Source organism: Mesoplodon densirostris, chromosome 5 (genome assembly GCF_025265405.1).
Source record: "Mesoplodon densirostris isolate mMesDen1 chromosome 5, mMesDen1 primary haplotype, whole genome shotgun sequence".
In the NCBI taxonomy this organism is placed as follows: domain Eukaryota; kingdom Metazoa; phylum Chordata; class Mammalia; order Artiodactyla; family Ziphiidae; genus Mesoplodon; species Mesoplodon densirostris.
The window spans coordinates 108,352,247-108,640,604 of NC_082665.1; the positions used below are offsets into that span (position 1 = coordinate 108,352,247).

The 288,358-nt window shown below is 44.9% G+C and overlaps 1 protein-coding gene across 4 annotated transcripts; it reads right to left on the minus strand.

The window, feature by feature from the left end:
* Positions 1–24,920: 24,920 nt before the first annotated feature.
* On the minus strand, positions 24,921–174,148 carry DGKG (diacylglycerol kinase gamma). Of its 4 annotated transcripts, XM_060100103.1 has the most exons (24): positions 174,082–174,148; positions 159,801–159,877; positions 151,841–152,006; positions 151,210–151,272; positions 144,449–144,619; positions 141,137–141,186; positions 137,741–137,815; positions 136,911–137,033; positions 132,332–132,449; positions 130,711–130,799; positions 127,512–127,628; positions 126,089–126,181; positions 124,467–124,526; positions 121,907–121,986; positions 120,654–120,728; positions 117,994–118,079; positions 113,130–113,219; positions 110,032–110,192; positions 102,081–102,145; positions 72,522–72,612; positions 52,907–53,084; positions 31,818–31,938; positions 29,509–29,569; positions 24,921–25,019 (listed from the first exon to the last, which is right to left on the minus strand). In XM_060100103.1, exons 1-24 carry the CDS (start codon positions 174,146–174,148, stop codon positions 24,921–24,923), a joined length of 2,376 nt encoding a protein of 791 aa, XP_059956086.1. The 4 variants fall into 4 exon arrangements, with proteins under 4 accessions (XP_059956086.1, XP_059956088.1, XP_059956087.1 ...); XM_060100105.1 differs by lacking the exon at positions 127,512–127,628; XM_060100104.1 differs by lacking the exon at positions 120,654–120,728.
* Positions 174,149–288,358: the final 114,210 nt, after the last annotated feature.

Consider the following 288,358-nt stretch of genomic DNA (forward strand, 5'->3'; position numbering starts at 1 on the left):
GCACCTGGACAAATGTCTCCTCGAGCAACAAAATACAAAGAAACCATAAGGGACTAAAGATAACAGCGTGCATGCGCAGTTGGGGCAAATTCTTGACACAAGATACAAAAAGACCAAAAAAACCCCAGCTGCCGCTTCTGTAGATCTGGAAGCAAAAACAGGGTGTCAGGAGCAAAAGCAGCATACTGTGCATGCCCCCTGCACTCAACACCACCAAAGGGGTGGGCAGACCACCTAAGCCCCCGCTCTGGCCCGGCCCCTGGACTCACCCCTACCCTTGCCCCATATAAGGGACCAGCTCGCCAGCCCCCTTGGGGAGTGAGCAAGGGAACCCGTTACTTGTTTTGCTCCCCCTCTGCTGCAGCAGGGACCCCAATAGAGACTTGCCGGAATTTCTTGTCCGGCCTCCAGTCAATTTCTCTTGATTGCGGAAGGCCAAGAACCCTGGCTGGTATCATAACTACGTGACTGTTGGCAGGCCATTTCACTTCTCTGCACATCAGTCTCCTACTCGAAAAACGGGAATCACAACTCCTGCCTCACAGAGCTGTTGGATTGTTCAGTGACAGCCTGAGTGACGATATCCAGTGCCTAGTAGGTGTGGGCAGTGAACCTGGATTTCCCTCATGGCTCTGCCACTTGCTCAGTGGGTGAATTTGGGCAAATTCAATCTCTCTGAGACTCAGTCTTATCATTTGTAGAATAGAGATGATAATGCAAACCTTAAGATTTCCGAGGAGGAATAAATACAATATTCAAAAAGCACATAACGGAATGTCTGGCATAGAGTAAAAACATAATACATCTTCTCCCTCCCCTCTTCTCTGTATGACTGCAGCCACTAGGTGCTAACCTTTCATGACCACTACTGACTCTTTCAGTTTCTGCCCCCACCAACCCTGGTAAATTAAAGAGTTCCCAACATTTTACTTCTCAATGTATTATTTCCTCCTTTGTAGATTTCACTTAGTGTTTTCTTCTTAACTACTTTTCTCTGATGTCTAGTGTTTCTTCTTCATTGATTTCTGGAGGAACTAAAGGAGTTGGGTTGTATCTTGGGACAGAGGGCAGAAAGCCTGCATGAAGGCTGTGCTGTTTGAGTGGGACCTTGCGGAATGCAGAGGGGTTTAGAGATCATAGGTGGAACAGTGTGATAAAGGCACAAATGTGCCTGAGTGTGTGATATGTTGGCGGAAAACGGGTGTCATGTGTCTGAAGCAATGGTTTATAAAGTCACCCAGGTGTCCTGGCTCATAGCAATCATAATTTTCTTAGCGGACCACGAAGATTTTTTTTTTTTTTTTTAAAGACTACCACACCTAGAAAGATGGTACAGATGAACCGGTTTGCAGGGCAGAAATTGAGACACAGATGTAGAGAACAAACGTACGGACACCAAGGGGGGAAAACGGCGGGGGCAGGTGTGGTGGTGGTGCGATGAATTGGGCGATTGGGATTGACATGTATACACTGATGTGTATAAAATGGATAACTAATAAGAACCTGCTGTATAAAAAAATAAAATAAAATTCAAAAATTCAAAAAAAAATCATTAAAAAGACTACCACAAAAGCATGTGGTATATCATTCTATCACATGAACCAATAACAATTTTATTAGTAGAAAATGGGAATTTATTTTACATGTACATATAAAACCACAAGCATGAGCACATGTCTGTGAAATAAACAAGCTGTTGAAGACACGTGATGGGCTCTTCCTGAGGCTTTTCCATGAATTTTCACCAGGGACTTGTTTTTTTGCTTTGCCATCTGTAGGCTCTCACTAGCGCTAGGCAGAGCTGCTGGTGCCAAAGGTTTAACAAAAGTTGATGGGAGAAAACTTAACGTTGGGGAAAATTGTATCTTTGAGCACAATTTGGACAAGACTCCATTATTCCATTTTAGTAAAGGAACATTTCTTTCCATTGGATGGGGCTTCTGAGGGCCACTGAAATGCAGCCTGCCATACCAGAGGGCTGGGCTGGATGCAGGGGTGGGTGGTAGGGAGGGTGGGGGAGGTGGAGGGCAGAGGAGGGTGAGTTTGGAGGGAGTTGGGTAGGGACTGTGTGTTGGTGATCTGAGGAATCTGGATCTGGTTCCTTGAGCAAGAGGGAGCCAAGGTAAGTAGTTCTGGAGTAGGGGAGGGACAAGTGGAGAGGGGAAATCTGCAGAAGACAAATCAAATGGGTGAAGGGTGGCTTGAAGAGCATCAGAGCAGAGAGGTGAGAGGAAAATCATGCAGCTTTCAGATGAAGAGAGAGGGGGATCGGAAAAGTATCTGTTAGGTGCCTTCTTGTCCAGGGCCAGATCACTCCAAAGTGCAAATAAACAGGACGGAGTCCACAGGAAGGATGGGGAAGGCTGTCTATGGGCTGCTGGTGCTCTGAGTGCCTCAGAATGACTGGCGTCAACCCAGCACACCCTTCTGCTGCTGCTTTCTGCCTCTGCTGGCTGGCAGAGAGGAGGGAGAAAGGAGGTCCAAATCCCTTCAGTGAGTAAGTGACTAAGCACACGCCAGGCTGGGGAGGAGGCTCGTGTTTGCTCCTCCCCCTGCCTCCCTGCCCCCCACACACCAGGGATTTCTTCCAGGGGCCCTTCATCAAGCCTGACCATGAATGGTAGAGGTCAATTCAAGCTGTTTTCCACCCAAGTCCGCCGTTGACAAGTAACAGAATCCTGCACACTGTTACATTTGTTATTTTTAAAGACTTGGTACATTATTACTTGTTAAGGGAGTAGGGATCAGAAGTAGAATTTGTTCTTTTCAACAAGCAGTCATGCATATCTGTCATGATACTTAAAATTTTTTTAAATTTATGGCTTAATTCCAATCAGAGAAATTTTGGATATTTAATACTCGCTTTCTTAGTAGTTTCCCTCAAATTGTTTTTAATTTTTTAAATGAGTCTTCCCAATTCACCCAAACTGGGAATTTCATCTTTGAAAAGTTTTTAAAACATTACAGATTATAAAATCATTATATACCCATTGTGTACAATTAGGAAAATACAAAAAAAAACAATTAAAAATAAATGAACAGGTACCCATAATTCTAGAAATGAATACTGTTGACATTTAAACATATTTTTTCCCTGTCTTTTTTTTTGGTGGGGGGGGCACTGTTTTTCATAATGGAGATTTTTTTTAACATAACTTTGCATTTTACCTAGCATGATATCACAGACATGTCCCCCAGGGCATTAAACACTCTTCATAAATTCCATTTTTAAGTTTTGCCTAATGTACCTTCTTATGGCTATAACATCATTTACTTGTTTCCCTGCTGTTGGATATTAGGCTGTTTCCAGTTTTTTGAGGTTAGAAACAACACTACCATGAACATTGTGTGTGTGTGTGTGTGTGTGTGTGTGTGTGTGAGTATAGGTGTGACTGTTGGAAATCTGGCCATACTTTGTTGCCTATCTCAGATGAGGGTCAAAGGCTCCCTCCCATTGTGAATGACAGCTGTCAGGCAAAGGGAGGGCTGGGCCAGAGGCATCCATCTGGCTCCTGGGAGAGGCAATAAAACTCAGAGCACAGGGGTGTTATAAACATCAGGGAGGTCTTGCAGTTCCACTTGGTAATGGGGGAATCTAAAGGACAGTTTTCAAAGGAAACATAGAGGTTTTCAAAAAGTCATTTGAATTGATTGGGTTAGTATTGTTTGGCTTTTAAATTACATGTGTTAAAAGATAGAGGATCTAATGAGTAGAGAGTAGCAGTTGCTTTGAATAAAAACTGGTAGGAATAGGCAGACATTGTCTTCTGTGCAGGCCGGCTCCCTTGGTGAAGCGGTCCCCCGGGAAGGAGCTTTGGGGTCAGCAAATCGGAATTCTGACTTGAGCTGAGCTATCTCAGGGCAAGTTGCCTGGCCTCTCTGAGCCTCAGATTCCTCACTTACAAACTGAGGTGGATGAGGACACCATCATGGCTCACCTGCAGTTTGTCGAGAGGAACTGAACACCAAGTAAGGGGGAGGAAGTGGTGGCTGAGGCTGTGCCCTGAGGAGTTGCTAAGGCATGTTCTTGACCCAGAATTCTAAATAGATGTGCCTGTCCTCAGGATAGCCCAACCCAGAAGGCCCACGCTTAACAGGACATGGAAATGAGGGGGGAGTCCTGGGTTATATTTTCAGAATTCACTGCAGGGATCTTAAGCGATCTCTCTTCAGGCGTTTAATAAATGGTTTAATTTGCACACACTTGGTTTCCATAACTGATAGTTCAACGCTGTGCTTCCCACGCCAGCACCCCCCAGCCTGGTTGGGGACAGGGCTGGGCTAAGAGAACGCTGAAACATTGCATTCCTCTCTCAGACACTTTAAAACCCTGCAATCAAAGCTGAGGCCTTATTCGGAAACAACTGTATCCAATGACAGCTTATTATGGAAGGTTCTGAACTTCTAAGAATTCCTTAGTAGGAAACAAACAAAATACAAAGATCTCTTCCGAATTTTCTGCCACTAGGAATTTTTATCTTTCTGGCTTCTCCAACCGTGCTGCATGTTTGCTAAAACGTAGGCACACAGATACAGGGCATGTGATGCTTGGGTGGGCAGAAGGCTAGCTTCAGTGGGCCAGGGAGCTGGAGAAAGTTTGATTCAACTACCACGCATTCCTGGGAGGTAGATTTCTCCATTAGCTCACCACGGACATCAAGTAAAGATTTCTGTTGGGAGTGTGTTGGTGTGTTTTCAGATCCCAGGCACTTCTGAATCTGTAGAATGATAGGAAAGAAAATCTTGATCACCTGTCATGTATGGGATGCTGACAGGCCCCGGGAGGTTTTATTTAGAGATATTCCAGGGGGAACTTACCATCCTGGCTTCATCTGCTCTCCTCTCTCAGGAGGAAAGAGTTACGCTTTTCCTGCTCCCACCCTGGACGTTTTATTTTCACAGTTCTCTGAAGTGCCCTCAGAGAGCTAAGCGTCTGGTTGAAGGCTCTGTGTATCTTTGCAACAGATTAGAACATATTCACATTTTATTTGTTCCCAGAGCAAATATTTCCCTTGGAATGAAATCGAAGCAGCGGAACAGGATCAGGCAGGACCCGCCACCAAAGACAGCCCCCCCAGCCCCCAGGGCCTACACAGTTGGTTCTCCCCTATTGGCTCACTTAGGCCATAGAGACCCATATTGATTCCTTGATTCATTCAGAAATAATCAGTGAGTCCCACCCATGAACCAAGCACTGTGCAGGTTACTGAAATAAAAAGAGAAACAGATTCTGTCCTCAAGGGCTCATAGTCAAGTAGAGGAGATAAGAGGTGTTTGTATATGAATGACTCTAATCTAGGTGAGAAAGATAAAAGTCTTCAGAACTCAGGAGATCAAATGCTCTGAGGTGGGTGATTATTCTGTGTGTATGTGTGTAAGGGTGGGAGGACAAGCGGAAGGTTGTGATGTGTATGTGCCTCTGTGTGTGTGTGTGTGTGTGTGTGTGTGTTAATGGGAGTAAGCCTATGTGTCCGTAGTAAGTGGTGGTAGTGAATGTGGGTGTGAGTGTGTGGTAGTGGAGGTGCTATGTATGCGTGTGTGCGTGTGTGCGTGTGTGTGTGTGTGTGTTGATCATGCTGGTGGTAGAAATGAGGTAGGAAAGACTTTTAGGCAAAGGGGGGTGGGTAGAAAAAAAGATGGGTGGAGTATATGTGTATGGTGAGGTGTGTATGTGTGTGTGCATGCGCGTGTGTGCGCGCGTGTGCGTGCATTGTCCTCAGTCGTGTTAGGGCTGAGAGAGGGAAGGTCTACTGGCAAGTGCAGACGGGGTGGAGGAGGAGGGCCCAGCAGGCAGAGGAGCTGTGCCAGCAAAGCCACGGAGGTGGGACAGCTCTGGGGGGCATGTGCAGGGGGAGGGTGGGTGGTAGGAACTACGCTAGAAGAGAGGGTTTAGTTTTGATAAATGCTTTCTGATCAAGACAATGACCAGTTGGCACACACCAACTGTCCCTTGTCCTAAGCTCCTGCTAGGATCTTGGGTTAAAGGAGTCTTTTCCTTCCCTGAAGGTCAGACCCCAGCTAGAAGTCAGGCCTCCTGACAATGTCCGAGCGCTCACCGCGCCCCTTCTCAACCAGTACTGCGCACCGGTGGTGCTTCTTACGGTTTCCAGTCTCACGAGACCTCAGGATAGTGAAGGTGGATTCTACTGGGCTCGGGGCAGGGGAGGGTTAAATGCTAGGATCCCGGAGGCAAAGGTTAGAAACCAGGCAGTATGTAGCTACCTGCCAGCAGAGCAAGGGGATCTCTAGCACTTCACGGGCTGCCTGGGCTAGGATCTGCATTTTGTGGAGCTTTTTAAAGAACAAACAAGGAGGCAGATGGTAGGAGCTGGCTCCCTTTCTCAAATTTTGGTTTGCTTTTCATTACTTTCCCCTTTCTAGATAGGGTCAAAGCTGCTGCATGATTAAACCTTGGCCAGATAAGAATGTTTTATTTCCATTTAATTAGGCAAGGAAAAGAAACTAACATTTATAGAAAGTCTAATATTTGCAAGATACATGTCCTTTTCATAGTTCTCTGAGAGGTAAATATCATCATCCTCATTTTAGAAATGAGAAAATTAGGGCTAAGAGAATTAAGGTAACTAGCACAAAATCACTCTGATAACTTCTGTAGTGAGTTCCCCATCACTGGTCTCCTAGCTGAAGCTTGAACCTGTCTGTTTGGCATAAAAGACCACACTCTTTTTATAACGCTTCCTGAAGTTTAGGTGGCAGCATGATATAGTGAGGTGATGGTGCATTTTGTCATCAGATGGACATGGTTTCAAACCCAAGCTCTTCCCTGTACTGATTGGGTATGTGAGCTTCTATTCCTTCCTTCCTTGGCAAATATTCAAGGGCCTGTTATATTCATGTTAAGCACTGAGCTGGGAACATATCAGTTAACTTCACAATCCCTGGCCTCTCAGAGCTCCAGTCTGGTGGATAGTGCAGACCATGAAACAGGCAATTGCAATGTAGTTTGAGAAGTACTGTGATGGGGAGGCACCAGATGCTATGGGAGCTTCTCTGTCCAACATGGTAGCCACTGACCCCAGGCTAGTGCTGCCAATGTAAAATAAATACTGGATCTTGAAGACTTAGTATGAAAAAAATAATGTTAAGTAACTCACGAATAATTTTTATATAGAGTACAGGTTGAAATGATAATATTGGGTTGGCCAAAAAGTCCGTTCGGTTTTTTTCTATAACATGAAAAACCCGAACAAACTTTTTGGCCAGCCCAATATTTGGGATATGCTGAGCTAAATAAAATATGTGATTAAAGTTAATTTCACCTGTTCCTCTTTACTTTTTATGTGCCTACTAGGAAATTTAAACTTACATATGTGGCTCACATTATATTTCGATTGAACAGCTCCACTCTGGAAGAATAAAGGCATGGGATGATATTTCCTTAGTGCAACGATCTAAGAACACTTATCACGTGAGTGCCCCAGGAAGGCACACAAGAGTTGCTTAACAAGTAGGAGTTTCTTTCCTTTTCCACATCATCTAAGTGGCCACTGTGGAAAGCGTTGTTCATTGTGGGACCCTCAGTCCTCTGATGTGAAGAGGGTGTCAGGTGACAGCTCCAGAGCCTCTAGTTCAGCCCCCCTGAGGATTCCTTAGTCTTTGGGTCCTACTTCTTGAGAGGTAGCTGTTGTAATCCTTCTCTCCCCTCCCCCCCCCCCAAAAAAAAAAATCAGGGCTGGCAATCAGGTGAAATAAATGTTGCTTATTGCCATGACCCCAAGCCATCTTTGCTTTTCTTTATTTTAGCAGAGGAAAGTCATGTGCAATATTTTGAGTCCGATGTTCAATATCTTCATTGAGTTGAAAGAAAAGAGGAACTGTTGGATTAATGATAAGGCCTTTTTTACCTATTAGATTCATAAAACTGGGAAAGGTCTTGGGAATTGACTAGTCTCACGGAGATGCTTGCTTCTCAGAAAGTGAGGCTCTGAGAGGCTAGGTGGCTGGCCTTGGGTAACAGAGCCAGCCAAGCTGGATGGGACCGGGAACCCACTCTCCCAATCTCCCTGTTCAACATGCATCTGCCACCCCACATTACCCATTCTTCTCTGAGGTGCTCCCTTCCAGCTCCTCCCTCCCAAAGGCTCTCCCTGTTTGGCACTTCGTCCTCTTCTGCTGCCTTCTCTCTCTGACTTGGTGTCTTCTCTTTAATGTCAGGGGTGGCAGAAATGGGAGTCAAAAGATGGAGATAGGATAAAGGATGGGAAGAAATTAACAAGACAAAGTGGAACAGAAAAAAAAAAAGAGAGAGAGATTTTGAATAGACATTAACAAATGAAGCCAGGGAGACTTTCTTGGTCTTAACAGAGGTTCAAGTGAGAAGACAACATGGGTGTGTTTAGAGGAGCATGGATTTGGCTTGAGCCTGGCCATATGGCTTTGGAAAAACCTTAGTTTCCTCATCTTTAATCAACTTCACTGGGCTGTAGTGAGGAGTAAAAGAGACCATGTTTCTGAAAGGACTTTGTGATCTGTGAAGCACCACACCCATTTTCGTTATTAACACTCATTAGAGGATAGGAGATGTCGGCTGTGAGAGCAGGATGAATTAACAGGGTGATACAGGTGCCAAAGAAAGCTAACGTGGCATCCAGAGCGAGGATGCGGCTCTGCACTTGTCCACCTGTTTCTGTACTGTGTTCAGTTCTGGGAATCGCAGTTTAAGAGGGACCTTGGCAAACTGTTGTCAGTCGCTCCACAGAAAGTTGCAAGAATAGCTTAGGGTCTGGGAGTCATGACATATAAGGGATGATTCAAGGATTTAGAGGATGTTTAGTCTGGAGGGAAAAAAATAAAGAGTTAGGACAAGGGAGCTGTTTCCAAGTATCTGAAAGCTGTCCTGGAGAAGAGAGGAGAGATTTGTTTTGTGTTGCTAGTGGCCAAGTCAGGGCCCAACGATGGGAGTGAATGGCCGGTGGATTTGGGTGCAAGAGGAGCCTATCTAAGGCTCAGAAAACCACTCCCAAATGGGCTTCCTGGGAAGGTGATGGGCTTCCCATCAGCGGAAATCTTCCAGCAGATGTGGGTGTGCACAGACAGATGCGGTGCTGGAGAATCTGGCTCTGGCTGGAGGAAGGGCTAAGTGCTCTCTGGGAGCCCTCCCATTCTGAGACCATGACCATGTCCTTCTGATCTGGCTTATCTTTCTTTGCGGCTTCCATCACCACTTTTTGCTGCCTTTTGACTTTTTGTCCCCCCCTGTGAATGTCTTTAGAGTTTTAGATTCAGAAATATTTCTGAATAATATGTGATAGTCTGGTTTAATGGAAAGTAGGAGGGAAGAACATCTAAAAACAAAGTCAGTTTTGTTACTTTTAAGGGCACACAGTAACCTGTTACGTGGGGGAAGGAGCAGGAACATGGTCCCCTGTGTTAGAAAATCTTGTAAATGTTAACAGCAAATGGCTCATTCTTCACTATTGTTTAAAACACAAACACAACTGCTTAAGGCCTTTGTTCTTGAATGCACCAGCATTTTCCTTGTTTACCCAATTCTTTTGTTAGCTACAGAGATTCAAGAAAACTCTCACTATAAGAATTCAGTATCGGGGGCCTCCCTGGTGGCGCAGTGGTTGGGAGTCCGCCTGCCGATGCAGGGGATACGGGTTCGTGCCCCGGTCTGGGAGGATCCCATATGCCGCGGAGCGGCTGGGCCCGTGAGCCATGGCCACTGGGCCTGCGCGTCCGGAGCCTGTGCTCCGCAACGGGAGAGGCCACAACAGTGAGAGGCCCGCATACAGCAAAAAGAAAAAAAAATAATAAAATAAAATAAAAAATAAAAATAAAAATAGAACTTTAGTGAGAGTAAGGTAGGGAATTCATAAGAGATTGTGTGTGTTTAGCAGGGCAGTGGATTTTCCAGAAAGAAATATTCATTGTCATTGTTGTAAGGTAGCAACTGAAGCAGACAGCTTTTGAAAGCAGAAGCTGTTGTTACTGTGAGTAAAATGATAATGTTAATAGATAGCAGAGTGTTTAAAAAAAAAAAAAAAAAAAAAGAATTCAGTATCATAAACAACTTTCCAGATTCATAATTTCAGTGTTTTGCTGATTTGGTAACACGAAATTCTGTACAAGAGGGGTTTTCTTGAATTCTTGCCTCTAGAAAAGCCATTTTCTTGAGGAAAATATTTTTCATGCATAGTTAGTGTTTCAGCTGGGAGGGTGATAGCTGAATCTCCCCAGCTGAGTGGGCAGCTAAACTATTTCCAGCATTTTCTTCTGCCCCCAAGTAGCAATTATGCATCTGTCTCACAGTGGCCCTGCCTCAAACGTCCTAACCAACATTTCAGAAACCTCCATCTAGACTCAGAGGCACAAAATAGAACTCGGTAGATCCAGGTGGAAGGGGGAGGGAATGGGTGGGAGTGGGTAACATTTTGCGTAGGTTCCCTGAGGTTGGAGTCCGTGCCCAGCCCCGAGGATGACAGCGGGGACATGGAGAAGACGGAGGGTTCCAGGCGTGAGTTCCAGGGATTTTGTGGCAGGAAGAGCCTGCAGAGCAGACAGCGATGGCTCTTCAAACCCTGGGGAGTGGCCAGTCAGGCCAGGCTGGGCAGGGAGATGGGGACTGAGAAGGCAACAGGAGCCTGCGGCGAGCAGCTGCCAAGCGTCCTCGGCTCCATCCTTGGGGGCTGCTGCCCCTCGGCAGCACCCAGTCCCCGAGCCTGCTGTGTTGGGCCCACACCTCCTTGCCCAGCCGCATCCAGGTGTGACCTGGGACCCTTGGCTCAGGACAGCCTCCACCTGGAGACCAGCTGAGGGACTTGCTCTTGGGGTCTGAGTTCTGGGGCGAGGGGCAGCCAACTCTGATGTGGAGTCCACGGCCTCGCTTCCCCTTCGCCCTTTCATTGCAGACCAGCTTCTTCTCCCGGTCTCTTCTAAGTGTACTCTTCTGCAGGCTCCTCCCAGAGTGGTCCTGCCCTCTAGCAGGTGTGGTACAATGGTTCTCAAGCTTTCAGAGGCACAAGGATCTATCAACGGTCCCAGGTTATAAATGTCAGGTCTCAGGGTCCTACTCTCAGAGATCATGATTCAGGAGATCTGAGTGGGGTGCAGGAATCTGGGCTCCCAAATGTTTCTGATGGTAAGCAGTCCATGGGCCACACTTGGAGAAACACTAGTTTAGAGGCAAGAACCTGAATCTGGGGGTATGAGAGAGACACAGCTAGGATCCTTACTGTGTTACTTGTTGAACAAGCTCATCACTTCTTCTGTGTCGTTTCCTAATCTATACAATGCTAACCACTTCGTAAGGGACTCTTCAGATGTCAGTGACATTGTGTACATAAAATATTTAGCAGGTTCTTCTTTAACAGAATTTTTGGCTTCCTCTCCCCCTCCTTCAATCTCAGGAAAGTGGCAATAGACTTTCCCTTCTTCCCTGTCTTGGCATATCAGTGGTACCCGGCTCCCCCAGCAGTGGGCAACTGTGGAGAGGCTACAGAATAGTCTAGAGAAACATGCACAGCTCCAGTGCTCTTGGCTGACCAGACAATCCTGATTTCTCAAGCCATGGCATGAAAAAAAGCCCACCAGGAGGTCAGAGGCCAGCCATCTGCTACCATTTTTATTTGCAGTAAACCACAGAGTCAGACATACACACGCACCGTACGTTACAGAACAAGTCCACGGCACTCTAGGCAGGCAGACAGGCAGGCTGGAGCAGGCACCCACCATTACAGAATAACATATCTATGGGTGGGCGTGTGGGCAGTGGAGGTGGACGAGCCTGGAGGGAGGGATCTGAGCCCTGGCACTGTCTAGCTAGTTGCTGCCTCAGTCTCAGCTGGTAGAGTCTGCATTTAGGGGCTGCAGTTGAGGGGTGTTAGAACCTTTAGCTTCATTCAACCTGAGCCCAGAGTCACCCCCAAACACAGAGGTTTGGCTAAGTTCCCTAAGAGGAAGCAGTGCTTTTCTGTTGGTGGAACTGAATTTTCTCCGAATACACTGGCAATTAGAAAGGGTAAAAGAGGTCTGATACACAGAGGGGAAAATGTTTACACTTCACCGATTGGGTATGTGTGTCTGTATTTGTGTGTGTGTGTGTGTAAATGTGTGTATAGGTGGAGGGCTTATCAAAGAGTTTCCTTGTAGTGTTTTTTTTCCATGTTGGACCCCCAAATCAGCTGATTTCTGAGCACTATCAATCCTCAAGAGGGAAGGAAGGTAGATTCTCGGCTGAGGGGCTAGGAGTAGCCCTCTGGGGTCAGCAGGGCTGAGGGGAGCCTTGGGGCTGGTGGATGACCCACGAGAACAAGGATGGCAGCGTTTACTCCAGGTGAAGGCAAGATTGGTGAAGTGGGAAGGTCTTCAGAGCCCCCCTTGTGTGATAGATGGAGAAAGAGAGGTCCCAGAAGGCTACAGAACGTGTCCAAGGCCACATGGCTGAGACTTGACTGTAGCCCCCTCCCCGTGTTACTCTTGTTTCCCAGGCAGGGTTTCTTCCTTCAAACCACCATAGCTTCCTTCCTCAGCAGCCTCGATGGAACATTTGCCAGATTTTTCCAAGATAGAAGGGTCTTGTTTTCTGCAGAGAGAGAAAAGCATCCATCAGAACCTCCTTAACAGGTGGTAGCTTCTTGGAATTATGGTTACTTGCTAACAATAATCCTTTCTCTGAGGTCTCTACCGAGCATTGAGGATGACGGTACAGAGAGGCACACAAGGTGACTTCTTCCCATTCTACAGGAGAGGGCAGCTGTGCTGTACACTGGGTCAGCAACTTGCTGTTGGATCCTCTTCCCTTTAGTTGGATCTCCTGCCTCTTGCCATCTGGAGAAGGAAAAAAAAAGATGCTGCAGGTTTTGAAATCTGCTTCCTTGTCAGGTGACCTGCCCATTAGAGCACACGGCCTCTATCAAGACCATAAGCTACCTTGGCAGGTTCGAATAGATCAAAAGGGGCACATTCTGGGGCACCAGGCCCTGTCCAAGCATTGACCTGGCCTGCTCCCTACCTAAAGGCCTGGGAAAATGGCTTTGGAGAGGAATTCTGTATATGGTGACATAGGAACAAAGGCTGAATGACCACCACCTATTATTCAACGACCATCAGCAGAGCACAGACATTATGCCACGCGGGCTACCAACTTGGTGTGAAAGGTTGGACTCAGTGACATCTAAGGAAGGGCTTTTCCAGCAAGAGGGGCCTATGATTCCACAACTCCCTGTTCAATGGACTTTTCAGATCAATTGAGATAGTCTATCAAATTGTGACTCCAGAAGGGTTATGCTTGTGGGATTTTGCTTATTTGTTCTCTTTTTGTTGATTTTTATAGAATTCAAACCCTCTTAACTGCCATGGCCTCTTGTCCTTTCTTGTTCCTCATTCTGTTGTTTTTACACTGAAACTAATATACTTATGGTCTAGGATGTTGAACTATGTCATTTTGGGTTAAACGTCGCAACAGCTCTGTCCCCACAAGGTGCTTTACGGCTGAGATGTGACTCAAAAGGTAAAGAGGAAAAGGAGTGTAAGTGAGACATTACAGGGGGTAAGTGAGACATTGAGGATGAGAGAAGCTGTGAGATGCTGAAATGCATCCTGAGACTGGGCTCTGGACTATGTCCTCTGATGTTTTAAGCACAGACTTCCCTGGAGATAACAAAGTGGGTAGATATCTCTTATGATCCCTCTGATCTGCCGATTTCATGTAGAAACACTCTAAAAATAGAATCACGGGGGGAAAAATGAAGAGAAACATCATGAGGATAAAAGGAAGAAGAAAAAGTAGAAGCAGCGGACCCTGGGGGTGGGTGGAGATTGAGAAAAGCAGAATGTGATGGGAAAAAGTGGAGAAAAATAAGAGAACTGAACTGAAGCATGTTAAGAGGTTAAGGTACCTACCTGCTTAGCAAATAGACATTGTTTAATCACAAACTCCTTATTGATGAATACATGAATAGATGCATTAATCATCCTCTCTAGCCCCATTTTACAGGTGGAAAACCTGAGATATAATTCGACTTGCCCAAGTCCCTGCTGCTAACTGGTGTCGGGGTAGGAAGGGGAGCCGGCCCAGGAGAGGAGCACTGCAGAGCTGAGCAGAGGGAGGAGAGCGCTCTTCCCCGCCTGAGGCTGCGTGGGGAGGAGTTGCCCTTGGGTCGTGGCCTGTGAAGCTCTGAGGGAGACAGGCTGAGGCTCCAGCCTGCCTCCGGCTCACCGGGCCTGGAGTAACTGAGGCAGCGGCGTGGAGTGCGTTACTGCCGGAGGCCCTCCCCGTCCCTTTCCTTTCCTTGATGGCCACAGAAGAACCAAACCCTGACCTAAAATCTTCCCTCCTCCTCGTGGGAGCCATGTGAAACATCCACTGGATTTGGAGGTTGGGCTCCCGGCCTTCCCTTGCTTTCTCTGTCTCCTCACGTGTCTCTGAGTCTCCAGAGTGCAGTTCCCCAAAGTTTCTCTCCTCCCTCAAGAAAATGGAGGCTGGGCAAGGATGGGAGTTCTTCCCAAGTCACGTGGAGGCAGGAGCAATTTCCTGCAGATGGCCTGCCTCTGGGGACATCTGACAGATTTCCATAAATCCCCTTCTCTTCATCCCTTTGGGGGAAAACAGGAATTCCCATCTATTTTCTCTCCCTCTGCCCCAGACCCTGCTCACAAACATCTCAGAAGGAACACTTGAGCTGGCGTCCTTCGAGTCATCAAGAAGGCTTCTGTCCAGGGAGATCAGCTCGGTGCTTTGTGCCCGCCTAGAGGGGTGGGACAGGGAGGGTGGGAGGGAGGGAGACGCAAGAGGGAAGAGATATGGGGATATATGTATAGCTGATTCACTTTGTTATACAGCAGAAACTGTTATACAGTATAAAGCAGTTATACTCCAATAAAGATGTTAAAAAAAAAAAAAGCCTTCTGTCCTCCGATCCCGCTTTATTTCTCTCTTTGCTCCTCTGTTGAGATCCCAAGCAGGAAGGGCTTATCACGGAAAAGAGCCGAGGAAAGGGCAGCGCCACCGGGAAGAGGGCTCAACATGTGCAAGTGAACTTTGTCTCTGTTACTCCCCCTCAGGAGACCATGCCCATTTTGAGCACTGGGATACAGGAGGGGACCCCGTGCTTTCTCTTCCCTGCTACCAAATGACTCACGAACAGCAGTGTAGACAGGCCTCTGGTTCCGAGCAGACAGAGAAAAGGCCAGTCGTGTTGCCCAGAGGAGGCAGCAGAGGTGTGCAGACGTGGCTCGCCGTCGTCTCCGGGAAGGCCTGTCAAGAGCTCTTCTCCGAGCCCCAGGGAGCTCATGTGTCTTCACGCCCATCAGTGGGTCCTGGGCTTCAGGGTGCCGAGGGTTAGGCTGGAGGAGGGAGCTCAGAAGACACTGTGTTCTTCCGAAGAGTGGGTGCTCTGGGAAGAAAACATGTTCCCACTGGCAGGAGGATGAAAACAATCTTCATTCCCGTCTTAGTCAACACCGACGCTCACTCCTCACGGCAGCAGTGTCAGGAAAGGAGAAGGTGGTACTTGGTCTTATGAGCCCCGTGGTGTTGGGAGACGGCGTGGTGGGCTGGGGTGTTTAATGAGTCAGAGGTCTGCAGCAGTGCACTGGGGGCAGAGATGAGAGAGCGTTTCTTCCTGACGTGTGGGAAGTCGGATGGGTGCTCAGTTAGGTCCACCAGCCACAGGCTGGGAATCAGGCCTTGGGTGAATACCAGGCCTTGCTTTCCAGTTGTTGCTGCCACCTAGGCTGTTCTTAAATAATAACTCATTTCAGTCATTGACTGAGATGGGCTCAATATTCTGAAACCTGCTGTCTTTCATTTTACCATCCTTCCTTTGGTTGGGCAGAGTCACTTTTGAAAGCAAGCCAACCAACCACCTTGCCCACTATCTTGTCCAGAACGTCTGCAGTCAGCCTGCCCTGACCCCAGCAGCCGAGCACAGAGCACGTGGAACGTTCCCTGCTCCCCTTACACTTGGCCCATTGAAAATGATAGCTCGCCCTGCTAAGTGGGCCTCCCAGATGGTCTCTTGGGGCTTGACACAGCTCCAGTTCAGTTGCCCCAGTGGAGGGGGAGGGCCTGTCTGTACACCTCAGCAGCTGTCCCCTCCCCCAGTCTAGCTTCCTCATCTTCACGTGGCGGGGGCAATAACCAGAACTGGTTTTTATATGGTTTTTAAACGAACCTGCAGATATGATGTTACTGTTTTATTTGTCCCAACTAGTACTATGCCTAGTCTTCCTGTAACTCTTACTGTTTTAAACAATATTTATTTCAAAAATAAGAACACGCATCCTTCAGGTACATTTCTAACTAATTCCTCCAAGTGCTTTGTGTTTTCTCTCTGGCATCATCAGTGCTTATAACACTCCCCGATTTAGTGTCTTTTGAGAATTTAGCTAACGTGCTGTTTACCTTCCTCTTTCCAGATCAATCAGGAATGTTTTGAATACAGCTAAGGTCTTCCTTGGGTTCCACCCAAAACTTTCTCCTGTCAGTGACAGCAGTGTCCTGGTTAACATCTACTTGTGACAACTGCATTCAGTCAGTTGAGAAATGACTGAGCTCAGATGCACAACACCCTGAAATCTTCCTTCAGCAACATGGATGATACACACAACGTTTCACACTTAAGAAGGGATCCCCCGTAATGATGTATATGTAATATTTTTTTGTGAGGTGTCATGACATCTATAATTTAAAGTATTCCAGTAGAAAAAAAGATGAAGCAAATATGGCAAAACGATAACAACTGTTGAATCTAAGTGATGGGTCTATGGGTTCTCATTATACTTATGGCTCTACTTTTCTGTATGTTTGAAAATTGTCATAATAGAAATTATTCCCAGATGGTCTAATTCCAGGAAGTATATGTAACTGGGGGTGGGAGCTCCAGGAGGCTGACGGGGTGGATGGGAGTGGGAATTGCTTAGTCCTCGTAAGTTTATGATCATTACCTTAATGCCTGGTGGTAGCACAGTGTGATGACAGCAAACCCCACACAGCAATTCAATGACATCCTCTATCATTAACACCTTCCATGCATGGATGGTTCTCTAAGTTAAAAGCCAACCAACCAACCAAAAGTTCTCAATCTTTTCACCTCAAGGATGTTGGGGAGAGAGGAAATATTCACCAGGAAAATTTTTCTTTTCTTGAAGATCATGCCATTTTCTGGTAACCACTTGGTACCAGTTTTTTTTTTTTCTTTAAAGAAAAGGACAAGAAAAATAAAGTTCATTAATTACTTTGAAAGTACTGTTGTTTAGTCCCTCCACAGTAGACTTTCTGGAATCTTTCTCTGGATTGCCACTTATATTGTGACATTTATAAATTCTTTTTTTTTGGTATTATCTAACATAAAAAGAAATTACCATTTTTATTGCCCCTCACTTGTAATTCTTGTGAAGATTCCATTTTAAAAATAATTTTTTTTGGAAGGGAAAAAGTTTTTTTGCATCATTCTAGAAGCAGTCTTTTTACTCCAAATTATGATTCACCCAACACATTTTTAAAAGGACACTTCAAGTCTCCATCCCACCTTTAGATATCAGGTACTAAATTCTGATGTTTGACTGCCCGACCTCACTTCACTTGACCTTTGATGTGGTCTCTGTGTGCCCTTTAATACGATCTTTAATATTCTGTGAATACCCTGATCTGGCTGAACACCAAGGTGTTCACGTTGGTGCTCTGTTCTCTGATCGGTGTCTTAGGAGGCGGCCCCACTGTGCCTGGGAGAGAGGGCCTAAGAAGGGAGGTGGGCGAGGTGTATATAGACTTGCTGCCGCCTGGCCGCTGTGCCACTGCGCCCAAGCTAATGCCATTTCCCACTCCAGCTCTGTGGAAGGGGGAAGGGAGGGACTTGGATTTCATTTTGAGAAGGAAGTAATCATGCACAGGGGTGAGGTGGGGCGACGTTTGGGTGTAGTAAATCCTTGTCACCGTGCTTGAAGCTCAGCGGACTCAGCCAGGGCACTGTCGGCATGAACATGGGCTCTGAAAGGCAGATCCTGACAGATCTGAATCCCAGATCTGCCCCATGAGATTTGCTCCATTTCCTCATTTGTCCAATGGGGAACCGTATAACTCTGACTTCATAAGGTTCTGGTGAAGTTTCAAAGTGGTCATAAAAGCAACAGGCTTTGGACTGGACAATAAATGATAGTTGTTATTTAATAACCATTTCATCAATGCCTGGACATTTCCATTTCACCATGAACTCAACGTTAAGCGTTTTTAAGAAAACAGGATATCTCAGTCCTTTCTTCCGTTTTTGGACTGAGTGTTCAGGCTCATCTCCCTTGCCCAAATAAACCTGCTAGAAAACCCAGTTCTCTATCTCTTTTCATCTCATGAGTCTGTATCTTATTATGCTCATCTCTTACTGTGTTGTAATTCCACTTCTGTGCTGTCTTTTTTTGTTTTGTCAGTTCTGACCTGACCTCTCAGAAGAAGACTGCAAATATTTCTGTCTTTTTGTCCAAGTTGAATTTCATATTTTCTGAATCATGAAGCTGCCCTCCATGTGACCTAGAAAGCCCTTTGATGATCCATATTTAGCTGTATCCATCACTCAACAGATGTCTGAGTAGTTAAAGGCCCTCATGAGCTCCCTCTACATCCTGTGGTTTCAAGTTTCTGGGTTGTTAGTTAAAAAGCTTTAATCCCTTCTACCCGCTTTCCCCTACCCATTCCAGGGTAGAAGGACAGATACCTATTTTAGCTATTCATTCATTCAACAAGTATTTACTCATTACCTGCTACATGCTTGATACTGGGTTAGATGCTATCCTCTTTGCTTCCAAATTGCATTTTCTAATTTGACCCATTTAGACGAGTACTCCAAGTTTTTTGATTATTCCTCTAGAATCTTTATTGAGCATCCAATTAAATGGTCTCTTCTACCTGTAGTGTTTCCTGACCCCTGGGAGACTTGGAGGCTTAATCGCAAACCCTGGTGCCTTGCTATAATGCACCTGCCATTGCGTCTACAGATTCCAAGATAACGTAGGTTCAGCTTGGGATCCATCTCAGGGAGTTTAGTTAGCAGGTAAGGCTGCAGGGCTCTGCTTGTTGGCTTCCACATGAACATGAAGAATGAAGTGGTAGCAAGGGTGAAATGCCCTGCAAGTTAAGCAGCTAGTTTCCAAAACCCCATGGTTTTGTGTCCCTGGTTTCCCACAGAGATGCTCAGGAGGAAAGATGCCTCTCTGCTTTTTGAGCTCTCTGGATCTTGCCATTAGATAGCATCTCTTGGCATCTGAAAGGCAGCCTGCCATTCTGTTCTCCTGTGGAACACAGATGGCCCAGCCCACGTCTATCACTAATGAGGATCACATGCAGAGCCTTCTTGCTGGAGGCTCCCTTCCACAACCCTAGCTCTCCTTCCCTGTGCAGGCCAGTCACTGCTGACCATGGCATTTAGGTCTGAGAAGGCTGCTTGCTGCTCTCCCACTCACAGAGTTGAATAGAAAAATCTATTAGGTGGGCCTTGGGAAATGATTCTCATTCAGCTAGAATGTGAAACATTGAGGATTAAGGGATGGCTGCCAGTCTGATTGCAAGGGTGAAGTTTTGGGTTCTAGCTGCCCATGGAGGCTGTTGAGTTTCCATATGAGCAAGCACTGGAAGTTCTTTGGTAGGAACATGAGTAGATGGCCATACAGAGGTTGACCAGGTAGGACATCAATTTTTCACTGCTGTGTAATCTCACCCAGGATGATGGTAGGGTTGGAAATAGTGAGATAAGAAGGTTAAAGGCATTAGAATATAGTAGAAAAAGCATAATTGTTGATGTAAGACAGACCCATGTCAAGTCTTTGCTCTACTACTTGCTATCTGTTTGACCTTGGACAAGGTGCTTCACCTTTCTATGCACTAACTCCTTTTTCTGTGAAATAAGCAAAATGCCCAGATTATGAGGATTAAATGGGATAGCACATGAAAAGGCCTTGACACAGTGCCCTGTACTCAGCAAGCCATAAATGAGAATTCCCTTTCCTGTTTTCTTTCTATAGTAGAAATTTAAAATATGTACTTGAGTATGGTGGAACATTAAGGTGAGCTAAAAATGATGGCCCCATGTGAAATTCTACATAATTCTGTTCCCCTGTTTTATGCAAAACTTGACTGGCATTTGAGATGTAGGATAGTTTCTTTTTCCTTGCTATTTATTGCAAGTCGGATGCAGGTCTGGTACTCGTGACTAGGAGAACAGTTCCAAACTGCTAATATGAACACCAACAGAAATGCAAAATCTCTTTTGGGCTTAACACTGTAACTCGTTCCTTTAACTTTCAGAGCTGCCAAGGAAAGATCACCACCACCACTAGCTGCCCTTGAGGGCGCCAATGATTCTGGTCAATCCTGCCATGTACAAGTGTGGTCTAACTGGTCAGTACCAGTTAGACCAGAAAGTACTTTTCTAGAACAAGGAGAAAAGTACTTTAGAAAAGTACTTTATGAATATTATTTTCTGATCCAGAAATCTCTCTGGGAGTCATCTTTCACTCTTTCAGAAAACAATGGACACTGAGGTTTGCTGCTCAAAAGGAAGTACTAGACCTATTGATTTAACACTGATGCCTACAAAAATAGTTTTAACAGCTTTTAAACAAGGTAGATCAATCACCGCTTTTTCCTCCTCAACTAGGTCAAGGCTCTTCCTATAAGAGCAGGTGGCTGTTCATTCCCTCACAAGTCAGCTCTTTCCATATTCAGCCAGCTAGCTTCAAGAGCGGTCATTAAATTGAATAAACATCGATCCTTTCCACAACTGTGTTCTTTAGACCTGGTTCTGTCCTCTAGAGCTACACAGATGAAATCTGACCCCTGGCAGCTATCCTGTTTTCCCCTTAAATTTTCCCCAATCCCTTCTCCACTCAGGAAGCAAAGAGGCCAGATCCTTGATTCTTGCTTGAAGACACGTAGAGGGGAACAATAAAAGTAGTTAAGCAATCACAGAAGAAACTAGAAAGAGTGTCTTGAGAAGTTCCTTGTCCTAGAAAAGTACTTTATGGAATATTATTGCAGAGGATGGTTACTTCCATGTTTCCATCTCCATGGAGAAAAAAAAGAAGAAATGGTGGGCTTAAGGCAGTGTTTCTAATCTATGGACGTCAACAGACAAATCAAAGCCCACCATTTCTTCTAGAAGGGGATCTAGTACTTGACCACAGAACGCTTTTGTTCATGGAGCATTTTATGGATACTGGTATTGTGTGAAACACATTTTAGGAAATTATGGTTTCAGATATGCTGCAGAAACTTAAACTAGACTTTTGAAATAACTTCCTGATTTGATTATGGTCAGATCCTGGGACTGGTGGCCAAGGAACACTGAAGTTTCCTTCCTTGGAGGGTTGGTAGACACTTCCTCTCTCCCCTTCTCTCTCCCTTTAATATCAGCATTAGACATCCATCTGCCTGGGAGCCTTGGGGTGTAGGTCGGTGACACAGGGAATCTGGGAGTCTAGATCCTCCCCATCCCCAGAATCTACTTTTATGGATCTCAATCATGGTAGTGTTCCACGGAAGGTACAGCCTAGCTAAGACTGAGGGTTTTGGCTAAGAGGAGAGGGGGCTAGAGATGGGAAAAGTTGATGCAATTATTTTTGGCAGGAGTTGGAACCAAAGCAGCAGGAGAGAGTAAGTTTTAAGACTCTCTGGCAAAGTAACTTCCTAATCTGTCACTGGGTATGTGTAAAAAAGTGATTAGTGGGTCTCTATATTTATCATGATTACTCACAAATATGTAATTTACATAATATATACAGCACATTAAGTACTATGTCACCTTATATAATGTCCATATGTATAATGTATATGCATGTTATGTAACGCCAGTCTGGAGGTTCTTCCAGATTCTGCCAAGTATTTCCTAATTTATTTGGCAATTTTAACATATCTTTTCCATCTGTGGAAAGAACTCTTGAGAGGAGCTGGTCTCTGACCTGAAATATAATCATTCTACTAAGTCTGTCTCCATTCTCAACTCACTGGAGGAAACCTACAAAGACCAAGTCATAATGAGATGCAACGCCTAGCCCATTAGTCCAGGGACAACATAATGTATTGAAGACTTCCTGTTTCATTCTTTTTACTGCTAGAGGGGTAGAACTGTGGGGGCAGGTGAGAACATGTCTGGGGCATGGCCAGAATCAGAATGCGATGAGGAATAAGGGAGGATTCTCCTCTTACTGCCTAACTTTGAGAAGTCACTAAATTATAGTAAGCCTTGCTTTCCTCATTATTTAGATGGGGCTAATAATATCTTCTCTGTCAACCTCAGGGGTTGCTGTGAGGAGCACTGTGATGAGGTACTCCACAGTGAGAAACCACAGTCCCAGTAGTTAAGGGATGAGTTGCAAAGTCAGATTAAACAACACCATCAGACTTACTGAGGTTACAAAATTGAAAGTACAATTCCACCGATGTTTGCTATACTTTGTGGCTTTAAGGAGGACATGGGACATGTCTCTCAAGCAACATTGCCAGTCCTGTGCACCACAGTGGGCAGGCAGGGGCCAGTCTCTGACTTGTGAGTCTCTAAGAAATCACTTTCACCTGTTGATAGTGCCATGTCTCAACAGCCTCAATCTTGGGGGGTTGAGGCTGAAACATGCAAGAATTTCTGCAAATGTCTTAGAATCAGTGACCCCAAATTGAACCTGCCTTCATTTCAGAATCAAGTGGCTTCCAAGATAGTACCTGTTGTCATTCTGAGCTTGTTAGTCCCATCCCCAAGGAGCCCATCATTCAGGACATTCTTCAGGTGGCCTGCTTTCCCCTTGCCCAGCGGTCTGCACTGTTAGGTTGAACAGGATGGTTCTAGATCTCTGTCTTAGACAGTCCTAGATGACTGCTTCTTTCAGAGTTAGGATCAGTTTGTACACACAATCTTAATTTTCCCTTCCTTGCGCAAAGTTCCTGCCCCAGTGTTAGGAGATCAGAGGGAGCTCAGTGGAGTGACGTCGAGTGGGTCCAGGTTTCCTTTTCGGAAATCTCAGAGGGGATGGAGGCTGAAGGAGCAAAGGTGCTGAGGTGAATGTTTCTTTCTACCAACAAAGCTCTCCACAGACTTGCCCTCGGGGAAGGCGGTGATGCTGTTGCCAGCTGAATGAAGCCCGCTGAACTCTGCTGAGGCCCCTCTGGGCCCTGGCTGGCAGCTCCTTGCTGAGGTGCCTCTGTCCTCCTTCTGCCTCTCCACTGAGGTCATCCGGGCAGCCAGAGGCATTTCTAGATTAAGAGACTATGATGACCATGATGAGAGGACATGTGGAGAGTTTAATTTGAAGATCTGTCCACTGCCTTCAACCCTGGACCAACGTCTCACCAGGTCAGGCCAGAGAGAGTCTCTGGGAAGTATTGGGAGGCCTCATTCTCTCATGTGGGCTTGTCCCGTCCACACGTGTGTCACACGTTCATTCCTCCCTGGCAACCTGGATCCAAATGGAATCGCTTCTCAGTGACCAGAAATGACCCTTTTCCAAGATGTGTTGGTTCTTTTCCCTGTTACATATCTTCTTAGTGGTACCTAGTCCCAAACCACATTAGCCAAGATACCATGGACAAGTCTCTTAACTTTTCCGAGACTCAGTTTCCTTACCTGACAAATGGGAGAGTAAATCCTGCCCAACATAGCTTTCATGTTGTTTTGAGGATCCAGAATAGAAATTCTCAGTCTCTTTATGATAAGGAGATACTTTAATTTCCCTTAAATCTCATGATCACCACGGGGCAATGTGCCTTGACAATGAAATGGCAGAAATGGGGAGTCAGAGCCTTCTTCTTCTTTCCCACTTTCTGTTCTTGTACTGCATATTTTTTCAATCCAGAAAAATCCACCAGTAAATAAATATTTGTATATATAAATATATATATGCTACATATATGTACACACACCTAAGACCTTCAGTAGGGCCTCCATGTCGTGCTCGGGGAGTGGTCGTTGCAGAGGCAGGGGGGAACTGCCTGACTCCTTGTCTCCTGGTCTCCTTAGCAAAAGGCCCTTCCCTCCCATCTTCTTTGCCTTCAGGAATAGTCTGCCACCAGGGCTTGGAACTCAAACAGGAAACGCGCTGTGGCTTGAAAAAGAAAGAAGCTGGGGGTGGTTTTTTTTTTCTTCCCTTTTTACACAATATTATGACACCAATTTGAAAAATAAATCTCAGTTTCTCTGCTTTCCCTCCCAGGTGTTCACAGAACTAAGAAAATAAATACCACATCTAAGGTGTGCTATGTAGGCAGCTCTGGGGGCTCTTGGAGCCGGCTCTAAACAAACACACAGCCACCAGAAGGCTTCAGGAAAATCACTAGTGCCCACTGAGAGTGCGCAGAACCAAGAAGGGAAACACAGCTTTCCACAGCCTTTCTGCCTCCTCAGCAAGTTCCGGGAGAAGCTGTCACTCGAAGGACAACCAAGAAACCAGCGTGCGTATGCTGAGTCCTGCCAAGGGCTGCGATCTGAGAGTTGGAGGTGTTTTTGTCTCCTCACAGAGGGACCTTTGTGAGCGTCCCCTGGAACGCAGGCTCTTTCCCTTGGCCACATCTGATCTCCCCTTAGACAGGAAACCTGCAGCCTGCTCCTTGCGAGCGGCGAGGAAACTTGCAGGGGTGGTGGAAAGAAAGGGGGGTGGTTCTCCTTCAGTCTCAGAAAGTCCCGCTCAAGGTCTTCTGGGAAAGTGGAAGTTGCTGCATGAGCCAGCTGCACCCTGGAGGGCCCTAAGTCCATTCACAATGTCCTGCCGGCACTGGCTCTGTTGGAGTGTGTCCATGGTTGAAATAGAATGGATGTCAGGGTGAAGCCTTCTTCCTGAAGGGTGGCTTGGCTTCCACTGGTTGGAGAAGAGTGTGTGTGTGTGTGTGTGTGTGTGTGTGCATGTGTGTGTGGTGTGTATGTGTGTATGTGTGTGCTTCAGTTTCTTGTCTTCTCTGTTGGTTGAACTGGCATTGGGCATAGTGTCTAGTCTTTTGAACGGCTCTTCCTCCTCAGAGAAAAGAAGCTGCTCTTCTGGGGGGGTCCCATCATCATAGGCGCTTGGTTCTTGTGAGTAATTTTAATCTAAAAGCAAAGAGGCAGAAATGAATTAGTGGCCTGCAAATCCCAAGAGCCTATGGAAGAGTGATCTGCAGAGACAGGAAGGGAGGCCAGCTTCGGGCTGGAAGGAGCCCCATGCAGAAGGACGACTGTCCTTGAACAGCTTCAAAATTGGCAACTGGACCCTGACTGGGCCTGGCGTTTAGCACTGCTGGAAGCAAGGGGCGGAAACGCTGGGGAGAGACAGGTGTGAGCTTCCCACGTGGCGATCAGCTGAGCTGATCACCTGTCTCATGTCCTTGCTATTCATAGTCTCTCAGAATGTCACAGCCGGAGACCTCAGGGACCATCTCATTCAACCCCTCTGCAGGATAGATAAAGGAATGGAGATCTCAAGGCTCTCTTGAGCCTTGGATTAGCCTAAGGTCGCACAGAGAGAGCCGGAACAGCTAGAGCCTAGTTCTTTGGATTCCCCGCCTCCACTGCTCCTGGCCATTCCTGCCTGGGCAGTGCAGAGATGTCAACCAGTAACTCCAAACTGAGCTAGAGGCTTCAGTCTGACCTCTGACCCAAGCGCTACTCATGTGGAAAGTTTCCAAGGGAGTCTCTTAGGCGTTTCCTCTTTTCTTAGTCTTCTAGGGGAGACCCAAGTTTCTTTTAAAAGCTTTTCTTTTTGTTTGAATTTTAGGTTTAATGAGTGTCTTCTCCTGCAAACTTTAAGTCAATTGGGAGTGAAAGACACTGGTGAATTCTCATTTTTTTGTCTTTCTTCCCAACCTTACCCTTAGGGTATGGCTTCAAAATGCTTACTCCCTATTTGAATGTGGCCTGGTGACACTGATGCATTGATAATCTGCATTGTCAGTCCAGCAACATTTATCAAGTAGGAAGATGATGTGGGAACAAGAGGCACTTAGGATTCAAAGACCTGGGTTTGGGTCCTAGGACTCCCCCTTCTTTGCTGTGAACCTTTGGACAAATCATTTAGCCTTCAGAAGCAGTGCTTGCGGAAATGTAAAATGAGGATAGTAGAATTTATTCTATTTTTCTCACAAAATTGTTGTGAAGATCAAATGACAATCTGTCAATGAAAGCCCAATGTAAACTGTAAAATGGAATGCACCAGTTAAATAACTTATCTTACACTGGAGGAGGAGAAAGATGCTTGTCAAAAGAAACACAATCTATGAACCCATTCTCATGAGTTTTATCACCTATTGAAATGACAGTGTGACCCTAGAGAACAACAGAGGAACTCTTGAAGAGAGAGACCCATCAACAAGTTTAAATGTAGGATAAGCCAAGTGTTGTCAAAAAGAAGTTAGGTAAGGAATGAGAAGAACCTGAATGGAGCAATTGAGGAAGAATTTTAAGATCTGAAAGGAAGGGAAGAAAATGTGTTGGTGAAAGAGAAAGGGAAGGCGCTAGGTTGAGGGGCTACATACCAGCTGGTTGACTGTGGACCAAAGGATAAGAAACGAGGTCAGGGATACAGGTGGGGCAGTTGGTATAGGGCTTTAAAGGGAAGGAGGCAGCAGAGATTGGGTTTAATATGAGGTAGTGGGGAACCATGATAACTTTGTAAGTGGGAGGATAACATGCAGAAAAGAGTTTGAAGGGAATTATTCAATAGCTGTTGTCAAGATGAGCTGGAGTTGGGAAGAGTCTGGCTAAGAGGGTTCTACTGCAAGCCAGGTTTAAATTTATAAGGCCCCAGGATATAGAAAGAAAAAGATGGCAACAAAAGTCATTGTGGGAAATGAACATAACCTGGGGGAAGGAAGCTGAAAACGACTGTTAGGTTGGTTTCCATCAGCCTGGAAATGTAGGAGGGGAGTAAGTCTCTCTGTTTTGTGGTAGTCACCAGGGGAGCACACCGACAACACATCAAGTATCGTTTTGTGTTACGTGCCTTATTATGGGCATTGTCTTGATCTCAGAATTCAGGGAAGTGAGGCACTTATCTGTGGTGTGCAATTTAGCCCCCTCTGATGGTAGTGATTTGTGGCACATTTCCTGTGGTAAGCCTTGTCCCACTCCGGGAGCACAGGAGCCCCGAGGGGAAGAAGACATTCATCTTATTCACCTTGGTATTCCCTGAGCCAGCGCAGAGCCTGTACCTGCTATGGAAGTACTGACTGGTTAGCACAGCCGAGAAGAATGGGGGGAATGTTCTGGCAGTGGAGCTGGCCGTGCTTGGGACAGAGAGTGGCAGCTGTAGCACCGCTTACATTTCCCACGGATGGAGCCCATGTGTTTAGACCGTGGAAGATCCTTGCTTCTCCTTTTTCTCCCTCTAGCTGACCAGTTGATTTGCTTGTTAGCACCTCCAGAGCAAAGGGGAGGAGGTGAAACTCAAATCCCTTTCATTTGGGTTTTCAGCAGTTTTGACAAAGGTCTTGATGGGGCAGGAGTTTGGAGATGCTGGGTAACGTGAGGCTTTGATGTGGTTTGTGGATTCTAGTTCTACAGATAACTGGGAGTCCACTGTATGTACATACACTGGGGGCAAGAAGTATGAGGTCATGTCCTCATCTCGAGTCAAAGAAATGTCAGTATCTTACTCCCTCATCCCCAAATTAGGAGGGGCTAGTGGGTTAAATAGGTAAGATCCCATTTTAGGAAGTAGTTGGATGTGGTTAAATCTGCCTTTTCAACCCCTAATGGAAAGAGAGCAGCCCACATTTCTGTAGTTAGAACCCAAACTTCTCTGGTCAGGCAATTAACTAAAGTCTGTATGATTGTCTTAAAAACCCTTCATCACATTTACAACATCTGGCAAGCACTAGGGACAGCAGCCCCATGCTCTTAGTTTTCTGTTTTATTACAGAGAAAATTTGTTAACAGTTAAACATGTCACATTTTCCTTAGAAAGTCCTTGTTCATTATGTAATAATAGTCACCCATTTTCCCCTTCCCTAGGTAAGTAACATTTAATTCTTTAATGGAATTGGAGATTTTTTGGTTTTGTTTTTGGAGTATACTTTGAGGTGTGAGGTTACTATACAGTTATCCCTTGGTATCCATAGGGAATTGGTTCCAGGACCCCTGGCGATACCAAAATCCACGGATGCTGGTTTTATACAAGTCTCTTGTGTAAGATGGTATAGTATTTGCATATAACCTATGCACAACCCGTATACTTTAATCATTTCTAGATTACTTGTAATACCTAATGCAGCGTAAATGCTATGTAAATAGTTGTAAATATAATGTAAATGCTATGTAAATAGTTGCCAGCATACAGCAAATTCTAGTTTTGCTTTTTGGAACTTTCTGGAATTTTTTTTCCTGAATATTTTCTATTCAAGGTTGGTTGAACCCAAGGATGCGAAGCCCATGGAGGTGGACGGCCGACCACATAATGTCACTTTCCCAAACAGGCAATTTCTTGGATACCATATGTTAAACAGTCCATTACTTTCAAATTAGTTTATGATCTTTCTTCTCTCCTTCATTAGTTTTTATGTATACTAGGGTTTCTTAGGGCTCTCTTCTGTACTACTGATTTAGCTATCCAATATTGCGTCAATTGCTGTGGCTTTATAACTATTTTAATATCTTATGGGAAGTCCTTCTTCACAGCTCTTCTATAAAATGCCTTAGCTATTGCATTGTTTTGTCAAGTTAAAAAAATTGCATTAGAATTTTGTCTGGGGGTCCCTATTTAGAAACATAGGATGTTTCTAAATTCAAGTCTTTTAAAAAATATTACTTAAATCTTGAAGTCTTCTTCATCTATTTTTCACAATTCAGTTTGGTATTTTGTTTTTGTCTGTTGCCATTATAATACTTAAACTTTTTTCTGTTATATTCCTCTGATTGGTTATTGCTGGTATGTACAAAAGCTATTAACTTTTGTCTATCTTTCTGTACAGCTTCACTGAAATAATTTAACCTATGAGGTTTTCAGTTGATTTTATTAGCTTTCTATGTACACAATTATATTATCTGCAAATAATGACAGTTTTTTTTTTTTTTTTCTTTGCGTTATGCAGGCCTCTCACTCTTGTGGCCTCTCCCGTTGCAGAGCACAGGCTCCGGACGCGCAGGCTCAGCGGCCATGGCTCACGGGCCCAGCCGCTCTGCGGCATGTGGGATCCTCCCGGACCGGGGCACAAACCCGTGTCCCCTGCATCGGCAGGCGGACTCTCAACCACTGCACCACCAGGGAAGCTCTGTCAATTTTTTATGTATGTATTTTTCTCAGAATATACATCTGTAGATGAAGCCTCAGAATTCACCATCTAGAATCATAAGCTCTTTGAAGACGGGTCTATGTCTCCTTTGGTTTTGGAACTGGTGTCTCCCAGTGTCTGGCACATAGCACATATTCAATAAAAGCTTGGCAGGTAAATGAATGGATGGATGAATAAAGTGGAAGAGAAGCTGCACTAGATGATCTCCCAAAGCTCCTGTAACTCTGAGATTCAGAGTTTCATATTAAGTCAGTGCCCCAAAGGGGCCCAAAATAAAGCTTCTCACCCTCATCTCAAAGACTGGCAAAACTTACCGTGCAAGGTGGCTGCATCCAGGGCTCTCCGTCCACTTGCATTGGCAGCAGCTTGTTCGTCCTGGAGCCCCGAGAACAGAAAGCACAGTGAGCTTCTTGGAGTCTAAGGATGAGGGTTGCCCCCACCAGGGAAACAAAGTGGGAAGACCTGCCCTGCCCACCTAGGAGTGGTTCTGAAGACTCTCCTGGGGGCGGTGGGGCTTGCTGAAAACAGATTTCTGAGCCCACGTCAGGGGTCCTGACTTGACAGGTGTGGGCCAGGCCCAGAGGTCTGTGTTTTAATAAGCACTATGGATGATTCTGTTGCTTTAACCCCCAGACCCTACTTTGAGAAACATGGTCCTGGGTGAGCAATGAAGTCCACAGGAGTCTGGAAAACAGCGGCCAACAAGTACGGCAGCACCACAGCTGAGTGGACCCTTAGTCAAACGATCAGCCAGAGGGCCTGTCCATGGTGCCAAAACGCCACTATGAAATGGGAAAGGTTATGAAACGGGGAAAGGCCTGGTTTCAATGTTGAGTGAGCAGTTGCATCATGTCAGTGAGGTAACGTCTCCCACTTAAACGAGGTACAGCTCAGGTCTGAGTGTGTCTTGCCTTGCCCCCAGTCCTAAAGCATCCCCTCTTTTATCTCCTGAACAACAGTAGACACTGCGGTTGCATGGACTGTGGACCTGGCTTAGCTGGGAAAGGGGGTCATTGGGAATGTGATCCCCATGGGTAGGCGGAGGAGAGAGGAGAAAGCGTTGCTTTCTTGCTTGGGTCAAGGCTTCTTTGCCATATAGATTATTAAAGGAGAGAGATGAGGGAGAAAAGGCAGGTCCTTTCAGAGGCCTCTGGTCTGGGCGAGCAAGGAACAGTTGCCACCCACTGGTCAGAAAGCCCTCACCTGGGTTTGGCATCTGCCCTGTTTCTGAAATTATAAAATGAGGGAGGCAGGCTGCGTTTCTTTTTCTTTTCTTTTTTTTTTTTCAGGCTGTGTTTTGATGTAGATGATTCTCCGACTGACTGAGGATATTTAATAACAAGGACCAAAAAACCTAATAATAAAACAAATAAGAGGAGAGAGTGGCATTTTGGTTTTGAGGAGTGAGGAGAGTATCTGGGAACTGCCCAGGAGGCTAGGGCTTTTGACTCACCCCCTCTGTTTCTATCTGGAAACAGAAGATATCCTATCTCTTATACATGTTTTTAAAAAATTCTTCAGAGACCAAATTCTCTGGTCTACCTATGTTATGGCTTAGATGTGCTAACGGACTGGACCTACTCAGTGTTAGAGTCATGGGGAAAGGACAGAGAAGGAACTACAGAGCTACAGAGGTTAACCTGGAAAACAGGGGCCCCAGCATAACAACAGCCCAACGAAGAAGAGAAGCAAAGATTTGGGGAATAATTGAAAAGACAGAGGAGACACAGAGAGGGAATGAAGAAAGGGGGTTAGTGGGATAGATCAGGGAACCAGCTCTGAGGACCTTTCTGAAGGATGCAGGGTGGCACCGAGAACAGCGTTTCTCTGAATGTGCTCTGAGGACATTCACCCAAGAGGTTAAGGGATAAAAGGGTTCTGTGTTTAAATAACTTTGGGAAACCTGCATGTGGTGGTCCCCTCCAGGAGATCCCCAAGACACATGAATAGATTTGATCTATAGAAATTAAATGGGAAATGGAAAGGAATAAGGACTCCTGAAATAATCAGGTGGACAAAAATCTGTGACGAGTTGCATTTATTAAACAGAAGCAACCAAAATCAGAAGATCCCCTCCATTAGACCCCATCTATTCAGGAACCTGCAGTGGCTGACCTGTGTGATCCATACTCTAAAGAAATGTCATCTTCTTAGTCAGTTATGACAGGTTTGCTGAGGTTGATGGTTTAACTCTAATAAAATTATTTCTAAGACCATTATCCAAGAAAGAGCAGCGTGGAGCACAGAGCCTGGTTTTTGTCAAAGTGTGCCCTCTGGCATGCATTGAACAGTTCAATTTGTAAAGATAAAGAAGGCAAGGAGTTGGATCTCTGGTTCTCTGGACCTCATAATATGACAATCCTATTTAGAGAATCTCACCAATTCATTCTAAGAGAACAGCAAACTGGTTGTGGTGGGACCCTTTAGTTGATGTCCTGGATGTTTGTGTCATACCTGGTTGGGGAAGTGGTCTCCAAAGACATTCTTTATAAATGTTATCAAGCTTCTGCCCCACACCACTCTCTCTGCACTGAAATCTAAAGATGGCTTCCTAGCTGTTATCTGTAAGAATATTCAGGGAGGTGGGGAGACTGGGGGGCTGCTGGGTGATGAGGAAGCATACCTGATGGAGACAGAGGAGCACTGGGCCAGCCTCCTGCCTGCACTCTTCAGGCCAGTGTAGATCTGCCCCATTTCCATGGCTCCCTCTAGCCCCACCACTTCAAGAAGCTGGTCACTGAGGTCTGTAGAGTGAGACAAGCAAAAGCAGTGCATACACATCTCTCTGTTTCCCAGTCTGGTTTGGGCCAGAAGGTCTGGTCCCTAGATGGCCAACCCAGAATTCTCAATATCCCTTCATCTCCTACCAAACAGCATTTTCATCCTCATTCTGAATAGGGAATTTCCCCAGAAGTCAATAAATGTACCTTTTCATAAACAGAAACCCAGTTCTAGTAAAAAAAAGGTTTTGATCCAGAAGGTTAACATGCATCCAATGAATAGGCTGACATATCCAGAAGCCTCTTCAAATGGAGAGTAACATAAAGGATGAACCAGCTATTTCTGAAATATAATCCCCCAGTGCAGCTAAAGACACATTGGTTTGGGATTAGGATAGGAAGGAATGCTGATGAAGGTCATTATCCAGAGTTGGATCAGGTTTCTCTTCCCTGAATGTCTGAATAACATCTTGGCCCTACTGACGATGACTGATGCTTAATTAACTTCAAATTTGGCCTGCGGTAAGCCAGTGGTGAGCCAACCTCCTTGGACATCCTTGGGGAAGTCAGTGACCTCTTTCAGGACACCAGGTGCCTAATCTGAGCCAAGGAAAAGAATATTTCACCTACACCAGATTATTCTGGGTCCACAGTACAAAAAGAGGGATAGAAAATACGAGTCTCAGGCTCAGAGTCACACAGGATCGATGGCTTCCCACAGTGGCAGTTGCTTCTGACTCAGCACCTAGAAGAGGTCCTTTTTTTTCAAAGTTCCTGGGGCTTGGATTGTGCCTGTCCAATTTTGGGGGAAAGCAACGGCAGGATTAAGGTTTGATGGTGGGCCCAAAGACTCATTTTTACAACACAACTTTTATTTATTTAAAACAGAAGCAAATAAAAAGGCAGATTCTTTAAAAGCTTCCATTCCTTCTTTGCCTACTAAGGCAGGGGAAATTCTCTCATAGGTTGTGGCTAATCACTAACATCCTATTAATATTCACGAACTAGAAAATTGTTCTATGTTAATGTTTCTGCTTATTTGACAGATGGCTTCTGTCTTCTAAGGTGCCTCCTGATACAGTGCGATAGTGCTTATTAAGATTGGCATGGAGATATTTGGGTTTGTCTTTACTTTTTTTTTTTTACACACACACACTGTATTTTATTTTTACAAGAGATAAATAAACTGACACCAAGCATTGTGTCTTTACTTTTTTGTTTAGAAGACTGTTGTTTAAAAAACAGTCTCTTGAGGGATATACTTCTTTTTTTTTTTAACACCTTTATTGGAGTATAATTGCTTTACAATGGCGTGTTAGTTTCTGCTGTATAACAAAGTGAATCAGCTATACATAAACATATATTCTCACATCTCCTCCCTCTTGACGGTTATACTTCTAATGAAGACAGTTAAACTATTGGGCTGACCACAAATGTGTAAACATCGCTGAAGTCTAACCTAACGATCACTAATGGACATCAGCTGCCAGCAGATACAAAAACTGCATTAGTCTCTCTACACCCATGGTTTTCCCCTCTACACCCATTGACACTCCCATTCTCCTTCTCTGGTACTCCTTTTTTCACAACTGTGAAAAGATACTGTCTCCTTAAACCCTCCATCTCATTTGGATTTGGAACAAGAAGCCATGAATGGGCAAAGTTTGTTTAGGAGAACGCTCCAGGCTCTCTTAAGGAGCTTAGATCCAGTAAACAACAAATGTCTAAACCACTTGTCACTTAATTAGTTCCCTTCTTACTAAAGTGTGTTGAATAACCATTGGATAGTTTTACCTTAATGTGTCATTTTACAGTGTCTGTGAAATCGATATGGGTTGTGAATGAGAGAGAGGAGGAGGAGAGAAAGAGGAGAAAAATGAGGAGGAGGGAGGGGGGAAAGGGAGGGAGGAGGGAGGGAGGGAAAGGGAGGGAGGAGGGAGGGAGGGAAAGGGAGGGAGGGAGGGAAAGGGAGGGAGGAAAGACATGTAGGGTGTGTTTAGGGGTGAGGAGAGTGGGGGAGTCATACTGGGGTAGGAGAAAGGAGGAGAAAAGAGAGGTAGAACTTTTTAGAAGTTTCTCTGTTGGCAGAGAGAGAGATGTCTTGTAAAATGTTGCTCTCTGTACCAGGCTTTGGTATCTGACAGTGCTGTGATAGTTCAGTGTTTTCCCTCCTTGAAACATTCCCTGGTAACAAAATGTTCTAAGAAGCAGGGGACTTAATAGACTCAAGTGTTTCAGCTTTTACAATGTCTTGGTCTTTTAACAAATTTTCCTGTTGAATGGCTTTAACAGCTAAAAGTTGTTATCACTTCCCACACATTACCTTGCAGCTATTACTTCCCACACATTACCTTGCTTCCTGGCTCTAGAAGAGACATAATGCAGGCTGATCTCATCAGTATCGGGGGTGGGTAGGGGCAGGGGTTTACACAAATGCGGGACTCGGGAGATAAGTGCAGAAGTGCAGGGGGAGGGGCTAGGATCTTCTATGTTTCACCATTCGGCCTTTGAATTTGTACTCTGAATCTTCCCCGGCATGAAGAGGCTAGGATGACTCCTGTTTACTACTGAAGGAAGACTTGCTGGCTGTTGTTTCTCTACCATTGCCTAACTGATCTTTCAACTTCCTAAAATGCCTAGCAGGAAGTTCTACAGTAAAGAAATATATTCAACTTTGTTTCCCAAACTTATTGGACCATGAGACTCTTCTTTTGTGTGATACCTAGAAACAGTTTTATAGGTATCCCTGATAGTTTTCTTTGGAACATATTTTGGGAAATTCTGGCATCACTCAATTCCCTGTACTTCCTTTAGCACACAGATACTTATGCAGAAACTAAATCTGGAGTTAAAATGAAACAGAACAGAGCACAAGTTGATGTGCAGGCACACAGAACATTTAACGTTCAGAACTTAGAATCCAGGATCAGGACATCTGATATACAATGTGTCTGCTTTACCTTAGGTACCAATGACTCAGAGTGTGGTTTGGCAATTCATATCATCTCCATATTGTCTCTACATTCTTCAATTCGTTTGTGTTTAAGATGGAATGTCCATGTACCTTAGCAAAACAGGAACTCATTAATTCACTCACTCAATCATTCAACAGTTACTGATGACAACCAAGTGCCAGACACTGTGTTAAGAAGTGGGAATGCAAAATGTTCAACTCTTGAAGGACTCTTGGCCAAGAGGGAGGAAAAGCATTAGGTGTAGAAAATGTTGTCAGTGAGCTATAGGAACAAGGAGGCCTGAGTAACTGATTATGACTGGGCAAGGTATGGAAGGAAGTGTCACAGACATCTAAGGAAGGTCTTGAAGGATGAATGCCAAGGTAATATGATGGGTTAAGAAGGAGAAAGAGGAAGGACATTCCAGGGACAGGGATGATTGTGTGTAGGACTGGATAGTCACTGGATGCACAAGGAAATTAATTTATCAATAAACTCACTTGGCAATGTCATTGGAAAATATAAAAAGTATCTCTCCCTAATGAGAATTACTATGTAGAGATTTTTTTTTTCATAGAACTATAAAAAGAGGGTCTCTGGGCTGGGCACCAACTTGTTGCAACCACAGAGCTAGGTCTTTCAGCACTGCTCCTGGTAACAAAGTCTTGTGCAGTGCTCTGTGTGCAGCAAACACTTCCTCCAAGAAAGAAAAAAGAGGAAGAATGGGAACATGGGAACAGGAGAATGTGGAAGCAAAGGCGGAACAGCAAGGACAGCAATAGTAGTTCCAACCTGGTACACTTGATTCAGCCTCCAGTATGGGATTTTATAAATGCACATCTGCTCATGTCACCTCCACAGCAAAAACCCTTCAGTGGCACCAACCATGACACCAAGCACTGGGAAGGGAAGATGAAACGTGCACGCTTTCATACCTATGATCAGAGTGTAAACTGGCATAAAAGTTTTTAGAAGTTTGGTAATAAATGTCTAAAACTTTCACACTGTTGATTCATTTCTTTCTTGATATTGATCACAAGAAACCACTGAAAAAATCTAAGTTCATACAAATATGAATATTGTGGTGTCATTTATTACAGTGAAACTTCCCCCTCCCCCATTTCTACCTATATGAGAATAGTTAAATTACATGGTATCAAACTATAGAATTTTACATTGCTATTTAAATGTTTACAGATTTCAAAAACACTAAATATGTATATGTTATAACTTTAAGTGTGAAGGCAGGATATAAACTTACTTGCATAGCATGTTCTCAACTATATAAGAACATGCATGGAAGAAAAGAACAAATTCCCCTAAAATCTTAAGAGTTGTGAGTTCTGGGTAATTAGATTAAAAGTGATTATTATTTTCTACATTATGCTTTTCTAAGTGTTTTGCATGTTCTATAAGTGTATATCACTGTTATAATTTAAAAGTCATTTAAAAAAACCTATCAACTGCTGTTCACACTTGGAAAGATGTAAGTTCCCTGGCTTGATGATGCCCAAGACCCACCCCCATCTGACAAGAGGCTGCCTCTGTACTGTTATTTCCTGACATCGTAGGGCTAAGTTCCTGCTCCAGACATATACAACAACACTTAGCTCCCAAATAAACCCTACTGTTTCTCTCTTTTATGCCTCTACCCATGCCATACCCCTGCTTGAAATGCCCTCTTCCACTTTTACTTGCTCATCAAAACCCAGCTCAAGCACCGTCAACTTCAAGAAGCCTCCCTGGACTTCCATGCCTGCAGTTTGATTTAGATATTCCTCCTCAAACTTTCCCAGGTAGACATATATGGTCAAAGAAAGAACAGGGTGGTTGATGTGTTGCTGCGGGCAAGAGATGGTTGCAGTAATTACTGTACCACAGGATCTAGGTTGAACAGGGAAGGAGGAGATGGACTAGGTGACAAGGGAGAAGCCAAGTGAGAGACTTGATGAGTTCCAGGAGCAGGTGTTCTGAGACGGTGGGAGAAAGGTTTGGGAGGATGTGCTGTGAGTGGTGCTAGGATGACAAGTTCTACCGGTGGCCCCAGTGGGGGGCAGCTGAAGGAGAGGGTGGTGATAGGGATCAGAGTCAAGGAGAAGTGCGGCTAGGTCAGCAGTTCCTCAACTTTGCTGCATGTTAGAATTACCTGGGGTGGGGGGGTGGTAAAAATAATAATACCCAGGTTGCCCCCATACCAGCTAAATCAGAATGTGTGGGCCTCCTACTGTATAGCACAGGGAACTGTATTCAATATCTTGTAATAACCTATAATGGAAAAGAATCTGAAAAAGAATATATATATGTATATATTATGTATAACAGAATCACTTTGCTGTACGCCTGAAACACTGTAAATCAACAACACTTCAATTAAAGAAAAAAAAAAAAGAATGCATAGGCCTGGGAGCTAGGCATCAGTATTCGCCTAGCTGATTTAAAGATTCCCCAGGTGATTACAAAATGCAGACAGTTTGGGAACCGCTGGGCTAGGTTATTGGGTAGATCATCCCCATAGGCCAGTGGTTCTCAGAGCGTGGTATCAGCATCACCTGGAAACTTGTTAGAAACGGAAATCCTCAGGCCTCACCCAGATCGACTGAATCAGAAACACAGGGGGTTGGGCCTGGCAGTCTGTGTTCTAACAAGCCCTCTGGAAGATTCTGAGGCACACTCAGAATCAAGTTGGAGAACTTGAGCCTTAGGCAATAAAACTGCCCAAAACATATGCAGGAGTTGGAGTGAAGAATATAAACAAGTTACTTCCTGACTGCTTTGATCCAGAGCTTCTTCACTTGAAAAGGAGACGTAGGAATAATAAGACTGACCTCAAAGTGTGGTTATGAGATTAAATGGCAGAGGTGTATGTGAAAGTGCCTGGCACAGAGTGGGCTCCAAAAACATATTAGGTTTGCTTTCCTTTTCTGCCACATTCACCCTGGCAACTCCCAGCAGTCTGTCTGTCTGTCTACCTTCTTAGAGCTGTGTACAAGAGTCCAGACCATAATATTCAGGTTAAAACATCTTTAACAATCTTCAGTGTTCCTCATGGTTTCACACCTCCACACAAAGGCCGTAAATCCAGGTGAGCTTTAGATGAAGTGGGCATCCTGCTCCAGCTGTTTTTCTTCCTTTAACCTCTTCCCTGACTCTGTTCCTTTTCCCACTTCTTTGATCTCAGCCCCATTTTGCTTTTATTTCTTTTTTCTTTTTTTTTTGCGGTACGTGGGCCTCTCACCGTTGTGGCCTCTCCCGTTGCGGAGCACAGGCTCTGGACGCGCAGGCTCAGCGGCCATGGCTCACGGGCCCAGCCGCTCCGCGGCATGTGGGATCTTCCCGGACCGGGGCACGAACCCGCATCCCCTGCATCGGCAGGCGGACTCTCAACCACTGCGCCACCAGGGAAGCCCTGCTTTTATTTCTTTAGACCTTCCCACAGTCTGGAGGAGGGGGTGGAGCTCAGTGGCAATAGGTAAAGGCTGGCAGAGCGCTCCTATTTAAGGGGCACATCTTCCCTGTTTAAACCCTCTGGAAGCCCAAGGACAACATCTCAGTTCTTAGTGAGGCATCCAAGGTCATTCGCTATCTGGCCCTGTTCCCAGCACAGGTATCCCTCTGCCTGGAGAACTCCTGTTTACCCTCCCGGGACACTCCAGGCAGTGTGCTTTTTCCTTCTCCTCTGCTCAGTGGATCTCACCCAATGACAACTGTTTCTGGACGCATCACTCTCCCAACCCCACTGAGAGTTGAAGGCAGGGATGTGTTCTTGTTTTGTTTATCTTTGAATCCTTAGCAAGTAGCCCAGCCCTTGGCATATAGAAGGCTCCCAATAAATGTTTGTCGAGTAAATTGAATGATACATGCTTTAGTGCCAAAGACCTTGACAGGTTTAGCCTGAAAGAGGAAAAATATAATGAATAATAATAATGATAACAACTTGCCTAGATTAAACTGGGTAACAGGTTTTCCATAAATTAACTCATTTAATCTGCATATAACAGATAATGATGACCCAGTCTGGTTTTCACCTCTCTTCTTTAATGTATAATTTTTATGTTCATACTCATCTTGGCTGCTGGTTCACATTAATGAACATTCAATCCTTTAAGATGCAAGGGATATGATGTGGGTGTCATGATTTGGGCTCCTCGCTTGCGGTGCCCTGGAGAAGCGTGGGAGATCCTTAGCCTAGCTCGGTGCTTTGCTACCCTCAGTCTCACTCCCACCCTGCTTTCCCTTCTATCAGCACTCCAGGGTTCAGGTCTGAGGGTTGCAATGGGCTACCCCCAGAATCAAGCAACCCTCAGTGGAGGTGCTGAAACCCTGACTATGTGATGGCACCAGAAAGCTTCTGAGCCATCCCATCGCAGCGGTGAGGAAGGCCGCCCCATACCCTAGAGCAGCTGCGTGACAATAAAACCTGTAGGCTCTGCCCCTTTACCTGGGTTACAGCAGCACAGGTGGACTGAGGTGTTAGGTGTCTGCTTACTACTTTGGGCTAGAATCCTCTCAGTTCAGCAGGTAACACCAGTCAGCTAATGCTGCTCTGAAGCTTTGACTGACAGCGGTGTGTGTCTGATTAATTTGCAATGCAAAAATTTGTCACTATTTCATACATGGCCTCTGACAGACAAATATGGCATCACAGGGATAAAGGAAAAAGCTCAGAAACTCTGCACAAGTTCTTGAGTTTGGGGCTAACAGCTCAAGGGCTGTGTCCATACAGGGCAGGGCATTTGTTTTCTCTGAGTCTGTTAGTTCGCTAGGGTTGCCATAACAAATCCCACAGGCTGGGTGGCTTAACAAACACAAATCTATTCCTTCACAGTTCTGGAGGCTGGAAGGCCAAGGTCAAGGTACATATTGCACCTTGCAGGGTTGGCTTCTTCTGAAGCCCTTCTCCTGGGTTTGCAGATGGCCACCCCTGGCTGCCCCTTCACACAGCCCTTCCTCTGTGCACGCGCATCTCCGGTGCCTCTCTCTGTGCCCAAATGTCCTGTTCCTGTAAGGACACCGGTCAGATGGGAGTAGGGCCCACCCTAACTGCCTCATTGAAACGTAATCACCTCTTTACAGTCTGTCTCCAATTACAACCACATTCCGGGGTACTGGGGACGAGGGCTTCAACATATGAACAAAATACCCCCCCCCCCGCCAACATCCCTGCCCATAAGAGGGACAATAAGAAAACCTACATCATGGGTTATTTTGAGGACAAAAGAAATAAAGAATGTGAAGGTGCTCAGTAAACAGCAGTTAGGAACGTCCCTTATCACTGGGTTACTGAGAAGCTGGCATGCACGGGGAGGGGCTGTGGGACCTTCTTACTCGCCTCAGAGAGCAAGTATGCAACCCCGCTCTGCCCTGCAGCGGGACAGGTTCGTCCCCCACGTTCTGGACGGGTGAGTGGTAGCTGGCAGACTCGGCCTGCCAAGTCAGTGGTAGGCGTCACCTTGGGCTACTCTCTTGCCTCCAGATTTCCATGGAGATAGGCCACGTGCCCTTGGCGGCTCAGGAACCCAGAGCCCAACAAAGCCGGGCACTGATCAGCCCACCTAAGCTTCCCACTGGGTCTGGTCTGGGCAGATGAAAGGCTGCTCCCAGCTAGAGAGCTTCAAAGCCAGCTTAGAAGCATGGCGGCCTGAAAACAGGCTGGAGGTGGGGAGACGGAGATGGAGGGGGCTTTGGGGCTTCCTTGGGCACAAAAAGGTGAGTAAGGAAGGAAGGCTGTAACTTACTTGCCATGTTCCCACCTGGCCTTTCAAAGCACCAGGACCTCAGGTATCCCAATCATAGCTTATCTGAAGGGTAATCTATGACCAGTGCTTTCCCTAGAGATCCTAACTCAGACACAGCATAAAGTCAGAGGGCTCCTTGCCAGTAAACGGAGCAGGCAGGGGGCTCACTTCCTGGCGTTCTGTAAACCCAGCGTAAAGAACGTGCTACTGTGAGGCAAGCTGTGAAGCACAGAGCACGGGCTTTGGACAGACTCAGGTCGGAGTGCCTACTGTTTGGCGCTCACTACTTCTATTACTGTGGGAGAAGTCGCTTAGCCTCTCCGAGTCTGTCTTTTATCAGGAAAACGTAGGTCTAGTAACCTCACTAGCAGGGTTGCTGATGAGGTTTAGAAGTGATGCCATCCTGAGCCTGCACAGAGAGCACACAGAAGGCCCTCAAGAAACAGTGGCTGTCATTGTGATTTTATGTTTCTTTAGAAAGGGTGGTCCTCAGGAAATTGTCTTTGCTACATAGTAAGTGCGTGGCCTTCTGCAGATGGTAATCAATGTAATCCAGAGAAGGTAGTCCAGGAGGAGGGAGAGGAGGGAGAGGAGAAGATGGGGGCGGGGGGAGGGGAGGAAAAGAAAGAGGAGAAGGGCACTGAGGAAAAGAGGAGCAGAGATTCCATGACCTTGAGATTTTAGGGTGACTGTCCCTCCTGGCAAGAGAAGCATCCCTATTTCAACTTTTTTCCTTTAAAACAGGGAGCTTTTACTTGGAAATGAGTTCTTTAGTTCCTTTCCTTTCCCTGCCTTTGTGTTCCTGTGTGTGTGTGTGTGTGTGTGTGTGTGTGAGAGAGAGAGAGAGAGAGAGAGAGAGAGAGAGAGAGAGAGAGATACAATCCCACAATGGGCCTGGTGGCTTTCCCTTGTTCCTGGGCTGAGCAATGAGGATGCAGAGGAGGATCTGGAGACCTTACAGCCATGGCTTTGACACCCCTGGGTCCAGCTGGGCACCGCTTCTGACGGGCATTTCCTTTGTGTCCTCGTCACACTGGTTTGCAGGTATCTTCCACTCCCAGGGGTCTGTAAAGCCCCATCAGGGTATAAAAGTGGCCAGAGGGTACTGAGTGGTCTTGGACTCTGGATGATCCAGATGGAAACGGGAAGGAAAAGCAGCCCAGAGCCACTGCTTTCTGAGGAGGAGAGGGGCTGCAGGGTGGAAGGGAGAGGAAATGTGTTGGCCCAGTGGGCAGGGGCCAGGGTTTCTGCCTCTGCTCTAGCTGTCTAGTTGTATGACCTTGGGCCAGTCACTTTCCTCCGCTGGGCCTATGTTTCCTTGATCGGGGTGAGGGCATTCTATCCTTGAGTTTGGTTTGAGCTCTTCCAACCAAGGTGGAGGCTGGGTTTCCTGGCCAGCTGGGTCAAGAGTAGGTTGGCAGCAGGCCTTGCCGCTTCTCACACTATTTAGAAGATAGAACGTTCTGTGCAGCCCTACACTGAGGCAAGAGGAAGGGTGAGTTTGTGCTCACAATGGCCATTGTGGCTGGTTCCTGAAAGCCTGCTTGTGCGGTGGGGCCTCTATTCTGTGTGGCCTCTATTCTGTGTGGCTTTCTCTTCCCGGGTTTGGCAGGGCTCTGATGAAGGCTCGGTACATTGGAGGAGGGGGCTCCTAATCCCCTCCATGCCTAAGGGCCAGGTGCTTCAGAAGGGGAGGGGCAGCGTGCTGGTGTTGTGCGGTGGGGAATTTCCCCGGAAGAAATGGTCTCCTGAAATGGCTCTGAAGGGAGGGTCTGACATCATCATCATGCCTCTAAGAAAGACCAAGAGTGAGAATATCCCATAAGGCCTGGGAGGCAGTGGAGCTACAGGAATGTTGACCTGGTGGTCCCAATGAGGACATGAAGAGAAGGACTATTACTGGACACAGACTCCAGGCCAGGCCGAGAGCTTTGTCAGCTTTATTGTTTTTAATCTTTGTGGCAACTCTGTGGGATAGACACTATTATCCCAACATAAAAAAAAAAAATCTTGAGGCTCAGAGAGGTTGAGGAAATTGCCTAATGTCACAAAGCTGGCATATGGTAAAGCTGGAATTCAAACCAAGGCCTATCTGACCCCCCAAATAAGCTCTGAATAAAGGACTCAAAGCAGAGACCAAATATCTTGGCATGGTGGGGCCTCAGTGCAGGGAAGGGGGCGTGGAGTGGGGTGAGCCTATCCTCAGCTCCTCGCAGGGGAGACTTCTTGTTAAATGGAATGCCGACTCTCTTGGCCTGAAGGTGAAATACTTGTTGGTTTATTATCTGGCATTACTTTGCCCACTGAGCTCAAGAAGCTTCAATTCCACATACAGTGTATGTAATAGAATCAATCAATTAGTGGTGAGATCTTCCAGTTCAACTCAAGACTGAGTCTCAGGCATAACACACATTAAGGTACATTACAGAGAGCTACACCCACGAAATGAATCACAGCTCACCCAGAAAGGCAAAGCTAAAGGATAGTTGTGACTTTCTGGTTGTTGAGTCAAGATCAACCAGAAATGGGGAGGTGGGGGAGGGTACTGTGGTGTGAATGGAAAGAATGCCAGGTTTGGTATACTTGGACTTGGCTCTAGTCCCAGATCCACCAATTAGTGTGGCCTTGGACAGGTCAATTAACCTCCCTGGGCTTCATTTTTCTAATTATAAAGTGTCTCTCAGGGGTGCTGTAGGGGACTGAAACGAGATGATGAATGCAAAATATTTCTAGCATATGGTGCTAAATTCAAGTAGGTGCTTAACAAGTGTTGGACGAATTGTCCGGAAAATGGGAAGAGATGGGTGCTGGCTGCAGGCTGGAGGTGGAAAAGACACAGGGCCCTGCTTAAGGCATCCACCCTGCCAACAGCAGCCACTGGTAATGGGGAGGGCTTTGGGGCGGAGGCAGACAGAGAGGGCTGAGCTTGTGGGCAGAAGAAGCGGGGGCCCTGTTGGGTGGTTTGCAGGGAGGGAGGCATCATCCACACGGCAGTGTCCCCTTTGTCTGTCCCCCACTTCCTGTTGGCTTTTGTCCATTTTTCCTCTGTGCCACTGACTGCTATTCAAGGCCTCAGAGCTGTAAGCCTGTGTTCTGCACCAGCCTCCTAACTGGCCTCCTTGCTGCCAGTTCCTTTCCTTTTCCTTGAATCCAAACTGCGTGCTGCTCTCATCTTATTGCTCTTGGCTTAAAACCCTTCATCTCTTCCCATTATTCAAAGGATCATATACAGACTCCATGGCACATTACTCAAGGGTCTCTACGTTTCCAGTCTTCCCCTTTGCTATTTCTGTGTGCTAATGCTCTAGTCCATGTGCCTCTTCTCTAATTCTGTCCTTTCCAATCCTTTCCGGCTTCAAGTACTGGCACACACACATTCTATCTTGTTCGTTCGTTCATTCATTCATTCAGTCAGTCATACATCAAATACTTATTGATCAGCTCCTAGGTGCCTGGCACAGTGCTGGGCAGCAGGGGATTGAGTCCCTAAGGAAAGCCCCTCCTTTTCTTACTCCCCACGCTCTAACCGTACTCTGTTTCTGCCACTCCGTGGCGCTTGCCTATCGTGCCAGTGGTAACGTGATCGTTCTACATATATTTCTTACATTAGACTGGGATCTGCTGGGGGTTGGAACCATGTCACACTGGCGCTTGCACCCTCTATAGCACCTGGAGCACTCGGTACTTGAAGGCAGGTTTGAATCAGCTCTACTGGGTATCATCTGTATTCTTCGGCCAGTCACTTAACCCCATTAGCGTCAGCCATAAAATAGATTAAATAATTAAATAGGCAACAGCTTGGCCCATAAATAAGTGCTCAGTAAACAACAGCCCAATACATATTTATTGATTAATTAAGAAGATGAAGCACTTCTTGCACGACTTAAAAACAGATCAAGAAGCACAGGCTGTGCAGAGCGTGTGGCCAGTATCGAGTTTTGCTGTGGGCTGGGTCTTAGGAGGTGCCAGATATTAAAGTTGCTACAGGGGAACAGGAGTTGGTGGTGGGTCAAGATGGGGCAAGCAGAAGAGGGAAAAATCTAAAATGTCTAGGCCTGCCAGATAGCCAGTCTAGAAGTTTCTTCTGCATGTGAAAAATGAAAGTTTCCTTGGTTCTTTGGTTCTATTTTGAGCAACAAACCTCCTAAGGCAGGAATTCAGTTGGAGTTTAACTCCAGCTTGAACCTGTATGAGCAAGTTTCCCTCTGCGGACGTGGAACAGCCTCCGGAGGCCCTATTCTGCCTCGCCCACCCCTCCCAATCTTGGCGGGGTGTGGGGGGGGCACTCAGCTGGAGGCAGAGTCCTCCTGATTCACAAGTCAGCTGGGGAAGAATGAAGGATCGCTTCACTTGAACTTCTAGTAAATGCGGGTTGGGTCAGGGACAGGCAGAAATGGGGAGGCTGGGGTGGGTGGTCTGGTGTGTATAGAAAGAATTCCGCGTATGAAATACTAGGACTTGGGCTCTAGTCCCAGGTCCTCCAGTTTGTGTGACCTTGGATGGGTCAATTAATCTCCCTAGGCCTCATTTTTCTAATCTATAAAGTATCCTCTTGGCATCCTCAGGGGGAGCAGACAGGCCCACCAGTGCAGTACTTTTCAAACTTGAGTAAGCATTCATCACCAGGGGATCTTGCTGACAGGCAGATTGGGCTTCAGGAGGTTTGGCCTACATTCTGACACTCTCAGGTGATGCCCTTGCTGCTGGCTGTGGACCACGTGAGGTTCTAGTGCAGGGATGGGCAAACCACAGCTCGAGGGCCAAACCCAGCCTGCTGCTTGTTTGTGTAAACAAAGGGGGACGAGGACCCAGCCATGCCATTTGCTTGCGTGTGGTCTATGGCCACTTTCACACTGAGGGGTTGGAAGTAAGCAGTTGTAGCTGAGACTGCATGGCCCACAAAGCCTAACTATTTTAAGAGTTACTATGTGGTCCTTTACAGGAACAGAGTGAACAGAGGGCTGGCCTGTGTGAACTAAAAGACCTGCATTTCAGTCCGGGTTTGGCCAAGGACCAGCCACCTCACCTTGCTGGTTCTCCCTCTCCTTATCTAGAGGACAAAAGGATCTCTAAATTTCTAAGAGATCAGTGATTCTGGGATTTCAATACTACATAGATCTGAGAATCAGGTTGTGTGGCCTTGATTTGGAAGCTGCAAAAACACACCTAGCCTAACCCGCAGAGTCCAGCAGGCAACACTGACAGGTACGGAGAGACTGCGTGATGTAGAGGCAGCTGGGAACACATAGGGGCTTGGAGAAGGGACCAGTGAGGATGGAAGGCAGACCTCCAGGCCTCCTGCACAGGCTGATGCTGGCACAGCAGCAGCTCTGGAACATTGCTCACGAGCATCACACACACAAATTTCATCCCATCAAACACGGTTCCCTATCTTACTGCTCCAGGTGCCCCTGACCCTCGGTGCTTTTGGTCAACCAATATTAATAAGCTCTTTCAAGGTCTCAGAGACCGTGCCAGGCACAGGGATGTAGAAGGAACTATGATATCTGGAGCCGAGGAGCTCACATTGGGTGGGAGAGACACCATGTGAGTAAATAATTACAGGAGACTTCCATGAGCCGCTGTGACGGGAAATGCATGACTCCGGCTCTCTAGCTTGGGCAACAGGTGATGCCATCAACAAGGCAGGGAACGTGGGGATGGGCAATGGGCTTTAGGAGAAGGGGGAGGGTGTGTAAAGAGGGAGAAGAGAATGCCTCATCTGGGTTTGGGGGATGTTGATTCCAACGTGGGTGCTTGAGGGACTGAGTGACAAAGCTGTGATTTCCTGTGAAAAGCAGAGCAGAGTCTCTCTGTAGGCCTGCCACTGTTGCAGAGGAATGGCTGGTGTGTTGCCATGGTTACTTCCCAGCGCTGAGGGGCATCCCAGTGCACACCCCCCAAGTGCCCCCCAGGCTCTTTAGGGGTCGCTAGCCTTGCTCCATCTCAGCCCCTAGGTGAGACCTTGGCCAGAGAGACCTCTGTGAAATGCACACTTTTTAGGAACATTTCTATTTTTCAACCCGAATGAGCCGTAAGTGGCTGGCGATTGCTCACTATGACTGTCTTTCTGGTCAGATCTCCACCAAATGGGAAAATACAACCCTGGACAGCTCCTGATCCCAACTGGCCACTTTCTGTTATGGTTTCCTACAAGTGAGGAGAGAGCCCGGAGAAGCAATGAACTCATGTATTCATGGTTATCCTATGGTCTCATCTGAGTTCTGGCTCACCACCCGGGAGGGTGGATCTATGACGGCTGGATGGCATCCCTTTATCTGGCTTTGGGATTCAGGGTACGACCCATGCAATTAGTGAAGATCCACATGGGCACAGTGCACAGGCAGATTGAACCACCTGTGCCCGCAAAGTAGTGGTGTCAACTGACTTTGAAGTGGGAGGGTTTTCCTCTTCCCAAGTAAGACCCTGGCATGTGGGTGGCAGATTTGATGACTGTATGCTTTTGCCAGGAGGGCGCCTGTGTGAGTGCCTGCTAGTTGGTTTGAGTTCCAGGCTAGCGAGCATATCTGTGAGCCATGCAGTGGCTGGCTGGCCTTGCTGGGGTGCTGAGTAGCCATGCGACTCTCCCTCTTAGCACTTAGCACAGATCCTAATTACATGCCTATCTGTGGGATTGTTTTACTGAGGCCTGGTTCCCGCACTCTCTAATGGCTGCAGGCACTAGATCTGGTTTTGCTCATCAATGTGCCCTGGTGCCTGGCATTTGGTCGGTGTTTCGAAGGTGTGTGTTGAATAAATGACAGAAAGCCTGTCACTACTGCTGAGAAACTGACTCAAAATGTATATCCTACCAAAGGTCTCCCTGTTTTTGTTTACCAGGAATTGCAAAAATTATTACCTAGTGAAAGTCTGGGGAGATTTTGCCCTCTCTGTTTAGAATCTTGTCTAGGACACCCTGGTTTCAGTTCACACGGGGTTGACTGAGAAACCTCACTGAGGGTAAGGTAGCCAGCTCTGGGTGACAAAGCCTCAAGGCTTCTGCTGGCTCAAGGCTGAAGGCTGGATGGGGGCACACTCAAGCCTCAGAGAAAGGAGTCTGAGAACATGTGTAGGAAATCTCCGCATTCACATCCAGGGTGGGGCCGGAGAGAAACAATGGCAGAGCTTCCAGGGCTTCGCTCCCTAGCCTGGGGTGGGGGGACTGATCTAGCTTGTGCCATGCATGCCCTTGGTGCTTCAAGGCTCCGCACCCTTACCCTCACCTGGCTTTGCCGGACAGCCGCTCAGGCGGAACCTCCACATTGGCAGCAACAGCCAAACACGCTTAAGCACAGAGCCAACAAGTAACCCTAGAGTTGTGGGCTGTTAGAACCATAGGTAATTTAAAGATAATCCAGACCAAATTACTGAAGCAGAAGTAAAGAGAGTGAAATTCTAAATTTGGCCCTTTTCTCACATACTAAATACGCATCACCTTCCAGTGATCACTTAACAATTTTTCTGATTACTATTGATCAAGCGCTCACCACATTCCAGGCATTCTGCTAAGTGTTCTACATGGATGATCTCATTTAACTCTCAAAACAAGGTGACTATGCTGATGGAGAGAGATTATAATTGTTTCCATTTTGCAAGGGTTGAAATGGAGGCTTGGAAAAATTCAGTGATTCAACTAACATCACATGGCTGGTGGTGGGGAGGTCTGGGTCTTCTAGCTTCTAGTTCAATGGTCAGTCCCTTACTCTACACCGACTCTCAGCTATAAGTCCTCCAGGCTATATTTGAATTACTTATTTGAAGACAGCCAGCACATCTTACTTATCAAATGAGTTTCTAATGGTTCCATGAAACTAAATTCTCAGTCTCACAAATATTTGCATCGAACTCTTTATAAGACTATTATTTTTTTAAAGATTTTTTCACTGAGGGTCTGCTCCTGTCCATCTCCAGAATCTACTGCCCACTGTGCTCACAGGCCAAAGGCAAGATTCCTTCCCCCAACCCCGCCCTCTGACAAACATTTCTGTAGAACAACCTGAGCCAGGTAGGATGTTAGGCTTTGAAGGGGACACAGAGATGAAGAACACATGCTCCCCATTTTCCAGGTACTGGCAGGAGAAAAATATGATGAGGATACATGTGCCTAGGAGACAAGGCAACCCTTAATCAGTGTACTGTCAAGACAGAAGCTCAAATTAAATGCTCTAGGAATTCGGAGGCCAGACTCACTTCCAGAGGTGCCACCATAGGCTCTAGGAAAGAGACGGCCCTTGAGGTAGGTCTTGTAGGAGGAGCAGAATTTCAACCAAGTGTATATGGAGCCTTTCCTTGGACTGGAACATAAATGCTTCCTGTTTTCTGAGTGTCTGGCTTGTGCAGAACATATAGTAGGACCTCAAATAAATTTTCTAGTTGGACACTAGCCACTTGGGGCTAGGCTAGGAATCAGGGACTTGGTTCTGATGCGACCACTGGACATAAATTGTATAAGTCCTACTGCTTCTCTGGGCCTCTGTTTTTCCCAACTATGAAATAGGGACATGGAGGGGAGTGGGTATAACCTTGCTCATGGGTTTCTGGTTAGGGTTAGGTTAAGTTAATATATGCAAAACTATCTAAAAGCCAAAATGAAATATAAATAGCTGTCCCTATTCTTACTGGTATTATAAAAACTAAAAAGAGCCATTGCCCAGGTACCTCTCATTTATCCAATAACCTTTTTTGGACTAACTACACTGGGTCAGGCACTGGGGAAAAGATGAATAATATCCAGCCTCCATCCTTGGAATTTGAAAGGTCTAGGAAAGGAGGCCGCAGGTACAATTGATGGTATAGGTTTAATGTGCTAGGGCAAAGGCTGGGCTGGAGTTTGGCAGGATCTCTGTTCTTTCTTAGTGATAGTGCAGATGGGTGGCAATGCTAAACCTAAGAACTTCAAAATCAGGAATTCAGCTGGTATGCCCCAATGTAACATAGTGTTAAAGGTGAGGAGAAAATTTATTTTAAAGTTTGAGCTTATACTATGTTCCAGGCACTCTGACATCCATCATCATGACAAGCTAGGTATTATTATGCCAATTTTACAGGTGAGGAAGCTGAGACTCAGAGAGGTTGGGTAACTTTCCAAGGTTTATAAGACTAGAAAGTGTAAAGCCTAAATTTAAACCCAGGTCATTCAACTGCAAGCTTGGTGCTTTTCCCAGGACCACTTCTTGCTTTCTAATCAGCCAATGGTTTTATAGAACTCATTCCATGCTAATCTTGATTGACCTTCTTTCTTGCCTTGCTTTTCCAAGGAGAAAGACTGACCTGTGATAAGATTTGACAGTAACATTTTCTGTTGTCATTTCCTTTAACACTTCCTATGATAAACCCCCTCCCTCCCACTATTCTCTTTTGACCTCTCCCTCACCTCCAACCCCAGTGAAACTGCCAAGGAATAACGAATCCCAGCAAATAAAGAGCCTGCAGAGAAAGATCCCTACCTTCTCAGCCACTGGCCTATAAATTGAGACAAAACACACCGAAAGAAGGAAGAAACCTGCCATATAATTCTGTTCAAGGAGTCCACTAGACCAAAACCTAGCCATGCCTTAATTCTGTGGAGCTGTAAGCAACCTATGCTCTACAGGAACCTGTATGATTGTCAGACTTGCCTATTTTACAGATAATGAAAACTGAAACCCAAGAAGTTGAAAGGACTTGCCCAACATCATACACTAGTGAGAGGCAAAGTCTGGACTGGAACCCAGGACTCTTGACTCCCAGGCCAATGTTTTTCCACTTTTTAAAATGGGTTGCCTCTTTAGCGTTTCCTCATTAACATCTCATCTTAAAGGAGATCATGGCCCTTTAAGAAAGAGCTTTCACTGTAGGTTCATTCTCTGCAAAGCCCAGAAGCCAAGACTCCCTCCTCAGCCTCTGCTCTGATCAGCTCCTGTCCTCATCTAAAGAACAGGAAGTAGCTGCATTTTTAGCTCTGAAAGCATATTTTTGGGGTGGGAAAGGGGGATTTGGGGAAGAGAGTTCCTGTACATGATGGTCATGAGCGATCAGCAGACACATTACTCTTGCTTGAAGAAGGGGAAGATACACGGTAAGACATACAAGGGAAGATGACGATCGTCCTTGAGCCCCAACCAGAAAACATCCTCAGCAAGAGCGTCCCCCAGCCCCTGCCTGAGGGGAGGGGGATTCTGCCCTGATTCTGCTCTGCCTGGATGCCAGAGTGGCGGCTGGGGTGGGAAAGTTTGCAGAAACTTTCTACAACTTCCAATGCTTCCCCCACCCTGTGCTAGTGCCCACAACTTCCCCTGCCAAGGGAGGAAGGAGGAACACATTATTCAGTTTAATAATTTATACAAATTGAAAAGTTTACTCTGAAATAAAGGGGACTTAAGAGGGAAGCAGAGAAAAAAAAAATCCCAAGTCTTCTCTTAAAGGACACACGTGTGGAGATGACCCCTCTTGATGACCTTGCTTCAGAATATGACAATCTGATTGTTTAATAGGTAAGTCTGAAATAAGCCAGTAACCATTCCCTCAATGGTTGGCCAAGTTTTGTCTCCTTCTACTGGTGGTATCACATCCAGCCTTAGGACTAACCACCTGGGACATCAAAGAACCCAGATCCAGATTCCTGGACACTTGTCTATGTCAGTGGTTCTCAAACCCGGAAGCCCATCAGATCGTCTGGGCAGCTCATTACAAATTTAGGTTCCCAGGAACCAACCCAGAGATTGATTATGGAGATCTGGGCTGGGGCCCAGGACTTCATTTTCGATAGGCAGGTCTGGTTTAAAAATCAATGGTCTGGTCAATCCCATCCATTTAGTCATCAAAACTTTTATACCCGATGCTGGTTTTATGGCAAAGAAAACCGATGTCCCCAACAGTAGGTTAGTGCCAGCACTTGGATTTGAATCCATTCTCCTGTCTCCTCAGGTGGGGTCTTTGCCAAAGCCCTCACATACGGCTTCTCCCCACACCCCTACTCTGGCTCACCAGGCCACTGAGGATCCCTGAGGATCAGCGGGGCCTGCTCATCCGATCCACAGAAGAGGCTGAGCTGCCAGGAACTTGGATTGAGGCCCGTCTGGTTTGCTGGTGGCAGTGGCTGGTAAGGGGTGGGGCTGAAGGCAGTTTTAAGGGCACTCTCAGAAAGCTGTGTCCTGTATCCTGCTGGGTAGTTGATGGCCCCTAAGGCACACTACCCAGTTGTTCCAGGCAGGAAGAAGAGTCGGCTCATGGCAGGGTGGCAGAGGCAGAGGGAGTGAGGGGGCCGTAAAAGAAGATGAAGTCTGGAGGTGAGGAGAGGCCAAACCACCCAGGACCCTCTAGGCCACATGAAGAGCTTCAGCTTTCAATCCAAGCCACTGCAGGATTCTGAGCAGGAGAGCGGCATGGAGAGACCTATTTTCCCAGGGGCATTCTGATGCGGTGGTGAGAAGAGACGGTAGAGGGTGGGGCAAGAAGCAGGGAATCCAGCTGGGAGGGTTTGCGTAATCCAGGGGACAAGGGATGGTGGCTCAGACCAAGGTGGTAGGAATCTTAGATATTTTTAAAGAGTAGAGCTAACAGATTTTTGGATGGGTTGGGTATGAGATATGAGATAAAAGGGAATCGAGGATGGTGCCAAGTGTTTTGGCTTAAGCAGCGGGCAGGTTCGAGTTATCATCAACTGAGATGGAGAAGGCTGTGGGTGGAGAAGGTTTGGGGGAGGGACGTCAGAGATCAGTTTTGGACTTGCTGAGTCACTGGCACTCACGTGGTATTTAAATAAAGTCTCACTACTCGATGAGATCATCAAAGAAGTGAGTACAGACAGAAAAGAGAAGAGGGCTGGGGACCCTCCCGCATAAAGAGGTTAGAGAGAAGATGAGGACTCAGCAAAAGAGACGAAGAAGGAGTGACCAGTGGGAAACCAGGAAGGTGTGGAGTCCTGGAAGCTGAGTGGACAGTGTTTCCAGGAAGAAGGAGTGATCAGTTGGGTCAGATGCTGCTGACAGATGAAGCAAGATCAAGATTGAGAACTGACTATTGGATTTAGTTACTGAAGGACACTGGTAACCTTGACACAAACAGCCTTTGACTCCTAACCTCATGGAGTCCCACAGTTTGACTGCTGACTGTCATTTAGGGCTCCCTTATTGTAACTTTTCGCTTCTCAATTAGATTATTAAACATTGCAGCATCAGGGATGATGAGTCAGTGTATCTCCGAGTCCTTGTAAGGCTGTAGAAGCTTCTAGAGCCTGCTGTAGACCCTAATACAGTTTGCTGCCAGACCTGCCTGAACATCCCTCCCACTGACCTAGAGCAATTTTCCTCATGCTTGGCTTACCTTGAATGCAGAATTTCAGTTCCTTGGGGTCAGTGACGACCTTCCTGCTTTCCCGGATCACAGCCCGGTTCTTCTTGGTTTCTCCCCAGAGATTGGTGCCACCGTACATGCTGGGAATGTTGAGAATAGCAATGCCTTCAAGGAAGATGCCGCTCAGGTCCACCCCTACTCCGTCACACTGAGGGGCAGAGAGAGAATTTCATCCGTTAGTGTCCTCAGTATATCCCAACCCAAGGTGGCCTGTATGTATGTATGTATGTGTGTGTGTGTGTGAGTGCATGTGTGGTGCGGGCTCTCATGGAGAATGTGCACGGCCGTCAGCCACCAGCCAGCCTCTGTCAGAAGCTGAATCTTGGGCAACGTTGCTCAGGCCTAATGCTTTGGCCACTGCAGTGGGATGAGGGAGGTCCAGTCCTGGTCAGCTCTGGGGAGACAGCACAAAGCTCCAGGAACCGTCTATAGATCTAGAAGGGCTTTAGGGATGGTTCAGAAGACAACTGCAAACTGTTCTCCAGTCCAACCTCATTATCATCAATCCTGCCCCTCCCTAACCATTGTGAAGATCTGGTGGAGCACTGAGTCCAGAACCTAACACAGCATATTCTCAACAAATGACAGAAAAGTTTCATTTTACCCCTTCTTATTTTACCCCTCTTGTGAGAAGTATAAGACTTTAAGATTTGGATGGCTTTCAGAATTTTCCTGTCTCCTGTATCTCTATCGTAAGTGCAATTTTGGCATATGTGCTTGCTGATGTAGCAGAGTTTCTTTATCCAGTCTCTACCACCCGCATCACCGCCAGGTACAAAAGGCCAGTAGGCTCCAATCTGCCTGTCTCACATATCTATAAAGTCAGCCTACTTTGGCATAATGCTTACCAATGCAGCAAAAAATATATTAGCTCTGATCCTTGTTCCTCAGGATTGGAGGTAGTTTACTTCATTTGCAGAAGAAAACATTACCCAGAGAGGTAAGCTAAGTTATCCAAGATTGCACAGTTGATAAATAACAGAGCAGGGGTCCAAAGTTGGGGAATCTGACTACAAAGCCCAAGCTCTTCATCTTGCTTATTGTGAGGCAGGAAAAAAAATCAAAAGCATGCAACAAAAATCCACTATCTTTTTTTTTTTTTTTTTTTTTTGTGGTACGCGGGCCTCTCACTGTCGCGGCCTCCCCCGCTGCGGAGCACAGGCTCCAGACGCGCAGGCTCAGCGGCCATGGCCCACAGGCCCAGCCGCTCCGCGGCACGTGGGATCCTCCCGGACCGGGGCACGAACCCGCGTCCCCTGCATTGGCAGGCGGACTCTCAACCATTGCGCCACCAGGGAAGCCCAAAATCCACTATCTTTGAGGTTACCAACAAATCCAAACTTCCAGAGATTTCTTAACAGATGAGTAATAGAAAGGTAGGGCTTGTTGCCATTCATTTTGGCATACTTCCTGATTTCTTTGCAGCTCTCAATTTATCGTATCTTATCATCCCCATGACTTGTCTCCCCAGCTACAAAATGGTAGAGAGTGAGCTTCTTTGGTGACTGGGAATTCCTTTCTTTATTAGGAAGTTCTGATTATTTGAGAGGTCTTTTAATGTTGAACTTGATTCTCTTTCTCCTGCTTCCACCCATTGGTCTTATTCTCCCTTCTGAAGTCAGACAGAATGAACCTCCTTCTCCTCCATGGAAGTGCCCACTGGGTACACGATGATGTGCATACATCATCATCAGCAGCAGCATGCATATGCATTAAATATTGCCATTTGCCAGGTAGGCTTTTATACACATCTCATTTATTACCTTCATAATAATCTCATAAGTTAGTTACTAGGATTACCCTCACTGTACTTTTGGGGAAACTGAGGCACAGAGGTAGTTAAGTAACTTGCCCAAAGTCACACAACTTACAAATGGAAGTACACAGATTGACGGCAGGCTGTCGAGGCCTCAGTCTTACCCACTCCTTTCTCTCTCTTCCCTCTTACACCACCATTTAGTTGTGTCTCTGGGTTGAGCACTGTCAACTCTCTGGCTCCTCCTGTGGGACTTTCCCCGTTCTGTACACACTACAGTTTGTTACTGTCCTACTCCATAAGGTCCTGGCACTGAAAAGAACACCAATGGCAGAATCTGATGGCACAGGCGGCAACGGCACCAGCACTTCCTGGGGCTGGGATCCCCTAATATTATCACGCCCCAGAAATGAGATAATGAGGGGAGCCCATGTAGAGGCTCAACATGTCCCCAGTGATCATTATCCTTAGTGTTAAATATGATCAAGTTTGCACTAGCTCTTTTATGAGCAGCTACATGATGACTGAATCACTTCAGCTTGAGTGGGTGGTCATCTCAGGCACTCAGGCCCTCATCCCATCATCTACTTCTCAGCCCAGTCTTCCCCATCCTGAACTTGTGTAGGTATTTTAAAATAACTTAGACAGAGGGTTTTGCACTTATTTAATTTCATCTGACTTTCAGCCCAAGCCCCCACCAGTCCATCTAGTTTATATTAAATCTTCATTCTGTGACCCTATGCAATAGCTCTCCTATTATTTGGAGATTAAGTCCATTAATACACATATATAAAGGGCAAAACAGGGAAGAAGCCCTCTCCTTGGTCAGTTTAACACACCAGATATTGTGCATTAAATGGCCCTCGGGGTGTGGCTGCCTTATCAGGGCTGCATCCTCTGAACAGGACTGTCACCCAGCCCACTTTTCATTACAGTGTGGAATCATGGAACTCAGAGATGAGAGGGACCCAAGAGAACATTCTTTCATCAGTGAGGCCCAGTGAGGTTAAGGATCTTGCCTGTGGTCACCCAACTTACTAATGGTGGAGTTAGACTAGTATCCAGGTGTTCAGACCTCAATTCTGTGCTCTTTCCACTAAAACATAAGACATTGTGCTGAGATCAAATAGCATTTCCTAAATAACCACCCTACAACCTCTATCAGAAAAGGAATAAGAGAACTCATATTAAGCCACTAATATCTGTAAAGGGCAAGTACTTGGTTAATACTTTATTCCAGAATTTTGCCAGGGGTTGGGATGAAGTATATCAGTCTGTGGTTTCCAGAATGTATCCTTTACTTATTTTTTAAAAACTGGGACATTTGTCTGTTTGCCTCTCATTGGATGGAACCTACTGTGTTTTCTGGATTTGTCAAAGTGGTCCCCGAATGCCATCTATAGGTTTGTCCAGCAACTTGGATTCAAGTGTGTATGTTTTCCAAGGCCAGTTAGTTCTCTACAGCTTTGGGCTCTGATACCCACCTTTATCATCTGTTATTCCATTTTTGGTTAAGGCTACTCTCTCTCCAGAAAAGATAAAAAAAACCTCTTTCAGAATGTCAAAGTCCTAAAGAGGTATGTTTTCCATGTTCTTTTTTGCTTCAAACATTGTCTAACATTCTGCTTGGCCTTCAGCTTGTCCAAAGCTAGGCTCACAGGTCTGAGTTGCCTTGTGCGTTTACACCGGGTTACATGCTCACACCCTGTCTGTGAGTATGTGTACAACCCTCCAAAAGCATGGGCTCAACCCAGAGTTCCTTTTTGCTGTCATGGTGATTCTTTTTTTTTTTTAAGCTCTTTGCTGCTTTCTTCTTGATAGAATTAATGAACTGTTAGGAAGTTATTTTGGAATATCTTCCATCCTTTTGTCTTTTATACACGTATTCTTTTTTTTTTTTTTTTTTTTTTTTTTTTTGCGGTACGCGGGCCTCTCACTGTTGTGGCCTCTCCCATTGAGGAGAACAGGCTCCGGACGCGCAGGCTCAGTGGCCATGGCTCATGGGCCTAGCCGCTCCGCGGCGTGTGGGATCTTCCCGGACTGGGGCACGAACCCGTGTCCCCTGCATCGGCAGGCAGACCCTCAACCACTGCTCCACCAGGGAAGCCCACACGTATTCTTTTTTTAAAAAATATTTATTTTATTGCACCAGGTCTTAGTTGCGGCAGGCGGGCTCCTTAGTTGCAGCTCGTGGGCTCCTTAGTTGTGGCTCTCTGGCTCCTTAGTTGCGGCACACAGGCTTCTTAGTTGCGGCATGCATGTGGGATCTAGTTCCCTGACCAGGGATCAAACCTGGGCCCCCTCCATTGGGAATCACATCCACTGTGCCAGCAGGGAAGTCCCTTTACACACATATTCTTATTTAGGGATTTATAAATAAGTCAGACTTATTCTCTGACTTATTCACTGGGTCAGACTTTTCTCCAAACTCTGAAATTAGCTTTGCTCAGCCCTGTGCCCAGCATTGAGTTCTTGAACCCTTATCACCTCCTAGACCACTCAGTCACTTTCTCTGTTGGTTGTAGTTACTTCTGCATGACCTCAATTTATTCATTGTTGGCCAAAACGCCCCCTCCCATCTAGAGGTAATAATACTAGCAGCTATTTGACAAGAGCTTCCTTGTGCATTGTGCTGGTCCTTCCCTTACATTCTCTCTTGGGATGCTCACATGAACACCGTGAGGGAGGCACCACTGCTACCCCCAAGGGACAGGGTCTCAGAGGGGTTCGGGTGCTGGCTTAAGGCTACACAACTTCCCCTCTACAGGCTGGCAGAGCTCGGTTGCAAACCCAGGCAAGTCAGATGCCAGATTCTACTCTGGAGACGAAAGAGTCAGTGCAGCAAATTGGGACTTTTGCTGATGCTAGACTTGTCGCAAAATTAAACTTCCAGCTGTTGTTTGAATAATTGAAATCTCCCACTACTACACTGCATTGTAGAGTACTTAGAGCAGTGCCTGGCACGTCAATGTTGGTATCAGTATTATATCTTGCCTCTGTGCCAGCTTTGTGTTAAAAAAAAAAAAAAGTAAACCATTAGCACAGCACAGTCCTTGGCACACGGTATTCCCTAAAGTCACCTTTCTTCCCTACTGCTGTTTTAAGTGTACTCTGTCCCCTCCATCGCTAGTCATAACAAGCTAGGAGTGTTAGTTATTAACTTGGTAAGCCGTTAACCTCTCTCTGGAAGAGCAAACAGTCCTCACTCCGCTTTATGATAGAATGTCCCCTTCCCCCACTATCTCACTGAGTCATAGGTGGACTGGGGCGAGTAGAAGAGGTGCGGGGAGCCTGGGGACTGTTGGATGTAGCTGCTCCCCACCTTTGGAATGCACCTATTTGAAAATTGAGAGGCAGTGCCTTGTCTTGGAAGGAGCATGCCTGGGCTTGGAGACAAAGAGATATGGGTTTAAATCCTGGCTCTGTCACTTGCCAGCTGTGCGATCCTGTGTTGGTTCCTTAACCTCTTTGAGCTTTAATCTGTCATCTGTAAAATGGGGTGGGGATAGGGAAATAACATTTATTTCGAGGGTTTGACTGGTCTCTGGAAGACAGCAGCATTCCAAAGCTGTCTGCATTGTTATTACAGTTAATAATAATATTACCTGTGCCATGAGGCATTTTTCAGCCTGAAATCATTCTCCCACTACCTGAGATCTTGCTGGAAGCATTTTAATGGCCCCTTGGCCCAACTCATGCTAGTGGGAGCCTTGCCTGACCAATACCTGCATGCCCATTCTCCACACTTCTTGGCCTGGTCACCACACACTGATTTCTTTCAGAACCCTAGGGCTGCTTAAGGCTCGGGAAAGGTAGAAAATTGCCGTGCTAGATCTGGGAACGTGGAGCTGAGAGAAGTACACTGTAGGCTTAAATGGAACACCGGCCCCAGGGCCGCTCCCGGCGGGCTCCTGAGCTAAATCCTCCAATAGTTCCATGACGTCATGGGGCCCCCCTCCCCCTGCTGGGACCCGGGTGGGGGGCGCCTCCTGGGGAGGGCGCAAGGAGGACGGCGGTCCCTGTGCTCACCATTGGCCATCGCTAACCTAGGACCGGGCTGGCAGGCTCGCCCCTCAGCCGAGGCTGCGCTGCAGCGAAACCCAGGTATTTACAGCCGGGTATGGGTCGAAACAGAGAGCTGTTGTCCCCGGCTGCCTGGCAGCAAGCTCGCACACGCCCCAAGTTGTGCTCAGAGTGGGCGCGGGCTGCGAGATGCCGGACGCGGGCCGCCCGGGTGCGAGGCAGCAGCGCTGCAGGCGCGGGGCGGGGTGGGGTGCATCCAGGCCAGCCCGGTTCCTGCCCGCCTGGAAGCCGTTCAGGAATCTGCCGGAGCTCAGGCCGGGAGCCGCCCGCGCCCGCCTGCTCCAGGCCTTGCTGCGCCGGCCGCAGCTGTCGGCAAGTTCAACCGTCGTCCCCACTTGCGACGACAGTACCCACAGTTCTAGTTTCTTTCTAAGCTAAGGAATGGTTGGTTTGGTGGAGGGCCGGTGGGTCGTCGTATTCATCCCATTCCCCCAACCCCCTCCCCCATCTCTCAGATCCTTAAAATCCCCGTAATTCTGGGCAGAACTAGGACCCGCCAAGTTCTCCGTGCTCTCTGAGGAGCAGAGAGCCGAGGAGGTGAGAGAGGTTAGTGGTGCTTCCCTGCCCGGGCCTCGGGCTTTTCCGAGCCCCAGGTGCGTACCTGCCGGCCTCCTCGGTGACCTGAAAAAGGCGGCGGATCTGAGTGAGGCCGCCTCCATTTCAGCCCAGACGATTCTATTTAGGAAGGTCCTCAGAGAAGGAGATCCCATAATTTATTTGATGACCTGTTTCAGTTTTTAGCAACTAGGAAATTCTCCCGTCTTCTAACCTCGATTCACGGTGCCACGGATAACGCTGATTTTCTCCAGTTTAGGACGCAGATTGTTTTGTTTCATACTCCTGCCATTGGGCAGTGTCTGCTCTCTGGAATGACCTCTTCCAGGCCAGACTGTAAGGTGTAACCCAGGCCTCGATGCCTCTGGGGACATTTGTCCCCTTTCAGCTTGAAATTTTCTTTCTTGGGTTCCCTGCCTCTGCGTTATCTTGATTGTCTCTCCCATCTTTGGTGACTCCTTCCTGGACTTTCTTTTTAAAAATCTTTCTATTATGGATATTTCCGAATATGCAGGAAGATAAAATAATAAATCCCATGTACCCCAAATCTCAGCTTCAGCAATTAGCAATTCACAGCTAATCTTATTTCAACTCTACCCCACTTCATTTGAGCTATTTTATAGCAAATCTCTGATATTCTATCATTTCATCTATAAATACTTCTGTATGTATCTCTAAATGATAAGACTCTTAAAAAAAAAGAATTATCTCAATTCGCTTATCACTCTTAAAAAGTAACAATAATTCTTTAACATTGATAAATAGCCAGTAATTGTTCAAATTTCCTCAACAGTCTCATTTGAAAAAAAAATTGTTTTGTCTGACAGGTCTACAGAGTGAATTTGGTTGATATGTCCTTTAGGTTTCTTCTGATCTATAAATTCCCTGTTTTTTTTTCTTGCCGTATAATATTTATTAAAAGAAATGGGTAATGGGTCATTTGTCCTGTACAGCAGAGCAAACTTTAATGTGCATACGAATCACTTCAGGATGATTAAAATGCAGATTATGATTTGGGATGTCTGAGGTGGCCTGAGACCGCATTTCTACATCCTCTCTGGTGATACTGAGGTTGCATATGTGATGGACCACACTTTGAGAAGTAAGGCCATGTAGCATTTTCCAGATTCTGGATATTGCTGATTGCATCTCTGAGGTGTTTTTAAAACATATTCCCAGCCTATCTGGAGGCTTGATCAAATTCAGGGTTGACATTTTGGCAAGAATACTCTATCAGTGTATTTCCTATTGCATCTCATCAGGAGGCACATAGTTTACTTGTCTCATTTTTTGGTGATGTTCAGGTTGGTTAGTGGGTTCAGGTGTCGTCAGCCTGACTCTTCCATTATAGAGTTCTTAATCAGTGGATGATGATCCTTGTCTGGACCCATTATTACAGTCCTTTAGTGGTAGGATACACTTGAGGACACCCTAGCACCCTTTCTGTGCTCTTCTTCCAAATTTCTACAAATACCATTATCTCCATGAATTCTTCCTTTCCATTCTCCAAAAAGGATCTCTCTCTATCTCTCATCTCTGCATCTGTGTTCTCATGGAATCAAAGACCTGAAGAGTCTTGAAAGATCATTCAGTCTAATTACCTCATTTTATAGATGAGAAAAATGGAGGTTCAGGAGGTGAAAGAAATGGTCCATTGTCACATAGCTAATCAGAGTCATCAGATCTGGAATTAGACCTTTGGTCATTTAGATTGGCAACCAAGAGGACATGAGTGATTTTGTAAAGAGGAATTTTGGCAGCTGGCTGAGGGCCAATGCACAGAATCTTAGAATGGTAAAGCCAGATGGAACATTAGGTTTGGTAATGTCTGATTACCAAAATGAGAACAATGAGGCCTAGAGGTGGTAAGTTACCTTTCTAGTTCACATGGCTGTCTCTTGCAAGAGTTAGGGCTTAATTAGGGCCACATATATAGGCCACAGAGTTGGGCCTACTTGCTTCTGTTTCTGCTGTACTCACTGCCTAAACTGCCATGCAGCTCTTTTATGCATATTAAAATCCTACCCTTCCAGCTCAAAAGCTAACTCCTCTCTGGGGCTTTTTCTATAGAGGAAATTGCTCTAGCTAGAAATTGATCTTACCCTTCTCTGAATTTTCATTGCATTGTTTTTCTGTCATATATGGAATGTATATTCTGCCGTAGATCATGCATATTTGCCTGTCCCCAGGAGATTTTAAGCTTCCAGAAGGGAGGGACCGTATGTTACATGGCTCTGTGTTTTCCATAGTTCTGGTATGTCTTACCCATTTCAGAAGTCCAATATAACTATTTTTTTAATTGGAAGAATGTGTACAGAGATCCCCAAACAAAAACCAAGGTGTTCCTTAAAGAAACCTGACAAGGTATTTTTCCTTCCAGATGAGTTCCCACAACTTCCCAGGATGAGTATATTGACCGAATAAAGTGGACTGAATGCCCAGATTAGGGAGAAATACGGAAGGTTAATCCAAGTCTGCAAGAAATGGTCCTCTGATCACAGCTAAGGGAACTCTATACCTGAACAGCTGGTAATAAGAATAGGACACATGGGGCATGATGTATATGAGACAAACATTAAAAGACAGAAGACAAAAAGCACTCATTCATCCATCAAGAATGTTGGGAACCTACTTTGTGCTAGACCCTGGGGATGGAGTGGAAGTGGGACACAGTCCCTTTCCTTAAGGGACCTCCTGCAGGTCAACGCTAGAGGCAGTGATGTCCTGCTAAATGCTTAACAGCGGGATCTCCAGGAAAAAAAGAAGCTCTGATGGTGGTGTTCCACAGTGTAAATATTCCCACTATGGCCAATTTCAAGCTACAAATGTGACATCACTGAAAGCAGAGTTAGGAAGAGATGTGCCAGCAAGCAAGCTGGCCCCAGCATACCACTGAGGAGGCAGTAGATATCTGCATATCTGCAGGGCCTATGGCCAGAACAGAGAAATTTATTGGGAGTGAAAGAAAAGCAGTCAGGGCAAATAGTGCCGTCTATTTTCCCTAGAGAAGAACTAGAGAGAATGTTTTTAGTGTCAATAATCTGATGTGTATCCTGAGGGAAGAAAAGGGAAGAAATTGAGTGGTGTTGATGAGTGATGATAACATTTCAAGAAAGACAGTCTGGTATTATCTACATTAAAAAAATTTTTTTTGGCCTGGCATGTAGCTAAATCTTCCAGAGCAGTGGCTTCCCCTGCATTCAGAGGAGCTGTTTTATAGCATTTTAGGAGCTAATGTCTTGCTGTGGGCAGTTAGATACTAATACACATGTGTTATATGATAATATAAATAGATATAATTTATTGAGTAACTATTATGAACCAGGCACTTCATATATTTTATGTCTCATTCTTACAGCCCTGCAAGGTTGGTATTTGTATCCTCTTTTTTTTTTTACAGATGAGGAAACACTGAGTCAGTGAAACTGAGGAAGGTGCTTGTTTTCCCAGTTTATCCAGGTTTGTGGTGGGCTTCGTGAACTTACAGGTTTCCTGCAGAAGATGTAAATGACAAGATCAAGAAGACAATCCAGCTTATAGAGCATGTACCTGAGGCCTGTGAATTTTGTGCTTTGTTACCTATGAGACTACTTTCGGCATATTCTAGATATAAGGGATTTGATTCTTCATTTTAAGGAGGACACTGGAAAAAATGGGGTCTACCAAGAGAAGAGTGGTCAGGAGAGTCAGGAGTCTGTACATCAAGCTGTATAGGAACTGCGGACGTCGGCAAAGATCACTAGGAGATGACATGGAAGATAGATTTCAGCCCTATGAAGGGCAGTGGTGTGGAGGAGCAGAAAGGCATGTTCTGTGAGCCCCCAGATGGTGGAAATAGGCCCAAAGATGGGGAATTCAGTCATGCATCCCACAAACACTTACTGAGCCTCTATTTTCTTCCAAGCATTATGCTAAGGGCTGACAAGGGAAGGATATGGCGATGAAAGGGACATACATCCTTGTTCAACATCGTGAAGAACTTTCTGAAAGTCAGAGCCTTCTTACAATGGAACAGGCTTCTGGAAAAGTAGTGAGCTTCCTACCCTTGGAGTATTCAGGAAAAGGCTGGATGTGTACTTATCAGAATGTGCCAGAATGAATCTTTTTGTTGAGCGGCACATGGGACCAGATCCCCTTCCAGTTCAGAGATTCGGAGTCTTCATTCAGCCTTGCTTTGGCCGAGGCTAAAGTGCTGTGCTGAAAAAGTGTCATCATGGTCCCCCTCCTACCGCCCGTGTCCATCTAGCTGCATGCTCCGCGTTCTCTGACAGTGAGTGGTGGCGGGCCAGTTAGACTGGAAAGTGGCTGCCATCTGTGACAGGGATGATGGCATTCTGGCGGGTTTGTGTGGGCTCCAGGAATGCAGCATTGAAGCCATGTACACACAACCTGCTTAAGAACATCCCATGGGCAGAAAATGTTTTCTTCCTCTTCATCCCTCCTCTGTTGCTGTGCCAGGCGGGCACAATGGTGCCTTTGAGAGGGGCAGCTGGAAGGGGGTGTTGGCAGGGAGGCTGGAAGTAGAACATTGCAGCTGAGGGGGAACCAAATTCATTTCCAGGAGCAAGCCTGCCCTGGATGCCAGTTTCCAAAACAAAACTGCTGTTTCTCAGAGCTCACGGTGGTGGGTTGCCTCAGAGTTGGACAGAGGGCAAAGCCGTTTCCTATCCGCTGCTCCATCCTCCCCAAGTTAAAAAAAAATCCTGGTTGTGTTGAGGCATTCTTGCTCTGGCTGCAGATTCATGGGCTTTGCTGTCTGTCTGGGGAGCTCAGACCAACTTGGGGTGGATGGGGCTTTCTGGAGGGTCAGACTTGCCTGCAGATAGAGCGGGGCTGATGGCCATAGGGGCAGGTAGGCTTCTTGGCCACCAGAGAGGGCTCAGGATGGAGACCCTTCCTTCTGCCTTTCAGAGTCACTTCTTCTGACCCCCTAGCAGCCCTGCACCCTTGCTGCCATATGGGCTCGGCCCACTCACTGTCTTCATTCTCCTGGGTGGGAAAGAGGTGGGAGAACTCTGGCATTTCCTGTCCTGGGTTCACAGTTGTCCCAGACCCTCGGCTACTTTCAAAGTTCTCAGCAACAGCTCAGGGATGGGCGTGGGAGGTCTTCCCACTCACCTCACAGTTAGGAAAAGCCCTGAGTACCGGACTGCAAGCTCAGCCGTCTCCCACTCTGTGTTGCAGTTGGAGCAAGGTGGGTCCCTTTTACTTTGGCGGCTTCCAACAAAAAGGTATCACTTGAGTCTGGTCAAGTAGTAATTTCTGTTAGTGTTCACACGAATTATGGGATTTTTTTACACTTGGGTTCAAATTGTACAATCAATAACTAGAGAGCAGTTACTTCATTTCAGGTACTGGGGAGACAGGATGAATAAGATAGACGCCTTGCTTCAGACAGCCGACTGCCTAAGAGATATGCCAAGTCCTGAATGGGAGCCCCGCCACCAACTCAGCTAACACATACATTAGGGGGAAAGCAGAGGTGTAATGCAGAGACCAGCTCCTACCGGGAGGGCTGTGGCATTGTGGGAGCATGCGGGCTTTCATCTGATCTGATCTTGCAGTACTTATCTTTAGGAGACTCAATTTCCTCGAGTAAATAATACACACTATGCAGAGCTGTTATGAGGATTAAACAAGACAGTGTACCAAAGTGCTAGGACAGAGCATGTTGCAAGGTGAGTGCTCAGGAAGTGGCTGCTGTTGTTATTAACTTGTGGATGCCAATGGACTTGAGATATAATGTGTATGTGCACACATTATTTAACCGCTCCTTTGTTAGATTATATGCCCTTCCTGAAAGAGTCAATTCTTCTCCTTTCTTAATTCCTCTTCTATAGAATACTAGGATCAGCAAGTTTACGACCTCACTAAGATAGGTAACCAAAGACCTATCCACTATAGCCAATGAACATATTTGTATGTAATATTCTCTGTCTGTTTCATAACCCAGTTATAGAAGCAGAAAAGGATTGGAATAGTTCTCATCCAAGGTCCCTGAATCTGCTGAGTGTAGAGATGAAGACCATGAATTCTTTTCAATATTCTAAAAAGTCTAAGAGAAATAATACATTTCCCACTGACAGGGCCTCACAGGTCATTATTATTTAAAAGATGCATTTGTTTGGTAGACATAGCTTGGGGAAAGTTATTCTTTCACTAAGGGACCTTGGTGGGTAGAAAAGTTAAGCTCATTGGGGCAGAGGTCAGCCAAGAGATCGCCCAGGAATCTGTGTGGAGGTGCCTTCTAGCCCAACGTGCTGAGTCATGTGACCCCAGCCTCAGTCTCCTGAGACCTCCTCGGGCCTCATCTATCCACTGTGCTGCATATACCCCCGCCTGCTTTGTGAAAATGTAGGCATGAGAATTCATCCCTAGAAATGATTCCAAAGTCCTTGGGAGACACAAAGCATATGTAGCCAGGAGTCTGAAGACAAAGAAAATCAAAGCAATTCACAAAGAACAAAGGAAATGGAAAAGAACAAGAAAATAAAAGCATAAGGATGAATGGAGGCTTGAAGTGAAATACAGGGTATGCATGTGTAGGGAATAAAAAAGAGGGTCGTTTAAGAGAGAAAAAGTTACGTGTCAGAAACTGTAAGCAAACAATGGGATTTTTAAAGAGGAACTGACAGAAATAATTTCTTCGTAGTAGGCTGAAAGATTTTAAGGATCAGTGAAGGAAACTTGTAGTCAGTGCGTGGCTGAAAGAGGTAGAGCGATGGAAAGGATGGAGCTGTGTTTAAAAATGGATAAAGATTTAGGAAATCAAAGAATCACAGAGGTCCTCCAAAGGCCTGCTTTTAAAGATACAATGGCTAATATTATTACAGGATTGAAATAAGGTCAACATTAGAACAGTACTGATCCCTGATTGCTGAGACTGTGGGTTACTTTTCCTTTTCGCCTCTCTATGATTTAAAATGTTCTACCATGGACTTGGATTACTTTTATAATCAAGAAGAGAATTTAGCACACTTGGTAGGAGGGAGCGGGAAGAAACTGAGGCTGGGGTATTTGGAGCAGTGAGAACTGTAGGATGGGCAAGGAGAAATCTGAAGAGCAACAGCTGCCTTGGGTGGCCTCACAGTGAGGATGCTGCTGGAAACATGGAGCCCCTGCACTTGATGGAGGAAGTGAATGGACTCCAGAGACGGGAGAGGATGTCCTCTAAGGCCCATTCCAGTCTTTGACTCCAGGGTTTGATGCATGATCAGGTTGCCACCTTTTGTTTTCTAAGAACTCAAAATCCCCTGCAGTGCTCTTCTCAACTTCCCCTTCCCCATGAAAACATTTTCGTTTCACCTCCCCTGGAATCACTGTGGCTGTGTTGATGGGCTGAGCATTTGGCCAGTTCCCACCTTCATTACTCCAACCTCTGAAAGGCTCTACCTGCCCAAGCTGAGAAGGTGTATATGATGCCAGAAGAGGCCCAGGTGCTTGAAGTTCTCTTCCCTCTAATTGAGGAGTGTGCAAAATTGCCAGTGGATACCAAGGCAGCCATGGGTTCTTTCCTGCCACTTACTGGCTGGGTGAACTTGGCCAAGCTACTGAACCTGTAAAGTCCTTGATTTCGCTCTTCTGAAAAATAATGACACTTGACTGGATTGGAGTAGCTAAAGATATCTGCTCAATCTTAAAGTAATCTGATTCATTATTTACTCAGCTTCTTTACATGCACATGGCTGTGCTAAATATTAGTTTTAGAATTTAGGATTCTCATAGTCAGGACCCATCTCATGATATGGCTTCAAGATCCCTAGAACTGTGCCCAGCACATTCCCTTTTGTAAAAATCACATTTAAAAAATTAAGATGAAATTCACCTGACACAAAATTAGCCATTTAAAAATATATGATTCAGGGCTTCCCTGGTGGTGCAGTGGTTGTGAGTCTGCCTGCCGATGCAGGGGACACGGGTTCGTGCCCCGGTCCGGGAAGATCCCACGTGCCGCGGAGCGGCTGGGCCCGTGAGCCACGGTCGCTGAGCCTGTGTGTCCGGAGCCTGTGCTCCGCAACGGGAGAGGCCACAGCAGTGAGAGGCCCGCATACCGAAAAAAGAAAAAAAAAATATATATATATATGATTCAGTGACCTTTAGTACTTTCACTCACGCTATCTTTTTGAAGTGTTAGAATAACACAGCCTTTGGGGTTGGTTCCGTTGTGTTTTAATAAAACAGTGCTGCACTGCACCTCCATGCTCATCCCCTTGTGAACTCACGTACAGGAAACTCTCCAGGTCTAGGACGTGAAGAACCTGCCGGGTCATTTGGCCTACAGGTGCATTTTCAGTTCAGCATTTGCTGTCAAACTGCTCTCCAGAGTGGTTTACCACTGCTGTCTGTGCCCCGGCAGTGTCTGAGATTTCCCATTTCTGCTCCTCCTCCCATCGTGGGGTGCGATATTCCCTATCGTGGTGTGGGAGCCTCACAGCACAGAGCAGGTAAAAGAAATGAACCAGCTCCAGCAATGTCACCACGGAGGGATCTCAAGAACTAATGGTGAGTGAAAAAGGCAAGCTGCAGAGCACAAAAGGGTTGTGGGAACTCGACTCCATCCAGAAAATTTTATTCCTTTGGTTACAAAGATACTTGAAGGAAATACAACAAAATATTGACAAACACCAATTCTAAGTGAGGGGGAAATGGGAGGGTTTGATCTAAAAAGTTCTCAAAACCTTGTTGTATTAAAACAGATCCTCAATTAAAAGGGGGGAATTGATGTGCAGAGATTCCCAAAATACACTGGGGAACAGATTTTTTTGAAGCAGCTTCCACATTTGGACTCACTTTTCCCCATGCAGAGGTTCACATTAGTGGAGCTGGCTAGGCTTCCCTTGTGAACATTGTTTAAAAGTAGATACAATATCAAGGAATTTTGGAAGTTCTTATTTTTAACCAGTAAAATGAAAATTTTCCACAGCTTGTAATAAAATAAGTGCTCAAGCAGAAGCCTGCCTCTTTTGCTCCATGTAACTACAGCTCAAAACCTGTGCAAGGCTCTTCTGGGCCTGGGGTGCAGGAGGTGACTCACTGTGTCCCTCCCTCACCCTTCCCCCACCCGTTTATTCAGGTAAAATCAGATTAGAATAAACATCAAAGGTGGCTTTGGAAGGGAAGGGAAGTCAGAGACTTTGAGACCAGGGCTGATGACAACCATGTGGGTGACATGCTGGCTTCTTAATTAAAGGGAACCGCAATTTATGAGCACCCATTACCCAGGAACGGCACTAACTTTCACAGCTTCCTTTGTGTGCCCGTGGAAGAAACATTTAGAGCATGCATTCACAATATATATTTTTTTGCTCTCTTTTTCATAAATGTAAAAGTCTCATGCCTGCTTTTAATGTGATCTGAAATGTTAAAATAAATACAAGTATGTGACTACGAGCAGATCAAGCCATACCTCATACCTGTGAGAATCTCTGCTCTAGAATAAAGTGCCAGTACTGGCCTGAAACTCCTGAGTTTTGGGCAAATCTGGATTTGAAGCCTGACCGGACCACTCAGAGGCTGTGGACCTCAGGTGAGCTTCTCGCTTTCTCTTAGCTTCTACCCCCATCTCTGGAAAGGTGATATGATACCTGCTACTTGGGGCTGCTTTGTAGATTCTGTGAGGCACTTAGCACCGCTGCCAATTAACTTAAAAAAATAACAAACCTGAAAACGTTAATCCGAATAATAGCCTTGGGAAGTAGGCTAACCCCTTTCTTCCCATTTTATAGATGAGAAACTGAGGCCCAGACAACACACTTCCGCTGAGGAGGGCTAATGCTTGTCCAGGCCAAGCCCCTTTCACTGAGTCCCCCCCACCCCGACCAAGTGTCTGCAGGTGAACAGTAGATCTGCAGTCACCTTCTCCCCAGCCTTAGTCTTTGACCCCAAAATAGTGTCCAGGGTGATTGCTCAAGTGGCTCCTCAAGGCCCCAGCATCCAGTTTCCTTAGCACTAGTTAAGTAAGTATTATATTAACCAGCTCTTGTATGTTCTGTCAACTGGGCTGTAAGCTTTATTTCAGAGAAGGGACCAAGTCTCCTAGGCCTCAGTAGGCCACAAGCCTCTGAAAAACAGGCTGTATTCCTTGTGAGAGACTTTCAATGGAGACCTTCCCTGCATAAGCTCATTTTAGCTTTAAGTTTCACCATCCAAGTTTTACCAGGTGACACACAGACACGAAACTAGAAATAGACTTTTCTATCTGTTCCCCTGAACCCCTTACCTTTGTGCCCTTTCTCAAGTCACTGAACCTCTCAGCCTCAGGTTCCTCACCCATAAAGTGAGGACATTGATATCTTCCCTGCATGTTCTGTGGATCAAAATAAAATGAGATGCTGTGTGGGAAAACCTTTGGTAAACTTTAAGGCAGTTTCCCTCTCTGACTCTCCTCCTGTCCAGCCTGAGCCCCCTCCTTCCTCAAATGAGCAGTAGGACTGTGCCCTCTGTCCTCTGAAAGCATTTCTCAGCAGACCTGCCCAGGTGCCTCAGCTGAGAGGGGACCAAGTGGTCTCACATTCAGTAAAGGAGGAAGAAACAGTGGGTCCATGCTGAAAAATCAGCCGTATTTCTAGCGCTTGTTAGGTCCATCTCTATTTATTGTGTTCTAAGCTAAACTCCTTCCAGGATGCCTAAAATCTCCTGTCTTACAAGTTTCCAGCAATGAAATCTTGGTCAAGTTACTTAATGTATCTGAGCCTCAGTTTCCTCATTTAACAAAATATGATAATACTTGCCTCACTGGGTTATTGTATCAAATGAGGACACATTACAGTAGGCAGTCAGAGCCTGTGATTTTTTTCCCCCTCTTCCCTTGTTGCTTTTCTCTCGCTTCTGTTTATCTTTCTAAACCTCCGTGCCTCAGCTTGCTTTCTGTGACGAGGGGATAAGAATACCTGGCCTACTTAGCTCACTGCTTGTTGTGTGACTCTGGAATAAAGGCTGTGGTAGGGCTTTGGAAACGATGACATGTAGTATAAATACCTGTGTGGGGTTATTCCCGGGATCTCTGACCTTGAACTGATGAGTGTGCTGGTCCTCCCAGGCCTGGGCTGTTGTGTGCAGTGGCCACATGTAGAAGGTCACTTAACATACCTTCTCTTACTGCTCTTCCTGAGGCCCCTGATGCTCTCACATCTACCTGTGGTGCCCTGTAGCCTCCTAACACCTGTCACTCACACGCCTCCCACTTCTGTCTCTTTCGCCTCCTCTGGATCACAAGACCCAGGACTGTCCACCCACTGCTCCCTGGATACAAAATGATGCCTGCCCCAAATCCTCTGGGCTGTCAGAAGCTGCCTGTCATATGAGCCCCCCATCCTTAGCGTCCTGAATAAATACTAAAAAGACATTATGGGGAGCTAAGGAAAATAAGACGTGCTCCCAAAGCCCCCAACGACCCACAGTGTGAAAACCCTCGCCCCCTGCAGAGGCCACCAGCCCCCTCTGCGGTTGAATAAGAGCCGCTGAGTATTGGACTCAGAGGGGGCCAGGGTGCTGCCGGCTGGGAGCTGGGAGGGCGGGGCCCACAGAGGCAGGGGAGCTGAGCTGCTCTATTCTGGGCACCGTTTCAAGGCCAGCTGCAGGGAGAACAAGCAGTCGCTGTGTGTCTGCAGCTGGCAGTGGTTAGGCCAGGGCTGTCCCTCACTTGGGGTGTATTTAAAGACCCCCCAGCAGATGATCATGCCAACAGCAAAAATGCACACATAGCTCCAGCCACGTTCAGTCTCCAGCCCAGCCTCTCCTCCTTCCCTGCAGCTCCCTGGCCGTGGATTTACGTATCCATAGAGGACAGCGGGCACAGCGGCTCGTCAGCCTTTCCCCGGTGGAGGTGGTACCACCCGGGGACATGTGCCCCCCACTCCTGGGCCTCTCTGCCCTCTGACTGAGCTGGCTAAAAGTTCAGGGGATTAGCTGGGGCGGCGCCTCCCACCCTGGGGTTGGTAACCCGGCAACCACTGGGGAGAGGCAGGCAGATGAGTCGAAGAGAAGCACAGAATCTCTGGCTTTGTGTTTTGTTTGTGAAAACTCCCTGTGAGCGCAGGCTCCCTTCTGCAGGGAGTGGCAGGGCTTTCCCACACTGCTTCAGGCGAAGTTGTCCTCCCCCAAGAGACGCCCAGGCCCCCCTTGACTGCTACTGCAGGCTTAGGGACAAAGCCCATGGGCCGGGAGGAGCCCATCCCGGCCGAACTCTCTGACGGCCTTTCACTTGTTCTTCTCAAGTGAAAAGAAGACTACAGGCCTGAATCCCATGGGAAGGGGTTGGGGGGGATGCAGGTTGGTAAACTGAGAACTATGGGCAAGGGACCCGATGGGCCTGAGGTCCCGCAGAGCAGAGACAGCAGGTGTGCAGAGAAGTTTGGGCTTTCAGGTGGCCAGAGACCAAGCAGACCTTTTCATAGACGTGACAAGACCTCACGAGAGCAGCCAGGCAGATGCGGAGTGAGAGGTGGGAAGTGGGCAGCTTATCCGCCGGGAAGGGAAGCTGACAAGCTAAGTGTCTGAGGCAGGCTGCTCCAAGTGCCTGCAGAGTGAGGAAAACACGAGTGCACCAGTGGGGTCAGCTGTGTAATTTGAGGGGCCTGGTTCAAAATGCAAATACAGGGCCCTTTGCTAAAAAATCATCAAGAATTTCAAGACAGCGTCAGAAGAGCATTAAACCAAGGGTCCTTCTGAGGGACTGTGCAGGTTGCACACCCATGAAGCCGGCCTTGGGTGCCTGTGAGTCAGCTCCTTGAAAGCAGTGGCGGGCGCGGAGGATGTCTAGCTACCTCCGGCCTCAACCCCAGACCCCTCAGCCCTGTGGCCATCAGTTCCCAGACTTTTACCAGGCTTGGGACATTGCCTCTACCCTCACAGCAGCTCCTCTCCCTGCGTGGGCAGCACCTGTCTTCACCTCTCGGAAAAGGGGAAATTTCAAGGCCACAGTGGGGAGAGGGCTGAGGGCCAGAAGGGACTGTGGCCCTGAGTCCGCTGGGCCTCTAGGTCTCAGAGCCCCAGGACTCCCTGGACGGGCCGAGAAAGGCAGGCCCCGTGACTGGAGCCTCCTGGGAGTGAGGCCGTGGATGTGTTGGGAACAGGATGGATGTACAATGGACTACACTTGGGATCACCTCTTGAGGACGCTACAGGACATGTCCTGAGGGTGTGTAACAGTCCAAGAGCAGAACCAAGGTCCAGCAAGCCTTGGGAACTCACCTCCAACTCTATGTGGTCGTGGAGTTTCTTGCAGGTGGCCGCGAAGGTCTCTGAGGTGCCGAATTCAAAGTACCAGAGCTTGTTCTTCATCCTGGACCATGAAGCAGAAAGATGACTCAGTGTTTGAAATGGTCGCGTACAACAGCTCTGCTGTCAGTGTCCCCAGTCTTATGTTTTCAGCACTTGTTAATCGGACCAGGGATGGAAAATTTTTAACCAACCGTTCTTGCTATGAACTTAGAGAAAAACCCATTTATTTCTTAGACATCATGGCTACTCTGGGTGAACTGCCAACAGATCTGTGAACTTCCTGGTCAGAGAAGGAGAAAGGCCTGCTTTGCCTCCGTTTCTGGATCAAGGGAGGAGTTCCATGAAAGTCAACCAGAGGCGGCAAGGGACTGCATGCTCTGGTCACTGTCCTTTCTACTACTAACGCAGAGGAACTTCAATAGTTGGGGTACAAAGGGACGATCAGACAGCCCTTTGAGACTTGAGGGATGTACACTCTCAGGACAGAGGGGGAACAGCCCAACATTAAACCAGCTAAAATGTGTGCTACTTTGCCTGTGCTTTGATTGGGAGAAGCAGAGTGGAGAGAATGGACACAGATTTGCAGGCAAGGTGGAAAGAGAAGAAAAAAAGTGCGTTGTTTGCTAGCAATAGTTCCCCCCACTTCTTTCTCAACTGTGTTTGCTTAGGCTATGACAATCCTTGTTCTATTTGCTTCAAAGTAAGAGCTCACTATTTTGAACTTTAAAAATTTTCAACATTTTCCTTATTGGGGAAAAAAAAACCACAATGGGATTCCCACGCAGCTGGGAACTTTGCGATGTCAGATGGTGTGTCCCGGCACTTGGTCGTTTTGATCAGATGGTCTCACCAGGAAGTGTTTCTGAAGGTATTCCATTCCTTCCATGCCAACTGTCATCCCCTTATCAGGGGCTGGCTAAGAGAAGGGACACTGTCCAGTTCATAAGCTGGCAGATTCTGCTGAGGAAGGATTAAAAAAATCACATTCTTTTTGGCACACTCTTCAGGAGAGAGGATGCCGCTTTGCGTGTTGCGGATCCTCCATCCTCAGATCTGTGGACTAAGAGGAAAGGAGCGTTCTTCAAAGGGAAGAAGGCTCTTATTTCTTCCTAGTATTCCTTAGGTCGTACTGTTTAGAATAACAGACAAAACTTTTCTCTCTACATTTCTGAGTCCACCCAGAACTTGAAGATGAGACTGTGTCCTCCCATTGCGTGAAGATTTCTAAGACCTAGTTCTAAGACCTAGCTGGGAAGATTTCTGACTCTTGGTATGCAGGAGAAGAAATGACAAATGATGAAGGAAATAAGAATAAGCAAGATTTATGGAGTTATGCTCATGAAGAAAGTTAGAAGGACTGGGTGTGCTTTAAGTAGACCAGTGCTTCTCAACCAGCGTGCTGCGGCACAGGTACGCCTGAGATACCAATCTCCTCAGCCTTCAGGGTGGCCAGGCTGGGGTCTGGGGCAGGCTGAGCACCACCCTCCCCATGCCACAGCTGGCATTCTCTTCTGTGTGACAGAAATGCCAAACAAATGCTTTTGTTTTCTACGCCTGCCATGATATGCATAGGAAACACTGCTCTGATCGCTAGTTCTCTGTATGCACAGTAATGTGAATACAAACTACCTGGGGATTTCATTGAAATGCAAATTCTGATTCAGTCATTCAGGATTTGGGCATAAGAATTCCTTGTTTTCTAATAAGCTGCTAATGCTGGTCCAGGGGTCACACTTGGAGCTGTGAGCATCTGGAGACTACATTTGTGGTTCTGAGACATTAGTATTCATAAGAATTACTTGGTGAATGTGATTAAAATGCTAGTTCCTGGGGTCCAATTTGTAGAGATTCTGTGTGATAGCTGTGGGATGGGGCCCAGGAATACGCATTTTTATGAGTGCCCAGGTGATCATTATGCAGGTGGTCAGCTGTCAGGACTTTGAGAAACATTGCTCCAGATCCCAGTGAAATGACACCCAAGGAAGAGGACAGACCAATTAACCCTGAAAGAGAGGATTCCTCAGGGAGGACAGAATGAGGGTCAGTGCCTCTCAATAGACAGTGATGGCAAAAGACCCGGTAATAGGAAAAACACAGACTGACATAAATGTCAAGGTTGAGGATGCCTCTCCAGCAGTGACAGCACCTCTGCAGCCAGGAGACCCGCATTATGATTCCATTTTCAAATATCACTGCTGGTCTGAATCATGACTTTTGAAAGTTACTGCCAGGAGATTTAGAGTTTTAATAAAAATTTCCAGAAGCCACAAGCTATTTTTGCCCAGAAGTGGCTCTTCTGATGATCTAATAAGGTTAAGAGGTCATGGTTAGGTCAGTAGCACAGAATGACTGAGAGGATCAAACAGACTGCTCTTCCATTGCTGGTTAAGTGTCCACTGCTGGCTGTGTAACCTAAGCCTCAGTTTCCTGATCTGTCAAGTGGAGATAATAAAAAGATCCGCTTCAAGGGGTAGCTGAGAAGATTAAATGGGATGACTGCAAAGCACTTCCCATAATGCTTGCTGCATGATAAACTCACCAAGACTGTCAGCTACTTACTTATCAGTTATAATTTCAATGTCTTTTGAGTTGGCATGTTTGGATAACATAATAAGGTTAAATGACAGATCAGGTTGGGTAGCCGTAGACATTATACATTCAAATTTTTCTGGGACAGAAAAATATGTGATCATATTTGTCAGATCATGTGTCTTGACTTTTGGTTAAAAATACATGTTCCCGACATGTCTAATCTAATAGATTTTTTCCAGAGTCACAGACCACACCCTAATCCTTGGTTAATTATCTTGACTGGTCACATGATTGTCCAAAGACGTGATGTTGATTGCAAATATGCTTTTGAGAAAGTGCACATTTGGTGTGAGACAAAGTAGTTATCGATTCAAGAAATATTCGTTGAGCCAGGACTAGATAGGGTGTCCTAGGTGCAATGAAGAACAAAACACAGCACTCCATGGGCCAGACACCTGGGAAGGGCAGCCAAGGAAACAGATCATAGGGTCGTGTGCTAAGCACTGGGACCACCTAGGAGGAGGGACGTCCAATTCTTAGTGGGACCACCACTCATCCTAGGTGGATAATGAGTTCCGAAGGATGTGGAAAGGAATAGGGAAGGTGGAGGAAGAACATTCTAGGCAGAGGAAAAAGCCCAAGCAATGGCACGGGGCAAGAGAGAGCACAGACCTGCTAGAGGAGATCTGGAACTCAAGGAGGGGTGGATTGGCCAGATAAGGCTGGAAGGGCAGATAGGAGTAAGATTATAAAGGCTGGGATGCCATGTTTAGATGTTTGAGTTTTATCTTAAAGTCTATAGTGTGTCATGGACCATCCTTAATTGGGGGTGGTGATAGGGGGTGGCAGTAGTGACTGAACAGACTTGTGCTTTTTAAAGATCACTCTGTCCCAAGTCTGGAGAGTGGACTGCAAGGGGTGGGTACAGACTGGAGGCCTGGAGAATGGTTTTTAGGTGGTGTAGAAACTCAAGAGAAACCCAGGAGAGAATTGGGAAGGACCTGAACAAAGGTAGTGATAGTAGAGCTCAGGAGAAGAGAAGGGATTCACAAGCTAAAATATAGGAGGTGGAATTGACAGGGCTGGTTTGTTGTAAGGAGTGAGTAAGAAACAACAGTCAAAGTGACACCCAAGTTTTTGTCTTAGATGGCTGATTGATGGCAGGTGTTGTTCACTGAGAGAGTGGCACAGGAGATCAATTCTCCAGTGGCAGTCCTCTTTGTAATTGAAGGACAGCACTCTTGTGTTGTGGCTCATCTGTCCATCTATCCATCCATCCACCCACCCACACATTCATTCATCCATCCATTCACCCATCCATACGTCATCTATTGAGCCATACTATGGAACAGGCACTGCATAAAGGCCTGGAGATAAGTGATGAGTAAGACAGGCAAGATCTCTGCCTCACAGAGTTGACATACTTTTAATAGCTTCCCCAAGATGCTAACCTCTGCCCCACAGGGAACTATGTGTTCAAAATCTGACAGCTTTTGGGACTTCCCTGGCGGTCCAGTGGTTAAGACTCTGTGCTCCCAATGCAGGGGGCATGGGTTCGATCCCTGGTCGGGGAGCTAAGATCCCCGCATGCCGCATGGCGCGGCCAAAAAAAAAACAAAGACAAAATCTGACAGCTTTTATTTCTCCTCTTTTAACTCGGGCACATTTTAGTTAGAAGTAAATACATTCTATTCCTATGGTTCTTTGGTTTTGCACTCTGCTAAACATTTCACGTATACTATCACTTTCGATTCCCTGAAGAGCCCTATGAAGTAGGTACTATTACTACAAGTCAGGGAAGACTTGGGGAAGAAGTAGGTTGCCTAAGGTTGCAAAGCAAGTAAGTGCGGAGGGGGCACCCAACCCTGACTGTCGGACCCCAGAGCCTGTGCTTTGCTCCCCTGCCACAGTATCTTCTCATGCTTTTGCATGTTGTGTGGTGTGGTGTTGTGTGCTCCTATTACACTGCCTAGGCTGCCCTGGTAGTCCTTCACGAGGCTGTGAAATGGATGCAGGTGTGGGCCTGGGGTGTTAGTGGCTGCATCGTGCACTAGGAAATGCTGTCTGATGAAGAGTGTGGGTCGCCCCCCGCCCCCCTCCCCCAGGTCCCAGTGGCCAGGGAGGTTCTAGAGGAGTTTCGATTGGATTTGTCACAGGAACCTCCTGGTCTTGAATCTACACAGTCTCAGAAAGTCAGGGAGACCAGAAGTGATCCCTAGAAAAGCCAGATGCTCCCAGGACACCCTGCACCTTTCATTCTCTCTGCTCACCCAGGAATGAGGCAGAGGCAGTGCCCTCGCACCATCTCCTACACAGAGTGAAGCAGGGAAAGCTGGGAGACAAACGTAAATTGTTCCTTGGGTACCTCCAACTTCAGCTTCAACGCCGGCCAATTCTGGCCACTCGTAACAAGAGAGGGTAGTGTGGCCTGATGCAAAGACCCCATGATGGAATTGAGGAGCCCTGCCTTAAAATTCTGACTCTGCCCTTTATGGGTTGTATAACTTTGAGCTTTTTTTTTTTTACTTTTCTGAGCCTCCTTACTCATAAAATGGGTAAATACCTAACTCACAGAATGTTCTAAATACTGAATGAGACATGTAAAATCATCTAGAACAGCTCTTGGTCTATAGGCCCTAATCCCCTATACATATTAAAAGTTTGTTGATTGAATGTCATCGATGGCCTGTCAATAATCAGAGTACTATCTTCCTCATGAAGGTCACACATCTTGTTTCTCAGAAAAATTGCTGCTAGCCTTATATTAGATAACATAGAGGGGGATTACTTTGGTTGCCTCTGTCCTGCCCACCAAAATGGTTGAAAGTACAAAGGCTGGGGCCATGGGGGTCGGGGCAGAAGAAGGAAGAGACTCCTCTTGGGATAAATGTTGATCAGGTGGAGACGGCCCCCAGGACCCTGCATGACTGAGGCCCACTAATGGTGGGCCCTCAGGTGGAGGTTGCCTTCAGGCCAAGTGACACAGAGAAGACAAGACAGACCCTCTCTTTGTATATGTTGGGAGGTTGTCGCCAAGGACTTCACTGGCAGGTCTATGTGAGGCCGGGTTCCCTAAAGGTTTCTCAGCTACTCTGAAAACAGGAAGGAAGGCAAGCTCCCAGCCTACTGTCATTGCGTACCGAGACACCAGGGAGCAGTAATCTGGATTCTTTGGTTCTGTCTACACTGGCAGAGCAGATTTGTATAGCATACAATCAACGGGTTATTTGTTGATCTGGAAGTAGAGAAAGCCTCTCATCAGGGAGGCTTTGGGCTTTTGGTTTTGCACTCTGATAAATATTTTACATATATTTTCTCTTTCCATTCTTGGAAGAATCCTATGAGTAGGTACTCTTGATACAAATAAGAAATTCACAGGTTGAAGCAAATTCACCTCTGCCTCATCTTCTCTTTTCCCTTTCCCCTTTTCCCTCTACCAGCACCAGCACCTTTCCAAAGCCTTTGGTAAAAGCCAACAGGCATGTGATACCCTATAATTTGACAAAGCCCCCATTCTTCCTGCTAAGTAGACAGCCTGACTGCCAGCGTTCCTCTTGTCTTTTTTTTTTTTTTTTTTCCTGCGGTACGCGGGCCTCTCACTGTTGCGGCCTCTCCCGTTGCGGAGCACAGGCTCCGGACGCACAGGCTCAGCAGCCATGGCTCACGGGCCCAGCCGCTCCGCGGCATGTGGGATCTTCCCGGACCGGGGCACGAACCCGTGTCCCCTGCATCAGCAGGCGACTGTCAACCACTGCACCACCAGGGAAGCCCACCTGTTGTCTTTTGAAGATGTCTCCCCCGCCACTTTACCCTTAGCCCTTGCTGGAGGTTTGCTGCTGCTGCATGGGGCACTGGTTTTTGTCTGTTTCCTTTTCAGTTGTACAGGAACATGGCATTTGGAATCCGTGAGGCTAGGGTTCGTGCCTCGCTCTGCCACTTCCTGGTTAGACAAGTTACTTCAGTTCTTTGACCCTTCATTTCTTCTTCTACAAAATGGGAATATTATTTTCTACGCAGCAGAGTTGTGAAGCTCCCGTGGCAAATGCAAAGCACCAAGCAGGTGTTTAACACATGGGAAGTGCTCCCTCACTGTTCTATCTTGTTGCTAGGAGACACACTCACTGGGAGACTCGTTCCCCAAAGGCTGCAGGGGTAGGGACAGGAGCAGTGTGCGGGTCTATCCCAGGCAGCCAATATTTTTTGAAGAAAATAAAACTAACAATGTTTTAATGACTTCTGGACTGCTTTTTCTGCGTCCCTCTTCCTGAGTTTTTTTTGGCCCACCATTTCTTTCCTTCTCATAATCACCTTTCAGCTGAAGATGACTAATCCTTAACCAGTTGTCCTGAGGCTGGTTTCCAGGTCCACGAAACTCCTAGGTTCACCGTCAGGCTCTAAACTACCCCCGTGAACCTGTTCTTGAGGCAGAAGCCCCTTGTCTGAGCTCCAAGGGACTCTCAGTCACATGGAGGAGCAGCAAACAGCAGTAGTGACACCATGGGTTGATTCTATTTCTGGGCTTTCTTAATTTCCCCCTGCTTTCTAAGAAAATAATATTGATTATTAGTTGAATCTTTTCATTTGAGAGATGAGGGGAAAATGAGACGAATTAAAAACGTTCTTTTATATTTGTCAGCAATTTAGGGCTGGATTCAGTCACCATCCTGACAGCCTATGAATAGCCTGTCTTCAAGGATGTCCACAAGAAAAACCAAGCTAGCTGCTGGGCATTTTCACCAGCAAAGGCAATGAGCTTCTGGTGGCCCTTTCCTGATAATCTAGGAAGTTTTAAGGGCAGGAGACTTTTGAAGTCATCAAAACATGAACACATTTCTTTGGACGTAGAAGGCTACAAAGAAGACACTAGAGCTATTTCTAGAAATAGGAGCCCTTGAAGTGAAGGTATTCCTCTTTGTGGTCTGGACTTTGATAATCAGGTTCCCTGAGTGGGTCGTGACTCGAACAGTCAGTTAGGCCTCTCTCAGCCCAGTGAAGCAGACGCTGCCCACAGGATCGTGCTCTGTGTTGTGTTGAGGGAGCCGAATGATATGGGGGCCATGCTGGGCCAGTGGGCAGGAGACTCCCCTCCAGGCCCAGTTCTCGTACACACTAGAATGTGATACCACGAGAGTTACCTGGGGACTCCCAGACTCAGTTTCCTCATCCTACAATGAAGGGCTCGGAACGATGGATTTCTGAGGTTTCTCCAAGCTCCGTGAACAACTTGAGATAAGAGGATGCAGGGCAGGGTCGGGGGGCCCACGTGCACCACAACCAGTGCCGTGTCGAAGTGTGGGCCCAAGTATCGCCAGGGCTGCCATTGTTTACAGAGATGCCAGAAATGTGTTTTTATGTAAAATCTCCTGATTATTAAAGTTGGCAACCAGTTCAACTCTTTAAAAGAACACTGTATAGGCCAAAACCACACATCCAGGGAGAACTATGCCTAGCCAACAGGCTACTTCAGTACACTAGATATACAGTTTCATAAGGTTCATCTCAACTAAAAAACAAAAACAAATGATCTCACTTAATACCATGAGTTTGCTGGGTTACTGGTGGTGGTATTGCTATGACTACTAAAGATAGTAGACTGGTGCCAGGTTATTAAGGAAAATAGTAATCTAGCACAACCAGACAGGTATGATAGCAACACAGGAAGGGCAAATGCAACTTGAGCTGAATGACGACTGTTAGTAATAATACCGAGACTACTTTGTTAACATTTTACATTATTTGAATCCCAAGTGCTTTTGAACGTTTAGTAATTGTGTTAACTAAAGTTTAGATCAAAGGTTTCGGGCTTCCCTGGTGGCGCAGTGGTTGAGAGTCTGCCTGCCGATGCAGGGGACACGGGTTCGTGCCCCGGTCCGGGAAGATCCCACATGCCGCGGAGCGGCTGGGCCCGTGAGCCATGGCCGCTGAGCCTGCGCGTCCGGAGCCTGTGCCCCGCAACGGGAGAGGCCACAACAGTGAGAGGCCTGCATACCACAAAAACAAACAAACAAACAAATAAAAAACAAAACAAAGGTTTCAAAAAGAAAAATAAAAGCCAAGGTAGGTAGGCTTAGTTCTAAGGCCAGGATGTCCAGTCCTATAAGGGACCAGTGACTGTCACCTCACAGGTGCTGCAGAGGTCATCTGTGTTACCTGTACACCCAGATGCCCTGGCCCATCAGAGAGCTCACCGCACCGAATCCACCCTGCATGCTGTCCCCTGCTCTCACTGTTCACTGGAATGGCACTTGGTGACCTGCAGGCACAGAGCTGTGGATGGCAGGGGCTCTTCCAAAGAGGAGGTGGTGACCCCTTTGGTACAAGGGAAAGTGAGCCCCCAGCAGTCAGGAAGCAGGCTTTATAAATAGCTGTTTCTGCTCTCTGAGTGTGACTCTTGTGCCCGCTGTTCCTGCCAACAGATTTGTCTTGGCTCAGCTCAAGGGGCGAGGTATTCCCTGGCTTTTTTCCATACTAGGGACAAGACTGGTGTTCATGGCGCTCAGAAAAGTCTAGGGTGGTGAATGGACGGGAGGACTGGAGACCAGAGTCCAGGAGGGGGTGGGCAGAGGTATGGGGAACAGGAAAGAGGGGAGAGCTCAAGAAGGGTCTAAAGAAAATGAAAAGACCAAGAAAGGAGGGAGAAATCCACCTAGCATGTATTTTATAGTATATAGATCGAATCCTCTTAATAACCTATGAAGACACTTCTGAAGTCATTTTCATGTGTGAAAAGTTACCTGCAAAATCACAGATGACAGTGTTTGCACCTAAGGGAACTTTGGGGTCCAGGGATTCCCAGCCAGGAGATCACAGGTTCCAAGGAATATTCCAAAGTATGGAAGAAGTCCATGAGTTGCTGTCAACATTTTGTAATATGTAATAGTACTTGGGCATTTACTCATAACAAAGACTGCACAGACTAACTAGTGGGTTAAAGTGTTTTGTGATGTCAAATGGAACAAAATCAATTACGTCAGTTACTCTTGGCAACCAGAGGAACTGACTGAATGGCAAATGGATATTGTTGATTCATAAAGATGGAAAATGAATGATTACTGAGAACAGCTTTATGGCTGACAGAAATCTTATTCAGTATGGCACCCATGGTGGGGGCCTGGTGGTGAAGAATAAATAAAAATAGTGCACTAGTGGATAGTATCTGGGCGCATGCGGAACCGTCACTCCATACCAGCTCCGGATGGTGCTTCCTTTCTAAACCGTAGCAGCCTTCCCAGGGTACAGATGAGGAAACTGAGGCCAGTCCTCGAGGATGCAGTGGCTGGAATTCGAACCCCAGCTCCCAGCTTCCCATCCTTATCCCTTACGTTTCCACTCCCCCCAACCCTCCTCTGGCTATGCCCCAAAGGCATCTGAGAGAAGTGGAAAGGTCAGCCAAAGCCACAAGAGCTGGTGACTGCAAAGCCGCGGGACATTCTCATGCCTGCCTGTGGGCTGGCTTTGATCACATCTACTGCTCAGGCCACGGGAAGGCCACAAGCTCCAGCTCGAGGTTGGCCGGCTCATTGCTCAGGACCCCGCGGTACTTTTCCCCACAGAGTGTGCAGTCTGGGTCTCTCTATTGGTCTCTAGTCTCCACTCTTGCCCCAAAGTAACAAAGGGCCAAACCCACTGGCCTCATCCAGAGCAGCCTCTCTACCCCTTCAAGGGTAATTCTAAGCTGCAGAGAATCTGCTCCCTCTGAGCGGTGACCCTTCCCTTGCACACAAGACAGTTTTTTTCCGTGGACTAGGGACAAAGTCTCCTTTGGTCGGTGCTCCCGAATTCTGCCCGGCACCCGACAGTATCTCCTGCTCAGGGCAGGACTCCAGCACGAAGCCAGCCAAAGTCTGAAACCGGATCCTCCCCCAGTGCAGCACCCGGGGACACACGTGTGTGCAGGCACACACCCAGGCCCAAACAGGGAGGCTTCTTTCAGGCTCTCCATCCACAGGTACCGAGCACACTCACGGCCTCTGATGCTCTGAGGCCCCGGGGTCTCTCCGAAGCCCGACTTGAGAACCGCCACAGTGATGGGAATGCCACCACATGGTCCTGCCACTTTGGGGGTGACCCTCAGGAGAGAGCTGGTGAGGCAGCTAGGGTTTTCCTCCCCTGAGGGCCTGAGTGTCTAGAGTGTCTTGCAGTCAGTATCCGTCCTTGCCAAGAGAAAACAGCTACCTTCCCCCATCCAAAAACGTAAAAATAAAAATAAAATAAAAATCTCACCGAGTTTGGCTGTTTTTAGCAATCCTTTCTCCCTTTGAAGATTTATTTGTGGAATGAAAATCCCCTTCAGGCCTATTTGGCTGAGGCTACGGGGCTCTGAATAAGCTCGATCGCACAGTTCTCAGACAACAAACTCGAATACGGGGACCAAAAGCTATCCTGCTCCCGGAGGGAGAGGGGCAGAGGCAGATGGGTGTGGGGTCTCTAAGGTTCTGTAACGACTGCTTAGCTGTTGTACAGCTTTTGATTCCGAGCTACGTTTTGCCAGCACGCACACATCCATCAGCCCAGGAAGCTGGTATCCGAAGGCAGGAGGGGACGGTTAGGGCCGAGTGGGGAGGATGGCTGATTAGAACATAGCCCTGAACACCTGGAGAAGGTATAGCCTGAGGAAGCCCTCAGAAGCTCTTGCTGAGGAAGGCCACTTCCTGGGTCCTGACCAACCAAGGTTAGAAACTGAGGAACTGTCTGGGGGAGCAGGAGGCAAGCCCCCAAAGCAGGTCCACACCCTCACCCTACCGTAATTCACCTACCAGCATTCCCAGGGAGGCCCCGAGACAGACGGCAGAGCTTCCCCTCCCTCTCCATGCCCTCCACTCCAGCTCACCCCCAGCTGTTGGGAATCCCTCAGTCCCCACTTATCCAGTGTCTTATTTTGTGCTGGACCTGCACTAGCTGCTTTAGGAACCAAAGGGTCCCCTCACGTGGTCCTCATACCTGTCTTCTGTGGTGGGTGCTATGTGGTTATTTTGCAGGTGCATCTGAAGCTGCTGCTTCTTGGCAAATGCGCAGCTGGCCTCGAGTGGTATCGTGGTGTCTGAGGGGTGCTGGCTGAATATCTCTCCCTCCCACGACCGGCCTTTCTGAGCTTGAGGCGCTGCCCCACTTGTGATAGGTCAGGTTACAAAAGTTCCATGCTTAAGCCAGTTGTTTGTCACTCGGAGCACACTTTCCCATAGAAACAATGTTATGTTGAGATTGGGTTCTCAGAGTAACCATCAAAGACAATTAGCCTGTTAGGTATCCAATGTCTAGTTTTGGAGACAGCTTGGTAGAGCTGAAAAAGCCCTGGTTAGAAGCCAGAAAGGCCTGGGTTCCAGCCCCAGGTCAGTCACTTACTTGCTATGTGGCCTTGGGCAACTCATTTAGTCTCTTTTCCTTAGTTTCTTCATCTTTGAATTGGGATGATATTCCCTACCTTGCAGGGGTTGTTGGGAATATTAGTTGAGAATATATACATGGGTCCTCTGACATACACTCAAATAATGAAGCAACAGAACTCCACTGCCACGTATAAAACTGGCTTTGTGGCCTCATGGATGCTGAGTCCCAACGTGAAATACAAACGGCACGTCTTTCCTGCTGAATTTGGATTGGAGAATATTTGCTTTCCTCAACTTCCTGGAAAAGAAACATGGGGACTCTTCCACCCTAAAATCCCTGGTCGCCACCCTGAAGTCTGGGCTGGAGTTCTGATTAGACTGGGACTGGAGGTGCCAGAGGGAAGTAAGAAGCAGAAGGGGTAGGAAGGGGAGGAAAGGGCACGACTGAAGTATGCATCGTATTTCTTCCTTTGGCTTTCATAAAACTGCATGATGATCTGGTTACTTTCTCCGAAGTTTCCTGTGCCTTCCACACCATGAGCCAGTTGGATGCTTCCTGGTCAGAATTAAATACAGAGTAAGGCAGTTCCCTCCTTGCTCCCTCTACCTTTTAAATCATGAAATTGTTAGCAAGGCAAGTCAACAATTCATTTGATGGGGCAGATACCTGAATAAATACCCTCTTCCCATCTTTATTCCATCTTCTTCCTGTGCTGCTTTGAAAAAATCTTAAATAGGAAAGCATCAGCCAGAGCCTCCCTCTGCCCGAGAAGACTGCAGTATACACCGCCAGCAAAATCCTTTCACTTTTGCCCTTTTGAAAATCTCATCCGTACGCTCTCGGCTTTGCTTCCACTCTGACGTTTGTGACTTCTTCTACTTATGTACACACTCCTAACGCCTATTTCTGTGACTGTGATCATGTGAACTTGTCACCCTGACCTAGCATGGCATTCTGAACCCAGGCCTTTCTGTGTGTTCTACCCACCACATCTCTGCTGTCTCGGAGGTTATGCTTGTCTCTCCTGTTCACTTTGCCCCCTCACTGTGCAGTTGGCAAACGTGTCCCCACTGTGGATGTGACCCCACCGCCAGTCCCTCAGAGAACTGCTTAGCACCCCCTTTGCCAGGCCTCTTATTTCTAGCTCACACCTGCTGCCCCTCTGTGGGTTGTGATTTTAGAGTTTCATTTGAGCATTCTACTTTATCCCCTTTAAATCTCATTTTAAAGCTCTCCTGTTTGGTCTTCAAGTCTCCGGCCAAAAATATTTTTCTTGGTTTATGTGACAAGCTCCCAATTCCTTGCCAAGGGGCCTGTCATTCCAGCATCCAAATCCATGGTCCAGAGGAATAGGCGTTCTCAGCTCAGTTACAGAGCAGCTTGTGTTCCCCATACACGCATGCCTGTTTCTTCTAAAATCTTGACTAATGGCTGAGGAAGAGACTAGAGCATCACCTCTGCCCCATGTCCCTTAGTTTCCTACCCAAGATACCAGTCACCAGAGATACTAACCAGGATTCCTCTGGATGAGTGACTTGTTCCCACAGCCATGGCCAGAAGGGAGAAATAGTCTATGGCTTATTTGAGCATGTTTACTCCTTTTTGTCTTTAATGCAGGGGTTTTCACCAACGTGAATTCAGCAAAATATTGGTCTCACAAGATGCTCTGGGGTATGGGGATTCTGTGGTCAACTAAATTTGGGAGACTAAATAATTTATCCTGCTTTTGCATGGTCTCAATACGTTAGAATCTACATATACTAAAGGCTCTACATTATCATACAGAAAAGAAATAGATTTAACTTTGAATTTTCCCATGATTGAGCTCCCCTGTCTTCCTGTGCCTCTCCTTTTAACATCCCATGGAATGCACTTTAACCAATGTCAACTGCTTGAAGAAGACAACCTGACAGTGACTCCCATAGGCGCTCATCAAACCTCATGATGATCCTGTTAGCTGTTCTACTTTCCCTTCTCCAGAAGGTCCAAATCTATCTCCTTTGGGTACAATCTCATACTTTAATTTTTTTTCTCCCCAAAAGGGATTGGGCCTTCCCTCTTTATTTCTATGTTATATCTACTTATTAATCAGACTCTGATTCTGCTTTATGTTCTCTTTGACCTTCTGAGTGCCTTTTCTTTCTGGATCATTTCTTTTAGGATATCTAAGAACCCTTCATCAATGCAAAGACACTGACCTCTTAGGTTTCCTCAAGCCTATTCATTCTCTCCTTCGGTAGGAGACCAGTTTACATTTGCGACACCAATAATTTGTGACCATGGTGGAGCAAAAAAAAAAAAAACAAAAAACAAAAAAAACGTAATTGGCCCCCATCATATCCCTAAGTTTATATTTGCTGGGCATCAGTGTGACAACTTGGAGGCCTACAGATCTTATGAGGCTTGGAAAGGTGTTTGACTTGCACAGTGGTTTTTAAAATTGGAAGATATTTTACATAAACACCTGGAGCCCAGCTTCTCTTGAGAAATCAGATCTGTTAACACTGGGTTGCTTTCCAACCTGGCAACAATTGACCAGACCTGAGTACTGGCTGTTCTCATTACACAGGGTATATGCTCTCCACTTTGCCAGAGTTACCACCACTCCTTAAAGCCTTATATCCTCCCACTTCCCTCATTTACATTAACTGCCTGTCTCTGCTGACACTTGGATTTGTGACCCCTCATATAGACCTCTGTAGTTTCCTCCTGGGAATCTTCCTAAAAGCTGCCTCAAAAGTGTCTCTCCCACTTCCTTCCCAATCTGATCCTTTCCATCTGTGCTCTGGTACCCTTGGTTATGAGTCCTAATATGTGTCTGGTTTGAAGGTCTGACCAGCTGCAGGACAGTAGGAGTTGAAGCTGTTGGTATTTGTAAACATCATGTGCACAGAAATGAAATATCAACCCAAGCTCACCTTTTCGGGGGAAAATTTTTTTCAGTTGTTCTATGTTTATAAATCAGGTACAACCTGGTAAGTTATCAACTATTCAGCAATCATGGAACACCAAGTAATGAACTTGTCCTTTAACTACTGCAGAAGTAGCTTAAGTTCATGTTTACCTTGCCCCTGAATTTACCACTTTGCACACATGGATGGCTATTATGAATGTTAACATTATACTATCAAGTCTTGATAATTAAGGGACAAGTGATCCAGTCCCTAAATCTCTTCTTCTTTTCTAACCCATTGACTTACTGTTGGCCATTTAATTTTTCTGTAGTACACTCATCTCCAGCTGGGTGGGGAACACAATTATAAGTACAAATCATGAACCAGGCCATCGGCTCAAGCTGGAGGGCATCCTGTTGTATTATCCTCACCTCCAACCCTGCACGTGTTTGCAGAAACCCTGATTATAAGCAGCCTCCACCCCTCTCCCTACCCAAGTTCAGGGATGAGGTGGGACAGAAGACAAAAGGGAGAACCTGATGAACTAGAATGCTCTGTGTTGACGGCGCCAATAAAAGTTGCACTGAGACTAACAGTTTGGGGTTTTAATTTATCCATGACATTCCTACCACCTCTTGCCCTATGGTAACCCAAAGCTGGAGATTACAGACACACTTTCAGCTCACTGAGTTCAAAGGCAAGGTAGGGTACTTGGCTTGACTGGCACTTTGGAATGCTCTCCAAAACGGTCCACTTTCAAGATTAAAGGGACTCTTCATTCAACAGAATAGAAAACATCTTGTTACTAGATAGTGAGGAATTTCAACCTAAGTGTAGGTTCAATAAACATGAATATTCAGCAATTATGTTAAGTCCCTGATACTTTGGCAACTTGAGGGTATAAGAACACTCTTGGAACGAGGAGAGTCCCTCATTCATTGAAGAGCTTTAGAAGATCGGGAAAAGGCTTTCTTAGTAAAATGTGAAGTGGTAAGGCAAAAAAACCCCAAAAAACAAAAAACAAATAAAACCCCACCACCACCACTCCTACAATCTTCAAAGTAGAGATCTGTAATCTTCAAAGTAGAGCTCTGTAGACCTCTCTCAGAGTGATGTTTGTAGAAGGGATGCTTATACTGGGAAGGGGGTTAAAACCTAAAATCCAGTCCAGAGCTAAGATTCTATATGTTGTTATTATAGGTAAGAATCACAACACTATGCATTTAAATGAGAGATTCTGCCGTGTACTCACATATATACTGCTGCATGTTCTCCTGACAAATTCCTGTATAACAAATAGCATCATACCAGCACTTGAAACATTTCAAATCCATTTATTTATCTACTCTAGTTCTCATAAGCATCTTGTGAGATCATTGTAATTTCCATTTACACGCCAGAAAATTAAGAATCAGAGGGCTTCCCTGGTGGCGCAGTGGTTGAGAGTCCGTCTGCCGATGCAGGGGACACGGGTTCGTGCCCCGGTCCGCGAAGATCCCACATGCCGTGGAGCGGCTGGGCCCGTGAGCCGTGACCGCTGAGCCTGTGCGTCCGGAGCCTGTGCTCCGCAACGGGAGAGGCCACAACAGTGAGAGGCCCGCGTACCAGGAAAAAAAAAAAAAAAAAAAAAAAGGGAAAGAGGGGCTGCCTCAGCTGATGCCCCCCAAGTCTGCCTTCTCCTCCCAAGTCTCTCTCCTTTGGGCCTCCCTGGTGGCGCAGTGGTTGAGAGTCCGCCTGCCGATGCAGGGGATGCGGGCTCGTGCCCCGGTCTGGGAGGATCCCATGTGCCGCGGAGCGGCTGGGCCCGTGAGCCATGGCCGCTGGGCCTGCGCATCCGGAGCCTGTGCTCCGCAACGGGAGAGGCCACAACAGTGAGAGGCCCACATACCGCAAAAAAAAAAAAAAAAAAAAAAAAGAATCAGAGAAGTGACTAACTCGTGAGGGATTAGCATCTACATTTCACATAAGAGTGACACAGCCTGAGATATGGAGTTGTAAAGCCATTTGCTCAGGGTTTCTTGAGAGATAATTCACTTATTTCACTAAAGAGAGTTACTAAGTTTCCTAATAAGTATAGCAAGAAGATGAATTCAGAATTTCCTTTGGCCAAATAATGAATGCAGTAAAAGTTTCTTTAGCAGATGTTGATTTAAATGAGGAATTAATCACTTGAATCTTTCTTGAGAGTATCTATTACTCTTCCAAACTCCTTTTAATAAAACATGTGCAAGTATGAAGAGTTTAAGGAAAATATATTGGAATGAATATGCTAATCACATCAGCTCTAAATATAAAGATGAACTCTGTATCACAGAAATGACCCTATACGAAAGGATAGTAATTCTCCAACGTTTTAATTAGTAAAGTACAATAGAGGGTGAATAAGATCTGATATTCTTTTCTCTGGAGCTAAAAACAAACAAACAAAAAAACACATTCTGCCAAGTTTAAAAGCCACCTAAGTCAACTTCTGCTTGAGAGAATCTGAAATTGTGGTGGCAGAAAAGAGAGAATGATTTACAGATTTTTTTTCAAAATGGATTTCTACTTCCATAAGCAAACAGCATGCAAGCAAACAGGTTCAGAGTTTGTATGAAAGTTGGTTGGTTTCCATAGTTTTTCTGGCCCTGAAATGTACTAACTCCCCCAGGTTAGCAGAGCTGGTTCCCCTTATTTCTATCCTCTTCTTTCGGTTTCCCCCTGGGGTCACCTCTCCTCTTCTCTCCCTGGGTCTCTGTCTGATTTAACAGCCTGCACTATCCTAACCCTTCAGCAAGGCTCAGTATATAAAGGTCCCTGTGTTTCAGGAACCCTGACATTTTGGCTCTGGAAATACTTGGAAGAATAATTTATTCCTTCATTGATATTTTCAACATTGATATTTTCAAAAAGCATTTGCTGACTCGCTACCTCACCATCTACCTGCTCACCTACAGGATAAAGTGCAAACTCCTGTGCAGAGCACCGAGACCCTGCTGTAGCTGCCTTCCACCTCACCTCAGAGCCACTCTCCTTTCCTCTTGTGTTCCTGTCTTCTCACACTTCTGCCCTTGGCCCAGCCTGCTTCCCTCCTCCTAGCACACACCCAGTTCCTGTCCTCGTGAATTCCCATTCTCTCTCAAGCTCACGCTCAAATGTAACCTCCTTTCCGTAGTCTCATCCCACTTTCTCAGTTAGGGGCTCCCACTCATTATTCATGTCCCCTTGTTAAAACAAAGCTCACCATATTATATGGTTTTTCCATCCTTTTTGAGGGTTTGAGGGAGGGTTGGTATTGGGAATTAAGTTGTGTTCCCCAAGAAGATCTGTTGAAGTCCTAACCCCCAGTGCCTCAGCATGTGACCTTATTTGGAAATAGGGTCTTTGCGGATGTCATCAAGTTAAGAGGAGGCCATACTGGATTAGAGTGGGCCAAGTCCAATGACTGATGCCCTTATAAGAGGAAGGAAATTTGGATAGAGAGACACAGAAACACAGAGGGAGAAAGCCATGTGAAGACAGAGGCAGAGATTGGAGTGATGCAGCTACAAGTCAAGGAATGCCAAGAATTGCTGGCAACCACCAGAAGCAAGCAAAGAGGCATGGAACAGATTCTCCCTCAGAGCCTGGGAAGGAACCAACCCTGCCGACATCTTGATTTCAGACTTCTAGCCTCCAGAACCGTGAGAGAGAAATTTCTGTTGTTTTAAGCTACCCAGTTAGTGGTAATTTGTCACGGCAACCTTAGGAAGCTAATACAGTTGCTAAGAGCCTCTATATATGCTCATCTTCCCAACTAGGCCCACGGACTTTGGCAAGTAGGGCCTGTGGTAATCCATCTTTCCTCTTGGCCCCAGCATCATGCTAACAGAATAGATGCTCAATACATTCTGGCGGAATGAGGGCATGTGCCAGCACCACCCTTCTGGTTTTAAGTCAGTGGATCCCCAAAGGGTTCAGACCCTGCTCTGAGTGAGCAAGCTTGTGAACGAGGTAGAGAGAGTTTGGTGCCAAAATGATGACTTATAGAAGACAGAGAGGAAAAATCAAAGTAGGAAAAAATGTGTCAAAAACCTTATAGATGGATTCTAAGAAAAAGCAGAGGCCAGGGCTGGGAGTGGGCAGGGAAGGACTCTTCAGAATATTCTAGAGTGCATTTTGAAACAAGTGCTAGGTGATGATGAGGTCCCAGAAGGAGATGTCATCCTAGACTGAGAAATTAAGGGCACGTGGGGGGAAGGCGGGAATAATGGAGCAAGCAAACAGTAAGACTGGCCCGGTGTTTGGGCCCTGAAGGCAAAGCAGGTGCATTTAAATTCTATAAAATGGGATGTGGGTTGTGGCAGCAGGTTCTCATAGGGCAGAAACAGGACAAAAGCCACAAGCAGCTCCAGGTAGGGTGGGCCTGAGAGGGAAGAGCATCAGGATGGGCCAGGGGGCTGCTGAGGACAGGCTGAGGAGCAGTCATCTTGGGGCCCAAGTGGGAACTGAGGAATAAAGCGGGTGAGAGGTCTCTCGGGGACCCCTGGTCATTGGTGGGGTGGGAAGCAGGGGCTCCCATTTGGTAGCACAGTGACTCACTCCTGGGCTCAGAGAAGATGATGTGTTTGTCAGCCCAGATGAATGAGGCTGTCTTCTGTTTTTAGAAATCTTTGCAAGACATTCCACAATACTTCTCTCAATAACTCATTTTAGTCTTTAATATGTCTCCAAGCCAGGAGATTCTTCCTCCCATTCCAAACGGCAATTCCTCACTTTAGAAGTACATTCTTCCCCTTGCATTCTTTCTTGAGCCGAGAGGAAGAGTAAGGAGGTGTGGTCACTATTTCCTGTTGTGAATCCTTCACACCCTTGAGGCCCATTCCCAACACATTCTCTGCTTCTCCTCTCCAGGAAAAATGATTTTTTAAAAAAGTTTTCTCATGGGCCTTGTTAACTGCCTCTGCGGCTCTTCTCTTGTCTCTTTCCTGAGTGAGTCTTTGGTCATGGGGCACCAAACTGGGCATTCACGGAGGCAGGAAGTGTAGTGGGACGAGTGGAAGCTGTGGAGTCAGACAGACTAGGTTTGAATAGCCACTCCCCTAATTAGTTGTACGTTCTTGAGCAAGTTGTATAATCTCTCTGAGCCTCAATATTCTCATCTTTAAAATGGAGCAATAATATTTATGTGCTCCTTGGAGAGTTGTACCAGTTAAAAATAATACACATAAAACTCTTGAAAGCATTCAATAAATGATGGCTTCTATTGTTAGTATGGGTTGGAGCAATGCTGATTATATTGGGCTTATCACCTTCGTGAGCACTTCAATACAGCCTGATAGTCATGCATACTTAAAAAACTACACCACTGCACAGTCCAGATGGCAATTCTTGCTACCTCTGATGGTCACATAAAACACAAACTGGTCTTTTTCAGATATAGCAAAACTATGTACAGGACCAGGAACTGTGCTAAGAGAATTATATTTTTTTATTTGCTCTCCACAAAAGTAGAACTGCATAACATATCAAGTAGTTATTTCATTTGCAAAGGGACTTGAGTAATACCATCTTTAAAACTCTCATATTAACTGAACAAAATCACTGGAATTTTTTTAATTGGAAAAGACAATAAAACTCCCACTGCAGATAAACTCACTTCAATCAGCTCCTTTATATCATTTTTCTTTTATAACCTGTAAGTGCTATTCGGTTAATAATGTTTTAACCCAGTGTATACCATGTGATCTTAAGTAAATAAAATTGTGCAGCAAAGTGCTGAAGGAAAATACATTAGAATGCTAATAATGTTTATGTTTTGGGGGGAGTACAATAGGATTTATTTTTCTACAACAAGCCTTTATTTGAATAAGGAAAATTTGTTTAAAAAATAGTACATAAAACTTTATAAGGACATATTATCATAATTATTTTAAAATATGTATATCAAGTAAACTGCTGGAATGCACAAAAATGGCAATATTATGTTTTTGAGTGATGGGAATATGAGTGATTGTTTTTTCCTTTAACTTTTCTGAACTTTACAAATTATTTATAATGATTTTGAAATATACTATGATATCATACTATATGATATATTATTAAATTATATAATGAAACCTGTACTGTTATGTTATTGAAGATACTCTGTCAAGATAAATGAAAAAAATGCCATGTTTTTTGATGACTCCTATCCTATGACCAATAGGTATTTACCTGTCCCTCTTAGAGAATTTCCAAATCTCAGAGCTTTAAGGGCTTTTCTGAGTCATTTAACATGACTATTATCTATGTGGGTTCTGTCTTTATAATAATAAGAATGTTAATAATAATAATAGCTGGCATTGATGTGCCAAACCTCTGTAACAAGCATTTTTTTTTTTTTTTTTTTTTTTGTGGTACGCGGGCCTCTCACTGTTGTGGCCTCTCCCATTGCGGAGCACAGGCTCCGGACGCGCAGGCTCAGCGGCCATGGCTCACGGGCCCAGCCACTCCGTGGCATGTGGGATCCTCCCAGACCGGGGCACGAACCCGTATCCCCTGCATCGGCAGGCGGACTCTCAACCACTGCGCCACCAGGGAGGCCCCTGTAACAAGCATTTTAAATGCACTGTTTCATTGGATCTTCAAAATAATTCTACGAGGTAAGGCACTTGTGGTAGGCGGAATAATATCCTGAAGATGGCCATGTTCTAACCCCTGGAACCTGTGAATATGAATATGTTATGTTACGTGGCAAAGGGCAATTGAGGTTGCAGTTGGAATTTAAACGGGCAGTTAGCTGACCTTGAGGGGTGAGATTATCCTGGGTTATCCGAGTGAATCCAATGTAATCACAAGAATCCTTTAAGGGGAAGAGGGAGGCAGAAGAGAGACTGTCAGAGGGATGCAATATGAGAAAGACGTCACTGGCCATTGCTGGCTTTAAAGATGGAAGGCGGCTACAAGCCAAGGAACGTGGTCAGTCTCTAGATGCAGGAAAAGGCAAGGCAATTTATTCTCCCCTAGAGCCTCCAGAAAGGAATGCTACCCTGATGTGACCTTGATTTTAGCCCAGTGAGACCTATTTCAGACTTCTGCCCTCCAAAACTGTGATGTAATAAATGTGTGTTGTTTTAAACCACTAGTTTGTGGTAATCTGTTACAGCAGTCGTAGGAAACTAATATAGTATTATATTCCAATTTTACAGGTGAGCAGACTGAAGTTTAGAAGAGTAACTTGGTCAAGATCACATACAAGTGGTTAGTGCAACTCCAGAATTTGAATCCAGGTTGTCTGATGACAGAACCTGCCCTCCTGGGCACTTGGCTCCACTGGAGCTCCAAAATGATTGTCCAGCGCCTGCTTGGGCATAACATGTGAAAACTCACCACACCTGTTCCCCTACCCATTAGCCCCTGCACTTGAGGATGGCCTTAACTGGTGGAATTGATGTCCTTTATATGGGGCTCAAATTGGTCTACCCAGTCACTTTTCCCATTGATTTTTCACTCAAAATAACCTAATTCCTCCTTTATGAGAAGCACTTTTAAAATATTTGAGGCCAACAGTCACTTCTTCCTAAGTCCTCTCTTCTTTGGGTGAAACAATCCCCAATTTAGCCCTTCCTTATAAGACATGGTTTCAGATTCCAGCACTTTCCTGACCTCTCCCTTCTGGAAAGCATCCAGACTGTCAACACCCATTTGAGGACCTAGCCAGTTCCCACCTTACTGTCAATTTGTGTACTTTGATTTTCTTCCATGAGGTTATCATGCTGACCTTAACCCTTCTGAACTTCATCATATACTATATCTTGAGCTCTTTGATGGAACTATTTCTAGAGAGCAATCAATAAATAAATACTGATAACTTTTGGAATATCTGGCCTAAAGACTTGAAAACAAAGCTGGCTTTCAAGTTCCTTCTGATATCATCACAAACTGATTCCACTCTTCGTTGACATGAATCATACCTGGCAGGATATGTTCCAGCCTGGCGGGTGCTAGAAGAAAAGGCCTGTTAAGCTACAGTAAGGAACTGTTCTGGCAAACAAGCAACTTTGTAAGGAGCCTTGAGATATCATAGGCCGCTCGTGTGTACCAGTCTGAGAAGTTGTGCTGTCTGTTCCAACGTGGACTGGGGAGCCAGGGGGAAAATGAAGGAAATGTTAAGAGTTCATGTGATTTCATATCATTTAAAATACTGTGAATCTTTAGAGCAGAGACCTGCACACAAAGATTAACAACAGCCTCCTAAAAATCTCTGAGCATCCACAGCTTTAAATGATCTATGTTGCTGTTCCCTTGTTCCTGCAAATAATCAAGGGCTGACTGTAAACAAATAAGACAGCCAAAAAAAAAAACCCTGGTCTTCAGCAGTTGCGTAATGATGAACGCCTGGTGAAAAAAACACGAACCCATATTTCATTCATTTCACTAGCTGCGTCTCTCTCTAGGAGGGATGGGGGATAAAACATTTTTGTGGGCTAGTATAGAAACATTCGACTAATTAAGTAAGTGGTTCTGTCAGACCTGACTTGAAGACTTGAAGGTACTTGAACACAAAGCATAAGGTTTGCATTTCCTTTATAAATACATACGGGAGTAAGAATAAAAACAGAAAATGCCACAATCAACTTCACTTGGGGCTTTTCTGAATCCTACATGTTTGAAAAAACATACTTTGATATATTGAAGCAAACAGGTGCAGACAGTTTGGACTTCTGAGTCCTACCTAGGGCAGGTCTTTCTTGGGCTGCTGAATATTAGAGAAGAAGAAGCAAACCCAATTCAGGCACAGAATGAAGATTTTAACCCTGATGTATCTGCTGCTGTTGTACACTTATGCTCTGGGAAAGTCAAAAATCTGGGCCGTAACACTGGCTTCCTCACAGGGCTCCCGGAAAGAATAGCTTAGAATGGTCTCACTTTTAGATACAAAAAGAACATCTTAAGTAAATGGTGATACAGTTTGTGCTTGTGATTGCAGAGCATGCTACAGGTATTCAGGAGAGGAGGCCTTTTTGCTTCCAGAATTGTATGGCTTGAGCTTTGCTGGCTTCTACTTTGCCTCCCACAGAACATCTCTGTGTCCGTCTCAAGTGGGAGAAGAGATGCTCGGAGGGTGAGGGGAGAGCGAGCATCAGCGAAGGAAGGGGAATCACACCTCCAGTGTCTGACTGCCCTGGGCCACCCACCTACCCACCAACTGTGCACTCCACGGCCCCAGCTGGTAAGCCCAGATTTTCCATGGAGCGCATGGCTCCTGTCCTGCAACTCCCTCTTACTCACTCCCACCCTGTTCCTCCAGTTATAATGTCAACAGGGGTCTGTGACCCCCACCTCAATCCTGCCTCTAGCCTGAAACTGGCATTTGGACTTAAACTCCCTGGTCTTCAGACCCCAAATCTCTGCCTCTTGGACACCCATGGAGCCAGTGAAGGGAGTTTTTTCTACAGCTCCAGTCTGTAGAATCCAATCCAGTCCTGGCTAATTGGTGCCATCTTCCCACCCCCTAAGAGGATTTGGACAGGTTCAATGTATCACAGCTGGAGTCTCCTCCAACTGTTAGCTGTCTTCCAACTTTTCAGGTCAAGGGCCATGTCAATGAAGCAAAGACTCTATAGCTGAATCCCACTTGCCACTCCACCAGAAAAGCCTTTTATTGTCAATGCCTTACTGGCAAATTTAAGGCAATGCTTTCCTCGTGCTTGTCCTTCAATAATATGCAACAACAAGTATTTACTAGGAACCTAATATGTGCCATGCACTTACACATTATCTCATTAAATACTTATAGCAACCTTGTAAGATTCAGGGGAGGAAGCAAAGGATTAAAGAGATTAAGTAACTTGCCCAAGGTCACATAGCTAGTAAGTGGCAGGGCCAAGTTCTGAGGCCAACTTAGACTATACCCTGCTGCTTCATTCTATAAATACCTATTAAGGGCTTAGTTATTTGCAAGATGTATTGCCAGCCTCTTAAGGACTCAGGCTTCATTAGGGCTTCTGGGGAACCCCTCATCAGCTACTCCACGGGCCTGGCTCCAAGAAAGTGAACACTCCACAGCCCGCTCATTGCTCAAGGGCTTTTGGGAAAGGTGGTCAGCTTCTGGTAGGAATGAAGCTCTGTTTTCGGGCCCTTTCAAGGACCTAACAGGAAATATCTTGCTTCAGCCTAAACTGCTGAGGGACATATTCAAGTGGATGGCACTCAGCAGGTTTGGAATACCACATTCCTCAAGTGCTCTGAGTTTCTGAGCAACAGTGAAAAAATTCCATAGTTAGACTTCTCTTTCTGGATACTCACTGACAGTGACATCGGAATTAGGTAGCTTATATGTATCTGTCCCGTACATACAAAACGCTTCACAGAGAGTGAGTCCAGAAACTTTGTGGGGGAATGGTTCTTGGATACCTGGAAGACACTGCTGGCTCCTCTACTAATTCTGACTACCGCCTGTTTGAGGGACTGATAATCCGCCTCCCTCCTCCCCTAACTGAAACCCTCTTTCCTCCATTCTTTTACCTTTATTGCCAACTCCCCACTCTGTGAGCCCTGGCAAATGTGTCTTCGTTTTCTGATCTCCTCTCTCCTTGCTCAGACCAGTTCATAGCTGTGAGATCTGTAGAGCTGTACGGGAACCCACACTGAGAAGGGCCCTGTGGTTGGTTTAATGCTCTGCTGTCACTGACTTGAAATTCTTAATGATTTTTGAGCAAGGTGCCCCTCACTTCACTTTGCACTGGGCCACGCAAGTCATGTAGTCAGTCGTGCTCCTTGCTGTGGACACTGAGATAGGGAGAAAAGTCCCACTGCACAAGGTAAGAGTGGTGGGATAGCTGCGGTCCCTCTCTGGAACTCAGCAGGCACTTCCACATAGAGACCATCTATAAAGGTGGATCCAACTGATAATAGCTCCACCTTCCTCAGCCTCAATTTCTTCATCTCTAAAATGGGGACAGTAGCATTGACCCTTGCCTGTCATTGCAAGCACTGGCTGTGATCATGTATAACGTACCCATCAGAATGTTTGATATACAATTGGTGTTTGCTTGATGCAATCCATGGAAGACAGCAAGTGCAGAAAACAGAGTTTGAACTCTAGAATTAGAAGCTAGCTTAAATCAGATCAGCCCCACTGCTTAAAAAGATGACCTCGGCCGGATGACTTGGCTTCTCCCAGCCTCAGTTCCATTATCTGTAAAATGGGAATGTTAGTATTTATCTTGTAGGGCAGTTTGGGGATTCAAATATTCTAATGTATTTAAAATAACTAGTTTATCACCTGGCATGTAGTAGGAGCTCAAAAAATAACAGTTCTTAGTTTGGTTCCCTTATAACACAATTTCTGCACTCTAAACAATTCATTTACAAGTGATGTTAGGATACGACCATTAATAAGTGTCTTATACTATACAGCTTCCTGTATACTCTATGACCTACAACATGTAGCCTCTTTGTATGTGAAAATCATTTTGTAAAAAATATTTGAGGCTTATTTCTTCTTTGCTAGACTATGAATTCCTTGAAGGCAGGAACCATGTCTTATTTACCCTTGTGTCCTAGAATACCTTCTAACACATTATATAATCTCAGGTGAATTAAATCTCTCTTTTGTTTATGCCAACGAGATGATAAATTTCGTAACATTCCTAAGTTAGCAATTAGTAATTAGCCTGTTAATGATTAGGAAGCAGAATGAACTCAATATAGTCCTATCCCTGCCATTAAAGGTCTTCTAATACTTGACATCACACCTGGCTCATTATCCAGCATCCTTGGGTCTGGTTCTTACTCCATGAACAAAGCGATTCCACAGGGAACACCAGTTGTGTGCAACGAACTACCTTCCTTGCCAACAAACAACCTATGTCAAGAGGCCACTGGGGGAAGAATTTCCTGAAACCCCAACAGTTGAGTCATAATTTGATGCCTCTTAGGACTCAAAGAGGGCTCAGAACTGTTACTTCTAACAGTTTGAGCAGTTATGGGTCCCTTCAAGAACCTTCTGATAGTTATGGACATTCTCTCCAGAAAAATGTACTAATATCTTACATACAATTCCAAGGTGTCTTCAGAGCTCCTGCAGCCCTTGTACCTAGGTTAAGAATTCTTGTTAGAATAGCCCAGAAAACTGAATGAGCAACGCAAAAGATTCAAGTTTCCTGATAAATCCTAGCCCTGACTAGTCACATTCCCTTGTTCAAAACAAAGCAAAACAAAACAGTTACAACTCCCTAGATTTAACCTCAGGGTTACCCTTGAGGGCCTAGTCCCAGGCATTAACAGTAAGGGCATCCAGCCAAGCAGTGACTACTCTTTGGAAAACCTAAGTTTAGCTGAGTAAAACTGAAGACTTGTTTGATAATATCATTTACATTTCCAAATCCCCGTATCAAGCTTTCTTCCTATCCCTTGTGGCCCTTCCTAAATTTAGCTGCTGGTGTAATGGGGTAACCATGGCAACAACCACCTGCCTATTTAAAACCATCTCCAAAGCTAAATAAGGAATCCTGGAAAAACATGGCTGCTCGCCTGCCTCTCAGTGGACAAACTGGGCATTCCTGGGTATTTTCAACATGAGCAAGCAGGCAGGGTAGAAGCAGCATGGACTCAAAGTTCTTAATAGGAAGTGTTCTGGGACCTTGTGAAACAGGGCCTACCTCTACGCCACTATGTCTTCACTTGTTAGTAGGCACACGGATTTACATGAAAATCCCTGTGTCTGGCATCCTTAGGTGACCACATGACCTTGACCTCAACCAGGTGAAGAGTAAGACACACACCTAACTGCAAAGAGTAGTCTTGTTGATGGAAACTGGGAAGTGGGGAGGAAAAGCAGTCATTCAGATCACAGTGAAACTGTTCAAACTTTGGGTTGAAATGAACAGTTACAACTTTTTTTCTGACAGTTATCTTTCTAACTGTACTTAATTATGTGGATAATTGATGATTGCTCTATTTATGTCATATGTTGACCTGTCTATTGATTTTTGCAGTATGGAGAAATTCTTCCCCCCTTCTGCTTCCTTGCTCTCTACAAACTGCGGAGGTTTTGCTTCTTTCCACTAAAGGAGACCACACAACAGACCACACTGAATAGCTTGCTCTTGCCCAAGCAGGCTGTTTTCCATCACTCCTTTGGATCTTTTGGTACATTTGGTTCCTTCTCGCTGGGCTGACCTTCTCTTTCTGTCAACCTGGAAAGTAGTTACTTGTTTTCTGTGTCTTGGTTCAGGGATCTCTCTAGTTGGAAGACCCTCCACATCAAATTCCATGCCCTTGCTTTATGCCACCTTGATTCATATCGTTTAACACAAATCATTCTGCAATGCTGCTTTCCAGTCTGTCTCCACACCTGGACTGTGAGCCCCCTACACATGTCTATCCAAAACACCTATACAACAGTGCCTGGTACTGTTTTCAAAAGATACATTCATTGAATGAATGAACAGAACCCCCCATGGATTTCACAAACATTTGGCATCTTATCAAGCATGTATGCATGAGTATGCATAATGGTATCTGTGTAAAAAGAGGACCTTAAAAGTCTGGAATGGATGGAAGAGAAGTATTTTTTTAAAGTGACTTTTTTGGTGTATATATTAGAGTGAAAAAGATTGTGAGAAGAGCATCAGTTGATCTGTGAGTTTGTGACTATAATAGGAGTAGGGGCTGAAAATATACATGTTAATAGTGTTCTGTGAGCTGACTTGGTGTGTGTGAGAGAAAGTACATTCGAATAAGGTTAGCTCAGCTACTATTAGACTCCACAGATCACTTTTCCTGAAGTCAAAGTAGCTTCATTATGTTCAGTTTCTGATCCCGAAAAAGACTTTCTGATTCTTGGTTAACCTCCCAGCCATGGGGTCCTGGGAAAGGAGGAGGGATGAAAATGATGGAGGTCTGTGGGAGTGCCTGGCTTTAAATGAACGTGTGCGGGTAACACGGGACTTCTGCTTGGTGGGCTAAATAAAGTCAAGTCTCTTAGACTCAAACTGAGCCCAAATTAATACCCCCTCTCCTCCCCACCTGCCTGACGGTGGGGTGGGATCAAGTGGTCACTTAGATAAGGCCCAACAAAAAGGAAAGAGAAAGAATGCAAATTAACCACCGAGAAGAGCACAAGGAGGAAGGGAGAAAGGTAACTGAGCAATCCCAGGGTGGCTATATGCTACCCGCCGGCAGAATGGTTTGACTTTGCAAATGATTTGGTTTTCTTTTCTGCTTGGTTTTTGGACCTCACAGCCTGCCTTCCCAGGTGCGCGGGCTGAGGCTGGGCTCGGGTGGGCTCCCCGCCTCTGCAGGGCCTCCCTCTGCTGCCCTCTGCCGGCAGGGAAGGGAGAGGCGGAGGCGCCGCCCTCTCGGCCCTCTCTGCCCGGGACGCGAGCCGCCACCCCCTTCCCTCCTCTTTGCGACGAGGGGAAGCTGAGGCCTCTGCCCCCTGCCAGCCCCTCACCCAAGGAGTCAAGGGACTGGGGCTGGGAACAGTTGGTTTTGAGAAAGCGGCGCGCCCCAGGAGGGGGATCCAGTTAGTCAAGCGCAGACCCCCACTCCCCCAGGCGGGCGCACCACGCCCTCCCTCCTGGCCCCAGGCCCTCCCTCTGCACACCACCCTCTGCGAGGGGACAGGCCACCAGACTGCGGCAGGTTTCTGACATTGCTTTCTTCTTGGAAATGGAAGCCCTCCTTCCGGCAACGTGGCAGGAAAAGCGCTGGGCAGCCGGGCCGAGAGAACATTTCGGTGAGAGCAGGTGGAGGCCTGGGACCGGTGGCCGCGCGGGCAGGGCAGGTGGGCAGTGCAGCCCCGGCTACACCCGCTGGGCCCTCTTACCTGCTGTTGAATTTTTCAGGGTGTTTCTCTCTCATCACGTGGAATCTGTGTGCGATGGAAGCATCCTGAAAGGCAAAGGGACAGAAAGCAGATCCCTGGTTAGTGGTCCTGACCCTGCGTAATGTGGAAGGAAGGGAAGCGAGCACACTGTCTCACCGAAATCCCCCAGATCTCACAGGGGAGACCAGGGAGGCCCCCACAGAGGCCGGACACCAGGTCCAAGGTTAGGGGCCAGTGCCCCCCATCCTGTTATAGTTTGCAATGTTCACTCTCTACCCGCCCGAGTTGAGCGAGAGCGAAAGGGGACGCGGCTGCCCTTTGGGGGCAGGGAGCGTGTCTGGGTCTGTGAGCAGTGAGAACGCAGAAGCCCACGTGGGGCTGAGTGTGAGTGTTTGGAAATACCTCACGCTATTCACTCTTTAAAAAAACACTTTGTATTCTGGAATATTCATAAGAAGCTGCAAAAATAGTACCGAGAGTCCCTGTGTCCCTTTCACCCAGCTCCCCCCAGTGATAACATCTTACGTAACTCTCTAAACCAGAAAACTGATGTTGGTAGATGCTGTTATATATTAACTCTTAATCATCCATATCAGTAGACAGAATTGGTAGCATTGGATAACAGGATTAGCAGATAATTAAAAATATATTTAAACTTCTGGCTTCTGCCTCTTGATCACTCCATGGAAACAACTCTCCCCAAGGTCAGTAAGAGTCTCATTATCACATTCTACGGACACTTTGCTGTCCTCCTATTAGCACATTCCTTTGCTGCACTTTGGCCACCTGCTCCTCAGAACTCAACAGTTAGGATAGTTCTCATGTCACCATGCTTCCGGGCTCTCCATACTCGGAGCAGAACTTCACAGCCCTGAGCCTGTTCTGCAGCCTACACTCCATGCCACGGGCCATCTCAAGTTCTCATAGTTGTTACTAGCATGTAGCTGCTGATGTCTCCACAGTGAATCTCGCTCTAGAACCAAACCTGAATTTCAGTCCTAAAACTGAACTCATCTTTCTTCCTCAAATTTGGTCCTCCTCCCTTGTTAATGGTCCCCTTTTCCAGCAAAAGAATGTGCTAGGCCCCGCCTTCACCGCTCAGGCCTCCCCAGCACATCTGGGGGGGCAGGTGGTGGGTTTTAGAAATAAACAGGCTAATTGAGCTAGGAATGGTGGGGGGTGGGGTGGGGAGGGTGGGAGGGGAGGGGGTGGGGGGAGTGGCGACAGAACAAGGGAGCTGATTCAGATTTGTGCAGGGAAAAAAAGATACAGAAACTCATTTACTGGACTGTGTAGCTAAAAGAAAACTCAAATTCCACACAGTGAATTTTCAGCTAGTGCATATTAATTCCTTTTCTTGATATGGAAATTCGACAAAAGAAAATTTCTGAAAAAAATTTTTTTTTAACATCAGGAGGTGTAGCTCAGTGCAGAAGCTTATTTTGAGCATGTGCTGTGTGTGGGGAGTAAAATACAGGCTAAGGGTGGGGACAGAAAATCCAGAAGCAAGTTGGGGGCAAAGAGGAGCTTTTGTAATAGTTGCACTTGGCAGAGAGGTAAACCCAGCTAGCAGCCCCTGTTGAAAGGCAGACAGGGCAAGTCAAGGATATGGGCTTATTTTATGGTTGGCAAACACTCTTTGCTGAAACAATGTATTGGGAATTTAACATTTAAACTCTAGTTATTGATTTCTTTGTTAGTTTTTTGTTTAAGACACATCAAGAGTTGAAGTTTAGGCACCCCTGTGGACAACGGTGGCAGAGGTGCAACACCCTGGGAGGGCCTCTGTCCTCTGGGCCTATCCAGCCTGCACAGCTTCTCCAGGCAGGAGCGCTTCATGCCCCCAGTTCCCTGCTCTGAGCAAGTTTCGTGAACACTCTGAATAAGATTCATGTGACATCTGTCAAATGCTTCTTTAGAATTCAAGAAAACATTCCATCTACTTGTGTTCTTTTGAAGCACTAATTTTCTTCTGTCAGGAAAAAAGAAAGAAGAAAGAAAAGAAAAAAGCAATCACATGTTGCCTGCCACAATTTGTACTTCACTATCCCCTGCCCCCAACGCTGTTATGACTAGCTCCTGGTTTTTTAATTCCCTGGGATATGTGCACAGGCCCCTGCCCTCTGTGTAGTTCTGATTATCCCTGGTTTTTTTTTTTTTTCTTTTTCATAACTAGGTTTTGCAAAGCTTCTTTTCACAAAGACCAGCCTTTACAATATTACTAGTTAAGCATGTGGTTCCTAATTTGAAAATGTAATCCCGTGGTAAACACACAAAGTGGTCAGCGGGAGTTGAGCAGGTCCTTTGCTGTTCAGTTTTGAAAAGGCAATGCTGGTAACGACTCTGACCATGGTTCTCTACCTGGGGATTAAAAAGAGAGGCAAGATTCACCTCCCTCCTCTTCTGGGCTTCTCTGTGCCAGGCACTGAGCTGGCTGTACTTACATTCAGTAGTGACTTCATTTAAATTTTAGAAACCAGTGCTACCATGGTTCCAACCCTTTCTTGTAATAATTCCAGCAAAATGAGACTTCTGTTCGGATGGTGGGGGTGGAGGTGGGAATTGCACACCCATTTCTGATGGCCTCATTCTCCAGGGTCCTTTCTATGAGGTGTGGGGTGAAAAGGAGATAAAAGCAGTATGGACACATGGCTACTCTTTCCTGAACTAAAATTCCCAAGTGCAGAGTTGGACAAAAGATTCTTGTGCCCCTTCCAAATATAAGCAGTAGTCATTTGGACTCTAAGCTATTTGGATGTCTAGGCCAGTCCCGTCCAATAGAAATAAATTTATTTATTTATTTATTTATTTTTTTTCTTTTTTGCGGTATGTGGGCCTCTCACTGTTGTGGCCTCTCCCGTTGCGGAGCACAGGCTCTGGATGCGCAGGCCCAGCGGCCATGGCTCACGGGCCCAGCCGCTCCACGGCATATGGGATCCTCCCAGACCGGGGCACGAACCCGTATCCCCTGCATCGACAGGCGGACTCTTAACCACTGCGCCACCAGGGAGGCCCCAATAGAAATAAATTTAAAAAAATTAGTAGCCACATTAAAAAAGTGAAAAGAGGGCTTCCCTGGTGGCGCAGTGGTTGGGAGTCTGCCTGCCGATGCAGGGGACATGGGTCTGTGCCCCAGGCTGGGAGGATTCCACATACCGTGGAGCAGCTGGGCCCGTGAGCCATGGCCGCTGAGCCTGCGTGTCTGGAGCCTGTGCTCCGCAGCGGGAGAGGCCACAACAGTGAGAGGCCCGCGTACCGCAAAAAAAAAAAAAAAAAAAAAAGTGAAAAGAAACAGATGGAATTAATTTTAATAATACATTTCAATTCACAAATATTATCACTACAACATGTAGTTAATCTAAAAATCATTGAGATATTTAAAATTCTTTCATGCTACATTTTTGAAATTTGATGTGTACTTTATACTTATAGCATCTCTCAACTTAGAGTAACCCCACGTCAGGTACACAATAGCCACATGTGTCTAATGGCTACCATATTGGACAATGTAGGTCTAAGTCACTTTGGCAATCTATGGAGATAAAAAAAACAGAAAGGAGACAATAAGACAGATTATTTGGAATTTGGCTTGTTCTGAAAAATAACAGCAGATTGGGGAATGAAAAAGAGTGTAGACCCCTTGTCCAAGACACCTCTCAGTGGGGCCCATTGTTCAAGTACCTTCCTGGCTCTCATAGGTGACAGACAAGAACCTGAGGCTGAAGGAATTTAAAAGCTGCAGGGAAATGATGACTTTCTGACAAATTCCCTAATGGGTCTACCATTGTGGAAACTTAGCTGGTAAAGTCTAGTTAAGTACAGAATGTCAGGTAGAAGATGATGTGTGGGTTAGTGTAATGACTGTGGCCTCTCCTTGGCCTCTGGGTTCCCCTAGCATCAGAAATAGATTTCATTGACTCAAGGGATTAGCTGTTTACTCATCCTGTTAAGGCTCAGTGAAAGCAGAGCCTTTGAGGTGTTCAGAATTACACATACCACAGGCATTATTTTGCAGTCCCAAACTTCCTGTCACTGATACCTGGCCATCCTGACATTTCTGCAAATCCAAAAATAAAGAGCAGGGATGAGGAGGCCAGAGAAGTCAGAGGAAGTAGCGTCCTAAATGACTGTGTTTAAATCTCCTGCCAATGGGTGTTATCAGGTCTCAGGGCTGAGAAGGCCAACAATCTCAGCTCTTCATTGGTGGGGAGCTGGCGTGTCTTGTGGGTGACAGGAATGTGGTGACAGTGAGGCCCTTGTCACTCTCTCATTAGGGTAGGAGTCTGCCCTGCTTAACCCTCCATCTATTAAATGGGTTCTATTGGCACCAAGAGGAATGAGTGAACTCATCAGGGTGAATTCTTTACCACCTAGGGACACCATGGCAGCGGTCACTATCACCACCTTTACAAGTGCAGGGCAGCAGACATTTAATATCAGTTAAGATATTCCAGGTCCTCCAAAAGAGGCGAAGACTGCAGCTTTCTTTGCCAAAGGAGTCTGACTCTAATCATCTTAAGGAAGTAAAACTGGGGGTTGGTTTACATACTACTTCTCCTCTTACAAAGTTTGGGAAGTCAAATAGGGAGCAAGAGCTTCTGCAAATGTCAGCCCCAGATTCTCTTAGGGTTACATGTTGGCTACTTGTTTTCTCAAGAATTTCCCTTTCCAGCTTTTAAAGAGTGAGCACACAAACCCTGCAAGCATTTTATTGAGACAAGGCTAAGGGTACACCAGTGAGATAAAAACAATCCTGGTTCTTCACTGCTTTGCAATAAAATATTAAACACGCACAAGCTAAAGGTATATGAAAAAAAACAGATTTTGTGAAGTTCTTCATAATTTGAAAGATGAACCGATTGGATTATTATAGGTCAGCCCAGGGCAAATAAATACCTTGACCGCTGAAAGAAATGGAGAATCTGTTCCTATGCATTTCCCTTTTTTTTTTTTTTTTTTTTTTTTGCCAAACCACGCAACATGCGGGATCTTAGTTCCCCGACCAGGGATAGAACCCGAGCCCCCTGAAGTAGAAGCGTGGAGTCTTAACCACTGGACTGCCCGGGAAGTCCCTCTATGCATGTCCTTGGGGGACAATTAGTCTGTATTCTTTCCTTCTTTTCCTCCCTCCCTCCCTCCCATCCCCCCACCCACTTCCGTCTTATTTGTAAGAATGAATTAAAACCATGCTCAGTTTTGGCTTTTGGGATTAGGGCTTGGTTATCTAGTTGAGGGGAAGTTGTATCTTCCTTTTCGGCATGGTCATCCATTTGGTCAGCAATACTAAGTGAATGTCACTTTTTGCATATGGCGCTTGGCACAGATGGACAGGGAGGCCTTAGGAATCCTGTTTTTTCTGGCAGCCAGAGCTGGGCATGTTAAGAAAGAGAAGACTTGCAGCTGAGGACTCTGAAGGCAGCCATGGGTGTAACCTGCCATCTAGAAGCTCCCAGGCAGAGATCACCCAGTCTTGTGGCTCAGCTTTCACTTCTGGCCCATGGCTTACAGGTACTGCTTTCCCCTCCTTTCTATCTTTTCTCTCTGTCCTCTACTTCAGATCTGGGTTCTGCTCCTGTGAAGAACCACTTCCTTTGACCATCCTTCTCTGTTCTAATGGGCTGTCTTCACTCACTGAGGACTTGATTGGGACTGTCTGCATCAGAATTATCTCAGGGGCTTGTTAAAAATGCAAATTCCCAGACCTTGCCCAGACCAACTGAATCAATATGAATCAGGATCTGTCACAGGGCTGGAATCTGCATTTCTGACAAAGGGTACAGGTTGGGTATAGGCGAGCCATCAGGCACTAAATTTTAAGGCCCGCCTCCCCACCCAGTGCTGCTGCATTCGGCAGTGTGGAGATGAAGGGCTGTGCAGAGGCTGCATGGCTCAGGGTCCATAGCTAGGTGGGCTCTGGAACTCGACTCTAGTGATTCCCCGCTCTATCACTCACCAGCTTGGACTGGTCTCTATCTTTCTAAGCTACAGATCCTTCTTACAAAATGTAAAAGGGCAAGGGCTATACCCACCAATAGGGACACTGTGCCTGGTGTGCATTAGGTACTCAGTACATGTCAGCATGTTATCCTCTGGTTTAGGAAAAAGGACATGAGTTTCTGTCACACTGTAAAGATGGGAAGCCCGTGCTACAGAAGTCCTCTGACCCCCTGAACACCAGACCTGTCAGTCAAGTCTGATTTGCAGAAGCTGAAGACTGCGTGAAGTGGAGACTGAGCAGGTGGTCCCAAAGTAGAGGGGCTTTTGAGTCAAGAAGAGGAGGGAGAGGTCTGCCTAGGTCACTGGGGGAGGAGCTGGAGGGTGCTAGGGAAAGACGTCTCCCCCCATGAGGGCAGGGGAGCTGGGGAGATAAACCATATCAGGACAGCAGAGACCCCTGAATATGTTTCTCGTCCAGCACCCCCATCCTCCCAGAGCCTGATCACGGGTCCAGCAATGCCTCTCTCTTCTGTTTTAGTAATAGAAAAAGTAGGTGGCATTGGGATTCAGAAAATGAAGGCAAATCCCTTAGTCTAATCCTCTATTTCCTCACTTACAGAACGGAGGTAGTACTGCCCTCCAGTGTAATCGTAAGAATCAAAATATCTGTGAATACGGTAAATTTTAAATCCCATAAATATAAGGTATTATTATTGTTCCTTTTCTCTTTCACGGTTCTCCTTTTAGTTTTATTAAAAAACAAAACCCTTTCCTTAACCCTGCTCTTCCCTCAAGCTACCTATCATTTCTCTTTTTCTTTCCTTTTTTTAAACCACCAACATTTGCAAAAGAGGCACAGGTTATGATTGAGATGATCACACAGTCTTGGTCTGGAGGGGCTTATGTGCATATGAAACCGGGCAGCATAATTCCCAAGACAGCGAAACAGAGAGGAAGGAACCTGGCTTCGGAGCAAGGTACAGTGTGTGTGCGCTTCCTCGCCCGGTGTCTTGAGGCTTCATCTGTAACATGCGGATGGTGGGGACAATAATACCTGCAGGATTGCTGTGAGGACTAAAGTCTAGCACCATGGAGAGCACACAGTAGGTGCTCAATAAATACTAGTATCTTTGTTGCACCTTCCTCCCAAACCCCAGTTCTATTTATGGAAATGATCGATAACTTTTCTCCCCAGTGCTGTCCCCAACAGTTTGGGAAGCAGTGTCCACCCCATGCACTTTGGACCAGAAGCTGAGTTCAACAAAACAAACCAACTGAGCTGTGCTACATGTGATGGGAGCTAGGGGAGAAAGAGGAACGTGGTGCTGTCCTTCTACTGTGTGTCTGTCTGTGTGTGTATGTGTATGGATGCATGCGTGTGTACGTGCACGTGTGTGTGTTTCAGGAGGGCTGAGGCACATTAAAACAATCCCTTCAATCTAAGGCAGAGGTGAGCACAGAGGGCTGTGGGAGCACCAGGGGGAACACAGAGCTCAGCCTGAGGGGTCAGCCAGGAGGAGATGCCCCAGAGGCTTATGAGCACTTGGACTGTGGGGAGTGGGGCTGGGATGAGAGGAGAGAACAGGAGAGATGGAATTCTGAGAGCTAAGCCAGTAGAGCCAGCTTGAGACAACGTCTTCCCTGGAGGATCAGAATTTCCAATTCTGGAAGCTCACCTGAGAGTCTCCTTCTGACCTCAGCCCTTGGTTATTTCTTGGTGTCGCTTTTCTTTAACTACTTCAAATTATCCAAAGGGTAAATAGGTCTTTTGAAAAATGTGCTGTCTTTTGAATGACAGGGGCAGGAGCTTCCTCCGTAATCATGGGCGGGGCTTGGTGCGATAAGGATGTCCATGCCCAGGCCAGATGCAAGGATGCCTGGACCTGAGTCGAGGCTGGGGGCAGCCGGGGTAGGTAAAGAATAGGGACCCAGAGGGGACAGCGGAAGACTGGAACCCTTCCCGCCCACCCGGGCACTTGTCTCCCATTCAGAAAGCCATCCCTGGCCAACTCACCACGCCGATGGAAAAGTAGTTGTTCATGATGTTGTACGGGACCTGGTCCCCATTCTCCACCTCCTCTCTCAGGATGACTTCCATATGCCAGCGGTCCAGCATCACCAAGGGGCTCTGCTCAATGTCCTTCAGGATTTTTGTCAGGCTGCCCCCTTCATAACCTGTGGAGCACAGCACTGCTTTTACCCCCAGAGCAGAAAGGCTAAGTTGTTGCTGATGCAGCAGTCAGGGCAAGGAACCCCTTGGGCATCTGGGGCCAGGAGACTCCCCAGTGTGTCTGTGGGCCGGAGCCACTCAGGTTCCCTGGGCCACAGAGAAGGAGAGGTCAATATGGAGTATTAGAAAGAAGCTGGGGTGATATGGAAACCAGAGTAACAGGGGTAGGGCTGGGTGCTGGCCAAAGATGGGCAGGCCTGTGTAGCTGAAGTGAGCCCTGGGGAATTGGTGGGCTGGATGGTTGGGAAGCTGTACATGGGAGAACTAAGGGTCTGTTCCAGGACTGTGTCATGATGGAGATGGACAGCACCGTAGGCAGAATTTTAAGATGGTCCCCACATTTCTTGCCCCCCCCCCGGGGATATATACCCAGCAAACCCCCAGGACCTGTGGATAAGATGGGGTAGTCACGGTCATGATTTGGTATATTACATGGCACAGCTGACTTCAAGAAAGTGAAATTATCCTGAGTGGATCTGACCTAATCAGGCACGTCCTTAGAAAGACTGGGCTTTCCCTTAAGAAATAGATTTGAAGCTTGAGAGGGACTGGAAGTAAGGGGAATTCTCTTCTGCCAGCTTTGAAGATGGAGGGATCCATCGGGCAAGGAACACAGGAGGCCTCTAGGATCTAAGAGTGGTCCCAGCTGACAACCAGCAAGGAGACAGGGACCTCAGTTCTGCAACCACAAAGAACTGAATCTGGCCAACAACCTGAATGAGTTTAGAAACAAATTCTTCCCCCAGAGTCTTCAGAGAGGAGCGCAGCCTGTTCAGTGCCCTGATTCTACCCTGTGAGGCCCTGAGCAGAAGACCCAGTCACGCTTTTCCAGGACTTCTGACCTGCAGGACTGTGAGCTGATAAATGGATGTTTTAAGCCTCTATGTTTATAATCATTTGTGACTATTACATAGTAGCAATAGAAAATTAATGTGGTAAGTGAACTGTAAGTGAGAAGTTAGTGGGAGAGACAATCTTTTCTTACAAAGAACACTTCCATGTTCCTGCTTACCTTTGGGACAACCTTGAAGAGTATTTTCAACTTGTCAGGGCTCTAGTCCGCTCCTTAGGGGATGCCTCACAAGACAGCAATGATACCAACAAGGTAGCTGAGGGCCTTGATGCTATCTGGGAGCACAAGGCTATGTGAAATGTGTGCCTCGCTATGCTGCCTAGATGCCCAGAGCGTGGCGCTACAAGTCTGCCTGTCCCTTTTTTTTTTTTTTTTTTTTTTTTTTACATCTGTATTGGAGTATAATTGCTTTACAGTGGTGTGCTAGTTTCTGCTTTATAACAAAGTGAATCAGTTATACATATACATATGTTCCCATCTCTCTTCCCTCTTGCGTCTCCCTCCCTCCCACCCTCCCTATCCCCCCGCTCCAGGCAGTCACAAAGCACCGAGCTGATCTCCCTGTGCTCTGCGGCTGCTTCCCACTAGCTATCTACCTTACGTTTGGTAGTGTATATATGTCCATGCCACTCTCTCGCTTTGTCACAGCTTACCCTTCCCCCTCCCCATATCCTCAAGTCCATTCTCTAGTAGGTCTGTGTCTTTATTCCTGTCTTACCCCTAGGTTCTTCATGACTTTTTTTTTCTTAAATTCCATATATATGTCTTAGCATATGGTATTTGTCTTTCTCTTTCTGACTTACTTCACGCTGTATGACAGACTCTAGGTCCATCCACCTCACTACAAATAGCTCAATTTCGTTTCTTTTTATGGCTGAGTAATATTCCATTGTATATATGTGCCACATTTTCCTTATCCATTCATCCGATGATGGACACTTAGGTTGCTTCCATGTCCTGGCTATCGTAAATAGAGCTGCAGTGAATATTGTGGTACATGACTCTTTCTGAATTATGGTTTTCTCAGGGTATATGCCCAGTAGTGGGATTGCTGGGTCATATGGTAGTTCTATTTGTAGTTTTTAAGGAATCTCCATACTGTTCTCCATAGTGGCTGTATCAATTCACATTCCCACCAGCAGTGCAAGAGTGTTCCCTTTTCTCTACACCCTCTCCAGCATTTACTGTTTCTAGATTTGTTGATGATTGCCTGTCCCCTCTTGAACAGAGGGGGTCCTTCCCTAGCCCAGTGTGTGGTTGAGGACCCTGGGAGCTCTGCCCGTGCCTGCCAACCTCCTAGGGCTGGCTCCTGCTTGCTCCGCCCCTGCCCTCCAAGCATGCACACTGACTGCTGCCGGCCTGGTCTTGGATCACACTCGGAATTGATCTGCCATGTGGAGTCTCACCCCAATTCTGCCTGCCAGGCTGATCTGTCTGCTCCATGTGCTGACCTGAACCTCTCCACTATCTGGAGCACGCCCAGCTCCACAGGGGCTGTTGCAGTTTGCAAAGTCCTCCTTAGCTCCTTGCCCATTGCCCTGTAAGCTGGCTACCATTCTCAGTTCCCCCCTTAGGTGAATTTCAAAATGAGGGCCCCTGGCCATGGGGCCCTAAGATGGTCTGGATGCCCCTAGTAGCTGGCGAAGTGGTTTTTCGGTCTGCATTCTGAATCCTAATTCAGAAGATCGATAATTTGGAGAGGGAGAATTTCATGCAGAAAAATCCCTAAGTGAGCCCCTACTGGGATGAACCCTGGAGGGGAGACAAAGGAGATTCTACCGTAAAGTTGACTTGTTCTACTGGGGGAGGCAGAGTCGAAGCTGAGTTTCAGGCTGATAGTAAATCTAGTGAGTGGTAGACACAGGCGCCGGCATGGAATGGAGGTTAAACAAAAAGTGTGGAGTAGAGATAATCCCAGAGTTGAGTATTACTCCGTGGAATGTGATCCCTAAGAGGGAAGTTCCTGCAGAGCCTCCCTGCAGATTGGAGCACTTGTCTCCAGGGTAAGCCCTCTCCCATACAGACTCACCCCCTCCCCAGCGGAGACAGCGGGCCAGGTCATTTCCCGTTCCAAGAGGCAGGACAGCCACGGGTGGATGCTTTGCGAAGTTGGCCTTATCTGCAACCCATGAAGAGGAAGAAAGAACCATATGCCATGTGATTATAGAAGGCTCAAGTTGTCTAGTTATCCCTGATCTAATGCTTGAAGCCCTCCATAGCATTCTTTGTTCGAATTCTTCTCCTGATGGGGAACTCACTACTTCCTAAAGCCATCTTTTCCATCTGCAGTGTGTTAACCACTGCAAAGGAATCTTTCAAATTGAGTTAAATCTGTCTCCCTGTAACTTTCACCTGTTTATCCTCATTTCATCCTGATTCTTTCCTTTGGGGTGAAAGCATATAGCTCAAAAACATTAGTTTGCACAGTTTTAATCTTTTTTTTTTTTTTTTTTTTTTTTTTTTGCTGTACACGGGCCTCTCACTGTTGTGGCCTCTCCCGTTGCAGAGCACAGGCTCCGGAAGCGCAGGCTCAGCGGCCATGGCTCACGGGCCCAGCCGCTCCGCGGCATGTGGGATCTTCCCGGACCGGGGCATGAACCCATGTCCCCTGCATCGGCAGGCAGATTCTCAACCACTGCGCCACCAGGGAAGCCCTGCACAGTTTTAATCTTTAATGATAAGTAGCATTTACCCCATTTATCCCTCAGGCAGACCCTGCAAGGTATTATCATTCTCATGGATGAAGAAATGGAGGCTCACAGAGGGAAAGTCATTCCACAGCCAGGATCCAAACCCAGATCTCTGTGGCTCCAAGTCCAAGCTCCTCCTTTCTTCAGAGGCCAGGCAGGTGCATAAATAGTAAAACAGGTGGGTCTGAGAGATCAGAAAGTGGTGGGGCACTTGGAAAACTGAAGATGCCTCGCCTCAAGTCATTCAGGCTCAGAAGCTTAAAAATAACATTGTGTCTAATAAGCAAAACCCCCAGGTGTTATTTGGCACCCGGGTACCAGTTTGCCGCTTCCACCACCTCCCAGACCTGCAAACACACCGACTCCTAATCCTGTCTCCCATGATTGTTGTAAAGGAGCATCAGGCTGAACTGTTAGAGAAAGCACATCAGAACATGTATGTTTTAATCTGGCTGTAGGTCTACAGCAGCATGTTGGCTGAGCTGGGAAAGTTGAAGGAAGCCAGACACCCACTGGGCTCTGGAGGACACCACTTACATAAACCTCAGTGCACCAGGTGCCGGGGGAGGATGTGAGGGATGTGATTGGGAAGCATGGCTGGGGGTTGAGTGGGGAGGGATGCAAGAATCAGCATCCTGCGTGAAGCTGATGCTAGGGCTGCTCCAGCAGAACAGGTGCTCATAGATGCCCCAGGTAATGAGACTCATGCCCGAAGTGGCTGAGCTTAGGCAAGACTCAGGCCTGAGATTACCACCAAGAGGTTGAGATGGAGTAAATCAGTGGACTCTCTCATTTTCCCAGAACACACAGTCCATGTTTATGCCTCCCTGCCTTTGCATGTGCTCTTCCCTTTGCCTGGAAGGCGCTTGTTTGCTCAGGTCTGCCCCTTCTTCTGTGGTTCCCATCCCAGCAGATCAACCATCCTCACAGTGTTGAGGCTAGAAACCTGGATGTCATTCTAGAGTTTTCCTTCACACACCAATTTCTATATGCTGTCCCACATCCATTTACACACCAGTTTGTATACGCTGTCCCCTTAAAAGCTCTCCAAGCAATCTCTCCTCTCCATCCCGTGGTGATGGCGGAGTTCTGGGACGGTAGGACTCCTTCCCACTGCTATTGCTGCAGCAGCCTCCTCTCTGCCTTCTCGGCCTCCAGTTCCACCCCCTGGTGTGTTCTCCACCCTTCCACCCAGGCAGGAAATCCTTGAACCATGAGCCTGATCACACGAGTCCACTGCTTTCCCTTCTGCCATGGCTCCTACCACCCCTTAGCACGCAGTGAAGCCCTTCCTGGCTCTGCCTTTCTCTCTAGCCTCATCCTTCTCACGTCCTGCCTCCCACTCGACATGTCAACCTTGCTGGAGTGCTTTCAGGGCCTTAAATCACAAGCTCTCTGTTGCTCAGCACAGAGCCCTCCCTGGTTGCCCTAGTCTGGACCTGGTGCCTCTCCAGAGTGTTTCTTTAGTACCAGGGGTGATCTCATCACACTGTCTTGTAACTACTTGTTTGTTCCCTAAATGCCCTGTAACCTCCCTGGGGGAACTATATCTCATTCACCATAGAATCTCCACACATATTTACTGAAGGCCTAGGTGCCATGTTAGGTGCTCTGGCTCTAAGAGCAGGCAAAAAAGCCACGGCTCCGGCTCTCAGAGTACCTACAGTTGAGAGGGAGAGACAGCTATTAACAAGGTCTTCATAGAAATGATGCATAATTTCAGATTCATACTGGGATGGAAAGGAGTGTGGTCCTGTAATGAGTTATCAGGGAAGGCTTCCCTGAGGAAGCCACACTTTGGCTGAAATCTGAAGTAGAAGCTGACCAAGCAAAGGCCAGGGGAGCAGAACAGACAGGCCCTGTGGTAGAAGGGACACTGGTGCCTTCAAGGGTCTGAGAGAGGGACTGGGTGTCTGGGTCTAGAGGGAGAGGATGGCGGTAGGAAATGAGGCTGGGTGGGTAGCTGCTAGACCACTTAGGGCCCTGTGGAGCATCTGAAGAGTTTTTATCTTTATCTAAGAATCCTGGGAAGCCACTGATGTGCTTTGCACATATCACAACCCCACTGACATTCAGGAATGACCACTCTGGCTGTAGCAGGACAGCACACCAGAGAGGGGACCGAAATGGGGCGGCAGAGAGCACAGAACAAGGGCTTCAACCTCTCTTGAATGAATGAATGAAAACTGTGCAGTTACTCCTTTTACCCTTGTTTTTTAATCTTTGGGCCACTGACCTGTGAAAAAGCAGATCACCTCACATGACCTTTCTGTTCTGGGCAGCGTATATCACCTGTGTCCTCTGCAGCTGAATTTTATAAAACTTATCAGCAAAGCCTACTTTCTCCTTCCCGATGGAGAGGGACCCGTGCGAGCAGCTCCAGGTACTGGCGCCATCCACCCCCTGCTGATCAGCTTCTCCTTCCTCGGCTCCCAGAGGACGCCTCCCTCCTCCCACAAACAACTCCAGAGCCCGAGGTGACAGGAGAGCGTGGGTGGCTGCTTGGCAGGGCTGTGTCCATGGAAACCAAAGTGCCTGTGGGGAAGTAGATGTGGCAGGTGTGCGGGGTGCTGGTCCCCCTCCTCCAGGTGGTCTGCTTACGAGCCCTGGGGGCCCAGGCTTCTCCACCCTGTTCAGGGTCTATCCTGGCCCATCCTTGACTCCTTCCTTTCCCTCATCTTCCACATGAAGTCTGTCAGCACATCTTGCTGGCTCCGCCTTCAAAAGATATCTGACTCCTTCTCACCACCTCCTCTGTCACTACTGTGGTCCATGGCACAGTCCCCCTCCTTGGATTACTGCAGGAGCCTCCTGATTGGTCTCCCAGCTTCCACCCTTTTCTGTTTCTGTAATCTGTTGTGTCCCTGCTTTGCTTAAAACCATCCAGCATCTTGGGACCTTCCCAGTATGAAAGCCACATTCCATATAATGTCCTACATGTCCTAGTGACTTGGCCCTGCATTATCTCTGCTTTATCCCCTGCCACTCTGCCCTCACGCACTACACCCCAGGCACGCTCTGCAGCCTTCCCACTGCCTTTGGCAGTCTGGCCTGCTCCTACCTCAGGGCCTTTGTATTTGCTGTTCCTTCCACCCTCAGGTATCCACTAGGCTCACCCTCCTCCAGGTCTCCATGCGAAGTCATCTGCTCAAGGCCTTCGGAACCACCTGGTCTTAGATTGTAAGCCCACTCCCTCCGCTGAGCTCCCTTTCCCCCTTTTCTGCTATGTTTTTATCACCTTCTGACACACTGTATGTTTCACTTATTTCTTTGTTTATTGCCTGTCTCTTCCCTCTAGAAAGGAAACTCCGTGAGGGTGGGGTATTTGTCCTTTGTTCACTGCTGCATCACCAGTGCCTTGAGGGGAGCTGGGCATCTGGAGGTGCACAGGTAGGATTTGGGGAATGAAGGACGAAAAGACCAAAGCAGCGCAGGGCTTGCTGCTCTGGGTCATCTCGGACTTTGATGACCGCCCTCCCCAGCAATACCCCTGGCTGCTTTCCTATGCTTATGTCCCATGTCCCAGTGTTTATCTGGGTGCTCCAGGGTTAGATCTTCAATATACCCCTTGTCCCAGAATTTCAGAATCATTCTCCATCATCTACTGGTGGAGCTGTGTCCAAGGAGCCACAGATCCAGGCAGAGCTGGACTAGACCCAGGCCTTCTGATACCCAGCCCGGGCCCTCCCTACCCTCCCTAAAGCCTTTTGGATCTTGGCATATTGGACACAGCCCACCGTGGCGCTTCTTTGCTTGCATTCATCTGTGCTTTCTAGATGTGCTTTCTGCGCTCCAGCTGCAGGTGTTCATCTCAAGGTGTCTTGCCCCGGGCTATGCATCAATGCTTAGTTCTTTGGCCTTTATCCAGTACCCTGGACGTGCCTGGAGTCCCAGTCCTGCTCCTTTTCCCCGCAACCCCCCATCTGGCCTGTCCTGCAACTGCCTAAACCCCGGCCATGACAGCTATTTATGAAGCAAGGCCTGAAACTAAGCTGTTACATCTGTACCAGTGGGAATCCTTCCATGATCTTCTTTTATTCTTTTTTCCACCCAAAGTAGATATTTAGTCAAGCACTGGTCCAAGAGTAGAAACAAGGATGAACAAAACATGGCTCCATTTCTCTTTCTTGTTGATTGCCTTCCTCTGACTTTAAATATATTTATTTTAAGTCAACTGCAAAGGCCCTTCCAGCCCATTCTTACCAATGCAATCCAAAATCCAGCCAACTGTCCCATCTCCTCCACAGGCCAAAACACGGAAGTCTGGAGTATCACGGAAAAAGTTAAGTCTGTAAGTAGAAAGGCCAAAATGGTTTTGTTTACAGGCTGACCTTTGACACTCCTTGAGTCAGAGTCCCCCGCCCGCTCCCTTCCCTGGGAGTATGTTATGACCTTGATCCCTTTTGGGGTTGAAAGGGTCACTTAATGTTATGAAACCAGAACTTACTAAACAATGCCATTGAGTATTAATCCCATGGAGCCATCTTTGTAAAAGGAGATGCTGACTCAACATTCAACACAGAAAATGGTTTTCTAGAAATTCTCTATGATTTAGGCAGAGGAATCCATAGTTTGCTTATTTTGGCACTGATACAACTAACCCCCAGCATTCTGACTCCTCTCCAGCTCTCTCACCTGCTCTGTCCTCACGACCTCCCCTTTAAGTCAGATGCACTGAGCTGGCTGGATCTTCATCCCACCCAGACCTAAGTGGAGTGAGCACCATCTCCCCTCAGGGGTCTTAACCCTTTAGAGCAGGGCTCTTAACCTGAAGTGCATATCTAAGGGGTCTGGGAGTAGAATCCAGAGGGCCATGAATTGGAAGAAAATGTTACACTCTTAACTTCCCTAAGCTCTAAGTGAAGTTTAGCATTTCCTTCAATTATGTATGTGGGCCACAAATCACAGAGGTATTAACAATACCTCTGTGATTTGTTAAGCAGCCAAAATCACAGGTATTTCGATGTTTTACTACAGTTGTGGCAGATATTTTATATCACTTCTGCTCATCCCTGCTTTTAATTTACAATAGCTATTAGACCTGTCTCTGGAACTTGGTACATAATGTCTTAGTAAATCACATATATTCTTCTATCACAAATTTGTTTTTTAACCTTTTGATAACTGTTCTTTTCAATATAATGAGTTTCCCTGTTACTCCTATATATTTCATTTTATACATTAAAAATATTATCTTAATATTAAGAAGTGGTCCGTAGACTTCATCAGACTGCCAAATAGGTTCCTCATGCAAAAAAGGTTAAGAACCTCTGCTTTAACACAGACATGACCTGTGGAGGCCTTGAGGTGGGGCTTGAGAAGCTGAAGCTCAGTATTTCCTCTTTGCCCTGCATGGTGATCTGAGAAGACCCCTTCTGAGTCACCAGTGTATGCATGGGCAAATTAACATCCCCTTCCCTCTCTTTCTCTTGCAGAACTCTGCTCTCCTGTATGAAGTGGGTTCTGAATGGAGGCTCCCTTCAGCTAGACAGCCTGTTTGATTACAGGCTGACATGTACAGCACAGAGATACTCAGGGCACAGTGGCTCTAGAAGTAGCCACCAGGCTTGTCATCCTGGGCAAAACCAATTGAGAATATATGCAGTTAAGTGAGTACTGTCTGTATTCAAGTATTAAAATGCCCTAAAAGAGAGCCAGCTGGTAAAGGTATTTGTGGGCTGCTGCTCAGTCACAAGTCACAATGGAGCAGTAATTGGCAATCATGGTGACCGTGATGGCACACGCAGCCATATGGGCGGGCTCTATTTTGAAGTTAGTTTTACAGGTAAGTCACGGCAGAGGTGCTGAACCTACATTCATGTTTCTTTCCCCTTTAGTGGGTCTTGCACCAACCCTGCCATTAATAATAGCTTTGTGTCAAAACAAAGACAGGGACAGAGTTCCTTTTTAGAGTCCTCACTCCAGCCCCTATTAAGGTCTTGCTCAGCCCAGAGTAGAAATGCAGGTTCAGATGTTGGGCCAAGCAGCTGTGTGTTGGAAAGCCCAGCCTAGCAGGTGCAAGTCTGAGGACCTGGCACTGAGATAGCTTTGGGCCGGCTGGCAGATGTCTCTAGTGCACTGTCTCTGGCTGGCAAGAAGGTACCAGTCTTTGGGTACCTTCCAGCCCTAATGTTGGAGGGGACTCTGATTACAGGGCTCATCATGTCCGCCACCAGCACAAGGACCAGCTCCTCCCGTAGACCTTGGGTTGAGCTTCAGAGGGGCTGCCTTGTCTCCTCTCATTGTTCCCCGTCTCCTTGACACTTTGCTGATGAGCAGGGAAATAGCCAATAGGCAAATGACAAGAGGAGAAGGGCCAGGGGGAGCTTAACAACCTCTAACTTGGATGATTCAGGAAAAAAGTGATTTCATTGAACAACCAATTGTCTTGATCCTTAAAGGCCCCCACAACAGAACGTGCAGTGGAACTCTGAGTCAGCTGTACAGATTTCTGAAACACAGACAGACAGTGGTAAGAAAACTCTTTCCTTCTCCCTGATAATTCAGTATGAAGATACCAGCTAATATGGCCTTGCAAATAAGTTAAAGTAATCTACCAGCCCGCCCTTCTTGTCAAGCCAACAAATGACATATGCAATTTCTCCCTCTTACAAAATCAACAATTTTTTCTGGGATAAAGTACAGGAGGCTACTTCCCAGAGTTATCCATAATGGGTGGTCCTGAGTATCTCCAGGAGGAAGTAAGAGTAGATATGAGGAAAAGAAGAGAAAAGGAGTGAAATGGCAGGAAGGACAAGTCTACCGATGAAAGAGACAAAAAAAAAAGTGACCCCAAAAGCTATCTTCTGTAGAGATCTAAGGGCGCGGGGAAGAAATAAGAAGTAAAGATCGTATCTCCATACCCTGGAGTAGGCCCCCCATTGTCCAGGTTGAAAACTTGTTTGGGGTTGAGCAGATAGTGGAATTTCCGAAGAATTCTATGGGAAAAAAAAGAAAGAGAGAGAGAGAGAGAGAGAGAGAGAGAGACCGAGACAGAGAAGGGGAATGTCATTGTGAGAACTCACAGGAGGGCAAGTACCTCTGCAGCCCATTGATGGTGGGAACATGGGTGCATTTATACCCAAGAGGGGAGAAGAGTGCATGCAGGCCCTGCAGACCCTTAAGTCCCAGGTCTGGCTGGCCTCACCCACGCCCTCACCCCATTTCAAGGTCTTCCCCACCATCCAGGACTCTAGTCTCCAACCCCAGGAGTAGCACCCCTTGCACAGAGGACAGGACAGAGCAACCCGGAGAACAGAATTTCCATTCTCCTTCATGGAGACCTTCTCCCAAATGTTCTATATGTTCTAGGTAGTATGATTCTGCTCTTTGTGGGCTAGACAAAGGCACCAAGGGACCCTCTATGGAAAGGTCCCCCAAATCCTGGGATCAGGAGGACATGCAGGACATGGGGTTGGGGCCGAGGAGGGCTGGGGGCAGTGACCACATCTAGGCTTGGTTTCAAGGCTCCCGCTTGAGGCTGATCGGGTCCGTTCAGGAGGGGTGCTCCACCCCTAGGACCGGGGTGGGGGCTCTCACACTTCTTGCTTAAACCCTCCTTAGTCTGTTTTAAAACCTGGATCCCAGATCACCCTGCCATCTGTTCACTGCCCCAGAGCTGGACCCTGGGGGGCAGAGCTGCCCTGCCCCTTGCCGCCCCTCCCCTCCCCTTCTCCTGGGGCTTCCCACTGACTGGGCGTTTCCTTCACTGATGAGATGGGTGCCCTGCTTTCTCAAGGGTGGGATAGGCCGGGAGGTCTCAACCAGGTGCCTCTGCCACGTCTCTTAAATCAAGAAAAGACTTGCAAGGCTGGGAAGTTAACGGACGTCTCAGAACTTGGTCTGATTCTGGGAACCATAATAATGGCCCACGTCACAGGCCCTAGGCTAGCACGGTGTCTATTTTAACGTTCACGAAACCCCTGTGGGAGGAGGAACGATTATTACCTCCATTTTACAGAGGAGGAAACCAAGGCACAAGGACATTAAGTCCCTTGGACCAGGTCATCAAGCGGTCTGTGGTAGGGTTGGGATTGGACCACAGGTCTGCCATCTCCACAGCCCACTTGGTTACGGTTGGCCTAGCCTCTCCATCTCGAAAAAGAAGAGAACATACCTTTCTCCTTGTCTCCCTCCACTCTTGGGGTTCACCAAAACCAGCAGGGGGTGGGTACCCGGGGTGGGGATGATCTTATACTTAAAAGGCAAAAGAAAAAGAAATTAGCTCTGTTTTAGCCAATAGGAGGAATGCGATGACAGTGGATGCTAAGACAGCTGCCGGGAGAGAAGCAGTTCCAGGCATGGAGGAGAGGTCAGGAGGCAGTAGCTGCTGGTCCACTGGCTGAGTTTTCTGAGGGATTAAACAGCTAAGTGTCTCCAGCCTAATGGCCTTTAAGTAGTGTTAATGGTGACAAGCGTTTGAAGTCGGGATCAGAGATGGGGCAATGGTATCATAACTCCAAATTATTCACAGTGGTGTGGCATTGTGCCCACAGCACAAGATTAGATTTTGTGAGGGATACAACTGATTATGATCTTAAAAGTTAGGGCCGTCTGATCCTAACAGCCATGGATTTAACTATACTTCCACCCAGTACCTTCCATATCCACATTTCCAGCCCCCATTTTCCTCCTGAGCCCTGGTTCCACATTTCTCACTGTCCAGGGGGTACATTCAGCCAGATGTCTCACCAGAACACACTCCAAACCTGACCTATCTTCTTTCCCCACAAAACTGGCCCTCTCTCCTGGCTACTGTTATTATTCATCCAGTCATACAGGGAAGACCCTGTCCTGCCATTTCTTTCCCTGGGATGTCTCTTTATCTCTGGCAGCTGCCACAGTGCCCACACTGCTCGGGCCTTGCCCACCTCAGGTGAAGCTCTGTATGTTGCCCCCATGCAGTTCCTTCCCAGGACATCACTAGTCATACCACTCCTGCTCAGAAACCTTTAAAGACGTCTCATTACCCAGAGGATAAAATCCAGATCTCCTAAGCTGGCATGCAAGGCATTTAAGTGCAGCCCCAATCTACTGTTCTCTCTTAATTACTCTAACCTTCACTGCAGTTCCAGCCAAGCCTGGCTCGTACCTTCTAGGGAGTTAATTCCCACCCTTTGGGGCTGCTCACACTGCTTTCTTCTCCTCCTTAATGCCCACTTTCTTCTTTGCAACCTCTTAAAAAAGAACTCCTCATTCTCAGGGCCCAATTCAAGAGCTACTTCCTCTATGAAGTTTTCCTTAATCATTGCAACGAAAGCTATTGCACTTGAAGCGTATATTGGTTTGGTCAAAAAGTTCGTTCGGGTTTTTCCGTAAGATCTTATGAAAAACCAGAACCAACTTTTTGGCCAACCCAATAATATCTTCTGGGTTTCTTTTGTTATCATTTATTTGTATATGTCTTTATTTTTTATTTTCTCAGGTAAATATCACAAAACATCAAATGGATTTTAATACCTCAGGAGCAGGGCGTTTGTGTGTATAACCTTTCTACCAAGGGCCCCATTGCCCCAGATACAAGAGTGGGTACTCAATAAATACCTGTGTCTTCAGCAGAAGGACACACCGATACAGAGATGCAGCTTTGCTCCATATTCACTATCTAATGCCTACTTTTCCAGACTGCAAGCTAAAAATTCACCAAACACAGGGCCATATTGTTTGAAACGGACAGCAGCATCCTTTATAAATTTTAGCAATTTTCTCATCTGCCAAGGGTGATTATTTGTGTGAAACCCAGAAGCATCTTGGAGCTTAAGGAGTAATTCTTTATCTCTGGGGGTGATATTCAAAATGTTTAACAACCTGTACAGCATGGGCACTGCCCAATCAGAACAGATGCAGGATAACCAGACAGATGCCAGCTGTAAACAACTGACATACCTGCGCCGTGTGTGTGTGTGTGTGTGTGTGTGTGTGTGTGTGTGTGCGCGCACGTGCTCCATCTGACTTTCTCCCTTTCAAGGTGTCTAGAGCTTTCCCACGTTAAGCACCATTGCTTATGTTTTACACTCATCTACATGTTCTCATTGAATCTTGGAGCATCTATGGGAGGTGGGCAATGCAGGGATTGCTATGCCCCCTTTCAAACAAGGAAACTTAAGGTTCAGAGGCAGAGGAGAAGGCCCCAGTGTGCTATTTCCTTTTCTGGTACTTGTTCTACCTCACCAGGCTGCCTTTCCTGCATTCCCTGGAACTTTGTGAAAGGCACAAAGAGAAGCTCATTGGTGAATCCAGCTAAAAAAATGAGTTCTGAAATATACGTCTAAGGATGAAGATGAACTTTTGGATCTAGTTAACTCTGCTCTGGCAGATCACATTCTGCAGACAGCTTGGCAGTCCTGGAAAACCTAATTGTCTATCTTTCAGCCATATTCTTGTTATTATTCAGGGAGTATGCATAATGAAGTTTTATGCAATGTGTTCCTAAAAAGGTGATAAAGCCAGTTCAGCCAGCCACGGGATCAACCAACCTCCCTTCACACTACTTGCCTACAGTGTGGTTGTCAAAGGTAACCCTAGAGGCTGGAAATACAGTGACCTGTGTGATATAATCAATCAGATAAGAAAGCAGATGTTGAGATGTGTTTCTCTAGAAGCCAAATCCCGTTCTCCCCTCCACAGCCTTGGACCAGCTTAGAACGAGTGAGTAGATTTGGGGCTTGCCGAGGTACCTGTGTTACAAGTTCGTCCTTGGCTGACATGCTACCATCAGACTTCCCATCTTGCCTGTCCTATAAAAGAGAGGAAAGACAAGCATCTTTTGAAAAAAAAAATGCCTACTACAAAAAAGGAAATCAGAAGAAAAACAAATGGTTAATATAAAGGAAGAGAATAGAAAACCAATACAGTGTAGGGAGGGGTTTTTCAAAGTGGGACTTTGGACGTAAAAAAAGAAATGTTCCCTTTGGGTTTCTCAAGGACTCTGGATCCAGGCAGTTGTCATCTCTTGCCCTGACTTTAACTTCGAGACACTGGAAGGGACACAGTGTTTCAGAGGAAACACTGAAATGGGCAGAAATCTACTTTGTTGATTTAGAAGCTTGAGCTTTGAGAAGCAAGGTCTCAGATCTGGTTTCTCTGTGAAGCACTACCTAAATGATGTAATACTAAGTCATATGTCCTGTTTTGTTTGTTTGTTTTTTCAGTGTTTATTATTCATTTCATTGAGGTTTACTGTCGCATATAGTAACATGCTCAAATTTGAATCTACAGTTCTATGAATTTCTGCTTACGTGTATGCCCTTGTAACTACTGCTTCTTCTGGCATAATTCTGTTGTGACGCCTGATACCTTAGTGGTTTTGCCTGGCTTTTGAATTTCATATCAGTGGAATCATAGGCCATATCTTTTCTGAGTCCAGGTTCTTTTGTTCAACATTATATGTTTGGGATTATCCATATTTTTGCATCTAAGCATGGTTGTTTTCTATTGCAGTGCAGCATTCCATTATACTAATCTGCCTCAACTTATTTACCTATTCCCTTGTCAATGGTCATTTAGCTTGTTTCCAGTGCCTGACTGTTATGAATAATGTTGATAGGAACATTCCCGTACATGTCTTCTGGTGGAATAAATGCTCCTATTTCTCACAGGAGGGGAATTGTTGAGTCATAGAGTTCGTGCATTTCCAACTTAGTAGATACTGCCAAATAGTTTTTAAAGTGGTGTTTTTTTTTTCTTTAGTTTTTAATAAGAAAGAAGATGGGCAAGTCAAGGGTGAGATGTGAGGAATCAGTGGAACTCAGCAGCATCTTTAACATGGAAACAGTTAAGGTGTTCGGTGCTTGGCTTGAAAGAGGGGTCTTCAACACAGGAGACAGAAAACGTTTCAGATGGGGATAAACAGAGTTTAATTTTGCATCTTTCATTTCCAAGAAGGGCTGTGACACCCAAGTGGAAATCCTCAAGGCAGAGGCAGGTCCATGTTTGGACCCAGGACAGAGGGTGACAGGGACAAGGGAGGTCTGGGAAGCCTAGCTGTGCACACGTGGTGACTGAGGTTCCATATATGTGATCTGCCTGCAAAGGTGCTTAGAATGAATGCGCTTTCCTTGCTGGGCCATTTCAGAGCATTCTGGGTGGCCAGCGGCTGGAATCATTTTAGTCAGGGAAGTTTTCCCTCACAATCTGGCTGTGCAGCACTGACCTCTTTTAAACTTGGGCTGAAAACACAAATCCTAAGAGTTGCAGAGGGAACCCTCTGAGGGATGTGAATGTCTGAATGCTGCCTGCATCTGAAACATGAGCTGGGGTTGCAGGGGAGCCAGAGCCCCATCGGGGTGGCAGCACTTACCCGGGTGATGGGGCATATTGACGTGGGCAGCAAAATATGGTCTCTGAGCTCCCCACCATCACACAAAGTTGACAATTCACATTTGCGGTGAAACTGGAGAAAAAAATGAAGATGAGAGTGAGTGAAAGTGATCAAGGAAATGTCAACTATGAGAGTTTAGAAATTTACTAGGGGGGATTCCCTGGTGGTGCAGTGGTTGAGAATCTGCCTGCCGATGCAGGGGACACGGGTTCAAGCCCTGGTCTGGGAGGATCCCACATGCCACGGAGCAACTAAGCCCGTGCGCCACAACTACTGAGCCTGTGCATCTGGAGCCTGTGCTCCGCAACAAGAGAGGCCACGATAGTGAGAGGCCCGCGCACCGCGAGGAAGAGTGGCCCCCACTTGCCGCAACTGGAGAAAGCCCTTGCACAGAAACGAAGACCCAACACAGCCAAAAATAAATAAATAATAATTAGAAATGAATATCTGCTTATAAAAAAAAAGAAATTTACTAGGGAGGCAGGTTGTCTAGTGCTCCTCTAAATCCTGATGCACTGCTGGCTTTCACAGTATAGCAGAGAGAGAGAGAGTGTGTGTGTGTGTGTGTGTTGTGTGTAGTGTGTATGGGTGTGTGTGCTTGGTTATGGGTGCCAAGTCTGCCGTGGGCAGAGAAAGGAGACCAAGTGCTGCCCATGGCAGCTGGAGCAAAACGGTCCCGAGCAGGCCTGTGGCCTGTCCGTATGGCACCCCCATGTGGATTCCAGAGCCCCCATGGGATATTTGCTCCCTAGGCTCTGAGACACTGGAAGGAAGGAGATCTTGTTGAACAAACTCATGAGAGGCTGGAGGTAAACCCCATGACTCAACCTCTGCATTTTAAGAGTTCTGCAGTCTGACACGTCCTTTCTGAGGCTGATACCCAGTCAAGGGGACAAGACACGGCACTGAGTCTGCTTTGGAAGGCAGGTCAGGCAGCTCCAGGTGTCCAAGGAGGAAGTGGACACTTGTCATGGATGATGGCAGTGGGCACAGGCCTCTTGTCCAGGCAGTGGGGTTGCTGTCAGGAGTATGCCTTCCTCTGATGCAGGTGACTGAGTATCTAATTCCTCTCCCACTCTGTCAGTGTGCCCGGCCCAGACGACACCCAGGCGAAGGAAGTTAATGGTCCAGCCTGCTGTTCACAGCTGCCTGGCCACAAAGAGAGTAGACTGGTCAGCTTCTTTTTAAGCAGCCCTGGGGGGTACCCTCTCTCTGGGCATCTTGGTGATTTACTGGAGGCAGTTAGACTTAGGGCACTGAACAGGGGCTCTAGGCTCCCTCTCTAGCCTTGCCCACGTAGCTCTGCTCATGCCCTCTGGCAGGATGTCTACTGCTGCCTGGCTGCAGCTTGAGCAAACAACCACACTGAAAAGCAGCAGGGCTGCCCTGGGCGCCAACCCACCGTCATCCGGCACCACAGGCAGTGACGCGCGGTGACACTCTGGTAGCACTTGATACTTTTGTGGCACCGGTCACACTTGACAGAGGAGTTCCCTTCCACCCACGCGTGCTGCATCACCTGCAGGAGGGAAGCGAAGGATACCAGGGAAGGCTGCAAAACCACATCCCAGGGCCCTGGGCCCTGGGCCTGAGGAGAAGGGTCTGGGAGGAGTGCAGGGAGTGGGGAGGCCAGAGAGGGTTGGTTCCTGTTTAGTGGATGCACTTCTGGATGCCGGGCTGCTTTGCTGAATTGCACCAGTGTGGTCACTCCCTACCTAACCTCTATCATGCTAATCGAGGTAGATGGAAAGCCACTTTGCCTGCTCTTTGAACAGTTCACCCCCTCTGGTAGTCAAGACTCTGAGCATCTCCTCTTGCAGTTCATCTGTCTGTCACCGGAACTCTTTGCAAAGGGATGTGTTTGTGTGTGCCCTTTTCTGGAAGGCAGCGGGGTGCAGGGAAACGCAGGAGGGCTTGGGCTACAGACAAAACTGGTTGGAATCACTGATCTTCCACTTTGCAGGGGGGTGACCTTTGGCCAGTTCCTGGACCTCTCTGAGTCTCGGGTCCTTCATCTACAGAAATTGGCATAAAATGCCCCACGTCTGGGTTTTCTGGGAGGATTCAATGAGACAGCACCTTTGGAAGGGCCTTCCTGGCACAGTCCTGGCCCCCTGGGGGGTGCCCCTGATGGGGAATCCCTTCCCCCTCTGTCTTCTATGGGCCGGTGCCTCTCAGCCTTAGCAGCCCCTCAGGACCACCTGGCCAGCATCTAGAAGTCCTAATGCCCAGCCCTCACTCCAGACAAAATAAATTAGAGTCTCTGGGGATGAGACCCATCATTAGTATGTTTTAAAGCACCCTGAGTGATTATCATATGCAGCCAAGGTTGAGAAGCACTCAGGAAGGAAGTTAGAGAGAAAGCCCAAAGGGATTAGTGTGGGTCATCAGCCAGCAGCTTTCACATCTGTTTCTTGGAGAGTGAGTTGTACCTGCCTCCTGGCCAGGACATGCCCCTGAAGCAGCCCAGGAACTTGGGAAGCAGGTGGGAATGCGTGCGTACGTGTGTGACTGTAAGTGCAAAGCGACCCATGACACCAAATCCTGGGGGTCTGAGCCCTCAGTTAAGTCCCCCGGGAATTCTATAGAACTCCTCAAAAAATTTTTCACCAGGGTATCCCGAATAGTGGAAGGGGTGGGTATGGACTCTGGGGGAACGTGGGGACATAGCCTGAAGTGCCAACTACAAGCACAATATTAAAAACACATGGAATATTTGCATAATACCATCCATGTTTGTATTAGATAAAAGTTTTAAATTACTTATCAATTAAGTTACTGTGTCCTCCTTCCAAAAGATTTTCGATAAAACTGTTGCTCTAGAAGATGTGTCACATTTACTTTGTAGTTTCTCCTTCTGCCATTCACCCCTGAGGGTATAAAGAACTCAGTTTGCTAATCAATTTGTCATCTACATGGTCACAATGAATTTGTTCTGAGATTACTATTATTTTTATTTTACAGAGAAAAAATATGAGGCTGCAGAGAGGTTAAGTAACTGGTCCTAGGTTCCAGGGCTGGTAAGTGGCCAAGCAGGGACTCATGGCCAGGTCTCCTGACTCCAAGTCCACGGTAGTCTCCCAACACCACGTTGCCTTCTCCATCCTCTTCCAGGATCAGAAGAGATGGTTAAAGACTTAGGTTGCCCCTGGAGACTCAGAAGGTCGTGAATGTGCCCTGCTGGTCCCTCAGAAGTCTCCCTCTGTTCCAAGTGTGGCAATGGCCGGAGTGCAGGCTTAGGGCCTGAGCCCAGGAGGTGCACCTTAGGTCCTGGTGAAAGGCATGGACATGGAACGGTGTGTGTATGGGCGTAGTACGGAAGGAGTAGACAAGAGGCCATGCGGTGTCTCACAGGCATGCATGCATGTCCCTTGAGGTGCCCTTCTCTCTCGGAGTCCTGCTGGGGAGGGCTGGATACCACTCCCACCTGCTAACCATCTCCTGACTCAGACTCCTCAATGGGGTTTTCCCTCTGCAGGAACTCAGAGTGCCTTTCCCCTGCTAATTTGAAGAAGAGTCTATTTCCAGACTCAGTGAATGGTACCAGCCAATGGCCACCTTAGAAACCTGGTAGCCATTTCCAACCTCTCTCCCTCTCTCATCCCCTACCTGATTGTCACCAGGTCCTGGTGGTAGGACCTTCCAAATTATCTCTCGGACTTTCCCTTTATGCCTTCCACCTTAGCCAGTGGGACAGTCAAAACACTCAACGACCGGCATGGCTGGGGGACACTCAGCACAGACACGGCCATCACTGTGCTACTGCAGACATAGTAGAGCATAGTGGGTGACTGCAGACCCCACCCCAGTCAGGCCCTAGGGCAGCATTAACTCTTGCCTGAACTGTTGGAAAAGTCTTTTTCATCCCCTCTGATCTGATCTCTCTCTGGCACCATGGTCAGAGCAATTAACCTAATTCGCAAAACCAAACATCTCCTCATGTACTCAAAGCTCTTCAGCGGCCCCTTAGCTACACATGAAACCCCTTCCCAAGTCCTCAGCTGGCCTCACAAGACCTGGATCTCACCAGTTCTGCAGCACATCTCCCGCCGCTTCCCTCTAAGCATCCTCTATCCCAGTCACACGGAACCAAGTACAGATCCGAGAATAAGCCGCGTCTCCATGCCTTCACACTTGAGGCTTCTCCAGCCTGGGGTGCCTTGTCCTCCTTGATTCCTTATGAAATCCTGCTGATTTGGGTTCAAGACACAACTCAAATGCCATCTTTTTGGTGAAAGCTTCCCTGTCCGCCAACCTTGGTGCCTCAACTGTACGTCCCACACAGCCCTATCGCTACTGTACAGCTCGCTACTTTGCGCTTTACTTACATGCCTGTCTCCTCCCACTAGACTGCACAGTCCTCCAGGCTGAGGACCACCTTTTAACCTGCATACCCCCTGGCACAGGATCTGGCACATGGTGGGCACCAGGGAGATGCTAAATGGATTGATGGATGGACGAGATGGTTTAAGGGTGGTCCTCAAGGCAGAGAAGGGACTGTATAAAGCTCCCAAAGCCCCTTCCTGCCCAGGAATCTGTGGAGATGGACATGTTGCCTGGGACACAGCATGCAGGAGAACAAGGCAATAGGTATCACCAACCTCGCCGCCCCTTTTGGTTTTTGAGTTCATTTTGATACACCCAGGAATGTTTTTGGATACACAGCGTTCATGGACAGTGTATTTACAGTCTGAAAATAAAAATAAGAAAAGTGACTGTGAGTGACCACGTAGGGAAGGTCAGCCATCCCCCTGCCCCCCACCCCAGCTGAGGCCCGTGCCTCCCTCTGCGAGGCCAGTCAGGGGCAGGGGACATATGGAGCTGGCCTTGCTTAATGGCAATTCAAGTCTCCAGTTTTCACTGAGAAGAGTCCACGACTATCTCCCAGGCATGCTCCTGCACCCTCTCCCCTGCCACACTGCCTTCCACTGCGGGTGGTGAATGAAGCAGGAAAACATCCCCAGAAAGGTGCTTTCCGCTTAAGGGGAGTGAGGAGTCATCCTGGCTATGCCAATGCCACAGTACTGAATGTCAGGATGTTGGAGAGTGGATAGCAAGGCCGGGGTCTTTCTAACTCTGGAGACAGGCAGGCCTGGGCCTGAACTCTGGCTCTGCCACGATCTAGGGTAAGTTCCTTCACTGCTCTGAAATTCAGGGTTTTCTACAAAATGGGAGGAAGATTGCTTTCTCTTTGCAGCATTACATAATTTGTATAAAGCACCACGTGTGCGGGTCAGAACAGCTATTCCACAAATGACTGCTGTTGTTACTGTTCACTACTGTGTCAACAGGCCTAGAACGTACTAGGAATGAGGCTGGGCCTATGAAAAGTGGGTGAGAGCTGCATTTGAAATGGGTGCTGGAAAGACAGGTGGGCCCCTACTTTTGCCTGCTGACGCTTGCTCTTGGTAGCCACTGGGCCCAGCTCTGCTACGATGCATTTTGTGGCTGAGGTTGCCTGCTGCCTGGCTCCTGTGTGCATGGCAGATAAAACATTTTGGTGACCTGCCCCGTACCCGATGGCCCTCGCTGCAGCAGCAGCTCCCCAGTCCCTGGAGGGTTCAGGCTGAGGGCTTGCTGTCTGCATCCTGAGGTGGGGGGCAGGATTCTGCACCCACGCACCCTGGGCCCTACAAAGCCCTCTTGCTGCAGCCCCTCCCCTCTCCTCCTGCTCTGCAAACCCGCCCTCTTTCCTACACGACCCCTTCTTTCTTCCTTCTCCTCCATCTCTTTCTTCTGTCCTCCTTTCCAGTCTCCCTCCTTCCTTTTCTATGTGTGTTTTTTTCTCCTCTCCAATCTGACTTTACTAAATGGATTATAAAGTAAAACAAATGGATCATTTTAATTCCATTGTATATATGCATATAGTTGCTTATTAATTAAAAAAAAAACAGGTTCTTCTGACCAACCAAAACATTCACTAGCAAAACTCAACTGAAATTATTATGAGATGCTTTTTAATTACATTTGAATCTTTAATAACTTTTTTTCTAGGCAGTCAGTGGCCTATGACGAGACTCCAATAGGATAATATTTGTCCATTTGACTTGGGCAGAACAAAAAATAGGACATGGAAGTTTTACTTTATTTTCTGCTGTTGGAATAATATGGCAAGTCCCCCAAGCTAGGAAGCAGAGATGCCTAAACTTCTCTGGGAATGGCTCAAACATGTATAGAGCAAGATAGTTCCTGGGAAAAGGGGTCTGAAGGAAGTTTACTCACAAATGCAGCACAGGCCTTGCTTCCGAACGCCCATCAGCATGACATGGCAGAAGTTGCAGTAGGTTGGTTTCTTGAAATGCTTCATGGTCCAGGCGTGCTTCCCGTCCCCCTTGGAGCCCTGTGGGGACAGCAAGGGAATGAGATGCAGGCAGCCCCACTCTTTCTAAAAAGAGTCTCTTCTCATATTTGGAAAACAAATTAATTTTGTTATTCACTTATTCACAAATTTATTTTGTTATTCACTTCTTTTACTGTTGTAAAGATTATTTTAATAGAAATGCACATCAAAACAAAATTCTTCGTGTGTGTGTATTTTCTAAAATAAGCAAATATTAAAAATTAGGGCCATGTGAGTGGAGTATGTGGTAGGGGGAGTGGAAATCAGAACAATCTTTCTTTCTTTCTCTCAGTCATCTATTAATCATCTATTACCTATCAATCATCTATTATCTATCAATGATCTATCATCTATCACCCATCTATCTATCCTTTAAATGTTTACAACCTTCAGCTTATAAATTTCCTTTCTCGGATTCTATCCTAAAGAAATCATTTTTGAAAGATAGATGAGCATTTTTGTGCTCTGTCAGATGTTTAACCCAGCATTATTTAAAATAACTGAAAATATCCTAAAGGCCTCAAAATGACCAAAAGGTTTGTGGTACATCTGTATGATTTAATGTTAAGTGGCCATCAAAAAGATATTTATAAGAACATTGAATGGTTTGGGAATGTGCTCATGATACTAAGTTCTAAGGGAAAAAAACAGAATGCAAATTTGATGATATATTATGATCTCGGTTTTATACAATGATATGTTGTATAGGAAAAAAAAGTCACCAAACTGTTAACAGAGGTTAGCTATAGCTAGCAGCACTACGGATTTATTTTATTCTCTAATTTCTACTTTCTTCTGTATTTTCCAAATTTTCTACAGTGAGGAGGTACTAGTTTTAAAATCAGGAAAAAATTAGCTTAGTAAAAACAATGTACTCCTCTCATCACCTTTCTGTGCACAGATAAAACAGCAAAGAGACAGAGACAGAAAGAGGGTTAAGCCATTTCCCCCTGACTTGGCTTGGAAGCAAATTCATTCTATCTACCAGATAAGCCAAGCCTCATGTAATCACACACCTTCCCTGGACACCAAAGCTCCCACCTTCTAGCCCCTGGGAGCATAGGCTTGCTGGAGACTGTGGCTTCAGGAACATCCCTCCAGGTATGGTGTCCTTGACCTTTTGTCATAGGCTCCATCAAAAGAGTAACACTCTTGGGCTGTTGTTAAGGGTAGTAAAAAGTACTGTAAGGTGGTAAGGATTGAGAGTCAGGTACATGGAGTCCAACGTGCTGGATTGAAACCCACTTCTTACTTCTGCATCCCTCTGGTTTGGGTTGGTCATGGTGGCTGGACCCATTCCTGTGCTCAACTCTTCTCCTAACGGTCTCTAGAGGAGCCCACATGCTTTTTCAAATGCTGGTCTCCTCCTGGGGCCAGGATAAGTTCTTTTCTTCTTACCACCTCAAAACCCTGCTTCTTCCAAAACCTGAGTCTTACAGAATTAAAGCCTTTTTATCTAATGGCTTCTACTTTAGTAAATGAGTTCACTAACTGATTAAATGATCCACTTAAATATCGATTCATTCATTCCTTTGACAAACATTGACCTCAAGGGATTTTTGTAAAAATTAAGTGAAATACTATCAGTGAAGCTCCTAATCCAGTGCCCGACACATTGTAAATGAAAACATTTATTAAGTTCCTACTCTGTGCTAGGCAGTAGGAGACACAAAAATAAGTAAAGAGTGTTTTCCTACATGTAAGGAGGTAGATTTAGGCCTGTTCTAGAAATGAAGAAGCAGAAACTCACAGAAGTTATATAAATAGCCCAAGATCACACAAATAATAAGTGACCAAGCTGAGCCCATAGTCACACTGGGGGCTCTTGCTGGCCTTGGAGCCCATGCTCCTTCCATGCCTCTCCTGTACCTCCACAGACCAGGGTTTTCCTTCATGGACAGAAGGGAAATTACAGCACTCTTAGCAGACCCAGCTCCTTCTTCATCCAGCCCAAGGGACAGTCATTTGACCTGAAATACCTTTATCCGCAAAATCAATTAGTATCTGAGAAAGGGAGAGTCAGCTATTTTCATAGATACAGGGTAAGAAGCAAAGGGACCCTGACTTGGGATAAAGTAACATTTCTGCTTGGGTTAGAGCACCATCATGTGGCTCCTTTATTTCTGCACGTTGGTGGCCGCAGGGTGTAGGAGTAACGCTCCTTACGCACACCAGGTTTTGTGTTGAGGCTGCAGTTCCCTTGGGAGACAGACTGTTTCTCATACATGCCATTCAGAGATCCCCAGACTTTTCAGTGGCCACACGTGGGTTTTGAAAAAAAAGCCAAAAAAGCAAGGTGGCTTTTAAGACATGGAGGAACGCTTTCCCTAGAACCCCAACTATTCATGTGAAAACATACAATTTAGTGCCTATTTTCAAATAAATGCATAAAATTTCAATTAATAAAAACCAAATGCACATTTGTTTTTTGTTTGCATTATTCCTGAGGTAAAGTATGGTTTTAATACAAGGCTGATTTAGCATCAGGGGGAGACACTGGGGAGAATGCTGAAGAAATAATGTCTCTCCCTCTTCCAGCCATAAAACAGTGGATCCCCTCCAAGCAAAGAGTTGGTGGCACTTTGGACTCAACAAGTCCAAAATAGGGAACAGAACTAGAAATTGGTTCCTTGTGATTAAAATGTCCCATCTCTATTTCCATGTTTCAGAGAAAAAACAGGTGCATTAGAACAGCACTCAAGCAGAACTTCCACTTTGATTCAGCTATAATCTTGAGCCTTAATAGCAGAAAGTATACCTAACCTGTCTGAGTACCTCCAGGTCCTAGCACCTGTGGGTTCGTGCACACAGTACGTTCTTGGTAAGAAATCACTGCATGAGAAGTCTGCTGTTACTGATTATGGAAGATGGCCTCTGGTACTAACTAGGTGTGTGCCCATGGGCAAGTGCCTTTACTTCTCTGGTCCTTGGTATGAAAAATGAAGGGGACAGACCAGGGAGCACCAAGTTCTCTTGCAGCTCTGACCTTCTAGGGTTATAAGGAAAAAGGAGATCCTGGTTCATTGATTTTATTTAGCACTTGGAAAGAGCTGGGCATGCTATGAGATAACTGCAGGATTCTTAGTCCTTGAGTGTTGGAGATGAGGGCTCAGCTTTAGTCCTGAATTGCAGAACTGTCAGATGGACACAGCACAGGCAACAACATCAGCTAGAGGCTAACCCAAATGAACCTCCTGTTCTGTCCCCCTCTTTGACATTTCAGTAACCTTGAAGAGGTATTGTCTTACAACCCGTGTGACTGTACTGGTAAACGCTAATGTCACCATTTGTACTTCTAGTTCTAATCTTCCCTACCTCATGTATGGAAGCTACTTTCATGGTAAATAAGCAGACCAGGTTAGATGCCAGTGATTTCACACTAAGCCTCTACGTGTATTCCCTACTCTGAACAAAACTGGGAGGTTTCTCTAAAACACCCTGAACTTTCTTTCATGTGGGTCTTGGATCAAGCTATGCTCCTGGCTGCAAACTGTCTCTTCTACCAGACAAATCATACCCATCCTTGAGAGCCAGATCAAATATCCTAGGTCTTTATCTTTATCTCAAGAATGGGATATCAAAATCCCACACATCCTTCAGAGCCAGGGCAAACACCCTTCAAAGTTTCTTCCACTGGTCTCACTCCTAAGTGTGAGATGTTCGAAAGTGCAGATTCTTTGGAGTCAAGTACACATAAATGCTGGCTATTCTTTTTCCTCTTCGTACTCAGAATCTCAGTTTTCCATCTGTTTAAATGGGCAAAAAAATATCTACCTTATCTGGTTGTTCTGATTGTTAAATAAGATATTATTATTGGGCTTCCCTGGTGGTGCAGTGGTTGCGAGTCCGCCTGCCGATGCAGGGGACGTGGGTTCATGCCCCGGTCCGGGAAGATCCCACATGCCGTGGAGTGGCTGGGCCCGTGAGCCATGGCCGCTGAGCCTGCACATCCGAAGCCTGTACTCCACAACGGGAGAGGCCACAACAGTGAGAGGCCCGTGTACCACAAAAAAAAAAAAAAAAAAAGATATTATTATTGAACGCCCTCTGCCTCACAACAAATCAGTATTTTTTCCTTTCTTTCTTCCTTTCCTTCCTTCCTTCCCCAACTCTCTTAGCATTTTTTAAACCTAATTTGTGAAAAAGATGGAATTCTTCCCTGAATATTTTTTGCCCTTTGCCTGGTTGAGCATAAGTTTCCGGTGGGTGAATATTGTATATGTGTTCCCTTGTAGCCCTTAGAACAGTATCTTTATTTAGTAATAATTTAGTAAACGTCTGTCAAATGAATGAATAATATTTCAGGCACTAATAGGTAAAAAGAGAGGAATTTTGGGCTGGCCTAGAGCATACGGGCTGTCCATTGGGAAGTCTGGGGCAGAAGCCAAGGATATTAACTTCCACATGGAACCTGATGTTTCTGAAAGGTGAGAGGTCTTTGACCTCAAGCTTGCAACTTACAGAGTCATCCATCCCCAGGAGGACCAGCAATGGGATGGTGGTCATCCCTCCGTGGACCCACTCCTGGAGAGACACAAAGCCATCCCGGTCGTAGTCCATCCCTTGTAACATCTCCTTCAATATCTGTGGAATCCATAGAGCAACCACTGTCCACTTTCAACTTCGACTTCTCTGCCCCACCCCTGCCCCGCCCACCCTGCCCTTTTCTTTCTCTTCTGTTCTATGTTTTCTGGCTTGTGTTTTACCCCTTTCCCCTCTGATTCAGAGTGAGTAGAGCATTGAGGGAGCAAATGGGGGTGAGGAGAACAGGGGTCCAGGCCTGGCTCTGCCCTGACCTGTGTGGCCTTCAACAAGCCACCCCAACTCTCTGGATTCTGCTCTGCTCATCTGTAAAGTGGAACTAGTATTGCTATGTTTGCAGCATGGTAGTGAAGATTAGAGAAAATGTATATAAAATGCTAAATATTATATCGGACTCATAGGAGCCCCCAGTGTAACTATTATTATTAATATTATCTAATGATTGAGAAAAATCTTTAAAAGTCTTTCTAGCTCTAAATTCTCTGATCTCTGAGCTCCTGTTATAAAAATTTAGCTTTGGTGAAAGCGTTAGGGGGTATTATTAGGTATTATTATTTGAATTAGTCTGCACTTTCCCCTGCTGCCTCTAATCTTTCCTATTAGGGAAGTGGGAGATCAAGGTGTAGGACCCAGAGAAGTCACCTCTAAGAAGATATCTGGGACAGCCTGCACCATAAATATGTGTTTCCAAGTCCCACTCTCATCTTGGAAGCTCACTGGAAAGTCACCCCTTGCTTTTGGAAACTCACAGGCCTTAGCTCCGTGGGATCCCACTCGAGACACTGGGCAATGTGTAGCATCTGGTTGACAATATGATCCATCTCCTAGAAAACATCAAGGAGAGAAGCCAACTGAAGATGTGCTTTTACGAGCAAGACTCAAAATCAAACCCCGTGGGAAGATGGGCAGGGCAGAGTGTGAGAAGCAGCTGGTACAATATACTGGCATTTCATCAAGCACTCACTATTTGTTTTTGCTCTTTATTTCTGCCTTGACCACAAAGCTCACAAGAAACACAGACCGTGGATAAGCCAAAGGTATGCAGAAAGTTCACTGAACACTGACCTCCTCCTAGACCCACCTTCCTTCTCCTATTCTGTGCTTTGACTTAGCATAAAGCACTCCTGTTTCCTCCTTGTGATCCTACAAATACTTACAAACCAAGGCACTTACTTCTTCCCTCTTTTCCCACACCTCATTCCCACAGCCTTAGCAACTTGGGATTCATCTATACCCCTTGGGGGTCAGTTTCAGTTGGATGTAGAGCCACTGTCTTGGTCCTTTCTCAGGCACTATGATTCAGATTCCTTTTGGCATCTCCTTTGTTTCCTTTGTATCAAGTCCTGGGTCCAGGACTCTTGCAACAGGAAATTCATGAAGGGTATGTTTGCCTAATGAGTGAGGCTTTTGTTTGGTACCAAGGCCAGGCTCCATCTAAAACCTCACAGAATTGTTGGATGCTAATGAATCAGTGCACTGAGAGTCCCACTGAAACACACTGGACTGAGAAAGCATTTGCATGTCTTGGGCACCATCTAAGATGTTCCTAGTAAGGTTGATTTGGGGACACAGGTTGGAGAACTGAAGCAAGGTTTAAAGGTGTTACTTTCACCAGGTAGAATGCTGGGTCAAAATAAGCAAGCTAAAACCCAACAGAGATTTTTTAAATTGTATTTCATTTAAAGTAGAACATAACCCATCGCAAAACTGCAGATGAAGTAGTAGATGGGGGTAAGGAAGTGGGCAGAATGGTGGGAACAGGGCTCAGCAGAAGTTCCAATGGAAAAGAGCTCGTGAAACTAGTTGGGTCCAACATTCAATGTGAGCAAACGACCTGATTCAGGAATGGAGAATTAGACTCCATCTTGGGCTGTGTAAATAGGTGGGCATTTTCAGGAAGCAGAGTGGGCAGATTTCAGGAAGAACTAGTTCCCTGATGTGGATACTTAAAGAGTCCTGGAGGGGTGAGTTCAGTTCCATGCCATATTTTAAGAATGGCATTGACAAACTAGAGCTTGACCAGAATGGAGGTTTAAAACTTCCTTATGAGAAACAGTGTAGAAATTAGGAAATAAGAGCTTGGGGAAGAGTTTTGGGAAGATGTGATAGTACCTTCAAATACCTGAAGGCCTACTGTGTACAACTGGTCCTCCACTGGTCAGCTGCCCTGGTCAGCTATAGAGGGCAGAAGTAAGCTGAGGGATGGAGGGAGGGAAGAGTTGAGGGCTGGCCTATTTTGACCTCACCACTGGGTTGGGGGAGGGGAGAGAAGAGCAGAATCAGGTTTTGTATTGAAAATTTCCCCGGCAGACTAGAGATGCCCTGTGTGCGGGAGGGATGCCTTCCCTAACAGTCATCCCCAGTGGTGGAGTGGCTGTTTTAAGGTACTGGGTGAACTCTCCATTACTGGGAGTGCCCATAAAGAGGCTGGGCATCCAACTGCCAGGGGGTCTTGGTGGGAAGTTGAAAGAGAGAGAACTATTTTGAGACTCACTTCAGTCCACCAGTGTTACCTTCCAAATAGATCCAGACTTTAACCACTTCTTACCACCTGCAATGCTGCTACCCTGGTGCAAGTTACCATCATTTCTTGTCTTGCTTATTTTAATAGCCTCCTAACTGGTATTCCTGCTTGCATCCGTACAGTCTAGACTCAACACAGCAGCTAGAGTGATCCTGTGAGGACCTAAGTCAATCATGTCACTCCTCTGCTCAGAATCTCCAATGGTTCTCTACTTCTCCAGAGTAAAAGAGAGAAAACCCTTTCAATCACCTGTAAGGCTTGATAATGCTTTGCAAACGCCCCGTCCCTTCTCATTACTTCTCTGATCTCATCTCTTATTACTCACTCCAACCTCATCTGTTCAGTCATCCTGTTCCACTCACTCTGGCCTCCTAGTTAATCTGCTAACATTCCGGGCATCCCTCAGGACCTTTGCACTTGCTGTTCCCTCTGCCTGGAAGGTGCTTCCCCATGACTCACTCCCTTCACCTCCTTCAAGTGTCTGTTCAGATGTCCCCTCCTCAGGGAGACCTTCCTTGGCTCCTCCAGCTAAAACTGCAGCTCCCTCCAATACTTCCTTTCCCTCCTTTATTTTCCCTCTAGCACACAGATCTAACACATACTTGACTATGCTTTGCAGTGTGTGTGTTTGCACTAGAATGAAAGCATCATGAGGGTCTGGATCTTTGTCTGTTGGCTCACTGATACATGCCCCCCAGTGCTTAGAACAGTAGCCGACATATATGTGATACTCAATCAATATGTGTTGATCAAATGCTTGAGAGTCTGTGATTCTCTTCGTGGTTCCCTCGCATGACCCAGCTCACGGAACTGCAATGTGGCTGCAGGGATCCCATAAAGACACTCTGGGGTTGAGTGGGAACCGGGACCATGCAGTTGGTCTAGTGGACTGGTTCCCTTTCTTCCTCCCTTTGGTCTGACTCAGCCCCGTGCACTTCAGCCTCAGAGCCTTTCTGTTAATGAGTCCCATCTCTGACACTGCCGGTCATGAGGACAGGGCCTGTCTGATTCTCTTTGCCTTTTCTCCTCTCTACCTTCTTCCTTTTCCATCCTTCTTCTCATTCTATGACCCCTGACCTGTCCCTGCCTCTTCCTGAGGGGAGGTGGGGATGAGACTCAGGCTTTCCCAGGTGTGGTGGGATGGGATCATGCGCTCAGAGCAGACAGAGCCAGACTCCTAGAGCTAGTGCCCTGGGGTATGAGAGGAAGGCAAGGGTAACGGAAAAGCACGCCGGCAGTTACCTGCCTTCTTCCTGTCTTCTTGCCCTGGTCTCTCTGCCTCTCCCCACCTTCTCTCCTCCACCCCTGGGCTTCAGCAGGAAATTACAGGGAGAATTTCTGAACCAGCTGGGAAGTTAAACTAGATGAGATACTAAAGCATCTCCCCAACCTGAGATTTTGCGATTTGAGCTTCTGGAATGAAAAAGCAAGTTGGAGTTCACTCTCCTCTGGGCGGGCTCTTTGGAAGTAGAAGGCGGGGGGTTCTAGTCATCTCTGCAGCTCATATTGAGACACTGCTATTCCTATGAAGATGGAGCTGAGAGTGTTTGGACTCTCCCTTCACCTGTTCCCCTCTCCCCCAGCCTTTCTTGGATCTTGGAGGGATATTTGGAGAGCTTACCGCTTGGTCCAGGAGACCATTCTCATCCGAATCATAGAGACGAAACATGACTGCAAGAAACACAGAGGTGAGGCTTGAGATGTCCTCCGGGTACCAGGGATGGGTTGAGACTTTGCTGCTGCCAGTTTTTAGATCCATTCTGACAATCACTGGAGTGAAGTCCGTTGCAGCCAGTTCACCCACCCTCCAAGGCACAGAGTCTGACCTTCCTTACAGTGGGAAGAGGGAGGAGAACCGTCTAAGCAATAACTCTGCAGCTGATGAGATCTGGGTCACAAGCGTGATTCCCTGTAGAGCATTCACACCTCTCAGCATCACGGGAACACAACTCAAAGCAGGTGCCCCGCTGGTCGTGGAGCAGAGGCACCACAGTTATAGGCGGGACACTGCTTCTACTGCACACAGAAGGGGTGTGGAGTTAGGCAGGTCCAGATCTTGGCCCTGTCCTACCACCTCTAGGGCATCACATAAGTCATTTATCTTCCTTAAGCTCAATTTCTTCATCTGTAAAATGGAGATTATAATAGTTTCTTTATCCTAAGTTTTTTTCAAATGAAGATTAATATGTCAGTGATATGCTAAATCTATAGCACTTGGATTGTAGAGAGCACTCGACAGATGTTATTTATTTTTATTTTCTTTCATTAATGAATATTTATATATGGCACTTAATATGTACAACGTACCATCCTATGCACCTTATCATTATTACTTATTTAATCCTCAATAATGCTATGAAGTAGTTATTATTATAGAAGCTATTATATTTCTTTTTCTAAAATGTCTACATGCAATTCAGAAACATCCTCTACCATGTTCTAGCTGTAGAGAGGTGATGGAAGATAAGAAAGATTTGGGAGTGAAGTTTGGGCAAAGGAGTAAATGTTCATTTATGGGATTTGGAAACTTGCCATTTCACTCATCTAAAAGGTAGAGATCCTGTCTGTGGTCTCAGAAGTAAGCAGGGTGGAGAGCAGAGCTGAATACATCTTCATTTCCCTCCCATCCTTTAAAACCCTTCATCATGCCTGTGTTCTCTGTGGCTGACCCTTCCCTTGTGTAACTGCTCTGGACCTCTTGGGATGTACCCACAGGGTCACAGCACTCCTGTTAATTTGCCCTTGTGTTGTCACTTCCTTCTACATGTTTTATGTCTCTGGACCTTGTGTTTATTCAGTGGTGTCTCTGGTTGGACTTTAAGTTATTTAAAAGTCATGGGCTTCCAATTCTTTGTGACTCCTCCAAATGTCCTGGTCAGAGACACTCTGGGCCCAGGTGGCTCTAACATGGAGTCCTCTTTGGTCCCACTGTACATGAGGAGTAGAATGAGAAAGTGTGAGTAAGCATCCTACTTTTTAGCAGTATGGCCTTGGGCAAGTCATTTAACTTTTCCATCCTTTCTTACATGTAAAATGAGAACCATCATGTCAACTGTCTAGGGTTACTGTGATGTTAAAATGAGAAAATGCATTTAAAGTGCTTAGCAAAAATAAGGTGTTCAGTGATGAGTTATTATTGTTATTACATTGATGATGGGTGGGATTTCAGGCTATCATTTGAAAAAAATATATATGCTTGGTTATCTAGAAAAAAAACGTAACTTGGTTTCAATCACTAAAATCAGAGATGATTTGAATTAATTTAATTTAAAAAAAAAGAAAACTTTATAGGACACATGACCAAGTTTCAGCAACAAAAAACTGTAGGGAAAAAAATAAGCAAAAGATTAAGAGAGACTAAAGAGACGTAGTAACAAATGGCAATGTATGGACCTTACTTGGATCCCAATTCAAACAAACAGTGCTTGAACTGTTCCCCAAGTAAGGGAAAATAATGAATACTGACTGAATATTTGATAATAGTAAGGAATCGTTTTCTTTAGATGTGATTATGGTGTTGTGGTTATATTTAAGAAAAAGTTATATTTTAAAGGTACATACTGAGATATTTACAGATGAAATTATATGATGTCTGGAATTCGCTTCAAAATAATCTGGGGCAGAAGAAATGAGTGGGAGGTATAAATAAAACATGACTGACCACAAGCTGGTAATTGTTGAAGGTGGTTGATGGGCACACGGAAGTTCTTTGTATTCTCTACTTTTATCTGTGTTTGAAATTTTCTGTAATAAAAAGCTTTTAGAAATACAGTTTCTTTTCATTACCATTACAGGACTCAGTCTGAGAGGCACTAATAGGAGGAATTTGCCACATTTGCTCCTCTCTGGTAGTTATGAACAAATATAATGCCTGAAACTCAAAATCCAACTGAATGTGGGAAATAATTTGACATTTCCCTTTTAACATTAGTCAGAAGAAATCTGGTACATTTGCTTCCAAATTAGCATTTAAGACTTGTAATTGTTAACACTTCAAACCTATGGGGGAGGTTTTAAGCTGGCTAAGAGAGCAAACTGTTTCATTTTGTTTGGGGCAAGGGTTAACCTTTGCCAGACTTTTCCTAATGCTTAAGTTTCACTGACTAGTCCGATTATTAGCTGGAATTTTGACTTTTGCTATAATGTGTATGCTTTTCCCTCAGTGTCTACTAAGATCCCAAGAGATGCCAAAACAATATATATTTTTAACAAGGTCCTACCTGTCATCTGTTTCAAAGTTTGCCTGTAGGCTCGCAAAGGTCAGCGAGACCGTCCTCAGAGTGAATCATCTGCGAGACTGCAGGCTGCTTCAGCCACTGTGGGCTTTCCTTTCTGCCCCCAGCTATTATTCTCCTTCTGAAGACATGTTTTTGAAACCAAGCTCAACTCCCTTAATTAACTAGCCCTCTTTCTCAAGAGGCCAAAACACTTGGGGTGGGGGTGGGTGAAGACATGGAAATAAGCTTTAACAAGATAAGAGGTTGATTCGATCTCAAGAAAAAGAAGAGTTCTTCATAGTTAAAGAGTTGCTTGGGCATGGAATAGGGGAAGGAAGACAGATGTTGAAGATCTTCCCTTGAAGAATCTTCTAAGAGGAGGCAGCAGCTGTCTGATTGGAGGCTTTCAGGAAATCCTGCCAGCAAAGGAAGGGAGTCTTCACCCTTTGCAGAGACCCCTTACCTTTCCAGATCTTGGTTCTCAATACCAAGGTCTCCAATGCACCTTCCACCCTATACAACTGGTACTGTGTTCCAGGGAAGATTCTAGGAAATATTCATGTCACTGCTGGTGACAGGGCAGAAAAGCTCCCCCAAGGAGGCAGGACCCATCCCCAGGATCCCAGATCAACCTCCAGCCTGTTTAGAACAATAGACAGGACACTAGCTCTTCATCTAGGAAAAAGTCGAAGCCCCTTGGCAGGGTACATACTTACACTCTAGCTTATCCTGAGGTCTCCCCGTTTCCAGCAAGGACAGGTAACACATGACATCCTTCAGGTACACTATGGGGGATTCTGAGCCTGAAAAATGAGCATCATGGTTTCCCATGGGGGTCGCAGACACTTGGTCTTCAGTTGGCACTTGCTTCTCGGTGATCTTTGATTCTGTGACAGGCAAGAGGAAAGCATCCAAGGACACAATGTTTAGTAAACATGAAACCCTTTGTTGCCCCATTCTTTTCATGGTAGAGACAAGAGTTGTATGAGTGTCTTCAAAAGCATGGATTACATAGATATGATCAAATCAGTGGCTCTAGAAATCCAGATTGTAGAGTTCATACTTTCTGAATGAACCCCATACTGACCCTTTTAAGAGTCTATAGCCTTATAAGAAATTCACCTATGCTCTGTGAATTATAAGAAAAGATGATAGTGATTTTTAGTAATATCAATAGCCAACAGGTAAATGTCATTTAGCCTAATTTGGGGGGGAATACACCCAATTTGTAGAGGTAATTTTGTCTGGAATTCCAAAAATCTAGACTATTGGTTATTTACCAACATATTATTTTACAATTTTCTTCTCAAATGCATTTAAAGATAAATAAAAAGATGAAAGTTCGAAAGAGAAAACTGGGATTGACAACTAATTTCCAGAAACTAGGAAGAATTGTGACTTACTGAAAGCCTGATCAGTTGCATAAGGAAGTATAGAAAGTGGCTTATCATACCACAGGAATAGAGTGAGTTTTCCCTCTGAAATTTTCCTTCTCATAGGTAGGAACACTGTCTCTTTGTCCTCTGGTTAAGAAATATGATGTTATTACTAACCAGAAAACCAGGCACCAATATTTTACGTGTGAATCATATTCTTTTGAGGCACTTTAAGGGCTATCTCTTTTTCCCCAGCCTCTTTATATCCATGATCTCAATATCAAATAAGAGGATGCAACTCAGAGAAAACCCAGGAAACAGTAAAAGGAAGACCGGCAGTGGAAAATCTAACCCAAGTGTTGTACCACCAAATAATAGAGTGCTGAAGGCACAGGCAGAGGGAGAGATAGCCTTGATAGTACTGCCTGCTGGGGAAAGCAATGCCACCAGTACACTCTTTATTCAGAGAACCAAGGTCCCAAGCAATGGCAAACAGTTCAGCTCAGGCCAACAGAGCTGTGCTAGATGAAAGCCTACCAGGTCCTAAGGGTTAGGTTGTGGTTCGAGAAGGGAGTTAGCCATCACGCAGATGGACAGTGGGTGAGACCAAAGGCCACTGACATACTCTGTATGTTACAAAGGGTCCTGTGAAGAGACCAACATGGGACCCATGAAACAGAGTTGCAAAACAAGGAAAGGAAGCTTCATCATGAAGTCTCAGAGGACAAGATCTCTGGAAATAATTTCCTACCGGACAAGACCCTTGGTAGGTTGCAAGAAGGTGTAACCTCTATTAAACAGGAGCAGAACGCCTCAGGGGTAAGCAAGTTGAGATGAAGACACAATAGGATGAGATAACAAGGATAGTGAGGTAGGGGAAAACTGCCATGAAATTACGTATGCAACAGAAGTATTAAAATCATCACTGGAGGAAAAGTTATGGAAAAACGTAACTTGATAATGTATAAGACAAAGGTGAAAAATTCTTTGTATAGGGTAGCCCATTATGCCCCAAGTTATGGTATATCCTCAAATTATTCATCCATTAAAACACTATTAGAATGACTTCTATGCCGACTAAACTGGAATAAGAGGGACCAGATTTACCCTCTTACTGATGCAACTAAAAAAACTGGACAAAAGATACGAAACAATGGTCCATAGGACATTGCATATGGCCAACACCAAAGGGCAACCCTCCTACACTGTTGGTGGGAATGTAAATTGGTGCAGCCACTATGGAAAACAGTACAGAGGTTCCCTAAAAAACTAAAACTAGAGCTACCATATGATACAGCAATCCCACTTCTGGGCAGAGAAGAAAACTCTAACTTGAAAAGATACATGCACCTCAATGTTCATAGCAACACTGTTTACAATAGCCAAGACATGGAAGCAACCTATGTGTCCACCAACAGATGAATGGATAAAGGAGATGTGGTGTATATATATATATATATATATATATATATATATATATATACACATACACAAGGGACTATTATTCAGCCATTACAAAGAATGAAATAATACTATTTGCAGCAACGTGGGTGGACCTAGAGAGTATCATACTAAGTGAAGTAAGTCAACAGAGAAAGACAAATATTACATGATATCACTCATTTGTGGAATCTAAAAAATAATACAAATGAATTTATTTATAAAACAGAAACAGACTCACAGACATAGAAAACAAACTGATGGTTACCAAAGGGGAAAGGGAGTGGGGGAAGGAGTAAATTAGGAGTATGGGATTAACACATACATACTACCATATATAAAATAGATAAACAAAGATTTACTGTATAGCACAGGAAACTATATCCAGTATCTTGTAATAACCTCTAATGGAAAATAATCTGAAAAAATATATACCTGAATCACTTTGCTGTACACCTGAAACTGACACAATATTATATATATATATATATATTTAATGTTTATTTATTTATTTATTTGGTTGCGTGGGTCTTAGTTGTGGCATGTGAACTCTTAGTGGTGGCATGCATATGGGATCTAGATCCCTGACCAGGGATCGAACCCGGGCCCCCTGAATTGGGAGCGTGGAGTCTTAACCACTGCACCACCAGGGAAGTCCCTAACACAATATTATAAATCCACTATACTTCAATAAAAAAAAATTATTACAGCCTTTTCCAAAGATCCTTTGGTTACCAGAGCTTTGACTGGATCTTGAGCCACTGTTCTAGTCCTCATTGAGGTCTACTGTTCAGTCCAGCAGTGGAAATGCTGGGGCCCAGAGGGACTGAGTGACACACAGTCCCACTGGTGTCCTACCTGCTCATGCTGCCTTGCATGAAATACCCCTAACCCACACCCATCCGAGCACATCCCTCAGGGACTACCCTCTTCCAGAGCACAGAGGTTTTTCCCAGATACCACATCACATACCCTTCTAAATGAGGGTTCTTGGGCAGAGCTGACTTGTTCCACCTTCTCTCTTAGTCTCTGCATTACCTCCTACCTTTCAGTTGGGCTGTGTGGAAAGAGCGCCAAGCTAGAGGCAGAAAACTGGGTTTGTGCTAAATGGTGGGTGATCTTGCACATGAAGGCTTATTCCCCATACCCAACCTCAGTTTTTTCATCTGTTAAAAGACAGACTTGCATTAAAATTGATGTTTACCAAAAGTTTTGAATGACATGAATAATGTTTGTGAATATAATGCTAAGTGAAAAACAAAGCTGGATCCAAAATTATATATATATACAGTCTGATTCCAGTTCTGTAAAAAATTTATGGAAAAAGCCCTACAATAATACATATGTATAGGGGTGTGTGTGTGTGTGTGTGTGATCACATTGGTAGATTTAGGTGATTTTGTTGTTTCTTTAGTTTTTCTGTACTCTTCAGAAAAATTTTTATTGATACAATGTGTTACTTTTAAAACTGGAAAAAAATAATTTAAAAAAATGGAGGGACTTTCCTTGAGACTCCAACAGTCCAAGCTGCTGAACCATCTCAACAGCCTGAGAAACTAAATAAAAACCAGGAGAATGAAGTTCACATTGTTTATCCCACCTTTTCATGGGCATTTGGGGAAGGGTGATTTCAGCCCTTCCTGAGCTGACATCCTGACAATGACATGTTGCTCAAGACTCTGAGCCGACCTCTGGACTCAGTGAAACCCCTATCTGTTGTGCTTATGGACCCAACCATGCCCCACCTGGCTCTGGGAATGAATAACTTAAAGTGGGTTGTTCTAGATCTGAGCTTGGAGCTTGATCTGATAGGCATAAACAGCCATATCAAATGAGAATAGAGTTTCTTCTTCTTGGGCAACAGGAAAAGGGTGGAACTTTCAACAGATGGCCTGATCTAAGGTGATTCCAGAACTTAGCTCTTCCTTGTTGGCAGAGGCCCTGCTCTGTGGTGTCCACCTGTCCCTACATTCTTGTTTTTGGTGAATAGGGGCACCTAATTAAGACATTCATGGAAGGTGGCCCAACAGGAAAAGGATCTGCTACTTAACATCACAAGTTACAAAAGAGGATGAAAAAAAGCTGTACACCTCCCTGGGCCAGCAGTCAGATAACTGCCCTTTTATGACTGGACCACAGGAGACTGATATGCTGCAAGCACGGGAAAACAGTGCATGACAAATCACTTCTCCAGGAGTAAGTCTCTGGAAGTTGTTCTGAGACCCCAAATGATACAGATATTGCAAATAAACATGGTGGTCAAATAAGCCAGCCATTGTCTATTATCATCATTCATTATCTTTTCTCAAATATCACATAATGACAGGATCCCCACTAAGTCCTTGTGTGGTACCTTGGAAACTTCAGCCACTGAAACAAACCCTGCCCAGACAATTTGGAACCTCAGGGAATGAAGTGTAACTTCTCTCAGGTTCCTCTTGAAGTTCCAGATACTTGGACTAAGAACATCTCTGGCAAAGAATCTGGGTAAAGAAAAAGATGCTTTTCTTTGATTTTTTTGCTGAGACTTTAGAATAATCTCAAAGCTTCCAGTTTGAAACTTTTCTTTCTACCATGAGAATGATTTATGTCATAAAATGCCCTCTCTATTCCAAATAAGATTTAAGACTTATTTATGACTTTAATCCATTTGACCAAGGGGCCCTAGACCTAGCACGTCTGGGTGAGATGCTGGGCAGAGGGGTGGGTGAGGCTATACTTTGCACAGTCTTGCCCTGCTGCTGTCCCTGAAGGCCTCAGGAAGGCACCAATACTCTTAATCCTTGCTTTCTGGAGCTGTATGAGAAGTCTGGATTTTGTTGAGCTTATGGTCCAGAGGCAATTCTCCTTTCCCAACCATGTTCTGCTTTCCATTCAGAGTGAATTTTTGATCTCATCAGTCTTTCAGTTACACACTGAAAACTCTATAATCTGCTAGTTGCCCTTTCGGCAATGACTGGAAAAAAGATGAGAACTACATCTAGCATCCACTCGAAGAAATTCTCTCATCCTAAGTCTCTGTTACAATTAGTTCTCATTCAGTTGTATTATCTCTTACCTATTCTGCCATGTGTGTACGTATGTATATAATATATATTGAAAGAGACAAGAAAACTGCATCTTTATCCCCTGGGCACATCACGAGAGCTGGAATTCACCAATGTGCATCAATCTTTTCCAAACAATAATGCAAAGGAAATAAGGTCTGTCTCTCTGAGTCTTTGTATGTGAAGCTCCAAGAGCAACCTGGGAGGGAGACAGTCCCTGAGAGTCCTTCCATGGGAAGAGGATGCCCATCTGACACAACGGGAGACTGAGGGTGCAGACTGAAGGAGATCTTGGCAGACATGATGAGTTGAGAATAGGGTGTACTTCTGGAGGGTGGCCTGAATAATAATTGCTAATATTTACTGAACATTTACTCTGTTCCAGGCACTATACTAAGCAGTTTACACACATAACTCACTTAACCTTCATATCAACACTTACTGTCATCTCATGTTACAGATGGGGAAACTGAGGCACAGAGACATTGTTCAAACATACCCAAGGTTTCAGAGCTAGGTGTTGTCAGAGCTGGGCGTCAAACCCAGGAAGTCTGTCTCTGAAGTCCAGATTCTTAACCAATATGCTTATTACCTGACCCAGCTTAGGTTGATAGTCCAGGAAATTTGTATTATATCTTAGAACAGAAGTCAAGGAGGATAATCTTTGCTCTTTCCAGTTTTACTAGGAGCTTCTGCACTTGGGACTGTGCCTGTCAATAGCCTGTCAACAGAGGAATGGCCTCCCATTGATAAATGTGCCAGGGAAGTTTCCACATCAGTCACGACCCAAGAGAGGGTACATGGACAGCCAGGCATCATGATGGTGGCTCCACTGGGGATGCAGCCTTGATCATTCCACTAGGACCTAACCAAATTGGTGCCTTTACGTGGAGACAAACCTTAGTCCAGGCACCTCAAGAGAGACCATTGCTTCCTATCTTGGTGCAGGAAAGAGCAGCAGCTTGGAGGATGGACAATTCTGGATTGAATCCCTAGCTCCTCAGCTCGCACAGTGGTATGTAACCTCTTAAAGCCTCAGCTCCTCAGTGTGTGATGTGGCATGATTACAAAGGCTAAGGTGAAACATGCAATAAAGCAGGTGCCTGGCAAACAGATCTTCAAAACAACATTAGCTGGCTTCCTCTTGCTCCTCTCAACTTGTTCAAACAAGTGCATGTAAATATTGTGGGAACTCAACCAGAGCACACTCTTACCCTCTTTCCGTAACCCCCTTCAGCCATTCACTGGTAGCGTCATCTCCACCTCAGCCCTACGGCCATTTCTTCCCATACACTCTCCGTCTCTCTCTTTTCCTCTGCCCCCCACCCCCCACCGTACACTTTCTCCTTTTCCCCTCTTTGGCTAGGCAGACCTGTCAGAAGTAAACATCTAATGAGCTGACCGAAGTCCTGACCTGCCCTGTTTTGGGACAAATGCAGCAAGAACCTTCATCCAGCCTCAGAATCCCAACACATTTGAGTGTCAGGGGCCCCAGAGGTGGAGGCAGACAAGATCTGCTCAAAGGCATACAATTACATGGAGACAAAACTGCTGGTTAGATTTTCCCCCTTCCCCAAGGATGGGGTACTGCCCACTCCTCCCCCAAAGACTTACCCATTTCAGGGGCACAAGCCTCGTCTGCTTTGGCAGCATTATCTGCATTCTGTATGTTGGAATCTGGGGAATACAAAGAAGATGTAGTGACCAGCCCACGCCCTCTAGGTTTTTAGAGAGGCAGGTAGGAGACTTTCCCACAAAGTCTGGATCACTTGGGTTATGCCCATGTCTCTGGGTTCATGCTCACTTATTGGGGTTGGTAGCGTCTCCCCCATTATAGCCCAAACTCCAGAAAGACAGTAACCACACCCTTCCCCTCCTGTGACTCTCCCAGGCTAGTCCCAGCCTGGGCACAAGAGCTGAATGTGCTCTCCAGGGACTGGCAGCTTTTGTGGAAGGCCCACCCGCCCCTGCCACACATTAGTCTGTGCCTCCTCTTCTCCCCATCCTCTCCTCTGATCCTGAGTGGCAGGAATTATGCCCTTTTTATTTCTCTTACTGAGAGATCCATCAGACAGGGCTTCCTGAAAGGGTAGGAGTCTTGGTCCCCTGGTCTCCGTTCCCTCCTCTTCCCCATAGGGAAGGTACCAGGCACAGAGGACCATCTAGGAGTGCAGGCTGAACCTGTGGCAAGTGGGTTAGAGCTGCAAAATCTCCCTTCCATCTTGGGGAATGCTGGTCCATGTACCTGGGCCACTGGCTTCGCTGTTGCTGGCCCCCTCCTTTGGGTGGGCCGGGGTCTCCTGTCTGGGCTTCTGGCTGAAGGCCAGGAAGAGGTGTGTGCTCAGTGGCTGTGGAAGGTCCACCTCCAGGTACGCCCTCATGAACAGCTTGAAGACGTCATAGCTAATAGGCTGGGAAGGGATAAAGAGGGAAAAGTCAGTGGAGAGAAGTGAAGAGACAGAGGGTGGGAGAGAAGAAGAAGGGATAGGGGAGCTGGCAATGGAAAGGGAAGCAGAAGGGAGTGGAGTGATTGGTGGGGGCAGGAATGAAAAGGCCTGGGAGTCGATAGAGGGTGACAAGCATAGGCAGCGGGGGTAGGACGTGAGGAAGAGAAGACGCTGCTGGTTGTGTGTTGGGGCTTGGTGGGCCATGGAACCATGGGAGGCTTTCGTGACGAGACACGTCTAAGTTTAGGAAGAAAAGGGGGTGCTGAAGACTGAGCACTGGGAGTGAGGGCTCTGCCTGAGTCGGGGACCACATGAGGGTCTCGTCTCTAATGAGCAGGACTAGGTCAGTGCCCTGGAATCCTAGGTAAGATGAAGAAGCATGGTAGGGAGAGGGAGGTGGGGAGGACAAGACATGGGTATGGGATTAAGAGATACAAACTACTATGTATAAAATAAAAAGCAACAAGGATATATTGTACGGCACAGGGAAATACAGCCATCACTCTGTAATAACTTTAAATGGAGTGTAATCTATAAAAATATTGAATCACTATGCTGTATACCTCAAGCCAATATAATATCATAAATCAACTGTATCGCAATAAAAAAAAAGATGAAGAAGGATGTAGTTGAAAACACAATGGAAAGAAATCGCTCTTCTGTGGTATGTCAATTTTCTGCTTATGCCATGAGGGATGTGATTCCTGAGGATTCAGGTCTCAGAAAATAAAAAAGAACAGGCTCTGTCTTTCATTACTTTCGTAACTGACCTTCTTTGGACAACCCTCAAGATAACAGGGGAGGGTGTGTGTCTGGCTCGACTGCTCTCAAAACATGTCCTTGTGAAGGTTTCAGGCACCAGGAGAGAAGAGCAGGAAGCCAAGGACAGAAGGTAAAACCAAGAAACATGCCAAAACCTCTCCCTGCTGTATGTCGCCCAGTGCTGCCTGGCTTCTGGTCCCAGGTTGGGAGAACTGTGCCAGAAAGGGCTGCTGCACTCAGCAAACACTCGGCAACAACAGTGCGCAGTGAGTCATCACTGGCTTGTGCTTTGATGGCATCAGATTCTTCATCAAATCAGCAGATGCTCCTGGGAATCATCTGAGGAAGCACTCCTCCAAGATCTGCTGTGCAGGCTTTTGCGAATAATAGCGATAAAATCCCTTTTTGGGAGCCTACTTGGCTCTCTCTGAAAATGTTGGTAGCATTTAACCCCTTGTCTCTTCTGGGAGATGTGGGAGCCTTCCCAGAACCAGAGTTGGCTGGCACGTGCACGATCAGGTTTTGGCTACAAAGTCCTGGTCCTTAAAACAAGCAATGCCCTCTGGACCCCACTGGGAGGCAGCTTGCAAGGCAGTTTCTCCTTAGCCCCAGGCTAGGCTATTTAAACATCTCTTTAGCAGAGTGAAGGAAGCCTGATTCAGTTGGACAGAGGATAATGAAGGCTCATTACCAGACGAAGGCATCTCTAAGCAAATGGTGGACTTACATTTCTTGTGACAGCCATCAATCTCTATTTCTCTGCCTTTCCTGCCCCAGAATCTCTGTGTCTCTCTCTTGTACTCTTTCTGTCCCTCTCTGTCTCCACTGCCTCAACACCTCAGAATGTCCCTTCCACACACATCCTCTTTTTCCCAGTACACACCAGGAAAGTCTTTTCCTCCCACTTTCCCAGTGGAACCCACCACGACCTGCAATTCCACCCTCCCTGCCTCTGATGGCATCTCCCAGCACCTGCTTGTCTACCTGCAAGCACGTTCAGGTCACTCTTCCAAAGAAACTGCTGGCTGCTCGAGCTACTAGCCTGTGCTTCTGCCCTTCCCCTTCACACTTCTCCTCACCTCCTTAATCCATTCAATTTGAATTCTTGCACATCACCTCTGAATCTGCTCTCTTGAAGGTCACAAATTCAATGGTCTTTTTTTTTTAGATCTTCTCATCTTTATTATTAATTTATTTTAAAAGGCTCTTTTTGCATCGTCCTTTCCTTTGCACTATTTTAATCGACAAGTACTGTTTTACAATATAGTTTTGAGTTCCAAAATGTTCTGTTAATTTTTTTTCTGGTTGGCCTCAAATTGAAAACTATCAGCATATTTCTGGAAAACAGCGTATACTAAATGATTTAATAAAAAAGTAATTCAGTTAAACAAAGTCTCACATAATGCTCTTAAAAAACCAAAGCTGAAAGATCTTCAAACAAGATCAGTGTGAGATTCAGGAGACCTCGTGCATGGTCTGAGGTCCACCACATTTTCCTCCGTTTTTGAACCTCAGACTTTTCTTTAGCAAACTGTGAAGGCTGGACCAGAAGATCTCAAGTTCTAAACTTCTATTGGGTTCTTCCTTAAACCAGTTCCTCTTCCTGACCCTACAGTTTCTGTTCATGTCAATGGCAGCATTATCCTCCAAATATTCCAGGCTCAGCTTGAACTCCCAGTTGTCTGAGATCAATTCTTGTCCCTTCCTTCTTTCCACTGTTCTTTCGCAACGTCTGTCATATCCAGGTCTTTTCTGTATCCATTGCCCGTCGGCCCCACCCTGACAAGGCAGCTGTTGAAGTCCCCCATGCTCCTGGTTTTCGACTCCTGTTCCATGTGTCCTATCTGGACAACTGCAACACCCCTCAAAGGCTTCCTTGCCTCCACCTCCATCTGTTAGTCCTCTCATCTTTTCCATCCTTGCCAAGGTGATCTTCCCAAAGCACAGCGCTGATCAGACTGCTTCCCAACTCAAAAACTTTCCATGGCTTCTAATTGCCCATGGGAGAGTTGAGATCACTTGTCTCCAAACTTTTAAAATCCTGCGCCCTTCTGAAAGATTTTCAAGCATACATTGCCATTTATCTTTACTTATACATTATATATATGTACTACTGTGCTCCGCTACTATACATTATAAAAGACACACAAAGAAATTAGAAAATAGAAACTAGATGAGATAAAAATCAATGTAAATAGAAGGTCTAATATGCAGGATTCCTACAGTCCAGTGGATCATCCTGTGCACTCCCTGAGTCCTTTGGGATTCACAGCCCTACCATAATCCCACTCCAACCTAGATTTGTAGCTACTTCAAGTTCAGAGACCATTCTGGTCTTTTCTCCTACTATTCTCTGTGGGTACCTTCACATTCTGCCCACACTGATCTCTGTGTTCTTTCCTGGCCAAGCTTCCATGTACTTACATGAACTGTTTTCTTCTCTACCTGTTAAAATTCCAGCTATCCTTTATGGCCCAACTCTGATGCCACCCCTTCCAGGAAGCCTGGTATGATCTCTTGTGCCTGAATTGCTATACATTTCCACGTTGGTTCCTGACTTGGGACACCCATATCTGCTGCCCTTGCAATATATAGTTGTTCATGACATACACACCTTAGTTCCTCGACTAGATCTAGAGCTCCTGGAAGGTAGGGAAATGTCTTATTTCATCTTTGTATCCTCCACACCACCTATCACGGTATTTCCTAATAGGTATTTTAATGGACGTTGGGTTTCTAGTTGGTACACTTGGCTGTCATCAATCATTGTGGGGTCTGTTCAGTCAACATATATGTACTGAGTCTCCCAGGTACGAGACACAGTGGTGGGCACCACTGGAGAATACACCAGTGAATTAGGCATGAGTCCATACCTTTAAGAGACTCAGTGGAAAAGGTATTGAAATAATTCTAATACAGGGTCAACAGTGGTGAGTGTCACAGCAGAAGAACTGACAAACTGTTATGAGAACTTAGAAAACAATGATGATTGAACACATGTCCAACCATTTATGGCCCTATCCTGGGGAATAAAATGGCATAAAATAAGCCCAGAAACACAGAGCATTCATGTCAGAAGAGCTCAGAGTAGACTAGATCTCCTTACATCACTGAGACTCTGGAATTTTACTGATTTGCCCCAGCCAGCTGGTAGCAAAGCGAAACCAGAAGCCTGATTGTCTGACACCTAGTCCAGTGCTCCTGCTCTACTATCTGATCTGTCCCAGGCCCTGGTGCTGACATCATGTTCCCTGCCATTCCCTCTAAGCACCCCAAGTTCAGTAGGCAAGGAAATGTGACTGAGGGCCACTCTCAAAGTGATATCTGGATTGCAAAAGAGTAAGTTCTTTATGAGCACAGGCCAGGCTCAGGGTAGGTGCTTGGTACATGTGTGATGGGTAGGGAGTGGCTCGTACTCTGCCCAAACCAGATAAACAACGACTATGTAGCACGCTGGCAATTCTCAGAGCCCTGAGTAACATCTTAGACACTGCCATTGTTCAGACACTTTTTCTTTCCCCCCAGAAACTGCAACTTTCATGTGGAAACTAGCTAGGCAATTGTTAATTCTTCCACAGGTCAAAGAAGGAAGGAGAACTAGATGGAGAGTTTATTGAGCATTGTACACACGGGATCTTACTTAAGTCTCAAAACAACAGTGTGACGTGGTACTATTACTGCCATTTTGTGGATGAAAAAAACTTTGAGAACATAAATAACTGGCTCAAGTCATAAAGCAAGTGGCAGAGCTGTGCTTTGTGCTAAGGTGTGTCTGAGTCTAAGATCATGGTGGTACCAGGCCCCCCTACCTTTTTGGCTGCACTGTTTCCGTCTGCTTTCTGGCCATCTTCAGCTGTGCTCTGTTCTCCAGAGAATCACTCGGTGCTGATGGGCAAGGGCACGCCTGTCATGGCCAGATGCAGCCCTGCCACTCTGTCAACTTTTATTCCCAGCCACCCTTTCCTAGCAACCTGCCCCTTCCCACAGCTAACTCATTTCTCGTTGAGACATTTTAGCAGCAGTAAGCCATCAAACTCAAGAGAATTTAAACCCTTGTTGTTTCTGAACCCCGTGCTGGGACATTATACCTACTTGAAGCCAGCCACATTGTGAGAGAGAATGAAATCAGAGTGATGGAGCTCCCCTAGGACATGGCAGTGCCAGAGTATAAAGAGCGGGGGCCAGCCTGATGGAGGCAGGGGCCTGCTTCTGAAAGCTCCTACGGCCTTCACACCCTCGGCAGCCCTGACCAAAGTGTTCCCCTCCCACTCTTGTCAGCTTCAGGGCGGACAGGCTGAGGAGCAGCCCCCGCCAGTCTTTGTTCCTGTGTTTTTGGAGGTGGGGGTGGGGACTGGGGGGCTGCAAGTTCTTTGCTGGCTTTGGCATCATTTCCACATGGTTCCTCCTCAGGAACGTTCTTTGAAAGCGTGCGTTCTCAATCTGGCTCCTGTTCTGGCACCCTTCCTCCTGCTTCATTCTCAGGTGATCAGTGCACTTTATTCAAAGCACCTCTCAGGTGTACCTCGAGGGTGTGGGCTCTGCTGATTCACTTCCAGGGCCCAGAGGAGAAGGCTTTGACTCAAGGTTTGTTGAAAGGATGACAATATGAATAAATAAGCGGCCAGCCTCCTTCCAAGTTTGTCCTGCTGATCAGTTGCCTTTTCTGCTATTAGCCCTCGTAAAAGGACCCAGGACCAGGGAAAAGGGAGTTGAGTTTAAAACATTTTGGGGAAAGGTAATAAAGGGTAATAATAACGGGCACTATTTTTAAGTGTCCGTAAAGTATTAGACATTTTGCAAAAAGCATCTTATTTAATTCACTCATCTGCAAGCTTCAAGGTCTTTCTTTTTGGTTGTTTTATATATTCAGTTCACAGAAGAGGAAACTGAGGCTCAGAGAGGTGAAATATTCAAGGCAAAGCTAGGAGTCTAACCTAAGAGCATAACCTCCAGGGTCATGGCTCTTAAACTTGGCCCTGCCAGTAGGAAGTAAGTTCTGGAGGGGAGGAACTATGCTTCCTCATCTTCATATCTTCTATGGCATCCAGCACAGTGCCTGGATGCTCAAGAAACATTAGATGAGCTGAATTTGAAAGTAGGGGAGGTCTTGCATGCATTTATTCATTCAACAAATGTTTGTTGAGTGCCTGCTATAAGCCAGATACTCTTCTGGGCACGGGGGACATAGCAGTGAACAAAACTATTCTAGTCGGGGAGATAGACAATTAAATAAGTAAGTTATACAGTGTGACAGATGATGAGAAGCACTAAGGAGGAAAATAAGGCAGAGCAGGAAGATAGGAAGTGTCAGGAAAGAGGGTTTAACATTTTAGATAGAGAATGTGACATTCACTGAGAAGGTGATTTGAGCAAACACTTGCAGGAGGTGAAGGAATGAATGATATGGATATCTGGGGGAGGAACACTGCAGGAAGAGGCCAGAGCATGGGCACAGGTGCTAAAGTTAGAGCCGCCTTGGCCTGTATGAAGGCATCAAGGAGGCTAATATGGCTGGGAAAAAATGGGAAGAAGAGTAGCAAGATATGAGGTCCGATAGTAGGGGAGATACAGATTGTAATGGTCTGATAGTAGGGGAGATGCAGATTGTAATGACCTTGATTTTGACTCTGAGTACCAGGTGGGCAGACCATAAAAGATTGTGGAACACAGCAGTGACATGATCTGACTTCAGTTTTAACAGACTGCTCAGGATGTGTGTAAAGAGTAGACTTTCAAGGTCAAGAGCAAAAACAGGGAGCCTAATGAGGAGACTATTGCAATAATCTGGGCAAAATATGGTGGTGCCTCAGGTCAGGGTGATAGCAGAGCAGGTAGTGAGATGTGTCTGGATTTTGGATGTATTTTGAAGGTAGAAATGATGGAGGTTGCTGATGAATTAGATGTGGGATGTGAGAAAAAGAGAAAAGTCAATGATGACTCCATAGTTTTAGGCTGAATAACTTGAAGACTGGACTTGTCATTTACTGAAATGGGAAAGACTGCTGGAAAAACAGGTTTTATAGAGGAAAGTCAAGGAGCTCAGTTTAGCTTATGTTAAGTTTGAGATACCTATTTGATTTTTAAGTGGAAATGTCAAGTAAAGGGGTAAGAGGAAAATCAGAAGAGTATAGCATCCTGAAAACCAAGTGAAGGAAGTGAAGGAAGATTTGACCAATCAGGTCCAATGCTGTTTAGTAAAATGACTGGAGTTTTAGCCACATGGAGGTCCTTGGCTATTCTGACTAGTGATTTTAGTGTAGGCATGGGGGTTACATGCTGCTTGAAGAGCTTTCAGAAAAGTGGGGAGAGGAGAAATTGGAGGCAATGAGTATAGACGAATCTTTTGCACAGCTTACTTGCTATGAAGGACAGAAGAGAAATGAGGTGGTAGCTGGAAGGAGAAGTGGAGCCAGAAAAATGTTTTTTACTGTAGGAGAAAGAGCAGTATGTTTATTTGTTGATGAGGAAGATCTAATAAATAGAGAAAGCTGATGGGAAGGAGATGGAGTGAGAGTGAGAGAGAAATACGTTGCTGAAGCAATGCCTGTTAATAGACCAAAGAGGATGGGACTGAGTGCACAAGCGGAGGGGTTAGACTGAGATCAGAGCATGGAGAGCTTGCCCCTAATTACAGGAGAAAAGGTACAGCTAGGTGGGCACATAAGGTAAGGATTTGGGGGAAGATTGCTTCTGACTGTTTCTATTTTCTCAGTGATGTAGAAAACACAGTTGATAATTGGGAATTGAGGAAGGGAGGAGGAGTGAGAGATTTGAGGAGAGAAGAGAAGGTATGATGTGGCCTTCTAGGATAGTGAGAAGGTGAATGGACTTGAGGAACTTATGATTCCAGGTAGCACCAATGGCTCACTTGAAACTTGGGAGAAAATATGTTGAGAAGCATGTTCTTCAAAGTGAGCTAAACTTCTAAGAGAGGAACAAATTATGGGAAGGCTAGAACGTGGGGTTTTTAAAGGCTTGAAATGAAAATGTTCTTACCTCATGTGGGTCATATTGTTTGAGGCTCCCACCCTCATTAAATTCAGCCAAGACATCATTTATCTTCTTGGAAGAATCTGGAGAGACATAATCCATATGTGAAACATGGTGAACAGTGAATGGGAGCTGGGCCAAGTAAATTCTCCATGTCTAATCCTGACTATGATGGAGTGAGCCCTCATTCCAGAACCACATGGAGGAATGTCATCGTTATCTGCCCTTCTGCCCTCTCATTTATTTATTTTTTAGTATATTTTCTCTCTTGCTGTATGAAGTATCTTTCTAAAACACAAATCTGATTAGATCGTGTCTCTGCTCAAAACCCTTACACAGCTCTTAACTTTCCCAGGATAAAGCCTAAACCCTTAGCTTGGTATACAAGTACTTGGTGATGTGACCTAGCCTATTCCTTATCTCTTTCCTTAACCTTTCATTCACTCCATTTTGCAGCCACATCAAACCACATTTCTAGAAATTTCTTAACATGCTCTGTACTTTTTCATGGAGTCTCTTCTCTGTATTACAAACTTCACTCAATTCTCAGTACCCAGCTCAAATGTCAACTCCTTTGAAAAGCCTTCCTTTACTAGTCAGAGTTAATCACTCCCTCCCCTGGCTCCCACATGGCTTGCACATAACTCTGTAACAGCACCTGTCATATGGTGTTATATTTATTAACTTGCCTTTCTTGCTCATCTCCTGCCTCAGTTCAACCTTGAGAGCTGTAAGCCTTTGTATACCATATCAAGGCCTGACATATAACCAGTGTTCAGAAAACCAATATATTAGATGATCGAATAAACATCTGAGCAGAAATTTTAAAACATTTTAAATTTTGTTAATTAAATGGGATGGGTGGGCATCAAGCCTGGAGGGGTTCTGTCCTTGGTGCTGAAACAGAGACAGGATTCATAAAGCATGGTAGTTTAGAAAATTCTGCTTTCCATAGGAAATACTTTAGAAACTACTGGAGAAAATTGTGGTGTTTCTTTCTTTCTTTTCTTTCTTTCTTTCTTCCTTTCTTCCTTCCTTCCTTCTTTCCTTTCTTTCTTTTTTTAGTTTATAAGGGAATTGGGAGTCAAGAGAAGGGAGTCAATAATTGTCATTATAACATCCTGAGTAGTTACCAGTACTCTAGACATCAAAGAAAACCAGGATTTCTGCACTCTCTCTGTCTCACAGTATTGTGGATAATTAAGAGCTTCTCAAGCTCTATTATTGCCATAATTTAAACATCTGAACAAAGGGCAATGTCATTAAAAGCTGATATAGTGTTCCTTGGTGTTTGGGCTCTTTGTAGAGAGGGCTATGCTCTCTTGGGCCTACATAAAGTGGATGTGCTTGTGGGCTGGGCTGTTCTCCATGACTTTGCTGACTTGGATTCAATCAAGCACAAGTTATAATCAGTTCAGGATTGAGACATATTGAAATGCCACAGGAAAACGCTGCTGTTGCCTAAAAATGGACATTTCTTTCTGAAATTCAAAACAGATGTTGGAAAACTAATAGCTCAGTGAGATCCAGGCAGCAGATGCCATCAATTTGGGCTGCTTCCAGTCAATTCAGAAAACACTATGGAGAGTAAGATGTTGCTAGGTACTGTTGATGAACTAGTTGGGGACAGGATATGAATAACTGTGGTAATAATAGCTACCCCTTATTAAAGACCTTTACTGCATATTCTCATATGCTCTCCCTTACCAGTCCATGCAGATTTGGTAACATTTTCTTCAGTTTACAGATGAGGAAACTGAAAGTCAGAAAAGTTAAATGACTTGCCTAGGAGTCAGGGTTTTGACTCAGGTCTAGTCTGGCTCAAAATTCTGTATTACTTTTCCTTAAGCACTATTCACTATTATTTCCCAAACATTTGCTAACACAAGGAAAGGTGTAATTAATGCTGTGCACAGAGTGGGGAAGAAGTAAAATAACAGGGAAGAAGTAAAACTAGGATGAGAGTGGGGTTAAGGTGGGGACTGGGGATGCCCCATGAAGGAGGTAGCATTTGAGCTGGGGTGTAAAAATGAGTAAGGTTTTGAAAGGCAGACATGAAGTGGACAGGGCATTCTCAGAAGAGACAGGGTGAACAAAGATATGAAGATGGGCACCATGGGACCTTTAGGCAAGGTTAGAACCAGAGAGTAGTCTGGGGCCAGATTTGTGGGAGTACTGAATGCCTAGTTAAGGACATTGATTTCAAATTGTTGAAGACTTTTTGAGTAGTAGAGTAACATAACCAGGTCTATTTTTTAAAAGCCACTCAGGCAACAGAATGGAAGAGAGGTTAGAATTAGGTCAGATTTCAGTTAAGGTCACACATAAATTATATTCAAATTATTCTGAGTAGCTTAAATATTTAGGAAAAAACACTATATTTTAGAATCTATTTCAATGGGAGATTTTCAGCTCAGCCAGAATGGCCAAATTTTTTAAAAAATGAAAAATTTGGAGCATGGGTCTTCCTGGTGTGGCTTCTGCAAAAGTAGTATAGAGCCAGCATTTTGACTGAGAACCAAGAAAGTGATTTCACTTGAGTTTTGTTTTGTTCTGTTTTCCCCATCTTTTGTTCCTGCTTTATTTTTCTCCATAGCTCTTACCACCATTTAATATACTATATATTTTACTTCCTTGGCTTTATTTTTTTAATTAATTAATTACTATTATTTTTTAACATCTTTATTGGAGTATAATTGCTTTACAATGGTGTGTTAGTTTCTGATTTATAACAAAGTGAATCAGCTATACATATACATATATCCCCATATCTCCTCCTTCTTGTGTCTCCCTCTCACCCTCCCTATCCTACCCGTCTAGGTGGTCACAAAGCACCGAGCTGATCTCCCTGTGCTATGTGGCTGCTTCCCACTAGCTATCTATTTTACATTTGGTAGTATATATATGTCCATGCCAGTCTCTCATTTCGTCCCAGCTTACCCTTCCCCTTCCCCGTGTCCTCAAGTCCATTCTCTACGTCTGCATCTTTATTCCTGTCCTGCCCCTAGGTTCTCCGGAACCTTTTTTTTTTTAGACTCCATATACATGTGTTAGCATATGGTATTTGTTTTTCTCTTTCTGACTTACTCCACTCTGTAGGACAGACTCTAGGTCCATTCACCTCACTACAAATAACTCAATTTCATTTCATTTTATGGCTGAGTAATGTTCCATTGTATATATGTGCCACATCTTCTTTATCCATTCATCTGTCGATGGACACTTAGGTTGCCTCCATGTCCTGGCTATTGTAAATAGAGGTGCAATGAACATTTTGGTACATGACTCTTTTTGAATTATGGTTTTCTCAGGGTATATGCCCAGTAGTGGGATTGCTGGGTCGTATGGTAGTTCTATTTTTAGTTTTTTAAGGAATCTCCATACTGTTCTCCATAGTGGCTATATCAATTTACATTCCCACCAACAGTGCAAGTGGGTTCCCTTTTCTCCACACCCTCTCCAGCATTTATTGTTTGTAGATTTTTTGATAATGGCCATTCTGACTGGTGTGAGGTGATACCTCACTGTAGTTTTGATTTGCATTCCTCTAATGGTTAGTGATGTTGAGCATCCTTTCATGTGTTTGTTGGCCATCTGTATATCTTCTTTGGAGAAATGTCTATTTAGATCTTCTGCCCATTTTTGGATTGGGCTGTTTGTCACTTGAATTTTTGATGTTATTGTCACATTTTAGAGATTCCACAGTTCATCCTAGCAGAAATCCTTTGGTTCTCAAGTGCTATTGAGCTAATCTTGCTTTATATTTAAATGTATGATATGTATATTTATATACACATAGGTATATATATTTGTTTTACATATAAACACATACACTCATATTCATCATATGTACACATTCAAGTAAGCAGGTTTTAAAAAGAAAAAATAGCAGAGGCATTCATTTGAAAATCTTTGACCACTAGCCTAAAATTAAATAGGAAGAAAGCAACCTAAGAGATGGCTGGCTCCTAGATTTCCATGAGGTATGTTCCTCACCATACATTTACATCAATCTGTTTTATGGGCTTTTATGAGCTCATAGCATCAACACCTTTCCCTTTCAAAAAAGGGAAACAATCTAATTCTCAAACTTGAGACCCATTACTTTCTCCTTGGAGGTCATTTGATACTTTATCACAGCTTTCTTCTCAACAGATTTCTGGGCTGGGTTGCTGTTTCCCTGAGGAATAAGTGGGCACTGCTCCATCCTGTTTGTCTGACGCTAGTTAAGAACAATGAAGGGCTTCTTCAGAGCATTCCCTGATCTTACTTCAGGCACCACGTGTGGGCCCAAGAGCACACAGCCTCGGTGGAGACCACCCTGTCCAAGTCTGTGCTGTAACACCACCTCCAGACTCACAGGAGATGGAGTTCCATTTCTAAGTGTGCAAAGCAGAGCCATGACCACAGTTCTTTGCAGCAACTCCTATTATGAATACCTGCTAGGTGCTAAGCTCTGTCCTAGACACTTTATGTATTTTATTTAAACCTCCACAGCTAACCCCTAATATAATAGTTACCCCTAATTTAGAGAAGGAGAAACTGAAGCTTATGGAAATTAAGTGATTCTTTCAAGGGCACAGAACTAGTGAGTAGGTCACTCTTACTTTTAGCATATCTAATTAGAGTCATTGGATACATGAATACTGGTAAATCAGAAGATAAGGCCCTCCTTCTATGACAATGGCTGTCAAATCGGACTGCATGTTAATATCACCTGAGGACCCCTAAACACATTGAAACCCAGGCCTCACCCCAGACCAATTAAGTCAGCATCTCTTGGGGAACTCAGGGATCAGTATATTCTAAAACTTTCTGGGGGTTCAAATGTATAGTCAAGGTTGAGAACTGCTGTTCTATAATGTGATTTTATTATTAGAAATAATAATAAATTAGGATACTGCTGACCTTGTTGGATAATCACTGCAAAAGGGAAAAAAAGGTTATAATTATGCTAAATCTAAAATTGCTGTCCTTGGCTAACATTCCCCATAGTTTAAGTGGACAGCACTAAAGGACTCCACCCAACAGGTCAACTTATTCAGCTGTTTGGCAACGTAGGGACACATTTTGCATTAACCCACCCTGGTGGGACCATCAGCACACAGTTTTACACCAAATTAGAGGTTTAGAAGGCTCTTTTCTGTGATCAAGGTTGCTAGTGATAAAAACCCCCTTAAGAAGTTTTGGTCTAAAGTTGTTTCTTGATGTCAAGAATTCTGGGACCTTAACCAGGCACTTGTTCCTAATGTTTGAGCAAATCCAAAGCCTTTTGAAGGAGAAAATTTGGCCCTACTCACAGGCATCTTTTATATATTGTGTTAGTTTCTGCTGTACAACAAAGTGAATCAGCTATATGTATACATATATCCCCATATCCCCTCCCTCTTGAGACTCCCTCCCTCCCACCCTCCCTATCCCACCCCTCTAGGTGGTCACAAAGCACTGAGTTGATCTCTCTCACAGGCATCTTTGCTGCCACGTTTGTGTGGGACAGGGATGTCCTCAGAACAAACAGACACATCAGGAGCTTCAGTTTACAGCAGAATGTCAGCTGTGCTGCCTGAACCAGGACCCAAAGTTTATGGACTGTCTTCTAGTTAGGAGCCCTGAGTATTTGGCACTAGTCAGACCATTAAACTTGGAAATAACTATAAAGCAACATTTTAAAAAGTGAATCTGAAAACCCATAGATGAGAGTGAAATTCTAAAGTACATGATAACTTTCTATACCTCTAAGTTCCCTAATATCATCTCAAACTTCCCTAAGATAGTCTCAAACTGTAACATGCATGTGGATTGCCTGGGGATAAGGTTTAAATGCAGATTCTAATTCAGTAAGTCTGGATCATGGCCTGAGATTCCGCATTTCAAGGAAGAGCTTAGGTGACACCAATTATGCAGGTCCATGGACCTCACTTTTCATGAGCAGACCTTAAGCAACGTTCCTGTGTATCTGTGGCTGACTAGTAAGAATTGCCTGTCACAACACAGGAAAAAAACATGATGCTGAGCCTAGAGGAACATATTCCACAGATTGGGAAGATCATAAATGACTCTCAACCCAGGGAGGGAAAGACACAGAGAGAGGGAGAAGGGAAAGTTGGCACATGAAGGGAAAAAAAACCCTAGATTTTCCTTTTGCCAGTGAAGGCTGGGATGTATGAATAAGTTTTCTAAGTACTCAGGGAGTCAAGAACACAGTGAGATGCACAAAAGCAAGAATGGGGTTTTCCAAGGGTCCTAGAAAGATGGAGAATGATGTCAGAACAGAGCTGCCAGGCCTGCAGCACTGCTTCAGAAGGCTCACCTTTGCAGCCAGGAGGAGTCGGGCCCTGGGGTGGAATGTGGGAAGCATGTATAAGAAGTCCAGCATCATAATCACCAAAACAGTCCCCCAGTTAGCCTTCTTTTCCTGTTCCCTGCTTATCCTCAGCATGTAGTCCATTGCCTGTCATAAAATCGATGTTCAATCAAAATTTACGGAATAAATGAGGGCTAGAACAGGGATTGGGCTTGTCATGCTTGTCCCACATGTCCTATATTACCAGGGGCATAGGGAGAAAAGGTAGACCAGTGGTTCTCCATCTTGGCTGCCTGCTGGAATCACCTGGGGAGTTTTAAACACTACTGATGCCTGGGTCTCACGCCTACAGATGATGATTAAATGGTCCAGGGATGGGGGAGTATGAGGGCAGGACACTGCAGTTGTTCAAAGTCTCCCAGGTATTTCCAGTATGCAGCCAAGGCTGAGGACCACTGGGGCCCCCCAAGCTAACTTCTCAGGGAAACCCGTGGAAGTGACGGCTCTGCCACAGCGTTACATACAGAATAAGAGAAAAACACTTTACATTGAAGCCGGGGGAATTTTGGCTGATAAAGAAAACCCTCTTTGGGATACTAAGTTTTTCTGATTCATCATAAATGACCTGAATGGCTGGTATGGCTTATTTGTAGAAGTAAAATTTGCATTGCTAGCAAGATTTCCCACTTTTTCTCCAAATAATTTGGCCTCATCGGTCATAGGTGGAGGAATGGAGGAATAGTTACCTTCTTGCGTCTAAAAATGTGGTCCCTGGACCAGCCGTGTCAGCATCACCTGGGAGCTGGTCAGAAACACAGAATCTCAGAACAAGCACAGACCTACTGATTCAGAATCTGCATGTTAACAGAAGCCAGGAGATTCATGTGCACATTCAAATTTGAGAGCCATTATTTCCAGAGAAGTCTCTCCCTATCCATAGATTCTGTGGCTGATGGTGGGCAGAGTCCCAGTCATCACGAATGAAAAGAAGTCCAGTTGCACCAAGAGATGTGGGTGAGAAACAGCTGTGATTATCCCTTTCACGATGGAAGCAACTAGACATGACCCTTTACGGGCCCAGGAATCCATGAACATGTGATTAAATCTCACTCTACTGGCCAATATAAATAGCAAAGTTTCAACAAAGCTTACTTACAGCCTTACATTGTTCTACAAATCAGCCCTAAACATTTTCTCTGACAGGTCTGAATTTTGAGCTATAAATTATCTCCATCTTAAAGTAAAAAACTTTGCCTTGATCTGATTCTACTGAAATATATTTCTGAATAGCAGAATTTGCTGATTCATTCTCTTTAAAATGTATTTAAAATTTTTGTCCAGGTACGAAAAGTCAGCAAGAGAAAAAAGCATCAGGGCTGCCCCGCACTGAGGACCCTGCTTACCTGCTGGAATTCAACACCTGGGAACCAGCATTGGGGTTAAATGAGACCTTCCTGCCCAGGAACCATGCCTTGGGCCCTCTATCTTCTTATCTACACCTTTTCTACTATCTCAAGGGGAGAATGATTGTTGGTGGTAACTAAGATGAAAAGATTATGGAAGGAAGATGGGACTCTGGGCCAAAGAGACTTTTGACTCCTCTGTGAAGAATTGAATAGAGAACAGAAGCATAAAGGGGGAGGGGGTCCCATCTCAGAGCCTTAGAAGGTCACTGAAGCAAACCCCAGTTTTTTTCTCTATTTTTTTGTAGGTCAGTATTATTTTTTAAATTACCTAAAACTTAGAAATAAGAAAAAAAGTGGGCAGCACATCTTTTCAATGTCATATGGAATAAAGGCTACCCAAGGACTATCTAGGTGCATGTACTTAGTTCTACTCACTGTTTACTGATTTATTGATTAAATGTATTAAATGCACCAGATTTAGTGAAGTTACATGTTAACTTACAGATTTCTTTCCAGCAGATATGCATAGAACTGTCTGGTGCAACAGATAACCCAAAAGATTAGGGTTTGTTGTCCTGTAAGACAGTGACCAGTTTTGTATCTAACCAAGCAATCTTATCCTTACATTTGTTTACAAAATCGCCTAACTAGGAATTTATGGATTTGATCTGTATCCATCCAGGGTCCCTCCATACCTCGCTTCTCAATTTTAACATCTTACTGGCTCCTCCACTAATTAATGAGTTAAATAAAATCTTTGGCACATGTTTATTAAAATTTTTTGGGGGGCCTCCCTGGTGGCGCAGTGGTTAAGAGTCCGCCTGCCGATGCAGGGGATACGGGTTCGTGCCCCGGTCTGGGAGGATCCCATATGCCGCGGAGCGGCTGGGCCCGTGAGCCATGGCCGCTGGGCCTGCGCGTCCGGAGCCTGTGCTCCGCAACGGGAGAGGCCACAACAGTGAGAGGCCCGCATACCGCAAAAAGAAAAAAAAAAAAATTTTTTTTGTTCTATTATAATTTAATTAACATATATATATATTTATTTTTCTTTACCAATGTATGGTTGAAGGTTGAGCTCCAATGAATACTTTCTGTTTAATTTATTGAAACTTAATTGAAGCAAACTGAATTTACCTGGAATTGAAAACATTGGTTCTAATTCTTATTCTGCTACTGACTTTCTGTGTGACATTGGGCAAGTCACTGAGCTCTTCTGAATTTAGTGTTCTCATTTGTAAAATGGATAGTAGTTGCACTTGATCATGGCTAAGATCTCTCCTAGCTTTAAAAAGTCTATAAAATCAAGCAACAACTAGGTGATGTAGGAAATGTGTGGTTTCACTTCTTAGAGAACTAAAAGTAAACATGGATGTTTTATTGGGTTTTTTTCCCCTTTTTCCCTTTATGAATAAGATGATAGTTTCTGTCCTTGATAAATCATGGAAAAAACTGGAAAAATCCCCCCCCCCAAATAACAGGATTAGGACAATAAGCCAATTATCTCTCTGAAGCTGTTAGGGGAAGGTCAGTAGGAGGCATCCCCACATGCTCACACCCTGTGAGGTTGAAAAGAAACCTGTCTAAACATAAAAACTAAGTATTGATAGGGCTAATGAAGGTCATTTAATCAACCAGACATCTGTGCTCTAACCTCCCCTCTAGTGTCTCAGCCAACTCTGCCCAGACAGTTCTAGGGAAAGGAAACTCAGTCACTTTGGGGTCCATTCTGTTCCATCTTGGACAGGTTTGACCATTAGGAATCATTACTAACACTAATACCATTAGTATTCCTTACTTTAAAGTCTTTCTTCTGATGCTTTCCTCCCATTAGTCCTGGGGCTACTTCTTGAAGCCATTCGAAATTAACTTCACTCCTTCTCCCCACAAGAGCACTGTAGCTATTTTAATACAGCTTAGCTCTCTCTCACCCTTCCCTGAGTCTTCCCCTTTCCAGAAAATATGCATAGTATTTTCATCCATTTTTTCATATCCAGGCTGTGAGGCCCCTCACAATGCTGCTGGCACTTCTCAAACAAGTTCTGGTTTGTCCATATCCACTGGAAACTGTGGTGCCCAGAAATAAATTCAGTTCTCTAGAAAGGTCTGATCCGGGTAGGATAGAAGGTGGATGTCGGTTTGCCTTACTAGAAACTATGAGTCTATTAATACATCCTAAGATCACAATTGATGATTTGTTTAAATAAAATAATGTACATGTACTGAAAAGAAATCTCTGTAACCACTAGAAACCATGCTTCTGAAAAGTACTGGATGATTTGGGAACACCTCGTGACATACTGCGTGCTAGCTAGTCTCCAGAGATGGCTGCTGCCAACCTTCCTTCCTGCTGTGTGAGTCACTGTCCCATGAGATGTGGAGTCCATTCCTCCACCCCATCAAATCTGGGCCAGGCCTGTGACTGATTTGACCAATGGAATGTGGAGAGTTATGTTCTAGCACCTCTAAGCCCAGGTGTTAAAAAGGCCTGCTGCTGCTTTTATGCTCTTGGAGCCTTGAGCCACATGTACAAAGTCCAGGCTACCCTGCTGGCAAGAGAGGCCACACAAAGAGGCCCTGGGAGATGAGAACGCACTTGGAGGAACAGGCTCCAGAGAAGAGCGCCGAGGTACCAGTGAGTGAGTGAATAGGCCATGCTGGGTCATGTGAGGCATCCCACCTGCAGCCCCAAACACTGTGGAGCAGGAACTAGTCATCCTGCTGGGCCCTGTCCAGGGTGCCCGAGCCACAGAACAATGGGAACAAAACCAAAATGGTTGGGTTTTTTTTTTTTGCGGTACGCGGGCCTCTCACTGTCGTGGCCCCTCCCGTTGCGGAGCACAGGCCCTGGACGCGCAGGCTCAGCAGCCATGGCTCACGGGCCCAGCCGCTCTGCGGCATGTGGGATCTTCCCGGACCGGCGCACGAACCCGCGCACGAACCCATGTCCCCTGCATCGGCAGGCGGACTCTCAACCACTGCGCCACCAGGGAAGCCCCCAAAATGGTTGTTTTAACCTGTCAAGTTTTGAAGTTGTTTGGACATAGCGATAGATAACTGAAACATATTGTTAGGGTGAAGAAAACAGCATGCAAAATAGCCTAGCATGTTTGTTTTTTAAATATATATATATGTATATATGTGTAGGTGTATGTGTAGTTTGATATTTATATTCATACACAAACATACTAGTTGTGGTTTTCACTGGGAGATAGGATCATGAGTGTCTTTAATTTCATCTTTTCGCTTTTCAAAAATTTTACACTTGTTTTTATTTTGTAACAGAAAATTCTTAAACTGTCACATTATCCTTTTGACAAGCACTTTACAATCTTAATTCACATTAACTTTATTGTTGATTATATATACATAATAAATATATATTTTATCTCTGAGAGTATTTTAACATGGCTTCTCCCCAGAGAAGTGTCAGGGTTTATGACATTTAAACAGGACATACAAAAAGCCTCTTGTCCTGAAATTCTTGGCCTCTCCCACCCGGAACTGCACTGGAGAAAGTTCTCAATTCTCAGGCTGTGTACTTCAGTTATTTCACTACTGTAAAGCTACTGTTTTTGTGGTTATGGAAGAGTGGTTGCTATGGCAAAGCAATCTGACTGAATGCCAGAATGCGTCTAAAGCTGGTAGAAGTGCCTTTTTCAGGGTTTCCTCTGAGGATTAACCATTTTCCAAGAATTGTATCTTTTTTTCCTCTCCTGTTAGAAATGGTGCCGGAGCACCTCATCCAGTCCTGGGACACGGACAAAATGAGGATGGGTCCGAGAAAGACAAAGCTATGGTTGGAAAAAAAGACCACAGAGGAGCCATTTCCTACCAAATACTCGGGTTTCTTTCCACCCCTCCCTCCTTGACTGCTTTGCCACATTTGGACCCCTCTGTCTTCACTTTCCACAGATTCTCAGGCTTTGAGGTATCTTTGCTGGCTTCCTTTCATTCCACAAGTTGTGAGGAACTTCCACAGCAATTTCCCACACATTAGCATTTGTTCATTGCCACATTCCCCATCTTAGCTCTGTGCCTCAGCTCAAACGAGACTTCATTCAAAGGACCTGCCTGCCTTCCCTGCCCTGGCAGCTTCTTCATCCAGGCCACCTTGCACATAGCCACCAGATTCATGACTCTACATTTTGCCACCTTAGTCCAAATGCCGTGCCTTGACATGTGGGGCCCAAGGCCTGCGGCTACCCACATCCCTCCCATGTCCTCCTCCCCACCCTCCTGCTGCTTCTCTCCATCTAGCTCAGAAGCTCTCCTTACCACCCCATAGCCACCTTCTCCCTTTGTGCCACCTTTACCTTTGCTTCCACAGTTTGTATCCCTCCCCCCACCATCTACTACTCACATTTTAAATTTCTTTTCTCCACAGAGTTCATCCAGCTAAATCCTCTGTTATGAGTTAAGTTGTATCCCCTGCAAATTTATACACTGAAGTCCTAATTCCCCGGTACCTCAGAGTGTGACCTTATTTGGAAACAGGGTCATTTCAGAGGTAATTAATTATTGGTAAGATGAGGCCTTACTGGAGTAGGGTGGGTCCAATCCAAAATGACTGTGTCCAGACATTAAGAACAGACTTCTGGTTGCCAAGGAGAAGGGGGGTTGGGGGAGGGATGGACTGGGAGTTTGGGGTTAGTAGATACAAACTGTTATATACAGAATGATAAATAACAAGGTCCTACTGTACAGCACAGGGAACTATATTCAACATCCTGGGATAAACCATAATGGAAAAGAATGCAAAAAAGAATGTATATATGTGTATAACTGAGTCATTTTTCTGTACAGCAGAAATTAACACATTGTAAATTAACTATACTTCAATAAAAAAATAAATTAAAAAAGTAAGGACAAAAAAGGAAGAAAGAAGACTGTGCCCATATATTGATAAAAAGGGAAATTTGGACACTGAGACACGTGCACAGGGAGAGTACCATGTGAAAGATACAGAAGACAGTCATCTGTAAGCCAAGGAGAAAGGCCTGGCGCAGATCCTTCCCTCACAGCCCTCAGAAAGAACCAACCTTACCAATACCTTGACTTTGGACTTCTGGCCTCCAGAACTGTGAGAGACTTTCTGTTGTTCTAAGCCACTCATATCAGTTTCCCCCAGCTCTAAATCTCCCCTCTCCTTTGTGCACCCCGTTTAGCCATCTCTGCCGGAGGTGCTTCCCTGCTGTCTTAAGCCTGTTCTCTGCTTGTATCACAAGTGCATATCTGACTCCCTAACAAGATTCAGATTCCTCAGGTGAAGGCTTATCTCTCTGCTTCTTTTTCATCCCTGACAGGGCCTGGTACTTTGCTGACCTACAGAGTAGGCTGAATTCGATGGAGTTTACCCTGGAGGATGATTCCTTGCTCCCTGTCAATACACTGCAGAGTTTCTCTAAACCTACTGCGGTCAGACAGGAGGCCACGGGCTCCAGGTCACCAAGGAGAGATGGACCAGTAGCCCTACAGGGGGAGCACGTGTAGTCATGGGGTGGGTGTGCGGCCGTGGGGATGGGGGACTAAAGGGTGGGGTGGGTGTTAGGATTGTCACATCACACAGAGCAAGAGCCAGAGCTGGCATGAGCCCGGCCCCCGACTCCCAGGCCAGTGGAGGGGCTGCCTGCCCTGTGGGAGGGGGCAGGCTGCCTACAGGGCATTCGGAGGACCAGCTGGGCACGCTCTGTAGGGCAGGTCAAATGCGCTACAGGCCTAGTGACTTACAAAAGCGCCAGCACGATCAACGTGAAGGGAGAGGGTTAGGATGACGAGGTGGGGTTGGCAGTGCAGCTGAGCGCTCTGCCAGACAAAGGGCTCTGCAAACATCGGTGCCGTTGCACAATCATGACGGGCACTGTGTGTGTGCAGAGTGCAGCGGTCAGCCCGGGCAGACTCCTGTCACCAGTCAGGATTAGGAGTGGCCTGCGGGGGGCACGGCCGTGGGCCTCGCCACCACTGTGGCTTGACGCACTGAAACTGTTCCTGGGTGCAACTAGTGAAACCAAGAGCTCCACGCAAAAGCCCAGGTTTTTCCAGAGCAAAGTCGAGAAAGAGACACCCATCAGAATTCCGTATCTTGCTGAAAGAAGGCATTGGGTCCAAACACAAGAGTATATTAAAGCAAATGACTGAGTAACATTGTAACCAAGCAGCCTGCAGCCCTTCAAAAGTTCTGCTATAAAGATATTTTGATGACCTGGGAAAATTCTTACAATATTACACGAGGTGAAAAATGCAGACTGAAAAGAAAAAAGGTATATTCAGGAACTCAACCACGTACAGCAATATGCACAGGATGCATCCAAAACGTTCATAGAGTTTAGCTGTGATTTTTAACCTACTTTTTATTTTCCTTCCCTGTATATTCCAAATTTCTAGGGTGAGCATGTATCATTTATAGAGTATAAAGATAATTGTGTTTTTATGTTTAAAGACACAAATTCTATTTTTATAAGGAGGTATAAGCTGACCTCATTCTCTGTGCTTTGCAATGATTATACAACTCTGCTCTCCAATAATGCTCTCCCCAACCAAGAGGAAATCCCACCCCAGATGCGTCAATCCATTTACTCACATTCTGCATATTTCTGAAGTTGGCCAAATTCTTCTGGAGTGAGGGAGACCCACCGTTCTTCACTCATCTTTCCTGGGTGTGTGCGCTTGAGGCTAGGGAGAGAGTTTTGCTCACCAGGCTGTAGCCAAGGCCCAGCCTAGGGCCTGGCTCATTGCAAGTACACAATGGACAAGTCCTTCAGGAGATTTCTCGAGGACCCAAGTGTCTATGGCAGCAGCGGACACTGTTTAGCAGCTGAGAGGCCTCTGCTATTCCTACGGCAACATCCTTCTATCTGTAGTCACAGTAAATTCAGAAATCCTTGCTTTTCCTGGGCAGGAGTAGAAAAGACATTGGGAATGAGAGTGTTAGAACACATAAGTCATCTTTTCTTGTAAAGAAAAAAAAAAAAACCCAAACATTCTTTGCTGAAAGCTCTATAGGAGGCAGTGGTTCTCAAGGTTGGGGGGAAGCCACCTGAGGGAATTCGCAAGAGGACATACAGACCAGAGCAGCACAAGTCCAGACAGCTGTCTGGCTGGAGTGGGGGTTAGGTGATCTGTATGAAGAGGTAGCCATACTCCCAAACTCTGGAAATTTTTAAATGTGTCTCATGAGAGGTGGTATTAGGGCCACCACCTAAGGGCATCCTCTAGTCCTGATAATGCCTCAGGCTGTAGGTGTCTCATGAGTAAGTACAGGACAATAGCTCACATGGCGTGATTTGAAAGGTAAGCCAGTCTCTCCTCCACTGATTTCTAAATTCCACTATTAGAGTTGCTGACCTTCCTTTTATGAGGCATTGAGTCACTTTGGAAATTCAAATACCACTCCCCTCAAGGCTGGCTAACATCCTAGTGACTGAAGCAGTTTTCTTTCCTCTCAGAACCATAAAACTATGATTAAAGGGAAGGCCTGCTGGCTCCATTGTGGAGAGCCTGAGGGAGGGAGGGAGGGAGGGAGGGAGGGGGTGGATTCAGACAAAAACTTGGCATCTTTTCCTTTGAGCCCCTCCTAGCATGGTGGCTCTATCAGTCCTACCATCAGTCATTAAATCAGTTTAATGAGTTGTGAAATTAATGGGGTGTGCTATTCTAAAAACACATAATACAATAGCATAGAATGCAACAAAATGAGATGGAATTGAAAATAAGAGTGCATCTCCTTTCAGTTATACATACATGTACACACTTATCATAATATAAAGTGTATTTCTTATTCTAGGTTAAGGTTAGAAAAATGTTGAAAAGTCATCAACCTCATAGGACAAGGAATAAAGACCAATGTTACCAAAAAACAAGCTCAGTTTTAATAAAAGAGAATCCATCGTAGAGAGACTTGAAGGCAAGTCTGGGAGTCTGGAGCATATGAGGAATGGTGGAGGGGTGGCAGATCTGGACAGTTCTCTGCAGTGGCAAATAGACTTGGTTGGTGTGGACCTGGAGGGTTGAACTAGAGCTGAGGGAAAATGCTGGAGGGAGATCTCCTGTAAGGAGATCCTCTGTAAGGAAGACCTTCCATCAGTCAGCACTCTAACAGTAGGAGGAAATGCGTGGCAAGGGAGTGAGATGCCTGCATCTTTGGGAGCATCCAAATTCTAGTTTCTCTCCTTGAAAGGTCTAATTTTCGGGGCTTCCCTGGCAGTCCAGTGGTTAAGACTTGGTGCTTCCACTGCAGGGGGTGAGGGTTCAATCTCTGGTCAGAGAAATAGGATCCCACATGCCGCGGGGAGAAAAAAAAAGAAAAAAAATGTCATTCTCTTCTTAATCCACTGGCCAACTGGATTCTGCTTCTTAGCACCTGTTCTTGCCAAGGTTTCCAGTGTGAAACTTAATAAAGGGAAACCTCACTAAGATGGAGGCAGGAGGTCAAAACGGGAAGCTCTCACACAGTAATACTGATGCCAATTGCAGGAGGAACTGTCAATTATAGACCCCAACAGAAGACTCATCAACAGGAAAGAATCATCAATTATAGGCCCCAACAGGAAAAGGTGTACATTGCATGCCTAGAAGAAATCTACTACCTTAGCAATTCAACCAATGAGTAACTGTCATCACCCTGAGCTCTCAATTTTGTCCAATGGAATTTTATTCAAAACATCCCCTCCCAACTTCCTCCTTTTTTTTCTATAAAATAACATTCCTTTTTGTTTTTGGACTTGCCTATGGCATTTGCTATAGCTTGCTTGTTCTGAATTGCAACTCCTCTGCTATTCCCAAATAAATCCATTTTTGCTGTAAAATAACTGGCTGTTTTATTTTTAAGGTCAAAACCAGTAACCCAGTTGTCAAATCCAACAGGCACCTTTCAGGCCTTCTTTGCTTTATTTGCTCTCCATGCAGCCTTGGCCTTTGCAGAAAACAACCCCCTGGAAACTCTTTCATCTTTGTAAGTGTTCCTCCTCAGTCTCATTCCACTTTTTCTTTTGCCATTGTTAAATACTGGGTGTTTCCACAATCCTATCCTCAGCCCTCTCCTCACATTGCACCCTTTCCCTCAGGGATCTCATCCACTTCCACAGCTTCAATGACTCCCAGGCATGCTGCTCCAGCCCTGCACTCTCCCTTCAATCCAGATCTGCATATCCAACTGTCTACTGTGACTCCCTTCTATGTCCCAAACTACCTTGAATCGGCACCTTTCCATGCCCCCAACCTGCCCTTCCTCTGTATTCTGGTCATGCCCAAGAAGAGACAATACTCAGGCCAGAGGCCTGAGGCTGAACCTAAGCTCCTCACCCTTTCTCTCCTGTCAAACCCAGGCACCAGTCTGGGAGTGTGACTGTCCATTGTGTGTTCCCTCCTCTCCATGATGCCAGGTGGCTTGTTAACTCAGACCCTCATCTGCCTGGTGTCTGACAACAGCCTCCTGCTGGTCTGCCTGCCTTGGGTTTTGCGTTCTTCCCCTTGGTCTGCTCTAAATTGCCAACCAAATCACATCTTTCCCAGTAATACAATTCTTCAGTGGTTTCTATTGCCTATAGAATAGAAGGTAATCTTCTTTTCATGATACACAAAGCTCTTTATGATTTGGCCTCTGATGATCAATTCAGTCCAAAATCAGGACCTTTAGAAACATTTTCCACCATACAAGGGAATTCAGCATTGCAACTGGTATTAACACTGCTGCCAGACACATTTTATACTGTTCTCTATGCTTTACATATATTATCTAATTTACTCCTCACAACAACCATGTAAATTAAGCATTGCCTTCCCTATTTTTAGACAAGAAATATGAGGCAAGATGCTTAGTAAATATGGTGAGGATAAAGAAGGAACCCCCCAATGCTTTTGTTTAAAAATGCCTCTCTGATTTTATCATTCTGCACACTTTCAGAAGCTCAGAACTCTAAGAGGACCCAGAGACACACAACGTGATAGAACACCACAGAACTTGAAGTCAGAAGGCAGGGGATTTGAGTCCTGACTCTGCCTCTTATAACTATTTGACTTTAAACAATTTTTTTCATCTCTTGAATCTTGGTTTCCTCATCTTAAAGATGGGAATAACTAATAAAAAAATCTGAGTTAGGGCTTCCCTGGTGGCGCAGTGGTTGAGAGTCCGCCTGCTGATGCAGGGGACACGGGTTCGTGCCCCGGTCCGGGAAGATCCCACATGCCGCGGAGCGGCTGGGCCCGTGAGCCATGGCCGCTGAGCCTGCGCGTCCGGAGCCTGTGCTCCGCAACGGGAGAGGCCACGACAGTGAGAGGCCTGCGTATCGCAAAAAAAAAAAAAAAAAAAAAAAAAATCTGAGTTAGTATTAGGATTGAGTGAGTTAATATATGCAAAAAACAAACAAACCCCCCCCAAACCCTACCTAACATAATGCCTATCACACAATGGACACTCAATAAATAATTATTGTTATCATCCTATTACAAATACAACACTTAGCAATATGACAATCAGCTGACAGCATTTGGGTGCTTTGTGCTGTAACATAGATTTATGAACTTGATCTCATCCTGCTTCAGGTTGCTGTAATTTTGTAATTACTCATCAAACTTTTATCCACTAGTTTTAGCACCCACTGATGATTCTTTCCTGGATTAATTATTACTATGATAGTAAATTTCTAATTCCATCCTCCCTTCTATATTAGTTGGGATTCTACTGTGAGGGAGAGTTTTCCCTTCTTTATACTATACTATACTTTATACTATAAATACTACATATACTATAAATATATAAAATGTTTATATAAATATACATAATAAATACATAAGTATAAATGTGTATTACTTTTACATATAATATATATTTACTTATATTCATGGACTCTTACTTTATTCAATGGCTTATAATCCATTACCATCGTTATTTGTTTTGATTTTCAAATTGTCCCAGATTTGGCCAGAGCAAGCTCATTCAATATTCAAATATTGAAAATTCAATATTTCAAGATCATCTTTTTCTTCCTCAGTATTGTCCTGAAATCAGTCATTTTCCCAAAGATCCCTGATTCTTTCTAGTGGGGAATGGTTTTTGAAACCAAGGTTTGGGTACTAGGTATGCTCATTGCTACTGGGGTGTCACTACTTCTAGGCCCTGTCAGGGACAGAGCTAGGAAATATATTCACATGTACACACATATCTCATCTCTGGCTATTTATCTATCTTCCCGTCCATCCGTCCATCCATCCATCCATCCATCCACCCATCCGTGTTAAAAACCCCAAGTTCATACTCATACACTCTGTCGTTCCATATTGTTAAACTCCCTTCTCCAACAAACTCTGTTTCCATTATCTACAATGTGCTATTTTCTCAACCCTAAAATATACAGAAAGTAGTTTCGGAAGTGCTAGCCACATCTCTCTGAAAAATAGAGTTCAAGATTTATTTATAGTTCCTTTGTCTTCATCCAACTGCATATCCTCAAAGGACTATTTTCAAAAGTTACTTAGGTTAGTTCTTTCCCACTCCCATTCATTCCTGTTTGTATTTCACTGTAGGGTTTTCCTCCTTTCCCACTGATTCTTTTTTAGTATGGTTTCAAAAGTCAGAACTATATAAAAAGGTTTCTTCAGAGGAGCCTTGCTTTCCCCCGTTCCCTTTACTCTGTTCCCATCCCCCTCCATAATTATCATCTTTTCCCCACCCCATCCTTATGTTTTCTAGTTTATTCTTCCTGCTTATTTTCACATCATTGAGCAGATATATGGATATTTTCTTATTTCCCCTTCTTTACCTACAAAAGGTAGCACATTGTAGATTGTCTTTTGCACATTGTTTTTTTCACTTAACAAAATGTCCCATGAATCACTCCATATCTGTTCATAGATATCCTCCTCATTTAGAACCAAATTTGACTCCAGCATTTACCTGCTTAAAAACCTTCAGAGGCCTCCATTGGCTTCCAGGATTAAAGGCACGTTCTTTGGCCAGTTGCAGATCCTTCATCTGTGGCACAGCTCACCTCCCCGTCCTTACTCGAATGACCTCCGGCTCCTCATGTCCCACGTTACAGCCAAGTCAACCTACTGTGTACTCCTAGCAGCTAGCAAAGTATTTGGCACATGGTAGGACCTCATAAACGTTAGTTAAGGGACTGACAAACACACCATGGCTTTAATCTACCTGGAATTCCCTTCACTCCTTCCTTCCCATAACAAACCACTACTCATATGTCTGGCTACAGATACAAAGGTCACTATAGTTTTTTTGAACTCTTTGAGCAAACCGAGCTGTTCTCCCAGCTGCATTCCAATAGAACACATACATTGTCTATATTTTCCTGTTGTAGTAGCTGACAGTCCCATGTGGGAGACAGACACCTGAACAGATAATTAACACACAGCTGGTAAGAGGAGTGGTACAGATATATACAGGGAACTATGGGTCTAGCTACTGTGTCTGTAGCAGGCACAGGGCAGGTGGAAAGATTCCTGAAGTTGAGAAGGAGTACCAAGGTAAAGAGGTATATGTTGCAATAACTAAACAAATACTCCTATTATTGTCATTGCTGCTCCATTGCAGCTCAGTGCTTGACTTCATAGTGGAAGAAACTGCACCATTCTTTTTTAAAATTTTATTTTATATTGGAGTATATTGATTTACAATGTTGTGTTAGTTTCAGGTGTACAGCAAAGTGATTCATTTATACATATACATATATCCATTCTTCTTCAGATTCTTTTCCCATATAGGCTATTACAGACCATTGAGTAAAGTTCCCTGTGCTATACAGTAGGTCATTGTTATTTATTTCATACATAGTAGTGTGTATTTGTTAATCCCAAACTCATAATTTATCCCTCCCTCCATGTTTCCCCTTTGGTAACCATAAGTTTGTTTTCTAAGTCTGTGAGTCTGTTTCTGTTTTGTAAATAAGTTCATTTGTACGATTTTTTTTTAGATTCCACATATTAAGTGATATCATATGATATTTGTCTTTATTTGTCTGACTTACTTCAGTTAGTATGATAATCTCTAAGTCCATCTATGTTGCTGCAAATGGCATTATTGCATTTTTTATGGCTGAGTAATATTCCATTGTATGTACCACATCTTCTTTATCCATTCCTCTGTTGATGGCCATCTAGGTTGCTTCCATGTCCTGGCTATTTAAATAGTACTGCAATGAAATTGGGGTGCCTGTGTCTTTTCGAATTATGGTTTTCTCCACATATATGCCCAGGAGTGGGATTGCTGGATCATATGGTAGTTCTATTTTTAGTGAAAATGTACCATTCTTTTTGTTTGTTTGTTTTAGAATAAACATAATTCAGTGTTTTTATTCATATTTTTGAAGTTTGTCTGAAATGTATTAATAAACCTTTACATAACTTGAGGTGTAGCATAAGGTTTGTTTTTTTTAAATTTACACATTCAAGATTGAATAACAAGTGTATTAATATAAATTTTTTTCCTTTTTAAATATAACTCAAAACAGCTTATATCCCAGTTTATTTCTCCAATTACTGGATGCATTTATGGAAGGCACATAACAGGTATTTTGTTTTCTATTATAGCAACTTAAATGTAGGTAAGACTTATATAAACCTACTTCGGTTATTTAAGGAAACTGGCAGATTTTCAAATAGTGCTACAAATTACTATGACACCAGATACTATGGGTACTTTGAGAAAGCCTCTTCTTAGGCCAAAGGATAATTATTTTGCATGTCTTCTTATTTGTTAACTATAGGCTGACAACATGTAGAAAACTTGAGCTTAAAAAAATTGCTTTGCGGGCTTCCCTGGCGGTGCAGTGGTTGAGAGTCCGCCTGCTGATGCAGGTGACACGGGTTCGTGCCCCGGTCCGGGAAGATCCCACATGCCGGGGAGCGGCTGGGCCTGTGAGCCATGGCCGCTGAGCCTGCACGTCCGGAGCCTGTGCTCCGCAACGGGAGAGGCCACAAGAGTGAGAGGCCCGCGTACTGCAAAAAAAAAATTGCTTTGCTGTTTGGGAGTATATACTATAATCACCCCCAGGCTATTATTTAAACCAGGGGCCTACTGCCTATAGGCCAAATCGGATCTGCCACTTGTTTTTGTAAATAGCTTAGTGAAACTGCACCATTCTTAATTTCCATCAGGAAACACTGCCTGACTCTCCAGATGGTAACTGCTGACCATGCTCCCACGTGACAGTCCCCTCTGGCTTTCCATCCTTTTTTTTTTTTTTTTTTTTTTTTGCGGTACGCGGGCCTCTCATTGTTGTGGCCTCTCCCGTTGCGGAGCACAGGCTCCGGACGCGCAGGCTCAGCAGCCATGGCTCATGGGCCCAGCCGCTCCATGGCATGTGGGATCTTCCCGGACCGGGGCACAAACCCATGTCCCTGCATCAGCAGGTGGATTCTCAACCACTGCGCCACCAGGGATGCCCTGGTTTTCCATGCTTTGATAGAGATGATGGCTACTGCACAAGAGGGCTTGCTCCAGCTGACATCTCTTGGCATTTATCTTTCAGCAGCCTATCTTATCACTTCCCTCTTGGAGCCTCTTTGCAGTGCCAACAATCTTCTTATTACCACCCTGAACATCTTTGCTGACAGAAGAAAATGTAATAGGATCTTCTAAATAACATTCAGATTGGATATTGTCAGGCTTGGGTGGGAGAAGAGTGTTTTACGTCCCTACAGCTATGCCACTCTTAGCACTTGCTTCAGCTCCCCTGGCCTCAGTTTCCTTGTCTAAAAATGAGGGGGTGGGAGTCATGGTTTTGAACACATTTCCTAGCTCTGCAATTTCATATACTGGATCAAATCCTATTTGTTCTGTACAGATGCTGGCATGGAAATCACAAGTCAGAAGGAAGATGGCAAATTCAATAGGTATTGAATTGCACCCCAGGTCTCTCTATTCATTCCAATGAATCAGCAATCGCCAATTATCCAGGAACAAACACCTCTTCATCTCCTCTTTGCTCTCATAAAAACATTAATTTATGAATATAGCATCAGATTGGGGGAGCTTGTTTATATGCGTCTGATGATTTATAACAGACCGTAAGGAGTATATTTTTTAAAGGGAAGAATCACTAAAAACTAGAAAGATACAAACCCCTCTCTCTTCCCAGACTTGTGACAAGTCACATCTTGGTAACTGTACCATCTCTGGGCTTTCGCTCTTGCTGATCCTTCTTCAACTCTGCAACTCCTGTTCAGCCTTTGGAGTTCAGTTCAAGTATCATCTACTCTAAGAAGCTCCCTTTAATTGCTTGGACGGGGCTGGACATATCTTCTCTGCTATCCAATAGCTCCTTGGGCTTTTCTCCATTGCGGCACTCACCACACTGCAGTGTACTTGCCCACTCTTTCCTGCGAGACTGAGCTCCTTCAGGGTGGAAACAGTGTTCTGCCCACTTTGTAGCTCTAGTTATTAGAGGACTTCTAAGGGTTCATTTCTTGACCACTAGAAAAGTGGTTCTCAACTTTTTTTGACTGAGACTGTTTGCATGGGGCAAAAGTCCTGCCACACCTGTTTGCACTTCCCAATAGAAAAAAGACTGGGTGCTAACAAAGAACTGGAGAGGAACAAAAGACACTAGTTGACGTAAAATTGATAATATTAGTTCTGCGTCACTTATAATAAAAAACATGAATTGGTGTATATATTTTGACATTAAAGTAATTACCCATAAATGTATAACTATAAACTATAATCTATACACTTATAATAGTCACTTTATTAGGCTTAACTTACAGTATGTTAGGGGTGAACTTGCTTGAATTCATCAATGAACGGTCACTTTTGTCATAGTGTATTACATTGATGGTTCATGCCTCCTGATATTCATGTCCTTTTTATTCTCTACCCCTTGCGTCTGGGCTGTGCCTGTGACTTGCTTTAACTTGCAGTAGAAGTGATGTTGTGGCAGTGTCAGGCCTAAGCCTGAAGGCCTGACAGCTTCCACTTTTGTGCTCTTGGAAGCGCTGGACTGCCATGTCAGGAGTTCAGCCACCTTGCTGGAGAGATCACAGAGAAACCATGTGGACAGAGGGAGGAGAACCAAGCAACCCAGCCGATGATGACACCTGAAGCCCCTGTGGTGAGATCCCAGTCAAGCCATCCAGCCAGCACGCAGTCATGTAAGCCACCCTAGCTGTGATGCCGGACATGAAGCCACTTTGCATTTTACAGCTTTAGTAGACATGATGTGGAGTGGAGATAAGCTGTTCCCCGCTGAGCCCTGCCCAAGTTCTGGTTGCACAGAATCATGCAGAATAATAAAATAACGGTTGAGCCACTACGCTTTAGGATAGTTAGTTGTGCAGTCATAAATAACCAAAACAACTAAAGAAGCATGTTTGGGTTCAGATTACATATGTATCTGTTTAGCAAGACAGTATGCATGATTCATGCTTGAACTGCAGCTTGCTCATGTCTTAAAAATCTAGTAACTGGAAAATTATAGGCCTAAAATACCTTTGATGCAAATATGTACCACTGCATGCTGTCGGGTTAACCAAATATCCTCCACAAACTAATGTGATAATGATGAAGTTAAATGAACTACCATTTCTAATTAAAAAGCAAGAATAGCAGTAGCTGAACACCACAACCAACTCAAAACAAGTCTGGAACTGCAATGATAACAGCATGACTTTCCCCCAGGTCACAGGATTCTCGAACCATCTGGCTGAGTGAGGAGCCAGTGGTTGCTGAACATTTAGAAGCAGCTTGACTTCACAGATAACCCAGTTAGAGCCCCTGGAGAACTTGGTAATGACCTAATTTGATTTCACGAATAGCAAATACGAGTAATCCCTAATAACTCATTTAGTAAATTACCAATATATAAGTCCTTACACAAACATAAAAATAAAAGCCTTGGATTTGTGTGCTACCCATAAGAATTCAGAGAAGACTTGCATTTGAGGATTCTGCATCCCATTAGTGGTCTCAGAGTGAACATGAGAAGCCCTGCTCTGGCAGAGGTGTGAAAATGTCAGGCTGAACAGAGCTGCCCAGGTGCAGGGGACTGGTAGCCAGGAGAGGCATGCAGTCTCCCAGGAGAGGCATGCAGTCTCCCGGGAGAAGCTGAGAACTGCTACTTGAGGGGCTGCCTTTGGTACAGGCAGGCAGTGTCAGACTGGGGAGTGTTTAAATCCCAGGGCCATCACAGCTCAAGTGGGCTCATTCATTCACTTATTTGTTCACCTGTTCTACAAGTCATTAAGATAGAAGCCATAACAGCAAACTTCATTTATAGACTATCACACATCTGGTGCTTTGCACACTGCACCTGTAACAGTCACCAACCCCTGAGAGGAAGGTATTTTGATGCCCATTTTACAGCTGTAAAAACAGCCCCAGAGTGATTTTCTTAAGTTCATCTATCAGTAAGTGACAGAACTGGTATTTGAACTCAAGTCTGTTTAGTTCCAAAGCCCATGGTCTTTCTTTTACCATAACACCTCTGGATGAATACCTATTGAGTACCTAAGTGCCAGGTCCTGTGCTAAGTGCTGATACCATCAATAAACCAACTATGGAGAGCCTAAATCCTCATCCTCAAACTGGAAGGTAAATTAGAAGCCAGAGGAAAAACCATGGCATGCACCTGGAAAGCCAATATTATTTGAGGGGAAAAACAGCTACATTATATTAAACATGAACAGAGAATGGCATAGAATGCAAAATATTCAGGAAGTTTGAGGTAAAACATGAGACTTTGGAAAAAAATAAAGTTCTTGCCCTGGGGCCACCTTTGCTCTCAAAAATGTGGGAGAGTGTTCACTTGGCTCTGCCATTAGGGGCACGCTACAGTGGAAATGCTAAAGAAGTGGGGCTATAAACATCAGGACCAAGGTCCGATTCTGGACTCCAGAGCTGAGGGGCTGATGTATAGGGATAAGAGCATGAGAGGAGGCCTCCCTCACAAAACTAATGCCTGGGGAAAATGACTCACATCCAGTGTCAGGGAGCCTTCTTCCCGAAGCACCAAGCACAAGTCTGGCATTGGAATTAGAACAGAATTCAAATCTTGGCTCTACCACTTACTAGTAAGTGACATTAAACCAGTGTTCTTCCTCTCTAAATGGGTATAATAATAGTAGTAGTACATGTTTCACAGGGTTGTTATGGGATTATTTGTATAATGTTTTATGAGTACCATAGCAAGCAAAATTTCCTATCAGTGGTTCTTAAAGTGTGGTCCTCACACCAGCAGTACTGGCATCACCTGGGACCATGTAAGAAAAGCAAATTCTCAGAAGCCACCCCAGATCTACAGAAATTCAGGGTGGTTCAGCAATTTGTGTTTTATAGAGCCCTGGGGATTCTGATGCATGCCAGTGTTTATAAGCACTACTTTACATTAATGTAAGGGACAGAAGGAAGAAGAGAAGCTTGGACTATCTGCAGCTATTCCTTCTGCTTAAGGGGCCCTAAAGCAGACAGATTCTGGATCTCTCAAGTCAGTTCCACTTTCCCAAGGCAGGAGAACATTATTGGGAAGCCAGAGCCCCATGACTGTCAGATGTCTGTCATCCAGCCAAGCTCCTAAAATTCTCATGATAGGATTTATATTCCCTGGGGAATTTTCCTTTCTTTACAATCTGGGTCTACGTTTCATACTCCTATCACATTTTGTGCCAAATATATAATCTTGAGAGGGCACAGAGCAGATAATAGGAGTTTCCTACCAAAAAGTGAAGGGCAAAACCCAACAAACAGAAAAGCCTGAGAGGGTGAGAAAAGGACAGCCCTATTCGTGCCACAGAGCATCCCTGTGTCAGGAATGGAATAGTCCCAGAAGAGACACCTCAAGATATGAGTATGGGGCTCAGGCAGAACTAGAAGAAGACAGCACTATAAAAATATCAGGTACTGTGGTGGCAGTGGTGTGGTGTGTGCATGTGTGCGTGTGTTAACAATAACCACAACAAAACCACACCACAGAGACAACGCTCAAGTTTAGAAGTGTGTGAAACCGCATTAAGCTTGGAAAGCTCCTGTGGGCCAGGAGGAGCTTGTGGTGAGCTGGCCTGTGAGCATTCTCCACTTGATGAAGCTCTTGTGTTCTCCCTCCCCTCCCTCCTCTTCTACCCCTCCATCTCCACTCTCTAATTCTCCTTTCCTTTTCCTTCTCCCCACTTCCTGATTCCCATAACAATCTGAAGAACAGCTGCTATTTATTGAGAATCTACTGCATTCGCCACATTAATATAATCCTCAAAATAATCTTTCAAGGAATTATCATGCCACTGTATCTAGGATCAGACTCCTTGCAGGCAGCTAAGCCATTATTCAAACCCATGTCTGCCTGATGCAAAGCCCATACTTTCCCTGGCATCTGTGCTGGCTTTCAGACCTGGGAAAATTATTAATACTATCTCTAGATTACAGACTGCCTGACGATCAATTTTCTGGCTCATTTCAGGAACCCAGGATTTAGTTTATAGAAGACTCTGGGCAGTCATGTGCCTCTTCTTCCACCAACTCCATAGAGCAGCAATGTCCTTTGGGGAATTACATTAACTATGATTCAGCACCATGGACAACAGCACCCGGACATGGCTACACCTTATTCTGACCCCTGACAATATGTCCCTGGATGGCCCCCTCCACCTCAGAGGTGTCTAGCCCCCAATTTGAAAAACACCTTATTAATAATGGTTAACCTTTACAACATGTCAGACTGTCCTAAGCAATTTACATGACTTATCTGGTTAACTACTCCTAACAACCCTAAGAGGTAGATACAAATATGCCCATTTTAAAGATGAGGAAACTAAAGAACAGAGAGTTAAGTAACTTGTCCTAGGTCACACAGCTATGAACTGATAAATACAGGATTCAAATCCAGATAATCTGGGGGTGGTTCTTCACCATTATGCCATGTGACACAAAGATAAAAGGGGCAATGAAAATCATATGACAGCACTTGGCATTAGATAATCATCAAGAAAATACAAACATATTTGTAATAATTTAAAAATATTCTGATTCTGGCTCCCCTGGTGGTGCAGTGGTTGAGAGTCCGCCTGCCGATGCAGGGGACACGGGTTCGTGCCCCGGTCTGGGAAGATCCCACATGCCGCAGAGCGGCTGGGCCCGTGAGCCATGGCCGCTGAGCCTGCGCGTCTGGAGCCTGTGCTCCGCGACGGGAGAGGCCACAATAGTGCGAGGCCCGTGTACCGCAAAAAAAAAAAAAAAAAAAAAAAAAAATTCTGATTTGAATAAAAGCACAAAATCTAAATCTTTGCTCTTGCCACACAGTATCTGGTACCATTATTTTAGGCTGGGAAATGTCATTTGTTTTTATACTCATTTAAATCATACTTCATTGGATAGAAACAATAATAAGGCATTATTGCCACCTTATCAAATTGTTAACAATTTTAAAATAGGGAACATCCTTGTTGCTAAGAAAGCAATGAAATAGAAACTCTCCTACACTGCTGGTATTGAAGTAAATTAGCCAAAATAACACTATATATCAATAGCCTCGAAATGTACATTTCTGTGTAATTTTACTTCCGTAAGTTTATCTTAAGAAAGTAACTATGGATTTTTGAGGTAGTGGTCAAGACGGTGGAGTAGGAAGACCCTGAACTCATCTCCTCCCATGGGCACACCAAAATTACAACTATTTACAGAGCAACTATTGATGAGAAAAACCGGGAAGACTAGCAGAAAACATCTTCTACAACTAACTATATGGAGAGGGAACCACAATGAGACAGGTAGGAGGGACGGAGATGCGGTATGGTCAAGACTCATACCCCTCAGTGTGTGACCCACAAACGAGAGGATAATTACAATCACAGAGGTTCTCCCCAGGGAGCGAGTAGATTGAGCCCCACATCAGGGTCCCCAGCCTGGGGGGTCCTGCACTGAGATGAGCCCCCAGAACATTTGGCTTTGAAGGTGTCGGGGCTTACTTTTGGGAGATCCAGAGGACTATGGGAAATAGAGACTCCACTCTTAAAGGGTGCACACAAAACCTCACCTGCCCTGGAACCCAGGGCAGAAGCAGTAATTTGAAAGAAGCCTGGGTAAAACCCACTTACTGATCTTGGAGAGCCTCCTGGAGAGGCAGGAGGCAACTGGAGCTCACCCTAGGACATAGACACTGGTGGGAGCCATTCTGGAGGGCTTGTTCTACCACATGGACACTGGCGCTGGCAAGGGCCATTTTGGAATCCTCCCTCTATCTCATTAGTACCAGGACCCAGTCCCACCCACCAGCTTTTCAGTCCCAGTACTGAGATGCAACCAGCTGGGGAGAGATACAGCCCCAATCATGAGCAGGCCTGCTGCCTTAAGACCCCCCCGAGCCCACAGCTGTCCCAGGACTGCCTCTCTCTGTCCACTAGAGGGCCCAGGACCTGGCCCTGAACACCAGTGGGCTGGCACTAGCCCCAGGACCTTGCCTCGCCCACCAATGGGCAGGCACCAGCCCCAGGAGCACTGCAGCCCTGCAGCCTGCCATACCAGGACACAGCCCACCCATCAACAGGCCAGCACTGGGCCCACTGGGCCCCGGCCCTGCCCACCAGTGGGCAAAGTAAGCCACCACTAGCTCTGGGACACCTTGGGTCTCTCAGCCAGCCACCTGGGAAACCGGCCCCATCCACCAGTGGGTTGACACCACATTTGGGACACCTTGGACATCACGGTCAGCCGTGTCAAGAACTGGCCCTGCCCACCAACAGGCCAACACTAGATCTGGGACCCACAATTGCCTATTTCAGAGCTCAGCTCCACCCAGCAGTAGGCCAGCACTAGCCCTGGGAAATCCCAGGGCTCCAAGCCAGCAGCCTCATGACCTGGCCCCACCCACCAGTGAACAGCAGCCTCTGCACAAGGCAGGGCCTGGCAAGCAGCTGGATGGGGAGCTGGCCATGCCGACCAGACCACCCATTAGTCAGCCCACCACAACGGAAGGACTCATGCAGCCCACATAGGGGGCACCCCTAGAGCATATAGTTCTGGTGACCAGAGGGGAGTGAGCTGCTAGGACACACAGGATGTCTCCTACAAAAGGCCACTTCTCCAAGGTCGGGAAAAATAACCAATACCAGATTCATAGAAATAAAAACAGCAAATTAGGCAAAATGAGGCAACAGAGGAGTACGTTCAAAACAAAGGAACAAGTTAAAACCCCAGAAGAAGAACTAAGTGAAGTGGAGAAAGGCAATCTACCCAATAGAGAGTTCAAGGTAATGAGCATAAAGATAGTCAAAGAATTTGGGGGAAGAATAGATGAACAGAGTGGGAAGTTTTTAATAAAAAGAGTTAGAAAATATAAAGAAGAACCAAACAGAGGTGAAGAACACAATAACTGAAATGAAAATTACACAGAAGGAATCAACAAATTAGATGAGACAGGTTAGTGGAAATCCCTGAAGCTGAATAGAAAGAAGAATAAAAAGAAATGAGGACAGTTTAAGAGATTTTGGACAACATCAGATGTACTAACATTCACATTATAAGGGTCCCAGAAGGAGAAGAGAGACAGAAAGGGGCAGAGAATATAATTGAAGGCATAATAGCTGAAAACTTTCTTAACTTGGGAAGGGAAACAGACATCCAAGTCCAGGCAGCACAGAGAGTCCCAAAAAGGATCAACCCAAAGAGGACCACACTAAGACACACTGCAATTAAAATGGCAAAAATTAAAGATAAACTATTAAAAGCAACAAGGAGAAAGCAATGAGTTACATACAAAAGAACTTCCATAAGGCTATCAGTTGACTTCTTAGCAGAAACTCTGAAGGCAGAAGGGAGTGGTATGATATATTTAAAGTGGTGAAAGGTAAAAACCTAAAACCAAGAATACTCTACCCGGCAAGGCTTTCATTCAGAATTGATGGGGAGACCTAAAGTTTTACAGATAAGCAAAAGCTAAAAGAGTTCAGCACCACTAAACCAACTTTACAAGAAATGTTAAAGAGACTTCTCTAAGTGAAAAGGAAAAGGCCACAACGAGAAACATGAAGATTATGAAAAGAAAAACTCATCAGTAAAGGCAAATATACAGTAAAGGCAGTAAACCAACCATGTAAAGAGCTAGCAGAAATGTTAAAAGACAAAAGTAGTAAAGTCATCTATATCTGCAATAAGTAGTTAAGTGATACACAAAACAAAAATATGTAAAATATGTCAAAAACAGTAAACAGAGGTAGTGAGTAAAAACATAGGTTTGTTAAAATGCATTTGAACTTAAGAGATCAGCTACACAAAATAATCATATATATATTGCTATGTACAGTGTGGGGAATAGAGTCAATAACTATGTAATTTTTTTTTTTAGAAATTTTATTTATTTATTTATTTATTTTTGGTTGTGTGGGGTCTTTGTTGCTGTGCACAGGCTTTCTCTGGTTGCAGTGAGCGGGGGCTACTCTTTGTTGCGGTGCACAGGCTTCTCATTGCGGGGCACGGGCTCCAGGTGCACGGGCCCTAGGCGCACGGGCTTCAGTAGTTGTGGCACACGGGCTCAGTAGTTGCGGCTCTTGGGCTCTAGAGCGCAGGCTCAGTAGTTGTGATGCATGGGCTTAGTTGCTCCGCAGCATGTGGGATCTTCCTGGACCAGGGCTCAAACCCACATCCCCTGCATTGGCAGGCAGATACTTAACCACTGCGCCACCAGGGAAGTCCCTGTAATATCTTTATATAGTGACATATCCTAACTAGACTTACTGTGGTGATCATTTCGAAATGTATAGAAATACCAAATCACTATGTTGCATAATAGGAACTAACATAGTGTTGCAGGTCCGTTATACTTCAAAAACAAACAAACTCACAGAAGAAGAGATCAGATTTGTGGCTACCAGAGATGGGGGTGGGGGGAGGGGGAACTGGATGAAGGTGGTCAAAAGGTAGAAACTTCCAGTTATAAGATAAGTAAGTACTAGGGTTGTAATGTACAACTTGATAAATATAATGAACACTGCTTATGTTATGTATGAAAGTTGTTAAGAGAGTAAATCCTAAGAGTTCTCATCACGAGAAAAAAAAATTTTCTATTTCTTTAATTTTGTATCTCTATGAGATGACGGGTATTCATGAAGCTTATTGTGATAATCATTTCATGATGTATGTAAGTCAACTCATTATGCTATCCACCTTAAACTTATACATTGCTGTATGTCAATTATATCTCAAACTTAAAGAAAAAACAAAATTAAAAAGTGAGGATGTTTCTCATGAGCCATTATGGACAACTTATCAGAATTTATTACAAAGAGAGAAGTTAAAGTTGTAGAATACTGTATACAGTACAAAAAGGTGAGGAGGAATAAAATATAGATATAGATATATATCTTAAAAAAAGAAAGTAACTATGGACAAAAATAACAGCACTACCTCTGAGACTACTATTTGTACTTCTACAAGATTGCAGCTCTGAGGATATTTTTGCCAGTATGTTTATAATAGCAAAAAATTCCAAACAATTTAAATGTCTCACAATATGGGACTGCTAAATACATTTTGGTACATGCATCTAATTAAATACGATGGGGAAATGTCTTATACAGATTAAATGTCAACAGTCAAAAGTTAGTTAAAATATTAAACTGTAAATATTTGTAGTATGTGCTGAACTGTGCCAACCAGATCCCCTTTTGGGAAGGATTTACTTCCCCAGCTACTTGGGAGTGCTGCTGGAAGACAGCTCTCAGCTGTCAGCCCTTTTCAGGAACTGCCTTAGCTGGAAAGATCTGCCTTGCCCAAGGCCATGCCCCCTTCCTGGGCAACCCACATACAATTACTGAATGATACAAATGGGAAGGGGCATAAAGGCCTGGTCCCCTCAACCCAATGGGAAACAACTCAGCAGGGCCATCCCAGTCCAAATCCTTTGCCAAATCCTGCTCTGTCCCATGCCTTCCACAAGTAGTGATCCCAAGAGCATTCCCTTTAAAATTAATAACACTCCTGCATTGCAATCTCCATCTCAGAATCTGCTTCCCAGGGAAGTCAATCTGCAACAATATGGTAATTTAAAAAAACCCCATAGAGTCTTAAGTAACTTCTTGTTTAAGAAGAAAGTGAAAATATGGAAGAGTTCCATATCAATCTAGTAAATGTGCAGTTTGATTATAGGACGCTTGTAGCCTTAAATAAATTTCTTAGAAAACAAGGAAGATGAAAATAAATAAATCAAGCCTCCAACTCAGGAAGCTGGAAAAGGAACAAAAGAAAGCTAGATAAAGCTGAAAAGGGCAGCACTAAAGATGAAGGCTAGAGCCCACAACAAAACAAAACAACTGGACAGTAAGTACAATCAAAAGCTCTTTTTGCTGTTGTTGACAAAAATCAATAAAATAGACAATTCTTTGGGAGAGAGAGAGGAGGAGGGGGAAGAGGAGGAGGAACCACCAATATTAGGAATAAAAATGGGGGCATCACTATAAACGCAAGAGGTTTTATTAAATGATAGGAGAATAAGATAATCAACTTTACAGCACTCCTTTTGAAAGCCTAGATGAAATGGGAAGACTTTTGAGGAAGCACTAGCACTGCAGCTCAGAGACGGGAGAGCTCAGCTCGCAATGGTGCTCACACGGCTAATGTGAAAGGGCAGAGAAAAGACTCGGGTTTACTAAGTGTGCCTGACACGTTGGCACTGCAGGGAAGAACTGCTGAAATCAAAAACCTCAAAACTCCTAAACTGGGTCTAATTTAAAGGAGTTTCTTCATGCTATAAGATTATTTCTTGTATGTTCAATTTCAATAAAAATGATAGCTAATGGATTCCTTAGTTCAAAATAATTAGGAGTATGCCATTTCATTTCCCCCAAATCTCTTCCAAACCCATGAGCTTTGTTCACTCAAGGGTGTGTATGGGTTGGGAGTGTCAGGAGACCTGTACACCAGGGCCTTTGAGGTGTAAAGCACCTCTCGACTATTCCTCTGCACCACTGGTTTCTGATGTGGAGAACAACATACCAACAGTATTCTACACCTAGAGATATAGAACTGTCAGAACATAGAAAAGAGTATAACCCAGGAGTTCAACAAAGCTGGGTCTACATTTCCTAGATTTGTGGCCTTGAGCACATTACTTATTCTTTTTTTGTTTTGTTTTGTTTTGCGGTACGCGGACCTCTCACTGTTGTGGCCTCTCCCGTTGCGGAGCACAGGCTACGGATGCGCAGGCTCAGCGGCCATGGCTCACAGGCCCAGCCGCTCCGCGTCATGTGGGATCTTCCCGGTCCGGGGCACGAACCCGTGTCCCCTGCATCGGCAGGTGGACTCTCAACCACTGCGCCACCAGGGAAGCCCCACATTACTTATTCTTACTTCATCTCTCTGAGTCCAAGTTTCCTCAGCTGGAAAATGGGAATAGTGGTATCACCTTGCAGAACAGCATTAAACATAATGAATACAGATTTCTTAGCACAGTGCCATAGGACTCCATGGATGCCAACTGCCTTCCCTTCTTTTTTATCAGATACAAGTAAATGTGCCAAGATCCCCTGATACCTTGCATGGCCTCATATAATGGAGAAATGAGTTTATGATGAGAAAAGATATGAATTTCAGGGTGAAAAATCTTAGATCTCAATTTAAAGAAGAGGATGGAAGGGAACAATGATGCTTTTCAGAACCAGCTATAAAAGATGAAATGGTATAAATTTTCACTTTCACCCCTCAGAAGCAATTAATGAATAAACCAAAAAAAACTATGACATGGGAACTCTGTGGCAACATCTGCCTGCAGTGGTTAGGAGTGGCTGGGTGCATGAGCTAGATTAGGACACTGGAGGGTTTGGGAGATGAGCACAGAGTTAGTCATTTGGATGAACGAATTTAATAAATTACAGTCCAATTGGAGGGACTGGCCTCCCTGGGTGAATCACCTTGAACTAGACAAAAATAGCCAACAGAAAGCAGCCCCAACTGAACAAGAAATAGTAGAAAGAGAAAAGTAATTTGATTTGATTGACTAACTCTATTTTGATTGGAGTGTGAAATCATATATTGAATTTAGTTTGGTCAGAAAGGCATCCTGTTGCTGATGGAATCACATGCATCTACATAGTCCTCCAACCATTTATAAGGTATGACTTTTAAATATATAAATAGATCTACTCTCAAACTTATCTTCCTCCCAGCTCCACCTCAAAAACTGAATAACACAGATTTTCCTAACTTTTTCAATGTAAATGTCATTCTCCACATTCAGCGGGTTGATAATTGGTGTTATTTACTTTCAGCCTCCTTCCTCCTCCCGAAATTTCAGTACCAAACCAGAAACCAACTTACCGAGTTTTGTTTTGTATTATCTATCAGCTCTGTGCCTTCATTTCATTCCTTGTGACAGCACCTCCAGTTTCTGAGAAACAGCCTGCTCACTGGCCCCAGCATCTGCCTCTAGTCTCCAGAATTGTCTCACTCCATTTCAGTCTGCTCTGCATATGAATACTTTACTGTAGGAAAACCACTAGTTTCAATTATTTCCCTTCTCAAGAACTAAGAATTACTTCTTACTGATTATCACTTTGTGTCCAATTCCTTTTTCAGGCATTCAAGGTCCTTTATCATATAGTCTGACCTGATGTCCCACTAGTTTTCGGCAAGACAGTGAAAAACTTGGGAATAGGGATGATGTTGTCATCCGTTCTTTCTGCTGACAGTTGGGATTCTGAGATTAAATGGACGCAAACAGTGTCAATACTGGATGTAGTTTTCTGGGTCATGATTCACCATATGCTGAAAGGAGGAGTTCATATCTAGTAATGAAATGCTTGCATCTCATGAGCATGGGGTGGGGGGGCATGTATTAGCCTAGAGACTGATGAGCAAATGATCAAAGAGCTGTAATAACACTACGAATCAGTCTAAAGTGTAGAACTGCTGGTAAAACAAATAGGAGAGGGGAGGTGCCTGGTGACACGCACAAATATACACACATGTACACATTATTACAAAGAGTACTAAAAACCGTATTTAAGGACTGGCATGTCTATATGGCAACATGGCTTTGGACCAAAAATTGGTTTATGATGGATATTCATGACCCTAAAGATAGAGCACCTAAAATATCTCATGAGTGAGCAGAAAAGGGTGAGGAACAGTATGATATCATCGTGAGCATGTTCTACCAGCCTCTTGACCACAAGGAGGAAATGAAGGGTGCATTCCTAGCCCCTACTCTTCTGGCATGAAGGAAGTTGGAACAGTGAAAGGGAACTCATGCTGGCTAAATGTTTGCTGAAAGCCTCATTTGGCTAGAAGAGCATCAGACAAGTGTTTCTATTTCCCTTGTTGAAATGGAGTAAAGAAGTCTAACTGGATGAACTCCTCTGGACCTCACTCTGACGAACAGAAAGACCCTGCTTGCAGAAGGGTGAAGCCAGCGTAAGAGACATCTTAGGAGAAAGAAGCTACTCCAGCTCAGAGGTCATTATTGTCAAGGAGAAGCCAGGCTGTAATAAACAGCCAGGACCTTTAAACTTAGGCAGACACAAGAGGGAAAAGGAATGGTTCTTAAAAAAAAAAAAGTGCCTGCAGGACTAACCCACGGGTTCATAACTGAAAAGGATGTTTAGAGATAAGAGGGAAGGCACACAATCAAGCAATATACAGGAAGATGGTATAAACTTACACGAAGTACATCATGAAAAAAATAGCTCAGAATGATCTGAAAACATTAAGTGACCAAAACAAAGAAACAAACTAACTAACCCAAAACACTACGGACCAAACAATGTTTGAGGGAAGTTTGGGGAGTGGGCTGGTTAATTCTAGAGCAAGTAGAGCAAAGGATAGCTTGGTCTACTGCTTGGGACCAGGATGACCAGGATCTTTAACCACTGTTATTTGATCTTTGAAGAATTTTGGAGAACAACAACAGCAACAACAAAAAGCCAAATGACTAGAAACAAGCAAACTAATCTTCATTACCAAAACAACTGGAAGAAGATGGATTCTACAAACTATAAACAGTGTGGGCATAATATTAATCTTGGCCAAGAGTCCAATCATATTTTAATGATTTTAAAATAAAAATCACATGTAACCTCACCACCAATTATAACCACAATTAACACTGTGCCATAAATTATTTCTAGAATTTCCCTATGTATGTATGCATACACTTTTTTTAAAAAACTCTTTTAACCTCTTTCTGACTTTTCTCACTTATTTGTTTATGGTGACCATTATTTGGTGTTACTAAACATCCTTCTACATACAATATTGTTTTCCATGGCTACATAGTACTTTATTATATAAATGGACCATAATTTATTGCTTGTCCCCCATGTTGTTATTTATTATTATTCATTTCTAATGGTTAGAGACTGTGACCTTTATTATTTCTGTATTAAGGAACTTGCAGAGATTTTATTTGTAACCTAATACAGAGTTTATTTTTGTAAATGTTCTATGAGCCCCGGAAAAGAAACTTCATTCTCTGTATTTTGGGTATTATACAGCATGTATTTTAAAAATCATATTCATAATATTACATAATTCCACTATTTATATTCTTTTTGTTTCTTTACTTGATATAGGAAAGCCCTAGAGTGGCATTTTGAAATACTTTACCATAATTGTGCTTTGAATGCAACATTAATTTTGCATCTATCAACATTTATTGATGCATATATTTCCATAACAGTGTATCTTCACTGTGGATTGGACTATTCAGTTATATAAAACCACCCTAATTGTCTTAAAGAATTTGTCCTTGCTAGAGAGGGTGTGGAGAAGAGGGAACCCTCCTACACTGTTGGTGGGAATGTAAGTTGGCACAGCCACTGTGGAAAACAGTATGGAGGTTCCTCAGAAAAATAAAAATAGAATTACCATATAAGCCAGCATTCCCACTCCTGGGCATATATCCAGACAAAACTATAATTCAAAAAGATACACACACCCCTATGTTTATAGCAGCACTATTCACAATAGCCAAGACATGGAAACAACCTAAATGTCCATCAACAGATGAATGGATAAAGAAGATGTGGTACATATATACAATGGAATACTGCACAGCCATAAAAAATAATGAAATAATGCCATTTGCAGCAACATGGATGCAACTAGAGATTATCATACTAAGTGAAGTCAGAAAAAGAAAGACAAATACCATATATCACTTATATGTGAAATCGAAAATATGAACCTATCCATGAAACAGAAACAGAATCACAGACATAGAGAATAGACTGGTGGTTGCCAAGGGGGAAGGGGGATGGGAGAGGGAAGGATTGGGAGTTTGGGGTTAGTAGATGCAAACTGGTATATACAGAATGGATAAACAACAAGGTCCTACTGTATAACAGGGAACTATATTCAATATCCTGTGATAAACCATAATGGAAAAGAATATGAAAAAGAATGTATACATATGTATAACTAAGTTACTTTGCTGTAAGGCAGTAATTAACACAACACTGTAATTCAACTATACTTCAATTAAAAATAAATAAATATCCTGAAAAACATAAAGTATTTGTCTTGAGTTGCATTTAGTCTTACATTAATATCATGACTTTTGCTTTAGTGTTTGTTGCATCTGCCTGCTATACCTTTTCTCAGCGTTTTCTTTTTTTTAAAAAAATCTTTATTGGAGTATAATTGCTTTACAATGTTGTGTTAGTTTCTGCTGTATAACAAAGTGAATCAGTTATACATATACATATATCCCCATATCCCCTCCCTCTTGCATCTCCCTCCCACCCTCCCTATCCCACCCCTCTAGGTGGTCACAAAGCATGGAACTGATCTCCCTGTGCGATGCAGCTGCTTCCCACTAGCTATTTTACATTTGGTAGTCAGCATTTTCTTTTAATCTTTGTACACTGTTCTGTTTTAGGGATGACTATGGTAAACAATATATGGTTGAATTTTAGTTTTGGACCCAATATGAAGACCTCTTAAAAATAGGTCATTTAGTTCATTTATGTTAATTGTTATCAATGAAGTATTTGATCTCATCATTTTCATGCTCCTTTTAATCTTTTTTTTTTTTTTGTGGTACGCGGGCCTCTCACTGCTGTGGCCTCTCCCGTTGCGGAGCACAGGCTCCGGACGTGCAGGCTCAGCGGCCATGGCTCACGGGCCCAGGTGCTCCGCGGCATGTGGGATCTTCCCGGACCGGGGCACGAACCCGTGTCCCCTGCATCGGCAGGCGGACTCTCAACCACTGCGCCACCAGGGAAGCCCTCCTTTTAATCATTTTTAATGCTTCCTTGCCATCTCCTTTATTTCTTGTCCTTTGTCATATGAAGTATGTTTTCTTAGACCCCTTGGTTTGGAATATAGAATAGTGGGGAAAAGAATTATATAACTATTACTTTCTTTTTTTTCCCTTTTTTTGGCCGTGCCACACAGTGCAGCATGTGGGATCTTAGTTCCCGGACCAGGAATTGAACCCACACCTTTTGCAGTGGAAGCGCAGAATCTTAGTCTCTGGACTGCCAGGGAAGTCCTGATAACTATTATTTTCAAAATTTTAAATGTCAAGAATAAAGTGAATCTCTCACAGTTGAACCAAGGAATTCAGAACATTTTATTTACATTGTCCCATCCTGTCCTATATTCTCCAGAGAAACACCAGCCTTTTCAGGATTTTAAAAATGTTATCTGGGGTTTTAAATCTAAATTTGTTGTTTCAAAATTCTGTGTAGCAATACATATCTTCTCTTTGAATATATTTTACTTTTGCACAAAATTTAAAAACTGGATTTACAATAATTATTTAGACATCTCTTTTTAAATTGGCTTCGGTACTGATTGCCTATCCTTTATAACATTACTTCTTCTGCATACTTGATTTGATTTTCTATAGATTAAACTCTGCTCGTTAGTTCCACCTAATAGACTTCAATTCTGTAGTTGGGTTTCAGTTTCCTTGCCATCCTTCCATACCTCATTCATATCTTTGCATACCATATTTCATTATCACCTCAGCCTTTTCTTGTTCTCTTCTGATTTGTAAAGGCCAGGCCATGGCTTCTTGCCCTCTTAAGACGATTCCAATCTCCTAAAATGTTCTTTTAGGTCCAGCTGGAGGAGCTCATTCATTTTAATTCTGTATGATATTCTCTCACCTTGCATTTTCCTTAGTTCCTCTCTGTTAAAACATTTATTCTTTCTTAAAGAAGGACGCATTCTACAGACTTGATGCTTGTCAAATAACAGGTCTTGGGTCTTGTTCTCCCTGAATGTTGAATTAATAGTAGCAGGTGGATGTGCACAGACCCCAGGCAACATCAAGTTCCCAGAATATATTATCCTAGAGTAACTCTAGTTTTATTTTCCTCTTATTGATAGAACAAGTTCTACTTTTTGGAATGTATCACAATTTTCTTTACAATGTCACCAAAATTTCCCGATATTGCATAAACATTTAAATAGATATATGTTCATTCTTGAATGTGAAGGAGTATATGTCCATTACATCAAGTTTCTTATATCCTTAAAATTATTTATATATTCATTTGTTTTTGTCACTCAGCATGTTGAAGATTGATAGAAATATGTTGTCTCCCTCTGTGATTGTGTTTTTGACAAGTTTATTTTATATATTTTGATATTTTTATGTTATTCAGAATAAAAATATTCACAGGTGGTATGTCTTCTAATGGATTATATCTTTTAGCCACATTTAATGCATTGCTTGATGTTTCCTGCATTAAATTCTACTGTGTCTAATACTGCTCTCCCTTCTTTCTTTGGTTTACATTTTCCTGGTATATCTATACTCTTTTTCTCCCTCCTTTCTGTCCCATTTTGTTTAAAAGATCATATATTTAGAATCAGTTTTTGCCCAATCCATGTTTTTTCATCTTTTAATAAAAATGATTAAATCATTCGTACTTAATGTAATAATATGCTTGACCTCACTTCTATCATCTTATTTTATACTTTTTCTTAATGTTTCCTTGCTATTTGCTGTATTAATTTTTAACCTTCGTGCTAACGTGCCAAATCTTCCTCCTAATTTTGAAGTTAAACATGGCACTTCTAGTTTATATTCATCTACTCTCTTTCTTATTTAAAATGTTATTTAAACTTATATTTTTCCATCTATGTCAACAATGAAACAATATTCATGTTGCCCATGACACAAAATGAGAAAGTTAGCCCTCTAAGGGTTTTTGGTTGTTTTTTTTTTTTCTGGAGTAATCTGAGTTTTTAGACCCAGATTATTATCATTAAATTTCTTATTTTTTTTTATTAAGAATGATTTTTGACAGTTGCATTGTTTTGTAACCATATTAACAACATTTAACATAAAACCAGTGTTTGGTTTCATTTTTCACCTCATATCTTTTATATCTCCTCCATTCTCAAACTTTAATGTTCATTAATTTTCTTGTTGATCAGAGTATTTGGAGTAAATACTTTTTTTCGGTTAAGGATTTTAGTGGTCTACTTTCTGGGTACTTTTTTTTGTCTGAAATTATCTTTTCTTTTTCTTCACAAATTACTAAATACAGAATTCTGGGTCATAATTTTATTACCACAAAATCTGATAGCCATATATCAACTTTCTTCTGACATTTAGTGTTACAGAATATCTGGCACATGCTTATTTTTTTAATAAAATATTTTTTTCTGACAGTATAACAATAGATTTTTTTATTCATATAAACAATTAACTTTCATCAGAATATAGCTTTAATTTTCTCTGGTAAACAATGAACTATTTTGAACTGAAATCAGGAAAATATTTTTCTATATTTTTTATTATAACTTATCTTCCATTTCCCTTTCTCCTGAAAAATTCTGTATTTTTATATTTAATGTGTTGAATTCTAGCCTCCATTTTTTCACTCATTATTTCATTTCTTTATGTATTTTCTATCAGTACTATGAGAATTTACATTCATCGTTGGTTTTCTGCATTGTTCTAATGTTCATGCTCCCACTGTATGATCTGAATTCTGCAAAATATTTTTCATTTTAAAAGAGGTCAATTTTCCTAATCTCACATTGCTCCCTTTTGATAGTTCCTGCAACATCCTCTTAAATCTCTGTATATACAACTTGGAGATTTTTTTTAAAGGTTTCTCTCTTTTTTTTTTAGTGTCTATTTTATAGGGAGACATTAGTTTTGCATTCTTATATATCTTCTTTCTTTTGAACTACTAAATACTGTTTTCATAAACTTCCACCATGTGTTGATTGAAAGTGAGTCCCACGGCCCATCACCATGTGTGCTGGCCAAGACCTGTCCGAGGCGGCAGTTATGTGATTGAGATTTGTTTTCCATCACCTACCTGTCTAGCACTCCTACAGTCCCTGCCACTTAAAAAATATATATATATATTTACTTTTATAAATGGTGGTAAAACATACATAACATAAAATTAACCGTTTTAACCATTCTAAAGTTTACAGCTCAGTGGCATTAAGTATATTCACATTGTTGTGCTACCATCACCACCATCCATCCACAGAACGTTTCTCATGTTGCAAGACTGAAACTCTGTACGACTAAATGATAACACCCCATTCTTCCCTTCCCAACCCCAGCCCCTAGCAACTAACATTCTACTTTCTGTCTTGATGAATGTGACTATTCTAAATACCTCATATGAATGGAATCACAGTATTTGTCCTTTTGTGATTGGCTTATTTCACTTAGCATAATGTCTTCAAGGTTCATCCATGTTGTAGCATGTGTCAGAACTTCCTTCTGTTTTAAGGCTGAATAATATTTCATTTTATGCATATGTCACATTTTGTTTATCTGTTTATTCATCAATGGACACTTGGGTTACTTCCACCTTTTGTCTATTGTGAATGATGCTGCTGTGATTGTGGGTACGCAAGTATCTTTTCAGATACTTGCTTTCAATTCTTTTGCGTATATAACCAGAAGTGGAATTGCTGGATCATATGGTATTCTATTTTTAATTTTTTGAGGAATTGAGATACTGTTTTCCATAGTGGTTGCACCATTTTACAATCACACCAACAATGCACAAGGGTTTCATTTTCTCTATAGCCTCAGTAACATTTGTTATTTTCTGTTTTTTGTGGGGTTTTTTGATAATAGATATGCTAATGGATATGAAGTGTTATCTCATTATGACTTTGATTTGCCTTTTCTTAATGATTAGTGATACTGATCATCTTTTCATGTGCTTACTGGCCATTTGTACATCTTCTTTGGAGAAATGTTTCTTAAATCCTTTGCCCATTTTTGAATTGAATTGTTTGTTTTATTGTTGTTGAGTTTGGGGAATTCTCTATTTATTCTGAATATCAATCCCCTTTCAGATATGTGATTTGAAAATATCTTCTCCCTCTCTTTGCAGTCCCTGCCACCTTAACTTAGAAATGCCCAGTGAAATTCTGGCCTCCCTCCCCACACTTCATAATCAGAATCTCTGAGGGGAAAGTCTCCAGGTACTTGGAATGTAAATGAAAATTCATTCAAGAACTGCTGGGTTGAGTGCTGCCTTGTGAGCACTTAGAAGAGAAAGCAAGGATACTTTGGAACTAACCAAGTTTCACTCAGAAGTCATAGCAGGTGATTCCTAAGTCTTTTTGACAAGTCGATTAGTTATGTAACTCAGAGAATGTGGTAGACAGAGGTTGTAAGCACAGGATATTTGACAAAGTTTCCATGAGCCTTGCAGACACGAGGGAGAAATACGTGTTGAATGCAAAGACAGGGACAGTATGCCCAAGGCCACGGATGGAGTGCAGTGTCCAGTGTAGGTTCTGACATGTTAAAGTGATTTTTAGAGAAATTGTAACGGAGTCATAGGAGATTTTCCAGAGGAGATTAAGAATTAAAAACCCTGTAATTTGAAAAATCACTGAGGGAACTTCTTGTTTAGCAATGGTTCTTAACTCTGCTGAACACTGGTGTCACTTGGGGCCCTTTAAAAAAAAAAACTCAGGCCCAGGCCCTAACCCCAGAACAATTAAATTAGCATCTCCTGGATTGGGACCCACAACTGGTATTTTTGCAAAGCTCCCCAGATGATTTTAATGTTTAACCAGCATTGAGAACCACTGGTCTAGAGAAAAGGACCATGTTGACAAATTTGTGAGGCTCTAATATGGAAGAGGAATACAAGAGTTTCTGTAAAAACCCCCATGCTTGACCACTCACCTGGCAGAAGTGGGCATTGGTCTAGCTGGGTCAGCAGATGGCTATTGGCACAGCTTGCCTGTCAAGCCCAGACTCTAAATGCTGTGAAAAGTCTCCTCCCTTTGTTAAAAAGGCGTGTATCTCCTTGATATGGATCTTTCACATACTGGCAGTACATGTATCAAGATAAATGAAAATTGACTCTCCTATGATCTCGTTGGCTCTTGTGGTTTCACCTACCACTTAGACTCATGCCTCCCCAGTGCTGGGTCTCTAGCCACATAGCTCGTCTATTAACTACCTCTCCATCTGCGTCTCTCACGAACATTGCAAATTTAGCAGGCCCCAAACTGAACTCATCAATAACCTCACTCCTGCTCCTTGATCCTCTTGGTGGATGGAACCACTATCCTCCCAGATGCACAAGGTAGAAGCCTGGGAATTGCCCTAGGTTCCTCTGCCCTCCTCACTACCTTCATAACCACCTAATTCTCAGTTCTTTCCTGATTCTGTCCCTTCCTCCATCCGTACTACCTTGTCCAGCCCTCATAGTTCCTAACTTCCAAAAAAAGCCTCCCAACGGGCAGCCCTGCTTCCTGTCTTCTACCCTTCCAACACTGCAGCTAGAGGGGTTGCTCTAATGTTAAAATCTGATCATGTCAGTTCCCACCTAACATTTCGTGGTGGCCCCTCACTGTCTAACAGAAACGATCCACACCCTTTAACTTGGGAGACAAGACTCTCCTGTCCACATCTCTAGACTCATCTCCCATCATTTCTCAATGCACACTTTTTGCTCCAGCAACACTGGAGACAAGAGCTGCCTCTGAGCCTTCGTTTACACTGTTCCCTCTAATTAGAATGTATTACCTATACTCACTTCTTCACTTAACCTTTAGCCAGCCTTTGGATTTCAGCTGAAGCCCATCTACTCCAGAGAGTACTACCTGACTTCCTTGGTCCAACACCTTCCCAGGCTGGGGAGGTGACTCTCATCTAAAGGTAATGCTGCATGATTATGTTTCTGTCTCTGTTCTACCCAGTTCCACCCAGCTCCTGGAAACTCGTCCTGTGTCTAGCACAGAGAGGGTTCTCAATAACTATTTGCTGATTTAATGTTGGTCAGATGATTGAGTGAATCTCCTCAGGGAGATTCACTCCATCATCTGAGCATTTGCCTGGCATCTGAGCGTTTGCCAGAATGTGCATGATTTAGGGATTAGGAACAGTGGGGGCTTTGGGGCAGAGCGGGAACTTCCCCAGCTATAGAGACGTACAGCTACTGGTTTTCTAATTGTTGGGAAGGATCATTTTGTGATCTGCCAAAGCCTCCTAGACAGCCTGGCATGAGAAAAGGGCAGGGACTGTCTTCTACCAGTGGCTGTCCTGATGAGACCTTGGGATGGGGAGTGTGGGGGACTGGATAACAGCACCTATTTTGTGTGTCTTTCAAGGATTCTGGAAGGAACACTCTGGCCCTCGGGGGGTATTGAGAGAGCTTTCTCTAGCTCCTTCACATTATCTGAAGGGCAGGGGCACCGAGGCAGCTGGTAAAGTGCTGTAGGCTGCTGTCCCAGAGCACAGAGGTGAAGAAACGCAGCAGGGAATGAAAACGTTTGGGCCAAAACATTTTAAGAATTTCAGCATCTAAGGGTCAAAGTGGCCTTGCTGACCTCTGGCCACTTGGTATTTTCACACCAGATCAGCCAACAGGAATGTGAAAACTTGGTTCCTGTGTAGATGACACCATGTATGCCTTAAGCAAGAAGAAAACTTTACATGCAAACTCAAACAGAAAGGAGTGATGGGCCCAAATGGTCAGCTGCTGCATGGCCCCTGGGTTTTAGCTTTCATCCCTTTTCTTGCCGTAGTAGACTCTTCTACTCTTCACAGCCTCTGCTTCGGTGAAATCACACTAGTGAAATGAGGCCCATGGCACCCAAGCTACCTGTCTCACACTCATGATTAGAATCAGGAGAGATCACGGATATAAATACACTGTTATCTTTCAAGTGGGTACATGTGTAAAGGACAGTTATTATTATTGTGATTTCACTATCAAAAAGTTTACAAACAATACATGCTGGAGAGGGTGTGGAGAAAAGGGAACCCTCCTGCACTGCTGGTGGGAATGTACATTGGTACAGCCGCTGTGGAGAACAGTATGGAGGTTCCTTAAAAAACTAAAAATAGAGCTACCATATGATCCAGGAATCCCACCACTGGGCATATATCCAGAGAAAACCATAATTCGAAAAGATACATGCACCCCAATGTTCACTGCAGCACTATTTGCAATATCCAAGACATGGAAGCAACCTAATAAATGTCCATCCACAGAGAAATGGATAAAGAAGATGTGGTATATATACAATGGAATATTATGCAGCCATAAAAAATGAAATAATGCCATTTGCAGCAACATGATGGACCTAGAGATTATCATACTAAGTGAAGTAAGTCAGACAAAGGCAAATATCATATGATATCGCTTACATGCAGAATCTAAAAATTGATACAAATGAACTTATTTACAAAACAGAAACAGACTCACAGACTTAGAAAACACACTTATGGTTACCAAAGGGGAAAGGTAGTGGGGAGGGATTAATTAGGAGTTTGGGATTGACATATACACACAACTATATATAAAACAGATAACCAGCAAAGACCTACTGTATAGCACAGGGAAATCTTCTCAATATTCTGTAATAACCTAGATGGGAGGAGAATTTGAAAAAGAATGGCTATATGTATATGTATAACTGAATATATGTACAACTTTGTTGTACACCTGAAACTAGCGCAACATTGTAAATCAACTATACTGCAATATAAAATAAAAAATTTTTTTTAAGTCTTCTCTTACTTAGTCCTTTTCTTTCTGTGCCCTTGTCCTGCTATGGAGATCTTTTGGCTCCATCTCCCACTTGGAAAACAAGCTTGCTTCTCCTTTCTCCTTTTTAAATCATGATACCAGGAAAGAATCTTTAATTTTCACTGAGACATCAATGATTAAGAGGTTAATTCCAAGAGAATAAAAGAACATTTCTGCAGGAAACAAAGCATTAGGCTTCTTCAGAATCAGAGATAGAAAGAAGGAGTATGCCCTGGACAAAGCACTGGGGAAGAATGGTGAGACCTTGGCCTGACCCGGAGGTGTGAGCCCATGCAGGGCCCTTCCTCTTTCGATGGAGGATTCCTCATTTTGAATAGGAAGGCCTGGGACCAATTGCTTCCTTGGCTCCTTCTCTGATCTCATTTTTCAGTGATGCTAGAGACTCTTAGATCTGCCTCAAATTAATACAATCTTTTGGCCTTACTGAATATATTCCAGGGTGCAAGACATCATGCAATTGAGATCACTGAACCACTCTCCTTACTCTGTTCAGAATCATAGAATAAGAAAGCCACTACCACCATCATTACCATCACCATTATTACCACCACCACCATCATCATCATCACGATCATCATTATCACCATCACCCTCATGGCAAAGACAATTTTACTTTTTTAAAATGGGAAAAATAACTTAGAAAAATGTCTTAACTTGAGGTGTTGATGTTAATCCCAGGAAACACTGCAGAACAGGATGTGGAATGAGCTTTTAAGAGTGAAGTTGTGATCTTGAGAAACCAAAGTGGGTTAACTGCTAGTAGTTTATGTCAAAGTAACAAAGTTGCTTCTTTGACAACATTATTAGGCAGGGAGATCAGGGAAATACCAGTGACAAAGAGTATCTGGACTTTATCAAAATGTTTGATATGATTCCTCTGATAATCTTTTGGAAAAGATGAAGAATTATGGATGGAGTGATAGTACAAGAAGTTAAATAAATTTTCTTAAAAAGTGCTATTTACTTATTGAATTAATATTGTCCTTCAGGAGCATATAGTGGAATGTCTCAGAATGCTGTAATATTCATCATTTTTTATTGATGACTTAGTTGAAGAGGTCATGCTCATCAGGTTTGGGGACAACAGGAAGCCAGCTGGAAGGGACAGTATATATGCTGGACAGCAGAATCAAAGCCAGAAATATCTGGGCAAGCTGGCAAGACAGACTGAATTAAACAAGATAAAACTGGGAATAAATGCAAGGGCTCTGTATTTGAGTCCCAGGTAGCATCTGTACAAGCATGGAAGGGGAGGGGGGTGGCAGGCAGGGGATACAGTTCAAGAGTAAGTTTAAAAGACAGCTGGGTTTTTTCAGCCAATACTAAACTCAACAGATGTTACTTGTATAGATTGCTAGTTCAACCTGACAGGGTTTTAAGAGAAACATGAGATGTAGAAAAAAGGAAGTGATAATCTCACTGTACTTGGTGCTGATTAAGCATCCCTTGAAATGCTGTGTTTTATTCATTAAGAATAAAGAAATTAGGGAAAAATGGGGCAACAGTGATAATGATAGGACAATACTGGAGCCAGTGGCCTAAGGGGCAGGATGGTGCAGTGGGAAGGGCACTGGCCAGGGAGTCGGGAGCCAGGTTATGCCAATAATTGGTGGTGAGATCCTAACCAAGCCAGTATTTCTCTCCTGATGATCAGCCTCCCTGTGGAGAAGCACAGGGGGTGGTGGTTGGCTGGCCTGCTCTCCTAGGTTTTGGCTCTCTGGTCAGACCACACTATGGGTGGGTTCCTTTCTCCCGACGTCACACCCATCCAAGGGCAAAACCTCTTGAGCCCCCAAGCAAAATTTTACACTCTTGAAATGCTATTAACATTGCAAATAGTATCAATATTTCCCTTGGGAAGCCTTCAAGAGTACCCTTTCTCTGACTTCCTGGAAAGCCAAGATGATGACAATTCACATTTGCATTATCACACATGATATATACTAAGGCGGTAGAGCAAAAGCCCTGAGAAAATAGGCTTTGAAATCATAAGGGCCTGAGTTAAAACTCAGTCTCTCTACTACTAGCTTTACAACCACTTACTTAAACTTCCTGAGACTCAGTTTCCTTGTCTGTGAAGCAAGATTACCACCAGGCTTGTAGTGATTTGAGTCTGAAGTAAGACAACGCATGCACAAAATACAGCACAGTGAGGGGCACAAAGTAGGCGCCCAATAAATGGTATAGCTAATGTTACCACTACATTTACTACCACCATCCCTCCTCCTCCCCTCCGTCCTCCTCTGGCCAGGCAATGTGTTGGTTGCAGGGGATACTGGGGAAGACAAAATTCACACCTCTGCCTGCACCAAGCTTACAATCTAACCAGCACTGTCCAGTAGAACTTTCTGCAATGATGGAAATGTTCTATATGTGCATTCTCCAATATGGCAGCCGGAAGCCATATGTGGCATTTAAATGCTAGAAACGTGACTAGTGTGACTGAGAAACTGAAATCTTAATTTTATTTAATTTTAATGAATTAAGGGAAAATGGTAATAGTCACATGTGGAAATACACTGCACAACTCTAGACAGCTTTCAGGTGCATTTCTGAGACAACCAAGCTGAGCAGAATAAAGATTCATCGAAAGAGAAACGCACATAGAGCACCTAGTCCATTACCTGGAAAATTCTCTACCACAAAATTTCCCCTTTCGTATTGCCTAATTCCGTTTCTCTTCTGCGGCCACATTTTTTTCACCTGAGGACATTTTTTTGGATAATATGTATCACTTTATTTTTTATTGCATGATCCATAGTCACTAGCCTTGAGCAGCTCGGGTGGGGAAGGGAAGTGAGGCAGGTGAACTCTGTTACATATGAAAAGGTATCAATTCCCACTGTAGTTTGGTAGTGGAATTCTAATACTTGGTGTAAACAAACACTTCTTCGAAAATGGCCAGTATGTGAAGAAGCTGTTACTGATTGGCTGGGCTGGCTGAATTTGGCTCTGATAGTGATGTACCTTCCTAGGAGTGAGGGCTGTTCTAATTATTTGTGTGGAGAAGTGGGATGTTATGCCATTTACATATTTTACACACTAATCTGATTTGTGTGCAATTGTGGGTGGTTTGATTCTTTGCACACTTTTCAACTTCCCACATTTTCTACCTTCCACATGAATTACCTTTACACTAAAAAAGTATATCATAGTGTTGCAATACATAAGATATTTTTTAAAAAAAGAGTTTTACCACAACAAAAGTGGTAGGGGCAGCCTCCCCTCTAGGGATCAGCAGTAGAGGGGAGAGCTGCTGCTTTATGGGTACTTTCCTGAGCAGAGCCTCTTGAGCACAGCTGGGACCTCTGGGAGTGCAAGGTTGGCGGGATCCTCCCCTACCTGCTGCGGGTGCTCTGCGAGATTTGAGGGGTAGCTGGAACAGATGTCCTCAGTAGTTTCTCCTACCTCTGAAAGTCTAGGTTCCAAGACGCTCTGATTGTTTATCATTTTCTCCCCATGTCTGGGTTGATCTGAACCAAACACTGACATGAGATTGTAAGGTGGCAAAGACTCATCCACTTGCTCCTTACTCCCACAAGCCTCCCAGAAAAAATGCTTGTAATAACGCCTACAGTGCTATTCACAAACGTTAAGGGTGATCCGTAAAGAAAAGACTTGGATGGGAGGTACAGAAGGGAAGTTAGCTTAGTGGCAGACGCTGTATTTGATGAGTATCATTTACCTTCGGAACGGAGGCAAGTACAGCCCTTTTTAAGAAGACTAAGTCCCTTCCCACGTTCGGACACAGCCCTGGAATGAGAGGGCCATAAAGCACAAAGGTAAATTGTGTGTGTGTGTGTGTGTGTCCAAATAGTGATGACACTTGCCCCCTATGATCTAATACCCTTCGCTGACAACGAAGGATGCCCTGTGCTCCAGTAAGTGACTCTGAGGGCTGTTTTTTAAACAAAAAATCCCAGGCACCGAAATAGCGACGTCGTCTCCCCCTTTCGAACCCGAGGGGTAGTTCCCAGCCCTGTGTCCTGACCGCTGCCCCTCCCCCTGGTCCACACCTCCCAAACCAAGGTGCGTTCCCCGAAGTCCCGAAATGAAAGAAGGACAAACAGCCCTCCCAGGCCCTCTTCCGGATAGCGAGGTCATCGTATGCTAATGAAGCCGGAGGAGACAGCCGCCCAGCGCCCGCCAGCGAGCGCGCCCGCGGGCTCGCAGCTCTCCTGCGCGCCACTGCGGCGCAGCCACAAATCACCGCGCGCTGCTGCAGACCCTCCTGCCTCGCCGCGGGGAAAGAGGGAGGATGCGGGAAGGTCTGAGTCCCGCACCTGGATCGCTCACACCTGGGAGCTGCCTCCTGGCTCCGGCCTCGTGTTTCCCGCTGCAGTGATGGCACGGATGGGGACAGCGCATCAGAATCACCTGTAGGGCTTTTTCGAACTCCACAGCCCCCTCCCCAAATTCTAGCCCACTCGTCTAGAGGAAGAAAATAACTGAATGTGCAGGATGAGTGCACTGGTGGAGTTTTCGAAAGCCCCACAGGTGATACTAGATGCACGCACACACAGGAACACACATCTTGTGAGTCCGAGACTAAACAGGTCAACCCGACGTTCTCTCCCTGACCCTCCTCTCCTTCCGTAGCTACTATTTGTCAAGGTCTCCGCGTTCTCTTCAGCTTCCCTTTATGCCCCCCTAGCTCGGGGGCTTTGTGGAGTGCCCCCAAAGTCCTGGAACTCCGCGGGGCGGTCAGACGCTTTGGCGGCCAGACGTTAGAAAAAGTGTCCCCGCTCTTTGCCGCCCCTGTGCACCCTGGAGCGCGAACTGAATACCAAAGGTAAGTCTAAAAGGGGCGAAATCTGACCAGTTGCTTCAGCAAACTGCGTGGAGCCAGGACGCCTCCTGCCCGCACACCTTTGAGGTTCGGAAGGTCCTCCCAGTCGAAGAGGAAGCCGGTGCGCCACCCCGGGCGGCTCCTCGTGCCCTCACCCTGCCAGCGGGGCATCTCCTCCGGCAGGGGCTGTGTGGCAGGTGGCATCGTCGGGTGCGGGGGGGCGCGCCGAGGCCTTGTCTGCAGCTCCGTCCCCTGGCCACGGGACCGGCTCCCGCTTTGCTCCCCTTTTCCAAGTTGCTGCAACCCGCGCCCCCAGCCCGAGCCCCCCCCCCCCCACACCGCGCCGGCCACGGTCTTACCTCAGCATGCAACACTTTGTTGCGCGGTTCTCCGGAGCGCTCCTTCCTTGGGGCTTATTCCCTTACTTGGGAGGAAAGATGAACCGAGAGACTGAAAGGGGACCGAGGCTGGCGTCTGGGCGTCTTGCGGCCCGCGCAGCCCTCCCGGGGAGGGGGTTGGAGCTCGGGCGGCCCGGTGGGGTTAGGCAGCGCTGGGGTCTCTGCCCGCTCCGGTACCTGCGGCTCCCGAGCGGTGCGTCTCAGCTGCCCGCTACTACGGCACTGCGGCGCCCTGCCCCTCGCAGCGGGCAAGTCAGGCTGCCACGCTCAGAGCTGAGCCCTGCCTGCGGGCGCAGAGCCCGCCCCCCGCCACACAACCGCGTGCGCGCGCACACGCGCCACACCCCCGCGCGCGCGCGCACACACACACAAGCGTGAATGCGGGTGGGCTCCGTGAGAGCCCGCGCCCCTTTGGTGGTTCGGGCACTTCTCACTTTTCACGGGCTTCGGTTTGGGAGGAAGAGTTAGAGGCTGAATGGTTTGGAGAGGATGCAGCAGTGGTGGGCTCCGCAGGGAGAGGCCAAAGGCCCGCTGACTCAGGGGACAGGGACAACGGTTTGACAAAATACCCACATCTCAGCCAGGGCCTAGGCTGCCTCACTATCTCGACCAAGTCAAAGAAAAAACAAAAAATTAAAAGTCAACAAATTCGCTCCATTCCCTAGGCACTGTCTCTAGCATTCAAATCACTGCCCCTGCCCAGGGACGCATTTTGGAGGCTGGGGATTGGTGGCTGTTCAATCTGAAAAGCTTTCTCCCTCCGCAGGTATAGTGGCAACCGCCGCAGCTCACCGGAGCTGGGCTCTGATGGCTGGATCAGGTCTCAGGACTGAGGGTTAATTCCCTTTCTCCTTTGCTTTTAGGTGACCATGGGCTGTTTTCCTGAACAGCAAATAGGCCCCTTCTTACTTTTAAAACGTAGAAAAGCACAGAAAAGGGGCTGGGAGTGAGGGGTAAGTGATGAGGGCCAACATTGGCCAAGGCACCACCCTTTCCATGACGTGCAGGTCTGTATGGGGTGACTGGTGGTGATGGCACTATCTCAGGCAGGTCACACCAGCAGGGTGACTTCTGTCCATTTCACACCACATTTAGAGTCATCCGGAGTTTGGTCTCTCATCTGTAAAATACGTAGAGTTTACCAGTTTCCACAACTGAGAATTCTCTTCTGCCAGCAGGCAGTGGAGGTCCCCGGCTCAGGACTGCAGCCAAGAAAAGCTTTCGGCAGATGCAGAGGCGCCAAGGGGCCCTGGGTGTCTGGGCATTTGGGGAAGAAGCCTCAAACATGAATGTCAAACAGCCTCGAGGACCCTGATGGTCAGTGTCCATATTGGGCCATCTGCAGGCAGGATGAAGGGACACATGAGAAATTGAGGCTCAGAGATTTCCCAAAGGTTCCAGAGCATAGTGAAGGCAGTGCCAATACCAAGAACCTCATGTTCACGCTTCATCCTACCATTCACCTGTCATCTATCTATCTATCATCCTGGCTTGGTTCTTAAAGTTCCCTTCAGCTAGACTGAAATAATCCTGGTGAGGGTGCTCTCAAAGTTCTTTTATCTTTTCTTGTTTTCCTTTCACTCACTCATTCATTTCTTGACTATCTGTTAAGCTTCTGCTGTGTCTTCAGGCACTTTCCCCTGACTCTAGTCCCGGGCCTTACTTGGGAAGAAAGAGGAAGCAAGAGACAGAATGGGCTTAGAACTGTCCCTGTCCCTGTCCCTGATAGAGGAGAAGGCTGGTCTCAAGCTTACTGTATATATTTTCACTGTGCTAGTTTGGGTGGATGTAGAAGACAAAATTCTTGCCTTCTGAACCACATTCTCTGTGGAGGAAAACACGCTTATACCCACGTCACAAGAAAACAATTTTGTTCTGTCTAATCCTGCCTCCTTCCAAAGAAAGGGAAACTGAGAGAGAGCTTGTATTTGGCCGGGCATCATGGTAGATATGGGGATGCATGCTTGCAGGTAGGGGTTGGGCAACATGGAGTTATTCTTCCTATTTGAACAGGAAGGAAATAAGTTGGGTGGGAGGAATGGGGAAGACATGCAGAGACAGAATGCAGACACTTGGCTGGGAGTGCACTGAGGAAGAGTAACGAGAGAGAAACGTCTAGAACAGGGCTGCCAAGCAAGGATTTGGAGAACAGGCATGCTTGCAAAGATCAGTAAGCAGTTTGCTAGGGGAGAAGGGGCTGTCTATGAGGTTCCTGCTCTCTACCCTTCCTGTGAGATAAGTCATTTGTAAAGGCATTTGTTCCCCAATTTGTGAGCGGATTCCTTTGGGGAACTCAGGGTGGTGTTGAGTTCAGCATCTGGGTTGATGTAGGGTGAGTACAGAGAAGCCTGTGTGGGCAGAGGACTTAAAGACAGCTGGCCACTGGGTTACATGCAAATAACATGTGGGAAAAGGGTTGTGCAAGAGGTTGAAGCAATGTGGAAGGCAGGGGGCTGGAGGTAGGGAGAAGCACGGAGAAGAGCATTTATGTTGCTTGAGACTTCATGGGGGAGGTGAGGTTTGGGTTGGGATGTGAGAGGAGAGTAGGGATCTGACCCACAGATCAGCGAGACAGGACAACCTAGGCTGAGGGAAAGCGAAAGCACAGAAGGAGGACAACTCATGGTGAGTTCTGGGCCTTACAGTAGAAGAAAGGAATTGGGACCCTGTTGTAGAGGGTCCCTAAGTGCCCTGCCAGCAGTGTAGACTTCAGGCTATGAGTATCGAGGAACTATGGAAGATATGCGCTTTTTGTTGTTCTCGTTTGGTTTTGACAGGGAAGGGGCTGGGAAGCCTCTGAGGCCAGCTTCCCCGGGTAAGGGCTTCCCGTCAGAATGGAGAGCCGAGGAGGGTCAGGCGGCAGAGGTGTCGTGTTGCTGCCTCCGTGAGGAACCAGAGCCCAGGGGTGCAGATGGCTCACTGCACAGGGCGCCCAGTGAGGGGCTGAAGCCCAGGCCCCACCAGCCCAGCCGTGCAGCGTGGCAGAGCCAGTGTCCCTTCTTTTCTCTAGTTTGCACAGAGGCTTGGCATGCGCTGACAGAGGCCCTGGTTGCTGAACTCCTGTCTTTGAAAAGGCTGAAGCCCCAGTGAAACGAGTGAGTATTTATTGAGCATTTGCTGTAAGTGCCAATGCAGGTAAAGTGGAAAGAGTCTGAAGCAGGAGTAGCTGTGAGCCTAAGCACACCTCTGCTCTTGGGGGACACTGGGAGATGCACTGCAGGGTACAGAGGAGGAAGCTTACTTCCTCCCCCCCCCCCCAGAGCATTTGCAACCCATGGCGGCTATAAAACAAACATTCAAAACGATTAAGAAGCAATGAAAGACTATCAAATTAAGTGTCGAGTTGTACAGAGCAGATTCTCAGGGCGTGAGAAGGGAGACCTCCTCCGAACTTGAAGAGTCCAGGGGGGTTTCAGGGAGGGGGAAGTTCTGGGCTTCCCAGTGGAGCCTGCGTTGGGTCCAGGTTGGAGAGGAGAACACGAGGTAAGGGCTGGAGGCTTCTGAGCGTGGGCTTTAGCTTCCGTGGCCACTCTAATGCTATTCCCATTGGTGGCCAAGCACTCTGATGAGTCACCCTTGTTTCTGAGAGACAGGGCATTTTTGGATGTTTAACTGGCTCAACACTTTACATTCCCTGAGACTTCAATGTTGGCAGCTCACACTTGCCATGTTGCTCTGGGAACACATCATCCAAGCCAGCAGCTGATGCCTGATCTCTATTGCCAAGGCAAAGCTGGGGCTGCGTCAGGTACCTGTGTCTGGAAAGCTTTAAGTTGCACCGTCTCTGACAAGCTGGGGGGAACTGCGCATGATGCTGCACATAGCTCAGGTCACAGAGGTGGGGTCAGCGACTGGGGACTAGGCGACCTGGCTTCAGTCAAGACCCTGCTTGGGGGGATCAGTTTGCTTCATTTTTCTGGGCCTCACTTTTCTCACCTGCAAAACCAAAAACATACACTAGATTATCTCCAAGTTGCCTTCCACCCAGGATTTCATGATTTCATAATTAGTAGGATTTTTCCATTTTATCAGATAGGTAGAAGATGGGAACGGATATTAAAGTCCTAACTTTAGCTTTCCTCTTTGCTTTGGTTGTAAAGGTTGTGCTTGAAAGAAATTGTGAGGCTGTGGATGGGGACAGAAGAAGTAGGAGGCTCGGCTCCTGGTCACAGTTTTGCCATGAACAGGGTAGGAGAATCCAGCCCTGGGAATGTAGGCAGGGCAACCCCCTCTACGGGCCTCGGGTTTCTTATTAGTAAAATAAGGAGGTTGTAAATGGTCTCTACAACCCTTTCTGGCTCTGCTACTATGTTAAGTGCTGTCAACTGAACAGCTTTTAAGTACTGCCTCGTAACCGGGGTGGACCACCTCCACAAGGCTAGCTTGAAAAATAACCACAATAACAACTGATAAACTTGGGGGGAAAGCACAAGAGAGAAGCCATGAGGTTAAGAGTAATAAACAGACCGTTTAGATGGAATTGGAAGACCTGGGTCTGTGTCTCTAAGCCTCAGTTTCCTCTTCTGTAAAATGGAACTAGCAATACCTGTACCACTGGATAGCGTAATGATTAAATGAAGAAGCATATGTGAAAATGCTTTGTATATTTAGAATTGCTATGCAAAAATGTATAGTTATTAAAGATGGTCTGTTCCCCTAAGACAGTCTGTCTTAAAAAAAAAAAAAAAGCCCAATTATATTACTTACTCACTGGTCTGCTTCCTAGGAAGCAACAATTTGGGTCAGTAACTGTCTCCACACCCCTAAGGATAGCAATATTTTAACATGAAAACTTAATAAAGGAGCTGGCGGACTTTAGACTAACAGGCTGCAAATCTGCCCCCTGCCTAGAATTATGCAATGTTACAGTGGATTTCTCAGGAACTTTGATTGGGTTTATTTGAAAAGGAAGGAGACACCCACCCATCCAAGATCCTGCTTTGATTGTTGCCTGTCGAGAGAGGCCCGGTGGGAGGAAGGGAAGGGAAGTGTGAGGAAGTAGGGACAGAGAGAGAGAGAAAAGCCTGTTGCCTTCCTGTTGTATTTTGGGCAATGGTTGCTTAACTTCATGCTTTAATGAGCTTGTAAAGAGTCTAATTTTGGTTCACTCACATCACTCTGGATCTGTTTTCTGCTATGTCTGGTCAGGAGACACTGCTGTGGAATTCTACACTGTTGTGGAATTCTTCACTGCTGTCCCTAAAGGGGAAGCTTTTCTGGGCACCCCTGGGAAGAGCCACAGGGAGGAAAAGCTTCCAGTTCCATAAATGACCATGTGCTTCAAAGCCTGTCCAACTCACAAAACTTTTGAGAGAATCAGTCCATTTTTAAAAATACTGGTCACTTCTTTATCTGTTAACCAGTTTAGAGGGACAAAATGTCACAATATGTTAGAAATTAAGGGGGGCCCTAAGTGCCGGCCCTTCTCTCATCCATTCTCCCGACCTCCTGCCAGAATTACTTTCTGAAGGCAGACACCCCAGAGCCCTCCCCCTGCTTAAAAGCTTTCAAGGCCTCAAGATTCCTCATCTATAAAATGGACATGATAATACTTATTATGCATACGTTTTTACGGGGTTTAGAAGAAATTATCTATTCAAAAATTTACCCAGCATAGCACAGGGAGATCGGCTCAGTGCTTTGCGATGACCTAGAGGGGTAGGATAGGGAGGATGGGAGGGGAGGCTCAAGAGGGAGGGGATATGGGGACATGTGTATGCATATGGCTGATTCCCTTTGTTGTGTAACAGAAACTAACACAGTATTGTGAAGCAATTATACTCCAATAAAGATCTATTAAAAAAATTAAAGTAGCTGCAAAAAAAAGTTAGCACAGTGTCAGTCACATAGTAAGTTCTCAGTGAATGGAATTATTGTTGTTACTGCTTTAGAATAACCTTGATGTTCCCTAAAATGGCATGTGAGGTCCTCTGTGAAGTGGGCCCGGCTAACTCATCCACTTACACTTCCTGTAAGCCCTTCAAGGACTCGGTCCACACGTTGACTGGCTTCATCATCCCAATACACCTTGGACCCACCCATCTCTGTATCCTACTCAGGCTCCTCTCACGGCAGGGAGAGCTGCCTTTTTCCTCTCTCTTACTCTTTCTATAGTGCTACCTCTTAAACGCACTCTGCTGAAGTTAATTATCCCCTCTCCTCTCCTCCCATTGAGATTTATTTAACACTGATCCTAGTATTTACAGCAGGCTGCCTCCTATTATGGTTCCTTGCATGTGCTTCACACCCATTGCCCTGCCCCATCCCTGGGACAGCAATTGTTCCTCATACTACATCTTAATCATCTTCCTGTCTCTCAGAGAGTTTTGTGCATCGTAGGGGATCAATAATATTGGATTGAATTTAAAGAAGACCTCCTTGTTGTCCCTGAGGTTCTACCACTGAGGGAAGGTTGATCCCCACTTTCAAATCTTCTAAAGATCTACCAGTCGCTGAGCACATACTGTGTGCCAGGCACTGTGGCAGGTTCCTATGTTCACCCTCCTGAGAGCACCTTCAGCCTCACTTTACCCTGGAGACTTGATCGCTCAAGATCACCCAGGCATTAAGCAGTGGAGCTGGTAAGAGAAACCAGAACCCTTGGTGAGTACACTCCCCACTTCCTCTGAGTGAGTGTCTCCCCCACTGAGTGCGCTTGAATTTTCATTCTACAGCACTTGTGAACAAATCAAACTGTATGATATAAAACTGGATTATTGCTGCCTGGCTGTTTTTTTTTTTTGTTTGTTTTTTGTTTTTTTTGTTTTTGCGGTACGCGGGCCTCTCACTGCTGCGGCCTCTCCCGCTGCGGAGCACAGGCTCCGGACCTGGCTGTATTTTTTGACATTGTCTTCTCCAAGTAGTTTTGAGCAATATGATAATAGAAATAAATAACCATTTGTTAAATACTTATGTGTCTAGCACTTTACACACACACACACACACACACACACACATACACACATTAATTCTACAAAGGAGATGTTATTAATCCCATTCTACAGAGAGTTTAATTGGGGCCTGCTATTGGCAGGGAAGTACTGGGGGGTATGTGATACTCAGGGTGGAAGCTATTTTCCAACAGGTATAATGTTTTTGTTATTTTAATCACCAGCATACCAGCTGAATCTCAGCCCTTAATTTTTATTGAATGATTGATAGTTTCTTTCATCTCTCTCTCTGACATATGCTCTTAACCCTAAACCCGTACATATCTCGTGAAGTGACAGGTAGTCACTGGCCACCTTCTTCCACCACTGAAAGGAAATGGGAGGAGAAAAAGGGACAGGGTGCTATACCAAAGAGACACAGTCTCAGGAGATAGACTTAATCTCAGCTGAGGTGATGTGCCTTCCTCTCCAGCTGGCAGTCCTCCGGGTGTGGTCTTCAAATCACCTGGGTCAGACTCTCCTGAGTGCTTGTTAAAATGCATATTCCTTGTTCCTATCTCAGACCCATTGAATCTGCCTCCCTGGGGGCAGAGGCTGGAAATTTGCATCTTTAAACAAGTCCTGAAGGTGACTCACCTGGACCCTGAAATCTGAGCACCACAGCCAGTGCTAAGCTCCTGTCAGGGATCCCTTTCAACTGCAGCTGTTCCAGATGAAACTGGCTTTTTCTCAAGTTATCAGCATCCATAATAAATAAAGAGAAACCATTTAAATTTTCATTTTATTGCTTCCCAGTGTTGCCCCTGGTCCAAAGGCTATTGTACAGTTTGGCACATTCCATATGTCTATTTTATGATGTTTAAAAGAAAAAGTTCCCTTCACAGTATAGCTTTATTGCTTCTTATTATTTTCCTTTGCAAATATCTTCAGTTAGAGCTACATTGTCAGTTACTTTTCTTAACGTGGGTCCATGAAAAAGTGTATTCAGAATTTCAAACAACAATTTCATAAATAGACTTTCAGAACACAACATGTTCCTAAGTAAGGAACTGTCTGTATTTTACAGTTTTTGTAGTTATTTATCTCCGAGAAAAAGATTTTTACAGTTAGCCCTAGAAGGATGTGCTTTGGGGGACTCTGAGTTTTCCCAAATCTCCTTCTCACAGAACTCGAGCTAGCTTCGTGGCTTTCTTGATCCGCAAATTGTTTCTAGGTGTTCTGGGAGTTTTGCCAGCTTGGGATATATGAACTACAGGTGTAGGAAGTGGACTTTTTTTCTCATTTGTGAATTTGTTCATTTAACAGATGCTTCTTGGGCACTTCCAGTGTACCAGATGCTATGGTAGGCACTGGGGATTCAGACAGGAGTCTTGCTGTCTGTCCTTGAGAGGCTGAGTCTAGTAGGTGGAGCAAAAATTACCGATCACCCAGGGAAGGAATTGGGGTGAGAAGGGTGCTGTGGGATTAAGGTCTAAAGGGAAGAGAGGGCTTCCCTGGTGGCGCAGTGGTTGAGAGTCCGCCTGCCAATGCAGGGGACACGGGTTCATGCCCCGGTCCGGGAAGATCCCACATGCCGCGGAGCGGCTGGGCCCGTGAGCCATGGCCACTGCGCCTGTGCGTCCAGAGCCTGTGCTCCGCAATGGGAGAGGCCACAACAGTGAGAGGCCTGCGTACCGCAACAAAACAAAACAAAACAAAACAAAAAACATAAAGGGAAGAGAATCAAGCAGTTGGTGGAGGAAGGATGAGAGAGATCCCAAGCACCCACCAGGAGTTCTTTTTCTTTATTTATAGATATTCCATTGCTTTGAGCGATCCCCACCTCTGCTGGCCTAGGCATGCACACCAGCAGATGTTCCCTCAGTATTTGTGACAACAGCAAAAACTCCTCTCCCTGTGCTGGGGTATGGGGGCAGGGATGGAGGCAGGGAGAATAGACCAGGGCCATTTTTCAAGTGGGTGACGGGCAGGAGATACTAATTGAGAGGTGGAAGTCAGGGAGGATCCTGCATTCTATGGCTTTGTAGGGGCTAGGAGCTCTATTTATTTTTTCAAAGAGACTCTAAACCTGTTTTCTTGCCACTTCCTCTTGTTGGTCCTGATCTTGCCTTGGTATCCGTAAGAATAAAATGCATCCCTTTTTTATAGCACATCTCTGCAGATGCTTGATGGCAGCTTCCGCATTCCTCCTCCTCTTTGCCCCAGAACATTCACTCATCATTCATTCTGGTGTCCATCCAATACACATTTAGTGACCAAACGCTCTTTACGGGCCTACTTTTTCCAGGCACTGTGTTAGGTGCTGGGGGTATGGAAATGAAGAATGGGCCTGTGTTTAATGGGAGGACTGGCGTGTGGACAAATGATGACACCATGGCCTCACAATTGATCTGGGAGAGAGAGGCACAGGGCATCCAGCTGGGGTAGGTGGCTGGAGGGGGCTGGAATGAAACTCCTCAGAGGTAGGTGATGATGCCTTATCTGTGTCTTCAAAGCTAGCCAGGGTCTTCTCTCTGTCCTCCCACATGGGACCCGTTGACACCTGCTGCCAGGGTTGGTCCCAGGGCCCTACCCAGTGGTGTGCTGGAGACAATGGTGTGCATCTCTTCCCAATTCTGTGCTCAGTGGCATCATGTTGGTAGTTTGAAATCAGCCACAGTGAGAGTATTTATACCACTGTGATTTACAGCAAATGCTGCTGTAAATCAGGCACCCTTGCCCCACTCTCACCAGAGCTGTTTGTCAAATATTTAGTAGCAGGTACCTACCATACTACCCCATACCTGATGCATGGTAGAAACTAACACAGGGAGGAGGAAGAGCCTCAGCTTAGCTTCTGGTTCTACCATGTGAATGGTCTGCCCACCTTCCTACCCTTACCTCTCCAGCCTCCTGGGTAAACACTCCACTCAGACCCTCACAGTGACCGCTGCCCTCCATTGGGTCCCTCAACAGAAGCCCCACCAAGTCTCTAGGAGTGATGGGGTGTGCCACTGTGTTGAGAACCGGGGAGCTGGTTTCTGACGGTGGGTCTCCTAAGGGTGATGAGGCTAAGAAGGTAGAGACTGCTGCCCACACAGTTCTTCTCAGATGTTTCCCCCAGAAATATCACTGTCACTGCAGGGTAAGCTTGTGTCTTCCTCCTTGGGTCTTGAGGCAAAGCTTGAAGCACATACTGCGAGCTTTGGATTTCTTTACTGCCTCATGCTTGGTCATTAAAATTGATAGAAATTTGGACGTCAACTCCATGATCTTTTCCTGATTGTTTAGTATAGAAATAAACAGCAGAAATGTGCTCTTTATCCTTTTGCTTTTGGGTGGTGAATGGAGATGGAGAAAAGTTCCCAATTTGAGCTCCAAAACCCGAGTCTCTGCATAAGCATCATTGGGCTGCTTTGTTCTAGGTGACTGTCTGCTTCTTTTTTTTTTTTCTTTTGCGGTACGTGGGCTTCTCACTGTTGTGGCCTCTCCCATTGCGGAGCACAGGCTCCGCGACGACGCGCAGACTTAGCGGCCATGGCTCACGGGCCCAGCCGCTCCGCGGCATGTGGGATCTTCCCGGATCAGGACACGAACCCGCGTCCCCTGCATCGGCAGGCGGACCCTCAACCACTGCACTACCAGGGAAGCCCTGTCTGCTTCTTGTATGAAACTCAAAACATAAATATATTGGGAGATTTTCTTCCTCAGCCTGGGTATTGGTGTTACTTCATCTCTGCAGCATCGAAAGAAAGAAAGAAAAGGGGAAGAATAAGAACTTGGCCAGTTTTCCATCCATCCACGAAGTCAGAGTCAGCTTATTTTGTTGCATTCTGGTTGCTGGTTTTTCTGCTCTTTTCTGCTGACAATTACATTTAATAGTCATTTAAGAGATTGATTTATATCATTGAGCCCTATGCAGTTTTATATTTAATTTCTGTTCTTGTCAAGAATCTCAAAGATATCGAGAAGAAAGGAAGAGGGAGAAGGGAAATACGTGTCGTGTGCCAGCACTCTCTCGCGGGTTGTGTCATTTCATCCTCACAGCAGCCCTTCAAGGGGGAGGCAAGGACCCTGATGCTCAGGAGAGTTAGGTGAGGCACCCAAGGTCACAGAGCTGGGGTGGCAGTGGGCAGGAGGCAGGTGCGGTTCTGTCAGACACCGAGGCCCAGCCTCATTCCACCTCATTGCCTCTCCTCATAATCACCAGATGTCTTCAAACTCCAGGGAAGCTGAGGCCAGACCTCATTTTCCCACAAAAGGGGCCTCTGGAGCTCCTTGGGTGAAGGTGTCCTGCATTCAGTGTCCTCCCGGGCAGTGGCCAGAGAGGGTCCCTCAGGTCTGGGTCCCCATGGGGATGCAGGGTTGTTCCTGTGGTTGTGAAGCAGAGAGAACCAGCCCAAGGACAGCTGGAAGGAGGGCAATGGAGGCGATCACAGCGGTAACAACTACAGAAACAAATCCGTCACCTCCCCTGCACTGCTCACCTTGCTAGGTCAACTCTCACCCCGACCCCGCAAGGAAAGTATTACTATTCTACAGTACATTTCACAGGTGAAGAAACTGAGCATCAGAGAGCCTCCATGACTTAGCCAGTGTCACACAGCCATGCTTACACCTGGGGTGTGAACCAGAGACTGTGGAGCTCTAAAACCTGTGCTCTTTACATCACAGGGCCCACCTTCTGAAGGCACCTACTAGGTCCATTTTCTTTTTCTCTCCTACTGTAGACAGGTTTGGGGATTCCTTTGTACGTAGGTTGTTTGTCATCTTTTGTTCGTTTTTATTGTCCCTAATTATCATTATTCCTTATGCTTATCCCTGCCATTCTCCCCACCCTTGTGACTTTTCCCCCTAAGAGCAGCAATCCTCTGGGGTCATCTTTGACCTCTTTCCGCAGGAGCACAAACCAGTTGTTCTTCCCTCCTATTGAAGATGCTACCCTCCCCCTCCCACCCCTGGAACCAGCAGAGAGAAGGTATATTCACAGGAGCATACCTGGAGGATGAGGGCAAAGTAAGAAATGGTAGGTTTTGCTGTTCTACACAGCAAGTGAGATTTCTTGGTAGAAAACTTAGAAGTATTTCTAGACACAGCCGTGGCTGCTAGAGCCTCCAAAAGGACCTCCCAGGAAAACTTTCAGACTGGAGGGATAAACAGATTGGTCTTGGCTCATTTGGCTGTTCATCTTCCTAGAAATAGGGCCTGGGGAGGTAACCCCTTTAGACAGGCTCTAACTCTATATCCCCAACATATCGGATTTTATGGCATTAAATGGAACATTTGAACTATTAACTCCAACTCAGCATGTCCCAGAATCAACTTGTCTCCTTGTGTGTCCCATAAGTTTGCTTCTCCACTTCTGCTCCTTTCCGTAGAGATTGGCTCCCACTCTCTGCAAAGCCACCCAAGCCAGAAGCCTCAGGATCAGTTGGACTTTCCCTCTACAGTGCCCCCTTCCCTCTTCAGCCCCTCAGCAGTGATGATTTGTTTTGCTTCCTTGCTGATTTCCACATCTGCTGCAAGAGAGCAGATTCCTCATGCGTCCCCAAATGCAGATCTGATCATATCACTGTCCTGTGATTTTCTCTTTTTACAATTTCCCCAATGCTTTCAACGTAAAATCGTAAATTCCTCTCCCCATCCCGTAAGACCTATTGTGACTTGGTCCCTGCTTACCTTGTGCTGACTCATTTCTCATCTCTGCCCACTCCCGTCTACACTCCAGACAATCTGAAGCACCACATTTGGAGCTTTAAGTAGTTGCTGGTCCTTGCGACTCCTCTAAAAATACATTTTATTAAAAATACATTTTATATCTCCTTTCAGGTGAAGAATCTGAGCCCAGAATCACACAGCTAATAAGCAACAAAATCTGATTTTAAAGACAAGTCTCACTGTCACTGAAGACCAGGTCTTTCTGACAGATTTGGGAAGCCTGGAACACTTTGTGGATTTTGCCAGGCCTGCAATGAGGGAGAGAGGGGAGACTGAACCCCTTCTACTCAGAAAATCCTGACATCATCTGGCTATAACCCTGTCCTCTCTTTCTGACCCACATGATTTTGCAGATGTGAGGGGTGACTGAGCCCCAAGATTAATAATCACTGCGAAATTCACTGTGGCCAAAGAGAAGGCACACGATTCATCCTGTGGACTGTGCTCAGATCCCATTGCTTGAGTTTAATCAGACTAATGAACCAGATGGCTTCCTCTCTAAAGTGATTTCTGCTGTTTCCAGTAGTGAATAACAGCACACCAGGATTTGAAAGGGAGAAAGAAGAAAATTCAGCTGGGGAGAAAGGACATCCTCCAAGTTACCCAGCTGATGGGTTGGCAGTACTGGGAGAGGTGGGGCAGGGTGGCTGGGGTATGGAGGAGAAACAGGGTGGGTGGGAACTTGGTGGTGTCCATTCTAGGCCCATCACCTCCAGGAAAATGTTCCCAAGGAAGGGGAGGGGTTTTTAAGGTGTAGAAGATAAGTCCAGGGAACTCAGAGGCCAGTGCCTTCAGAGGAGAACAGGTGGTAAAGGAACTTGATCCCAATAATGCATTCATTTGTCTAACATTTACTGATGCCACTGTATGCATAGCCTATTGTAAACACTGAAGATACAACAGTGAACCCAACATGGGCTCTGGTTCTAAAACTCAGGGCAATTGTCTTTAAATATTTTCAAACTACAGAATCCTTTGTTCAAAGGAAACCTTACAGATAAGCCCAACAATTAAAGAAAGACAAAGCTCTAGGTGGCCTCTGATGAGGCTCTTGTGAACTCTAGGGATGCACAGAGTGCAGTGGATTGTGCTGTGCTGCCGAGCAGGAATGACCCAGGGACAGGGGACCCAAGAGCTATCTTCCAACATTTGATGGGGGGTCCTGGGAAAGAGGGGTCTGACCTATCCATGGTGGTCCCATGGAGTCAAGATTCTATTACGAAAGAGAAAACCAACCTAAACGTCTAAATCACCAAACTGAAGAAAGAGCAGAGAAATGGATGGCCTTCATGAACAGCTGGAACCAGGGATAAGATGCTACCAGATCTTGGTCCCTCTTCTCCCTTCCCCCGCCCCTCACTCCCCTCCTCCCCATTCACTTCTAAGGGAGTCCCTACCCACAAGCCCTACAGTGAGTGACTGTGAATGTGTGAGCCTGGCCATGTACTATGCCCTGAGGCAGCCCACACGGACACCCCTGAATGGCCCATCCTGGTCACCTGACTTAAGGGCAGCCAACCAATCTGGAGGCTGGCCAGGGGCTATAACTTAGGTTTGCATTAAAAAGAAGAGCTGGCTATTCACAATAGCCCGGAGCTGGAAACAACCTAAGTGTCCATCATCGGATGAATGGATAAAGAAGATGTGGCACATATATACAATGGAATATTACTCAGCCATAAAAAGAAACGAAACTGAGCTATTTGTAATGAGGTGGATAGACCTAGAGTCTGTCATACAGAGTGAAGTAAGTCAGAAAGAGAAAGACAAATACCGTATGCTAACACATATATATGGAATATAAGAAAAAAAATGTCATGAAGAACCTAGGGGTAAAACGGGAATAAAGACACAGACCTCCTTGAGAATGGACTTGAGGATATGGGGAGGGGGAAGGGTAAGCTGTGACAAAGCGAAAGAGAGGCATGGACATATGTACACTACCAAACGTAGGGTAGATAGATAGTGGGAAGCAGCCGCAGAGCACAGGGAGATCAGCTCGGTGCTTTGTGACCACCTGGAGGGGAGGGATGGGGAGGGTGGGAGGGAGGGAGATGCATGAGGGAAGGGATGTGGGAACAGATGTATATGTATGACTGATTCACTTTGTTATAAAGCAGAAACTAATAAAAAAAAAAAAAAAGAAGAGCTGGGACAAATGAATTCTCTGTCTCTGAAAACATGAGCCAAGAGACACTGAGAAGTTGCTGGTTAGCTCTAGGGAAGAGAGAAAAATTTACTTAGATTTGGGGTCTGAGATGGCCATTGTGGACTATCCAGTCAAACGTCTCAATGTGCCCTGGGGAATCCCAGCTGGTCTCAGGTTAATTATGACTAGGGCCTCATTTCACTCTCATGAGTATTCGGATTTGGATGAAAAACTATTCAATCATTTTAATTATGGACCATAATAGGGTGTAGAGTGGGAGATGGGAAGGGATGAGAGAGAAGGTGGGGTCAGGCCTGGAAGAGCCTTGTGGGCCAGACATAAGAGTTTTGACTTCTATGGTGAAGACTATGGGGATTTTTAACATGGAAAGTACAAGATCAATGTTTGCCTTTACAAAGATCATTCTGATAAAGTTTGGACAGCTGATCAGAGACGGGCTAAAGAGCTTAAGGCAATCAGCTGGGAGGCTGACTGAACACTCCAGGCAAGAGACAGGGTGGTCTGAAATATACCAAGTGACTTGTAGAGATGAGAAAAGCAGATGTATTCAAGGGCTATCCAGGGGAACATTTGAAAGGATTTTGGAGACTGATTAGATTTGGGGGAAGAGGGAGAGAAAGGTGTTAAGGGTGAACAATGATGCATTTCTGCAGGAAAAGCCTGCTGGCAGCAAGAATGGTGAGCGGCTTTGAACGTGTTGGTTTTGAAGGCCATCAAAGTGGCAACTGAGTGATCAGGGTGTAATTAGGGAGATGCTGAATGGGGAGTGGTTGTTGGGGGTGGAGGGGGGAGCGGGTAGCTTCATTCGTGGGAGTGGAAAGATCACACAGAGAAGATGGGTAGGGTGAAGAGCAGGAGGTGGGAGGGAGGACAGGTGAGGATAACACCCAGAGCTGTCTGTGCGTCTGCGTCTCATGCTTTGCCTTGCATTCTGCTTATTTTTCTTCTTGTCATTCCCCACCACAGACTGTACTGGGTTTGAGGCCTGGCACCTTTTAAACGTTGAATCATCTCCCACAGTGCCTTTGTGTAGCAGGTTGTTTGTATATATTTGGTACTAAATGATGGAAAAATTTTAAAGGTCTATGAGATTGACCACCAGGGGATGACTGATAACCTTAGGAGAGCATTTTCCCAAGGTGTGTTGGGGCAGTTGCCAGACTGCAATGGTACATGGAATGGCGGATGAAGGAAAAAGAAACCAGTAACTCAAGCTATAATCCGGGCTGCCTCACTTTCCACTAGTCCATCTTCTCCCACTTCACTTTGAAGGCAGTATAGATTTTAATTATTCTTGAAAGAAGGGCTTGAGATATTTAATCATTTGGGAGCCACAGGTGCAAATGGGGGAGTCAGAATGTCTGGTATGTTTTCCCCTTAAGTCCAATGCTGCTAGAAAAATGACAGTGAAAGGAAGCGCGGTACTATGTTTGAATCCCAGCTTTGCACTTGGGAAGGGCACCATTTAGATAGCTCAGAATAATTTGGAATTTGAAATCAGATCAGATTTCAAATTGGGGCCAATATCTGACTCTGTTATTTACTTACCTAATAGTTTTGCAAACTTTGTAAAGTTTCAACATCTCTGACTCTTGAGTTACTCTTCAGAAAAATGGGGATGATAATGAATATCTTTCAATTTGCATAGCTAATTCAATGGGTGGTAGAAACTGAAGCTCACAGAGGTTTTATATAACATTCCCGTGTCATTTGACTAGTATGTGACAGAGCTGGGATTCCAACCCAGAGCTCATCAGTTTTGATGTTTTTGTACTTTCTAGGGCACTCTGCTGCCTGACACATGACCTCAACTCTTCTTTGGACTGAAGCAAGGCATAAATAACTCGATAAATGCCTGGATCAAGAATATGCGAAGTTCCCTTCCCTACCCTCATTGTCCTTGGGACCTTAAGAAATTACCCCCGGACTCCACCATTATCGCTGAAGTTTCTCATTAAATGGGTAGAAAATTGTATGACCTACTGCATAGGCTAATTGTGAGGGTTAGACTAGTTAATGTCAGCAAAGGTACCCAACAGAGTATTCACATGGTAAGTGCAAATTAAATGGTAACTAAAGCTGATTTCAACTTTGAGATTGGTGTTAACTCTTCTAACAAGCTTTGCTGATAGTGACAGTAATTATAGTGATGGAGGCGGTTGTAGTAGGAGCAGCATTAGCTAACATTTGTAGAACACTGGGAAATCTTCAAGTGCCAGAAAATAACTCTCATTTAAATAATCTCATTTAAATTCACAACAGCTCTCTTAACAGATGTCATTATTCCTATTTTTACAGATTAAGATAGAAAGGCATAAAGAAAGAGGATAAGTCACTGGATAAGTCATCTAGCCTTATGTGATAAAACAGGTGTCAAATCCAGGGCTCGGGGCATTAGTGAAGTCTCCACCTCCAGTAGATGCCAACACGTGAACCCCAAGGTTTGGTCGGAATTTATTCCCATGAAGAGTCTTATGAGCTAAAAAGGAAATAAAAAGGCACTTTCCAGGAAGCACCATGACTGCTGAAGAGGCAGACCCAACTGGCTCGCTGGCTGTGCTTCTGGGAGCTGACCCTGGGCTTTCGAGGACAGTGCTAGCAGCTGGGACAGAGGTGAGGTCATTGTCACTAAGCCGTCATCTCTCAATGGCTCCCCAGCCCCAGCCTGCGCTTCTGTGGCCTCCTGGACTGCCAGCCCCCATTGCTGAGGCCAAGGGGAAGGAGAGAGAGACCTGGGCTAAAGGCTGGCAAGAGACATAGTCAGAAGGGAGAGAAGTGGAGCCAAAAAACCTGCTGAGGGGGCCTGGCAGTGAGGCTGTCAGCCGCTCATCTGTATGCTCTGGGGTGAGGCCTGCAGTGGAAGGCACCACCTGGGCAGAGTCATTTGGATGTGGACAGTGAATCAACCAAACCCCATGGGTACCAGTTCTGGGCTTCTGGAGACTCAGATCCCATTCCCTGATTCCCCTTATCCTCTGCCCCAACAGTGGGATGGGCCTCTGTGTGTGTGTGTGGTGTGTTCCCACATTAAAGAGGCAGAAAAGATGGAAGGCCCAGCATCCGTCCCCAGCAGGAGCTCAAGCCCAGGACTGTGTCCTCTCACTTTCTCCCTGTAGCTGCTCTAAAGTCCTCTCCCCCAGATTGTTGGCAAAGCTGCAGAACTTCTGATTCAGTGACATTTTACAGGATCACTGTGTTCTTTCTTCAGAGCCATTTGAGATAGAACTAAGAACAGGAAGCCCACTGTATCAGAGAACTGGACCAAGGATGGTGCTCCCCAAGCAACGGAGGGCTTCAGGGAGTCCGAGCAGTGGGGGAGCAAAGGCAGGAGCCAATACCCCTTGTGTTCCAGGCTGGCATCAGGTACTGTCACACGTTGTTTTTTCTTTTAGTCCCCTCAGTAATACCAGGAAGTGGGTAAAATTGTTCCCATTACAGGGAGAGGAAGTTGAAGCTAAGAGGGAGAAAAGTGATTCACCTAAGGTCATTCAGTGAGTAGGAGGCCTAAACGCTCTTTAACACCACTTTCTAATTCTCCGTGATGACTCTTCCTTTATGCCATGCAACCCCCAGGCTTTGCCGTGAACCAGAGTTCCTGGGACACATCACTGGTTTTTAAGGTAGTGCTGAATGGCGTGAACTTGGCGGGGCTTACACGTGCACAGTGGTCATTGTACCTTGTCTCCTTCTACACACTCTAAATCTAGGCTGTATCAGAAATTCTCCTGGAAAGACAGACGATTACCAGACTGAATTGGCCGCCTCCGTGCATATGGATATGGATGAGTATGCACACATAATCAGACAGACACACACACCTACCAAAGAATCTTGGAGCTGGCAAAGAATTGGTCGGTCATTTAATCCAAATCCCTGATTCATTAAATTTCTAGTAGATAAACTAGACAGTTTTCTGGTCTGTGCTTGGAGATTTATAGAATGTAAGAATTTTTACAAAGGGAAGAATGGTAAGAAATAGTAACTAGTGGGGTGTGACCCCAACAATGCACAGGTTTACAGGGTAAGCGCCCAGATTGTGTGGTGGTTGTGGTCAGGAGATGGTTTGGTTTCGGTAATAGCAGTGGCAGTGCTGGTGGTCCTGATGGAGGAGGTAGGGATGATGATGGAGGTGGTGGCTTGTTGGTAACAATGAAGGTGGTGGTGATGATGTTGGTGGTGGTAGAAGAGGTGCAAGTGGTGCTGATGGTGGCAGAGGAGGTGGCGGTAGCCAATGATGGTGGAAGTGGTGGTGATTGTGGTTGGAGATGAAGGTGGTGGGGGAGGAGTAGAGGTGACAGGGCGGCAAGAATGGTAGTGATGGCAGTTAAAGATGGAGGGGAGGGCTTCCCTGGTGGCGCAGTGGTTGAGAGTCCGCCTGCCGATGCACGGGACACGGGTTCGTTCCCCCGTCTGGGAGGATCCCACATGCCGCGGAGTGGCTAGGCCCGTGAGCCATGGCCGCTGAGCCTGCGCACCCAGAGCCTGTGCTCCGCGACGGGAGAGGCCACAGCAGTGAGAAGCCCGCGTACCGCAAAAAAAAAAAAAAAAAAGATGGAGGGGAGGTGATTCCAGAGGAGGAGGCAGGGATGAAGGTGGAAGGGTGTGTGGTGGCCTTAGAGGGAATGGTGGTTTACCCTCTAACATTTAGGCTTAAGTTGAACTTCTCAAAGTATGAGGAGCCAGTGCACACGGGGAAGGCTCCAGGCCCAGCGTTGGCAGAGGGTAAGTTCCTTCCTAGAACACCAAACACCTATCCAGATTGTCTCAGGGTAGTCCACTGCCATGAGGAGAAGCAAAAGTCCATAGCTCCCTCCCGGCCTGCCCAGCCCAGGGTGCTACTTGGCTCTGGCAGTCCCCCAGGCCAGAATCCCGCCAGATACAGCCAGTGTCCACCATTCCCAGGTCACAGGACTCTGAGACCTCGCAAATTTTTTGAAGCTTCGATAGAAATGGTTTTGATAGAAACACTCTCAGGTCCACAAACTGTAACACATTTCCTCTGATAGGTACATACCCCCCGCCCCCCCCACACACACTTACACTCACACAGTTTCTGCAGAAGTTCGTGCTATTTGTTTTTAAAAACCAGAATACACAGAATGGAGTATGTGCTTAACATGCCACGTGCCCACCTCCGCCATCCTGATCTGGGCTGCTTACATGGTGCTGGCAGCTTTGCCGCTGACTTAGTCACTGAGACACCACTCGTGAAGAAAATCAATATGTTGTTTGCCTCTCTGAAGTGAGAGCATGCCAGATGAAGAGTCACAAAGAGTGGCCTTGACAGCAGCTCTCCACGGTCCCCCAGTCAACACCAGGCTTGCCTTCTGTTGAGTTTCAGCAGCCTTCTTACCTGTCAGGAGTGACATATGGGATACTTGATAGACGAAACCTCTACTCTGCATGATCTATGTTAACTAGTATGACATATGGGCTTCCCTTGGCGAGTAGCTATTTTCAAGGCTGTTTTAGGGTAGCCTTGACCCATAATGACTCCTATCATTTATTATGCTCCACAGAACCCCTTCCCCACAAAAGCATGCACAGCTCATATTCCAAGCACTCCTCCATCCATCACCCCCATGCTCCCAGCAGTACCTCCCAAATCAGAGATTCACTAAAGTGTCTGCCTTTGATATGATCCCTTACTTCCTTGCATGGGTGAGTAATAGAAGAATGTAGAAGAGCATGTAAATGATCATTCCTTCCTGGTGCCTGGTTCTTGGGAGACGCTTAGAAAGTGAACATTCAGTGAAGGGAATGAGGGCTGGGGTTCCAGGTGTGGAATCTCTAGTTTTTTTAAGGCCACATTAACTGCAGTGCAGGGAAAAGGTCAACTGAAATCTTCGACGGCCTCCAGGAAGCAAAGGGCCCAACTCGGCACTGCCAGACCAGGAATACAGTTTCCTAGGACCACAGGCTATGAAGCCTTTGTCTGGACAGGTTTGCATAAGACAGTGGTACATGTTGGTACCTAGAAATTCTCCAGACTCACAATTTTAAGTGTTTCCTTTGTATCCCAGTTGTCTCCATGAGGATAGGGTCAGCCCATGGTAGCTACAGCCCCTTGAAACTCTGGACGGTGACTCAGAGATTAGCCATAAACAAAAAGTCACCAGTGGCACGAGGCTTTGGCACTGTGTGTACCTGGCAGCAGTGTCCTTACAACCCCACCTGGTTCTCAGTCTCTGTATAAGGAGGGGCCCCTAAATTCTAGCAAATCACAGAAGCAAAGGCCAGTTTTAAGGAAATTGCCACTTTCCATTGTCAAATAAAATAATATCCAGACTCTCTGCAGCAGGTTCTGTTGGTTGCTAACTGAACTTCCCAACTGAATCCTGATTCTATTCAGACATCCACCCATTACCAGCGTGGCATTCCACTGACGTCTGTTACTGGTCCAGGAGTGGGAAGTGAAAGTAATTATAGTCCATGCTTGAGGTGGCATCATACTTCTTGATGTGCACAAGACGTAGTCCTGATTGATTGCCATCAGCAGCCATCTTAAAACCACAAGGGAGGGCCTCCCTGGTGGCGCAGGTGGTTGAGAGTCCGCCTGCCGATGCAGGGGATACGGGTTCGTGCCCCGGTCTGGGAGGATCCCATATGCCGCGGAGCGGCTGGGCCCGTGAGCCATGGCCGCTGAGCCTGCGCGTCCGGAGCCTGCGCGTCTGGAGCCTGTGCTCCGCAACGGGGGAGGCCACAACAGTGAGAGGCCCGCATACCGCAAAAAAAAAAAAAAAAAAAAAAAAAACCACAAGGGAAACCAGTTTTGGGTAGCAGCTGACACTGAGAGCAGCTGAGTGGAATGCAGAAAGAACCTGGGTATTTGATGCCCTCATTGAAATGTGGATTGAAGCATGCCTGGGGCCTACTCTACCCCAAGCCTCCTGTTATGTCTGATGATGCATCTCCCTATTGTTTGATTCAACACATTCTGTTCCTTGCAGTCAAAATGATCCTAAGTGATATTCACTGCAAGGCTGAGTTGGGAGGAAGATGCTCCACATGGAGAGAGGCAGAAAAAACACCGCCCAACTCTCATTTCCCAAGATTCACCTTTCATGAGGACTTCAGAGGGTGCTACTCCTCTTTAATGCCGTAACTACAATCTTTCTCTTAAAAGCTCCTCTGTAGAGCAGAGGGTAGGCTGGGAGATTTAAACAATTCTTCATGCAGTGTTCAGAGATAGTAGCAGGAAAAAACAGAGAGTAATTTGCAACTAGATAATCTGGTTCTCAAGGTACTCCTTGGTCTTTAGATTATGGCTTTGGGTTTCATTCAGTCTTTATATGCTGGGCACCATCCGGCATCCGAAAGTCATGCCTTAGAAATCCATGCTCATTGATGCCTCGTATGCGAGTAAAGGAAAGAGCCCTAGAGGAACAGGGAATCCTTTCTCCCACCTTCTCGGTTTCCTGCCTTTTCTTGTGGTGATTGACTTGGGAAAGGCCACATGTCTCAACTCTAAGAAGTCCTTCTTAAGGCCACAACAGTTACAATGAATAATGTTGTTGAATAATACATGAGAAGGAAACTCCATCCTGGTATAATGCAATGACACAAGCATTGATACATAGAGCCAGAAATAGGTCATAAGGGGAACAAGAGCATTATTTCTTTACAAGCTACGGAATGGGTCATGGGTCTCTACCAGTGTGGACCCCCGAATCAGCCAGGCCCAGGCCTCTACAGCCCATGCTGAACACCATATAAAAGAGACATCATAGTACATACCCTCCATTCCTATATTGGCAATGGAGCATGGTAGACCAGAAGACTGTGGCCCACTGCCTAGGTTTGCCCCCATTTTCGTCACTTGCTTGTTGTTGTTGTGGGAACTTAAGCAAGTCACTTAGTCCTTTGAGCCTCAGTTTCTTTGTGTGCAAGCCTATTACACAGGTTGTCATGATGATTAAGAAGATAAAGCATATGACTGTACCTGGCACATCAGTAGTTTCCTAATACATGGTAATTATTTTTAGTTATTAATAACCATTCAGCCAGTCTCCCTATTCCTCCTATGACCTGTTTCAGCAACTCCCAATGATGTCTTAGCGGCTCACTCTTCTGTTGGGTTTCCACATGACCCTCACATTGGACACACAACTTACTCTTTCCCAAGTTACAGCATTGGTGGTACTCCATCCTGCAATGTCCCACAGACATTCTTGGAGAACAGCCTCTGGCATTTCCAGGCCCCAGGACTCTGCCTGTCCAGAGGTGACTCCCTGGGCTGCACTCCCACCCATCATATCCAGACAGGACCAACCCCAAAGCCTTTGAAAGACTCTGGTTATAAATAGAGGAGACTGTTCCCAGGGAAAATGAGCCCATGAAGCAGCCTCCTTGGAAGTGTTGGAGAGGTGCATGGCTCTCAGTTGAGCCTTCACCATTTCAATGATATGATGGCATTGAATGGCGAACTGCCCCAGCTTTGGTGGGAAGCAAGTCTGGGCACTGCCAGCATAATAAACAGTTTGATCTCTCTTAATAAGGCTCGTCTGCCTGTGGTGGGCCAGAGCCGACAGAATCTCCTGGGGCTCCTAGAGCCAGATGCCTTTTGACGGGTTTTGCCATCAATCTTAATAAATACAAGGAGGCAGCAACTGGCACCATAAATTCAAAACAATCCTGACCTGGGAGGCTTGTGCTCAGAAACCCTCACCATTTCAAATCAATTCAGCCAATATTTACAGGGCATCTCCCATGAACCGGTCACTATACTAGGCAATGGGATTACAAAAATGAGTAAGATTGTCACTGTCCTGGAGATGCTTAGAGCTGGAGAGAGGTGAGGAGTGGGGCAGATGAGGGCCAAGAGGGTAAAAAAGTGTTATAGGTTCTAACACAGGGACATAAATAGGGTGTAAGGGGTACACTGAAGAAAGAGGGGTCAGTTCTCCTGGGATTAGGAGGGCCAGGAAAGTCTTCACAGGGGAAGTGACCCAGATATCAGGTCAACAAATATTTATTGACTGTTAACTGGCACCAATTTCTGTGCTAGAGGATTTCACAGGCATTATCTCTTTTATGCTTCACAAAAACCCTGTGAAGTAGATATTATTATCCCTGTGATTTTCAAAGATGGGGAAATGTAAGTCCAAAGGTCACATGGCTAATGAATGATATGGAGTTTTGATAGAATTAGAGCCCTCAGTCTGACCACCCAAACAATGGATGTCCTAACTTGGGGGTCTCTTTTGCTCACGCACATAAGCTTCAGCCTAGCACTTATATAAGTAGATGCCCAAATATCTGCTCATCATTCTGGTGACAGGAAAATTCATGCAAGTGAAACCCACAAACAGAGAAGCTAAGGTGAACTCCCCTCCCTCATATCCCCACTTCCTTCCTCATTATCTCTCTCAGTTTTAGAGGCCTTAAACTTGACCAAAAAAAAAAAAAAAAAAATTCTTTGCCTCCAGAAGCCACTATGCTTCTCTGTTTCATCATGTTTGCCTTGAAATTGACAAAGAGCCTACTGCCGAGGACACCAGAGTAGGGTGGGTGGTAGGCTGAGAAGAGAAGGATAACAGTGGCGAGTGGGGAGGGGAGGAAGGAGGGAGAGGGGAATAGGAGGGGGTCCTGCCAGAGCTGTGAGGACCTAGGGCTAAGGGACAGGAAGAGAGGGGTGAGTGTGGAGGCAGAGACCTAATCATATGGGGAGAAGAAGATACGGAGGGTGAAAAGGAGATGGCCCACTGATCCAGAGAGAGAAGCAGGAAGAACCATAGCAGGGCTCAAAGAGGGCAAAAAAAGGATGGTTTTCACATATTCAATCAATTCTGGCTACTCCTGCCTTGATCCTTGTGTCCCAGACCTGAAGCCTCTTTGGAAGGATACTGTGCTGGCTCCTTAAAAGTATAGACTCAAGTATTGGAAGTACTGGTTTCTGAAGGAAGAGGCTAGACCTCAGGCTCTCCGTCAGTAAAGGAGGGGAGCGAGGATTAGCCCAGGTGATCTTTCCAGCTCTGACACTCCAGGACATCAGGGCCAGCCCATTTCCCTGGCTTTGGTTGGATAGAGAGGATACTAAGAGTCTGGGGACTTGAGCCAGCTCTGTAGGACCATGTGAAGAAGTGGCAGATTTAAAACAGAATCAATAAATAAGCTGCTACTTAAGGAAGGCAATCTTAGGCCTACCCTCCTTCATGTAGTTTTCCCAAAATCCTTTTGTGGTCATACCATATTTCCCTTTTCCCATGTAGACTCAGCTTTAACTGAGCAGTTACTTACAGACTGAAGAGGTCACGAGGTGCAAGACCCTAGCACAGGGTAGTAGGCAGAATCATGTCCCTTGGATGTTAGGCCCAAATCCCTGGAACTGGTGGAGGTTACCACATTTGTAAGAAGGGGTTCTGCAGGTGTGATTAAGTTAAAATTTTGAGATGAGGTGATATTCTGGGTTATCCAGGTGTGCCCTAAATGCAGTCTCATGTGTCTTTCTAAGTGGGAAGAGGGGGAGATTTGACGCAGACAGAGGAGAAGACCACTTGAACGACACTGGCCTTTAAGATTGGAGCGAGTGATACAGCCACAAGCCAAGGAATGCCAGAAGCTGGAAGAGGCAAGGAATAGATTCTGCCCTAGAGTCTCCAGAGAGAGTACAGCCCTGTGACACATTGATTTCTGTCCAGTCAGACTGATTTTGGACTTCTGGCCTCCAACACTGTGAGAGAATATATTTCTGTTGTTTTTAAGGCACTAAGTTTGTGGTAATTTGTTACAGCAGCTGTAGAAAATGAATACACCCAGTCTCATCCTGTCCCCTGACTCGTGCCTACACATTCTGCACACATGCCCTGCAGTCTGAGTGTATCATGGGCTTTCTGTGTCCCTTGGAATGTTGGGGCATCTGGACTCTCTGGGCAAGCTGTAATGAGAAAGCCACAGACTTGGAGGTATGGAGAGGACCTGAATTGGAGATCCAGTTCATTGATTTTTGTGGTGGGCAGAAGACTTAGCCTTTCCAAGCCTGTTTTCTCATCATAAGATGAGAGTGGTAATCCCTGACTATCTCAGTGCTGTCATGTTAGGACTACATGATATAATGGACTTAAAGGTGGTTTGTCACCTTTAAAGCTCCGTGTACCTTATTATTTTTCATTAAATCCTGCTTCCTGTGCACAATCCGGGGCAGATCCCTAGTGATATGCAAGTAAGAGTCAGGTTGGGAGAGTCTTCTGTGGCTCTTGGTAGCTCTGGCATTTCTCTGATTCTGTGAACAGGGAGCAGTGGCACAAGGTATGAATGATCCTAGGGAGGGTTTATAGATGTAAACCCTTTTCCAGTCCCGCCTAAACTGGGGTCACTGTGTACTTTGTCCATAGACTGGTCAAGACCATAAAAATCCTAGATGTGTTCATGACCTTAGCATCATCAAGGTGAAAGGACCTGGCATGAGTCTGATAATTTGCTGACAATGTGTTATTTGCTTTATGTCTCCAGTACCTAGCATGGAAGCCCCAATAAATGTTTATTGGATGAATGAAGGAATGAATGGATACATGAATGAATGAATGAATGAAAAGAAATGAGCCCTGAATATCCACAAAACCTCCATATCACAGCCTTCTTATATCCTCCAATATAGCCCCTGTTTATGGGTTTTTGTTTTTGTTTTTAACATCTTTGTTGGAGTATAATTGCTTTACAATGGTGTGTTAGTTTCTGCTTTATAACAAAGTGAATCAGCTATACTTATACATATATCCGCATATCTCCTCCCTCTTGTGTCTCCCTCCCACCTTCCCTATCCCACCCCTCTAGGTGGTCACAAAGCACTGAGCTGATCTCCCTGTGCTATGTGGCTGCTTCCCACTAGCTATCTATTTTACATTTGGTAGTATATATAAGTCCATGCCACTCTCTCACTTCGTCCCGGCTTACCCTTCCCCCTCCCCGTGTCCTCAAGTCCATTCTCTATGTCCGCATCTTTATTCCTATCCTGCCCCTAGGTTCTTCATAATGTTTATGGGTTTTAACCTAAGTTCTCCTGTCTCACACTATCTCCCTGGATCTCTGTTCTGAGCTTGGTTGGAAGAAATTCTTTCAAGTCTCCATTAAAGAATCACTTCCAATACCATTAAGTACTGTCCATGGTCCTCTCCTGAATTTACTGGTTACCTGTAATCACCATCCATTTGGGTTTCCACCACTGCACTGGACCCTAGGGGTACAGCAGCAGCCAGCCTTGTTGTCTGAGGACAGAACCCTCTCTGTCCCATATTCTGTTAGAACATCCAGCTGCACCTCAGGACCAGCAGCAGCAGAATTAGAGTCCCCCAACTTCCATCCCACCACATCTTACCTCTTTTACCCAGGCTGCTAAGGTCCAAGCATGGTTTCCCCAGATTCTATTAGAGACATACTTAGGAGAAGAATGAGGACCAAAAATTTCTATAGATCAAGTGGAATTTTTGAGAAGCTTGGTTTTCTTTTTTTTGTATTGCTTGTTACAGTAGTGTATGTTCATTGTATAGAGCTCAGAAAGTACATAAAAGCATAAAGTATTAGATAAAGTCATTAGATGGCATAAACAAATGGAAAGATTTTTTGTGCTCATGGATTGGAAGAATTAATATTGTTAAAATTTCTGTACTGCCCAAAGCAATCTAGAGATTCAGTGCAATCCTTATCAAAATACCAATGGCATTTTTCACAGAAATGGAACAAATAATCCTAAAATTTGTATGGAACCATGAAAGACCCTGAATAGCCAAAACAATCTGAGGGAAGAACAAAGCTGGAAGTATTACGCTCTCTGATTTCAAACTATACCACAAAGCTATAGTAATGAAAAGTGTGTGGTACTGGCACAAAAACAGACACATAGGTCAGTGGAACAGAAAAGAGAGCCCCCCCCAAAAGCCCATGCTTATATGGTCAGTTAATTCATGACAAAGGAGACAAGAATACACAGTGGGGAAAAGATAGTCTCTTCAATAAATGGTGTTGGGAATACTGGACAACTTTCTTACACCACATACAAAGTAAACTCAAAATGGATTTAAAGACTTAAGTGTAAGACCTGAAACCATAAAACTTCTAGAAGAAAACATAGGCAATGTGCTGTTTGACATCAGTCTTAGCAATATATTTTTGGATCTGTCTCCTCAGACAAGGGCAACAAAAGCAAAAATAAACAAATGGGACTACATCAAACTAAAAGGCATTTGCACAGTGAAGGAAACTATCAACAAAATTAAAAGGCAACCTACTAAATGGGAAAAAATATTTGCAAATGATATATTCGATAAGGGGTTAATATCCAAAATATATAAAGAACCCACACATTTCAATATCCAAAAAAGAAATAATTCAATTTAAAAATGGGCAGAGGACCTGAATAGACATTTTTCCAAAGAAGACACACAGATGGCCAATAGGCACATGAAAAGATGCTCGACATCGTTAATCATCAGGGAAATGCAAATCAAAACTGCAATGAGATATTATCTCACACCTGTCAGAATGGCTATTGCCAAAAAGCCAAGATAAAACAAGTGTTGATGAAGATGTAGAGAAAAGGGAACCTTTGTGCACTGTTGGTGGGAATGTAAATTGGTGCAGCCACTTTGGAAAACGGTATGGAGGTTCCTCAAAAACTTAAAAATAGAACTTCCATACAATCCAGCAATTTCACTTCTGGGTACCCACCTATAGAAAATAAAAACACTAATTTGAAGAAATATATGTACACCTATGTTCATTACAGCATTATTTACAATTGTCAAAATATGAAAGCAACCAAAGTGTTTATTGATAGATGAATGGATAAAGAAGATATAGTATATATTAAATATATACAATGGAATATTACTCAGCCATAAAAAAGAATGAAATCTTGCCATTTGCAACAACATGCACGGACCTAGAGGGTATTATGCTAAGTGAAATAAGCCAGACAGAGAAAGACAAGTACTATATGAATTCACTTATATGTGGAACCTGAAAAACAAAACAAATGAACAAATATAACAAAACAGAAACAGACTCACAGATACAGAGAACAAACAGGTGGTTGCCAGAGGGGAGGGGAGTGAGGGAGGAGTGAAACAGGTGAGCCATATTAAGAGGTACACACTTCCAGTTACAAAATAAATGAGTCATAGGGATGAAATGTACAGCATGGGTGATATAGTCAGTAATATCATAATAAATTTGTATGGTGACAGATAGTAACTAGACTTATCATGGTGATCACTTTGTGATATATAGAAATATCAAATCACTATGTTGTACACCTGAAACAAATGTAATATTGTATGTCAACTATACTTCAACAAAAAAAGAAAAAGAGGGCTTCCCTGGTGGCGCAGTGGTTGAGAGTCCGCCTGCCGATGCAGGGGACACGGGTTCGTGCCCCGATCCCGGAAGATCCCACATGCCGCGGAGCGGCTGGGCCCGCGAGCCATGGCCGCGGAGCCTGTGTGTCCGGAGCCTGTGCTCCGCAACGGGAGAGGCCACAGCAGTGAGAGGCCCGCGTACAGCAAAAAAAAAAGAAAAAGAAAAAGAAAAAAGGTCATCATAATTTTACCATCTAGGGTCAATCGCTATTAACATTCTGGTATATTTCCTTCCAGTCATTTTTCTATAATTTTTACATAATTGAGATCATAGAGTATACACAATTTAAATTTTTCTTTCTAAATGTAACATTTAGCATAAAGCATTTATATCATAAAAATGCTCTATAAATATAATTATTATGTATTATATATATTAGTTGCTGCATAATGTTTTTCAATCTAATATTAACAATGATTTATAGATGTAATCCTGAGTCAGCTCTCCCTTAGTGCTCTAATTCTGTCCTATATTCTTTTTTTTTTTTTTTTTTTGGCGGTATGTGGGCCTCTCACTGTTGTGGCCTCTCCCATTGCGGAGCACAGGCTCCAGATACGCAGGCTCAACGGCCATGGCTCATGGGCCAAGCCGCTCCGCGGCATGTGGGATCTTCCCAGACCAGGGCACAAACCCGTGTCCCCTGCATCCGCAGGTGGACTCTCAACCACTGCGCCACCAGGGAAGCCCTCTTTTTTTTTTTTTAATGGAAATGCATTTCTTTTATTTATTTATTTATTTTATTTTACTTTTGGCTGTGTTGGGTCTTCGTTTCTGTGCGAGGGCTTTCTCTAGTTGTGGCGAGCGGGGGCTACTCTTCATCGCAGCGTGCAGGCCTCTCACTATCGCGACCTCTCTTGTTGCGGATCACAGGCTCCAGATGCGCAGGCTCAGTAGTTGTAGCTCACGGGCCTAGTTGCTCCGCGGCATGTGGGATCTTCCCAGACCAGGGCTCGAACCCGTGTCCCCTGCATTAGCAGGCAGATTCTCAGCCACTGTGCCACCAGGGAAGCCCTGTCCTATATTCTTTGTTCCCTGTACAATCCATTTGCAGAATTCAGCATCACTTTGAGCTCTCTAAGAAGAATTCGTTCACTCCAAAGCAACAATGAGTAATGAAGAATGTAGACTGGTACTGAAGATTTGACAGGGTAGATAGAAGAAAGATACTGCAATGCATTATCCTGAAGCAAACAACTTTACTAAATGCATCTCTTAACCACTTCTGATTTATATTAAGCCCCTATGTGGCTGGAGCACCAGCAGGAGTTTTTTCATTTTTGTTTTTGTTTCCCAATTCTTCTTTCCTTCTTCCTATGTACTACCCCCCCCCCCCCACCATTATACATTTTTTTAACTACTAAGAGCTCCTAGCCTCACAGACTTACACTCATCCTGGCACTCAGGAAAACAAAGGGTCTTTGAACACCTGGACCCATGTACCTTCTGTAGAAAGTAATTTAATGACAATCATTTGATAATTGAATAGGCCTTAAAAATAACCAATCCATCCCCCCATCCCCACTGACCTCATTTATCATCATCGTGTATTTCTTCCAGACACATAAAATGCCTTCCCTAAGAGTAAATGACTTTCTCAATTTCATTAAACTGGTGTATAATAAAATCTCCTTAATTTGTTTTTCATGGGATCAACTCTTTCTTACTTGGGTCTAAATAAGAAAAACTTGTTTTAAGGAAAAAAATGGAAACCGTGCATACAAATATGAAACGTGTATATGTGAATTCCATAGATTCCCAGAAAATTTAATCAAGGGATGTTTTATTGGGGGAAGAAGGGAACGTTGACAGTTTAAACAAAATCCATTCAGTAGAAAGAAGGCATTGGATGAGTGAGGAAGCCTAAAACCGAGGGTCAGGATGTGGTATTTTTATCTTCTGGGAAGGTTCCTGTCGCTGTCAACAGAAGACCTGTCCGCGTAAGGAGGGTCCTGCCTAGAACGCTGGATCCAGGGGTGCACAGCTCATTTCTGAAAACCACAGCCAGCTGGAGCTTGTTCAAAGGGAATTACGATAACCATTCGAAGGGCTATAAGAAAAGCCTGAAAGCAGGGACCAGTGGCTCCGTGTTAGGCATCCGGAGGAAGTAAACGGGGTGGGAGGGATTCCCACTTACAACCAGGCAAAGACGGGTCTGACTTGCAAATCCTGAGAGACTGTAAGCAACAGAAGATGCAGGAGGTCCCCGAGAAGAAAGCGCCAAGGCGGAGACGGAAGCAACAACCACAACCCCGTGAGCTGACCAAAAGCATTGCTTCCTCACAGCTTTTGTTTGTGAGCAAGAAAATAGCATGCTCTACTGGGAGTGGTGTAGCTAAAGAGCCGCCCTGAGGACCACCCCCTCTCTTGGAGCCTGGGGACTCTGCAGAACCCGGAGGTGGTTCCCTGCCCCTTGCTCTACCCATTAAGTGTCCTGTCTGTTACCCGAGCCTCCCAGAGTGAGCGTCTGGGGATGACGGTGGGCTAGGGCTGAAGGTTTAGCACAATCTTCCCCCACAAAACAACCAAAAAATCCAGGATCTCCAGGTAAATTTGAATTTCAGATAAATTTTTTTTTAGTGTAAATATGTTCTAAATATTGCACGGCAACGCTAAGATGATGACAAAACTAATGACTGTCCAAGTTTCCCATTAATAGTAAAGAAAAGAGGAAGTTAGAGAAATAGGGAACTGAGTTATTGGAGAAGCAGTCTGTGAGAGAGAGAGAGAGAGAGAGAGAGAGAGAGAGAGAGAGAGAGAGAGAGAGATTAAACTGTCAGCACGGTCACTGGTCGAAGACAGATGCTTAGGGAACTCACAAGAAGATAAAAATGCTTTTTAAAAACCTAGGTTCCACTGTAAACAGAAAACAAGTCATTTATCTGGATTTTCCACCATTTCTGTTTTTTTTTTTTTTAAGATCCCACATTTTTTCTCCTCATAAGGACCTTTTGTACTTACACCATCAGAACTGTGATTTGAGAGCTTGCCGATGCTCTCCAGGTACCCTCTTAGCCACGAAATCACACCTATTCTTCGCAGAGGCTCTGACATCTGCCTGCCCCAGGTGCAGGGTGGATCTTTAAGGAGGTCCAGCTATCTTCTCCCATGTCATCGTGAACTAACTGTGAGACTACTTGGAAGTTTTTTTTCCCAAAGTTCCTTTCCACCCGCATCACGACCACATCACCATCACAACTTCCTTACTGGTTGGAATTTGGTCTAGAAAAGTTTATCTGCTACTTCCTTTACTTCCTGGGAGATAAAATAGTCAGAAAGGCAAATTATGAATGTATCAGATGGTCTGCTTTTAGCCAAATGATGTTCCACAGATCTGAATAGTACAAGTTCCCAGCTTACTATATTCTCCCTGGGGCCAGTTTTATGACCTGTATCAGAAACGCACCCTCCATTTCCTCTCCCTGACCAGGTTCTGTCATGTCTTTTCCCCCACTTAAGCTTGACCACTTGCTTCTTTGCCTGGTGCACCTCTCAGGAGCATTGTCCATTTCCAGATAGCCTAAACCTTCTTGACTTCTGTCTCTGCTTTGGCCTGTTGGTGGTGGGTATGTTCTTTATGAATGGCACCTATCCTTCAGTTGTCCTATTTCAGCCTGGAGGCCCATATTGCTGTGACCCAGAGAGCCATGCCACAGCACATGGGATGCCCCGTGGATCACCTGTTTCACTTTGCTCAAGATGCAGACGTTTTGGACATCTGCAATGAGAAATATTGTCTCAGGCATCCCAGGAAGGCACCTCGGATTCTCTTACTCATCTTGTGGTGGTGGTCTGCCCAGGGTTCCTTTCCTTCTCCTGCTTTTAGTGATAAGAACTTCCTCTTCCCTTGGAAACTGCCCTCCTGCAACTCCCTTATGTCTCTGCTGGAACCATCAGTTGCAACACCCCACCCTCTGGCCACAGGGGAAGTTTCATCAACCCCTGGATGAATCCGCCCAGGCAGTTTCATCCCATCTTTCTATCACAGAGACAAGCTCACGAGACAGCACATGTATCAATTTGGATCGGTCTTCCCCTGAGAGCACATGTGAGGTCATTAGTGGGGTGATTTAGAGCTGAAAGTTGGGTAACAATGGTAACAAAAATAACCCCATCCTTAAAGGCAAGTAGAGCTGAGTGGTGGAGGGAGGGACAGATCTGGTGACATCATTCAAGTCCCTTCATCCAGTTATGCCTGTGGCTACCCCACTCCTGGACTTCCATTTTTTGCTTCACCTGCTTTGCATTGGGTTTAACATTTGCAGCTAAAGAGTCCTGAACAACACACACTTGGCATCTACCGTTTTCCCTGGACTTAACTGACGTTAAGTGCCAGCACATGCATTCTGTCCCACAATTCTCAACATCAGTCCCATCAACTAGGCTGATCATCCCCACTGTAAATATAAAGGAGACTTAAAGAATGCACAGCTAGTAAAGAGCTCTGCTGGAATCTCAATGCAGATTTTGACTCCAAGTTTTAAAAAATTTTTTTACTGTGATTCACAGAAAAAAATTTTAATATGCTAAATATGCACATATTTTAAGGTGAACCATATGAAACTGTAGATATTGGACCTTTTTAACATTAAAATGGTAATTTCATATAGTTCAATCTCTATGTATGGTATAACAGAAACAAAAAGATTATGAAATAATACTTACCTCTGTTATGTATAATACATTGTAATACTTATATTTTATCCTACTTCATCTTTTTTTCTCTCTTTTTTTAAATTGAAGTTATAGTTGATGTACGATATTGTGTTAGTTTCAGGTATACAGAAATGTGATTCAGTTATACATACAGATTCTTTTTTTTAATAGGTTATTATAAGACATTGAATATAGTTCCCTGTGCTATACAATAGGTCCGTACAGTAGTGTGTGTCTGTTAATCCCAAACTCCTATTTTATCCCTTCCTATCCTACTTTATCTTTTAAAATGCTGGTCACAACCCACTAAACTGATTTCATGACACCCTAATGAGTTGTAACTTGCAGTTTGAGAAAATATGACCTACAAGAAACCATTCTGGTAACCATGCTTCTCTGAAATGTTAATCTCACTCCCTTTAAATATCACTTTAAATCTCTTGTGTAAACTTTCGGACACAAATGTCCTTCTTCATCATCATTTCAGCCAGAGCTCATCTGCCTGGATTCTCTTCAGAAGTATCTAGAAGGGCTGCCTGCTAAGTCACACCTGGGGTATGGGATATGGTGAGCCCACCATGAGGATCACTCCAACTAAATTCAAGAACCACAACCTAGAAATTGTCATATGAAGTGAGGTAAACCAGACAGAGAGAGACAAATATCATGTGATACCACTTATATGTGGAATCTAAAAAAAAAATACAAATGAACTGATATACAAAACAGAAACAGACCCACAGACATAGAAAACAAACTTATGGTTACCAAAGGGGATGGGGAGGAGGGATAAATTAGGAGTTTAGGATTAACATATACACACTACTATATTTAAAATAGATAACCAACAAGGACCTACTGTATAGCACAGGGAACTATACTCAATATTTTCTTTTCCCTATAAGGGAAAAGAATCTGAAAAAAAGATATATATGTGTGTGTAACAATCACTTTGCTGTATACCTGAAACTAAAACAACATTGTAAATCAACTATACTTCAATATTAATTAATTAATTAATTAAAATTTGAAAAATAATAAATTCAAGAACCACAAATGGGGTTGTAGCTACTTGCAATAATGAAAATGGTAGTTCATAATAAATATTATTGTAGCAAGCATACCACCATTAGCCCAAAATGAAATCCAGATTTCTCTAAATGTGTCTCGTTGACTTGTGGTCTGATGAGCCTACACCAGTTAATTTCGTGTGGGTCCCTGGAAGAATTAATTTTTTTTTTTTTTTTTTTTTTTGCGGTACGCGGGCCTCTCACTGTTGTGGCCTCTCCTGTTGCGGCGCACAGGCTCCGGACGCGCAGGCTCAGCGGCCATGGCTCACGGGCCTAGCCACTCCGTGGCATGTGGGATCTTCCCGGACCGGGGCATGAACCCATGTCCCCTGCATCGGCAGGCGGACTCTCAACCATTGCGCCACAGGGAAACCCTGGAAGAATTAATTTTTGTGAAATTAACTCATCCAAGGCCTTTGGTTTTGTCTGAATGAGAAGGAAGGTTTGTGCTGAAAAACCTGATTCATGGAGAGAAGTGATGAAGAGGGCAGATGGGCATCTGTTCCCTGCCTGGCCCAGGGGGTTGGTGTCCAAGCCCCAGGGAGAGAGGGGCTCCAGGAGCTCTTCCTATGCAGGGCTCTGTTGCACCCAAGAGACAGTATGTGACATGGGGTGGGAGTGGCAGAGGAGGTTCTCGGCCATTGGCATCATGCTCCCTGGGCCAGCTCTAGAGCAGGAGAGAGTGAGGTGCAGGAGCTGTGCCTCTGGTAACAGATTGTGTGGGGTGCCCAGTAGAGGTCCCCTGGAAGTGTGACAAGTCCTTAAGGGGAACTTTATTGGCACCAGGGCCCAGCTTGCACCACAAGGGTAGCAGCCAGTGAAGCATGGATAGTCACTGCTAATGGCACCTCAGCAGCTAGTAGGTCTGATGAAATTCAGGTTACATTAAGCAAGCACAGTCACATTACAGAACATCGTGTCTGGAGAGTACATTACACAAATTGCTTTCAAGTACATATTTCGCAAAGCTTACAGCAACTCTAGGAGGTGGGCAGGGACAGCACAGGATCCCTATTTTTCAGGAAGCAAATGTTGTAGAGGGAAGGTGGTGGGCATGAAATACCATAGCCAAGATAATAAGATGGCTGGAAAACAGCAGAGTCAGGATTCAAACCCAAGTCCTCACACTGCTGGGTTCTGTTCTTTCTGCTGTGCAGATGGTTTCCATGGCAACCCTATTAAACTGCCCAAACAGTGGTGCGCAGGAGGGAAAGAAAACCAGGATGGCAAGGGTGGGCGCCAGCTCCCCCAGCCCTCCCCTGTCTCCCCAGTGCCTTGTGGTCCAGAACAGTGAGTCATCCAGCAGCACTCTCCCTCCTTCCACACCCATTTGACACCCCTACTCTCCAATCCCTCTTCAAAATGGACTGCAAAGCCAGATTTTGTGGGCATCTCCCCACAGGGCTGGGAGCGCCGGACTCAGGAGGCTGCTGCAGACAAATCCTAGTAGCTGTCCTCACCCATCACGCCTCCTTGGAATCACCCACCCAGCAATCAACCTTAGGGTAGATAGCGATGGACTTTCCCAATGAAAGTCCCTGAGAGCAGCTTCCATGTCTACTTTTCTTTGGAGGCTGATTCCATGCACTGAGCACCTGCTTTGGATCAGGCCTTGTGTTTGGCCTTTTATATGCATTTATTTGATTTTCACTCTGTCTGAACTAAGGGAGCACGACCATCTCATATTACAGGTGAGGAAGTTAACGTTCCCAGTGTCATACAGGTGGTAAGAAGCAAAGCTCAGATTAGGACCAGATGTCCTGCTAGCCCCTCTGGACAGCTTTCAACCACACCATATTGTTTGGGGGCTCATTTTTCCTGCTCTGGAAGGAGAGGGCATGGATGTGTGGGAAATGAAGCAATGATGACCGCTGGATAGGGTTCCTGCAGATGGACAAACTCAACTGTTCCCAACTGGTATGTGGCAGATACATACTGGGAAGCCTGAGCTGGCTGTTTAAATACTGACCGGTTGGTAAATTGCCACCTGAGTGACTTTGCAGCATCTCAGCCATGCTGGTCAGTTCTCCCAGGACTTTACAATTCAGCAACTAAAAGGCTATCGCCAGGGCCTCAGGGGCCTCAGGACCATGGTCACCCCAGTGCTTTGATCACTGTTCACTCTGACTGCCTGGCTGTGCCTGTGCTATACCTGTTATATATTTTGGCATCACTTCTGCCTGACCTAATGAATGACATGGAATGGAGGCTCTTGGATGCTGAGCAATGTCTGAAATGCTTAGTTGGATTCTGGCTTAAGAAACATCCTGCTTTCAGAGATAACTTTTAGGTGATGAGGTGTGTTCCAGAGTGAGGGACCATGGGTGCTGGTGAAGATTGGCTCAAGGATTCCCCACGATTCAGAAAAGATGTGCCCTACTGTATAGCACAGAGAGCTATATTCAGTATCCTATGATGAACCATAATGGAAAAGAATATTTTAAAGTGCATATGATCAATATATGTATAACTGAATCACTTTGCTATGTAGCAGAAATTAACACAACATTGCAAATCAACTATACTTCAATTAAAAAAAAAGTCTAGGGCCTCCCTGGTGGCGCAGTGGTTGAGAGTCCGCCTGCCGATGCAGGGGACGCGGGTTCGTGCCCCGATCCCGGAGGATCCCACATGCCGCGGAGCGGCTGGGCCCGCGAGCCATGGCCGCGGAGCCTGTGTGTCCGGAGCCTGTGCTCCGCAACGGGAGAGGCCACAGCAGTGAGAGGCCCGCGTACAGCAAAAAAAAAAAAAAAAAAAAAAAAAAAAAAAAAAAGTCTAAAACAGAAAAGATGCGTACCTGCAAAAGCGGGATAGCATGAGATTCTTCAAATGAGCCCTATCATCTTATTGATTCTCATGATAAAAATCAGAATTACACTTGAATGGTTAGCTCATTACTGATGGACAAGTACCCGTTTCTGATCAGGCAGAGCTTGAGAAGAGTCCTGTGCCTGAAGCCTGCTAGCTGTTGGTTTACAGGATTGCTTCTGTAGAACTTGGAGAACTTGCCACACTTTACTGACCTTGGGGTCTCCCGTCTCCTGCCACCTCTCAACCCTTCTCAGAATATAAGAAATCCTCTAATCCCTGAAGATACTGACTCCACACTCAGAACTTGTGGAAATTGGCTCCCTTCCTTCAATTTCTGCTGGAAAATAATCATAATACCTCCCATTTAATGAACAACTCTGACATGCCACACACTGTGCTAGGTGGTTAACAGACTTTATCTCCTTCACTCCTCACCACAATTGTACTATGTCCATTTTATAGTCAAGGAAACTGAGGCTTGGAGACGTTTAAAAATATTATTCATGTTAACCCAGCTGGTAAGTAGGAAAACCAGTTGTCAAACTCAACTCTGTTGGACCTCAGATCTTATGTTCCCTGCTTAATAGTCTGGGTGGTCAAGGCATCTAACTGTGCTCTAAGGCCAATACAGGGTCTGGCCGCTGCCTTCTACTGTGACCTCATCCTGTATTCCACTCGCACCCTCACTGTGCTCCAGCCCCACACGCCTTCTTTCTGTTCCTCAAATGCACCCAGATTTTTTCTGCCAATGTGCTTTTGCTCTCGTGGCCTGCTGTGCCTGGAATGTAGAAACTCTGAAACTTCTGGAAATGTAAAGATATGTAAGACACAGCGCCTGCCCTTGGGAAATCTACAATCTGGTGATGGGAGGCTGATCCGTAGATAGATCATTATAATGCAGTCTACTAAATTCATTAATGGAGATCTCTAAGACATAACAGAAATACAGGGAAGTAAAACTGACCGTGTGTGTGTGTGTGTGTGTGTGTGTGTGTGTGTGTGTGTGTGTGTGTTAGAGGACAGCTGCCAGGAAAGACTTTATCAAAGAGTGATGCTTAGCCGAGTCTTAAAGAACAAGCAGGAGTGAACAAGGTGGAGTGTGTAGGAGAGGGAAGGTTGTGACACATTCCTGGCAGAGAAGACAATGGGAGGAAAAGCCCAAAGATGAGAAACAGTGATGTATATGATGTGGGTGATCTGCGGTTTAGTGTTGCTGGAACATAAAATGGTAAGAGAGGCAGCTAGGAGGTAGGCAATAGTTGGATTGGGGACAGTCCTATGGTTAGGGAGACCAAATAATTTCCTAAAGGATACTTTGAGAGTGAGAGTGGGTGCTAGCAAGCTGGGACCTCAAGACAACAGGAATAACCTGGAACTATCCTGGGGACACCGCAATGTATAGTCACTCTCACCTAGAGTCTACACTGAGGAATTTGAACCTCAGTCTATACACAGTGGGGAGACATTGACGGTTTTAAGAGGGAGGTGGCAAAACCAGACTTAATTGTTAAGGGTTATTCAGGCACCAATGTGGAGGATGGATTGAAGGGATGCCAGGCTGAAGAGGAGGACCACTTAGGATGCTCTGGCAATAGCATAAGAGAGAGTGGGGGTGGGTTGGAGGTGACGGTGTGGCAAAGGGTAAAAAGAAGAAGGAGTTTTTTCAAGGAATGAAGGAGTACTGAGGAGGTAAGACCTTCAGGGTTTTATGATTGATGAAGAGAAGGAAGAGAAAGGAATAAACTTCCCTCCTTGGGTTCCTAATTAGGAAACTGGGTAGATGACAGTACCACCCACACTAATGTAGAACAGGCTTTGGAGTGTTGGGTTTCCCCTTGGACAGGTTGATCTGAGGTGCCCGTGGGATGTCTGAGGGAAGGAGTCCAGTAGACTATTTGTTGTGGGTCTGGAGCTGTGCAGAAAGGGCTGGAGTCTTACCTAGAGCTCATCAGAATATAGAAGGGTATCGAGAGAGTGAAACGAACTCTCACAGAGAGTATGTTCGGTAAGAAGAATGGTGGCCTAACACTATTTCCATTCTCCTCTTGGCAATTTTCTTTCAAAAACTAAACTTTAGGGCCTCCCTGGTGGCGCAGTGGTTGAGAGTCCGCCTGCCGATGCAGGGGATACGGGTTCGTGCCCCGGTCTGGGAGGATCCCATATGCCGCGGAGCGGCTGGGCCCGTGAGCCATGGCCGCTGAGCCTGCGCGTCCGGAGCCTGTGCTCCGCAACGGGAGAGGCCACAACAGTGAGAGGCCCGCGTACCGAAAAAAAAAAAAAAAACAAAAAACTAAACTTTATTTCACTAACAGGATATTTAATTAACACTCTAATAACTTGTGAATATTAATGAGCTTATGATTTTTTCCCTTGCAAAAACCTGCCTCAGGTTCTCCAAATTCTTAATTACGTTGTTATTTTCTACAAACTGAATTTCTGTTAGTTGTGTATGGCATGGCTCATTGCCCACGGTTTGTAGGGGTCATTGTTTCGTTCACTAGGTTGCCACTGGAGACTGGAAATGATGACAGGGCTGCAGGAATTGAGCTGCGCTGGGGCTTCTATTTTTTAGCTTCTAATTTATCTTTTTTTAATCTTATTTTTGAATATCTAATACATTCACATGATTTATAAATAAAATAAATATATATGAATATATAATATATACAGCAAAAAGTGTCTCACCCACCCCTATCCCTTATCCATACAATTCCCATCCATCCAGGTAACCATAGTCGTCAATTTTGTGTATGACTTTCCAGAGTTTCCTTAGCATACATGAGCAAATACAAATATATACTCTATCTACCCCCTACTCCCTGCCATTTTTACACAAAAGGTGTTAAATGATACTTACAGTTCTGACTTTGCTGTTTACACCTAATATGTCTTGAATATTTTTCCATATCAGAACATAGAAAGGTTCATTATTCTCTTTAAACCATAATTTACTTAGCTAGTCTCCTACTGATGGACATTTGGGTTATTTCCATATACTTGCTGTTATAAACACCAATGTCATGAATAAACTTGTACATGGTTATTTTATACTTGTGTAAGTATCTTTATAAGATGTGTTTGTAGATGTGGAATTGCTGGCTTCAACATTTTATTTTGGGAGATTACTGCCAAATTGTCCTCCATAGTGGTCATACCAACTTCCATTCCTATCATTAATGAATGAGAGTATCCCTCTCCCCACAGCCTTCCTGACAGAAAGTAATATCAAACTGATTATGGGGGAAAATGGAAGTGACTCAGCATAGTTTAAATTTGCATTTCTCTTAGTTTGAGTAAAGCTAAACAAATATTTTCATTTGTTCCTTGTATGTAAACTATTCGTTGATAACTATGCTTGTTTTTCTACTGAATTTTTGGTCCTTTTACTGATTTTTAGGAGAATTAGACCTTGGTCTAGGATGACTAGGATCTTTGTGATATTAGTTGCATTTACTTTTTCTAGTTTGCCATTTTTAGTCTTTGGTGTTTTATTTACCATGCAGAGGTTTATTTTTTACTTTTTTAAGGCAGTTAATGTATCATTCTGTTCTTTTGTAGCTTCTAGGTTTTAAATCATTTTAAAGACCTTCACCACTCCAAATTCTTAAAGGATTTTTTCCCAGATTTCCCCTAGTATTTGAATGATTTCAATTTTTAAATTGAAATCCATGATCCATTTAGAATTTATTCTGGTATACACTGTATAATTTGAATCCAACTTAATATTTTCTAGAAGGCTGAGAATCAGTAGTCCCAATATCATTAACTCACTAGTTCCTACCTTCCCAACTAATTTAAAGGCTATTTTATCATATTCTAAATTTCCATATGTATTTGGATCTATTTCTTGACATCCTTGCTGTTGGATTATGGGATAATTTCATAATGTTTTAATTATTGACATCTTATCATTTGTTTTAATATTTGATAGGGATATTCCTATCCTTTTCATTGCTTTTTACCTCCCGGCCATTCTTCCTGTATTTAATTTTTTTTTTCCATTTTAACTTTACAATCAGTTTGTCTATGTAAAAACAAAACAAACAAACAAAAACCAACTACTGGTATTTGTACTGTGATCATCTTGAAGTTGTTGAGACCTCCTATCCCAAACTTGAAATATCTTATCATTTTTTCAAATCTTCTTTCATGACTTTCAGGAGCTTTCTTTTTAAAAATAAAGATCTCGCATATTTCTCATGAAGATTATTCCTAAATGTTTTATCTTTTTGGTTTTTTTAATATGAGAAGTTTTCCCTTTCATTACATTTTCCAACCGGTTGTTATTTTTATGTTCTGCTACTTAACAGAATTCTTTGTTTTCTGTTGATTCTCTTGATTTTCTGGGTATAAATTCATTATTATCTCCAAGTGGTAATAATTTTTTTATCCTTTCCAATTTTTATAGCTTTAACTTCTTTCTATTTTCTCATTACTTAGTTTAGTAAAATATTTTAAAAATTAGTAAATGTGGATTTGTCTTCCTCCTAACTTTAGGGGAAATGTCTAATGTTTGTTGTTTTGCATGCAGCTGGCTCTTGGGCTGAAAGAGATGTATTTCATCACATTAGGGAAATATACAGTTACTCATAATTTACTGAGTGTTTTAACTCAAGAAATAGTATTGATATTATAGAATTATCTCTAGAATATATTAAGGGGAAAAAGCAAGTTGGACAAAAGAATGTATCATATACTACTGTTTATTTGAGAAGAGGGATGTGAATGTATTAGGTAAAACCAAATGAAATTGCCAATATTGGACTATTTTTGACTTAACAAAAATAGCAATATCATATGACTCAGGCCAATATATATAATACATAATTGGTCATGTTAAAAATATGGATGATAGGGCTTCCCTGGTGGCGCAGTGGTTGAGAGTCCGCCTGCCGATGCAGAGGACACGGGTTCGTGCCCCGGTCCGGGAAGATCCCACATGCCGCGGAGCGGCTGGGCCCGTGAGCCATGGCCGCTGAGCCTGCACGTCTGGAGCCTGTGCTGTGCAACGGGAGAGGCCACAACAGTGAGAGGCCCGCATACCGCAAAAAAAAAAAAATAAAAAAGAAAAGGATGTTATAAGCCATTAAAATAATAATAACAACAATAATAAAGGTTATCTATGGTATGAGGGAGGGGAGAATCTACATTTCTCTGAACATAGCTTGTTTTATAGATTTGACTTTGAAACTATGAAAATACTTTATACAACTATATAACAAAATAAAAATTTAAAAAGCTATCCCCCAAATCAAAAACTAAATGAAATAAATGTATTTAAGTTGGTGGCATAACCACACAGAACTAAAACACAATTATTTAATGGTACACTCCTACTGGGAGACAGGTAAAAATAAAAAGAAACTTACACACATACTACACATGCACACACACCTTAAACTGTTTTCAGTAATCATATTGTTGGTGGTAGTAATGGTTTTGTTATCTTGAGATTGTCGTATGTGTAATAAAGAAAGTAATTATGTTGCTATTGTTGAGAATGGGGAATTTTGACACGTAAGAAAGTACGGAGATAAGAGTGTTAATAGCGGATAAAACCCCTGTCGTCCTGAATTTGAGGTATTGCTAGAAATTCATGATGTATTTTATCACAATAAGGGTGCACGTTTCCTAGTCCACTCAAAAGGACCAGAAACAATGACCAACCAGCAGTGATGAGCATCCCTAATGCCTACTTTGTGGTCCCTAAATTGTGTTTCCCACAAAAGGAACCAGGACTCCTTAGAGAAATGACTGATTACAGGTCTGTGGAGGGAACTATATAGGATAAGCCTAGAACATCCTATCATACAGAAAAAAAAAATAAGCTGTTAAAGACTACTGAGGTCGTACCAAATGGATCAGGAGCCAAAGTGAAGAAACAAACAAAAGATGAAACCAGTTTGGGCATCGGTAAGGATACGGACTTCAATAGATTAAAATGTAGCATCTTGACACCACAGGCAGACCAAGCAAATTCTAGACTGTAGAAACTCTACCAGATTCTTCCACAAATAAGTTGACAGAAAGACGATAAGAAGAGGGTAAGGGAGGAAAAAACATCTATAGATTAAAAGAAACTTAAGAAGTGATAGCAACTAATTGCCATATATGAACTTCATTGGGATCCTAGTTCAAACAAAATGTAAAGTTACAATCAGTTGCTACCCTCATTTTAAAGGCGAAGAAGAAAATCATTTATTTACTGACAAATGTCAGTAAATGGGAGGAAGGAGTCCATGTGTAAGAGCAGCCCAGAACTAAAATCAATCCCCAGGACTCCCATCCAAGTAGCCAACCGTTCAAACAGGGCAATGTGAGGGAGAACGGTAGCATATTCAGTAATAAAACTTTTGTCAGCCAGAGGCATTTGCTTGTGCAAACCATAATTTCTGTCACTGGTAGGGCACCCAGCCTAAGGGCTCCACTCCATCATGAGGGCCAGTAGAGTAAGCGGTAAATGGCCCCTTTAGATCATGGTCGTCCCCAGGTTCATCAGCTCTAAAGCACTTGGCCCCTTTTAGGCCAGTCTGGGGCAAAATATCCACCTTGTGCTGTAGCATCTGAGGAAGGGAGGGATTCTTAGCCACTACTGGAAAAAGTTAGCTAGAAGTCCCACCTCCCACCCAGCTAAAGAGCAGGTCCAAGGGAAGGATTGATTGGAATTAGTGCATTTCCAAAGGAAAGTGGCCCCTTGCAGATAAATGGGTTGGTTTCCCCATGACTACACTGTGGTTGACAGTGTCAGAAAAAAAAAAAAAAAAGTGTTCCTCTGCCCCTTGCTGGTAAGACAGGTCCCTCTACCTATCTTATTTAGTCAATATATACACTACCAAATGTAAAAGAGATAGCTAGTGGGAAGCAGCCTCATAGCACAGGGAGATCAGCTCGGTGCTTTGTGACCACCTAGAGGGGTGGGATAGGGAGGGTGGGAGGGAGACGCAAGAGGGAGGGGATATGGAAATATATGTATATGTATAGCTGATTCACTTTGTTATACAGCAGAAACTAACTCAACACTGTAAAGCAATTATACTCCAATAAAGGTGTTAAAAAAAAACCAAAAAAGCAGATAACTGCATCTCCTATTGTCAAAATAAGGCCATCCCTCAAGAATTGCATGAACCTGTTTAGATGCAATTGAATACATGTGTATTTAAGTGAAGGCCTGGGTGTTATTCCCTGAAATGGTAACTGTGATTATTTCTGGGTGATGGGGTTTGGGATGCCTTTCACTCTCTTCATAATGCACGTAAATTATTTTTATACTTGGAGCATAAAGCCATTTCCATTTTGGGAAAGAAAAATAAACTATGTATCCCAAGAAATATTGTCCCCTCTGGCCAAACACTAAGCATTTCTGAGTACTCTATCTGTTGCCCCTCATACTTGATGAGGGAGATCTGATTCTCAGAAGTATCTAATTGCATCAACTCCTAATTAGAAACTGGGAACCAGGACTTCATCATTCTTGATGGCTCTTTCTAGGAGTGAGACTAGGCAATAAGAAACCAGGTACCAGGTCTCTCCATGGTCCATTTTGTTGGGACCCCGTGTTGTGCCAGTTGCCTCCAACACCAAACCTCATTCGCTGGGACCTCCCTGACCCAGGTCTCAGCGCTCCTAAGTCTGCTGCCTGGCCCGGGTTTCAATCCCATTTTTTTATGTTTGGTCTTTTCCCCAGTTTTCATGGTGACCCATCTCAAAACCAGAGTAGCTTCTTCTACTTGAATTAAAAGTACATGAGGGGGGCTTCCCTGGTGGCGCAGTGGTTGTGAGTCCGCCTGCCGGTGCGGGGGACACGGGTTCGTGCCCCGGTCTGGGGGGATCCCACATGCCGCGGAGCGGCTGGGCCCGTGAGCCATGGCCGCTGGGCCTGCGTGTCCGGAGCCTGTGCTCCGCAATGGGGGAGGCCGCAGCGGTGAGGGGCCCGTGTACCGCAAAAAGGAAAAAAAAAAAAAAAAAAAGTACATGTGACTTTCTGGATTTGTATCTGGGAGCCAGGATCCCGGGTGAGATGACATTTCCACATGACTTTGGTTCTTAGGTTAATACGAATTCTTAGGCTAACAAATAATGAATGATCCTTCATAACAAATGGGACCTAAATATAGATCCATTAATTAGCTAAAAGTTGTTCTGTTCTCACATGTCTGAAGCCCAGAGAGGCAGGACAGTGGTCCCAACTGCCAAGTGCTTTGCAAAATATAAAAGATGCTGAGCAGCTGTGAAGGCAGGGGCCAGTGAGCAAGGAGCCAGAGCAGAGGTTAGGCTGTCGCCAATCAACCCCTCTCCATAAAAACAGTGAGAAGGACCAGGAGCCTTTGCCATATGCCAGGGGATTACTTTGTGAAAAAGCACAAGGTTGGCTGCCCACCAAGACACAAGGTTCCCAAATAGAGCCTGAGTCCTGAAGAGAGAGAAGAACCAGCTAAAAATAGCTGTGACGTCCCAATGTTGATTTTCTTCTTTCCTTCCCCCTGCCCCCGCTTCGATGAGTTCACCTAAAATAGCCTGGCAATAGATTTTTTTGCCCTTTAAGTGGAAAAAGAAAAACAGAGAGGTCAAGAACTGAAGTTAAGCTTCTAAGAATCCTGAAGTTTCTGCCCAAACACACGAGGTGTCCCCCTGGGGTGACGGCCATGTCCACTCCAGCGTGAAGGCTACATCCCTGAAGACAAGGGCTAAGGCCTGGGGATTGTCAGGGAGCAGCGCAGACTCCTCTGGCCCTGTGGGATTGTAAGGGAGCTGACCAGAGGCTGGACAGGCCTCCAGTCATTGGAGGGTGCACAGGCCTCCAGCTCAGAAGAAGGTACCACGCTCTGAGATCCAGCCCTGAGCCTGGAGTTTCAGAAAACATAAGGACAGTTTGAAGTATCTGGGAAGCAGCAGCCCAGGTCTCTGACTGAGCCACTAACTACAGCAGGTCAGAGTCAGGAAGGCCCGTGACACTAGCAGAAAAAGTCCTGGGAATTCCCTGGTAGTCCAGTGGTTAGGACTCCATGCTTTCATTGCCAAGGGCCAGGGTTCAATCCCCTGGTCAGGGACCTAGGATCCTACAAGCTGCGTGGTGTGGCCAAAAAAAAAAAAAAAAAAGGTCCTTACACAGGGAAGTGGGTTTACCTGGAGATAAGGTCAGGTGAGGGAGAGGCCCCCGTGAGCAGTCAACTACTCAGAGAATTCTCTCCTCTCAGAGGGTTTTTCATTCCTCCTCCCCTGCCTCGGATGGAGGATGACCACCCTCCTTTCTTCTCTGTCCCTGGCCTCCCGCGGTCCTGACCTCTGCGGGGCAGCCTAGCTCAGATCCCTTGTAGAGTCCTCACTGAGACCCGGCCAGTACCCTGGGCACTCTTTTGAAAACCAACCTTGAGTCAGAACTCAGAGCACAGAAAAAGGAGGCAGTCCTGTTCCCTGGAAACCAGAACAATCCCAACAAAGACTTGAGGCTGTATAATTATAATCCCGCGTGAGTATGAGAATTTTACAATTGAATAAACCCAGGCCCAAAGAAGCTGAGTTTATTCTTTGCTCAAAGCTAGAGAGTCGGGCCTCCCTGGTGGCGCAGTGGTTGAGAGTCCGCCTGCCGATGCAGGGGATACAGGTTCGTGCCCCGGTCTGGAAGGATCCCATATGCCGCGGAGCGGCTGGGCCCGTGAGCCATGGCCGCTGAGCCTGCGCATCCGGAGCCTGTGCTCCGCAACGGGAGAGGCCACAACAGTGAGAGGCCCGCGTACGGCAAAAAAAAAAAAAAGCTAGAGAGTCAGCAAATTTTAGACAGAAAGGTCAAATCCAGGTCCCTGTCTCCCAGGCCATGCTCCTTCACTAACTTGCAGAAGTTTTAAGCGAGGGGCTGGCTGCAGACGGGGTGTCACTGGATGGGATTCAGTGCAGACGGTGAGAAGGTAGGGGGATGAAGTCTGCAAGTGCGAGTCTGTATCCTACTGTCAGCATTCAAGTGTTGCCACTTAGGCCAGAACCTTGCCCTCTGCTGGGCTAATCAATGGACCTGACTCACCGGGCAGTTAATTCAGATGATATATGTTAAGCCTGGTATAGATTAAGCACTAATAATTTTAGCTACTTTATTACTATTATTTTCATAACGTCCATGGTCCCAGAGCCTAGTATAAGGCTGGCAGACTCAGAAGCCTGGTTTTGCCAAAATACTGAGAATGAATTCGTCTCCAAGGTTGATTATTTAAAGTCAGAAGACAGGTGTGTACTTAACAAGGAGATGTCTGCCCAATCCCATGGAGGGTTGCTCTGCGCGACTATGGCTTCTCTCCCCTTGGTGTGTTCAAAGGGTCTTGTGAGCTGAGCAGGTGCTCCTTATCAGAATCCCAAGGTTAATGACATCAGGCCGGGTCTGACTCAGCTGTCTTCACAGTATGGATAACTGCCACCTGTCACCCACATGCTCGCACACTCATCCACTCCCAGATGCTTTCTGAGCTCCTATTATGTGCTGGCACTGCTCTGACACAGGGGATATGGCAGGAAATAAGATAGACTCATGCCCTACTTTCTAGGACTAAGCAAGGCGAGCCCTCCCCTGCCACCATCAGCGGTGCTGGGAATGGACTGGGTTGGCACTTGCTCCTCTCACGCTTGCTGATGCTGTGCCTGCAGCCCTCCTTTTGGAGACACAGATGTTTCCTTTGGGGGTGTTAATGCTGTGTTTCCCTGAGGGTGAAATGCAGGTGCTAATACATCATCTGTCCCACTGGCTGCTGGCAGCGCCACCTTGCTCCAGTCCAGTCCCAGGAAGATAAAACTTGTAGCCCCGTGCTGCGGGATGCACACCTTCTACCAGCTCCCCAGCACTTCACCTGCCCACATCAGCCAGATCTGGCCCCTCCTCAGCGCTCTCATCTCTGCATCCCCTTTCTTTTCTTTTCTTTTTTTTTTTTTTGCGGTACACGGGCCTCTCACTGTCGTGGTCTCTCCCATTGCGGAGCACAGGCTCCGGACGCGCAGGCTCAGCGGCCATGGCTCACGGGCCTAGCCGCTCCGTGGCATGTGCGATCTTCCCGGACCAGGGCACGAACCCATGTCCCGTGCATCGGCAGGTGGACTCTCAACCACTGCACCACCAGGGAAGCCCTGCATCCCCTTTCTTAATACCCCTGATGCACCATTCTGGGCCTTGACTGCCCCCAGTACTCCGTCTTCTCCTCTCCCTGCAAACCCCGAGGCTGCCCAAATCTCAGCCTCCCACTCTGTACCTCCTCTGAGAGGCCTTGGCTGTCCCACAGTACCGTACCTCCTGAGCCCCATGCTTCTCCCAATCCCCAGGTTCTTTCCACAGTTGCATTCTTGTTGGCCTGTCTCTTCCCCACCCTGTCTTCCTCCCTGACCTTCCAGCGAGCGATGTTCCCCCACTGCTGGGGTTCTTTCTTTCTCTCCAGGCCTTACCACTCCCTGCCTCCACCAGCTTCTGGTCCTCCCTGTTCTTGGTCTTATGACCCCTGCCCTCTCACTCTGAGGGATCATTTTCTTTCTGGGTTCAGGGTCTGTCCTAGTTTTCATATTTTCCCCTTTATACAGCAGTTTCCTCTTCAATATTTTAAATTTTAAAAAAATTGTGTGGGGTATTGTCATTATAAAGAGAAATATTACATAATAATGGATTAGATAGTAGACAGATATTTCAAGAACTGAGCAGATGAGACAGGGATGGAAGCTTGGGGAAGAGTTAATGAATACACTCAGTTGGGTACCAATTACATCTTCCATACCCAAGTGCTGGACTATCTCTTAAGGTTGGATTTTGCTGTCACCCATCAGATCATCTGGGCTGATTTGAGAAGGACCACTTAGAGGACCCTTTTATTTCAGGTTCTTGAGGAAAGCCTCACACTAGTCCCCAGGTCCCAACAACTACACCTTGCCCATCAGCATAGGCAGTGTCTCCTTAAGAGTGGGTTTTATTTCCAAAGTTAGCTTGTAAGTAAACTGAAGCTCATTTTCTCATAGAAACACTTAAGTATAAGGTAGTTAAACTCCAGACTAATATGCAGAATGCCTTATCACCCATGAAGTACTTGCCCAGAACCTGAATGGTAGTCTAAGGCCCTTGCCTCCATGAGTCTTGTCTGTGGGCCCTGACTGCCACCCCAGGTTTGTTGGCAGGGGACTGAGAACTAGGGCTCAGTGGTGGCATCAGAGAAGCATCCAAGTGTCTGGTCTATGTGTGAGCCCCTTGCCTCAAGATCATGTCTAGACTCCACATGCAACTTGATAGAATCTGGGCACTGGAGGAGTCTCAGGAATCTGTTTTATAACAAAGTCCCTGGGTAATTTTTATGTATCCTAGAATTTGAAGACCATTGCCTCAGTGGCTTGACAGTCTCCAGAGCAGCCAGGAGGTGGGTATGGGAGTGTGGCCAGGCCATGGATGGCAAAGACCACTAGGCCATCAACAAGACAAGTGTCTGTAATGTACACATTTGATCTGCCTATAAATTCTACTCTCTTCTCTTCTTTGCACATATATCCTGCAGGATGCCTTTTGTAAATTTTTTTCCTTTCAAAACTGCCCTTGGTATTCAATGGAACTTAACTCCGTTCACTTCTTTGAAATCCTAGGTAAATCAACCATTATGAAGCATTTGAATAAAAGAAAGCCTCAAAGGAAGCTATGGTAAGTCCCCTACATATGAACGAGTTCCGTTCTGAGAACATGTTCGTTAAGTCCAACAAAGTTAGCCTAGGTACCCAACTAACACAATTGGCTATGTAGTACTGTACAGTAATAGGTTTATAATACTTTTCACACAAATAATACATAAAAAACACAAAAAGTAAAGAAAAACACTTTTAATCTCACAGTACAGTACCTTGAAAGTACAGTAGTACAGTACAACAGCTGGCATACAGGGGCTGGCATCGAGTGAACAGGCAAGAAGAGTTACTGACTGGAGTGGGGAGAGGAGGTGGGAGATGGTAGAGCTGAGGGACCATCAGCGATAGGAGACGGAGGGCAAGCTGCACTTTCACTCATGCCTGATGTTGATGGCACAGGTTCTGGTTCCTTGCTGGATTCAATTCTATCTACCCTCTTGAAAAAAATGATCCAGTGATGTCTGGGTAGTAGTTCTTTTTTTCTCATCATAGATGACATCCTGGGCTCGAAATAAAGATACTGTACTACTGTATTCTGTAAAGTACTGTACAGTAAAGTACACAAAAGCACAACCACTTGTAGAGGCTGCATGCACGTGACAGTGTACACCAGACACATGAACTAACTTATGTGATTGGACGTGCAAACGCACGTTCGCATCTCTGAAAGTTCGTAACTTGAAGGTTTGTATGTAGGGTTTGTATGTAGGGGACTTACTGTACTCTCTTGCCATTTGTTGAGTGCCTACTGGGTGCCAAAATAGAGCATAAGACGAAAGCAGCCAAGGCCATCCTTAGGTCATCCAAGGAAAATAGCCTCCCCACCCCCAGCCCCTGGAGATGGCCTAGGCTGCCTCCCTCTCACTGTGTTCTTGACCTTGCCTACCCTTGGGCTGTCTGCAAAGACTGAGAGAACACCCTTCCCCTGCTCCATTATCTCCCAGAGCAAATGAGGAATTACAAATAAGTTGCATTTATTCATTTGTGAATTCTGAGCATCTGGCATAGTACTCAGCAGCATTTTGCATAGTATACAGCACCTAGCAGCCATCCCCAAAATATTAGAAGATAGAAGGAGGGATACCCTGTCTCCTAGCTGCACATGCCAGGCCAGGAGGGCCCTCAGGGCAAAGAGCTGGAGCTGTGGGCAATGGGACTTATCCTGACAGCAGGCAAGATGGCTAATTTAGAGCACATCAGTGTGGCATTACATTTCTTTTGAAATGCAACTCAAAACCCACTTCCTCTAGGAGGAATGCCAAGTGGCGTCCCAGAACAGGACAAGCTGTACCTTGACAGGAGACTGGGAAACTAGAGGGTGGAAATGCCATCATTAATCCATAAGCAGCAGGGGACGCGGGCTCTGGCCTCGACCAGGCATGGCAGGAAAAATAAACAGTGCTCCCCGTGTCCCCACGCCTGTGAAGGACTAGGAGAGCAGCAGAAACCGTTCCAGTTCTTTTACAAGCCTCGGGCTGCTTTTAGCTCATTGATATCTGGGGGCCTTGCATGGTTTAAGACACAAGCTAGAAAAAGTTTTATAATTCTTTTCATAGAGCAGGTACTCCCTTCTCCATACATCTACTGGCCTCCGGAGGCCTAATTGCTTTTCACAGGACAGGAAGGGGAGCATTAGAGTCTGGGAGGGGAGGGGAGTAAAATGAGAAAGGGAAGTTGAGACATAGCAAGAGGCAGTGAAGCAACAGGCAGTGAAGCCCGTGCCTATGGCCAAACTGGGCCAGAAAGAGCAGTCTTTTGAATGCACATCAGGAAATGTGACTCAAAGCCTCAGCATGGCCAGGTGGCTGTTGGTAGGTACCTGCCCAGCCTGGCAGGGAATGGTGGGAGACTGCACCTCCTGCTGTTCTTGAGAACCAGACTGATGACCATCTAGAAGCCTCCTGCTTTTTCTTCCTTTCCCTGTGCCCTGAGGTCATTTTATTTCCTATTATCACTCCTTCCTAAAAAACAAAACAAAACAAAACAAAACAAAACAAACAAAAAACAGTAAGGGAAAAAGGAGAAGTGAAATTAAGGCGGCTTTCTTCTCATCATCTCTAATTTAAAATCTAAATGGTGGGAGAGATGAAAACCATTGCCTGAAAAGCAATCACCTGTGGATTTCACTGATGGGTTTTATTATCTCTACCCTGTTTCTGATTGGCATAGATAATCAAAAACTGGCCTTCTCCCCTCACCCCCCCACCTCACCTCTGCCTTTCTGGCAATAAGGAAAAAATATTTTCTGACTTTTCCCCTCCGTAAGAGTGGGCTGCTTAGTTTAAGACACTTTGCCAAATTGCCTTTGTTCCAGTTCTAAGCAAATAAGTGAGTCATGGGAGTAACTCAATACGTGTTGAGTTGATTTGTTACCAAGGAATTGTGGGTAAATTGAATTTTTGTATTTTTGTAGGTTGAATCACATTTAGACAGTCTGGACAGTTCAACAATTATGGAATGCCTCTGGTGAATCCTCTAGAGAAACTTTTAGTTGAATCACTAGGTAGAATTGGATGCAGTCGTCCTGGCCTCCTTCTTGAAATGTTACCCAAAAACTGGGTTTGCCTCTTGTGGCTGTCAAACCAAAAGACACAATCAAGCCAAAGGGTGAGAACAGGAAGGATTTATTATTACTTGCAGCAAGTAAAGAGAACAGAGGGGATCTTTCCCAGAGCAGGCTTTCCCCCAACAACAAAATTGGGGAATTGTTAAGCCTTGGTATATGCATATTCATGATGGGGCTTGAGCAGAAGAGAAATGAGCATAGAATTTGGGCAAAGGTTGACAGAGTCCAAGTTTTAGTTGATTGAAGTCAGGGGGGGTCGATATCATCACACCGTCTTCCACCTGGGTGGGGGCCTTAATTCCTGCAGAACTCAAAGATATTATGTATAGCCCTTGAAGAGGAACTAGGATTCTGCTTTATCATTGTACTGTTGCTTGGCTGCCTTTTCTCTGTTCCTGCATTCCTTTGTTCCCTTAAGATCACTGATTATTGAGACCTGTTCAAGGGCAAGCATTATGGCCAGGCTTAGACCACAGATGGCTTAGGCCAAAATGGCTTCTACTGAACTACTGCTTTTTTCCCTTGGAAATACACTTCTCTCCTAGGATTCCCCATTTCAGTAGGTGTAACATCATCAACCCGGTTGCTAAAACCAAAAACCCAGAAATCATCCTTGATTCCTCTCTTTCCTTCATTTGCCAGTTCAATTAATTCAAAGTCTTTCTGGTTCTAATCCAGTATGTACTCAGAATCTGAACACTTCTCAACACCTCTGCTGCCCTGACTTTACACTACCCTCATCTCTCCCGGGACTATCTCAAGAGCCTCTTTCCCAGGTCCCTGCTTCCACCCTTGCCTCCCCCGCCCATCCTCCAGTGAAAAGTGTCAGTCAGATCCTGTCAGTCCTCTGCTTGAAACACACTGAGAATAAGCTCAGGTTCCTCATATAGGCCTTCAAGAGTCTAAATCAAGAGTTGACATACTATTGCCCTTGGGCCAAATAAGCACCCCTGCCTCCTGCCTGTTTTTGTCAATAGAATTTTATTGGAACACACCCATACCCACTCATCTCTGAATTATCTATGGCTGCTTTGCCACTACAAGGGCAGAGTTGGGGGAGTTGCCACAGAGATTGTGTGGCCCATAAAGCTTAAAATAGTCACTGTGTGGCCCTTTTAAAAAAAAGTTTGTCTTCCCTGCTCTAAATGCCCTGGCTCTTGCCTCCCTCTCCCATCAGGTTTCTCTTTATTTCCTGCCTTATTCACAACGTTCTAGTAACACTCGCCCACGTTCTCTTCCTTGCCCGTGCTTGGCCCTGCCGTAGTATCTTTGCACTTGTAGTTCTTGCATGGTTTGTCCTCCCGCCAGATCTTCACATGGCTTCTTCCTCAACTCTTCTGGCTCAGCTCAAATGTCACCTCTGCACAGGTCACTATTCTAGCTATAGCATCCCTACACCAGTTATCCCCTACCAGATTATCATATCCTATTTCATCTTCTTCGTGGTACCTATCACCACATCCATGCCTATGTCCATATCTATATAGTTGTAAGTATGAAAGTATGAGTTAATCATGTCTTCCCCATCAACATGTAAGGAGCTTGAGGGCAAGGACTGACTTATTCACCTGTACATACCCAAGACTTGGTACTGTGCCTGGCACATACCAATAAAGACTTGTTGACTTATTGAGTCTTTGCAAAGCAAATTATTCTTTATGATATAAACAAGCAGGCCTTACTTTGTTATGCAAATTCAGATATTCATATATCAATTTTTCTTGAGTTTCTATATACTTGTCTGCTAGTTAAATCCTTTCCAAAATTATGTGTTATTTTTCTTGTTTTATAATTAATATCGATCACTGAGTGCTCCGTACCAGCTAAATACATTACATACATTATCCCATTTTAATTCTTAGAACAATCCCTTGAGGGAGGTGTTGCTATCTCCCTTTACAGGTGAGGAAATGGGCACCCAGTTGCTAACAACTTGCGCGGGGTCACACAGCTAGAAATTTCCAGAGCCAGAATTTTATCCCATAGCTGTGTGACCCATGTTTTTACTGTTATGTCAAGCTGTGGGTGAGTCTTTCCCCAATGCTTTTCCTCTGTTACCAGCATACCTTAATACATCAATGGATTAGCTTACACCATCCTTTCGGCTCTAGGAGAAATGTAGACATGTCTACATCCATCTCACAAAGGCATGAGATGTTCCCGTTATCTTCAGATTTCCTTTCAACCAGAGTTGACACAGTAGACAGTTCTGAGAAACCCCAAACAGCTCCGTGCCCAGGTATTCTGCCATTAGTGACTAATTCGGGGTATGTGGAAACCATTCTGCTTTTAAGTTTCTTGTAAAAGGCAAACAGCTCCGGGCAGGGTAGCACTTTATCAGACATGCATTGACAGCTGCCTGAGTGGCGAGTCCTGGAGAGTAGGAGCCAGATAGACAGAGGAGAGAAGAAGAGAGATTTGAAGAGCCAAAGGCATCACTTGCCCATTTTGTCCAACCTCAGCAAGTTGGAACATTTAATGACGGAGAAGGATGATCTCCCTGTGATTAAGTAAGTAAACGCAGGTTATAACCTGGTTATATAACCAGCATGCACAGCATGATCCGCTTCCCCACATACATAAGAAGGTCAGAAGACCCAACATCTATTAACAAGCTTACATCTAAGCAGTGAAGTTACGAGTGATTTTTCTTTTCCATTTTTGTTTTTATATATTTTCTAGATTTTCTTCAATGACCATGCATTACATTTTGACTAATACAAACACAATAAAGGAAAAGAAATCTCTCCCATAGGCCCCTTCCTTTCCGCTCAGTCCTCCACTGGGTAAACCTATAACTGGACCGTTCCCGTGGCTGCCAAAGGGGCCCCTTCCTGGAAGCCCTCTTGGCTCCAGTGAGTCCTGCACGCAGCTGCTAGCTTAAAGCATAGCTCAGATCATGTATCTGCTCAAGCTAGCACCTACACAAGCAGTTGCTCTCCTGGGCCACAGTGCTGGGCAGACGTCTCAGGTGGGAGAGGTCAGGACCCCTGAGAGGCAGGTGTGTGCTGCTGGGTGTTTCCATAGTCCCTGCTTAATCCAGCTCTGAGGACTAAGGAGCCCCAGGGCCTGGGTTAGTCTTGGGGTGTGGCAGCTTTATGAATTGTTCCCTTTGGCCTACAGTCACCGAGCCAAACACATTGCCTAAGGGCTCCAGAAGTGAGCTCTGGGTCTAGCCAGGAACAACCCTCAGAGCACTTAATGAAGGGAGCATCTTCATTCAGGTGGCTCCCAAATGCCCTAAGCCTTACAGCTGCTGGGTTTCTGCATGAAACAAAGGCCTGTGCATGCAGGGGCTGCATGGAGGAAAGCGCTTTATCCTTCCCCCACCACAGGTACACAAGCATGCCTCTAGGGAAGTTTAATGACACTCTGGGAAGACACGGAGGGGGGTGGCATTTATCTCAATTACACATCATTCCTGATTTAGCCTAGAAAACTTTCACTGGAAGAAGACAGCCGGCTTAGTGTGCAGGCCCCTTATCAAATCAGGCTGCAGCAGTAAACATCAGCCTCCTGCAGCCAGTCCACTTCAGTGGGGTCTCTGAGATAATGAAATATCAGTAAGTGGAAAAGGGCTTGTTGTAAAGTAGGATGAGTCCATGTTTGTAAAAGAATGTGGAAAATATTTATATACTCTGCATTTAGAAAAAGGATAGAACTTGCAACAAATGTTGAAAGTGGTGATATTTATTTGTGTATGTGTGCCCACATGTACTTTTCAGTATTTTCAAATATTTTGTACAACCAATGTGTATTACTTTTGGAAATAGATAAAAACATTTATGCTTTTAGAAATTAAAAGTAATCAAATGCACCAAACAAAAACTGCTGCGGTTGGGAAGTTCACTCTACAATTTTTTCTTCTTTTATGCATATTTAAAATTTTTATGAATTAAAAAAATCATTCATAATTCTATCACTTTGACATAAATATTGTTAACTTTTTTTGTGTGTGTGTGCGGTACACGGGCCTCTCGCTGTTGTGGCCTCTCCCGTTGTGGAGCACAGGCTCCAGACACGCAGGCTCAGTGGCCATGGCTCACGGGCCCAGCCACTCCGCAGCATGAGGGATCTTCCCGGACCGGGGCACGAACCCATGTCCCCTGCGTCGGTAGGCAGGCTCTCAACCACTGCGCCACCAGGGAAGCCCTTATTAACATTTTTAATGTTGCTTATATTATTTTTCCTACCCCATACTAATGTTAAGTTCATACTATATTCAAAAATCTTATTAGACAAATATGGGATGTCTGTATCTTTGCTGTTTTTTTGTTCACAGTCAGTATCAGATAATCATTTTAACCAGGTTTGTCTTTGTAAGCTAAGCATGATGTGTGGTGTGAATTATTTCAGGATCTTTCCCCCCAAAATATATATGTTTTTAAAAAATATATATTTCTGGTAAAGACTAGGCTACCTGGCCTTATCCAAACTATAAACAATTTCTGTATTAATTATTTAACAGATATTTGAAAAATCACGAACCTGATGAAGTCTTGCCAAAGTCTGAAGATAGCCAGCTGGGGTGTGGAAGGGCATCCAGCCAGTTCTGGTGTTCCTATGTTAATCACACCTAAATGAGCTTCTCAAAATTCAGGAACCTGGAAACAAAGGAAAAAAACAAAAATACTGTCTTGAAAGTCAAGTTTGGAGCTTCCCTGGTGGCGCAGTGGTTAAGAATCCGCCGGCCAGGGGGCTTCCCTGGTGGCGCAGTGGTTGAGAGTCCGCCTACCGATGCAGGGGACACGGGTTCGTGCCCCGGTCCGAGAAGATCCCACGTGCCGCGGAGCGGCTAGGCCCGTGAGCCATGGCCGCTGAGCCTGCGCGTCCGGAGCCTGTGCTCCGCAACAGGAGAGGCCACAACAGTGAGAGGCCCACGTACCACACACACACACACACACAAAGAATCCGCCTGCCAATGCAGGGGACACGGGTTCGAGCCCTGGACAGGGAAGATCCCACATGCCACAGAGCAGCTAAGCCCGTGAGCCATAACTATTGATCCTGCGCTCTAGAGCCTGCGAGCCACAACTACTGAGCCTGCGTGCCACAACTACTGAGCCCGCATGCCACAACTACTGAAGCCCGCGCGCCTAGAGCCCTTGCTCCATAATAAGAGAAGCCACCGCAATGAGAAGCCTGCGCACTGCAACAAAGAGTAACCTCTGCTCGCCACAACTAGAGAAAGTCCACACGCAGCATCGAAGACCTGATGCAGCCAAAAATTAATAAATAAAATAAATTTTTTTAAAAAGTCAAGTTTACTGAGATACAATATATAGAGAGTAAAATTCACCTTTTTAGTGTACAGTTCTGTGAATTTTAACAAACACACACAATTGTGTAACTACTGCCACAGTAAAGATGCAGACCATTTACATCACCCCCAAAATACCTTTGTACCTCTTTGTAGTCTACCCCTCTCTCCATTCCCAGTCCTTGTCAACCACTGATCAATTTTGTCTCTATTAAGTTTTACCTTTTCCTTAATGTCACATATTAGTTCTACGTAGTCTTTTGAGTCTGGATGTTTTCACTGGCCAGAATCTATTTGAGATTCATCCACTGTGTTGTGTGTGTCAATGCTTTTTTTTTTTTTACTGCTGATTGGCACTGCATTGTGTGGATGTACCCCGGTTTTGTTATTCATTCACTGGTTGAAGAACATTTGAAAAACATTGTTTCTGGCTTTTGGCAATTATGAATAAAGCTAGTATAAACATTCCAGTATAGGTTATTTTGTGAACATAAGTTTTCTTTCTCTTCATTTTCTTTGTGTGTGTGTGTGTGATACTCAGGAGTGGCTTGCTGGATCATGTGTTTAGTATGTTTAACTTTATTTAAAAAGCTGTCTGATAGTTTTCAAATGTGGCTGTACCATTTTGCATTCCCACCATGAATATATGACAGATAGCTCAACATCTTTGCCACCATTTGTTGGTGGTGGGATTTTTAGCCATTCTAATAGGCTTATAACACCAGGCTCATGGTTATTTGAATGCATTTCATTTGTATTTCCCTCATACTTAAGGGTGTTGAGCATGCTTTCATATACTTATCTCCTATCTACATATCTTTGCAGAACAGTCTGTTAACATCGTTTGCCAATTAAAAAAAAACTGGGTTGTTTGCTTTCTTACTATCGTTTGGAGAGTTCTTTATACATTCCACAATCAAGGACTTTATTAGATACATGCTTTACAAATATTTTCTCCCATTCTGTGGCTTGTCTTTTTGTTCTCTTAATAGTATCTTTTGAAGAGCAGATGCTTTGATTTTGATAAGGTCCAATTTAACCATTGTTTTCTTTTATGAATTCTGCTTTTGGTGTTATATCTAAGAAATCTTCATCTAACCTAAGGCTACAAAGATTTTCTTTATGTTTTCTTCTAGATGTTTTATAGTTTAAGGTTTTACATTTAGGTCTATGATCCATTTTGAGTGTTTATTGTTTTCATATGTGATACCAGGCATGGACCAAGGTTCTCTTTTTTACATTTGCCTGGCTGATTGCCAAAACCACTTTTGAATGACCTGTAACATAGGCTTACTGGGCAGTTAAATACACAGATAGTTAATTACAATGTGTTTACCTATGTGTCCTTGGTAAGTCCTTTAATTAGTTACTCAAGTGATTCCCAAGTACCCTCTATAATCCAAGATACTAATCACTAACCATGCCATGAATGCCTTTAAGATGTTCATAATCTAGTATAAGAGAAACATATGTTGATAAGAACTATAATGTAATGCAGAGAAAAACAAGTTGTGCGAGCGGCTAGGCCCGTGAGCCATGGCCGCTGAGCCTGCGTGTCCAGAGCCTGTGCTCTCAACGGGAGAGGCCACAACAGTGAGAGGCCTGCGTACCATAAAAAAACAAAACAAACAAACAAAAACAACAAGTTGTGCATCATCCACCCAAGCATAAAATCTGAATCATTTTGTCATTCATGCCAAGTGCCTACTAGAGTATTCAGGAAGAAGCTCTATGATAGGCTAAGAATGGAGATGCCCTAGTAACTGACCCATCTCTTGCGACAGCTGGCCCATGAGGGACATGGCAGAAATGCCAAGTCAGAATGTTTGAATGCTTCCTTATAACTGACAGGCACCTGAAAGTCTAAATGGGCATACTGAAATGCTGGAGAGCTAGTGAGAACCTTGATCTTGGGGACAACTCATACTGCAGTTTTAGGGACTTCCCTGGTGGCGCAGTGGTTAAGGATCCGCCTGCCAATACAGGGGACACAGGTTCGAGCCCTGGTCCGGGAAGATCCCACATGCTGTGGAGCAACTAAGCCCATGTGCCACAACTACTGAAGCCCACATGCCTAGAGCCCGTGCTCTGCAACAAAGAGAAACCACTGCAATGAAAGCCTGTGCACCACAAGGAAGGGTAGCCCCTGCTTGCCACAACTAGAGAAAGCCTGTGCGCAGCAACGAAGACCCAATGCAGCCAAAAATAAATAAATAAATAAATCTACTAAAAAAAAAAAAATGCAGCTTTAATCAAGTCACTTCAGCATTCTGGGCCTCAGTTTTCACATCAATTATGTAAGAAACTTGAACCAGGTGCTCTATGTGTTCCTTTCAGGGGAAAGAAAGTGCAAAAAATTTGCAAGTTTGGTGCTACAGTACTAAACCTGAAGGTTATGGTCACGTCGGGTGAGTTGATAGGTGCTAGACTGAAAGATGTAATTACTGAACCCTGCAATATAATGTGTTCATGGCTAAGGAATAAAAGGATATTTCTCATAAATTAATATTAAGGTACACTTATACACCATATTTTTATACACCATATTTTTATAGGGGTAAAGGGCATTCATGAATTAGACATTACTGATAACAAATTCTGTGCAAAGTTTATTACAGTATTTTCCCCATATCAGTGATAACTCAGTTTTCCCCCCATTATGTCCAGGGACATACCTAAGAGATAGGAAGTAAAAGGTATGAAAAAAAGGACATTTTTCTGAGTGATAAACTAGAAAGAGCAGGGATCCAAGTAAGGGACTGGCCTTAGTTAACATTTTTATGTCTCATGTGGAAAAGAATGAAACTATGTTAAACATCTCTGATTTGTGAGTGTCAATTCAATGGGAACAAACTCTTGTGTAATCTTATAAAGCTGGATGCTTTAGGTAAGCAAACTTATATTTACAAGGTGATGGGCAGCCTAGGGACCAGGTAAGACCAAAGACAGTGACTTTGGTAGTCTCTAAATATAATAATCTCTAGACGCTAAGAGCTTGTAGGGTCAAAAAGAGTAAAACAGGCTGGACAATGTCATTTACCCCTAATGGGATGAGGATTACCTCCGAATGGAATATGGATCAGAAACATTATCCTGTTATTATAAAACCATGGGGGGCTTCAGACCAGGAAACCTTGAGTCAAATCCTGGTTGCTGAGTGTTAAGGAAGACATAATCGAGTGGAAGGATTTATGTAGCAGGTGGAAATCCATAGGAAACCAGATGAAAAAAAAGAGACTCAATCTAGAAATAATAAGGCTTGACATGGAATATAATCAACTATAAAAGTATTAACATTCTGAAGAGAATGCACTGATGTTTGTTTACAAAATGCCAGAATGTAAAGGAAGATGAAGCTTAAAAGAGCATACACAGTAAATCCTAAAGCTATGAATCTCATTAACCCAAGAAGAGATCAAGAATAACAATTTCATGTAAGAATTAGCTAATAAGCTTTTGGGCTCAATCATCCATTGATTTAAAGGAATCAGATGCTTTCAGGATAATGTCATGGAAAAGCTGTTTGCCATCTTGATCTCAGGAAGCCACTAGCCAAACAAATTTTCTTTCACGTTCTACCAGATCATAAAAAGTAGTAACTTTTATGTTGAGTTCTGAGGAATCTCGTACTGTCAGAGCAGCTAGTTTGTCAAGTCCAAAATTTATACTCGGTGGAAACGGCTTTCTGCATATTTAGTTTTCCCATGCCAATCCTCCAGTGCTGGTCCTAACAAAATGAGCAATCAGCTCCCAAGGTGATACCTTCCCCTTGCAGAGGTGGTTCTGGCTTTCTATGCAGAGAAAGGAAATCCTAAGTGTTCTATTCATTAGCTGGACATTCTGTGTTAATAACCCTCTTTACCCCACTGAAATATTTAGATAGTTAAAATGAGCACCCAAGTGAATTATTACAGTCTCTCTCAGAATCTAAAAGAATATTATTCTTCAGACAACTAACAATAACAGTAAAATTTGCAATTTCACTTTAAAAAACACTGTGAGGGAATGACAAGGCTACATGAACGACAGAAGACACTGATGCAAACAGTTTGGTGGTATAATCACTTGAAACTTACAACAAAGATAACCCATTGCATATTTAGAACACGGCAAGGTAATTGTGATTGGTGTAGTTAGGTTTTCAAAATAAGCTTTCTTTGGAGTCCTTTTGAGAAAGTCCTGGTGGTCCTGGAAGGGCCTAAGGGATTGGTGTGTGGGCAGTGTTTGGTCAGTGGTGGAAGTGGCTGCGAAGAAGGAAGTAGAACACAGTCTCAGGTGGGTCGCATCTCTGTGGCTCTGCTAAGCTGGTTTTCTGTAGTGCTACACCTAAACACATAGCCGTCCTGAGAACTGTCTCTGGATAATTTATAACTCTAAAAATGGAGTTTCTGAAAGCAAAGTGTGTTTCTCCAGTTTGTCTTCATCCCTGGCCTGTGCTAAGGGCAGGGAGCACATACAAAGCAACAGACCCAGGTCTGCCCTTACCATTATATTCTAACTCCAAGCCTCAGTTGGCTACTTATGTTCCCAGAAAAGAGAAGGAAGACAGGGAGAAGATACAGCCTGAGCTCGGCTCAAGGAGACACAAGGAGAGGGGGTATAACTTCAGGGGTCAACTGCAGAGAATAGTATGGTTGTTATCCTCTTGCAAGGGAAAACACGTAAGATTCCTTTTAATTTTCTCACAATCTGCATAAATCCAGCAAACCAACTGAGTAAATTACCTTTGTTCTCACTCGGGGGATATCTACTAAGAATTCCAAGCTTTATTCTTTGGCAGGGCTGATATTCAGCCAACACACACAGGCAAAGCTGTTCCAGCTGTTAAAAATACTGAAAATATTTCTTTACCCTTTGGAAACGAACTGTGGCCTGAGCCGTCTTGAGCACCATCAGCTACCCAATTTGTCCTGGCTCCACCACTGGGACCCACGGACCCCTGCCCACTCCAGCAACTATAGGGTGAATGTTTGGCTCTGAAGGAGCTTGCTCCAGCACTGCTGTGTCCATTCTCTACTGATTATTGAATATTTCGATCCTCCTGTCTGTTCTCAGACAATGGTCATTAAGTGACACTGGTTATCCAACCAGGAAGTTGCTGAAAAGTAACCCAGTGCAGAATGACAAGTGAGATGGATAGAGATGGAAGAAGAAACTACCCCAAGTTTGCCTGGGGATGGTGAGTGAGGGGTTCTTAGTTCGGAGAGATCTTGGGCAGACTACATGAAGATGGATTCCCCTCAGTCCTGAGTGGTACAGCAGTCCTCATTGGCTGCCTCTAAGTGATGCTGGAAAGAAAAACAGATCACAGATGAGAAGCAACAGGAACCCCAGAGGAGGAAAGTCCTATGTAAAATATGCAAAAGGATTAAAAATAGAAAAAGAAAATTAATCCAAACCACAAGTGTATTTTCAGACTGCCAAGGTCCTGAACTCCTGCTTCTTATGCACCTCGATGTGAATGGTGCTCTTACCAAAGTAAGAGGGAATTTAGCTCAACCGAGGGACATATAAGGGAGGTTACGGGAACAGTTTTAGATGGGTAGTATAAAAATGCAAAAAGAGCATATAATTCCTTTAAAGAGTAAATGCCACCAAAGGCCCCAATTTAGCACATGTATGTGTACCCTCAGAGCTGACTGCGCTTACAATATGCCCTCTGAAATATGATATAAAATCTGACCATGTGATAAGATTTCACTATTCAACATATATTGATTGTGTTTACAAATTTGGTCTCAGTTAGGACTGAAAAATGCAGGGGTAGTTTTGCCCCTGCAAAACTTTCAAGCAAATGATTTATTCATTGTGATCACTTCATCCATCCCTATCTCCAACACTGTGTACTCTCTTGTGATCAATCTCAGACCTTCTGAGGACAAGCACTTTTTGTATAAGCAGTAATCCCTTTCACAGAGGAATGAGGAAGTTCACACTCCACTCAGGACTAGAGGAGTGAATCTCCACCTGCAGGCTTTTGGGCCCCATCATGAGGGGCGGGAGATGGCTTTTTGAGTGTTTGGCTCACTGTAATTCATTTTTCCTGGACTTGGCAAGAAGGGTCCCTGAGCCAGTGGGCACTTTTTAGGAGTGTGGTTATGACTGTTCACACAGCCAGGAGGTCTCTCTTTCTCATAGCCAAGTACCAGCACAGGAGATTTGCCTTCATCAGTCTGGGCTGCTATAACAAAAATACCATAGATAGGTGGCTTAAATGACAAACATTTACTTCTCACAGTTCTGGAGGCTGGAAGTCCAAAATCAGGGCACCTGCATGGTTAGGTTCTTGGTGATGGCCTTCTCTCTGGTGAACAGATAGCTGCCTTCTTGCTGTGTCCCCACATGGTGGAGAGAGAGAGATCAAGTTCTCTGGCCTCTTCTTATCAGGGCACTAATCTCATTATGAGGGCCCCACCGTCATGACCTCATCTAAACATAATTACCTCCCAAGGGTCCCCACTTCCAAGTACTAACATATTGAGGATTAGGCCTTCAGCACATGAAGTTGAGGGGGACACATTCAGTTCACAGCAGGACTTGATAGAATTTGAGCAGAGGAATATCTTAGTTCCCAGGCATTGGCACCGCAAGCTAGGTCATCATGGGAGTGAGCAAAGGGGTCACCAGCAGAAGGGAAGTATGAGAGGGGGACCATCGAGGAGTATTTACCACTGACAATAGAATTGCAGGCCTGTGACGATAGTAAAAAGCAGATTAACTTTAAGTCATTTTCATGATTGATTTTACATTCTCTGCATACAACATATATCTTTATTTACTGTACTGGGATGGGCCACTCCCACAGCTAGTACCGCCACCCCACTGCCCAGCAGATCCCTGCACCAGAGGGTGCAGTTCTGTTTCAAGTTTCTGAACACCTATCACATTTGTCCTGAGAACGAAAGTCTGAGAAGTTTTCTCAGAATAAATTGATGATGGCCAAGTCAGGAACAGAGACGGGGGAGGGCGGGGAACTTGGGTCTTGATGTACTCTAAGGGCATCACTCCTAGCAGGAGGGGAGAGGAACAGGCTCCTCCACCGCCCTCCCGTTCAGTCTCTGGTGACTGCAGCATCACAGGAGGCCCAGCCTGTGTCCTCCCGTTGCCAGGGCGATTTAAAAATAGCATGTGCAGCCCGGGAAGAGGGGGGCAGGGAAAGAATGAAGATAAGCGGCCTTTTGCAGGAAAACTACAGGCAATGAATCCTGCCCAGGCTTTATCTGGAGTGGAGGGTCTCTTGTGTTTACTGTACTTCTTGCCTTAAGAACAACCTTTCTGTCCAGGGTCTGCTGTGTGCTATTTCTGGGAAGGACCCAGCTGCCTCTGGAGAAGGGCCTGTTTGCTCCTTGGACCAGCAGCCAGGAGGACACTGGCAGGCTCTGCAGAGGAAGGAGAAACACTCCGTGCTCAGGTTCAGAATGACGCTTCTGCCTGTGCAAGGAGGGAGGGCTTTGCAAATCGGGACTTTTGAACACAGCAGGCCTATCTGTGCAGGGGCAGAGACCTGGGACTCTGCTGGGCTCAGGGCCAGTGACACACTCATCAACTTTTCGCACCAGAAATTCCCATTTTTGGTGTCGACATAAATGGGCTGTGTCCCATGTGGGGTAATGCTAACCAGACCCCCCCAGGCAGACCCCACCCTAACATTAGAACATTTTCCCCATTCAATGGATTCGAGGCCAAGTGTCCCAATAAACTGATTGGCTGGTTTGGAAAAATTACTTGGTGGCTGTCCCAGGAGGCTGCTATGGTTAAAATTTTCTCATTTTCTCCTTTCTCTACTGAAGACACTCTGCTTCACCATTACCAGGCTTTGGGAGAAATCAAAAGCACTTATTTTTTCAGAAACAGTTTCAAGATCCTTGCATTAAACTGTGTGAGAAACTTCACTGTTAAAGCTCAAAGAAGCCACCAAAATGAATTATGGTATTCCATTTCATGGAATATTGTAAAGCCATGAAAAACTCATAGAAGAATAATTAAAAACATGTAAAAATGTTTACAGTAAAGTAGAAAAACAGATTACTAAAGTGTATGTAAATCTCAATTTTAAAAATTATGATAGGGCTTCCCTGGTGGCGCAGTGGTTGAGAGTCTGCCTGCCGATGCAGGGGACACGGGTTCGTGCCCCGGTCCGGGAGGATCCCACATGCCATGGAGCGGCTGGATCCGTGAGCCATGGCTGCTGAGCCTGTGCGTCCGGAGCCTGTGCTACGCAACGGGAGAGGTCACAACAGTGAGAGGCCCACGTACTGCATTAAAAAAAAAAAAAAATTATGATATATGTATATAAATATATCTTATAACGCATTATACATGTAATTAAGTATACATACATAATTATATGTGTATATAAAATACAATTATGATATCAGATTATTTCTGGATAGTTCAATTATAGTAATTTTTTTCTTTTGTATGCTTTTTTTTTATATTTTGTATTTTCTACAAGGGACATTAAAATAAATCCTAACGTGAGTTCTAAAAATGCATGTTATCAAGGAGAAAGTTATGTGTTCTTCCCTTAGACAATTCCATACAAAGGCAGAACAGTAGGCTGGTGGCAGAAATGGTCTTTTCTTGCCTTACAAACTCTCAGAGAATGTAAAGCAAAGGCAAGGCTCCTTGGAGGCAGAGGGATAGATTAGATGACCTTCCTACATCCTATGTTCAAATCACTAGTGAATGCTAACTTGCCCAAAAACTTTCCAGAGGGAGCTATTCAGAATTCTCTCTAACGTCTGGCATTGTCATCAATCAAAATGTTCTTCCTCACATTTAACCCAAGCCCCTCTACAGTGGCCTGCAAAACATTCCTAGTGGGCTCAGGGATGAGCAAGGGCCCAGCCCAGGCACAGACGCTGCATTCCAGGGCACAGCCTCGCTAAGGTGCAACAGGAAAGAGGGCAGCCTTTGTTGCCTTCTGTTTTCTGATTACATATGGTGATTCTGAGCAGCCTGACAAAATCTCACCTTGGGCAGGGTCTTAGTGCTAAGTCTGCTCCTAGACTTCAGCTCCTTCTCTGTAAAATGAGGAGTTAAACTCAATGAACTCTAAGGCTTCTTCTGGCTCTAGGATATGACAAGAGTTGTTTGGAGGTAAATAATTGCTTCTGAATGGTTTGGATGTGCCCACACCCCCTCTGCCCGCTGAAATCTTTGAGATAGTATGCGCTACAAGTCTAGGATCCAGGCACATGCTGGAGGCCCAAGGATTGTATCCAACCTGAAGAGATAGTTTGTTTGGCTCACAATGTTATAAGGGCACAGAATTTTTTAAAATTAATTTACTTACCAATATCAAAATAGGCACATAAAAATCTGTATTTCTGGATTCTCTTGGAAAATTGTAAAATCTGGCAGCACTGGGTCCTTATGGCAGTAACCTGCTGGATCTGGGTGGTGACTGCCCCTTTTGAAGGAGATGTGATCTTTCCAAGCGCCCACGGTCCCCATCAGTCCCTACCAACTCGGAACTCTGAGTCTGAATGGCAAATTCCATCCTCATTTTTCTTACAGTGGGTCTTCTTCATTCACTCACGCTACCTGTCTGGCCCTTGTGAGCCTCTGAGTTTGCAATTTCTGATATAACAAAAGCGCCCTAGGGGCAGAGAGCACCTTGTTATCTTCAGCAAAACTTAGTAAGAACATGTGGAGGTCCTCAGTAAATGTTTGTTGAATGCAGTTATTATATTGTTTCCCTAAAATGAAAGGTATGGTAGACAAATCATCAGCCCCTGTGTTGCGGGTTTATTCTGTTCCTTCGTGAACCTCTCTCTTTCCCCACGAAGGCAAAAGAATTTGCTCCTAGAAGTGAACCCCTGGCTACCACTAGCCTTCCTCTTGTGCAGCCTTATTCCTAGTGCTGATATTTCCTCGGACTGTGTCTGAGGAGGTTTATCTTAGTCCAACTTCTCACTTAGGAGAGGACTTGGCAGGTATCTCGATGGAGACAGAAAAATGATTCTGGGCTCCCCTCACAAATCACTTTTGACAGTCAGTTTAGAACACAAGAGCATATTTTTCATGTGCCAGCCATCCAAAGACAGAATCCTCATCCTGTTTATTTACACTGGGTTTGGATGAACTGCCAATAAATACAGAGATGGCAGTTTCTAAAGATATGTGGTTGGGGGTGGTGGTGGTCAGAAGTGTCTGCTCATATACTCCTTATCTCTACTCTCAGCAGGACCTGTTTATCCCCGAGTCTCTTCTCCTTTAATAGTTCTACTTCTCGGATGATTCTGTCTTTGGTCAAAGAGAAAACATTCTGTAGAGTAAGACAGGTTGTTCACAGAGTAAGTCAAGAACAATCAATTAGCAAAGTAAGTAACTTGAGGAAAATAATAAACTACACATACTTATTTAGAAATACACAGACATAGAGAACAAACTAGTGGTTACCAGTGGGGAGAGGGGAGGGGGGAAGGGCACGGTAGGGGAGGGGATTATAATTATATATAAAATAAATAAGCTACAGGGATACCTAGTACAACACAAGGAACATAGCCAATATTTTATAATAACTATAAATAGAATATAACCTTTAGAAATTGTGAATCAGTATGTTGTTGTAAACCTGGAACTTATACAATATTGTACATCAACTATACCTCAATGAAAAAAAAAAGAGATAGGATAACCATATAACTTATTATTCAAACCAGGACACTTTGGAGAGTGAGAAGGGGTGCTAACTGGACAGGACTCTGGGACTACAGGCATAAATTGGAACTGTCCCAGGAAAATTGGTTTTTATGGTCATCCTGTTTAAAAATCAGACATATTCACGAAAACAGCCTCGGACAATGGTTTTCATTCGTGGCGAGGCTGGATGCTTCACAGAAAATGTATTTGAGCTACTTACAGCAAAACCTGCTGTAATAGGGAGAAAGAGGTTACAGGCTATCAGGAGAAATTTTTAAGTGGCTACAGGCAGTCCCCCGCTTTTTTTGTTTTGTTTTGTTTTTTGCGGTACGCGGGCCTCTCACTGCTGTGGCCTCTCCCGCTGCGGAGCACAGCCTCTGGACGCGCAGGCTCAGCGGCCATGGCTCACGGGCCCAGCCGCTCCGCGGCATGTGGGATCTTCCCGGACCGGGGCACAAACCCATGTCCCCTGCATCGGCAGGCGGACTCAACCACTGCACCACCAGGGAAGCTCCCCCCACCCTTCTTATTATTGTACATTTATCTGTTCATTTGAGGCTGTGTAAAAGTCATCTCTCTCTTACCTCTCACGTCTACTCTCTTATTTTGGCCTTTATGTCCCTAAATGTCAAACAGGTTGAAGTAGTCAAAGTACTTATAATGCCGGTACTTAGCAGTATCTCAGGAAGGTAGCAGCAGGCTGGGGAGAAAGGAGAAGCTCTCATGGATACTGGTAGAAGTAATAATCGCTTATCACAAGAGAACCTATTATGTGCTAGACCACATTCAAAGGCAGGGGAAAATGATGCACAAGATAGATACACCATAAACCATGCTAACTGTAGCCCTGTATGGTAAGTTAATCATTATGCTAACTGCTGTAGCAAATAAGCTGAAAGTCTCAATGGCTCTTGCTCAAGTCACAGACCACTATGAGTCAAGAGGCTCTCCTGAGCAGCTGTCTATACCAGATGGTGACTCAGATTCAGACTCCTTCCAGCATGTGGCTCTACCATCTCTGACGCCTTCTCTTCCAGCCTTGTGATCAGGGGGAAAAAGAATATGGATGATCACACTGGGCCCTTATGTCCAGGTCTGAAATTGGTATTCATCACATCCACCCAATTATAATGGCCAGACTAGTCATATAGCCCTGACCTAACTGCAAGGGAAACTGGGAAATGGAGTCTTCCTTGATGCCAGGAAGAGATTGGTGAGCATCTGGCTAGCGTCTGTCAACATTGCTGTAGTCACCCCTTTACCAACAAATTGAGGCTCAGAGAGGTTAATAACTTACAAAGGATCAAGCATCTAAGGTAGCAGCAATTGGGGTTTAACTTAGGTGTGCCTAACTCCAAAGCCCATGTTCTTTCCATTGTAGCTCAACCTATACAATCAGCTCATAAGCTTTCCCCATAATCAGCAATATAAAAGGGAGAGACATATCAAGATCATTTCCTAAGCCTTCGTCTGCCTACTTTCCTTGGTTTATGACAGGCTGACTTCAGTTTATATTTGGCCATTTATGTAAGCCTCATGGAGGCCAGGACACACTAACTACTGGTAGAGTCAGACTTCTCCTCCTTGGGGAGGTGCTCTTATTTATGTAGGTCTTCTTTAATTTCTCCCAACAATATTTTGTGGTTTTCAATGTAAAGGTCTTGCACATCTTTTATCAGACATTTATTCCTAAGTGTCTCATAGATTGAGATGCTGTTGCAAGTGGTATTTTTAAATTTCAATGTCTGATTTTCATTGCTAGAATATAGAAATAAACTTGGTTTTTGTATATTAAGCTTGTATCCTGCAATACTGATAAACTCACTTGTTGTTATAGTATTTTTTTTGTAGATTCCATCATTTGTACATGGATGATCATGTCTGCAAATAAAAACAGTTTTACTTTTCCCTTTTCAGTCTGGAGATCTTTATTTTTCTTTCCTGCCTGATTGCCCTGGCTAGAACCCCCAATACAATGTTGAGTAGGAGTGGGGAGAGCCAGTGTCATTGTCTTGCTCCTAGTGTTAGGGGAAAAGCATGCAGTATGATTTTAGTTATAGGTTTTTTTCCCTCTATTCCTAGTTTTCTAAGAGTTTACTTTTTAAAATCAGGAATGGATGTTGCAATTATTTCTTGGCCTTTTGGCTAAGATCAAACATAGGAATAGATGTTGGATTTTGTCAAATGGCTTTTCTGCATTTATTGGGATGGTCATATGTTGCTGTTGTTGATTTGTTAATACGGTGAGTTACATTGGCTGATTTTTTTTCAGTGTTAAACCAACCTAGCATTATCCCAGTGGATAAAAACCACTTGGTCATGATATATTATCTTTTTAATATATGATTGGTGATTTGATAACATTTAGTTTTGAAATTTTGCATCAATTTTCATGAAGGATATTGGTCTGTAGTTTTCTTTTCTTCAAATGTGTTTGTCTGATTTTGGTATCAGGAAAATGCTGGCCTCCTAGAAAGAGTTAGGATTTCCCCTTCTTCAATATGTTACCAACTAGCGTCCTTGGACTCTTTAATCAATAGAAACTGATAAGAGGCCAGAGGAGGAATTCAGGCAAAGCTTAATTGGGACTCATGCTGCAGCACAAGGGAGCAAAAACAAGTAACAAGTGCCCTTGCTCCATCTGGAAGGAGCGTGGACTGGTTCCTTAAATGGGGTATGGGTCGGGGCAGATAGACGGGTCAGGCTGGAGGGGTTGCTTAGGTGGTCTGCCCACGCCCTTGGTGGTGCTATGTGCAGGGATCACGCACAATACCCTGATTTTGCTCCCAGCACCCTAGAAGTGGCAGTTGGTTTCCAGCCTTTTTGTATCTTATTGTGAATAACTGCCCCATCTGCTCATGCATGCAGTTATTTTTAGTCCCTTATAGTTTCTTTGTATTCTGTTGCTCAAAGAGATATTTGTTCAGATGCAAGCATTGCAGCAAAGGGTCCCAGGTTCTAACTTGTCTCAAATGTTGGGAAAGAATCTGTGTAGAATTGGTATTATTTCTGTTTTACATATTTAGCAGAGTGTCATCTTGAGTACTATTCTATAATCTATGAATTTTGAAACCTGAAGGGGCAGACCTCTTCTGCCCAGCCTTGTCCTGAATCTCAGCCTTCTTGGCCAGGCTTTGAGGGACACCCTTCTGGGGTTTGGCCTTCCCTTCTTCCTGAAGACAGAATGCTGTTTCCATCCTTTGAAAGGGAAAAGGTAATGTGGAGGAGGTGAAAGATGAAAGATAGGAGTGAGAGTATGACATCTCATTATATACTTTTTAAAAATGTAAGTGAAATTCACATAACATAAAATTAACCTTTTAAGATATAATTCAGTGCCATTTATTCTATTCATAGTGTTGGGCAACCACCATTTTGATCTAGCTCCAAAGATTTTCATCTCCCCAAAGGAAAATCTCATATCTATTAAGCAGTCACTTGCTAGTCTCCCCTCCCCGTGGCCCCTGTCAACCACCAGTCTGCTTTCTGTCTCTCTGGAGTTACCTATTCTGGATATTTCCTATAAGTGGAGTCATATAGTATGTGACCTTTTGTGTCTGGCTTTTTTTACTTATCGTAATATTTTCAAGGTCTACCCACAGTGTAGTATGTACCAGTAGTTCATTCTTTTCTATGGCTGAGTAGTAGTCCATCATATGTATATACCACATTATGATTAGTCATTCATCGGTTATTGAACATTTCGGTTGTTTTCACTTTTTGTCTATTATGAATAGTGCTGCTATGAACATTCATGTATAAGTATTTGTTTGAGTACTTGTTTTCTGTTATTTCAGATATATATTTAGGAGTATAGTGCTGGGTCGTATGATGATTCTGTTTAACTTTTTTGAGAAACTGCCAAACTGTTTTCCCCAGCTGTTGCACCATTTTACATTCTTATCAGCAATGTATCAGGGTTTTGATTTCTTCATATCCTTACCAACACTTGTTATTTTCCATTTTCTTTATAATGCTAGCCTAGTGGGTATAAAGTGATGTCTCATTGTGATTTTGAATTGCATTTCCCTAATGACTTATGATGTTGAGTATCTTTTTATGTGCTTGTTGGCCATTTGTATATAATATTTGGAAAAATATCTAGTTAAGTCCTTTGTCCATTTTTTAATTGGGTTATTTATCTTTTTGTTATTGACTTGTAAGAGCTCTTTAGATATTCTGGCTACTAGAACTTTATGAGATATATAACTTGCGAATATTTTCTCCCATTCTGTAGGTCATCTTTTCACTTTCTTTTCAGTTTTGGCAGTTCCTACTGAGAATTCCTCAAGTTCAGAAATTCTTTCCTCAGCTACGTGCCATTTTCTTTTGTTTTTTCTTAAGCTTTTTATTTATTTACTCTTTGGCCGAGTACCGCTTGCAGCTTGTGGGATCTTAGTTCCCCCACCAGGGATAGAACCCAAGCTACCAGCAGTGAAAGCGCCGAGTCTTAACCACTGGACCGCCAGGGAATTCCCCATGCTGTTTATTAATAAGCCCATCAAAGGCATTCTTCATTTCTATTACAGTGGTTTTGATCTGTAACATTTCTCTTTGGTTCTTTCTTAGAATTTCCATCTCTTTGCTTATATTGTCCATCTGTTTTTGCATGCTAATTACTTTGTCTTTTAGAACCCTTAGTATTCATCATAGTTGTATTAAATTCCTGGTCTGATAATTCTAGTACCCTTGCCATATTTGAGTCTGGTTTTGATGCCTGCTCTGTCTGTTCAAACTGTGTTTTTTGCCTTAGTATGCCTTGTATTTTTTTCTTGATACCTGGATACAAGGTAAAGAGTTAAAGGAACTGCTGTAAATAAGCCTTTAGTAATGTGGTAAGGTGTGGGCGGAGGGAAAGCATTCTTCAGAGCAATGATTGGGTCTCAGTCTTTTAGTGAGCCTATACCAATGGATGTGAATTTAACACCTATTTCTCAGTTTCCTCCTTCCCCCTAAGGTGGGACAGGATGGCCAGAGTGGGCTGGAGTGGGGTATTTCCTTTCCTCCAGGTCAGTTAGGCTCTGATAGAATTCCAGCAGGTTACACTCTGGTCGTAGTTAGATAGTGAAATAGTTTCTCCTGAGGGCAGGGCCTGTGAAGAACAGAATGCTCTTGTATATTTCAAAATGGTTCCTTTTTTCTTACTCAAGATGAAAGTAGAGAGGATTTTTCCTCCAATATTCACTGTTGAGGACTTGGTTCAGCTCTTGGAGGTAAAATGCACAGAAGTGTGGGGACCCTCACTATGACTGGGTCCCCCTGAAGTTTTTAACTCTCAGGATTGTCCACTCTGAGCCTCCAACAATTTGTCAAGTACAGTTCTGGTTTTCCTTGCCCTGAACGGGTTCCCATGGAAGTTTTTGTTCATGGATTTCTGCTCTGCTAAGCTGTGATTCTCTGGATTTGCCTGTCAGTCTCTCCAATTTGGGGGCTAGCAGTTTGCCCCGTGACCTCACTTCTCTTATTAGTATAAGAAGAGTTGTTCATTTTTCAGTTTGTTCAGCTTTTTACTTGTTGTTAGGATGGAGTGATCACTTCCAAGCTTCTTACATGCTAGACCAGAAACTGGAACTCTTTTCACTTTCTTGATTATGTCTTTTGATGTACAAAAGTTTTTAATTTTGATGAAGCTCATTTTATCTATTTTTCTCTTTTTTTGCTCATGCTTTTTGTGTCATATCTAAGAATCCATTGCCAAATCCAAAGTCATGAAGATTTCCCCCTATTTTCTTCTAAGCGTTTTAGCTCTTATATTTAGTTCATTGATCCATTTTGAGTTAATTTTTATATATAGCATGAGGTAGGGGATCCATCTTCATTCTCTTCCATGTGGATATCCAGCTGTCCCAGCACTGAATGCATATCTTTTAATATCAGTTTGCTTTAAAAAAAAAACTATAGGAATAGGTTATCTATCAAAACTTAAAAATAATATTTTAAATAGGAAAGAAATAATCCCTGTAGAAAGAGAAGCACATTGATAATCTGGTTAAGATTATGAACTCAGAAGCAGGACTGCTTGTGTCTGAATTCCACATACAAGCTGATTGATCCTGGGCATGTTTCTTAATCATTCTATGCCTCAGTTTCCTCACATATAAAATTAGGATAATAATAGTACCCACTTCGTGGAATTATTATGAGGATTTGGTGAATGAAAACATATAAAGTACAGTGCCTGGCTGTTAGTAAGCCTTATATGAGTATTTTGAAAATAATTTTGAATAAATAAATTTTGAAACTCCAAATATTCCAACCAGTGTCCATTCCTTAAGCACTAAGCTTTCCAGACAAGCAGGGTCTGCGACCAGAAGGAAACATATTGAAAGTGGGTCATAGCCTACTGTGAGAGGAAAACCCCCAACCCTCCATCCCAATTCCCTGGCACAGAACTGCCATTGGCCTTGGGCAAGAGGGCTTCTACCCTGGCCTTGCGCTTTAGTGGGCCCCACATATCACAAGCACACAAACAAAATACACTTATAGAGAAACACATGGCTGTCTCTGTTACCGGCACAGCATAACCCATAACCCTAACATCCACTCCAATGACTAACATACTGAGGCATGTCTTTACTTCTTTTGCCTTATGTTCTTGAAACAAAAGTCCACAGTGTTCAAATGCTGGGAGGGTGTGTGCGTGGGTTGTGCCACTGCTACTCCTGAGATGGACATCGCTTTGAGATGTGGGAAACATTTGCACAGGTAGAAATGTTCAAATAAGAGAAAAGGCACACTGATTAGCTTGTGAAATCCTCCTCTGGAGCATCTTAAATTGTAGGTTGGCCAAAAAGTTTGTTCAGTTTTAAATAAACATAAAAGACACACTTTCATTTTCACCAAGAACCCTACTGAATAAGGTATTCATTAACCAAAAGAACTTTTTGGCCAACTCAATAGATACAATAGAATGATCTATTTCCTGTAGTGCTAGGCATCCATTTTTTTTTTCTTTTTGAGTTCCAATTCATAGTTGCAAAGATTCTCATAAATTAGTGCTCTATTCAAAACAATTGCACAAGACGCCTGAGGAACATTTTGCAATATTAAACCTTTCATATCAGTATTAAATATGTGTGTGTGTATGTCTACACATAACATGTATGAAGTTTTATAATGATTCTTTACATTGACAATTAAATGGACATTGAACATTGGCATTGTAAATAGTTTTATTTTTATTTTATTTTATTTTTGTTAGTATAAACTAATAATTAATATATTTAATTAAAATTAAAAAATTAACATTGTTTCAGGTTTATTTAAATGTTTTGTTAAATATTTAAAGTATATTTTTAAATATTTAAAACACATATCCTATTCATTATAATTTGTATTTTGTCTTTTTAAATAATTTTGAATATTTTAAGAAAAACAGCATTGAATATATATGTGGAGAGTAATTTTAGTTTTTCATCTTTTATATTTACTTTAGTTATATTTTTATTAAATATACTCAATTTTGAATAATTTCAATATGATTACATTTTACGTTTTAATCTTTTAAATCAGTGCAGTCTAATTGAACTTTATGCAGTGATGTGAATGTTCTATACTTGTGCTGTTTAATATGGTAACCACTAACCTCATTTGACTACTGAGCAACTGAAATGTGACTGGTGCAACAAGGAATTTAGTTTTTAATTTTATATAATTTCAATCAGTTTAAATTTATATATATATATATTTTTATTTTTTATTTATTTTTTATTTATTTTTTATTTTTTGCAGTACGCGGGCCTCTCACTGTTGTGGCCTCTCCTGTTGAGGAGCACAGTCTCTGGACACGCAGGCTCAGTGGCCATGGCTCACGGGCCCAGCCGCTCCACAGCATGTGGGATCTTCCCGGACTAGGGCACGAACCCGTGTCCCCTGCATCGGCAAGCGGACTCTCAACCACTGCGCCACCAGGGAAGCCCTCAATCAGTTTAAATTTAAATAGCCACATTTAGCTGGTGGCCAACATACTGGACTTAGATCATAGTTT

Bases quoted from the DNA above. Each gene is read 5' to 3' on its own strand.
- DGKG (XM_060100103.1), bottom strand. From the start codon at position 174,148: ATGAGTGAAGAACGGTGGGTCTCCCTCACTCCAGAAGAATTTGGCCAA. The intron at 126,182-127,511 runs GTGGGTTGGCGC...TTTTTTCTCCAG, and splicing joins GCCTGTGGTGCCGGATGACG to TTTCACCGCAAATGTGAATT. The intron at 53,085-72,521 runs GTGAGTTCCCAA...TCTGCCCCTCAG, and splicing joins ACGACCACATAGAGTTGGAG to TGTGACGGAGTAGGGGTGGA.